Source organism: Falco cherrug, chromosome Z (assembly GCF_023634085.1).
Source record: "Falco cherrug isolate bFalChe1 chromosome Z, bFalChe1.pri, whole genome shotgun sequence".
NCBI lineage: Eukaryota > Metazoa > Chordata > Aves > Falconiformes > Falconidae > Falco > Falco cherrug.
Window position 1 is genome coordinate 12,850,308 of NC_073720.1, and position 266,319 is coordinate 13,116,626.

The 266,319-nt window shown below is 41.6% G+C and overlaps 5 protein-coding genes across 6 annotated transcripts; 2 read left to right on the plus strand and 3 right to left on the minus strand.

The window, feature by feature from the left end:
- The first annotated feature begins 5,309 nt into the window (after window positions 1-5,309).
- On the plus strand, window positions 5,310-21,756 carry TARS1 (threonyl-tRNA synthetase 1). Its single transcript, XM_055698834.1, has 19 exons — window positions 5,310-5,450; window positions 5,853-5,933; window positions 6,842-7,029; window positions 8,044-8,167; window positions 9,741-9,862; window positions 10,065-10,182; window positions 11,031-11,095; window positions 11,177-11,255; window positions 11,809-11,955; window positions 12,851-12,949; window positions 13,666-13,832; window positions 14,381-14,543; window positions 14,632-14,769; window positions 15,513-15,590; window positions 17,538-17,638; window positions 17,763-17,867; window positions 18,545-18,617; window positions 19,378-19,492; window positions 20,753-21,756. The coding sequence occupies exons 1-19, from the start codon at window positions 5,430-5,432 to the stop codon at window positions 20,899-20,901; spliced, it is 2,133 nt and encodes a 710-aa protein (XP_055554809.1). The 5' UTR covers window positions 5,310-5,429; the 3' UTR covers window positions 20,902-21,756.
- Window positions 21,757-42,015: 20,259 nt separating this feature from the next.
- ADAMTS12 (ADAM metallopeptidase with thrombospondin type 1 motif 12) lies at window positions 42,016-204,008 on the minus strand. Of its 2 annotated transcripts, XM_055698832.1 has the most exons (24): window positions 203,651-204,006; window positions 198,430-198,791; window positions 144,335-144,509; window positions 117,836-118,032; window positions 115,880-115,963; window positions 113,294-113,418; window positions 111,768-111,917; window positions 109,063-109,206; window positions 108,240-108,384; window positions 104,133-104,225; window positions 103,765-103,910; window positions 102,737-102,906; window positions 94,691-94,824; window positions 87,402-87,522; window positions 81,323-81,567; window positions 79,875-80,016; window positions 73,471-73,597; window positions 66,184-66,394; window positions 63,128-64,276; window positions 53,483-53,635; window positions 50,688-50,861; window positions 48,904-49,050; window positions 47,004-47,157; window positions 42,016-45,004 (listed from the first exon to the last, which is right to left on the minus strand). In XM_055698832.1, the coding sequence occupies exons 1-24, from the start codon at window positions 203,775-203,777 to the stop codon at window positions 44,769-44,771; spliced, it is 4,911 nt and encodes a 1,636-aa protein (XP_055554807.1). In that variant the 5' UTR covers window positions 203,778-204,006; the 3' UTR covers window positions 42,016-44,768. The 2 variants fall into 2 exon arrangements, with proteins under 2 accessions (XP_055554807.1, XP_055554808.1); XM_055698833.1 differs by lacking the exon at window positions 48,904-49,050 and having other exon boundaries at window positions 203,651-204,008.
- A 7,648-nt stretch (window positions 204,009-211,656) lies between these two features.
- On the plus strand, window positions 211,657-213,044 carry RXFP3 (relaxin family peptide receptor 3). The gene has a single exon (XM_005432909.4). The coding sequence runs from the start codon at window positions 211,657-211,659 to the stop codon at window positions 212,992-212,994; it is 1,338 nt and encodes a 445-aa protein (XP_005432966.1). The 3' UTR covers window positions 212,995-213,044.
- An 11,551-nt stretch (window positions 213,045-224,595) lies between these two features.
- On the minus strand, window positions 224,596-242,968 carry SLC45A2 (solute carrier family 45 member 2). Its single transcript, XM_027810999.2, has 7 exons — window positions 242,340-242,968; window positions 241,067-241,243; window positions 237,921-238,246; window positions 231,223-231,366; window positions 229,815-229,938; window positions 228,667-228,872; window positions 224,596-225,865 (listed from the first exon to the last, which is right to left on the minus strand). Exons 1-7 carry the CDS (start codon window positions 242,710-242,712, stop codon window positions 225,641-225,643), a joined length of 1,575 nt encoding a protein of 524 aa, XP_027666800.2. The 5' UTR covers window positions 242,713-242,968; the 3' UTR covers window positions 224,596-225,640.
- A 1,459-nt stretch (window positions 242,969-244,427) lies between these two features.
- AMACR (alpha-methylacyl-CoA racemase) lies at window positions 244,428-264,280 on the minus strand. The gene is made up of 5 exons (XM_055699244.1): window positions 263,908-264,280; window positions 261,443-261,586; window positions 258,833-258,993; window positions 253,724-253,910; window positions 244,428-245,229 (listed from the first exon to the last, which is right to left on the minus strand). The coding sequence occupies exons 1-5, from the start codon at window positions 264,155-264,157 to the stop codon at window positions 244,820-244,822; spliced, it is 1,152 nt and encodes a 383-aa protein (XP_055555219.1). The 5' UTR covers window positions 264,158-264,280; the 3' UTR covers window positions 244,428-244,819.
- Window positions 264,281-266,319: the final 2,039 nt, after the last annotated feature.

The window sequence follows — 266,319 nt, forward strand, 5'->3', positions numbered from 1 at the left end:
GAGGACTCTGCTCACAGAGAAGATGAAGGAACAGTTTGGTCTCTATAATGTGCAAATCACTACTTTTGCTGTTAAGAGTATCAGGAAGGATGTCTGATCAGGCTAATTATTTTTGTGCTAATTATTTTTGAAATGTCATAAATTATGAAATTTAACTTTTCATTGTATAGGTATTATGTAAATATATCTGTGGTCTACTGTTACAGGCACAGAAAACAGTATTCTTAGGGGAAAAAACATCAGCGCTAAATTACATGGGAAACAAGTTCTTCAGAAATTGGAATTCCATTATTACAAAAATAATCTGAAACAAATCATGCTTTCAGACTTTAAAGTCTGAAATACACACTACCATGAACCCTAATAGGTTTTTGTCAGGGAGAAAAGGTTGCCCAAAAAGTATTTTGGATTCTGGAAAATCCCATATATAAGCAAAAAAGAAAAAATTATGTAGTAGAATAGCTTGGTGATGTTCAATTATAGTGAAAGCTAGTTTAAATTTAGGTACAAAACCCAAGGGTGCATCCAAGTGCCAGAAGTTTGGCAAAATTGTTGTATCAGTTGGATTGTTAACATTAGTTCACTGTAGTATTGTACACTGTGATTAAGGACAGGTAAGGATACGTGATTTTAATTTTTTCAGTTTATCACCCCTCCTCCTCAGCATATTAAATTGCTAATATTTTATTTCCCTCTTTAAATGGCTACTGCCTCACTGTTTTATCTTCACCAAAGAATAGGAAATGGAAGGCAGGAGCTCTGAAACCCCATCTCACAGCCCAGCCACAAGACTGACAGTGGAGACCAGAGTGGGAGTCACAGACCTGCACAACTGCAGAGAGCACATCTTTTTCTGACACCAATATCCAAACGAAATTTAAGTTAAAAACAAACAATGGTTTTATGTTTTTAAGTGCAAATCTTACTGGAAAATAGAAGTAACCTGCTGTAATATGGTGAAGAGAGAGTAGTTTAACCTAAAGGCCCGGAAAAGTATCTTAAACCTAGGTATGACACTTGGGTTAGTAATGTGCTCCCCCAAATGGCATGTAGGATCTCTGTGAAAAAAACACAAGAAAGATCCGAGTTTAACTGAATGAATGTATGCCTATGACTTCTCATGATGTGAGATAACAAAATTTTGTTGACTCAGCTGTAAGTATGCTAAAACTTTTTAGGCAAGTGAAGTAGGGGTAAATCTGAGATGCAGGAGAAATATTAGACACGAGTTATCAATGGTATGTTTGTTATGAAGAAGTAGAAAGCTAAATCTAGTCTTGTTGGGGAAAAAAAAAGGGGGGGGGGGGGAGGGGGGAGGAAATCACCCAGCATCTCACTTCTTTAAAAGACCTAAGGATTCCTACTAGGAGTCTGACGCTCATCTGATGTCAAGGAGCAAACCCTGGTTTTAAGTCTCACCTAGAATTTGTGACCTGTGATTCCAGCATCTGTAACTCTGAACACTGAAGCTGGATGTCTCCTACATTTGACCAAATACAACCTTATTGGGTTTTACTCCAAAAATCTGCTTAGTAGTAGAGAATAAACTGAACCTGAGTAATTTAAATGCAACCTCTGCAGCTGCAGGTGTGGAGGAGCTGTGGCTAGAGGGGCAATTGAAGAGGACCTGTATCCTGGGATACAGGTTGGACAAGGCTGCCGCTGTGCAGTGTGCATCTAGACTACAACAGCTCAGTGGGATATCTGCTGTTGCTAAGGATTTTCTCCCTAGCAAGCATAAGCACACATCAAAAGTAGAAAAATGCCTGGTAGATACGGCAAACCTCTTTGCACCATGAAGACTACTGGGCTACATACTGTGGTGGCTGTATATGAAGACATCACGGATATAAAAACAAAATAAAACTGGTCAACTTCTTTGCATGAAATATCAGTTGTTCTTCTTATCCTCCTAAAAAGATAACTATTTTCTTTTAATAATAAGGCCACAAAAGCTGAAAAATTCAAAAGCCAAGGCTCAGGTTCCGTTTTCCTAGCATGTTCCAGTTTGAATCAGGACTTCATTTACTTTCACAGGTATTTTAATGTCAACTTTATTTTTTTTTATTTAACTTCATGTGTTGTTGTATTCTGAACATACATTTCTAAGCTTGCTAAGTCTGCTGCTTTGTTGTATCAGCCCAGGTGAAATTAATACAGCAGAAAATGGCACAAACATATTTCAATCCTTAAAGCTGAGATTCCCATATTTGCACAATTTTGTAATGGGAGCTGATGGCTCTTCACCTGATGTGGATTTATGGAAATCCATTAGGCCTTGAATTCAAGTGGTATATTTTGAACCCTGGCTGTAAATAAGTAACTTTCATACAGTTTGATTTTCAAATCAGGTGGGAGTTTGCAAAGTTAGTAAATATTCTACAGTGAATAGAGTTGATTTAATGTACACCAGATACAAACAAACTCAAGACGCTTTACAGAAAGGCCAGTGCTGCACCACAAGTTAGACGCGTTTCCCTAGAGCAGCTGGTGCAAGTAAATTGTGTTATAGGTTGCAAAATATTTTTCTGAAAATATCATGTGTTTCCCCTTCCTCAGTTCCTTGTACATTCATTTACCTTTTGTTTCTCCCTCTTTTTTGCTCTGTTCTCCTTTTTACAATTCTGATAAGCTTTTTAAAAATATTTTTTCTTAAATTTTGATTATTTTTTTTTAATTTTAGTTTTCATTTTGATTTCATTTTGACTTTTAGTTTTTCTAAATGAAATATACGTCAAATGACACTGCAATTGCAATCAAACTTTCTGACCACATTTTTTCCTACAAACCTCAAATGAGACAGAAACATCCATTCGTTCACTTGGTGATAATCATTAAAGCAACTGGAATCAATTTACACTGGCTTAGAGTCCAGTCGTTTCAGTCACATATCTTTAATTACGCTGCTTAAGAGCAAAGCCAGTAAATGTCATTTAGTTTGAATTTTACGCCATAAATCCTGTTACCGAAAGCTAAGAGCTGTGAACAGGGTGTCCTGCAGAATGTTTCACGTTAGCACAGTGTGTTTCGCTGCTGCCATCTCCTGGCAAAAGGGACAGCTCTCCTGCAGCTCTCCCGATTGCTTTGGAAATAAATCACCTTTTCGCTTTAACCGTATTGGTATAGGTTTTTGTTCATTTTGGCATTAGATAATTTATCTATAAATTTTGCAATGTGCTGTCTCTTAGACACTTGTAATTCATCCATAATTAAAAAAAATATTAAAAGGATATTGCAAATTTAAAAATTAGTATTTGAAAACAAATATCCTTTGTATTACTAAACATGGTATTGCTACACAACTTCTTACATATATTATTAGATGTAGCTGTTTAGGAAATGGTTTTGCTAATACTTATGGTGTTCATATCTTACTTTTAGACAGTAAATAAATTATTCAGGCCTAGGCCCAATTCTGTCCTTAAGTTAATACTTACTACACCTTCACATTTTAACATTTTAAAAAGTATAAAAATATTTGAATTATTTTTTAAGCCTCTACATTTGTGGTCAAGTAACACGGTGATGTTCTCTCCGCCATCCTCCAGCTCTACATAGCCGCTATTTGGAAGCTGTACAAAACTGCCTATTTTTCCTGAACGTTTTTCTTACAGCACCTACGTCCGTGGAGTCTGAGGTGCTCTGACATCCATGTGACCACAGCTGAGCTGACTGAAACACCCCAAAATCCCAGGTCATTGCTGCAGATGAAGAGGAAACAGCTATTACAGGAGGCAGAACTGGCATTTGGTGCTCTGTGGGCACCAGTGGTCCAAGACATAACCCTGACCCCAGATTTAGACACTATAAAGTAATGACACTACACCAGGATTTCTTGGAGACATGGCATCTTGTAATAAACACCGTCCTTAAACTAGGCTACTGAGTTAGTTCCCCAAGTGCAGGTAAGGCCTTGGGACTGACTGATCTCGAGGTCCATACCCACCGTGAGAATGTGCTAAGAGAAAGTAAATTTTCCTAAACAAAACTATTACTTACTATTATTATATAAAACCAACACGGAGAGAAGGCAACGAAGTTTACAGACCAAAAAGCCTTGCCTGAATATCACATGCTTTTCTTACAGATGCCGGCAGCCTGGTGCCCCGAGCCAAGCCTCCCCTCAGGGTGGTGTTGATCAAAGCAGCCGCACTCAGGCCACCCAGGTGTGACAGAATTCAGACAGATTCTCCTCAGAATCTCTTCCACTTTTTTTTCCCCTGAGAAATCAGACATTAGCCCGTCCGATTTTTGTGTTATTTTCTCCTCCTTCGCAGAGTACTCCCATTAGCTGGCCCATCCCTGACTCTCTGCCTCAGAGGAATGGCAGCAGGTCTCCCTGAGCGCTACCCGGTCCCTCAGCCCCTTGCCACCCCCCGCAGGACCCTGCGGCCCTGCGGGTGGGTGAGGGCTGGTTCAGAGTCTCTCCTGATTTAAAGAACGAAGTCAGAATTTCTTAGTGACTGAGTATCCTTTATTGGCAGCGCTGGGTGCACGGGGGACTCTTCGGCCTAACGTAACTATCTTATATTTATACAATAAAACAATGAATATTCAATCAGTGTATATACATATTCATTACATAACCCCGCCCACTCTCGCTTCATATGTTAATTAGCTTATCAGTCCTTTGCGCTTGCGCAAATTCCTCCAAGAATTGTGGGCAGGGGTCTCCGGGACGTGGGCGGTGGTCTCTGGGGGGAAGGCCGTATGTCTTCCTCACGGTGTACTTTTCACCTTTTGCCTGGTATGTGATGGTTTTGCAAGTTTGCGGTGTTCTTATCGGTCTGAGCTAATTTATGGCCTTGTCGACCATCTGTTTCTTCTGCTTGTTTCTTTTAGTCGCTCCCTCTAGATAACTTATAAACAGGCCCCTTGTTAGAGAAAGTTAAACAGACTCCTTCTTTCATCAGTTATTTATTTCTTTCAGACTATGGTTACATGACCTAATTGCTATACCTACATTCTTTGAGTAAATAGAAGTTCTTAGCCTTGGTACAGGGCTGTACAGAGGATTTCATAGCAGCTTTTGTTGTGCAACTACTAGTTTCATCAGAATGTATTTCTTATATTCAGTATATTTTAGCTACAAGGTTTATTCTATCCTAAAGTGAATTCACACAGTATCACTCCGTAGGAGCGAATGGCGCAGGGGTGCGGGACACAGGCTCCACGGCCCTGCTTCGCTCCCTCACGGGCCCTGCCGGCGCCTCCGCCATCTTGAGCTGCAGAGCGCCCCACCGCACCGCGCCGCCGCCCCGGCCCCACGCCCCGTGGCAGCGCGGCCCTGCGCGGCGCCCAGGCCCCATTGGCCCGTCCGCAGCGGGTCGTGCCGGTGCGGCCGCCCCCGGTTGCATCAGCTGCGGCGGCCCGAGAGGCGCCTGCGCGGGGCCGCGCCCGCCCCTTTCCCCCCTGCGCCGCGTGCGGCAATGGCGGGCGCTGACAGCCAGGTGGGCCCGGCTCCGCGGCGGCGGGCTGTTTCCTCAGCGCGGCTCCCCCTCAGCGCGGGCCGGGGGCTGTCCTGAGGCGAGGCGTCCCCTTCTGGCCGCGTCAGGCCTGGGGTGGAGGGATCAGGCAGGCCTGTCGGGAGGCCGGGTGCCGGCGGCAGGAGGGAGCTAGGTCTCTTGCCGCTCCTTACAGCGGGTCGCCGGGGGGGACCCCAGCTCCGGCTGAGCGGGGCCGAAAGGCGGCGGGGTTTAGCTGAAGGTAGAAGAGCAGGGAGCTGGGACGGGATTTCCCGGGGCGTAAAGGTCAGGTCAGTTCCCTGGTGTGTGGGGCTGAGGGCGGGGGTTAAAGCGCCGTAGGTGTGAGCGACTGCTGGAGAATGAGGAAATGGTGCTCGCCCTCCTCAGGCAAATGCTGGGGAAGAAAAAAAGGCAGACTGCGGAAAGAAGAAGATGAAGGAAGGGGTCGGCGATGGAGGGCGGACTGAGGTGAGCTGCCCTTGGTCCACGGGGGGTTGGAAGATGCCATCTCCTGGTTGCAGTCTGGTGTACTGCTGACATGGCTGCAGTTCATCCCTCAGAAATACTTTTAATCTGGTGTTAGAGTTACTCCCTTACCTACTCTTAGACTGCCCAAAGTTTGCCATGAAGTGACCTTGTTGCTTTCTACACCAAATTGTCTTGGTGTAATGGGAGAGTAGCTCAGGTTTGTATAGTTGCTGCTTGGGGTGCTTTTCACTGTGCCCCTGTCAGCACCAGGAGGTAAGCAGTGGATCTCTGGGACGAGGAAAGCCTGTGTAAGGTGCTCTGCCTTTTCTGTCTTCGTGGTAGGTAAACGCAGATGCCCTTGACTGCAGAGAGAGGGCCAGCTGCTCGCCAGCACAAATCCCCAGCCAGCTGCATAGCTGTATAACCTTAGTTATGCCCAGGCTGATAGTCCTGACGTCATTCCATGATGTGTAGGATGAAGTCAGTTCCTGTCCAGGTGGCTCAGGGCAGACGTGCTCTCTCAGGTTTTTGACCTAAGAAGAAAAATCTGGTTTTATTCTACAGTCTTTTCCAATTGATTTTTTTTTTTGTCCTTGCATGTCATATTAAACAGGTGTTCAATGAAGGAGTAGCTTACTGACATACGTGTAGTTTATTAAACAGGTGCACAGTGGTACATTTCAAAGTAATAATTCTAATTAAGGTGAAGACTTATTACTATATAATATTATACAGTTAATCTGTAATAACAATGATTATTTATTAGATGTAACACATCTATAGAAATGGTCACATAGCTGCTGGTGAAAAGTATATCCATTCTGTTTGCATTCCTGACATAATATGATACTACTGTTTGTATTAATCTATTGATTTTTTTTTTCTTTGCTTTTATTCATTATATATAGTTGAATCCCTGGCCTGCATTTATCAATGAGCGTTTAGAGATGTACAATAAACTTAAAGCTGAACATGATGCGCTCCTTGCAGAAAGAGCAAATGACAGTAAACCCATTAAAGTTATTTTACCTGATGGCAAGCAGATTGATGCTGAATCTTGGAAGACTACGCCTTATCAAATCGCTTGTGGAATTAGGTATGATTATTCCATGATACATTCAGTCATTTCTGGACAGCTCTATGTCTGCAGGTTGTGGCTGTGAGGGTATGGGAAATGTATAATTACTCTTTTAGTCATTTATCTCAGTTCCTCTCAAGGTATCTTGTATTTAATAAACTGGAGGTAGCCAGTAGGATTTTAGTTTTGGAGTGTAATTTTTTTTCCATATGATTAAATACATGTATGATTGAGACATTTTAGACACATTACTTGCATATTTTTCCTCGCAAGTACTGTCCTTGCATTAAGAACAAATTTTGTAATAAATTTACTCTATCAGATGAATGTTAGCACATGCAAACCAATCTGCGCCCAGCTGGAGAAGATGACTGCTTGGTTATGTTAAAATTCATTTCAGAGAGTGTTAACAGTATGAGGTGTCTTTCACTTAACTGTATTTTTACTTGCATGGGAGATACCCATCAAAAAGAACATTGCATATCTCTCAGTTACTCTTAACTTTCTGTGGAGTAGATTTGAACAATGCACACTGCATCCCCTGACAGTTAAAATTACAAAAAACCAGGCGATTCCTAGAGGTGAAATGCCATTTTTTTTCATGCTTAGGTGCTTTGTCATTGGAACCTTCTTTGCTTTTGTGATTCGGAATCAAAGAAGGTGATTCTTGCCTAGTGGAAACAAAACTGTTGAGTTACTGCATCAGAAATGATATTTGGTAACACTTAAACGAGAAGCTCTGTCTTTTATTGCCATAGGATTTGGAAGTCAGTCCTTTGAGGTGGCTGCCTCTTAAGCCAGATAGGTTAATGAATGTATGAATGTCAAGTATACACTGCAGTTTTCTTCCCTCATGTCTGAGGTGTGAGTAGAATTTTCATGAATGTTCAAGACTGGTTAAATTGCTCTTTTATTTGGAATTTATTTATGGCAATGTGTCCACTTTGAGCATTCTTGAAAATCTTAACATGAGGGCAAATCTGGGGAACTTGCTGATTTCAAAAGATTATATACTGTGTATTTATTCTGTAGTCAGGGTTTAGCTGACAACACTGTTATTGCCAAAGTGAACAAGATGGTTTGGGATCTAGACCGTCCTTTGGAGGAGGATTGTACCCTGGAGCTGCTTAAGTTTGAAGATGAAGAGGCTCAAGCAGTGAGTATCTTCTACCAAAATTTGATTGTCCTTGGATTTGCATTAAACTCAGCCTTGAGTAGTTATTTGCATCTTTACTGTGTTCAGAAGAAGGAGGAGGGAACAAGTTTGCTGTGTGGGTACATTTGCATTTTCTTATAGTTCCTTACAAGGGAGTTGCTGTACTGCAGATAATGTACATTCTGCTGTGTATTTGTAGCCAAGCCTGCCAGCAGTTGCTGTAGTTTATCAGGTCTGTTCTTGTTAAGCTTTTATATTTGCAGTCTGCATATTAATGTAAAGCAAGTCTTTTGAACTGACTTCTGCAGCGCTGACTTTGAAAACAACAATGGGTACCAAAGTACTGTCTGCAGTCATAAAAGTACTGAATAGGCTGCTCTTTTACTTCGGCTACTCATTCAGATAACTGTGGATAGCCAGCAAATTTGTAAATACTGTCTTTAGAAAAAATCATTTGGTACAAGAGGCAGCCAGTCAGACTCATCACAGAGGTCCTGCATTCAAACTTCGGGGTTTTCATATTGGCTAAATTATGGCTCCTTTGAGATTTATGTTTTCTGGTCTGTGCAAAGAAAAGCAGGCCAAGTCCTATAGGTTTGGTTTAATTTGTCAAATCTTCAGGTGTACTGCAAGAGGGAGCATAATTTTCAACTTTATGAACTGTTCTACTTCAGTGCAGGATTTTTTTTATGCATAAAATCTTCGGATGAGTATTGCAGCACTATCCAACCTAGCCGGCTGCAACAAGGCTTTTACCACCCCATACCAGGTTAACTTCAATAGGTAGTTCCCGTGCCTTGCCCCAGCACAGCCACCAATCTCCCACAAGGGTTCAAAAGTTCATCTACTGTCTGTGATGTTTCTTCACCCTCTTCAAGCCAGTCCACTCTGCTTCTTGCCTCTGCTGCATCTGGATTCTTCCTTCTCCGGGCTCTTCTTCCAGCTAGCCTCTCCTCATCTGGGCCCCCTTCTTCCCCCCGGGGCCTCGCCTTGTCTCCTGCATCCAGGGTGCTCTCTCTCCTCCCTCTGCTTCCTTCAGGTCTCTCTCCATCCAGTGCTCCTCTCCCATACCCCTTAAAACTATTTAACCACTTAGCAGGAACCAGCCACAGCTGCACGTTATCCACGTCAGCCAGCCCACTGCCCCTGAAGCAAGCCCACAGCTGTATATTATCAATGTTAATTAACCTGCCTTCATTCCTCTATAATTCTTCTACAGATCAGGACCACAGTCTTATGTTGAAAGTGCACCTTTTGTTCTTTATGCAGACTTGATTGATTGAAGTTCATAGAAAAAAAATTTCTGATTTAGTTTCCTGATTTCTTGACAATCATTTCAACAGTAATTGTTGAAAATAAGAATTACTTGCTGCCAGGCTGTAAACAATTTTCCAGTGACACCTTTTGGATATATTGGTGCTTAGGATGACTGTGTTGCTGGGCTGGTCAATTTATTCTGCAGACTGCTCTAATGTGGGATCTGCATCAAGTATCCTTAAAAGCAAGTGTTTCAGAAAAGGTTAAATTCATTGTGCATGTTCAGACTGATCCCCTCTTTCTTTACTTCTGTTAGGTATATTGGCACTCCAGTGCTCACATAATGGGTGAAGCTATGGAGCGAATCTATGGTGGCTGTTTGTGCTATGGCCCACCAATAGAAAATGGATTTTACTATGACATGTTCCTTGAGGAAGGGTACGTTTTGTATTTTGCTTTTTTAGGAGCAGGGGGGTGGTAGTCACAGCAAAATGTCTGTTGCTTTGTTCCCTGAACAAGTTCGTCTGCAGTACTGCAGATTGCTTTGTTCTTTGCAGTGTGTCCCATCCACATTGCAACTGGATCAGCAATTGCAAGTGAAAGCAAGAATGATGCACTTTTGTGTGTGTGTTTGTTTTAGGGGTGTATCAAGTAATGACTTCTCTGCTTTGGAGACATTATGCAAAAAGATAATGAAGGAAAAACAAGTCTTTGAAAGACTGGAAGTTAAGAAGGAGACACTACTTGAAATGTTTAAGGTAGGCTTGTTTTAGAATGTTGTTTCTAGCATCGTGCAGTTGTTCTTTAAGTATCTTTAAATTTAGCCACAGGTTAGTGGTAGAGGAAGGTCTATCGCTTAACTTTTTGAAGTGGTATGTTCATATAAGCTTATTTGTGATTACGAAAATAATGAGTGAAAGTGTAATTCCTAGGTTCTCAGGAATGTACATTAAATTTTTTGCAATTGTAAGAATTCTTATTCTTCCCCTGGGTGACTTTGGCAGAATATTTGAAACCACATTCTTCCATTTATTTCCCATAGATAAATTTGCAATATATTATGTTATATGCCTGTATTATGTTGGCTGTTAGTAAAATGCTGTAGTGATACTGCAACTGCATGTGCTGATGCATTCAGAAAGATTCATAAAATGTTTTTAAGAATAAGGACTTCTGAGAATGTCCAAGCAACACAAAAAGCTGATCCTTTCTCTTCAGTATCTAGCTGCAAATAATTTTCTGGCGTTCCTGAGATAGATGTCGCTCAGTTTTCATTGTTAGGACATCAGGAGAATTACACTGTCATTCAGGTTGGAAGGTAGGTACCTCAGTAGGTCTCCAGTCCAGCCTCATGCAGAGGACATGGTGTCAATAGTGAAGTCAGACCAGGTTCCTGAGGGCTTGTCCAGTTGGGCCTTAAATCTCTGAGGGCAGAGGCTGCACGACCTGCTGTCTGGGCAGCTTGCTCCACTATTTGGCCATCTTTCTGTTTGTTTGTCTTTCATAATCCTCTTTTGATGCAGCGGTTTGCAAATAAATTGACCTGCTGGCCAGTTCTCTTGCTTAAAAAGAAGTTGACAAATACATGTGCTGCTTTTCTTCTCAGTATAATAAATTCAAGTGTCGCATCCTGAATGAGAAGGTCAACACTCCAACTACAACGGTATACAGGTAATTACGCATGCATCATAATATTGATGGATATGTCTTTCTAGGGTGAAATACACCAAATGAATGTTTTCCTATGCTTAGGTGTGGTCCCTTGATAGATCTATGCAGAGGGCCTCATGTCAGACATACTGGCAAGATAAAGACCATAAAAATTCATAAGGTAAGTGCTGAAACTGCCCTAGACAAATGTTTTAACTGAAAATGTGTTGCTGCCTTTGGGCAATATGATGGTGGCTTATCCAGGAATGTACTGGAAAATGGATAACCTGAAAGAGATTATCAAAACCTCAATGTAACGAATTGGGAAAGAGGCCCAACTAGGTGTCCAGGGCCTGCACTTACAGCAAAGGTAGAAACATGAGCATGGCTTAAAGGCTTGACTGAACTGTATCAGTTAGTCTACAGTTTTTGCTCAGCTGATGTTTATAGCTGCGTGTGAGTAAACAGCTGGAATAGGATGGCCACAAAGAGAGCAAATAGGCTTAAAAAAAAATATGAGACCTTGAAATAATTTTTTTCATATTCTGTTCACCTGTTCTTAACGTATTTTTCTAATCAGTGCTCTGAATTTAAAATTGAAACTCTCCTTACGCTTTAGTTCTACATTGTGTAGTGATTTATTAATAATTGCATGCCTTTTCATAGCAGGCAGTAGTGGTAAAATGTGGAGGCTCCTCGTTTTCTTCAGTGTTTCCTTTATTTTTTGCATGCAGAATTCTTCTACCTATTGGGAAGGCAAGGCTGATATGGAATCCCTCCAGCGGATCTACGGAATTTCATTCCCAGATGCAAAAATGCTGAAGGAATGGGAGAAATTCCAGGAGGAGGCTAAAAGCAGAGATCACAGAAAAATTGGGCGGGTGAGACAGTTTTTCTGGTAATGCATTTCACAAACACTGTGGATGTAACCCCTTAGCTAGAAGTATCTAGTTAAAGACAGTGTATACTTGCTGCCACAGCCGAGATGTGACACAACTGTATTTTCAGTTGAGTTACAAAGTCAGGTGCTTTTCTCTCGAAGAGCCTCAAAAGTCCTAAAGCAAATAACTTCTCTTTAGACTTCACTGTTTTAAACATGATGATGTCCTTATTCCACAGATCAGTCAGAACAGAACAGGAATGCTTCAGTCTGCAGGCAGTGTTCATTCTTACGGTTTGCTGCAGCCTGTTCACTCAACAGTTATTTTCTGTGTGATTTCAGAATCCATAATACATTTGTATGTTTTTTCTCTTCCTTGGGTTTTGGTTTTTACATGGAAACCTGTCAGATGATTGATAGTCCTGAACACTGTTACAAGGTCTGCTAGGACATCAGGAAAATACACAAAAAAATCCACTATGTGCAGTCCTCAAGCCTGTGCACAGTTTGTCACAACATTGGCCAACTAAAGTTCGCACATTCTGTTCATGTGCAAATAATTAGAGAGCTGTAGATGCAGAACTAAACATTTGTTGTCAACGTACAAAGGGAGCTGTAGGGGCACAGTTAGGAGTTACACATAAGCATGATGCTTTGGAGCATCAGTAATGAAACAGGAAATTGAAAAACCTCTTTCCTCTGTAAGTACCACTGGAGATACAAATACTAGAGAAAATACATTTTACCTATTGGTATTGTGGTATTGCTTTTTTTTTGTTTGTTTGTTTTAAAAAAACCTCTTGATTAGTGATACCTAGTCAGTAGTAATTAATTTGTGAATGCTAAGTAAAAAAGGTGGTATACAAATACTACATTTTTCCAAATATTTTTTGCAGGATCAAGAACTGTTTTTCTTTCACGAGCTCAGCCCTGGTAGCTGTTTCTTCTTGCCCAAGGGAGCTTACATTTATAACACATTAATTCAATTCATCCGTGTAAGTAATGTTTTTTGGAAATCTTACAGAATTCTTCTAGAATTTTTAGGAAAATATGTAACAGCATGTTACATATAACAGTATTAAGAGCCCTTTATTTTAAGTTAGTTTAATCTCTTTAGTTCTGTAAGCCACAGAACTGAAGAAACATTGTTTCTTTGAATTGGTCTTGTCACAATCTCTGCTAAGTCATGTTTTTATGAGCACTTCGTACCTGCAGTACAAGCAGTGATAATGATGCTTTATAATGTGAATTCTCTGACATCTGATAGTATAGCTAAGCTCACACTACAATGCATATTGGCTTGTTTTAATAAACTTCAATTAAATTTGGCCTTGTAGAACTATTTGTTACTAAATTATGTATAGAAAAAAATACCCTGATCTTTCTGTTTTGATATTAGAGGCTGTCTTATTATTGTGTATTTGGGCTGCAATGTACTATCAAGTGTCATTGACTAATTAGAGACTGCTGCTTTGCCTGCAGGGAGGAGACTTGTTCTTCTTGCTTACTGCAGAGGAATTGTTTGGGGGAAGGGTGGTGCTGGTGGAAGGGCTTATCCTGCCATGTCCAGCTTCAATTTTTCCTCTCCTTTTCTTGAGTCATGGACTTTTTCAGGGCAGCATTTGTATATTTTTATGGCTGCAGATTGAAGGCTGAGTATCATTACTTTTATTTGCTTTATTAGTTATTTTATGTACTGGCTCTGTTTTAGAGTGAGTATCGAAAACATGGATTCCAGGAGGTTGTCACTCCAAATGTTTTTAATAGCAAACTGTGGATGACTTCAGGGCACTGGCAGCATTACAGTGACAACATGTTTTCCTTTGAAGTGGAGAAAGAAGTCTTTGCTCTGAAGCCTATGAACTGTCCAGGACACTGGTAAATACATAGCAAATCCAGTTTACCAAAGATAATGCTGATTTAAAAAAAAAAATCCTGTTTCCTTTGCCAGACTTACTGTAAAGATGGCTGTCTTTCAGGTATCCAGATGTGACATGCTGTCAGGAATGATGTAACTGAGTCTTGTTATCTGCATGCTGTCTTTACTTAAGACACTGAGAAATGTCATTTTTCTGTCACTGCAGTGACTGTGTTTTAGATCTGAAGCTTACCTTGGTACTACAAAACCTGGATATCCAGAATAAATACTGGGGCATTGCCAATTTTGTGGCAATTTGGGCATTCAGGTTTTAGTGCTCTGTTTTAGGGGCTGTTTCATCTTCTTCGTGTGAGGTGGGGGAAGCCTACCAGCTATAAAAGTCTATCTGTGTTTGTTGTCCTGAGAAAACTAGGTGTGAATGATAGTTGTATTCAGATTACATCATTGGCATTATAGGCATCTACTTAGGTACTGGCTGCTTCTTATTGGCTATTCTTTGCAGAATTTTATTTTGTGTGAGCTTCAAGTAATAAACTTTTCCCTTCAGCCTTATGTTTGATCATCGTCCAAGATCATGGCGTGAGCTGCCATTACGGTTGGCTGATTTTGGTGTTCTGCATCGTAATGAGTTGTCAGGAGCTCTTACAGGACTTACTCGAGTACGCCGGTTCCAGCAGGATGATGCTCACATATTCTGTGCTATGGAGCAGGTAAGGGCTGCAATTAAATGAAATTGGGTATTAAAATCAGAATAACTGATTTTTCCATATTTGAGACTTCATTTCTGTTCTCATAAAGATTGAAGAGGAGATAAAGAGTTGTCTGCAGTTTTTGCGTACTGTGTATGATGTCTTTGGATTTTCGTTTAAACTGAATCTCTCTACTCGTCCTGAAAAGTACCTGGGAGATATTGAAGTGTGGAATCAAGCTGAAAAGGTAAACGGTAGTTTTCTTAACTTTTAATATGAAAGCAAGGCTGCAGCTTTAAGTCCTGTAAGAAAATACTGCCTTCTGGGATGTACAGTGGCATCTAGGTGTGAGCAATATAACTTAATAACTGCCTTCAGTTCAGTCTGGCTGCTGTAAATAGTTTGCTGGCCATACAGAAGCAGGCTTCATGTCAGAATCTAACTACCTCTCTCTCCTTCTTTCTTTCCATATATTTGTTGATAGTTAAAAAAAAAAAAAAAAGTGGCAGAGAACCAATTCTGGCAGTCCCTGTAATAAGACTTAAGAGCCATCTTCCAAAAGCAAGGTTGTTTTTGTGATGAAAGGGATGGGGTTAGTCCCTGCAGGTGTAGCACTGGGAATTTGATAGGGCTGGAATACACGTTAGTGGTGTTAGGGTATATCCCCTCTCAAAATTATCTACAGACTTTGAATCTGGCATAAAAAATTCTTGCATCTTAGCTAACTCTGCCTGTTTGGCCTCTTCCAGAGTGAATGTGTTAGCTTTGTTTGTTTAAATTTGGATTAAATCAACTTTTTTTTTTTTTTTTTAGCTGGGGCTCTTCCAAAACTTTCCTTTTTCAGAAAATAGATGAGTTGCAGCAGTTGCTTAGAAGTACTGAGAATATAGTAGTGTCACATGTCTGTAGTAGCCCGCTAACCTGATGCTGTAACATGAGAAGACAGCAAATGATTGAGAAACACTGAGTGTGTGTGTTCTTTACCTCTAGCAACTCGAAAACAGCCTCAATGACTTTGGTGAGAAGTGGGAGTTAAACCCTGGTGATGGAGCTTTCTATGGACCTAAGGTTAGTATGTTTTTAACCCCTATCTGTTTTAGGCTTTTAATTCTGTTTGGATGAGAAAAGAGCTGGGATTAGGAAGAAGGGATTTTTTGAAGTTGTTGTTATAGTTATCTAATACCATTTTAAGATGCTGTCTGGCTGAAATTTTGTGGTTTTCCAGATACATAAACTCTTGACATACTTGAGAGAGAACTATACTCTGTGATCCTGGTTTTCACATAGCTTTAATACTAATTTCTTTAATTAAAACCAGTTTACATGTATAAACTATGTATATATAAACATGTTTGATACTTGAACAGAGCTGACTGGTTTGGTGGGGGACATTAACAGCAGGTGGCACTGTACAATCTGTATTACCAGAGCAACTGCTGCATTATAAATAATCCTTTGGGCAATAAGTGTATCCTAAGTCATGAGAAAAATAAAAATAAACTTACTGTTTAAACAAATTTTGGAAAAATATTGCTTTTATTGGGACAGTTTTTTAGCTGCATTGAGTTGCTGGGGGGGGTTGGTTTTTTAAATAGCCCCTTGCATTGGTTTTGTGATTTTTGTTGAGTTTTTTTAAAGCTGTCTCCTCAGTTTGCATAGATTAAGTAGGGCTTTCTAGAAATTTCCTGATATCTTTGAGCGAAAGGACAGGCAGTCTTACAAAATTACTTGTAAATCTTTCCCTAATAAACCTACACTACATTTACATCTATATTCAGTTATCTAGGTAACTGGTTCTGATTTCTCTCTTTGTGTGCTAATTGAATCAATTTCATTTGATGAGTTTTATGTGAAATGTGTAATAGCAGCTGATCATGCACAATATGAAGTGCAAACAAGATTTAATAATTTCCTCACTTGATTTGTAAGAAGGCAAATATCTACAGCAGTCTTTATTAACCTTAATTAACTTTATACCTGTGCCTAATACACTCTAGCCAATGTAAGGTGAGCATATGCAGCATTTTGCACTGGTTTTACTGAAAACTATTTAGAAGTTACATTTTTAAATTAAGGTCTACATCTAGGGTACCTTTAAATTACTTTCATTTTTTTTTTCCTACTCTGTAACTGGGTGATTTGAAATTAAAGAAGGTTGTAAGTAATTTGATATAAGCTCTTTGGTGACTAGCTGAATTATAATAAACTGGCTTCTGAATGCAAAATCGAAAGACATTTCGAACTTCAGTTAATAAAACACTGATCTGTTTGTTTGATACATAAATTAAAATAAGGCACACAGCCCCAGCATATATCCATACTAGTAAATGATAGGAGAGCAATGTGATAAATAAGGTCATGACACTATAAATCTACTGTCCGTCTCTGTCTAACTTGTATTATAAGTGTACTAAGGATTGAAGTATAAGATACAATAGAAGGAGTAGGTTTGACTGTAGATACTCATACAGTCAGAGCAAGTGTCATTAATACGATATCTACTGGTAAGTGGACTGTTTAACAGTGGGATTTTCATCCTATGTTCATGCCCTGGAACTGTAAGCTACAAAGTAGTATTTGAATGCTATATAATAAGGTAATAAGTGTAAGTTTGCCAGTTTGAGGCTGAAGATATCCAGAGTTTGGGGAGATATGTTCAGTTCTGATCTCACACTTACATTTATGTGCTGCTGAATTCACTCAGTGGAAGGGCCCATGTAAATCCCAGACTGAAACTCACAAAAAATAGTCTGAGGTATTAAATATAGTTCTCACCTGAAGTAATGTGTCTCTACTTGCTTACCCTGTTTTTAGCTCCAACATCCTTTGTACCAGAACCTGCAAATTATTTAAATCCTAATGTAGGCTGAAATAAAACTTATGTTGTCTAAACCCACATATAGTTCTCTGTATTGAGTGAAACCTTCCACTTTGAAACAACAGGTTTGCTTTAAAGGGAGCATGCTTGTTTGTATTTGAAACTGTAGCCGAATTTTGTGTCTTTTTGTTTTTAAGATTGACATTCAGATCAAAGATGCCATTGGCCGCTACCACCAATGTGCTACAATCCAGCTTGACTTCCAGTTGCCAGTCAGATTTAACCTTACTTTTGTCAGGTAAGCACAGAGACTGGTGGTTTTAATTGCTATATAATCTAACTTTCCTGTCACTTACAGACGTAAGTTTTTACATCAAGAAAAAAACCCTTACATTTAAAAAAAAGAAACCCTTTCTTCACAGCCATGACGGTAATGACAAGACCAGACCAGTTATCATTCACCGGGCTATCTTGGGATCTGTGGAGAGAATGATCGCCATTCTAACTGAAAACTATGGAGGCAAATGGTAACGTTGAAAAGTAGATGAATTATTTCAGTTTGAGCAAACACTTTATGTAGAAATTAGCCCCACGCACACAAGAGTCAAAAGTGTTAGTTCTACTTTCTTGCTGTGGAGGCATGCTGTAGGTATACCACAGGGCAATTCCTTCTGAACAACTTTCCCTTAGACATTAAATAATTCTAGATATGGTAGCCTCTACATTATACCACTCGTGCAGGAGCAGCGTACAGCTTGTCTGCCCAAGGTGTGCATCTCTGAACTTTGCTTTTGCAGCTGGACTGCCTTGCAGAGTCATTTATGTAGGTGATCTCCTTTACCTCCTGCAATGCAATACCTGATGGGGATGGCCCCTCTGATTATAACAAGACTCAAAAGTAAATGTTTTCCCAAGATTGGTTAGTAAGAAGCTCAACAACTCAGTTATGATTTGTTGTCTGTTCTAAAACACATCTTCAGTCTTCAGGTCAAAAAGTACTTTTGTCAACACTGCAATTCTTTTAGTCACTTCTTTTTGGGAGATAAATTGTAAGGAGTACAGGGCTGTCATCACCTCTGAACCCAGTCTAAGCAGATGGCTTTGTGAATCTCCGGTGTATGTTTTAGTACTATCTGTTAATAGGGTTTTTCATACTAAAAAAATACTGGAAGCTATATAAACTTGTTTTGTTTGTTTATTGAAGGCCGCTCTGGCTGTCCCCACAGCAAGTAATGGTGGTACCAGTGGGACCAGCATGTGATGAGTATGCTCAAAAGGTGATGTATGTGGTTCAGGGGCTTTTTTTTTCCAGTATATTGTATTTTATTAGTGTTACTAATGATTAATAGTACTTATCTCAGATAAATGTTCTGAGTCTTTGCATATTACACTGTGTCATTTTTATATTACAATCACTATTAGCTGCTGAAGTTGTAGCTCTGTCTTAAAGAAGACCTGAAGTAGATTTTGGGTATGTAAACAACAAATGCTGATCTTTGTGAGACTTTTATTTTTGGAAAACTTAGTTTTTCTTCCTAGCTTAGGACCTGCTTTACCCTTCAGGTTCTAGTTTCCTGTGGCCGTGTGCGTCTTGCAGAGCAGTAAGAAAGACGAAGTTGTGTCTTTGCATATTTAGCATCCTTTGCATATTTGCAAACCTTCTCCTGTATTTCTTTCAAGCACACTAGATATAAATAAAATAATAATAAATAATATAAAAAAGTCTGCAAAACACTTTTTAAAAAATTCTCTTCTAATCAGAAAGCTCACCATCCTGCTGCCTTTTACAATATCAAACTCAAATCACTGTTCAGCTAAAACATTAGATACATCACTACTTAGTTATTTATTGTGTATATACTTGCATGATAGCTGACCTGTTTTCATTTCTTGAACTGGGCTCATCTCCAGTGCCTGAGCCAGTGACGGTGCCTTTGTTTTAGGGGTCAGGCAAGCTTAACCAGCTTAAATCTGCAAGTCATAAGTTCATTGTCATGAATATCCTATAGTGACAGTTTTAAATACTTTTTCTCCTAGGTCAGGCAGTGTTTCCATGACGCTGGATTAATGGCAGATGTTGATGTAGATCCTGGGTGCACACTGAACAAGAAGATCAGAAATGCTCAGCTTGCACAGTATAATTTTATTCTGGGTAATACATAATGCATTTGTTACCTTACCTTGGCTGACTTTCTTGCATAGGTTTTAGGATTTGATCTTTCTTCTGTGAGCAAGGCACGGAGTGGTAGTCAGTGTTTCAGGTCACTTTGTTCCTAAGATTCTCTATTCCGGAGAGCCTCTCCTGCCTATGTGATAGGCATTAAGAGTTCACTGTGGCTCAGGGAATTACTGCTGCTTTAGAAAAAGATCTTTGCTGTCTTGTGGTCAGCAATGTGGAGACATCTACGAAATCTCTTGCCTTTTGTCAGTCAGATGGTTAAGCAGTTTTGCATCTGTCCCCCAGTAATCTATGTCTTGTTTCAAGTGTATCAGAAGTACCATGTTTTCACTACATTCAGCTGTGGTGCACCTCTGAGCCATAGGTGCATGGATAAGAGAAGACTATTCCACAAGAGGGTGATGCAGGAACAATTAGAAACTGACCCTGAAGTATGTGATTTGAAGCAGCATGTTAGTTGTGTCACGTAAATAGATCTAGCATTGATGCTGAAAACGTCTGGCATCTGTTAGAGCAGCCAGAGCCTTTGACAGAGAAACTACCCTCAGTAATTGACAGGATTATGAATAAAGTTCTCTTGTTATTTAAAACTTTAAGCATGTTGTACAGGTAAGGCACCACCACATTTTACCTTGAAGACCACAGGAAAATGATCAGCCTATCAGGGAAAAAATCTCACCTAGTGTTTGTTCAGAGGTTGTTTCAAAGAGTTGTCCCACTGAATGCAGATTGTATTCCTCTGGTACCCAATCTCCTGCAGCTACCTCCAAGTATATTATATAAAATTTATATTAGTAATGAGACATACATATATTATCTTGGTATCTGTATCTTAAAGTTTAAGTAAAACAGCTTTGGGATTTTCCAGTAAACTGTTGCTGTCTCTGTAAAGAAAACAAGTAGCTATTGGTTATTGACAGTAACATCTTCTAACCTTTGCCTGTGGAGTACTCCATGTTTATTTCTCATTTTGACTTCGTGGTTCTCTCTAGTAAGAAGTAAGTCAGGCTGGACTTACTAAGTTTACATTTCTCTTTACTCATATTTTGCTAAGTTGCTGCTCACAGATCTAAGTTGGGGGAGCTGGGAGGAGGGCAGAGAAGGATTTGCTGTGTGCATTGGTAAGCTTTTTAGAATTTTTTTTAGTATGCTTAAGTTTTAGAGGGAATGGGAGGGGTGAAAGAGCTTGCTGTAAATGTAAAGTTCATTCCTTTGCATCTTCATTGTTTCTAGTTGTTGGTGAAAAGGAGAAGGCAAGTGGAACAGTTAACATCCGCACCCGAGACAACAAGGTGCACGGCGAGCGTACAATTGCAGACACTGTGGGGAGACTGCTGGAACTGAAATGCTCACGCTCCAGACAAGCCGAAGAGGAATTTTAACACAGTCTACTGTACCTAGCATGAAAAATTTTCTAATTTTCCTAATCCAGTTAACCACAGAGCTTTTGTGCTGAACCAGATTTGAAGTATATTTCACAATGGACCTCTTGCTTATTTTAGCAGAGATTTTTCTTCAGTGAGAAATGTCTCTTTTAGTAAAAATTAGTTTTTCACAAACTTTGAAGTCAAATTTCCTGGCCTGAGACCAATGTCACATGAAGCAAGATGAAGTAATGTTCTGTGACTGCAAGGGAAAATGGAAATGTTTATCAGGGTTACCCATAGCATTCTAACTACCCTGTTAAGAATAAAATACATTTTGATAAAAAATATTTTTCATGAAAGTTAAACAAAAGACCTCAGGCTTAAGAAACCCCATCATCACCATGTGCTGCAGCAGCTTTTGGGGTGTCTCCTTTAGCAGGGAAACTGATACCTTGTCTGCAGGCCTTACACCAATTGACTCTGAACAGTTCCCAGTCACATCAACAGGGAAATGAACAAACATCTCCCGCTTCCATAGCGGTTGTGCCTCTGGGAGTGTCTCCGCTCTCGCCGTGTGACACTCCTGATGTGCGGCTGGCTCTCTGCCACAGAGTGCCAAGCTGCTAATCACAGTATCTGAATTGTGCTGGTTCTACAGGTGAGGTCGTTGTATTGGAAGGAGGAGGATAAGACTGTCTGGAAGAGGTAGGGCATAGTAGGGCCAAAAAAGGAGCTGAGAAAAGCAGGGTTTTTGAGAACAGGGGGTGTTTCTATTCATATGCCCGAGCTGTCTTTTCAGCAAGACTGTGTGCGTCACAACAGAAACAAGAATGTACTGAGCTAAAATGGATAAAGATGCGTTTAAGCAAATGCTGTTTGTCTGTGTAATAGGTACAGTCCCCCTCAGTGGAACACTTTCTTCCCAGGCCTTTAGTCCAGGGCATCACATGCTCAACTCGTAGCCCCTCCTGTCTCACAGCTGAGGGATCTCATCAGCTGGGTTTGAGTTTGGAGTTGCTTTATATTTGAGCATCTGGCTGACAATAGACAAATACTTTTTGTCAGTGACAGATAAAATTGTCTGGTTTTGGGGAGTTTTTTGGTGGTTTTGGTGGTATGTTTTTTAACCAACCTGAACAGCTTTCAAAGGTGGTTGATAACTGTGCCTTTTAAAAAAAAAAAAAAAAAAGCTATTGCTACAGTCTTAGCAAAGATCAGACAAGTCTGAAGACAGATTCAAACCATCCTGTCTCTTGAAAACCTCCAGGTCTCAGCATTTCCTTTATTACCTGGGTGGAGGCATTTCATCTAGCCTTTTCTCACCTGCCTTTTCACAGGTGGGATGGTAACATTATCAGCATTTCAACTTGCAAATTCAGTCTTGCCAAACCACAACCCCAGCAACTTTTAGCAAAATCTGTTTCCTCCTCCTTTGATTCATTCAGACTAAACAGTTCTATCTAACTGCTGTGGAAAAAAAGGGGGAGGGAGGGGGAAATTGACTTTACACTACCTTACTGCTTTCAGAATTATTTTAGTGAGTGTTAAGTGGATTATCGTTTTCTGTATTTTGCACCCACTTTGCTGTGAAGTGCCTGTTGCTTGTGCAAAACGGTGGCATCAGGTGTCAGCTATCCCTGGGGCAGAAGGACTTCATGAAATGTTGAAGCAGAATAGATAACCAGTCCCCCACGGGGAAAGGAGCCACTAGCTCCATTTCTCTCTAGGAATAGTGCCTCAAACCACCTTTCCACTGGTTGGTGTATGCGTTGATTTTCATGGAGAGCTCTACTGTTTGTTTTGCAGGGAACCCTGGGCAATCGAGCATCAAACTGCCATAGCTGCTTAATGAGCTACCAGTGTTGCAAAATGCTGGCCACTGCTGTGTACGGCTCTGTAGGTGTCAGTCTTGGACAAGTTATCCTTTTACATTGCTGAGCTCATGGTTTTAAATACCTACTAACAATAGACATGTACATATATGGAATACGTTACTAGAAACAACACCTAAGGGTACAATCCAGTAAAATACATACCTCCAGCAGGGTGTGGACAGAATGTGTCTACATCCAAATCGTGATCAGTACAATGCTACGCTCAGGGGCTGTTCACTGATGTTTTAAGTTCTCCAGCTGCAAAGAGCCGTGGACATGCCGAGAAGCAGAACTGGCCTGGCCTGAACATCCTTTTGGTTCAACCTGAAGTCCTCTGGTCACTGCTTACCACCTCTGGTAGGACTCACCTCCGAACAAAGGGCTGGCATGTGTCCTAAGGCCGGAGGCTGCAGCTTTGGTGTCATGGCTTAATGGTGGGAGCACTTGTCAGGTAAAAGGAGAAACCTTTGTGAAATTCTTTCCAGGGTCTGAAAGCCATCTCTCCAGGTCTGCAGAGGGTGCTGTCATTACCAGCATTGGACAAGAAAAACACAAAATATTTGCAGCTTGGATTTTAGTCTTTGTGTCCCTTAGGGAAGTTTTCATGGGTGTAGCTGCTAAGGTTCAGCTCCAAGTCTGCATTACCTTTGCTCATACCTTAAAGTGGATTTTAAAGCAAATCACTGAAGGAGGCACACAGAATGACAGGGAAGGAAAATACGTAGCCTGGTAGGTGGTCCAAGTATATATGAAAAAAGGTGGCAGGAATTTCTGTAGCAGGCAGGAATCTGTACCAGCCTTCAGTTTTCTGTGAAACTGAGTTCTACAAACCCCTGGAAGCATTTCTCCTGGTCCAGAGCCATCTGGATGCTGCCACAATCAAAAGCAATTCCACTAAGACTTTTCCTGTCACATCTTGGGATGAAATTCCCACAGTGGCTGATACTACTTCCTCAATTATATCACTGGGACAGTGATGCAGTTTCAGTACGCTCATTCAGTAATGTTAAATCGACTGCCCTAAAAGCAGTGAAGCATCACCTTTAGGGTGAATCCAGCTGTGAGATAAATTGTTAATCGGTGTAGGCACCTTAACACAGTCTTGCCCTTTCCCATTGCATCCAAACCCAGACCACACAAGCCCTCTGGTACATTCTCGCAAAGATGTAAGCAATTGCCCCTCAAACCTCCTAATGGTAAAATGATGCTATGAAAATTAAGTATTGCTAGAGGCTATGCTTATTTAAAAAATGACAGCACATACTGCTTGGTGCTTAAAGAGTATTTCCAAAATCACTCAGCCCTTTTACACACCGGTGTTTTCCATCTGCCTTGGACAGGAATGTTCTTGCGTAGTTGCCTGGTTGCGGTTGATGCCTTGTTAGCCACTGTGACCGAGTATAGTCATACAGAATGAGCTACATTTGGACTCGTATCAAAGTTTTTTTCATGTAGGAATGCCTCTGGAACACAGCATACATTAACATCTTCCAATAAATCACTACAAAGAACATACACTCAGATAAAGCAAGGCAGTCAGAGAGATTCCGTAGTGTTCTCAGAATTAAGGTAAATGATCTGGGCTGTACTTTTAGTCTCATTACATAAGGTATCTATCCTCCTCGGAATGATGCCCTTCAAGTGGATCACAAAGCTCTTCTGCAAACAGGAGAACACTCTGAGATGCACAGAGGGCAGCTGTAAAAACTGGAAAAAAACCTCCACCAACCAAAGGCAAAGTGTTCAGCATCCAGGAAAAAAAAATAATTATGCCAATTAAACATGACAGGGCTTCCACAAGGCAACGGTACTTCTCTATCTGTATTAAAAGATAAGGTAGCAGGGACCACTAGAATGGAGGCACAACAGCTGAATCCATGCTGCATCATGAGACAACCTTGTCTTCCCCAAAGTCTTTGGAATTGCCTTTCTGGGGTCCCCAGGCAGAGAAGCAGAAACAGGCACAAGAGGGTTGGCAGAGGCAAGCAGGTATTGGGCAAGGAAGCGCAGAACAAAGACATGCAGTGGCCTCCTTGCTGACATCCAGATGCAAAGTATGATTAAACTCCTTTGAGGCTGAAGCATCCCGCCCTGTGATGGGTTATCTAGCTAGACGAGAATATGGTCACTGCATGCCGTCAGGGGCTGACACTTGGAGCACCTTTTTGCTATCCATCACAAGTAGCAGCAGGCTTGTAAACCGGACACGTTGATTTATTACATCTCTGAAACATGACTCTTCATTTTGGGAATACTCAAAACTAACCCTTGTACATTGTGTATGGCAACATCAGCACAAGTTAACTTAATATTCTGTAAGAGCTTAAATGCACAATGTCATTAATCTAATCATGTTTAATATGTGATTTCTCAATTGCACACTTCAGGGACAAACTGTAACCTGTCTGCAGCATATTAGCAATAAAAGGAAAATGTCTCTGTTTTTGTTTGATGGGATAAAGGCCAATAAGGATGTAAAATCTCTACTGATGCATTTCTGCAAGGATGTCAGGCTCCACACTGGAACAGCTTTGAATGAACTGAGCAGTGGACTTAGCTATGAATATGAGCATGAATATGGAAAGACACCTTTTATTGGTGCAGCCACTGAAATGTCAAAATGGGATTAATTACCAAGTATACCTTGCCAAGAAGCCATTGCCAGCTGAGAATTAATAATCATACATGAAAATAGTTCATAAATACTCCACTTCACTATGGGAAATCACATCCCACATAGTCATTCTGAGTTCTGACCCCCACATCAAGACAGATGGTGTCAGCAGAGGGATCAGGTGGAGTCCAAATACCTTCAGATCATTCTAACAGGACAAAGGGATCAAATAGAGACTTTTCTCAGAAGTAAGGTTTCTTTCTTTAGGATTTTTAAACAGTAAGTCTTTGAGCAGATCATCCCTGGACAGATTGTACACCCACTCTACTATCGAGGTTTCCCTTTCTTACACTGAAAGGCAGGTATCCCTACACTCAGAGCCAGGAGCTGAGCTACTTGTATCTTTTATTGCCAGAGATTTTTTCTGAGTTTGTTCACAGGTGAAATAAAAATAATTTCAGAATGTTTGGGTTCTACTTTCCAATGACAAGTTTGTTTCGGTTTTTCAGTGTAAGACTTCTTTCACAGAATAAGACTTCCAAGATTGGACTAGAAATGACCATCAAACAACAAATCTCCATTTCCTCGTATGATTCATGAACTTACACCATTCTGGATTTGCAGGTGGGGAAACAGACTTAGGGAAGAACAAAGAGCACATTATTTTAAAGAATTTTGGAGCTGCTTTTTTCAGGGCTCAGCTCCCTCAAACTAGAGCTTGATAATTCTTTCAGATTTCATGTACAGCCTATCAGAGGAATCCAGCATTTAGTCCGGCGACAGCTCACTGCTCTGGAAAGTCAACAAAAAGAGCTGCTTACAAAAACTACACTCTTGCAACTGAATTCAAGAAAGATCTCGGCATCTAGAGTGGGACTCAGTGGAAAGTTGAGCCTAGTCTCAGTCTGTAACTTACTCTGCAGCCAGCTGCTGCCTGGCCCTGAAGTACCTAAACCGCAGAGGCGATGCCTTACTCATCTTAAAACTTGCCACTTACCATGCACTGAGTCTCTGTCCCTGGTGTGGCATCCCCCATTTGGTTCCCTTCTCTGCCTGAGGGGATTCAAGCCCAAATCCCCGACACCCAAAGAAGAGCACACTGTGAGGTTGGGGTGTCTCATGTATAGAAAAAGACACGAGAAAAGGGAAGAGAGTAAGGAAATACAGAAATCAAGGCCTGGCTGTGCTGCCTAGTCGATCTGAGAGTTTTACTGGGGGTTTCAAACATATTTTGACTTTATAGGAAGGAATTGCTCTCTTCTCACCAACAGCATATAAAATTAGAATCTTTCTTTACTATTTCTTGTTTAAAGAATCTTGAATTTCCAGCTATTAACTCCAGAGTTTTCAAGATGCTCCGCATAGAGCTGGTGGAGCACAAGGTGCAACGGTGTGGTGTGTGGCTTTGTGTTCTCAACAGAATACTTTGCAAAGCAGCACTTTGTTTGTAGGATAATCTGTTATCTTCTGTCTATTCTGTCTCTATCTATCTATCTTGAATTAACAAATTCATCAAAACAAGTATCATAAACCACTGATGATAAAGTAGTTTCAGTCATACCCATGTATGGAAGATGATAGTGCAGGGAGATTATGGCAAGCTGTCACTCTTTGTCTAGCAATGTTCCCAAGTGAATGGAAGAAAGCAGCAGCTATAGCTTGTGACATCAGTCTGTATATGAATTAAGATACACCAAACAATGCACTTTTCCTTCCATGTCAATGAAGCAAGGCAAGTATTGTTGCTTAGAAACATCTGTTTTGCACTACCCATTAAACTTAAGATGTAAAGACGCGTGAGTATGTATGTCCTATGGAGCACTAGTCTCATCACAGTACGTGAAGGACCTGCTGAAGGTCAAAAGGGACACCATTCTCATCCCACCCTGCTGTAACCAGGGTAAAGTGTTGCCACTGCTCGAATACTGCAACAAAGTGCATTTCAGCTTCGTTTTCCTGAACAGCAAACAGGAGGCAATCATGCAGTATCTAAGTCATGGTTCGAGCTGAGATCATGAAGCAAGAAAAGGAAAAGACTGCAGGAACTGTGGGAGAGAAGGACATGGAATAGAGGAGACAGCAGAGTACAGCAAACGAGGGAGTGCTTTTTTATGCTCAGACCTGGAATGGGGGAGGAGAGCTGTTACCCGCCCATTTACATTCATATGACATTTTGCCATCAGCACAGGGCAAGGGCTCCACACGGTACAGCCAAGCTCTCAGAAGCCAATTATTTGCATGGTTTGCTTTCCTCTTTGCTTTTACTTACACAAGTGGGCTTTGTCAAACTGCTGCAGCAATTACACCTGAAACGACGGTGGGCCATGTGAAGATGCCCCAGGGAGGCTCTTCCAATGCCGCAACCCACAGTCTACTGGGCCACTTCTGAAGATCAGCCCAGTTGCAATTTTCCCTTCCAGCTTCACCTGGAGTCGGGCTAATGGAGAACCTCCACAACTGGCTCACCTATACCACCAAATAAAATATGTCAGGAATCATGGTCTAGCTCCAAGGCCGTAGCTCGCTTTTCCCTCCCCAGCCAAAGATGGCATGGCCACGCTGCCTTCTGATGGCAGCATCCCACAGCTGCCTCCCTCGGACGCGCCCAGCCGCACCCTCAGCAGAGGGATAACACCGCACTGTGGAGAAGAATCTACCGACCTACAGATATTGTAGAGAGTTACAGACCAGAGCCTCAGCCAGTGGGCTGAGCATGGTATAATTACCGCACCTCTACAGCTAATCAATCAATCACGCTTGTTCAGACAAGTGTTTCTGGGCTGGCTATACCATGGGGAGCCAGGAAGGCACAGGTGCCCGTGCCAGAGCTTATGGGGTGGTGGGTATTTGCTGCCCCTGCTCCCCTAGCACATATGCCATCTGAGATGACAAAGGAACTGATGATAGGAAGTTCAGCTGCATGTCAGCCCAAAACAGGGATGGTGATACCTCTGCTCTCGTACATGCCGAGAGCTGCCAAGTGGGTCCTCTCTGCTACAACCTCCCTTCCGCACCGCAGCTGGGCAGTCTGTTCATTCTCAGCTTACAACCCCTGGGAGAATACCATTTGCTTATGAATGGTAATTCATACTGCCTTTCTTTTACATAGTTGCTTTTTGATTATGATAACATGAGCTTAAATGGATTATCTGTGTCAGAGTCAGAGCCAAAATAAATAACAGCAATAGAGCAAGCTAAAGAGAATTTATACAAATCTTAGTTTGCTGATGGCTAACCTGTGCAGGTTATGCTAGTTGAAGGAATAAATGCTCAGGTCAAAATTGTAACAGAAATCCAGACTAGAAGTTTTAACTTCCCATCCTCAGCTCTGTCCCTTCATCGCAGTGTCATTCTTCTTAAAAACTGTCCTGGTGATGTGGCAGTAAATCATATAATATGATTAATATAATAGTATTAATGCAGTGCCAAGGGACCTCTAACAGGATTTAAACCTCATTGTTCAAAGCTGTACACAAGCAGCCTCTGCTCTGAGGAGCCAGTGATTTAATTACAGGGGGCACCAGGAGTGCAGGGTGCTGCACTGACTTACCCATTGTCACTCTGCAAACCCCCTGGAAGAATCGGACCTTCAGGCCTGGAAACCAGTGCTCTGCCCGCCACATAGCACCACCTCTTCTGTTTGCTTTGCGAAGCAGCATTTTTAATTAGATTGCATTTGTTAGAAGAAAGAGCAACCCTGCATGTGTGTATATGTACATATGCAGAGTCCGTCTGCACCACTGCACGACTGCAAGCAGGCATGGCACAAGGGGATTGCGGTTTCTCGCACCACTCATTTTTAGCACCTGCCAGTACTCATTGACCCAGTCTTTTGCATCAGAGCAGTAAGTGAACCACGCTATGAGCCACAGAAAGAGAAAACAAACGTGGTCAAAACTTTTTTCATTTTGAAAAGGATGGAGATTCTCGACTGTTTAAATTGCAGCCGTGAACAGCCCTGCCTTGCATCACTACAGGCATCGTCTGTGCTGTAATATTTAGTTCAAGGATGGAGACAGTGACATCCTGTTCTCAGTGGGACCACTCTCACCTCAAATCTTCAATGCCTTTTTGGATATTCATAGCACCCCTTTGAGGCCCAATTCAGCACAGCTCTGGGGCACTGCAGAGGGTCAGTGTTACCGCTGCCAACGCTGACAGCAGTATTAAGTCCTTGCCTCCCTCCGCACACGGGCTGACCAGGTGTCTGCCACCCAGCCCCACCTGCGTCACCCACTGTGTACAGCTCTGCACAGCCTGTTCTGTGGGACCGTGTTGGCTCTGTCTCAGGGTCTGCAGGACAGAGCATCTCGCAAGGGCCATGCCGCCCAAGGAGCCACAGGAGCTCAGAGAGGTGCTGCTTCAAAAGCTGCAAAAGGAAAAAAATCATCAGTCCTTCCCTGGTCTACCTTGGCTTATGGTATTTCAGGGCCGTTATTGATTCAGTGCTCAAAATATCACCAGTGCCTTGGAATGGCTATTATCTATAAAAGGTCTCCAGTCCTTTGGAAGAAAACAGTCTTCATAAACTATCAGGGATAACAATATATGGAAAAAAAAATGGATAAAAAAAATCTAACCTGCTCTTTACTTCTGCTCCACAGTTCATCAGCAGGGCCTTCAGAGCTGGTATGCCCACCAAGCAGGCAGTTTTCATCAGACGTCATGATCAAGCGTAAGTCCAGAGGAGGATGAGCGTGTGCTGAAGCTCTGCAGCCTGGTTTGGGGTCATTACTGTAGACAACCCTGTGTGGTGTTTAGGCACCAACTTTGGTGGCTGGAAGATCTCTCTGAGCCACACATGAAGGCTTGATCTTCTTCCCAGCAATTTACCAGTGACTCTTTTAATCCTTTCTGTTCTCTTCCAGCTCTGCAGTGTGCAGGAAGATATATATTATCTGCTTGAAAAGCTGAAAGCATCAGAAGCCTGATAGCTAGCAATTTACTTTATCCCTTCCTCCTTCCAGTAGTTTTCAGTCTTCATTGTAGAAGTGGATATATTTTTCTCTTTATTACTGTTGCATTTCTGCACCAGCATAAGAAAGACATTTTCACTTGACAAGAGCCATTGGTACTTAAGATAACGGGCAGAGGTGGTGGAGGGGAGGCAGTGGGCAGGAAGGGCAGCATCACAACCCTTGGCAAGGATTACCCTGCTGTAACAGCAGCACACGAGAGTTTCATAAAAACAAATGACATTGAAGGCCTGCAGCTGGACAGTTTTCATCCTCAGAGACAACTCAGCACAAGAGAAGCTGATTTTCTTTTTTTCTACCTCAGCTGCAAACAACATCTGGCTCTCAGTCACCCTTTTGTCACTGCAGAGTGAGAAGACTGAGGGCTGAATTTCCTCAAGAAAGACAAGACATTCTTTGTTTCAGTTACCTACACTGTAAAGGGCTGAGCTTGCTGAGTATGTTTCTAGTCTGTACTGGCTTTTGACAGCCTTTTTGCTTCAGGTTGCAACCATGGGCACCTGTCAGCAGAAAGAGATTTTTGTGAGCCCGTCTTTACCTGCCTCAGGCAAAGTCTGCTGGGCTACCATCAGTCAAGCAAATCGGCGTTTTGAATTCGCCTGCCTGAATACAAACCTGCTGTCTATCACAGCTTTAGCAGGGCTTTTGCTACTGTGTTCTGTAATATCCTTGTTGGCAAATAGATGAAGTATGGACTAGGTAAGTGGAGCAAGTTAAATTGAGAAGTGGCTGAACTGTCAGGCTAAAAGGATTATGATGTAGCAGCACAAAGTCCACCTGGAGGGCAGTGGCTGGTGGCATGCCCCGATGTTCATAGCAGGGCCAGTCGTGTTTGACATCTTCATTGATGATCTGGATGATGGGACAGAGCGCACCCTCAGCAGGTTTGCAGGGGAAGGAGTGACTGATACACCGGAGGGTTGTGCCACCATTCAGAGGGTCCTCAACAGGCTAGAGAGATGGGCTGACGGGAGCCGCAGGCAGTTCAACAAAGGGAAACGCAGTGTCCCGCACCTGGGGGCAGATAACCCCCAGCACCAGTACAGACTGGGCACCGACTGACTGGACAGCAGTCTGGGGATCCTGATGAGCAAGATGAACATGAGCCAGCAAAGGCCACATCATCCTAGGCTGCATTAGGCAGAGCGTTGCTAACAGATCAAGGGAGGTGATTCTTCCCCACCTCAGCCTGGTGATACATGTTTGGAGTGCTGCCTCGAGGGCTGGGCTCCCCATTAGAAGAGACACGAATGTACTGGAAGGAGTCCTGTGAAGGACCACAAGATGATGAAGGAAGGGGTATTAGGGAGAAATCACACACGTTGCTTCAGATGTGATGGAAATAGAATCAACAGCAGGTAGCTGGAACAGTAGAGCTGGAGACTAAAAAGGATTTTGTAAAAAAATGCACGCATAGATGTTTGTGAGAAAAAAAAAACCCTGCACTTTTATCCGAACAATTTTCGAATTAGGGACTTTACAGTCATGCAAATCTCATCCAAGGGATATTTAACTGAACACCTGAAGCTTCATTCAAAATTATCCAAAGCTTTTTTGTGAACATGGACTGAATTTCAAGCAATTACAGTTTTGTTTTTCATTTTAAAAATGGGAAAAGGGCAAGCTTCTACTGATGAAAATCTTACAAATTGCTGTCCAGTTTTATTCAGCTGCCTCTTCAAATTACATGACTTGGTATTTGAGGTAGAAATAATTTTCAGCGCATCATTTGAAGACTGTCTTCAGATCTCCGAGAGAGCAATTTCATATGAATCGTGATTTGAAGTTGCATATGTTAATAAATAACACCCAGTGCCATATAATATATAGCATATAAAGGCTATTTAACAGCGCACGACAATAATGAATAATAGCACAGCTCATCAGTTACTATGCAGTATTCCTCCAATCTTTATGGCGGGGTAGGGGGGAAGTGTAGGCACAGAAAGGAAATTAGACAGGACATAGGAGTTAATACCATCATTGCAGAAATACTTTGTTATTTCTCAGTAGTTGCTAGGACCACACACAGGGTCAAACAAACAGACATAGGTCAAGGTTTTAATTGCTCGTCAGCTTTCCACTAAGAACTACAACTTTGCCAAGACTTTACTTCAAAAGGAAGATGTTAGTTATGACAATATTTTTTTTCATGGAAAAAAAATTGCTTTGTCTAGTAAGATGTCATTTATCCTAAAATACATCATTTTAAAAAATGAATTCTGAGTTTCCCAAAGTTGAACAAAATATCATCAGTGAAGTCTCTTTATCCATTAAAAAACTCCTGACCAGCTCCGGTTCTGAACTGTCTAGAGATTCAGAGTCCAGCTGTTATTTTATAAGCTAGGTATCATTAACATTTGAAATAATATCTGATATTAGTTCATTTAGAAGGGGGTATTTTTAGTCATCAGATGGCTAAACAGAGAGTGAGCTCAGATCATTGAAGATAAGTATTCCCAAAATTGTCCATTCAGAGGCAAATTATTGCTTGTTCACAAGCTTATACAGTGTTGGCACAAGGCTGAAGTGGCAAGTCCTTCACTCAGATAATGAGATTCCTCCTCTTATGAAAATTGCACACATTTTTACTTAATTTTACCAGTCATCAGTAACTACCTCTGCTTTGGAGCTGTCCGTGGATGTTCTGCCTGACCACAAGCCTATGGCTGCACTTCTGGGATCCATCCAGAGGGGACACAGCTCAGCACTACACAGGCAGTAGATCCAAAGAGCACCTGGATTTGTAACAGGGTCACAGTCACCTGCCTTCTCCCACGAATTTCCAGAATTCCAAGCTGCCTTCTTCTTTCGCCTCCAAACTAGCAGTAGCTGGATCTGCTTATGAAACGATGTGCTTGCCCCTCCAAGCTGTTACTGAGCTAGACTAGTCTCCCTAGATCAAAAGCAGCTCTGCTCCTGGCTTCAGCTACAAAGACCTTTAGGATTATTTGCTCAGTTAAGGCAGTGATAAGGGCTTCCAGCTCCTTTGTGAGCCTCCCTTCCTCCATTTGGTTTTACTCTGTAGGAGCCATGGCCAACTAATGGTCCCTAGAGAAGGCTCTGGATTAACACCTGTGTGCACCAAGGTTGCAGCCTGGGTTTGGGATGCACCTTTTCCAACTTGAGCCTGGAGCACAGCATCTCCCATTGCAGGCTCCCCTGCTGATCAAATCTTCAGGCACATAGCAGTATTGGCTCAGGAAGACTTTCAAAACCAGGATCTCCTACATCATAACTTCCTCGGACGTTACACAGCCTGGGCTCTGCAAGGAGACAGTGGTCCTTCCTGGATCAAGAAAAGCCGCAAGCACACACAACTCCCTGGTGGTCCCTGTTGCTGCTGCCACACATCAGAAGCAATAGGATTTTTGCTGCTGTGTCTCAGCGCATGGTCTACTGAACCCGGGTGTGTAACCTCTGGGGACACATTGGTACCATCCTCACTCTGTAAAGTTCATGGGCTTTCATAGGCAGGCTTCATCCAGCTCTAAATAGTGGGCCTGCAAGTTCCTGGCAGACAGCTCCAGGGGATGCCCTAGGAACATATATAAGCTGAAGGTTTGCAGTCAGCAAGCATATCAGCCATTAGTGCGAAAAGAAGCCAGATGAAGTTTTTCCTTTGCTGTAACAAATTCCCAGAGTGCTGCTGTTCCCACGTGTTGGTCCACACCTGGTTGGAACAGCAGCTGTTTAAGTTTTCAGAATTCCTATAATTTCAAATGCATAGTTAGAAGTGTCAAAAGGCAACAGAGAAGCATGTCATGTGATAGATCCCTACAAGTCTCTTTATTTTGCTTTCTTCCCATTTTGGATGTTTAAGATGGCAACCGGCCAGCTGACCCGAAGATGTCTCAATAGTTATGCCAACAGAAAGCTGAGATCAAAGACATTTCAAAGCTGAGCATGTTTTAAGTGTTCCTTGAGGCTGAAATTTCAGTAAGACCAAGGTTAGGGTTGTGGCTCGTACTAGGTTGGTTCTTGTCAAAGAAAAGCCACAACTGTAACATAGCTTCCCTCCAACAGACAATGAGCTTAATTGGACTGGATAAAAGATACCTGTGAAACATTTCATTTTGCCTCATGCAATATTTTGATTGTATAAACCTCCACTGTTTTAAACACAAGCACATTCAGAATTCATCATAAAAATAATATATAACTTCACTCTCATAGAGAAATATTCCTGCCATTAAATATCTTTATTGGTGATCTGGAAGAAAACAGAAAATCAGTGCTGAGAATATTTGCAAATGACACAAAAATTGGTGAGACAGTAAATGAGGGAGTTTGGTTAGGCAGGGTGAACTGGGTCACTTCTTAAAGTCAGTGGAATTTAAAGATCTGCCTTCATGAAGGGAAAAAAACCCTGAAAGCAAAGATGAAGGTCATACATAAGAATATAAGAGGGGGGCTGTGTGCTGAAGTTCATGACATCGGAAAATAGCAGCATACTAATGATAAACTACCAATTGAGTTTACGTTTACAACCTAATGTTAGAGCTGTAATAAGTAAAATTTGACCCTGAAAAAGTAACAGAATACCAATGAGTGTGCAGTGACAAGACCAGATTTGCAATTCTGTAGCAAGTTTATATGTCTGAACTTCAAAGTTAAATTTTTAAGGGTTCAAAAACAGAAGAGAAAAAATTGACATCCATGAAATATGCCTTGAAATAACTGAAAAACCTCAGTGTATTAATTTCATTTAAGGGAAGACAGAGAGATGATTTGACCACAGTTTGCAAACACCTCTCTGTGGAATAGATTTCTAATGGAGACTGCGCCTATTCCTGGCACTGAAAGAAAGAGCACAGTGCTGAGGTTGGAAGCAGACAGTATAAAAATGGCTGCTAGCAAAAGGCAAAAAGCTTGAAAATATGTAGTAATGAAACAAGAGATTAATCAGGAGTTTCAGTCATTCTAGCAGCCCAAGTCACGAGCATACCAGACGTCTTGATTTCACTGGGACACAACCTCTGTATAGCTCAAATTAAGAACCTACTTTTCCTTTTATCAGAACAAGTACTGTTAAGGATGCAACAGCCTTCTTACTAGCAACCTTCATGCATTAATCCAGGGTGAAATATTTAGTCATTCACCAAATGTAAAGGAAACTGATAAATAAAGATGATGAAAAAGGAGAAAGAAACTCTGTTGCCTGCGTAGCTCTAATCTACAGTGGATTTTGTGCCCCATATATTGTCTACTTTCTACTCAGCAGGCAACTCCGATCTGAGATGTAGTGGTGACACGGGGTATCGCAGAGGATATGCAGTGTTCCTCTCCTCAGAGACCTATTTTACTTTTTACCCCATAAAAGGTCTTCAGGCTCAAGCGCATGACAGCCCTGTGTGTGCAGAAACGATGGGAGTCAGTCAGACATGCCCTATAAATCTGTTCGGTAATTGCCTACTGGGCCAGCTCAGCATCAGCCTGCCTTGGCTGTGGGCTGCTGAAACACACCCAGTGAAACCAGCAACTTTCAGCTTCATGCTCCGCAGATCTCCTGAACAAAACCAGCACAATGTGTCTGGCCACCGGAAAATAAGGAGCTTTTCTGAGTTAACTGTTTCTTCCTCAGCTGACTATTTATTTTTTTTAAAAACGATCATCTAAGGTCAAGATGAAATGGAGATGTTTCCCTGTGCACTGAAGAGGGGTCTGCTCCTTGCTCTCAGCTGACAGAACTCAATACCACATTATACCATCTGTGCTGCTGTAATTGTCACTTTATAGTGGAAAACTCTGTCAAAAGGAAAGACAGGAGAGGGACCACTCCAGCATCGTGCGCAAACGTGCACTTAGGGCACTTACACCAAGTTGCAGCTAGGTACCTGATCCAAGTGCAAACCCCAGGGAAGTGGCAGCTAGTGGATGAACCACCCAGTAGCAGCTTCTGTCCTGTGAACAGCACCCACCTGCATTCCCCAACAGAAAAATTTCATTTCAGAAATATCAAAATTACTATCTTTGACATCATTCATGATTCCTCATGGAACCTGACTTCGTGTGTGAAAGGTTTCAAATGCACCAACACCCTACTGTTCAGCAACTAAAACTTTCAAGCGTAGTTTGTCCCCATTGCTGCTTAACAAAAACTTTCATTCTGCACTTGGTGCCAGGGTGACCAGCTGTAGCGGACGGAAAATTTCAACTCCAGTCTTGAATACCTTTCTGCAGTTTCAGACCCATGGCCATGGCAGTCAGAGCAGCAGGATAAAAGCTCCCTGGACAAAGCTTCCTTTGTATTAGTGGACACTTTTCGCCTCCTCACATGCTTGTAATAACAGCAGTCAGTGAACACAGAGATGTGGTTGCTCAAAGGATTTGTTGAGCTCGGCAGTGAATGCATTTCTGGTCTCCATCTCAGCACTCTCTTGGATACCAAAAGTCCAACAAGGGGTGAAAGACACATTTCCCATTTGGAGGCTGAATGCAGGTCAAGTGGACTGCAGCTCTGTGTAACTGGGTGTTGAAGAGGCAAAGAAGCAGCAGATCAAAAACTCCAGCATCCTCGCACGGGTTTTACACCAGCGCTGTCAACTCCCAGCAAGGTCCCCATATAAACAAGGTTACACTTGTCAATCAGACCATGTGTCCCTTCTGTGAGGGCAGCAGGAGGCAGCAAGAAGCTTCAGCCAAAATCAGGTTAGCTGAACGTGTAACTACAATAATTACCAAGACCCGTGTCAGCTCCCATTAACTCCAGCAGGGTCTGGCTGCTGCAATATACTCTCCACCTCCTTGCCTAAACACACACTTGGAAGACAGGCATCAACAGAAATGGCGTGACTTGGGAGCAACAGGGAACGGTCAGCTCCCAGGTCACGTGCTGGGAGCACTTGCTAACAATGGGGACGTTTGCTGTCAGCAAACTACTGCTTTATGCTGGAGCCTGAGGACGCTCATGGCCCTCCCTCAGCTCAGATGCAATAATTTCAATTTTATGTGGCTGTGAAGCCAAGCCCACCTGGGCTCAACATCTCATCAGATGGACAGGAGAAGTAGCAAGTTACTTTCCATCTAGGTCCACAGCTGCTGGGTGCAGGGTCTGGGACTGCCTGCTTTTAGCTGGTGGCAGAATCTCATGGGTGCATTAGTTATTCCAGTGACTTGCTTTGACTACAGGGCCGGGGCTGTGAAGGCTAGAACTAGGGATGGGGACACACAGGAAAGAATTTGCACTCTTCCTTTGGAGGAAAATGCCATTCAATTAGCTTTCAAATAGTAGGTATTGCAGCAAGGACAGTAATTTCATAAGCCAGCACTGTTTGTTATGAGTCTGACTCAGGCTCCCATACATTATAACATGCTGATAAATTTTTACTTCCAGAGCCAAACAACCAAATAATAGACTTCCAAGTGAACACAGTGGATAAGAGGTAATTTAATATCAGGCTTCATTAGTTCAGCTATTGTATGCAACAGCTAACAGATGCAGGAGAATAGACAGAAAGCATAGTGTCTCCATGCCTGCCATCTGTATAAATAAGCATGTGGGGAGCTTGAAAATTCTCTGCACTCCTGTTCACAGAGTGTCCTCATGGGTTTCTATTAAAGCATTCCCTCTCTGCTAGTTCATTAATCAGCTTCAACTCACAGTGGAGTTTTCCTTATGGCAATTTCCATTAATGCCATGTCGTGGTTTAACCCCAGCCAGCTACTAAGCCCCACACAGCTGCTTGCTCACTCCCCCTGCATCAGGATGGGGCAGAGAATCAGAAGGGTAAAAGTGAAAAAACTCGTGGGTTGAGACAAAGACAGTTTAATGGGTAAAGCAAAAGCCGTTTGTGCAAGCAAAGCAAAACAAGGAATTCATTCAGCACTTCCCATGGGCAGGCAGGTGTTCAACTATTCCCAGGAAAGCTGGCTCCATCATGTGTAACGGCTACTTGGAAAGACAAACACCATCACTCCAAACATCCCTCCCTACCTTCTTCCCCCAACTTTACATGCTGAGCCTGATATTCTATGGTTCGGAATATCCCTTTGGTCAGTAGGGGTCAGCTGTTCTGGCTGTGTCCCCTCCCAGTTTCTGGTGCCACTCCATCCCTCTCGCTGGCAGGGCCTGAGAAACTGAAAAGTCCTTGGCTTAGTATAAACATTACTTAGCAACAAATTAAAACATCGGTATATTATCAACATTATTGCCACACCAAATCCAGAACACAGCAATGCACCAGCTGCTAAGAAGAAAACCCTACCCCAGCTGAAACCAGGACATGCCACGTTTACCACCGCTCCAGCATGTCCGTGTTCCCAGTGCGAATTTCCCCCAACAGCAGCACTGCAGCAAACAGCAGTGCCCTTTGCTCAGGCAGTCCGGCAAGCAGGACCACAGACATGGCATTACGGGAGGGCCTGTTCACATCCCAAGGATTACTGCTGCAGTAAAGCTGCATGCTGCCTTGAAATGCTCGCATGTGCCATAACCTCCACCTGCCCGGGCCTCTGCTGCTCATTTGCAACCAGCTGGCTTGACCCCACATGCAGTCTTTCCTTGCTTCCAGCTTCGCCCAGCCTCTACACACAGAACACATTCTCTTTTTGCTAGCAGATAGTACCCACTCAAATCCAACAAGACGACCCTTAAGGGTTTAAAATCCAGGATTCACCTCGTCTTTCATTTATTGATACTTTATACTAAACAAGAGGGAATTCAGGGTTTCTGTCCTGCCTTTATGGCGCAGTAAGAGCTGACCCTTACACCACGTCCTTCGCTCAATGCCCTGGGCACTGTCTTTGCCTGTTCATTAGGAAACTGGGCACAACCCCTTACCTTTCAGGCCGGGGGGGGGGGGGGGGGGGGGGAAGCCAGACTGCAAGACTGCAGCCTCTCACGAATGAGGCTTTGGGGCAGGCCTCTGACTCACTCGCCTTCACAGCCCCAGAAGTACTGTCCTCTACAGTCGATATGAAGAGAAGGGACATGTCATGCCTCAGCCCCGCTGAACCACTGAATCCAGCGGAGAACAGACAGCTGCTGAGGACTGTCTCCTCACCTGCTTGTAATGTGACAGAGACAGGGCTAACTCCAGAGGTCTAGCAAAAGACTGCTTCCCCAGAACACTCCATCCCTTCAAGCAACTATTTTCCTCTGTTCCAAATCTTTGACTTTGATTTAGTGAAAGCTACACCTAATGACTCATAATAGTAACAGTGAATTAGCAGAAGCCCCCAAGAACCTTGACAAATTTTCTTTTTTTATTTGATTGTGTCTTTCAAGTACGCATCCAACAGCAGCCCAGATACTTAACAATGTCCTGGTTTTCACATTTGCCACAGATTCCTCCCAAAACCCAGGCACCTCAGCTTACAGAAGGTGGTTGGCCACTCCAAAAGTTCTGTAGTTACTGCTCATCCGCCGGCTGGCTTTTACTGCTGCCACCACCATATCTGTAGCAGAGACCTGTACTTCATGGCTAACGTACCCCAGGTTTTGTTCCTGTGGGCATGCTGGAGATCCTTGAATTTGTTCATTAAGAAAAATTAGGAGGTTGGGATCGATCAATCACAGAATAAGCAGCATCCTTGTGTGGGCCCCCCATATTCTACCACCTGCAGGCATAACAGCTGGGGGGGGGGGGGGGGCGTGCAACGCTGGGCAGCAGCAATAAACCACGTTTCTTATTAATCACCATTCTGTAGTAGACAAGTCCCTGTAAACACAGTTGGATCTGTCAGTCCAATGTCTGGCACCAAGTCCTGTTCTCCTGGGCAACATGATAACCCACAGAAAACAAGGATACCTAGGACATTCACTTCAACAGGGCTAAAATTTCTCCCTCTTAAGTCTCCAATGTACTGTGTTCCTGTACCCACAAAATTAATCTATCACTGCTGCTGCATTAAGTGCCTCCATCTGGAACACTACTCCTCAAATCCCTACTTCTCTCTTGCTTCATCCCATCATCACACAAGTGCGTTCCTGCTGGCAGAGAAGCCTGCACAACTAGAAATCTGCTGAAAAGGTCTAGTTCTGATAGTGCCTTGAATACCAAAAAGTAGCTATTTTCATATTTAGGTACTAATGAGACTCACAGCTATACACATCTCACCGCCTAGCCCGCTCACATTGCAGAGCACGACATCTGACCCTACGTGAAACCCAGCTGATGAAGTAAGTTATTCCAGCTCAACTATGAGGATGCTCTTCTGGCCTTTGGCTTAGCCAGAGTCGGTTCACAGCAGAGCTGCTGTCACCAGGTGCCACAAACCACACTCAAGCTTGCAGCCTTAGAAAGGCTTAGAGAAGGAAGACACCCAACACCCCCCGCAGTGAGTTGCAAGACGGTACCTGACAGCTGGAGGCACACGCAATGTAGTTTGCTGTCACTGTGTGTGACATTTAGGGTCTTCCTGAGCAGCATCTTGGAGCTCAAATTGCCCTAGAACAACTTGTAGAATGGACAGACGGAGGCTGCATGTGTAACAATCAGCAGGCAATCAGTCAGTACTTACTTGTGAAGTGTAGTAGATAACTTCTCCCTGTAGCTACCCCTGAATGCCTGCATATACATTATATAAACTTAATTCTGCTTAAGCACGGGTAATATCAAGCAATTTGGTACTTCCATAAAACTGCTACAGCCACTGATTGACAAATGCGGTTCCACAGAAGCCACGGGGGAAAATGGACAACGGAGTGTTCAAATCCACCCACACTCTGCCCCTGTTTCTGCTAAGATCACGGAGGAATCCCTACAGCCACAAGCACAACGTTTTACCTGCGTGCTGACTTCCTTTCAAGCCGATGCTAGGCAGTCAGAAGGCTGTTCCTTTGGTGGGTGCTGCACGCTTGGCTGGGCCAAAGAAGTACAGTGAGCCATGTACAGTGCCGCAGACAGCAGAAACTGCTCCTCAGGCTGCGTTTGTACTGCATGTCATCCTGCGAATGCCTCATGAACCTTTGCAAAGTGGAGGGAGCTTCAACTCATTTCTCAATTCAATTCATTCCTTTCCCTCAGAGCACCTGTGCAAGATGCTGCCCCTGTGGGCTGGAGATCCACACTTCCTTTGTGAAGTTAAGAAGGAGCTAGTTTCTGCAGCTTCCATAGGGTGTTACGAGGCTGAACCCATGGATGGATGCATGGGTGGAGTTTGGCAACTGAGTGCAAACCGATGGTGCTCTCTACCCAAGCACATATGCCCAGCTGCGATGCCTGTGCTCCTGGGCTGCATGCCAAGGAACAGGGTTAGTGTGATTAAGTTTCTGGGCATCAGCATCAGCAGTACTTGCGAAATTTGAATATTGGTAAGATTCCAGGGTGGTGTGGGTGGTGAGTGGGAGAGTGGGCATCATATTGTATACAGCTCTTCAAGGAAAACAAATACATCCGTCAATAGACACAACAGACAAGCACAGATCTGCTGTCAAGGACATAAGGCACATCTGCTTGGACTAGAAGTGGCCCGATGTCATCTGTTTCATAGGAAATAACTAACCCTATTAATGTGTATTTTTACTAAGCACCTTTTTCCGCTACTTTTTCCCTCATTCTTTTTAATTATCCCGTTTACATTGCAATATCAAGCATCAAAATACCTCAATTATGAGGATTCCCCTTGAATACAAAGATACTTTCTAAGCTTATTTTTCCTTGGAATTCTATCATATGAATCTTCCTGCACTGGAAACATAAAACACCAGAAACAAGAGACGTAAGCAATGCCATTTATTGAAGCTTGAAACAAATATGTCGTCATAGTTTGCTTTTTAAACCTTTTAAAAGTTCAAACAAGCAGCGAATATGCAAAATACAAGTTTCTTCCTGAGCAACCTGTTGAAGCTGATGTGTCTTAGGCTAATATGATAATATAATGGTTTTATACCTTGGTGCTTAATACTGTATTCAGTTTTGAGAATAGTGACCATCTGGGTTAGGATCGTAAATCCACCTGTACTTAAAAATAATTATTTCGTAAGGAAGGAATCTTACTAAATGGATGGGAGAGATGACTGCACATATTATTAGCACAGAAGAGATATTAGGCTGATCAGTGCAATGTAAGAACCTATGTAAAATACAGCAGTGGCACTGCTCTGTTAAAATAGTTCTTGTCACAGCCTTTTCCCTAAAGCTTTAAGTTGAGCAACAGTGATGACTGTGCTTCCCTGGGTAGAAAAAATATTTTGACTAATGTCCATAATATAATTTATCTTTTTATCCATTTCAAACGAAATTACAGCTCCCCAAGAAAACAATGAAGCCAGAAATGGGTTTACTGCACACTAGCCATAAGGAGCACTGGAAAGGACAACCCTGCCAGGCACTCCTCCTCCCACTTGCACTACATCCACCCGGTCAGCTCCTTTCTCATTCGCTCACATACCTGATGGCCCACTTCTGCTGACATCTGTGGATAAAACATTGCAGGTACTTCTGAGCACAGAAAAGTCTGACTCTGAAGTGAAACTAACTTGGTCCTGCCCAAATCCTAGAAGATGCTTCTGGGAACGTCAGAAGCATCTGCACTGTCCACCAGTCTAGGATGTTTGGCCATCAGCGTGCATTGTACTAGCTGGATGAAGCAGTACAGGCTCTGCCCTGCACAATGCAGCGTGAGGCCAGGACCTGCCCAAACACTTCCTGAATCAGACGGGACACCTCCACTCCTTCGCATGACTCAATATTTCTGTGTTCAGTGGAACAAGAAGTGCCCAGGTATCTATTGCTTAAAGGGTCAGTAGCCATTCAGGACCTCAGAAAGACATAAGTGCACTGTGAAACTTAAAAAGCAGTGTGTCTGGCATTGTCCAGCAACACCATAGACACGTATTATTTAAAGAGTACCTGCATGTGTGCTATGTACACACATGCATGCACACGCACCATTGTAAGTCATCCCCCATGTTTGTTATACTAGCACCATATTTTTAACAGTGGATTTTAAGCTTTATCAGCACCTGTAACTGGGGTTATATTGCCATCACAGAGGTTAATAAATCTAACCTTACCATGCTGCATATCCTGAACTCCCAGAGACTTCAAGTGAAGAAGTAAGCCCTTAGGTAAAGGTCAACCTATGAAAAAGAACAATTAGACCTGTGGCCATCATTAGGTTAATACATAATAGCCAGGCCCAAATATTTCTATCAACTTTCATGAAGGTCTGTCTAGAAATAGGGCTATTGTTAGTCATAGCTCTGTAACCATAGTGACACTTGCATTCATGGCTACGCATCTCGCTCTACACTGCATAAAATGTGACATTTCCCTGTATTACAATCTCAAATTGTCAGTTAGCTAGGGAGTAAATCTGAGATTTTCAAAAGAGCATGAAGAACCTAGGTGTCCAACTCCTACTGAATCTCAATGGAATCTAAATGTCAGACTCTGTCCAGCTCTTTTGAAGATGCCCAGTTTTGCTTCAAAGGGTCCATTCTGGTGTCCCTGAAGTTTGTTCTGCCATTTTCTTCAATAGCAGAAGAGATACACTATTTGGCTGGTGCTCTCCTAATACCTGAGGCCCAGAGGTATGCAGATGCTCTCGGTCTCAGGCTCCTGTCCCAGGTGCCCTCACCCTTACTATGATGGATGGATTTGCACTGGAGTGAAGTTTCCTGTGAGTGAGGTGATAGTCTTGTGGATGTGAGCTTGCACTCTACTAGGACATACTGGATAAAATGATAGCTCTGCCACTGAATACTGGTGTGAATTACAATCTGTCTGTAAAGGTGGTAGATGCAAGCAGCTTTGCTTTCACGGTACCAAGAAATGTTGCTTAAAACTTATTCAGCAACTTAACATCCCATATTTGGTGGGGTTTTCAGGTTACAGCAAGTTACCTGTAGCAGAAGAAAACTGACCAGGACAGGCTGTTGCTGAGGTACCCTTTGGAGGTTCATTCAAGTACTAAATTAACAATTTTTCTTTTGAAAAACTCAATGTTTCAATTCAGCCTGCATATCATAATTGGTTATTACAAAACTCTGTGTTTAAATTTATGAAGTGAGCAAACTGCCACTTCACCTTGATTCCTAATAACAGAGAAGTAAGTGAGCACTGTGGGATCTGGCTGACAGTGCAGGTCTGTGTCTGCTGCCCCGTCAGCCGCCTTCACTCAGCACTCAAAGTGGTACTGCTGTTTCAAGTGGGTTTTGGAAAAGAGATGGAAGAAAAAACAAGTAAAACATTAATTTTAAAAAATCAAAAAACTCTTGCAAGCTTGTCTCTAGCCTCTATGCATGCCTAAGAAGTACTATCTGCTGGTACACTGCAAATTATGTTGCAAATTTTGGACTGTTACAGAGAAAAATTTGAAGCGGTAAATTTGGACTGATAACCCAAAGGGACATGTTTTCCCTGTTTTGGTCATAGATTTTCATTTATGTTGGATGGTTCAGAAAAAAAAAAGAAGGAGCATAAATCCTGTAAACAGAAGCCCTAATGAAAGCAACTAGATAAAAAACAGCTAGTGCTGAGCAGCTTGGTTGTTGTTTTCTCGGTTTTGAGGTGATTTTCTTCTAGATTTAGTGTAGTTTTGTTGTTTGAGGCCTCGCTGACCCCAGTATCTTGCTTTCTTACGGATTTGGGGCTGACTACACGTGAAGCAGCACTGAGTCTGTATTGACGGCAGCAAGCATTTGCCAATGCCTTTCAGCCTCTGGCAGAAGTGAACCGACAGTTGGTCTCTGCTGCAGGGTAGCCCTATGGTGGAGAAATGAGAGCATTAGCTATGTTTTTGCTGACAGATTATCTGCAGTTCTAGGATTTTAAACTGCTTTATGCCTGTTAAGGCTCTTATTTATGAGAGCTTTCTCTTCCTTTTTATTAAAGGTCATCTTGGTCCCCCTGAAATTTTAAGACTTTTAAGTGAACAGGTCCTATTAAACTTCACATGACCTTCTGTCTTGGAAAACACAGCACTCTTTTATTACTGTTCAGTGAGGCTTCACTTCTGCAGCAGACACAGCTGATCTATGTTTTTCACTTTAATGTGTCTGCTTTTAAGAACTGCCAGAGAAAGTCTAGCAACACTGATTTGTGAGTCTGGTACTTTTGCATTCTTGTAATAGTGCATTTAAGACAAGTGCAATGGGTTGGCAGCACGCTGGAGAGCCATGCAAGGCGCGCAGAATTACACAGGCAAGGCACACGCAACTACTTGCTCAGCTTGGCTATACTGCCATTTCTGCAGCACCAGGATAAGGCAGGGACTGGTACTGTTTATATTATGGTGCTGATAGGTCTGTGGTAGCTTTAATAAACTGAGATGTGGTGGATTTAGTTAGAAACTACAAAATGGGGGTCCTCAGCTGTGAGAAGAGATGGCTATGGGGACAGTCAAGGTCTGCAAAAGCAGGAAGCTGGCGTATTAGCCGAATGCAAGCTGTTGTTCAGCAAATCCCTCAACACTAGAACTAGGCAAATTCAATGGAACTAGTAGAAGTGTAGTTTAAACCAGATGAAAGCCGTTCTTTTCACAGCAAGCTGTGAACCCCTGGAACTTGCTGCCACAGGATGGGGTGGAAGCAGACAGCATTGCAGGCTCAAGAAAGGATGCAACATATTAATGGATGTCAGCTGGGAATGCTGGAGGAGTACCATGGAAATGAATCACACGAAAGGACTAAACTCCTGTATTCCCCCTAAGTAGCACCTTCTGATGCCATTGCTGGAGACACAATATTGGGCTGCCTTTCTTATGTTCTACTAGCCCCCTGAACTTTCATTCACAGAAATAACTATTACTAATCTGCATAGGTAATATTTATCTGTGTCTGTCCTGAACATGAGAGGGACATGAGATAAGCACAGCAATTCAACCCTTTGGCAAAACAACAGGAGGAGTGATGCATCACTCTGAAGTGTATGTCAGATCCGCACTGCCCTCAGAACTCAACCTCTTGTCTCACTGCCATACTGGACCCTTAACTGCTGACTTCCTAAGAGTACAGAATCCTCCTCCAAAAGGACTTTGAAAGCTCTTCCAGAAGTACTCAGAGCTGTTGCTGCTCTCACCTGAGGGTATCTGCTGGATACTGCAGTATGCAGACTACAGATAAGGATACCCTTCTGTAAACTCCCCGCTCCCCCGCCGATTTTCTGGGTTACTAACCATCTACCCAACTGGGCTCCTGGACCTCTGAAGGAGAGAAGTACAGGTCACCCTGAGTCGCAAGAGGACTTCTTTCCACATCCTCTGGAGACAGTTGAACCCTGTGGACACTAAATTCATAGTGCCAAGACTGTATGTGTTCACTGCCAGTCAGATTTTTTCTTACAGTGTCTGCCTCACTTAGCTTGCTTGCACTTCTAGTCCAGAATTTGCAGTTCTCATAGGGGCATCTACCTTAAGAAATAGCATCTGTTTGGACTCACAGCATGTCCTTCCACAGCCTTCAAAGCAGTCTGTGAGTTACCTGAAACAGGTCAACACAAGCAGACCTATTCATTTAATTGTGGCATCATAAATTAGGGAATGCTTCCCCATTACGGCAACACAAGGCCAGTAGGGCTGCAGAACATGACAACATAATTCTGCCAATATTGCAGCTGAGCAGTAGCAGGTTAGGATGACCTATAATTACTGACCCTGTAGTTTTCAGAACAACCTGACAAATTGCGTCAGCTCCCAGTTTTTGCAGACTCTTAGCACAAATGTAGAGCTTTTTGGAAACTGCCGGATGCAGGTGTATTACCATACCTGTACTTTTCCTGCACTCTTGCAGATTGCATTTCTGATACTCTGTCGGCTTGGGTTTATCCACACATGTACTGTCACCTTCTGTTTCATTAGTTTCTATATTCATGCACTTCACAGTTCTTTGCTGAATACCCCCTCCACAAGAAACGGTGCACTGAAAGAGAGTAATTTTTAACATATATAAAAGTCTTTTACATGGAAATTGTGTAATATACCTGTATTTGAGCTGTAATGTCATGGGAAGCTAAAAATGCCGTATGATCCAGAACCAATGACACTAAAATACTTTATGTACTGTATTCTCCATCCAGACACCTCCATGGTGCATCACAGCCAGATTTGGCTGGATACAGTGGAGGGTTAAATAGTAAAAACACAGCACCTCAGAATGTGTCACCAAGGTCAGAGGGCTGTTTTCTACAGAGGAGGATGAGTATGATCTGAAATGTCAGTCTTACAAAGTAGGAGAGTAGTAATCCAAATTAGTACTGCACACTGACATTTTGTGTTTCCTGTGTTTTCTCAGTATCTAAATTAAACATGAATAATCAATCACAATGCTAGGACTAGAAATGACTGAGCTGAAGATTTAAAAAAAGCTAAGTGAGATGTTTTTTGTTTGGTGACATTCACATTGTGGTTACCCTTTCTTTATGACCACAAAACAACTGCCAGTTGCTTGTTCTGACTGTACACAGATGGCCATAAAAAAAGAACATTTTCAAAACATGTTCCTGTACTATTGTGTAAATGTACTTAACTCTTCCAACACCCCAGAGCATTTGATAATTCCAGTTAATTTAAAATTGTTTTTTTCTCTTCAGATAAATAGTGGCCAGCCAGGTAAATACTTCATCAGATAGAGAATGCCAGCTAATGAAGTGCAAGAGATGAAGACAGGACTGGTATCTCCTTAATTCTTCTGCAAATTATCCTCTCTCTAATGTATAACTCTGTGCATAAGTCACAGTATTAGTGGCGTGAAGTACATTAAAAGATCTTAGGCACTCTTGCAGCAACTTTAGATTAATGTTTAAAATAGTTTTTTTGTAAAGTAAAATAAATGGGATTAATAAACCAGCAAAACAGTTGCTATACATTTTGGTATTCAGTTGCTTATTTTACACATGTCTCAACATTTTCACTTCCATATTTAAGTGTTAGACTCACACTAACTCTACCTTACATTATACTCATAGTCTATTTAATGGCTGTATGTCAAAACGAGCTCATTAAATTTTCTGTGTTAAAGAACTCTCCATTGTTTCCTTACTTGTGGCTCCTGGCTTTTGGTGTTCCTTCAATGTTCTGTTCTGCTGTGAGGAGTATTTGCGATGTATGAATAGGTTTATTAAGGAACCAGGAGGGAAAGCTTTATTAGACATCCCAGTTCTTTGTAGCTAAACATATATTGCGGATACTGGAAGGTTCCCCAAAGATACACCTCATGTTTATCAACTGGATTTTCAGATGCCAAAATAGAAGGCTATTGCTCAAAATTCAGAATTTTTGTTTGTGTGGGCAAGTCCAATATTCCACAAAGTTTCTTCAAGGGTGTCCCCCACACTGCCAATAGTCTCAAACAGTGAAAAATTTCAAATGAGTAATGGAAGAGTATCAATGGTATTTCCTTTTTTATTAGAAAAGGAAAAAAGCTGCAGCCCTCCACCATCATCTAATGCAGCAACAAAAAGCAAAAGGTACCATGTCTGTCACCTGAAAGAACTGAGATGGGTTGGCTCTGAAATGTTCAGTAATATTTTCAAAAGATCTCCCATTGTTGCTGCAGCTGTGTATAAGAAACTACTTGCCATAGGCACTGAGGTCCACAAAGTGGATAATATGACCAAATGGGGCCAACTAACGACAACAAATAAAACAAGAAAGTAATGAATCCTACCGGGCCCCATGCCTGGTTAATCCACTGCGTACAAGGTTGCTTGTTACATGATGCAGTGGCATTAGGTCTTTCTGTCCAGTCACAGTAGCCGCCTTCTGGGCAGTAGATATGTCGTTTTTGCTGGCCACCACCACATGTCCTTGAACACTAACAGAAGAGATGCACAAACCCATAAGAAGAGAAGTTGGAACACATGAGAATCCAGAAACAGACCATGAAGACCATAGGAAATGTTCTTAATTTAGAAATGTGGACCCACAGGTAGCAAGAAACATGTCACTGACCCATGTAATTTAGAAAGATGTACAGGCTAGCCTGCACATCGAGTCTTACAGTCCAGATGTGAAGAAAAGCTCCGCACTGAGGCATTTATTTCATCATATGCTTGGAAAGAAACAAGGAAGAAGCCATTATTGGTCCAAAATACTTGGGGGCAAGCTGTCCCTGACATGTATTAATGCAAGGAATATAGGACAGCACGGAGGTGGCAACATAGAACAGAAAACAGAACTGCTCATGCAGTGCCACTGACAACAGTAACTTCTCTAACTAGAATGGGACTGAAGTCACATATCTGCAAGATTAATCTGTAATATTTACTGAAGGCAGTACAAGTTCATGAAATGCAGCATCTCATTTTTATGAGGCATTTGGGGACATTAAAATTCACCCAATCCATACAATAAATTAACTATTTGGCAATAAAAGCAGCATACAAAGATAGTGACCCAGGTTATTTTTTTAAACATTCTTCTGTCCATGTTCTAGTATTACTTACCAACTGATTTTTTACTATTCCTCATTTGGTCTGCATTAGAGTCTGCTTGAAATACAAAAAAGATTTCGTACCTTGACATGAAATAAGACACCAGATACACTTTGAACAATGCATTGATCCTGACCTACAAGGAATTGCATCCCTATGGACAGAGAATTAGAGCTGACATCTGATAAACGAACCTTTTCAATCCAATTCTACCCAGTATCCTTAGCATGAGGACAACTGCCAAGGTTGGAGAAGTGTTTTTACAAAGTATTTTAAGAGGCAAATGGGTGCAATCAGTTGGCTACTCTTATTTTTTCAACCCTTACTAACTGCTGTGATAGAAAAGCCACATCCTGTTCTCCTCTTTATGGCAAGTGTGATTTGTCAGTAGCCTGTAAGTAAGCCATGTGATCATCTTCCTTGAAATCCAAAAGCACAGTGCTGCAGACACTGGTGCTTTTTCCAAAGTGGGTGTGAACACTAAAATGAAATCAGACCACGTGCTTTTAGCTGACATAAATGTATGCCTGGCTGCCTATAAGTTTGCTGGCACAGACTTGTATTATGAAATGACCCAAAAGTCAGATTTTTCCTATGCCCAATCTCAGCCTCTGGCCCCACAAAATTCAAGCCCAAAATTGCAAAGGAAAATTTAATCATAATGAGAAAGCAACACTAACATGGCTGCAAAAAGGATCAGTCTGAATTAATCACATTTACTGATGAAGTAGGACCGCTAAAACAAATCTTCCAGGCCACCTGCTTCTGTCTTTCAGGGTATGGTAATTTACAGCTCTAGCTGCCTATCACAAGCAATCCTAAGAATGATTCTACTAAGTCTTACAATCATCTGTGACAAGTTTTGCTGTAACCATACACAAGGACTGCAGAGCCTCTGAGTGGTATTAGCTGTGTGCCTGCCTTTGAGGGAAAGTTTAGCTAACTGAAGGGGATCTAACAGTCCCTGTCAATGGACATGCAGTTGTTCATTTCCAAAGCTTCTTTTAAAGAACAATACCTCATTCCAGGGCTCCACATGCCACTGCAAGCAAGGCTCCATGTTACAGCTAGTGTTGAGTTGTGGTTTATATCCAAGTAATTGGCAATGAAACGGTCTGAGCAGTCGCTTTTCACGAACGTCAATGCAGTGAACATCTCGGGTCTTGAAACCGCCGTTGCAGTTAGCAGAGCACTATACACAAAACAGAAAGGGGCACATCTCCAAATGATGCTCTGCTGAGGGGTGGTCCCTTCCCTAGTCACCAAGGAGGACAGCCTGGAGCTTTGAACATCCTGACTCAGAGAGGGAATTCCCAGTTTAACATAACAACAATCTGTTGTCAGGCTTAAACACTGGTTTTCATCATAGCAAAGCAGAACGTGCCATGTAAATACTTCCTTTTCTAGAATATCCATTAGTAACACAGAAGCATATCTCATTAGGAAATCCTGCAAGCTATTTAAAAAAATGTTATAGGGGAAGAGTCATAGCGCAATAAATACAAAAAAGGAATCCTGTATTCAGGGAAATTGTCGGTTCTTTAGTCATTTTGGTGGGAGGGGGGAGAGTTGAAGTACAGTTGCATGAGTTTATTTCTTCTTCAGCTCTTTCACCTCTTCTCCATGAAAGAGGCAGGTGCCTACGGCAGCAGACTGCCTAGGCTGGCAAAACCTGAAGATAGTGGATTCATCCCACAGAAGCAGTTCCCACCCTCACTCTCCTTGCTCCTCCATGGCACCAGCAGGATCCATACCCCAGGAGCAGACTGGGCATGACATAACAGGAAAGAAAAGAGAGAAACCCTGAATCTCACCAGCAGCCTGTAAAATCTTCTCAGTTGTGAGCACTACTGGCGAGCCAAGCAAGCCCTTCCAGTCTCCTATTTCTCCCCAGAGCTTGCTCCAAGGCCTCATGCAGCAGCACCAGGTTCTATCACCAAATATCAAAGTCCAGGACCTCTCCTGCTGCTGAACTGAATTTGCTACCCCAAAGATAAGGGCAAATACACATTTAATTATTTTTGCCTTCATCCAGAATTAAAGCCAATTTTGCCTACACCACTAAATAACCTCAGATCAGCTTTCATCTTTACTGCCATAATGCCATATAACAACTGATGCTGTTCTCCTTTGCATAAATAAGCATTCTTCAGTTGAACAAAGAACCTGAATATAATACTTTCCCTGGGAGCTGAAGGACAGACGGAAGGGGAGTCCATACTTATGTTCACAGAAGTTTCTGTCCCTCTGGGTGGAAACAATGGACAGAAATGACTGTGCAAGAAATGGAGTACACACACCCCAAAAATAGGTGCAAATTATATTTGGTATTAAACTCAGACTGTATGACCTAGTCTGAAGCACCTTCCTTTTAGGGGAGGGGAAGAATCAGATGAGAGTAAAGGAACAGAGAAAGCTCTGCTACGCTATCAGGAGAATATAGCCATCTTGATGTGATAAGGCGCCTTAAAAATATTTGAAATGAGTAATTGCCACTTGCAAAAATGAACAAAAATTAGCCATTTTTATATATGAATTGTAATTACATTTGTATAGTACAATTGCTGGAAAATAAGGGGGGCTAACACAACAAAAGCCTACTTGGAAAACCCTTTTGCCTCACACTGGCCTCACAACTGGACTGACATTTTAAAACAGTTGTTTCCCATAATATTTTATCATTAAACCTGATTTCTAGTTACTTTCTGTGACATAACTATCATCTACTTATTGCAAAAGCAATAATATTTATGACGAAAAAATGAAGGTGAAATATGCCCTACTGCAACCGGGATAGCAGAATGTCTATGTATCATTTAAAATTAATTTCAGAGACTTAAATGTGGTTATGTAATGTCTTGGCCTTTCCTGGACTTACTAACCAGGCAAGTATTTCATGCAAAAATCAATTCCGTGTCAAAAAGCTCAGTAATATAACAGGTTTTGTAACAACTATAACCTTTTCTTTGTATGAATCTGCCCTCTAGTCTAATGGCAACGTTTGCAAAAATGATACATAGTGAGAAAGTTTGAGAGATCTTTCTCTTTATTATATCAACACCACTTCAAATAGAATGTTGTAGGTTTTCTCTTTTGAGTCTTGAAAAATAACGCACTGTTTGAAGCCCCAACTCTAGACAGTGTGGAGACAAAAAATGTAACAAGCTCCAAAAAGTCACCGAAGTCCTTCTGGGTGGTCATCACACATCTTACAATACCATAGAAGAAATCAAATGTAATTTCTTGCATTCTGCTTACCACCTTGGACACTTTTCGGTCTCTTGACCAGGTCCGTGTATGTAACTAGGACCAAATAAGGCCATGGCAGGCATTCTTCCTATACGTTTTTAGTTAAAGCAAAACTTAAGCAGTTACATGAATGGGCAACAGACCATGCCACACAAGGGAGATAACATGGTGGGCAAGGGTGAGTGGGAACGTACCAATTCCCTCTGCCAAATTCCCACTTGCTTCTTGAAATTAGGATGTGCCTCTGGAGGCAGAGATCAAAAAGATGACACATCCAAAGATGTGCAGCTCTGCCCTAGCATCATGGATGGTGAGCCCCGCTTTAGCTCTAGATGCAAAGGTTAATGAGCATGATCCCCACACAGGAAGAACAAAATTCACAGCAGATGTGTTACCCATAAATAACTTAAGTCAGGAAATTAGTAAATTAGTGTTGAATGGTCAACTGGGAATCATGTATGCATTCACTGAGTAAATAATTATTTTTTAAATTAAGTATTTAGAACTCCCTACTCTCTGTAGTTAGCAAGCTGACTGTTCACACACAGCTCTGAATGAAGTTACCTTGCTCCAATTTCCTGTTTTCCAGCTAGCACATGGGCGGAGATAACATTTTCTTGCAGGATCAGGCTTTTTCACATGCTGACAGTGAGATGTGTTCCTGCTGCTGCACTCCACATGTCTCCAGAAAGCCCCCATTCCGCAGGTAGTAGAGCACTGCACAAGGGTGAGAATAAAAGCCAGGGGAAAATGCAGCATTAGTAAATTATTCTGGAGCAATCCAGGAACCTAAAAGTAATTATCCAGAGCCATTTTAGATGACCTGGGTTATCTGAGATACTCAAAAGAAGGTTTCAAATTCACCTCAAGCTTACTTGAGGTCCTGAGGGAGGGCTTTTTGTTGCCTTGTCAAGAAAATACCAATTGTGCTTTATACCATGCATGGCTCTTTGGCACACTCCTGCTTACTGAGACATTCTAAATCTGTACCAGCTGCTCCACTCTTTCCTTCTTTGGGGATCCACTGTAAAATCTCATTGTATCCAATATTCAGCCCTGTTCCCTCTCTACCCCTAATACTGCTGATGAGATATCCAGCAAATTGAGTGCATGATGCTCAAAATCTGAAATAAATTTTGTGAGACCCTTCAGAAAACTGCACAGGAAAAGGACTGTTGAAATAAGGAATTCAGAGTGGCTAAGCGTTCCCAACATTTGGGAGGGTTTTAGTGTCTGAGGTAAGAGAATATTCATCATGCCAGTCCAGATCCCAAGAGTGCACAGTCTTCACCAAGAAAGGCACTATCATCGTGTTTTGAAACAGGAAGGGGTGACATGTGGCTGGAGACATCCATTTACTTTCTTCTGCCTTAAAATGGGACAGTGGACTATACACAGAGTCAAATCCAACACATGCCAAGCAGCCTGTAGCTGGCATGAGAAACAGCATAAATAATGTTGGATTAAGTCAGCAAAATGTTGAAGAAGCAACTGCTGTCGTGTGGTTTGAACGCCCAACACAGAAGTGGGAGAGTTAAACAGGGAAAGCTGAGTAAGTGTCCTTGGAAATCTAGGCTGGGAACAAAAAACATTGAAGACCCAAAGCTGTTACCAGATTCAGAGAAACAGAGAAGTGGTTAATGGTCACACTAAGGATTTTGGAAAAACTGCACATTATGAAGAGTGTGAATCAGCAAGGCCTCTGCAGCATGTCATCTCCAGCTTCCGAGATTCCTGGGACATCTGTCCAAGAGGCCAGAAAAATCTTTTTTAAGGGGACTGCATACTACTCTTCAGTTTTGCATCATCATGTATCTATCCGAGACAACTTGCCTGTTCAAGAGGGTGGACTGTCCTTGTCTTGATTGCTGACTGTTTGATGGCTTCCCCCATCCCTGATACACCAGTCTGACAACACCAAGACTTTATGGAAGGGCTGCTCAGTTTTGACCAAAGCCCCATGCTGACCAGGCATGAGAAGACAAAAGATAGTTCCAGGGATGATGCTGGGCAGATCATACTTATAAAGCTTTATGTTCTTGTCTGAGGTAGATGAAACACAGCATGATCCTTTCAAGTGCAGCTTACAGAGCCAAGACAGAAAGGCACCATGCTGCTAACAGTACTGGGAGAAAGCTTTAGCTTTCTTGACCAGTGTTCCATGTTACGTAGAGGAGACCAATTGCTCTGAAGTTCAGGAAGTCTCATTGTTTTTCCCTTTTGTCATTCAGAAATGAAGGCTTCCCCTTGTCACAGTAGATGTCTATTACAGAAGGAGGAAGTGCAGGTGACTTTTCATGATCAGTAACAGAGGTGCAGAATGAGCACATCTGGTGTAATGGGGTAACTTCGGCACCCAGAAAGCTCTCAGAAAGGGAAAAATAAGAGCTCAGAACAACCTCAGAAAGCAGCAGGAAAGAAGTCAGAAGTTACAGACAGAAGCACCAGTGTCACTGGGCACTGTTTTGCCCTACTCTAATTAGTGCTCTCCCTCGGGAAGTAAGTGCCAACACTATTATGGGACATGTTACACCATTCCATCTCAGCGACTATCACCATTCTTGGGCACTATTTATTTACTATTATAGATATAGCCTAAGGAGCAGAGAAACATTAGAACATTGGCAGTTACTAAAAGAGAAAGACAGAGAGTATAGCAAGATACCCATCTAGGCTGATGTGGCAGTCTTGAAATATCAATGCCTTGGAGAGGTGTCATCTAAAAACAGGCACCAAGTTTTACTAAGAACATGTAAGCAGAAAGGGCAAAAATAAAGTCAGAAAACTGTAGACTAAAGATGAATTAAAAGTATCAAACAATAAAAGAAGGTTCTGTGAATGTTAGAATCAAGGTGTGTGTGTGGAATACAAAACTTCTGTTTCATGAGAAAGATAATAGCTGACTTATTTACAGAATTAAAGAATGGTTGAGGTAGGAAAGGACCTTTGGATGTCATCTTGTCCGACCACACTGCTCAAGCTGGCCACCTAAAGTCAGTTGCCCAAGACCATGTCCAGATGGCTTCAGAATATCTCCAAGGATGGAGATTCCACAAATTCTCTTTTTTAGCAACCTTTCTTCTTCAAACTTGACAAAAATAAAAAGTTAAATGTGCCTGGCTTCACATGAAGTTAATTTTAACAAGAAACAATAGCACATAAAACATTCTTTTAGGAAATAAGGAAAATATGGTCTAGATGAAATAATAACCAGATTGGTGCACAGCTAACTGAAAAACTGTAATAAAGCAGTCCTTGGTGACTCAGTGTCAAAATGAAAAGACATTTAAAATATGGTCCTGCATGGCTCTGTCCAGAGCCAAGCTCTCTTCGGTATTTTCATTAACTGACTGAATGATGAAAGAGAGCACGCACTTAAAAGATATGGAGATTGATGCCAAGTTGGGAGAGTTGCGGGAATCTTGGAGGATACAATCTGTATTAAAAAAACATTTTGCCAAGCCAAAAATTGTAAGAAAACAGTAACCAGAAATTCAAAAACATAAACAACATCCTATATTTAGGGAGAATTTTTTATACATACAATATACATGTAGAAATACATATAGATATAGATAATACCTAGAAATACTGTATTAAGGGATCCGAGGTTTACACTGGATGACAAATTGAACAAATTAAAGTGAGTTAGTTACAAAACAAGACAAATCTCATCCCAACGTTCACAAAGAGGGTCATAAATAAAATGATAGCAATTATTCCATTTTATTTGCCAGGTGTCAGCTGGGGCCATAATGAACATCATTGATGAAGAAATGTATGATGAAACTGAAGCAAGTCCAGAGGAGAACAACAAATTCACTAGATATTTAGAAAACACAAGCAAAATCTGAAAAGAACCAGACTGTTTTACTCAAAAATCAGATTCCAAAACAGTTATTAAGATGATAATTACCCTCCATGGTCTGCATATAAAAATTAGAATATTTATTTTCGTACAGGAGATGATGGTTGTGTATAAGGAAGACATTTCTAATGGGGGTAATGAATGGCTAGAACAGATTGTAGCATATCTATAGCACAGACTTCTGTTTGGGATGTGCTGGGAACCACCTTTGCCTGGACTTTCTCTTGTAGGCTCTTTCACCTGAGCAGACACAAATGCAGGTCTTTGGGCACGTGCAGAGGGAAATGCTTCACTTGTCCCACTTGAATATGGGAAGGTAAAGCCATTCTCACCTGGTCGTGAGAAGGCACAAGATGAAACTTTAGACTGCCATCAGAAATGCATCTCCTGAACAAGCACTGATGTGGTGGTGAACAGAGTAGGGGCCTCACCCACTGGCTGCATTCAGGCAGAGGGCACCAACACGATCATGGTGGTCGAGCTGTGCCCCTACTGCCATGGAACACACTAAGTCATCTCTTGCTGTCCCTTTTAGCCCTGCATTTCACAGAATCAGAATGGTTTGGGTTGGAAGGGACTTAAAGATCATGTAGTTCCCCCCGCCCCTACCATGAGCAGGTACACCTTCCACTAGACCAGGTTGCTCAAAGCCCCATCCAACTTGGCATTTGCATTTCTGCATTTCCATTAACTTGTATCATTCCAGGCAGGCCTGAGAGCAAACACATACAGAGAAACAGATTGTTGATAGCCTTCTCCATCAATATTGAGAGACAGACCAGCACAAGGAGGCTTCCAGACCTGGAGCCCTGACTGTACTCTTTGGCTTGATTAAAAAAAGCCATCAGAAAAATGAGGTAATTTGTTCAGATACCAAAGTCTCTCATTTTAGGAATCACGATTTGAGGAATATAAAATGCATTAGCATCATCCCACACCCCTATCTACATAAAACTACAAGATGTTAATTAGAAATTTGTAAAACATGAGTAGGCCCCCTGATGACTATATTCTCTTATATAGTTGCCAGAATTGGGTGGTAGCTCCCTCACCAGCCCTGACCCCACAGTAACTGCTGTCTCAGGACACAACAAGGTAAGAGCATAGAAACCTAACCATCGAAAAGGCTGGTGCTGGGTATTTGTATAGGGAAGTCAATAGCTACATACATAAAAGAGTAAGCACTTCTCCAAGGCCATAGAAAACTTTGTAAACTACATTGCTCCTGCAGGGAAAGTAGAAGTTACCCAAGTATAATAATTATTCACTAATGACCAGGGATTAGAGGACACTGGGACAAGTAATGGCCTTTCAGACCGAGTATCTTCCAAATGCTTTACACCTCGAAACTTCTCAAAGTCTCTGTAAGCTGTACTTGTTTTACTTATTCAAACAGAAAGTGCTTTTGAAAGTGAGCATTACTGGATATTAAAACCTGCTCTGATTGAATTTCATTACCTTTAGGCATTAAAAAGTTCATTTGGGGATAGCCATTAACAAAGATAAAATAACTTAATTTCTACATTCAAACAAGACGTCGTATAACACTGTAAATGTCTGCTGCTATATCCAAATACTACTGCAAAACCATAACCACTGGCCTGACAATCTTCTGTACCAACAAAACGAAGTACTTCTACTTTACCACTGTTACAACCCAGTTCCAATATACAATAACCTAAACTTCAAGCAAAAGGTGCAGGACTCCGTATTACAATGCCTCCCCATAGGCATGTACTGGACAAATGATGAACCCCAGATATACCAGTTTAAACTTGCACTAATATTCTTATCTTTGCTTTCTAGATTAAATTGTTTTTACCAGGCTGAACACTACTCTTAAGTTCAGAGACATTTGCTTAATGGTGGATACAAATGCTGGTGGTGAGATGAAAGAGAAATGCACCACAAAACCCTGCTATATTAACAGCCAATTAAAAATAACTGTAACCACCTGTGGTATTAATGTGCTTTAGACAGCAGTAAACCTAGCTTACTTACATGGCCCTGCTCACTTACTAAGTTAGGGAACACACAGAGAGAAATGATATGTAAGTGAAGGTGAAAACACAACACATCTAAGGCAAACCTGCATTATGTACAAATTTGGAGATGCAAGTATATTCACTTGGTGTCTCCAGGATTCATTCAATAGCTTAAATTTTGCTGTGATCTACAACATAAGAAGTACTTCTAGAAAAGTGTATGTAGAACAGAATAGAACAGATTTCAGAATAAAATAGAATACAGAATACAACAGAATGGAATCCAAATAGATGAGAACAGAATAAAACACAAGAGAACAAAATAGAATAAACCACAACAAACAGAACAGAACAGAAAGAAACAGAAGAAAGAACTGAATAGGAAACAGCAGAAGAGAATACAACAGAATATAACAGAATAGAGCAGAATAGAGCAGAACAGAAGTAAACAGAAAAGAACAGAACCAAAGAGAATACAATAGAACAGAACAGAATATAATACAATAGCATATAATAGAATAGAATAGAACAGAATAGAATACAGTAGCATATAATTAAATAGAACAGAATAAAATAGATTAGAATAGAATGGAACAGAATACAAGAGAATACAACAGAATAGAATAGAATAAAAAATGGAATTGAATACAAGAGAACAGAAGAGACCGAAACAGAAGAGAATATAACAGAAAAAATCAGAATAAAATACAACAGAATGGAATGGAATGGGAATAGAACAGAACAGAACAGAATGCAATAGAACAGTATAGAATAGAATAAACAGAATAGAATAAACAGAAGAGGATAGAACAGCAGAACAGTATAGAATGGAATAAACCAGAACAGAATACAATAGAACAAAACAGAACAGAATAGAACACAACTGAATAGAACAGAAAATATTAGAACACAACAGAAGAGAACATACACAGAACAGTACACATTGGAACGGAAAAGAAAACAATGAAATACATTGGAACAGAATGGAACGGAACGTAGAAAAGAAAATAGAACAGAACAGATCACCATAGAACACAACAAAATAGAATGGAAGAGAATGCAAATGAGAGAAAAGAACGCAACAGAACAGAATAGAATACAACAAAAGAGAACAGAATACAACAGAATATGGAATAGAAGAGAACAGAACAGAATAGAATACAATAGAACAGAACAGAAAAGAATATAGAATGGAAGAGACCAGAATATAGAACAGAATAGAACAGTATATAGAATGTGACAGAACAGAACACAGAATGGGTCAGAAAAGAACAAAATACAACAGAATAGAATTGAACTGAACACAATACAATACATTAGAACACAATAGAATACATTAGAATAGAATATTGAATAGAACAATAGAATAGAATATATAATATTCTATAGAATATCTAATATAGAATACAACACAACAAAATATAATAGAATACAACAGAAGAAAATTGAAGAAGGGAAGGGCAGGGCAGGGGAGAACAGAATAGCATATAGAATGGAAGAGAATAGAATACAGAAGGGAACAGAATAGAACAGAAGAAAATAAAATAAAATAAATCAGAACAAAACAGAACAGAATATAATACAATAGAATAGAATAAAATAGAACAGCACACAACAGAATAGAAGAGCATAGAGTAGAATAGAACAAAATACAATAGAATAAACAGAACAGAACAGAATACAATACAGTAGAATAGAATATAGAACAAAACACAATAGAACAGACCCAAATGGAATGGAAGAGAATAGAACAGACCCAAATGGAATGGAAGAGAATAGAACAGAACAGAATACAATACAATAGAAAAGAACAGAACATATACTACAACAGAACAGAACAGAACAGAATGTAGAATAGAACAGAATATCGAATAGAATAGCATATAGAACAGAACAGAATATAGAACAGAATATAGTCTACAATGAGACAGAATGGAATGGAACAGAACACAATAAACCAGAATGGATTGCAATAGAATAGAGCACAACAGAGTAGAATAGAATAAAATGGAATAGAATGTAACAGAACAGAACAGTACAGAAGATAATTGAATATATAATAGAATAGAAATAGGATAGGGTAGAGTAGAGTAGAATAGAATGGGACAAAATAGAACAGTACAGGACAGAATGGTACAGGACAGAACAGAATGGAACAGAACAGAATAGAATGGAATAGCATAGAACAGGACAGGATACAATAGAACAGAAAGAACAAAAGAGAACAGAAAGAAGAGAATTGAATATAGAATAGAACAGAATGGAAAGGAACAGAATCAAATGGAACAGAATACAGCATAACAGAATAGAATACAACAGAACAGAATAGAATAGAATGCAACAGGGCAGAATAGAATAGAATAGAACAGAATGGAATACAATAGAACAGAATAGAATATAGACTAGAACAGAACAGAAAAAAGAACAGGATAGAATAGAACAGGACAGAACAGAATACAATGCAATAGAATGGAATAGAACAGAACAGAACAGAACACATTAGAATATAATGGAATACTATACAATACAACAGAACAGAACAGAATGGAATGCAATACAATACAGTACAATACTATAAAACAGAACAGTTTAGTATAGAATAAGTTACAACAATCTAGTCCAGCCGCCTGACACCGCTTCAGGGCTGACCAAGGGTTAAAGCTCGTTACTAAGGGCATTGGCCAAATGCCTCTGAAGCACTGACAGGCCTGGGGCATCGCCCACCGCCCCAGGAAGCCTGTTGCAGTGTCTGACCACCCTCTCGGTGAAGAAGTGCTTCCTGACGTCCAGTCTGAGCCTCCCCTGGCGCAGCTTTGAACCCTTCCCGCGTGTCCGTCAGCGGATCCCAGGCAAAGGGATCAGCACCTCCCTCCCCACGCCCCCTCCCCAGGAAGCTGCAGAGAGCAGCGAGGTCGCCCCTCAGCCCCCTTTGCTCCAAACCAGACGAGCCCAGAGCCTCAGCCGCCCCGCGCAGGCCATGCCTTCCCGCCCTCCCACCAGCGCTGTTGCCCTCTGGGCGCCTTCGAGGACCTTCACACCCTTCTGAAATGGCGGGGCCCAGCACCGCGCACAGCACCCGGGGTGAGGCCGCACCGGCGCTGGATGCGGTGGGACGTCGCCCCTTCTGAGCGGCGGGGTGGGCTGCCTTTGGTGCCCCCGGGATGCGGTTTGTCCCTCGGCTGCCCGGGCACTGCTGGCTCACTGAGCCGGCTGCCCCCAGCACCCCGACCCCTTCCTGCAGGGCTGCTCTCCAGCCGCGCCTCTCACGGTTTGTGCCCCGTGTCACTCCATCCAGGAGCAGAATCCAGCATTTGGACTTGTTAAACTTCGTCCCCTTAATCACTGCCCAATGCTCCGATCTATCTAGATTCTCTGCAAAGCCTCCTGCCCCCTGAGAGAGTCAACATACATCCCGGTTTGGATCAGCACCAAACCTGCTAATGGTGCATTCAACTCCCATCCAGATAGCTGATAAGAATATTGAACAGAACTGGCCCTAGAACTGAGCCCTGATGAACAAACGCCTCTCATGACTAGACACCAGCCAGAGGTAGCTCCATTCACTACAGCCCTTTAAGCCCTGCCATCCAGCCAGTGCTTCACCCAGAAACTGTGAACCTGCTCACACCACAGCTGGACAACTTGTCCAGAAGGATACTGTGAGGGATTTTATGAAAAGCATTATTAAAATCCAGAAAAACTACATCTACCACCTTCCCTTCATCTGCTAGGTGGGTGACCTTATCATAGAAGGACATAAAATTAGCTAAACAGGACTTTCCCCTTGTGAACCCATGCTGACTGCACCTGATGATTGCACTGTTCTCTAAATGCCTTTCAACAGTACCCAGTATGAACTGGTTCCATAATTCTCCAAGGAACTGAGGTTAGACTACCAGGTCTGTAGTTCCCTAGGTCTTCTTTCACACCTTTTTTGTAAACTGGAGTAACAGTGGCTAGCTTCCAGTCACCAGGGACCTCCCCAGACTCCCAAGACCTTTGAGAGATGATCAATGATGATCAACAGGGGTCCTGCTAAAACTTCTCCTAGATCCTTCAGTACTCTGGGATGAATTCCATCAGACCCCATAGACTTGTGACCAGCTGGTCCCTTACAATTTCACCATCCAGATATGGACAGTTTTGCAGAATTAATAAATAAAGACACATTCTATAATGTAAACAATCTAATATTAGATATTCCAAATTACCAATAATTCTATGAGAAGTAGTTCATTTGTTTTTATGACACTCATTTCAGGTAATCATGACAAACTAAGGAGCTTTATTTCCTCATCAGAGGTGCAGACAGCTGTTCATACTCTCCACTTACTTAATGAGTTAAAAATAACTTACCTCACTCCAGTTGCCTACTATCCAGTAGGCATCACCAGGCAAATTGTTGGACGTTGTTAGGTGGCTGCTTTCTGTGACATTTGTTAAAACAACCTCAGATGTTGGACTTTGGTTCCTGAGACCATGCTTGAGAGCTGATGATAGTGTGCTGGTGGTTACGGTGTCAGGTAGCTTCATTTCTCTTCTGTTGCCAGTCAGGTCTCTTGGCACATGACCAAGCACTGTGGGCATTACTGTAACTGATGCCTGTGGGGTAGTTACTTCTACGACAGGCACATCAACTTGCAGACTGATATAGTTTGCTGTTGTTGGAAATGCCAACCCTTGTGTTGCTCTGCTAACAGGGGAGAGCATAGAATGGTCTTGGTGATGAGACACTGGGAGGGGCTGAGAAGTTACACTCTCATTTTGAAGGACAGGAGAGTCAGTATCTAGAGTTGTGCTCCTGGTTCTGATTTCAGGATTGAGTTCTGTGCTGTAAAGGAGATCAGCTGGTTTCTCACTGCCTCCAAGTGACCCATCAATGTCATCAGATTCTTCAGTCAAGTAATCATAGCTGGAAGTTATTACCAAATTACTAGTAAAAGAGGAGACAGGAGTGTCCTCACTTCTTTGCACCTCACTCTCTAGAGTAGAAACCGGCTCACTTTCAGAAATGTCTTCAGCATGCCTTATAATTTCAGTAGTTAAGCTATTATGAAAAGGCCGTGAAGTACTATTTAGATGTGAACTATCTTCAGTAGAAACGACTGGATAATTGTAAACATCACTTGGCCCAGCAAAATTATTTTGTGATGTTCTGCTGACTGTTCCTTCTTTTTCTGAACCATTACCCAAACCAGAGGACGTAGGCAACCAGGGAGTTACACTTTCAGGCTCAGGTATTTTTGCTGTTGTATGGGATCTTGGGTTTGGTATGGGTATTCTGTGCGGAGGACTCTGTTTGGGATTAGCAGTTGTTTTTCTGATTATGATCTTTCCTCTTCTGGGTGCTAGTGGAGGTATCAGAAATCTTCCAGCAGAAGGACATTGCTGGAGACCACACAGGGCCTTCGAGTTTGGTCTCTTTGAAGTATCACATGGCTCATCATTATTTTTGGCACAAGTGACGTTACGAGTCCTTACTCCACCACCACATGTAACAGTACACTGCAAACAAAACAGAATTAAATGTACCTCCCCTCTTCATTCTGCTGCACATATCAATAAAAATAAGTATAAAATGGCATCTGTTTATAATAAAGAAGCATCATTATAATCAATGACCATGCTTTTCCTGAGGAACAAGCCTTTCATTCTAGTTATGTTCTACTATCATGGAGTTCCTTCCAAACTTTTAGAACAGTAAATGTCACCTTGGGGAAACAGCAGTGAAAAAAGACTATACAATAAAGACAAAACATGAAAGTAATATACTAGAATTTGATTTCTTCAGTGAATCACAAAAGTTGTTTAGCCAATACCTTTTCCACCAGGGTTATAAAAAACAGAATAAAAGCCTGCCAACAAAAGAATACCTGACTGGCGCAGTGCTGGTTACACACAGTGCCACAAACCTGCTGTGATCATCCATGCAGCTCACAGATCCTTGTTGACTTTATGAAATTAATTTTTCATTCAGTCTTAGTGTAACCACCACATGCTGCCAGGGCTGCTAGCATGCCTCTCCTAAATTACAGACTACTGAATGTAATTAACCTATCTGGCTTCTATATAACTGGGAACACTATTGTGTATATAATGGGTGCTGAAAGCTAAGAAGACTCGGTTTTCCCATGATGTTTTTCATACTCAGCCCCACAGGCACAGCCATGCCTTCGGTAGCTGTCACTTCACTGAGGACTATCTGGAATTTCAACACACTTCTCTGGTTTGAGGTACTAAAGCTGGATGACTGGTCGAGTATGAAAGGAGACGTTACATACAACCTAATGGAGGAAGTCTTCTAGGATGCAAGAGGGCAATGGTGGTCAATCACCGAACTTGCTAATGGTGCATTCAACTTCCACATCCAGATCACTGGACTTGGAAGTTTTGAAAAAAACTTCATTTTTATTCACACCTGAATGGAAAATATTTCTTGTGCATTTGTTGTCATGATTGTCAACTACACTGGTAACTAAACTACCTATTTATGAGGTGAACCATAAGCAAGTCATGCTACAACAGAATCAGAATAAAGTAATTCTAAAATTTCATATAACTTAAAACCCTGCTTCTCCCCACTTCGCAAGAAATATTTTAGTGCATTTTTAGTTTTCATGGAGAAGTAGATCGCTCCACATGTTGGGGACCCTGAACTATGCCTTCATTCAGTGGAAAGTGAAGTTGTGAAACACCTGTAGATAGCAGCATCCTAATCTAAAGAGAGCTAAGAGACATGAGGTCCTTCCACAGCTTAAAACCTATGACAAAGCACAGCAAATGAGTGCTCCCTGCTAGTACTAACAAACATTGCAGAATATGTTGCAGTATATTAAACAAATTCAGTATATTGCAGTCATCATTTTGACGACCTCACATTGTGCAGGCCATCAGCTGCCAGTGAAATTACTGCACAATATTTAATTAACTGCCAAAGGATACAAAGATATTCTAGCATTTGCTAGAGCTTCAGATTAACACTAGAAGGAAAAAGGCTGCATGCTATGGGAAGAACAGCAGAATTATTAATGCAAGAGATACGAATATAAAGAATGTAAAAATGCTTCTTTGTAGGCTTACAGACATGACACAGAGCCTCCCCCTACCTGGTCACAGCAGTAATGAGTATTACACAGTGTATTACAAACTTCTCAGCATGCAAGCATGTTGTTCTGCAATCCCAAAAGTTCAGCAAGCCAAACCCCTAGAAACAGCTAACAGGCAACACTTGCTGAGGTTGTCAGCAAGCAGGGTAGTTTTTTATTCTTCTGCACAAATGATTTGGAAGACATGTTAGCAAAAAAAAAAAATAATTAAAAAAGGGCAAAAAAGCAGGTCATTGGTCTTCTCTGCTGAATATAATAGGTCATTTTGAAAAAAAAAATTCAATATTACAGCTGACATGAATTTACCTCAGTCCAGTTGCTCACTGTCCAGTCAGATGGGCACAAGACATCTCTGTTGCATGACAGATGGGTCTTTGGTTTAAGCAGGTGCTGGCACTCTGTAACAGCCAGTGCCTGCTCATCAGATCCCACTGTCTGGATGCAAAGTACGGTTCGCTTCTTCAGGCCTGTTGGGCCACACGTGGCTGAACATTTCTGCCATTCTCCTGCCCACCATCTGAAAACATGGGGGTAAGAAACATCAGAAAACAATCCATCACAAGCACATTAAGGAAAAGGTCAGAGACTACAAGAAAAGGAACCAGTAATTTAAAATCTGGATTCAGATATATGGTTTTCATATTAAGTCCAGGTCACTTGAGCTTTCTCATGTACCCTGTGCTCCAGTACCAGCCCATCACTGAAAGATGCTGATTCCCAGATGGAAGTAGGCACTGAGTATTATGTTTCTACAATGTATAAGAATCCACTGAGTAGTTGGTTCAAATCCAAATCTGAGGAACTGCTAACAAGTTTAATAAGCTATTTGCTCCATTCTATCTGCTTATTGCTACCTGAGTACAGTTAACAAATGGGAATCACTGGAAGGTCTGTAATGACAGCACAGAGGTGGACAAAGTCCCCTCACACACGTCTATGCAGGCAATACTGCACAAGTGCTCAAACGGGCCCTGTGTTACCTCCAGAAGGGGAAGCAGCAAGGCAACAACTCCAAAAACCAGGCTAGTCAGAGCTATGCTTGTGCACCCACATGGGATCCGTGCCCTGCAGTGCTGTACCTCTAGGTCTAGTCTCTGGGCCTGCACTAGGCTGGAATTCTCCATCCTTTGTTCCTTCATGAAGTAAAAATGAGCCCCTTAAGTGTTTGTCTCCTAATTAAAGATGATCTTCTGTAGCGTGCTATGCAATGTTCCATCAAATGAAAGATAAATGTTTCCTCTAGTGCCGTAGTTTCCAATGCAAAACACCTTACTGACAAGAGCCATCCCCTTTATATTCAGTTTACCTTAGCCTTTTCCCAGCTTCATCCACCTATTTCTTCTCATGCTGACCCAGAGTGGATCTAATATCTGCATACCTGCCTGCCACGATAAGAAAGGAGGGCAAAAATTTCTGTGTTTGTACTATTTGAGAAGCACTGGCATCAACTGTGACATTGGCCTAAAGATGTATACCTTTATACTTTTAGAAAAAAAAAACAACCAAGGAAAGTCTTCTTCCTTCGAGTTAAGAGTGCCCTAGGCAAGAACATAGCTCCAAGCTGCTGTATGTAATCTGGCTCAGCTGTGAATTTTAAGCCACAAAAGCTCCTAGACAGTATTACTTGTTCCTGAGTTTTGAAGCAGGTCACGACAAAGCCTTGAGCTGGAAACAAAACAGTGATATGTTTAGAAAATATCTTTCTAGACAGAAAGGCAGAAAAAATTAGGTTTGGCTTACAACCAACAACATTCTACTACATTTTTCTCCTTTTCAGGTCAATGAACTTAGAGCAAAATAATCCCATTCTGATAAATGTTCAGAAGTTCAACGTCCAGTTTTATAATAGGTTTTGCTCCTTGCTTTGTCTCCCATCTTATTGCATTTCTGTCTTCTTCAGTTTCCTGACAATCCCTCTCCTCTTTCCTCTGTAGTTTCCATGTTCCTTCTCTGTTTTCTGATTAATTTATACTTCAGTTGCAAATGAGCCATCACTGATGTGGAAGGCACTGATATCTATTCCTAATCATTAAAAAAAATAATAGTTACTCAGAACAATCAAGCTATGCACATAGCTCACTTGAGTAACTACCTGATCTTCCCTGGGTTACTTACACCTACCCTCCTTCTCTTTAGTTACGTATACATATTGCATTTCTTTGTAAATAACCCTAGAAAACCTTTGGGGCACATACGGTTTCGCTACATGCTCTAGAATGCAGCCCATTGCCACCACAACCCTGTGAAAGGTCTCTGGGCATTGCAGTAATGAAAGAAAATTTTTTTCTCCTTCTCCTGCCTTTCTTTGGATTGTTTCTTGCTCTTCCAGGCTTCTGCAAACAGCAAAGGAAAACTAACAAGTGGTTAAAGAGAAAAAGTAAGCACACCTCAGCAGAACACAGAAATAAAAAAAAGAAAAATGAACCTGAATCAAGCCATTTCAGGGTTATTTTCATCTCTTGCACCTTCTTTTCAATTTTATCATCCCTAATATCTTGTAAATTGCTGACACTTCAGCACGAATGCAACTTAAGTATGTGAATTGTCCCATTAATTTTAATGAAATCATACCACATATTTCAAGCCACAGACATGCTAAGCTGACACCCCCTCCCTCACCATTCTCAAATGGCTCCAAGTGAGAGTTCAGCAGTTTGCAGGTTTATATACCAAACTCCTAGCAATGTTATCAGAGCTTGCTGTATCCTGATCAGCACTAATGGTGCATGATTAACTACTGCATGCAAAACATTCTTAAAACATCATGGAAGAAAGTAAGGTACTCCAAGGTTAAGAAATCACAGAATTAGGATTTTATCCTGTTGCACCTACATGGTCAATCTTAAATTGCACTTAGTCATATAACTTTTTCTATAGAGGTCTTCATTCAGTGCAGGTAACAGTACTGGTAATTCAAGTAGTTAATTGCCCAACACCATGTTTACCACACACACTTCAAAAAACTTGCTCTGACTGGAAGTTTATTCTTATCAGTAACTGGAGTTTTTGATGGTGCATTTTCCTATTTCCATTCTAGGGTACATTTACATGTCTTAAACACTCACACATGAGAAACTTACTGAGCACTTCTGAATTGCGGCATCCCAGCCAGAGAGGAAAAAAGGCAAAGCAAGGACAGCAGAACATCTACCACTCATTTGTCTGTTCTGGTACAGGATGCTCCAAAGCAGGTCCTGGACCACACAGAAGGGAGCAGCACCTGCATGACTGCTTTGCCAAACTGTTTATCTTGGAGCTTCTGCTGTCTCCTCACATGGCAGAGGCATAACCAAAACTGGAAGTCACTGCTGAGCACACATCCAGAATTAACACAGCAATCTGAGAACCAAACATGCAACTTCTAAGTTGAAATGATCAAGCTGTCAGACCTCCCAGCTGCAAGCTAAAGAGCTGAGGGCACTGCCAGACAGACTTAGCCTTGGGCAGGTTATAAATGACAAAGCTGAAATGACCAAGCTGTCGGACCTCCCAGCTGTAAGCTAAAGAGCGGAGGGTGCTGCCAGACAGACTTAGCCTTGGGCACATTACCAACAAGGGTTTCTTTAGATCACACTTACAGAGAGATGCCTGGCAGAAAAAAGGATATGGGGAAGAAAACCAGTAGCTAGCTGTGCTGATTGTGGTGAGAGACTGGGACAAGTTGGTGGAAACTGAAGCCTGATGGGGGCCACCATCCAATACTTGTTCCTACCTCTGGTTTCTGATGGCATTTACGCTACAGACACTGTGTAGTTCTCAAATATTTATGCATCACCTAGTCCCTGCAAAGTGACAGGACTTTCTTGTCTCCACAGGCAGGCATGGCATGGGAAGATTGTGGTAAGAAACAAACAAACAAGCAAAATGCATGATTTGGGTAATTAATTTGTGTGAGCACTGATTTTCTTGAGGCTGTCAAACTAGACAGCTGTCTGTCTGGTGAAAGCATAACCTCAGTTAGTTTTCAACTGCAGCTGTGAGTGCTCAGCTGTTAAGCAATCCAGCCTGGGACAGAGGTAGGGAGACAATCTGATTGTCTCAGGTGGCATTCAGCTGCCTTAAATGAGACCTATCTCTTTTCCTCCCACGTCGAGTTTCCAGCGTCTGTGACAATTAAGGCAGGGCCCAACAGTCTTGGCCATTACACACTCCTCATCTATACCTAGATGATGTGTGCTCAGTGAGGCATGGATCCTGCTGAAAATGGGATTCTGGAACCAAAGTTTGCTATATTCATGCCTATGGGGCTGTTGTTCCCATAGGAACATGCTCCCTCCCTCCCACTCCATTGTGTCACACCTAAAGACAGACTGTCTCCTCTTACTATGTGTTTGTGCAGCACCAGGCACTGCAGATACCAACAGCATACTGATTTTCATTCTGTGTATTATAACAGAAACAAGATTTCCTATTCTTACTATGCTACTGGAGTCTACTAGGCAGTCTGGAAGCAGGATAATACGGGAACAGCAGATAAAAAGCAGGAGATACCAAGTACTTGTAAAATAATCTGTTTATGATTACTCTGTTCAAGTGGGTAGTCAGGTTAAAAAGGCTTCAGGCAATTGGAAAGAGCAAAACTTCTATTCACAACACCTAAGTAATTTAAATCTTACTCTTCAAGTAGTATTGACTGATTTTAATCATTAACACCTATGGAGCTAAATACCTGCCTACCAAAGAAACATATAACTGGAAAACATTCCATAGCATAACATGAAAAAACCCATGCATTTATACTACAGTCTCGTTGCACTCCTGCTAAGGAATATCACCCAAGTTTTACGAGTGGCTGCACGACATTGTAACTGTCAACTGTTCAGCCATCTTTATTTTGTTCTGAGTCAACATATGGCATACGTGCATTGCAACATTTTCAATATTTTATTTGTTTTGCTCCAGATTCTTTTAGTAGAAAGTATGGGGACAAATAAATGTAAACTACATCAGCTAACAAACAAGAATGTTAAGACCTGGACTTCTCAGAAGCCTGTAATTTAAACAGTTTGTAATTAATTTCCTGAAATGAATTAATAAGATCTTGTTTGTGAGAGTCACAAATATTAGAGTAAGGTTATTTTTTGCCTGTAGCTACTGTCTGATAAATTAGCTAATTCTGATGTAGTAGTCCAGTAGCTAGTTTCATCGTAGTAAGTTTTCCATCAGCAGATCATAGGAGGGAGGGTTATGCAAGAACATCCTTTTTGCTTTAGATAGGATGTTTCTATAAAGAACCTCGTTCACTGTTGGGAAGAGTGAGATCATCTAAGTTTCAGTCCTGTGGCTGCAGCAGTAACCAAAGGCTCCCTGCAGTGTTGTGTTTAACAGCACTGTCCTCAAAGCTAGCACAGAATTTATCCACTTCTCTACAGAACACTTTGCTTTCAGCAGCTTCACATGATCTCTCAGTTATCCTGTATCATGCTGTATGGGACAGTCACACCCTCCTCCAACATTCGTATTTTCTTTAGAGCTAACAAACTGCACTAAGTGATGTCTTGCTTTTCAAATGAAGACGTGTAACCATCTGTCTGGATTAAGTGTGACACAAGCCATGGAAAGCAAATACCAACTATATTCCATGCTGGGACTATAGCCTGGAACAGAGACAAGATCTACAAAAGGAAGGGCTTGGGAAGGGGGGGCAGGAATTCATTCTTCACGGTCATCTCTTCCAACAGAAGATCTCAGGACCACCAACACAAACTAGTGAGACGTGGTGGTGTTTCACACAGTAGCCATTAAAGCTGTGGAACTTCTTGCAGAGGAAGTTGTGTATGACAGAAGTTTTACAAGGTTGTAGAGGGAGGCTGGACAAGTGCTTAAGAACAGAGGTCCATTGGAGGTTACTGATTAGACAAGCCATAAAAGCCTCTGGAAATGCCTGAAATTAAAACTAGCTGGAAGCTGGAAGAGTATTAGTAAGGGATATAATTTATGCTTGCCTTGTCTTAACTCTTCCTTAAGCAGGTAGGCCCTGCCAGCAGCCAGAACAGGGACTCAGACCCTTGGTCAAACTACTACAGTGACTCTTCTGTTATTAAAAGAAAAAGAAATATACAACATGACTTTAGAACTAGATACATATGTGTTTCCTGCACTGCATTTTGTCAGTATTTTGCTGTCCTCAGAAGGATAACTAGTGCTTTCCTCTGCAGTGCAGAATGAACTTGATAAAAATCAATCAGGCAGTATATGAGAACTTTTCTGCCTGGCCTTCAGAAGGTCTTGGCTGACAAGTCACATAATTCTGTGATCTGTCCAATGAGACAAATTCTGCATGCTTACTTTCAAGAGCAGGTCTGAATAGTGCAGTCACTTAGAACAAATCAGATAAATTGAGCTAATTTGGAACTGTGGAATAAACAGCACAGTTTATACATGCTATAAACAAAAGACACCGCCACATACGGGTAGCCTCAGCTGTTAACTAGTCAACTACTTAGTAAGTTTGATCTACTGTCAATTCGATTTTCTACCAGTCCACAAAGAATTATATAATGCTGGTAGTTTATGCTTTTAAGTCATTTACAGAGGCTGCTACCGCAAAGATGTAATTCCCAGAGGTAGAATCATACACTGCTGTGAAGATACTTGGAAACAACTAATAAAACCAACAGCCATGCAGAATATTTTATGTAAAAGCTTCGTGAAATTCACTGCTTGCAATGTAATGCAATACACTTTAAGGGAATCACTATAATGACTTTGATTTGATTCTGATTTAACTAAATTGCTAGGGAAAGACTGGTACACCATTGTGAACAACATGATAATTTCCAAAGACAATGCAAGACAAAAGCATGATGTTCCAGTACCTAAACCATGAAACCAAAGCCAATATTAACCACTTCCAGCAAATCTGTGCCTATTTTACAAGCCCACAGTTCTGCTGTCACCAGGAATGTTGGCTGTGGTTAGCCTCCCTTACCCTACTCGCTAACATTGTACAACAGAAAAACAACGAGATGAAGATGAATTAAAATAAAGTTATGGGAATGGAAAAAATGGTTCCTCTGTGATCACAAAATGAAGCAAGCTGCGCTTTGCTGAAGGGAAAAAATAGGAAGGGACATGATAAAAAGAGACAAACAATAATTGTCATAAAGAAGGTATAATAATTATAGAAACAAGCATTTCCACTCATCATCCCTCAAAAAAATGACAAAGGAGTATCAAAAATATTGAAAAACAGCATCAAAAGGCTAAAAACCCTTCTCTTCAAGTTAGTTTTTGGAAGACACAGTAATATATTATCACTCAAGGTAAGACAGGAATAAGATTGTTAAAATAAGTAAGAATTTGCACTGTTTTCAGGCACACCTGAACTGAACAAAAAGATTACCTATACAGACAAGGGACCATTCTCTGCCTTTTTCAGCACAGACTGCTCAGTAACTTGCATTGGTAACCTCTTAGGGCAGCTCACTCCAAATTTTCTGTTACTGGGATTCTGCCGTGTTGCTCTGAAATGCTTGGGAGCTCTCACCATGGCAGGCCATAGACGACACACTAATGGAGTATCAGAAACAACATCTTTCTTTGAATAAGACTGCTATTTAATGTTACTGGAGCCCTCCCAATATCTGTTACCTGGGTGGACAGTCCTTTTCATAGCACTTCTTCAGTCGCCCGTTTGGCTGCGTCGCTGGGTCACAGAAGGAGTTTTTGATCACTCCACTTCCCTTCCGCATGCAGTGGGGAATCTGGCGCCGCACCCCTGCAAGAGCAAGACACAAAAAAATAACAGAACAGTAATCCCTGTAGGATCAGGGATCATGGGAATGAGCTGCAGAAATCCTCTAGGATAAAGAGTACACACTGGCTATACTCCACATCCCAGAATACAGTAACAGCTGTGAAGGTCAGTTCTGCTGGATGAGCTAAGTCAGGTATGAGCATCCTTTAATCGAGCTGAAAAGGTGTTAAGCAGAGCTCTTCTGGGAATCAGGTTTAAAGGGCAATGAACAGTTCTCAGATTACTCACAGGCAAGAGGAAACACAGCCAAATCAGGCTATTCACAGCAAGGTGATCTTTTATTTGTACTTCTGGGAAAGCTGTTTAAGCAGAATACAAACTGGAGTGTATGAGCAAAACTATAACCCTGTGACTCTTAATGCTGAACTCTACTTTTAAGATGTTTTGGTACAAAACCTGGCTGAAAACGATGATGCCATAATATGAGGGAGAAGATCTGTCTTCTAAATAAATAATACACAACACTCATCACAAGAGGCAAACCACAGTGCTAGAGGGACACACAGAGACATTCCATACATACAATTTGGGTTATTTCCTAACAGTTCCACTTAAAAAAACTCCCGCCCATTTAACAGAAAGGAACATGAACCAAAATACTGCATTACTCTAGTGGGAATCTAAAGAAAGCTGGTTTCCAGGGGCCTGCTTTCCACAGAGTTCTGCACCAATTTGAGGTAGGTTCTGTGCTGCACAGTGTAAAAAAACTAGTATTGCAGTATTACAGCTTGAAAGGTTGTAGCTAGACTGATACAGAGGCATTGAACTAGTGGCATTAGGCCCAAACAAATCCCAAGGACTAAAAAGACTGAAGAAACATGTTTAACTCCCATTAAATTAACTGTGCTATTAATTCACAGCAATTAATATGCAGATGGTAGGTCACAGTATCTCTGTGACTTATCTTTCTCCTGGGAAGCAAAGGGACTAACAGCACTGTTACTATGGTGTCCTCTCCTTAGCACCCCTTTTGTTGCCAGTGTATTCATAGAAACATTTTTTATTGTCCTTCACTGCAGTAGCCAGATTAAGTTCTAGCTGGGTTTTGGTCCTTCTAATTTTCTTCCTGTATAACCTCACGACGCCTTTGTAGTACTCATGAGTTGCCTGCCCCTTCTTCCAAAGGTCATAAACCTTTTCCCCCTGAGTTCCAGCCAAAGCTCTCTGCTCGGCCAGGCTGGTCTTCCTCCTGGTTTATCTTTCGGCACATGGGGACAGGCTGCTCCTGAGCCTTTAGGACTTCCTTCTGGAAGACTGCCCAGCCCTCCTGGACCCCTTGGCCCTTCAGAACTGTCTCCCAAGGGGCTCTGTCAACCAGCCTCCTAACCAGGCCAAAGTCGGCCCTCCAGAAGTCCAAGGCAGCGCTTCTGCTGACCCCCTTCCTTACTTCTCAGAGAATTGAAAGCTCTGTCATTTCATGATCTCCATGCCCAAGACATCCTCTGACCACCACTTCACCCACCAGTCCTTTCCTGTTTGTAACCAGCAGGCCCAGCAGGGCATCTCCCCTGGCTGGCTCACTGACCAGCTGTGTCAGGAAGGTCTCTTCCACACCCTCCAGGAACCTCCCAGACTGTTTCCTCTCTGCTGTGCTGTATTTCCAGCAGACATGTGGCAAGCTGAAGTCCCCAACGAGAACAAGGGCTAATGATTGTGAACAAGGACTAGCAATTGTCAAACAGATTTGAATGAACAAATTATATTCAGTGCATGCACAAGTTACGTACACAACACAAGAGCCAACCTTTGCATTCTTGGTGTGATAGTATTTAGACCCATAGTAGTGAAGGAAAATACAGTTACCGTCATTTTCTAAAATCTGTGCTACAAGTTTAGTACCACATTTCAGTTCAGGAACATCTGGAGGTAATTTTGCAAAGTTGCCCTGATAGCAGTTGTGATGGATTTAGAGGGCACATAACAATTAACCCCCAAACAAATCTTAACAGTTAAGCCCTTTTGCAAAGCTTCAAAAATTTGCCAATTACTGATGTTATCTACGGAGAAGTAAACTGTTGAGGTTGCCTAATATTCTCCCTTAGTTGCAGCTGTGCTGTGCTTTGCTTCTTATTACATTCAGTGCCACTCAAAGGCAGCTCTAAAAACATGATTAAAGCCTTTAGATAAGGATGAAGGATTTATACTTGTAATTTCTAATTGACCATTATGTAAAGAAAGAATAATGGGTAGTTGGTCTACGAAACTACTCTGTGAGTCATTTAAATTAATCTTCCTATAAAAAAGCTTGAGGGTTTTACATGCTGTCTTGACAGTAGGCTCCGGAGGGACAAGCTCTCGGCCACAGGGTGCAGGACGTAGGCCAGTGCACACACATTCTAACTGCAAAGCAATTCCCTTCTGCATAAAGCAAATGGCAGGCAAAGAGTCAAACTGCCCTGCAGTGAGGACAGTGTGAGACTTATGATTTCTACCGTAATGATCCCCTTCAGTGTTTGTTTGCCATGAAATGGACTGCAATATAATTACTGAACCATACTCTACATTGCAAATTAATATCAGGTATTGCAATGTGTTGCCCTTTTCCCTTCATGCAGTATTAGGTACGTTTGCTACAGAAAACATTGATTTTTCAGACAGTATTTTATCCCTGTTAAAAGGTGTTACTGTAGACTGGCCAGACCCACTCTTTGAGACTACAAAAGACAACGGAACATGAAGGAAATGAAGGAAAACATAAGCACATTTGCATCTTCTCTTTCTCAGTTGCAATGGAGCTGGGGAAGGATATGGGTCAGGGTGCTACTTTGAGGTCAAGAATACACTTTGGAAAATATCTTCATGGAGCTGCCCTGGGAGAAGGGACAGCTTCACTCCACAAAGATATTAGTCATCATTGGCATGTTTTCCAGGTACGTTCCCTGGATAAGGAGCTGTATTATACAAAACTGTATTTTTTCTCTCAGGAGAGATGACGCTTTCCTGTATCAATCCATTCCTGTGCCTGTAGTCCCATGTGTCACTCCCTAACTCAGCTTCACTGAGTCACTGGCTCCAGAATACATTTGTTTGCATTGTCCTTATCTCTGTGGCTACAGAAGGCCAAAGTGCACTTGGATGTACTGCTACCATATTGACTGGTCATGATGACAGGCCCTATGCTGAATCTTTAGGTGGGTCCAGGTTTGCCAAGAGAACAAAATTCTAGGCAAGGATCAATTTCTCCCGCTGGTTGTGGCCATCAAAGTTAGTTTCTCTTTCTTGGCCCTCCCTTTCATCCTCAAAAACTACTGGTTTCTTATTTACCACATAATAACTGCAGAATTCCTTGAAGGTTATTTTACTACTATTAGTCTAAATAAATGCAACTTTTCGACTTGTCATGCAGCACAACCATAGCACATGATCTTGCCTACTTCATCTTGCAAACCTTTCAAAACTCTTCAAACACCTGGAATTTGGCACAACAGGTCTGTTACTGCCATCAATAAATTCTAAATGTGAACAGACTGTACCTTCAGATAAAATCGATCTCATCATTCAAAGCCAGAAGTAAGTTCTGTGGAAGTCAGAAAAGTATGTTGCTTAATCCAGCAACATTGGGAATGTTCAGTTCTGCCTTTATTCTGCCTCGTGCTCCTGAACTCAGCTCGGGGGATCAAACCACAACAATGGGGATCAAACCACAACAATGCATCACCGTGTGAGACCTTCTGGTTCTAGGTCAACAATCATGCCCATATTCCCTGCTAAAAGTAGCAAGACTCTAGAGTTTCCAAATTTCCATAATGACATAGAGCTAACATTTTCCAAATAAACCTTCCCTGCTGCTATGCCCTTTATTTATGCAGCAAAACTCCAGGTATTTTCACTGATGTGTTTGTTCTCTGATCATCCGGGCGTAAACCTGCTACATTACTGCACCAGTGTGGTGCTTAGGAGGGCCAGCTAGTTCAGATTCAGTGCCAAGCTAATACGAGAACAATACATCTGGCCCGCATTCAGACAGCCCAGAGCACAACCAGATTAAGCATCGGGTACCTGCAGAAAACTGCAGACAAATATCAGAGCTCTCATGGCTCAAGTGATGCACTGAATCTCTGTGCCAGGCTTTCCCTTTTTTCATGGCAGGGAACAAGCAACAATACCCTGACTTCATCATGTATTAGCCGATTACACCCTCCTTTAGACCTGTTCAGTTACTTTTATAAATGTATGTAACTCAGAGGAAAGAGACCAAAGGTTCTGTTCATTTTCTTCTGTCCACAAAGGAATGCAGAGAACTGAGAAGGTTTCTGTGTCCTTTCTGAACTGTGATGCACCTCTTTGCTCCCCTGCAAACTCATGGCAATAAGTCCACAATCTTGCCTGAAACATATATCTACTTATCCAAAGAAAAAGCCAATAAGCTCAAGAAATACTTATTACAAGCCCAAAGACAGCAAACAGGGGAAGCTACTTATTAAATAAAAACTGGGGGAAAAACCCAAACATGTTTGGTTTAGGGGCCTGAAGGCCCCTAAATAATCCATGTGGCAGTTAGAAACCAAAGCCAAGTCACACAGCTCTTTGACCAAAAGGTAGTACACAGGGTTACAAATTTACTTAGTGAAAAGAAGTTCTTGGAAAAGTAAAGCAGCTCATCTAAGATAAACCCCCAAACAACATAATAAACAGTGTAATAACACTTTTCTCCCCTTTTTTTTTTTGTTATCATGCCAATTGTTATATTAAGCATTATTCACAACTAGGTATCAGAACTAAAGCAGACAGCATGCAATTAAGCAAAACATTTGTTTTGGGTACCTACTTGAAGAAAATGTCGGGTTGGTTTTTTTTTGGCTAAACAGAAAGCACACACTGTTTTGTGCTGAGAGACGCTTCTCAAAAAAAAAACCACCAACAAACACCAAAACCCAAGCCACACAGATATTTGCACAAACACATATATATATATATATATATATATATATATATGGATGTACAAACATCTCTATAGTATGTCCGTTATATATATCTCAAAATATTTTTGGGGAGTGGGGTAATTTACACTATTCTTCTACAATTCTTCTAATATTCTAGAATTAAGGCCATACAATGCCCTTTGTTCAAATCACTGAAAATGCCTTATTTTAGTGTCTTCCCTGACAGGAAGTATTAAAATATTGTTAACTCCTGTAATCATCGCTGCTTCTAGACTTCCAGCTGGATTTGTTACAACATTTGTTTGTCTTTTTCTTTCCTTCTGGAAAGTAGTTAAAGCAAGCAGTAATTATCAAAACCCACTGACAATACCCTAGCATTAGAAAGAGAAAAGTTTTATTTCAAGTTGTTTGTCCAGTGGCTGTAACATCGATCTTCTACTGTTCTGTATGGTTTTCACACAGATATTCAAAGAAAAAGGTTCCCGTTCTATCTCCAGGGATCTTCTGTCCACTGAAACTCAGGAACTAATTCAGACAGAAGGTTGCAATCTCTTCCTCCCATGTGCAGACTTCCTTTCACACACAACACTTTTCTCATCTTTCAAAAATGATTCCCACAAAGGATGGATGAAAACCTTTACTTTTGTAAAAAAACCTTCAGTCTTTTTATCATCATTGTTGGTTTACTGCAAGCATTAACTTCATCTCATCGATCTGTTAACTACTTTAAAGAACGTTTTCCTGATAGCATTTTCTGTGTGTTAACACAGGCAAACTTCTAGACCTGTTGTTAGATCTTGCTTCATGGTCATCATTCTGCTTGTCTGGTTTAACATGCTGCACAGAACAATATAACTGCAGCTGCTCCCAAGCCACTGTACTGAGAGTGGCAGAGACATGTAAGTCCTCAAGACTGATTTAAATAAATTAATTATTGAGAAACGCACAAAAAGCATTGTTGCTTATCAAGGCAGGACAGATAAGGACAATATTTTTTGTAGTTAAGATATTGGAAAGATTCAGTAGGGAAATGAGTAGGTCATAAATTAGTATTTCTGGGAAGTAGAGTTGTGAACAATATTGACAAAAAATATGAGGAAAAGAAAACTGCAGTTTTTCATTTTGGTTCACAGACGTTGGGAATTTCAGGGCAGCTGTTCTAGAAACCTACTTGCCCTAAATCATTTAATAACAGTTTATCTTTAAGCCAAAATACATTATTGTAACCATCTGATCTCCCACTAAATGCAGATTAAAGGACTTGACCTCTTTGAGGATGATGTCTGGAAAACTTAAAGATGACATTTGCCAGTAATGAAGACAAACAGTAATAGGAAAGGTAAGTGAGGAATTACCTCTTCCACAGGTAACACTGCAGGCTGTCCAGTCTCCATACTGCCAAAAATACTCTGGCTCTCCAATCTCATTCTCATGACTTTCTTCTTTACGTACAGTATATTCATACTTGATTCCAGGGTTAGTTTCTTGAAAAAGTAGCTGGAAGAGAGAGTGATTTATTTAATTACTTACAATTTTCATAATCTACTGACCCAAAGCTTTCAAAGCATGAAAACAGAATAAACAGCAAGGTTTTAAAACTGCCCATTTTGAAGCCTAATAACAGTTCAGAAAAGCAGACTGGCAAAACTTCCATTTGTGTGCCGACAGTGGCATACATTTGTCTTTCTAAGACACAGTTGTTTGCCATGCACTTTTGCAAGCACAGGTGGGAATAAGTGGGGCAGCATTATTGGTATCCAATTGACTGCAAGAAAAGATCATGCAAAGTCCATCCAAGGCACTGCCAAACGCGTTGCTGATTAAGAGCTATTTCCTATCACCATTATCAATTGATTTCCCTACCCTTCTGAAACAGCTGTTACAAAACACCCAGTAGGTCAGAAAATGACAGACTTTATTAGACATGGCTTTAATATTATTTTTCAGTGTTTCTGGATTAAGAAGGAAAATTCCAGTGGAGAAGAGCCACTCCAGAAATTTACCATTTGGCTGATGAGAGGGAGAAAAGCAAACCATCATCAAAGAATAAAAGATTTCAGCATGAACCTCTACTCTTCCCCCTAATTGTTTCTTTGACGTTGTTACTGACAGTGAAGATTGAGCACCCATTAGATGTGTCTTCTCACCAGGCATTCAAAGCATTAAAGTGGCTCTCATCACACCCCTAATACTCCTTTTAATTGCGTGGCACACACAGAGGCAAACAAGCCAGGAAAGATACATTCAGAGAAAAAAGGGCCTTTTGAAAACTATTTCTGCTGAACTAACAGAAGCTGGTTATGTTTAAGTTAAGACTCTATAAAGCAACACAGAAGAAACAAAAGGGAGCAGCCTCAGTGGATGCTAAATGGATCCATTTCACTTACCACAAGCTATTAATCCATCTGTCTAACGCTGTGTTTTCTTTGCTCAGTGTAGGCTGTTACTGCTGACAGCCTTCCCTAGCTCTCACTGTTCACAGCCTGACATCAGCTCCCTTTTTCTGATAGTTACTTTTCATTTGGGTCTGGTTCTCATCACAGCCACATGTTGGGCTAAGCTGGCACAGGAGACAAGGAAGTTTGGGCACAGAACTGACTAACTATAGGTGGCAAGATCCCTGTCGCAGAGGCAGCACTGGATTATATCAGCCTTTAAAAATCATAAGACTACGATACTGAACATCTGTTTTCAGGCAGGATAATAACAGTGATTTATAATCTTTCCAGCCTCAGTTTCAGAGCCCCAGCACATTCTGCTGCCATCAAAACCCAGAAGGTTCTGTTAGTGATCTCCTATTTACCTGAATCCATATTGATTCATTGGTAGGACCTGGAGCAGTCAGATTTTCTAGATCCCCTGTTCTGTCATACTGAAATATTGTGCCTGCCACTTTGTATTCACCATTCCACTGGATGATAAAGCCTCCGTTCAGATAATATTTTTCTGGGTCTTTGCTTCGCACAGCAAGGAAATTTCCTGCTTCTGCAACTTCCGTGACTTTGATTCCCCTCGCACCTTTCGGAATCAGCCCAATATCAACATATCCTAAGAGACAAGAAAGGTTCATGAAGGTAAACAACAATAATGTCATTGCATTTTACTTATGTATAAGACTATTAAAATATCAGCTTTGCTTGAAAATGTATACAAATGTGCTATCACAGAGTTTGCATTTCAGCTAGTTAATGGTGTGACTTTACAACCCAGGTTTTTGAGCATCAGTTGGAGAATATGAATATGCATTGTGTTTAGGCAATGACAGTGGCATTTAGAAGGGATACCGAGGTGAGTGATCTGAGCTGCACCAGGGGAAATCTACCCCACACATGAGCATCAGCATCTCCATAACTCTATCCAAGGGCTCTGGCATACTGCAATGTGAATAATCTGAAGAAACGCCAGGGAGTCCCAGCAAGCCAACAGTCTGTTGTGGGAGAGGTCTTTCTAATTTGCAAGGAATGTTTTCATCTGTCACAAACATATAGGCATGTACATAATTCCACATGCTCTCTCTCAAGTCATTTAACTTGTCCACAACTGTTTTGCAACAAATACCGGTTATTCAAAAGCCTCAAATTACTATGATCAGTCGAACACATTTTTAAAAACTACTGATTTTCATCAGGAAGTTCAACAGCTCCTTGTGTATAAAGCTATGTGTAATGAGATTTTTCACTTCTGTGTTAAGAATGAACCTGGAGCACTTATTACAAAATTTTGTTTGCACCAGAGGCAATAAATGACATCAGGCTTTCTGTTTTTCACCTTACAGTGAACAGCTCTTGCTGTCGCTACTGAACGATAAAAATAGGATGTCCACATAGAAATTTGAACACAAACTCAGATAGCATTTTGCTATTGCTCCTGGCTGGGCCTTAGAAATTGGATAGATGACAGCTCTACAAGCAGGTGCCCTGGGAGTGTGAGCTGCAGTTTATGCTGGTTTACTTCAAGATAGGAACACGTGTGTGGTTCCCCAGTTCTCATCGTACACTGCTGAGGTCATGAATTAAATCCTGAGACTCAGAGCCCCTTCATTTTTCTTGTGAAACAAGCTTATCACCTTTGATTACTCACTCACATAAGTGAGATAAACCACACTGGGCATACTAAGTGATCTTCAGCATCAACACTCTCCACCCTGCAGAAGTGCTTACATGACATAGAACCAGCTGCTGTCGTAAGTGCCCCGAAGTCTTTAACATCTGAATTTTGCAGCTTTTTTGTGGGATGGTAAGTATTGGTCCTAATGTCATGTATTGCTTATGGTACAAAAAAGGATCTGTCTATATCAGGCCCCTCATAATTAGATTAATAGTACGTGTGGGGTTTTTTTCCCCTCCACTGATTGATGTTCAAGAGGGAGAATTTTCTGGATGTCACCTTTTGCAAGTTTCCTAGACTGGCTGTGGAAATCCAAACTTTTCTGTCAACTTCAGTGAGCGGTCTAGGGCTGTTATATGTAACCAAGGTCTAATGATTCTCCCAAATATTCTATTCATTCAGTGCAGAGGAGATGTGTTATGAACACAGTGTGTGATCATGTAACTAAAGACTTGATTAGAAGGCATATTCACAAGTGGGCCAAATTAACACAGCATGAAAAATCTTACTTGTGTCATGTCCTGACAGCTTTGGCTTTGGTGTCTTTTTCCAGTAGTTTTTATTCAGGTGTAATTAGAATAACATTGGTTCAAACCACAAAGTATAAAAACCTTGTTTCAGTTATAACCTAAAAATCTGTATCCTTTCAAGTTTTTCTCTAGCTGTTCTTGTCCAAATCACCTGCTTTTGCTCACAAACCTGCTTTTAAATGTATTGCAACTGTCTGGTGATACATGTTAACATCTGGTCAACAATATCACCCTGTCTTCTCCCTGGCCCTCCCTTTTTTGACTAGCTAAATTACCTCCTGATTTCTCAAACCCTCACACTAATTCCCAATGAATGTTATGTTCTTTTGAAAGCAAAACTAATCAGCAGCAAGCTTTTGAGTTTGTCACTCAACTTAATACATTTTTATTTAAAAATTATGTGGATGGTGTTCACATAATTGTTCTTGGTTTTATGGTTTCATGTGATTAGGATCTAGGGATCTGAGATTCAGTAATATTCAAGATGTCAGCTGTCTGACCTCCACGTTGTGCTCATTAAATCCTCAAGCATCCATACTGTGGGTGCTACCATGCACCCACCAAGTGGCAACTCTGAGATGCTGTTAATCTTTCCATTTTCAGTTACATTTATATGCTCCTAACACGGACAAGAATACAACATGAATAAATTCATGCAACCCTTCTTGTAGGAACAGCTCTATCAGGACTGAAGTGCTTGTTTCTCTTTCCCCATTGCTGTGAGAGAAGAGTAATCTCATTCAGGTGGCGAGCCCAGTACTGCAGATCAGATGGTATCAGATCTGGCTATTTCTCCTTATCACAACAGCTCCTATCCTCCTCTCCAGTTTGTTGTATCTGCGAGCTTTTCTCTCAAAAATACACATTCCTGAGGCACGGTTTTCCTCTAAGCCAGGCTCGAGGGACTACCACATTATGTGGAAAACAGCACAGGCTCCTGATGGCATACCAAGTTTGCAAGTCAAACTATGGTTGTTTGTAGCCTTCCCATGGAATAGAGGGAGCACTGCAGTGTGTAATGGTAATGGGGAAAAAATTACAGTCTATAGACAGTCTTCTTCCTAAGTGAGGAACCAGGAGACCTTCCAGTCTCTCAGACCAATGCATCACGGCTATGTCCAGAACCCATCTTGGGGCTAGGTTCAGGCATATACCTCTGTCTGCACTTGGTTTGTATGAAAAGGAAACAGGGGTAGCAGGGAAACCATGGCACCTGTCGATTCAGTCCTGCCAAGCTGGTTAGGAGACACTGGGATCAGTATAAACCTCCAGAGTAAGGTGAATACAGCCACAGTTTCTTTGTTTGCCCATCACTTTGCCAAAATTCAGCCCTTCACAGGAGCAACATGCACCTGATCTTTCCTTCTGGATGGCCAAGAAAGACACCCCCACCCTTGTTGTCCAGTCACTCATTTCCTGTTCTTCATAAATTTAAATGCATTGTCCCCTTGCTACTGAAAGCTGGAAAACTCATTTCCCCCTAAACAGACAAAAGGGTGAAGACAGGACAATTACCCATCATCCTTATTGACCACCACTTGTTCTGGAGCCACTCCTCCTTCCCAGGCAGATCCCTCTGTCTAATCCTCTCAGCTTCATTCCCCCTTTTTGTTATCCACTTAGTCCACACTACCTGCATCTGCCAGAGTCCTAAACCCCTGTCCCTTGTGCCTTGGTCTTTCTCCTAACCCAATGCTTCTCCTCACCCAGCAGCATAATTTATTCTCCTTCCAAAAGAGTTTACACACCTTGCAAACATTCCGCTGTACACAGTAACGTTTCTTCGCAGTCATCACAACAACATCAGTAGAAACAGGGATTTCAACTTCTAAATACACTGCTTCAAAATAAAAGCAGACTTCTACCTCAACAGCAGGAGAGCTTGTGGCTCCTTTGACCAGGCCCAGACCTTGATTTTCAATGCCCTGCTCATGCTGCAGCCTTTCTGCTGTAAGAGTTCAGATGAAGCAACTTAAATGATTTTCAAATGAACCCCCTGCAAATAAGGTGCAGACCAGAGACTTGCTAATATTAGTGTCAACAGCTGAGACCATTTGTGCATTTCAGACCTCTGATTTGTTTTCCATCAAAAAACTTAAATGGAAACCCATTACACAGATGATGCAGACATTCCTGAAGCTGTGTTGGAAGCCCCTGGACCACTATTCCTACTTTAAATCCACAGGAAAGACAAATAATTTTAAAGAAAATCCAAGTAATAACACAGATTTAAAAACCTTTCTTTCTGAACACGAGGCAGTAAGACTTCAGGTAAAACTGATCACCCTGCAGTGAAAGGCTGGATTACTAAAACTCATTAGTAGCATTTCCTTAGCCTGACTTGGCAACTTAGCCTGCAGACAGAATAGATGCTGCCACAGCACCAGACCCAAGAAAGGCCCTGTTGGACTTAGGTTATGAATAAAGTTTTAAATCAAAATATATTAGCTTTGATTTTGAATTTCACTGTGCCATTAAACAGAAAAACTCTTCAAATCTTTCTTGCCTGGCAGCACGCTTTGGTCTAGTTTTGTTACCTACACTGAATTTATGCTCCTGAAGTCTTTACATTTACATAAATCCTGCCATAAATCTGTACTGCAAGACAGACCACCACAGTACCTGTCAGAGACTAGAAGAAGCCAATATTGTGAACAAAACAATCTTCCTATTCTCAATTTAACACCTGTGAACATCTGCAAGATCCACATACTGCCTTACAAGCCCACTGATCTCTGCCTTTCCTGACACTTCTTAATTTGTCTGCAATGGAATCAATATCTGTGGAAGGGAAAGGATCTGCAGAATCAATCAATTTTCTACTGAAGCTAAAGAAAGCAGTGAAATAATTTTACTTAACACTCAATATCCCTCAGCAGTATCTGTCAGTGAGGCTTACTGAATCTTGGGGCAAAGAAAAACGAAGACAAAACACAAAACTAATTTTAATAAAATAAGAGGCACTTATCCTTCCATGTGTTACAGTACTGGACCTTTTTCATAAAACTGTTATTCAAAAATAAACTACATGTCATCTGCAGCCTTGGAAATCCCCCACACAAAGGCAAAGTGAACATTAGAGTAGCAGAAGCAAAAGATCAGAGGCTGGAGGATTACTGTAGTATTGGAGAAGGAGGTCTAGATTTTCCTTTGGAAGTCTCTGCACTGTTGCATGGTTGCATGCATCCTTCACAGTTCATCTGGGGGATATGGAGAGAAGGAAAAGCAAATCCAAGTGAACAGTACAGAAAAAAACCTGAAATATTAAAGTGCTTTTCCCCCCGGACTTTGGAAAATCTTATGAAACTAGCTCTAAATTATTAGCACAAATCATATTTGTGCAAATCAGAATTATTTTGTGAAAAAACACCACAAACTCAAAAGCCAGCCAAAGCCACACCCTCACCACACTTTCTCCCTCCTCACTAGCGTGGTACCCATTATCGCTCTCGAGACTTCTCATTTGTGCACCAGACTTTTTCTTCAGCCACAGACCTTGCCCTAAGTATGCTCTCCCATGCCCCGTTTTCCCTGTCCTGTCCTGGTTTACCATTTGAAACTGTTCATCCTGGTTGTCTCTTCCATCTTCAGCTCATTGCCATGGTTCTCGTTCAGTTTTAGTCTCCCACTCCCTCTTCTAGGCTCCCATTCATCCCACACAAGGCAACTTAAAGCCTGAATATGTCACTGCCATCAGTGAAGAAGGGCTCAGTTCTCCAGGTGCTGATTCAGACCACCTTAACCTGCAGGGAGTTACTTCTTCCCCCCTTTCAAGCCAGAGGCATCCCACAGAAAGTTATAAAGCAAACAGAAGTGCAAAAAAAGTTCTGCATGGGGAAGAGATGGCACAGGGTCACCAGAGACAATCATATCAGATTTATGACACTAAGAAATGAATCCCCAAACCACTCACTATATTCATGGTGCTTTATACTGTCCAACGATTTGGTCCAGATTTTCCAAGGTGGTAAATTACATTAATCTTGTAAACGAACTTGCTATTTTGGGTTTTATTATTACCTGCTTAACTTGCACAGGGCCTGTTGCTCTCTGACACAATTTTTGTTAGGCAAGGTGAACTTAAACAGCACAGACCACAGATCTTTTCTGGCAGAAGCATGATTCACTGTGAAACACCCATTTACGATTTCCTATGCAGATTGACCACTCTGCAATAAGTGCTTAATTCTTTTTATGTAGAGAAATTACTTCACCAACTGAAGAGTTTAAAAGAATCCATTTTACCAAATCCTTCACTTTGATTGAACATCATCGTCACTGTACGACATGCAGAGCCATCTCCCAGGCAAACCCCACACTGGTCTTCGGTTGCATTGGAATTTATCTCATAGTCACAGCCAACAGTCTGGAAGGAAAAACAGTTTCAGAATAAATGTGGCCTCCACAATGACATACTCAGAGTTCATGTATTGCTGCCTTCAGTGTATAAGAAGGGGCAGAATCAATTTTTTGGAAGAGTATACATCCTGTATAAACAAACTAATGGTAGAGGTTGTTATAACTAGGTCAAACTCATGTGTATTACATGAAAGTGAAAAACAAACAAGCAACAAGCACCATCATGTCATGAAACATAGAGTAGCAGCCAGTTACCTGAGATAAAAATGTGCCACCCAAATGGTCTCAACATCTACTGTTGGCCAATACATCTAGGATTTGTGTCTGCTTTCTCACATTGTAGAGGCATCCATGGACTCCCAGGAATGCAATGCAGTAACAGACTGCATTATCTGTGTCAGCTTTTTGTGGCCATTAGGCAGTTCAGAACCTCTACTGCAGTTAAACCCCCTGGTAAAGAGAAACTCTTCAGAAGGCATGAAGTTTTACAGCTGTTTCTCCAGGTTGCTAGAATGGGGGAATGAGTCAAGATAAAAGTTCTGGTAAGGACTGATTTTACAGTTCATGCTTGCTACAGGCAGAAAGTGAGAGAAAATTTTAATTATACTGAGTCAGGACAAAACTTCTTCCTGTCTAATCCCAAAATCCTGTGCACTAATGCCTTTGAACTTCAACAACCTTCATTTGGTTTGGGGGTGGGTTTTGCCTCTCTTTAAAAACTAGCAAGGTTGCAGAACACAACCTGATGTCAATGGCTGTTAATAGGATCTAAGGTATCTGGAAGCCTGTGATTTAGATGGATAGCCATAAGTCTGGTGGTATCTTAAGTTCTGATTTTTCTCTAATGGTTCAGGTGCAACACTTGCCAACTTCACAACTTTCATTCTTTATGTATGAAAATCTGGGTTTCCCCTCTTTCAATTCTGATCTTATTTTACCTTCAGTACATCAGCTACAGTAATTTTATGTAAGCTTCTGACAAGAAAACCCAACTATTATACTAATCTGGGTATAAAGGCTCCTGGATTCTCTAATATTTTTCTGTCATTTTCAGCTCAAGAAACACCTACCTTTTCTTTCATGCACCAGTGATTTAATGAACAGCTAGCAAAGTTGCAAAAAAGGAAGCAAGGAAAGGCCTGAAGTTACGAATGGTGTTAAACCACGTCACTTGCATTTTCACAGAGCATTCAAAAAAGACTAAGCCATCACCTAATGCCAACACTTAGCCAGAACCTTTGATAACCATTCTCAAAAACAATGGGCATGTCAAAAGGTTCTGCAGGAGCCTCAGCTTCTCTCTCCTTTTAGCAAAGGCTGCTTTCAAAAAAGGGAAGGTTTTGTAATGTCTTTCACACAGACACATCTCAGCACCAAGGACCACATTTATGAGCAGTACAGAATACTACAGAGATAAGCACACATTAAGAAGGTGACTCGGTTTTTGCTTCCAAGCATGTGGCTATTTGATGAAGGATGGATTTAATGAAATATTGAAAGTACACAGATGTCACTGTGATAAGTGCAGGATGTTTCTTTATCTTGCCAAAAGTTCAGATCTGACTCGTCACCTGCTATCTACAGATGCACTGCAGTTTATATTTAACACTTCCTAAAGAGGTAGGTTTGTAGCTGTTTTCTTAAAGAGATGCATTCTGCAATATATTTACTGTACTACCAGTACATTTGTTACTTACCTACAAACAGCTAGTAAAGTCATTGTTATCAGGTTTTTTATTAAACCAGAGGTGTAACCAGCCTCTCTGGTGAGTTCTGAAAGTTTAGGTTTATTTTCTGTTCTATGCACAAATGAAAAAGAAAGTTGGGGAAAATCTGGAAATGGAACCCTTTGCACTTCATGTTTTGCTATTGTAGAATACTATTAACAACTGGGTTTAGATCTTCTCTTTTGAACTTCTTAAAAAAAATTGCCTTCAAATCGAATAATTTTTGCTGAATTAGCGTTTTCTGGTAGAAAATGCATGTTCTTGAAAAGGTTTCTGTTCATGCTTGTTTGAGTGGCTCCACCCAGAAGTAATTTATCTAGTTGAGGCTGTCAATCAGACACTTTGAAATTAACGTCACTGAGCATATTTCCCTTGTGAGTACCGTGTAGTGTAAAAATCCCCAAACGCTGAACAAGTCAGTCCTGAACTACTGCATTGGCACTAGCAAATGAGCGGGGGTGGCAGCACTACTCCTGCCTTTCAGGTGCTTGCTGAGTGGCCAGTACTCTGTATCAGCTCAGTCAGAATCAGCTCAGATCTACCCCACTTGGCCATCCTTTAGCAACGCATCCATAGCATCAAAATATGACATCACTACAACACGAAGGGAATCTGTTTGTCCCTTCTAGTTGCAAACACAGAAGTTTGCATTTTGTTTTTCCTCTGATACTCGAAATGTAGTTGGTATCTGATCAGACATCAGTCTTACCTGTACATGCAGCAGGGTGGGATGCTGGGCTCCCCAAGAATGAGGCACTGCACACAACTGTGGCAGGGCAGGCAATTTACCGTTTTACAGTAAATAAAGCTATCATTTTAGCCCCTAGCTCTGGGGTGCTGCTGCTGGTGCAATCACCTTCATCTCTAGACAGAGGGCCTCATCTTACAAGGCCATTAATAACCATCACAAAGTGTATATTCTCATGTGACCAAATAAACAGCAGTCATTCTTTCTAAATACACTTACATGAACATTAATTTCCAGGCCATGTTTTATCTTCCTGGTCCAGTGAGTATCACATTATTTTTGTCATCTGATAGACAGATTTCAAGATGCTTCCTCTTCCCTGTTACTTGCTTTCCTCATTCTTCTGATTGTTCTAGATAAGCAGTAGCCATATTTTCTAAAATTGCCTTAAATAATATGTCTCAAATTTCTGCCATATTGACTGTTAAAAGGGATCTGGAGACTAAATGCAGGTTATAAACCCAGAAAAAAATCAGCAACAATTAGGCTCTGACTCTTTTATACACATGTGTCCTTGTGCACCCCTACCAGTGAAACATGCTGTGCTACAGCAACCACTGCGTGACACAGCATGTGCAGTGCAAATTAGCATCCCTCCAAGCAGCCCTTTGTCACCGCCCCATTCACCAAGAGCCTTTTTCATGCACCTGAGACTGGTCCCGGCACACAGTGCAGAGGCAGAAATAATGACCTGAATTGTCTGGCTGCATTACAGGAAGGAGAAACAATTTCTCTCCTGCTGCTCAGTGACTAAAGGAAAACAGCCAGAGATACTGCTACCCGTTTGCCACATCCAGAGGGAAAGACACTTGTGTCACATTGACAGCATGGGGCAGATACAAAAAGTCCATGCATGTGCTGAAGGGTACAGCCTGGATGTACTGCCTGAACATCAAAGTTATGTGGATGCTACATTACGCTTTTAAGCTCTTCCGTTTGTCTCCCCCACTGGTCTCCAAATGAAAAAAATATGTTAATTTCATGTTGGCCATGATGTTGCCTTGAATTGGGAGAAAGCTGTCCTATATGCACCTATTCCTCTTATATTTTGTCTAGATGGGACTGAATCAATCAATGTCCTGTGTGGGTAGCAGTCATAGGAGGATAATGAACCGTAAGAGGCAGTAAAGCTACTACAAAAAATCTGAGATGTGTAATCTGCTTTTTAGCAAGAGGAAAAAAAACCCATTTTCATCCCTAGTACTACATAGCTGTGTAATTCTCCAATACACCATTAGTCTCTCAGCATAACAACTGTGAATTACCACAGAGAACAGCTCACAGATTTGCATGACTGAATGTCATTTAAACCTATCAGAGTTCTGTGTGGGAGATGAATGCTTGCTATTAACAACAGAGATGCCAGGTCCTCCATCCTCACTGTCCACAAACTCTCAGTGTACACACCATGTAAGCCCTCACTTTTAGGCGATGCTAGGGGTTGTATTTAACCAAATTCCTCGGTCATGTACATACCAGTGCTCAGCAAACACACACTGGTGGCAGTATCTGCTTGTAACACTGGAGGAGCAACTGACTGCTCTAGTAAGAATTACAGTGCACTTGTGATGTAGAGTTTAAAACACAGGAAGATAGGTCATGTGCTTTAAAGACCTTCCAAATAAAGGGGAAAAAAGTGACACTCAAAGGATGGATGTAGAAGAATATGGTCAAATAGAAAACTAGTCGAGGTATATCTTGATTTTAGATTAAATTACTGACAGAACTTGTTGGCTCCCTCCACTCAAAACTATTCCTAAGTCATACATCATGACAGCAGAGGGTCTAAGAAGGTACCTGAAGGAAGGCCAGGCTAGGTGCAAATACAATAAAAGGATTAAGAGGCCTCCATCTCTCATCTCCATATTAGCACCACATGGAACAAAATATGGTTGCAACCACAGGCACACAGCTTCGAGGTCCCCCTTTGCAGCCACTGGTGAACTGAGTGATTTAACAGCATTACATATGTTAGGGAACTCCTCTTCTGCGTAAGGACAAAGCTAAGAGAGGACCCTGCTATTTTATATGCCAGGCCCTCCAATGAGTTAATAACTTCAGCTTGCCTTTGAATTAATAAGGCAATTCTAAAGGAATACCATACCAACACCTCACCAGTAAGGCTTCCTTCTGCACTGAGGCACAGGCAGCTTTTCCACAAAATGAGGACAAAATATATTTTTCCATATACTGGAAAGAATGCAAGGACCATGTGCATAAGTGCCAATGCCTGTCTGTACTTGCTTCCCACTTGAAGATGCACATTATGGGTTTGCCAAGGTGGTTAGGAAAGCATCCAGTATACCTCTGGCAGCTAAAATAAGGGATCTTAATCCCCATCTAGCTATCAAGGTAAGACCAGTTTCTCTAATTGCTCTGAACAAAACGATGGCAAACTGCAAAGTTATACTGAAATCGGATGAATTTAGGAGATTAAATTATTGATTGAATCTGAGTCTATCTTGTTTTGACATATCCACCAGGAAAATTCTGAACCCTATCGTTAAAAAATAGCTACTCTGCACACCAAATGTGAGCAATACGAACAGTGGATCTAATGTACAACATCTCACCGTCTAAATTTCTTGCTCAATTTCAGACCTAAGCGAAGTATTATTTTAGTACTCAGAACAAATGTGAAGTGCTTTTGTGAGATATAGTACTGAAAACCAGAAAAGTGATTTAACAGACCTTGCCACTAAAGTTTGTGAACTGCCTTTTCACATCATTACCAACAGGTTGCTATCGGAGTATAAGAATGATGTACCAGACTGACTATATTAAATGCATTTCCAGATTTACTCCCTGTGACCTGTAATGTATGTCTTGCGTTGAACTAGCTGGACTAAAATACTAGTGAATTATGCAGAGATACTTGAAAAAAACCCTCAACTGTTATATTGAGTACATATTTTAGATAAAAATACACTGTCTTTCAGAAGTGTGACCTGTTTGGGTTACCTGTTCATCATTTGGTCTCATCTGTGGCAGCTGCATGATCATGTTGTTCATTCTGTGATTCTGTTTGTCAGAAGATGTGCAGCAGTAGTCAACATACGAAATTCTGACAAAACTGTATTTATGACAGCACCAGTACCTTGGAGGGAATTTTTTAGAAAGGCTTTGGGTCTCCAGAACTATTAATGCTGAAGTGTATCTGGTATCTAACTGCAATTAGAATTAGCTTTCCTTTCACCTCTGATCTATCACTTCTGAATGAGTTAATTTTTGCTGTTTCTGAAACAGGTATCAATTTGAACTGTCACAGGCAAGGTTCAATACAGAAAGTATATGGAAACTAAAGTTAACCATAGTGATCCCAGTCCATTTGGGCTGGAAATCAGAAAATGAAAGTGTAACATCACAAAGACAGCCTTCTGAGTTTAGCTCTTGGCCTCTTCCAGGTGGTCAAAAGCACTGATACGGTACGCAACATTTACCATGTTTCAATAGGCTAAATACGTGTTTACGTCTAGCTCGAACTGCTCAAGGCAAGGTCAGGTCTTTCACCATCATAGTTAAAAGCCCATCCCGGCTCCCAGCAAAGCCAAGCAGAATCTCTTCATTGTGAATTCGAGTAGAGTCTCACTAACTCCCTTTAACAAATGCATATCCTGCAAGGAAAGCTTAAAACACTCTCAGAGGCACTGGCATTCTCATAAAACAGAAATTCTTCAGAGAGGGTATACCAATGACCAATTAAAATGTGGAGTTTCTACCACCAGAAGTCTTTAAGAAAAGAATGTGAGAAGTGTCAAAAAGCAACATGATTCTGTAAAGGGATGAAACAGAAGACTTCTTGAAGTCCCTTCTTAATTTTTATATGATTCAATGACCTAGGACATACAATTCCAAGCTCCCAACAGTAAGCTAACGTAGTTTCCACAGGACACGTTTCTGAAGACGTGAAAAGCAAAACAGCTATCAGGCTTCAAGGAGGTACAGGACTCAAATCCCCTTTTTGAAGAAATAAGCCGTAGTTGTACCTACATCCCCTGCAAGTAAAGTACTCATTTTAAATTCACTAAAACCAATGCTAAGACTGTGGGTGTTACAGCAGTTACAGAACACACCTTCAAATGCCACAAACACACATATCATCCTGGAAACCTACTATGAACATGCTGAATATGCAGACAATGTTATACTTACTCTTCAATAAACAGAACATTATTGAACTATATGCTCTGTGTTTGCCCATAATCTCATTGTACAACATTATTCAATTTACTGTCGTAAACTAAAATTATTTTTACTGTGCTCAAGTGCAAATGCCTGATCCTATTACAAGTCAGTTCAGAACTAACATAATATGTAATGATAAACCGCATTTTCATTAAAAAACCCACAGAGAATAGTGACACCAATTACAACCTTAAAGCTACAATCCTTTGTGAAAATATCTCATCAGAAACACACAGATTTTCTTAAACTGATGACTTAAAATAACGGAAGAAGAAGAGAGGATTTAAAAAGTACCAAAAGTAATTAGCACTCAGTCTAATGGATTTGCTAAAAAGGATGGAAATGACTCTTATATCTACTTCAAAAGGCTGTTTCTATAAACTTGATTCCATGATCATTAGAAGCATGATAAAATGAAGTACTTGGTTTCGATCCTCAAAAACAGTGTGTTGAACAACATTTTCCCATAACTTTATAAAACTGTAGAGAAAGAAACATGCAAACATACCCAATACCTTACACATTCCATTAATACAGATATCTCGGCTATGCCTTCCTTCAAAGCAAGGAGTACCATCGGTGACTGCATCAAGCATCTTTTCTGAAAAATGACCATCTACTGGGCGACAGTGGAGCTCACAGGGGTTTGCTGAAAGGAGAACAAAGATACTTTCTCAGAAAATACTTCTGCAGGACCCTGAACTTGAGTGTCTTCACTGCACCATCCGTTCACTTTCCATAGCATTTGACAGAAATGGCCTAATTAGAAGCAGTTAGCAGAGCCAGGGTTGTATTGCTAACAGAGTGACACAGGCCTGATAAAGGCCACTTGTGGACTTCTAGGAAGCAGCTAGAGGCTGGTGCCCTCACACCTCCATGCCCATCATTGCTGGTACATTAACATCCAGCCAACTGGCTGACTTGCGCAGTAATGAGGCCATCAACTGTGATGAAGAAAGTGATGGGAAACAAGCAAAACCAAATGCCATCAGTGAAGGGAAAGGAGGAATCTAGGGGTGAGACTGCCAAGGACACTGACAAGCAACAGTTTTCCACTGGCTGATGACTCTGTGATTTCAGAGATAATTTATAACTGCTCATCACTGCTGCCAGCCTCTCTCAGACAGCAGTCAAATGGTTGCTTTTGCTCTTCTGCATGTCAGTAGAGTGTCACATCACTGCTCATTTTCAGCTATCTGCTGGCACTTAATTATTTCAAACACTGGACTTTTTCCCTGCTTGGCAACTTATGAAATGGGGCAATATTGGTGGATCTGACAGACCCAGGCTATTCCTGGATAGATGTGCACAAAAGCAACAGGGAAGAGAAAAGGTGTGGCAAAAGCAATCTGTGGGTGTCTGAAACAAGATTTTCTGCAATGGACCAGCCTTACTCTATTCCATCCATAGAATAAGAAAAGCCAAATACACACTGCCCTGCTTCACAGCCACTGGCCCTTGGGAAAGGGAAATTTTGAAACTCAGGCTTCAGAGAGTCAAAGGATACAAGTTTGATAAATAAGCTGTGTACACGGAAGATGAGTCAGAACTGAAACCAGGGTCAAAGCAAAGGCAGATATAATCCCTGCCCTTTTATCACTCCCTGGAAACCATCCAGCAGAGCCAGAGCTATCTGAACAAAAAAAAAAATAAAAAAATCACCCACTGTCATACCCATGAGGGACAGCAACAGAGGACTGTCTTCTGGTTTTGGCCTGTTCCAAGACCTCAGTCTAGCCATGCGCTAAAGCAATTTGTTCATGCTCAGTAAGCTGAAATGCTTTGCTGAGGAAAGCAGTAGGCCTTAAACCCGCCAGTCAGTAGGAACTTCAAGGCACTATTATTTAGCCATTTTAATTCAACCTCCCTGTGTGTGGCAGAGGTGCCTCTGCTGAGTGACAGCTTCATCCTGGAGCTTCCTTGCTCTCGGAGGAATGCAGGATAACTATGAATCTTCTACATCTCAGCTAATGAATTTCTTTCTCCCTCTTCCTCCTTTACTGTCCTGACTTGTGTCATACAAAGAACTATGTTTGAAATTAGAATAATTTCTAGTAATGAGCAAAATTCAAACTTTCGATAATGCTAAGAAACTCTCATTGCTCTGGTCTGTACAGTACCAACATGTACACAACACCATGCAGTGCACAAAAGTGACAGGTCCTGCCCAAAGAGCTTGCAGTTTAAGGACTGAATCCTACACAGCCTAAGCTTTAAAACTAGGCATCCCATTCAAACAGGATCTCTGCAGAACTGGGATCAAAAAAAAAGGGACACTAAAGGAAACCCAAAACCTTAACGAGGACTTTTCTTTTTTCTCTCTTGTCAGTAGAGCTAACTTAGGACTGACAACAACGTTGTGCTAGTGGCTTCTCAAATACAGATGCCTTCGTAAAGGGCAGTAGAGTGATTAGAGGCAGAGGACACATATGGTCCAAGGTTATAAAACTCATGGAATTCAAGGTCTTGTGAGTCATGTTCAAGAATATCAATAGAGATGGAGCTACAAAAAAGTCTCAGGCAAGTACATGAAGTTTGTAATCCTTACCAGCTCTCAGTCCCTCTGAAAACTGCCAGCCATAACATCCATCAGTCGTTCTGATAAGAGCTGTCATGATAAGTGATGCAAGTAATTTTACTTCTATCTGCAGAAATCTTTTTCTGGACATGTGGCTAATTAGACCACTTTAGTGTTCTAAATTTTGTTTCACCTTGCTTACCTTCTCAATGCATTTTTTAAACAGAAAGCACAATACCCTTATGTAAAGAAGAATCCCAGAATTCCAGCTAGTCTGTTCCCTGCTCAGAACCCACGCTAACAGGCAGAGACTCTGTAGAAAGCCGTTTCAGTTTCTACATTTTTCATAATGAACTATGAAGAGCAGCAGTTTGATATCTGTACCTCCTCCCTAGTTGTGTGTTGACATAACAAGCAAGATGGTATCCAACTTAATTTCAGAAATCACTGAGCATGAACAAGTAGGCAGTGCTGACTGCTGACATATTCCTGTCATAACTATGATGCTCTCTCTAAGTATATAACTCAGAAAAAGTTTGCAGAGAAAGATAACTCTCTTACTAAGCCAATATAAAAAGAAACAACAAGCAAACTTACAGACTTGCAAAGGCTCATGATTCAAAGAAGGGCTTGGAAGGCATGAAAACTTTCCTCGTTTCCATAACTGTAGTAACTGATCTCAAATTAGATGCTACCTGACCCACAGATTTTGCATTGCCTTTCTTCCTACCAGTTTTCTGCAGAGCCCCACTGGAAATGAGAGGCTACTGCTACCTCCGCACAAACTCAATCCTATCCAATTTTATACTCCTACCATCATTCTTCCAAGTTATTTTGATATTTCATCTGCATGGAAGGATAGTTAGGGCACCACTGAGGAAATTAAACTAGCACTGTATTAGTCATTCATTTCCTAAAATTATTTACTTATCTATCATTATTTTTTTACAGCTGAGCACAGGCACCTGACAAAAGATCAGGGCTTCATTATTGTAGGACTGTAAATAAACTGTACGAGAATCAGTCACTGTTCTCAACAAGTCTAACATTTAAACACAGAACAGAAATAGGTGTAGAAAGTACTTTCATCTCCTATTTTTAGAAAGCAAACTGACATAAAAGGAAAATAAACACATTTCTCAAAATGACAGCAGGATTTGAAAGCAAAGACTGGCATTGAGTTCAGATTTTCTAAATCTTATTTCAGTTCTGAAAATCCAAACCCACTAAACTAAGATCAATATGAATACTAGGGTTGCTCAGAAGGAACTCATTAAAGGAGCTGGTTCAGTTTCAGTTACTTCAGCAAATTTGACCAAATCATGAGACTTCAACAAACAGGCTGTCATTTTAGCAACTTTTAGGCCAAAATATACAGAAATTCTTGAAATCCAGCATATGCATGAAACACTAGATCCATCTGTGAACACTTGGTAATGACCTTGTTCAGAAAAAGCACTGAATTCCCATTTAAACAGAGCTGATTTCTACCTGCGTAAAACCTACAGGATTTAATTTGTCCTTCCACACCGAAGCTGGATCAAAGCTACTTAGACTGCTCCTGCTGAGATTGTATTTATATCTACAATGATAGTATTAATTCCTTAAGCGCTCTAGGTAACCTGCTCTAATGTTTAACAACCCATACGGCAATAAAGATTTGTTAATGTGTAACCTAAAGTTCCCTTGTGATGTTTTGGCTGTTTCTGCTTGCCCTACCTTTCATGGACATGAAGAACTGTTGAATCTGCTTCTCTCTGGGGACTCCTGTACTGCTTGAGTTGAGGGGATGGGATGTTGCGGTATGAAGTACAGTGACAGAAAACTTGATGCCAAATGGAAGTTTGAAAGCAGAAGAGCTACATTCAAACCGTGCTGATAAGACCATGGGGTTCTGTTTTAAAGTCAGTTAACAAGGGCACAGAACTGCTGGGATCTTGACAGCTTCTTCCAGACCTGGACATAACACTGCACGGAGCCATGCAATCCTCATAGCCTGTATCTTTACTAGCTCAGGGATAAGCATGCTAAATACCCTTAGAAAGTCTCTTCAAGTAGTTAGTATTTAACTCACTCCAACTTCTCTCTTCTAGAGCAAAACTTGCTTTTCTCAACCTACTTTTTCAAATCATTTGACTTCCATGTTGCTGTCCTGTAAACCTCCTCGTTTGGCTGCATCCTTCTGGCAGTGCATTGCTCCTAGCTGGACATAAGAGTTTAGCTAAGGTGCTACCAACACTCAGCAGCCTAGAAAAATTACATCCCATTTTTTTGTCTGTGGTTCCCATACCCTGCACCAAGATTATGGTGCTGATTTGAATAGAAACAAGATCATATACAATACAAGATCAATCCTGTAATACACAAAAGAAACCCAGATGTAATGGAATCTGAAGCCACAGAGCTCCCATAAGTGCCCAGTAACTTATCTGTCATCAGAAGGGACTGAGGATGCAAGTCAGCAAAGCTGAGTAAAAAATCCTAAAATTCAGGCACGTGATTTTTTCCCGCTGTGTATATTATAATGGAATTCAGACTCATCAAATGTAAACAGAACAACATGAATATAACTAGAGAGGAAAACATTCCCTTCCCAATTTAAATTTGTTTCCCCTGCAGATGACTCTCATGAGTTCACATGCAGGAAGGATCCAGCTTAACCTGACTGAAGGATGTGATTAATGTGTCTGCCAGCAAAAGAGAAGACTTCAATATTTTTTCCTACTTGATGAGGAAGAAAAGAGGTGGGCCTCTTCTCTATAAACCCACACCTCTGTGACAACTTGGAATTGGCCAAGAAAATCCAAACTAAAGAAAATTAGAAAATACAATTACCATGTACAGACAAAATGGGGAAAAAAAGGCTGAGGTGAACTTACTTGCCACTTTAACCATGCTTGGAACTCCAACAGAAAGTTTAATTTCAAACCAGCAGCAGCAGAAACATTATCTCATGCTGTTAGCTCAGCCCCTGCGACCGTATCAGTACAGATCTTACTTGATACGCAGACGTATTTCGTAAGAAATACGAAATTTAGAACACTAGCAACAGAACCCCTATCTGCTAGTACATGAGATGATCCTGGCACTGACTGATAAAATAAAGGTATTTATATAATTCAGTGTAGGACTCATACTTACTACATGGAAGTTAAGCCCCAAGAAGCCGTCAGATTCAGATATATGTAGTTTGTTAAATGGTATGAAATAAATAAATATAGAGTCAACCTGATGGCAAGAGTAGTACGTTAGCACTGAAGTCTGATTAAATGTCAAAGTAGGGGCCTAGGTCATGAGAACAATTCAGAAAATATCCTGGTCAGAGCTGCTGGATGCTTTAGCCACCCTTGAGCTTGGAAGTCCCCCTCATTCATGTCTCCTATGAAGACAGGCTGAGAGAGCTGGGGTTGTTCATCTTGGGGAAATGAAGGCTCCATGGAGACTTTATAGCAGCCTTTCAGTACCTAAACAGGGCCTACAAGAAACCTGGAGAGGGACTTTTTACAAGAGTATGTAGGGATAGGATAAGCAGGGATGGCTTTAAACTGGAAGAGGGTAGATTTAGATTAGATACTAGGCAGCGAGGGTGGCGAGACAGTGGAACAGGTTGCCCAGAGAAGCTGTGGATGCCCCATCCCTGGAAGTGTTCAAGGCCAGGCTGGATGGGGCTTTGAGCAGCCTGGTCTGGTGGAAGGTGTCCCTGCCCGTGGCAGGGGGGTTGGAACTAGATGGTCTTTAAGGTCCCTTCCAACCCAAACCATCCTATGATTCTATGACATGATTTTAAGACTCCCAGGGATCCTCGGGTGCTCCAGCTTGAGCACATGGGTTTCTGCGCTCTGTAGCAAATCCACAAAAAGACTATGCAAGTTCCCCAACAGGTTCAAACTCATTTAAAACAGAAAGAAAAAATCTCAATTGGAATCTTAAATATAGTTAGCCTAGGTAAAAGTGAGATGTCATTCGCTGCTTTTCTGCCAGGTTGCTTGTTAAAGCTGCTTGTTTCATCCTACCTTGTACCAAATCATAACATGTGATATATGATATATATCTCATGATAACATAATCAAAAGAGTCCCAGTCCTCCTGTAAAAGTAGTTTACAGAACAGAAAAGGACATTACAGCAATATTTAATTATGTGACATTCATTAGAACTGGCTTACCTAAGTTTTCAAATTAAAAGCCAGGAGAGAGAATTGTGACCATATAGATCATTTATTGTTTTTCCAGCAGGATGAAGGAACACAGAATGTCTAAAATGTCACAGGATGTCCACCTCAGGATTTCACTTACTCGACTAGATGCTTGCAAACAAAAACTGTTACGTGCACTCAGGGTTTAGAAAAACCTCATGATATTTTATGTTCTCCTTGTATCTCACGTGCAGCATGAGATGATTTAAAATGCCTGATAACAAAATACAAACTGTATTGCGTTTGCAGGGCAAGGTTTTGGTGGCGGGGGGCACAGGGGCGGCCTCTGTGAGAAGCTTCCAGAAGCTGCCCCCGTGCCCGGTGCAGCCCGTGCCAGCCGGCTCCGAGCTGGGCCCGGTGCTGGGCAAGGCCGAGCCCGTCGGTGCCGGTGGCAGCCGCAGGGACCGTGTATTTCAGATCGTGTATTTACGTGCGAGCGAGCCCAGCAGCCCCGCGGCCCCCGGGCCGGGGCAGGGGGAGGCCGGGGGGCTCCAGGCGCCGCAGCAGCGGCTCCCCCAGCCCGCGGGGCGGCCCCCGGCGGGGCGGGCCGTGCCCCCAGCCCGCGGAGCCCCCGGGGGAGCAGCTCCCCCCCCGCAGCCCGGGCAGGGCCCCCCCCGGGGCAGGGGGTGCCCGCAGGGGGCTGTGACCCGCGGGCAGCGGCGCTGGGGCAGCTCCGGGCAGGGCCCGTGGCCCCGCGGGGAGAGGAGCCCGGGCCGGGCCGGGCTGGGGCAGGGCCGGTGCCCCCGCGGGGGCCGGGCCGGGCCGGGCGTGAAGAGCCGCAGCCCGTGGGAAGGACCCACGGCGGAGAAGGTCGTGGAACTGCTGCCGTGGGCTGGAGCCCGGGCTGGAGCAGGGGCAGAGTGAGGGGGAAGGAGCGGCAGAAAGAACATGTGGTGAACTGTGCGTAACCCCCATTCCCCAGCCCCCTGCACTGCTCCAGGGGAGGACACAGAGAAACGAGGAATTAAGTTAAGCCCGGGAAGAAAGGAGGGATGGGGGAAAGGTGTTTTTCTGATCTGAATGCCATTTGATTCATGATTCTTAATGCCCTTTAGAAGCAGACCTTCTGTAAGAAAGGCACACACGAGCTACCAGTTCTGTAGCACTGCCGTAGAGAGGACATGAAGAGAACCAAGGCTGTACCCTGCAGTGGCACACACGAGTAACAGAGGACTGGAATCTCAATTTCAGTGACAGGCAACTGCAGAAAATGGTTTATGAATTTGGCTTTGGACTACAAGCCTTAGGCTCTTAGCATTTACCATGGTTTGTTTTACTGGGAGTCCTTCTAAAAAAGTCTTCTTCTATCAACTATTTTTTTTCATCAGAAATTATCCTGGAAGTCTGTCTGATCCAGGTTCATCTTCATGGTGCCTTTGTTAGGTGAAATTGAAACAGTAGCTGAAATTTAGGAAACCTATTCAGAACTGCCAATAACTGTGGCACAAAAACATCCTGAAAAAAAATACTACTGGCAAATGAAATTGAAAGTTGAGTCTTGAGCTTCACTTCCTTAACTAGTTTATTTTTTCATTAAAAAATTCTGTTGCTAGCTTCTACTGGATAATCTACACTTCACATTTATGCATACACCGAGAATCAAACTGCATAGTAGTAACTATTACCATGACTATTTAGTAATTAGCTGTTGCAAAGCAAGTTATAAGGCAGAGGCATTGATTCTCTCTCTGCAATACAGGGCAGTAAAATACTGAACCTGCTGAAGCATTACCTTCTCAGTGTGGTGCCAGTTATACTTACAGTGACTTTTCATCTTCACAGAACTTTCTCATAGTTCTGTAAAATTGACTTTTTATACGAGATATTAAAAAAACTTGTAGCTTCATACCTGTGTTATAAACGGGAACCCAGTGGTAGAATTCATTCTGGTAGGGAACTGTATCAAATTCACTGCACTGCATCTGACGAAAGGTTGGCAAGCCTTTGCGACAGGGGCTAATGTTACACATGCGATAGCGTTTCCTTTCTCCAGTGCAGTAGTCTCCTCCAAATTGTGGTCTAGGAAAAGGAACATTGAGACTAGGACAGGAGATCCTGGGTGAAAATAGTCTCAAAAGAGCAATGTCTTTCAGGTTCCAATTGGGATAACAAGGTGAAACTGAATCCCTGATGGGGTAGAGATATCGTTCACATGCTCAAGTACCCAAACAAGTCAGTATGAAGCCCAGAGATCCAGACAAACCATGTATTCCAAAGAAGTCCTTGGTACACTGCCCAGCTGAGCTCACGACCAATAACCTTATCAAACGAACTCTCCCAAAATGCCGTATTTTCCAGAATGTTTGACAGTTCTTCCAGAAAAGTAATGTGGTTTCTGCTGTTAGACTCTTAGTGATTTCTAAAAATGAGATGTAGGGCGTTCATGAACTCAAATATGTATTAGAAAATTCTGCCTTTCATGTTCTGTACCTATCAGTTCGTGCGTCTGAAGCTCAAACAAAGCTGATGACTACAACAAAACACGGAAGGTGAGTTCCTTGACTTCCCTCAGGAACAGATTGCTAGCTATTGTCCTTACCCAGTGTTTGAGGGCATTTATTTATTCATGGCAGTATTATTAAAGCAACATTTTTACTATTTCTGCAATGCCTGAATGTTAAATGACAGGATTTTTTCATTTTTTGTAGCAATAAGCTCCATGGAGGGTAAGGATTAAAGAATGAGGTGCTGACTGTAAAATGTGAGCCTATTGAATTTTACACAGGTATGCTTAACTGGGAAGGAGAGGTGTTCAGGTGTCTGTCTTGCTGTAAGCACCTGCTGGTAACAGCCCCATACAAGAGTTTCCAATGTCGTAAGTACCTCAAAGATCTTGAATAAAAGGTAAGAAAAGAAAAGAGTGTGTACTCAGCTTACTCTGGGTTATCACACGGTCTCTCTGCACTCTGAACTCCTGCCCCACATGTCCTTGTGCAATGGGACCAGGATGACCAAACGCCCCATCCGCCATGGATTGCTTCAGGAGTCTTGCCTACTGTAATACACTCACCAGAGAAGCACCACTGGAGAAGAGAAAGGACAAACAGCTTAAGGTTATTATCACAGGAAAATCTTACTGTGAATTATTTGTTATTTCATTCCCTGAAGGTTGAAAACTTAGGTGGAAATATAAATGGAGATGTCACAGGATACCCCTCTTTCACACTGAACAATGGCAGAGCTATGCATCCTCTGCTGCTCTTTTGAAGGCAGCACATCCTGCTGGCAGCATGGCTCACAGTCACCTTGTTTTCTCCGCACCAAGTTCCATCTGCAGCTGCATCCAGTTTGGAGCGGCAGGAGCCTTTCACTGAGCACCAGAGTGTTTGGCAAAGGTTCTGGAAAAGAAAGAAAACTGCAGCAGTCTGAAGCAGAGCTGAACTCCTATGGCCAAGATTTTTGAGTCTGCCACAGTCTTCTACATCCATTTACAAAGCCTTATAAGGACTGCATTTCCAGAGCCAAATGTTTGGGGTTTTCCACAAGTTAGGACCCACCAAGTATCATTAGTGTACAAGTAGGGACTATTTCAGAAATACAAAACGGTGAATACTTTCTATCAAGTGAATTACCTGAACTATGTGAGTTCAAATATTCTTCTCTTTGGCTGCTCAGCTGCCAGCTACACGCAGGAAAAAAGGCTTTACAAAGTTTGAGCACTACCGTTTATACCAAAGGTGAACACAGTTTGTATTTAATTTGCATTGTACTAATGAATACAATGTTTAATTTTGCACTGCTGTCTGTCTGAAAACATATGGTGAAATCAAAGAAGGTTAGAGGAAGCCAGCTGGGTAAGTAAAACCAACATTATGTCCCCAAGTACAACAGCCAGGTTAATATTCATGGCGGTCCCAAAACTGAATGAGGAAAGAGATCAAAACACAGATCTCTTAAAACATCAGCCAAGCAAACAGCAAGGGAACGATGTAAATAACCAGTCCAGGTTAGCCGGCAGAGAAAAAAGCCTACTCATCCGGGTAGAGTAAGGCCTCTGGTTAGTGAATGCTTGCTTGAATATTCAGTTACTCAGAAACTGGTGCCAGTTAAATGCAGTACATTGGCAGTACAGCACAGCATTTCAGCTGCTGCTCCATGTGCAGTGGTCAGTTTCACAGAAAGAACAGAAACTCCTTACAGTCAAGTCAAGAAACATTACAGCTACCTTATAACAAGTCATCCGCTCAAGTTCGAACTATTCCCTAGAGAGCGAGGACAGACATCAAGGGCTATTCCCCACTCCTCAGTTCACATCACCAGCTTTTCTTTTGGTTGACACACAGGAGTCCTGCATGCTTGGGAACTCCTGAATGAGCAGGGCTTTCTGTGGAAGACCACTTCCAAGCTGGAGAAATCAGGGGTATCAGAAAGACTGCACTCCCACTGGAACAACAGAAGCAAAAGCACAGGGGCTCTGTGCCAGGGCTTGGCTGAGGCTGTTTGAACTGCGGAGCTCAGCATTGGGAGGGGGAACAGCGCTGGCAGCACCTACCTGTGAAATCAGGGATAGCCGTTAAGTGTCATCAGAGAAAGGAGCCAAGAAGGATCCCACTAACAGCTCCCACTGGGATTCTCAGAACAAGCAACATGCCAGGTTTGAGTACCAACACAGGAACCGGGCACTTGCAAAAATCCAGCCCCAATGAGGCAGCAGCAATATGTGGCCAGCTGTGAAATGCAAAACTTGGCTGCTGGTTTCTGACCTGCTTCTATTTAAAATAGCTCAGCTTGGGCAGTCTGTTTTGACAGTGGCCTTTTATTTACTTTCTGCATTGTGTGTTCACCTTGGTTTTCATCTAGAACATCAGAAGGAAAGTTGACAGTACTGAACAGCTCAAAGCACTCCAAATCTCCAGTTGCAACACAATGTCTGCGGCATTGCATCTCAGCTTATTTAGCCACTTTTGGACAATATATGTGCAAAGTTAAAGGTTGTTTTGCAGTTCCCAATTTATAGTTCAAGAGCAGCACTACTCAGCAACTCATTGTGAAGCCACTTTTGTCAGGTACTTAAGGCAGAGCTACCCAAGTGTTCGGGTGATAAATTTTCTTTCATTGTGAAATTCATTCTCTATTTTCTCTCTTGTACAAAGAATATGTTTTGTGCTTTTAGTGTATGAAGTGTACTCCTGCACTGTGCCTCAAATACCAGAAAAAGGCACAGAAACTGAACACTTCTCTCCACAGACAGTTACATTTTTAGGAGGTGCGCTCACAGATTACAAAGTCAAGAGTTCATGGAGGAAATCCTTCAGCTTTACAAGAATTTTTCCATACTGATCTCCATGTACACACAGCTTTTTTTCCATCTGGTAACAGCCAGACATTCATGATGCTACCATGGACTCAGTGCAAGGCGCAAGAGCTTTTTATCATCAGCAATGTGGTATGCACTTTCCACCCAGTCTATGAGATCAGGGTCTGTGCCTTAAAGTTGAGTTCAAAAAAAACCCAGTTTCACTGAAGTTAGTGAAGTTTTGGAGATAAAGAGGGATATTTGGAGATAAATAAGATAAGGATTCTGAGCTCCTACAGCCTGCTCTATAGGAAGCTATGGATCTCCCTACCACTTGGAAAATTCTTTCTCCCCAATCTGTAATTTTTCTCTACCTTATTAGAGGGACAATATTTCTGTACTTCTCAAGATGCCTAGAAGACTTGCTACCTAAGAGGTTCATGGAAACCATTCCCTGAATTATAAACCTCAGTCTTTGCTAAGTAATTACCGAACCTTGGGACATCTTCAGCTAAATGCAGATTCCTCTCTCAGAAAGAGTCTGTGGATCCAAGGCAGACATTAAAAGTTACAGGACACATGCAGCCTGGTCAGTGAGTGAGTGTTAAGAAGATAGTGGAAAAGCAAAGAACAGTGAGACCTCTTAAACAAAATGACTATACTGATCACTCAACATGCCACGCAGTCTATACTAGTCACAGTTCCTTCCCTTGCCAATGCAGCTGCCTGCAAAGCACAGGTCTTCCAGTAAAATGTAAAATGAGATTATACCAATTAATTTCCTGAGATATGCCTAGCTGTAAAATTGGTTAATCAGGAGATGTTAAATTTAAAGGACTGCTAGGTTCAAACACAAGAATAGACAGAATGAACCAATACTACAAAACTGCACTTCAATTTTCTATCTGTACCAACAGACAAACATACAGTAACTGACAAAACTGGAACATCATGTAATGAAAGCAATCTTTCAATACCTGCTTCAAATTCAGGAGCTGCAGTTCAGCATTGGTAATCATGTTACCTATTAAGGCTCAGAAGATTAATCAGAAATAACCTCCCTAACAGAAGGGTAGATGAGGATACACATAATTATCCGAATGGAATAAATAGTCAACATCGACAGTCCCCAGCCCACAGCTGTGCGCAATACCTTGCCTAAAAAACACTTCAGCACTGCCGACAGCCATAACACTACTTCTACCACAGCTGTGTTTAACAGGGTGATCCAGCTGGATGCTGTCTGCAATGTCTGCTGCATGTTACTGCTCAAAACACTACAAAAATTAGCGATTACTTAGCTAGATTAGCACTTGAAACCAATACTTCTGAACTGCTTATGCAGAAAAGTGCTGTACAAAGCCAAATAGCTCTGAACATGCTAGGTGCTGTTAAAATACCATACCACTGCACCTTAGCTAATATAACCTGTTTCTCTGCAGTAACTCCTAGCTCTTGTAGAGAGTTGTGCTGCTGTAAATATGCTGCACCTGTGCACCCCCCACACAACACTGTTTCACTGTGCTGCGAGACAGACCCCAGGGTACTTTGTAAGTTATGCACTGTCACATAAAAACCTGAGGTTTGATGGGAAAATAAAGATTCTTCAAGGTGCATGGACTGACATTTCCTTTAATTAGTTAGACCATTAAGAGTGCAAAAAATCAGGACATATGGGAAGAGAGCACAACCATGATTTCTTCAGAAAACCTGGAACTGAAGATTTGTTCCCAGAATGACTTGGTCAATTGAAAGCTCTAAGTTTGAAGTATCTTTTAAAACGGGATTTAAGCTGCATTGATAATTTATCTAAAATCAGGACTACAACATTGAAAGCAAAATTACCCCACTGCTGAAGGACAGGCATTTAACAACAGATATAGGGTGAGATTCAGTAAAGGTCTTGCAAAAGACAAGGCAAACAGTGCAACAACTCACTTCCAAAATCTGCAGAACAGAATTAAAACAGGCAATGCCTGCACTGCACATCTAGCCTATGAAACTCCAAACATGCTGCATTTGTAGTTAGCAACTGAGGTTCACTGACTGCATTCCCTCACTGTTTGAGAAGCTCAAGTTCTTATTAGGAGAATGAAGAAAAACAAACAGTACTTACGTCCATGTCTTCACAAAAAGTAGCATTAGAACCATACTGAAGCTGGCACTGGTGATGCACATCATAAATCACTCCAGGAGCGATGACTGGGGACTTTAACACTTCTTTTTGGGGGATATCATCCAGACAGAATCCCCATCCACGGCTAAAAGACAAAAATATGCATATTAAAAAAACCTCAAGCACACTTTTTTGACACTCCTATAGACTTCCAATATCTAATTCTTAATAGTAATTTTGCATACGGCCTTTGGAAATAATAGATTCCAGCTAGGTTATGCTGACGTGCCACTAACAAACAGCACTCCATCTAGTAAGGAGGGTTTACAAAGGCAAAATATAGCCTGTCAAAGTAGAAACATCACAACGTCATTATGGTTTGCAGGGTAGCTTCAGAGCACTCCACAGCCTCTGGCTGAAGTTATACGATATTGCTGCTCTTAAAAAGAACATAATGAATTTGAACAAGTCATTGAATTCAAGCACATGTCATTGTGGCCAAGGGCAAAGTCTCATGATTTTCCATCAGAGTCCTTGATGGAGAGGCTTCTTTCTCCCTGAAAACTGCAGAGCTGCAGGTTGCACCAAATCTGAGCCAGCATGGCAAGACTCGAGTTCACTTTCAGAAAACAAGGATATAATGGAGCTTTTCCCAAATACTAAGTGAGGAATAAGCTTCGGGCATGCCCTTCGTGGGAATTAAGCACACTACAAAACCCTACATTTAGTAATATAATAATACAGGATTTACTTTAAACTCCACATAAACATCTTACACACAGTTGTACTCATTTCAGGGAAATGCTACAACCTGATCACTCACTCTAGGAAACGTGTGATGTATTCCTTGCTGCATTGCGACCAGGTGAGTGGCGTAGGATCATATTGCAACTGTCGGGACATAATATATGGGCGCTTTCCAACAGGCTCACAGTCATTCTCTTTTCCATCGTGCTGGATACCAAAACTGGAGATAAAAACACAACATCTAATAATTCCAGCAGATTGGTTGTACCACAACACCTACTTATGGGTTCCACACTGTGCTTGAAAAGATTATGAGGTTGCTTCCTCTCCTGGCTGTAGATACTTCTTTGCTATATAAGATATAGAAGATCTGACCCAAAATCTACCAAAAAAAAATCTACATTTCAACAGGCTTTCAAACATGTCTCTTATGTACAACGATATGAACAGACTGACAGAGACTACTCGGGGGTATTGTTAAGGCAGGCAAAACACTATCGCACAGTTGGGCCAGGAGTCATGGTTTCAACCTCAAAGTTATGTTAAAGGTGCTAGAGCTAAAAGTGCTTCCTAGCTCTTAGATGCCAGTTATTTCAGACTTGTACCCCTTTAATGAAGATCAAGCTTTGTTACATTCTGGTTTATGCTCTCTTACAATCACATCTCTATTGCTTGGGGTTTTTTGATCTCTTTTGATAGACTGAAACAGAGATACCGTTTTCAAAATTATTGAACATCCAGTGAATTTGCCTCCAACCTCAATTCCTTCTTCCTATTTAGTTTTCTTAACCTATGCCATACAAATCTATCTCCATAGCAGGTTCTCTCCAGCTTCTCTGACTTTATTTATTTTCTTTATTCAACAGCTTGTAACAGACACAAATGTAAAAATCTTTGGGTGAGAATTCAACCAACTAAACATACATGCCTCTATGTCACCTCTTTGTGAAGGAGATTATCTGAAACAACATACAAAGATATTGGTATACAAAGATGCTGACAACTACACTGTTAATATCCGAAGGCATGTAAGCCATTTTGTGAAAGAGCAGTGAAAATTGTCTCAGATTTCAGTGATATAATGATTTAGTGATGGATCAAAGTGAGTGCAAACTACTTAAGACTTTGTTTCTGGAGATTGTAATCATACCGTAACCCAAATGTTTCAAAATCAGAGCATGATTTCAACCAGAATCAACTCCGATAATGGGTCTGAGGCATAAAAAGCAAGTGTGTCCCCTCGCCGACAGGCTCGTTTCCATGAACAGCATCTGTTGACACAGGGGACTGCAAACATCTACAGGGACAGTATGGGGAAGAGTTGACTTTTGGCACTCATGTAAGGAACGGGTGCATGGCTTTCTTCCCATTTTTTGTTCACCTGTTCCTACAGACTTTTATTGTCCATACTTGAACCTTTTAACATAGGTACTGTAACCTGGCTTGAGGGAAGAATGGTTCCATGTTAACAACAAACCCTGCTGTATTCAGTTTTCTTTGTGGAGATAATCCTTATGGGCAAGGCCCTGCACCACTCCTGCACAGGCACGTATAGGCTCTGTCTCACAGCATCCAAAGGAGAGTGAATTACCAGCCACCTGGGCTAGACCAGGAGAAGGTCACACATGGCTCTATGGGGAAGAAATGTCTTCTGATTACTAGTATTAATGAAAAAAAACTCCATGTCAGCAAGAGGCTGCGGGGACCAAGTGACTAAACCCACAGCACCCAGACACAATGTAATGATTTCAGCATTATTTATTTACACTGTCTCCCTTCTGGCAACTGAGAGGTCAAATAAAGAAAAGTCAACTAATGGGTGACAGGATCGACACTTGAATAATCTTTGTATCAGATTAATATTAATATTAACATAATATCGCATCAGGAAATACAGACTTCATCCTGTTGGTGGTTGGGAGTGCAAAAATGGTAATACGCTTGTAGGTAACAGCAGTGAACATGTCACCTAGCCAAGCGCCATGGTGCAGCTGGAAAGTGCAGACATTACAGCCAAACCAGAGCATCCATGAGATAATGCTGTGCTCTCAGGAGAACAGTTCAGTGTCAAAACAGATTAAAAAATTGGAATTTCTTCAGGTGAGTTTAATAACCCAACTAACCAAAAAAAACACCCTCAGAAATTGAAATACTGAGAAATTTAGTTCAAGCAAAAATACCTAATCTTAAAAGAAATTTAGCCATGTCTGAAACTGAATGGCCAGGAACTTTAGTTGATTTGACGTAAGTGTATCCACAACAGCAATATTAATATACAGAATATATAAGTTATTAAGAAATGCCCAAAAGTGACTATTAGTTAACCAGAAAGGAGAACAAGTATTTGCTATTTCTGTGAAGTCCGACTGAATTAAAAATGTCTTATAGCTGATCTGCAATATTGAAACACCTTGATATAATGAAACAGGTATGTTTTATGTAAATTATTTGGATTTGGAGATCATGTAAAGTAACTGCATCATAATTCAGGATTTGTTCAGAAAAATTTGCATGATAAAGTCATGCTTCTTTGTATTTCTTACTTCATCCTGATATACTGCCCTAGCAGACTCTTAAAGGGGGCAGACTGAAGAGCTGTAAATACAAACAGAAGTCAAAGGTTCAATAATATCTTTTGCTTAGAAAAAACAAACACAGTTTTGATTTTAATAACAGACACATTAACTAACTCCTCATTTTATTTCTGTCTTGCAATTTGAGTATTAACCTACAAATAATAAATTAAACTCAGCTAGGTCCCCCCTTCACTTTCAACTATACCTGTGCCCAAGTTCATGAGCAATAGTGAAAGCCAACGGAAGGCCAGAATCTTCATTGATGTTACAGCTTCTGTGAGGTTGACACATGCCTGACAGATGAGACAAACCTAAGGTTTCACATGGACGATTCATGCCAGCACAAATATCCTTTCTAGAATTACAAAAGAGACATGCCATTAAAAGAGCTATCTGTAGAGTGTCACTTACACTGGGTGGTAAGTCTCCTTCTTATAACATGTTAGTGCTAATTTGCATTTTAAGCAAAGCATAGTGTTAACATTTTCACAAACATATTTGCAGCAACAACATGCACTTGTTCTGCTACTCTCATATTACACTGCTATAATTTGTAGTCAATATTTGTTTGGCTGCTGTATATAACGAATGCTGCTGCTGTACACTACCGTATATAGACACCTAAATTTATTGTCAACTCGCATCGAACAAAGGTTTTAGAACCTCCACCTCTGATGGCATTTTGAGGTATGGTTTATTAAAGTCATCATACCTCAGCTTCAATCTGTTGAACTGTTTGAAGCTTGTTTATTCAGAGAGGTAAACCACGCAGCACTTCTTTTGTGAGTGAAAAAGAAGTGAGACTTCTTTTTCACATTCTTAAGATTTCTTGACTCTCTTCTTTACTGCACCACTTGAGGTTGGGTTTTTTTTGTGTTTGGTTTTTGTGTTTTTTTTACCTGACAGACTTTAACTTAAGACTTCTTTTGCAGACCTTTGAGCCAAACTTTTCTCTCAGTTGTGTGCAGATAGGATCGATTTTTACAGACCTGTAGAAGTTCTGCATTGTGCCCTGCCACAAACACCTTGTGTTAGCTCAGGAATCACCTTTCAAGTTTTCTGTGCCCCCTTTGCTCACACATAAAAAAATATATTTTGTGTCTCCTTAAATACAGAGATAATATTTAAAAATCATACACTTTAAAGCTTAAAAATAAAAGGCACTGTGTTTGCAAAACGCTGGTCCACTCTGAGCTGCACCTGTGTATTACTTGAGGATTTGCCAATATGGAGTTGTCCATCTATAGGCTACATTGTTTTGGTATATTATCTCAAAGAAGAATACAGAAGTGACTGAGCGCAAAATGAGATAGGATTATGGAGGGAAAATGACCTGAACTCTGCAGCTTGCTAATCTCTTGGGACATACGGAACTCAATTTCCTGACAAAGATGCATCTCCAATAAAACACTCATATGCATACATAAAGTGCTATATGTACTTTGAAAACAAATGAAAACCAATCCCCTTAAAAGTTACAGCAGATCTAAGTTTAACCATGTTTTCATAATATAGCTCATATTCTCTGCCTGTATCAGTGCTAGACACACCTACACTAGGTTACTTTTGCATTACCACTGTGTTTCAGAAACAGCAGATCTTCATCAGATCACTTTACTGGATACCATGCAGGATGAACTAAATGATGGCATGATACTATATAAAAAATATCATCTCCAAAAAAATGCAACTAAACAATAGTCAATCACATCCACTGAACTGCTGTCATACCTGGTTAGAAGGACGGCTACGTCATGGTGTGTAGGGTTGACATCACTCTTGGGATTGACACTCTTCTGCCATTTGCAGAAGCTGGCTAGTGTCTTATCAGCATGGTGAACTATCTTCAAGCCTTGCTAATAGGAAATGAAGGAAAATACTGTGAAGATGACACTGCACTGCAATAATACATCAGGGGTGTCTGATGTGAAGCTGGGTAATCCTTGAAATGCAATTGATTACGCTTTTACCTAAAGCTAGAGCCATCATTAGGAGCAATGACATCTATTTATTGAACATATTGAATATTAAGTTAAAACATTGATTTTTTGTAATTGGTGCAGCAAAAGGAAAAATTAAATGCAGAAATGTACATATTTTTGGTAAGTGAGCATCACTGAATCGAAATTTTCAAGCAAACCGATCTGTACCCTCCTGAAACCAAGTCTTCCTCTAAAGAGAAGGTAAAGACTACTTAGTGTGGGACTCGAAGCTCAAATTTATCACCTGTTGTTATATGAACAACGTTACATTCAGGGCACAATTACGCTTCTGAAGGTGTATTTCTTCCATATTATTTTTCAATTCCAAAGAGAAAAAAGTAGTCATAGATGTTTCTTCCTCATCTTATTATTATATAGTATACATGCAAGTTACTGAATTTTTTCTGAAATACAAAGTATGCAAAATCAACTCATTCAAAAACATAGTTTCTCCTTTCTGGTCTTGGACACTCAGGGTATCTTGTCTCAGTTTACTCTACTTATGTAAACTTTTTACAAAGCATCTGTTACCAGGTAGTAATTTCTGGGTAAATCAAAACCAATTTTTGGAAGATACCAAATACTGCTGCTTCCAGCATTGCCATGCTCAACTGAACAGTAATCCATGTTTTATTACCAAAATAGCCACAGAAATTTAGCAAGTAAATGTAATTGGAGGTCACCATGGACTTCAGGTCCTAACTGTCCTGATCAAGATGTGAAACACAGGTTTTGGCCTGCATATTCTTACACTCTATCCTAGAGCATGGACTCTATTCTAGTAGTTATTTCAGAAGACACACCCTGGCCCCATGGCTTGGTTCACTGCCTTCAACGGCATTGAGACCACCCAGCTTGTACTTAGAAATCATAAGCCACTGAGATAACCCACTTAATATGCTCCTGCAGTCAGAGCTAGCTATGTTATGCACAGATTTTTAAAAATCACTACAAAATTAGGAGAACTGGTGCATAAAGTTAGGTCAAGCTGACCCACTCTCTAAAGTTGTTGCAGATGAAGGGAGTTCTCATCAAGGCAGTCAGCCTTGGGAAGGATGAGTGACAAAGAACAGATGGTGAAAAGAACACTATTATCTAAAAAAGGGACATTCAAGCAAGGAAGTTCTGGCCACCAGAGAAGACAAGCTGATAAGGTGTTGCAATCCCCATACATCAAAAGAAAATTAGTCCAAAGTAGGACAACGGTATTTGTGGTAGCAGGAGATCGTGACCTCCGACTGAAATAGCCCCCCCAAAACAGTGTAAAACCCCACTTGGGGAGCATGCATAGTTGGTGAAAAACTTGAGCAGTGCTATCTGAGGAGAAGTACTAATTTAGATTAGAAGCAAGAAACTTGTAACCTATCCTGTGTATGATAAACAAATATGCAACATACTATGAAGTATAAAAAGTGGACAAGTGAGGGGAGAAGTTAGGGAAGACTCCACCGTAACTTCTGGGGTCAGCTGCTGGGCTGCACCTGTCTTCTCTCCCATAGGGACGCCCATTGGGTAAGAACTTTATTCTATGACAAACTCACGCTAGCTGTTATTAAATGTAATGTTTTAAGCTTGTTTTGCAGTCAGTGTATTATCGGTGGCAACCTTTGAACGTTATTCTGTCTCAAACTTGCATTTTGTGTAATAAAAATCTTCAGCAGAAGTTCATTTTGTTTAAGTCTCTGGAGATTTGAGCCATTGTTGTAAGGGATGTGACTCTGGTGCTGTCAGCAGGGGTCCCTGAATAGCTTAGTCGAATGACCCTCCGATACGGTGGGCTGTCAAACCGCAGGTAGCAGACAGGCTGGTCAGACACAAGGGTCTCATCTTTCTTGGGATACTCCCAGGCTGATCAAATACAAAAGGTTCAAGGAAACCCCCCTTCTTAACATGACACGAAACGTATGCTTGAGCTGCAGTAACAGATTTACTTTTTCAGAGACTAGCAAATACTCCAGAATTACACTTTGTAATATATTTCAGGTAATGCTATGTAACTAGATTCTGCGTGATGATGCGTAACTTCTCTTCCTCAGTCTTCCTTGGCATCCCATGTTCTTTTGACACTGGGGAGATTCCATTTCCCCATTCCTAATCTGACAGTTTTAATTACATTTTCACAGGTGATTTTATGCAGAAATATCTGAAGTCATCACCTAAATACTTTGCTATCCAGGGCAGCATTTATTCCAAAAAGAGACATGCCAAAGATTAATAGAAAAGTAATATGAACACATTATTGTAAGCAAATAAACGTTCCTCTTTATAATTATAGCTCAATGCATTGAACTCCCAAGTTTTATCAGTGACATTTTGAGGGAAATAGAAACCTTACCTCCTCCTCCTCAAAAAGGATGAGCCGGACCAGGACAATGTGAATGGCATTGCCAATGCTTGGATCGTGGAACAACCCTGTGACCTGTGCCAGAGCCAGGAGGTATGAGATTAGCTCTATAACAGAACAGGACTTTAGAGAGAAAATACGTTTACTTCAAGCATGCTCTTCATCTTGGGGTGAGGCTGTTGTTTTGTTTTTCAAATTCTCAATGTACTTCATTGAAAGTTTACTGAAATGCAACAAATGTTAGAACTACTGCAAAGGGCAGCTCTGCCAAATGAGTGATGACATAGGATATGGCAAAAGTTACTAAGCTAAAGAACAAAAGCACATGGTAGGTTATTTTATGTCCATTTCCCTTTGAAGAACTTCAGCATTCTTAAAAAACACTAGCAAAAAAGAACACAACATCTAGAGTCATGTAACACTGATAGTGAGGTCCACTCAGTCTGCAAAAAACCCAGCATATAAAACCATTCCATTTTGATTTGATAGGAATTAGCTTCTGCCACAACAAAGCAAAAATTAGTCAATTCTAGGCAAAGAGAAATCAGTTAAATGATGGATATTCTTGCATTGTCACAGCACATAAGAGGATGGTAAGAACAAAAGCAAAGATAATCTATTAAAAAGGAATCCACATGAAAAAGGAGCAAGAACTGAACTCAGCAAAAATCTGACCTAAATGTCATAAACTTCATCACGACACGGAATTAGGTAGGAGGAAAGGGAATCAGAACTGAAGACAATCATAACCTATCTATATGTGAGCTATGCCATATATCACAAGAAATGTGAATGTACAAAATGGGTTTTGTTTGGGTTAAAACCATTTTAGAGAAGACTGTTAAAGGAGAAATTGCTAAAACGAAGTGGAAATCGTGTTTACAAAGGTCTGATTTAGATATGTGTCTTTTTCAAGGCACTAGGCTTAAAATTGAATCATTGTGAGCAATCCTAATATCTCGGGTACAGACCACAGAGAAAATGTTAAGGCTTCTTTGTTCCTGAATCTGATCACGACAGGGGTTTATTCCACATATTTTCCCTATGTGGACAAAAACTCATATGCCCAAATCAGTTTTGTGTCTGTTTAATCAGGCTCACTGCTTCAGTAGCTAGTCAGACTGCTCAGTTGGTAACATACTGTATAAACATAAGGGACACATTGGTTACCATGGCTAGAGTTACACTGTGATTAATTTCATATATATTACACACGTACCATGATAACATAGAAGACATCCTCAGTAGACTCTCCAAGGTCAATATCTACTATGATACTCATAACAACAATACATATCTGTGGGCAGTCTCATGAAACGCTATTGCTTTTCCCAGATCAACTTGTATTTTGAAACCTGCCACACTGGAAAACATTGAAAGTTAAACTGTTATTTTTTCAATGTGGACTTTGTACTATAGGCAAGACACTTATATGGAAAAATGAGTTGTACTGGTTTTAACTGCGATAGAGTTAACTTTCTTCATATGGTGCTGTTTGGATTTCTGACCAAAACAGTAACACTGACATTTTAGCTCTTGCTACGTTACTACAATTACCAGTGGGCTCCTGTGTGCCTTTCATCCACGGATATGAGAAAGAATCCATATGTTTAAAACTGTAGAATTTCTCGCTGTTGCTGTAGCTACCGATCTGAAATCACCAATGAGCAACAGGTTCCAGGTCAGACAGAGAATTTCAGTGGAAAGAAAATCAGTGCTAGCATTTATAGCTATGAAACTTCTCTCACTTAAAATTCAGAGAAAAATTAAGCCTATGCAAAACATAAGGTAAAAAATGCTTTAAAACATGGAGTTTAAATGAATATTATAAATGATACATTTCTTTCAGTGAACAATGTGCAGACTTTTTTTCAAGGAGATCAGTAATATGATCAAGTTAAAACCTGCCTCATTCATCTGTCTAAAAAAAGGAAATATTGTACATACCATATTCATTATAGTGAGGATATATGATTCCACATGGTCACTTCCATGATATCCAACCATCTTACTGTCTGCAACCACAAGCGTCTCCACCCATCGCTCCTTGCTGACAGAGCGCCGAGAAACCTTTCTGACAGCCATATGACTTTGTTCCCATCTCTCCCTCCGCTGCTGCTGCTGTTTGAAAAAGCTGAGGGTATCTGGAAGAGTAAGAAGCCATGCTGACCTGAAAATATTTTCAAGCTTGATTTGAAGCCTATGGCTGTAACACTTGCAGACAGAATGGTAGCATCACAGAATGAGAGGATGATACAGGTTGGAAGGGACTTCTGGCTGCCACCTACATGACCCACAGCGGGTCCAACTCCAAAGTGATACCAGCCTTCTAAGGGCCCTGTCCAGTGAAGTTCTGAATACCCCTCCAGATGGATTAAACATGCATCCAAAAGCTACCACTGCTCAAAAACCAGGGATTAAGGTGTGAGACAGAGCCAAGCTACAAAAGCTGAATTGGGGATGCCATTTTCGAAGAATTTCTCTCTGTGGTTTTGCTCTAAACTCCCTAACAACACCAGTTTGTAAGTTTAAGATAAGGGGTATGATTTCTTCACAGGCAGCTCCTACTCTCAGCAGGATGGCACATTAACTCAGTGCCGGGGCATATCCAGGAATGGTTTGTTCTCTGCGTGGAAAATATCCCCGCGGAATGGGGACACTTCACCAGTAGGTGTCACATAAATACAAGCCAGGCAGGCGGCCATGGGCTCCTCAGCTGCTGTCATCTGGCCCGACTGACAGCCAAGGCACTTGGTGCTTCCACTATAATTTTGGGATCTGTGTATCTAAAGCTTTTCGGGAAGAAGACTTTGCTCTCCAGCAACTTGCACAGCGCTCAGTGGGGCCAATTACTCTCCACTCACTCTAGCTTTGAACACTGTCTGACTGCATTGCCAGGGCAACACCGGAGATGGAAATACCCCCTAGGCGCCAAAAAGAAGTGAGAGATGCCGGTTTCACAGCAACTGGTGGCATTTTTCTAACCCAGGAGCCAGAGAAACACTTCTACAGTGCTGGGATTCCCTGAATCCTAGGAAAGATCAGGAGCATTTGTTGCTATTACAGATAACTGCAGTAGTCCTTTGGCATCCCACTGACAGAAAATGATGTCCTTATTCCAGATGGGGCACATCTGCAGGCCAGGACAGCTCCTGCCTCAAAGCACTTACAGCCCATCCAGCATTTCCCCCACTACTGTGTGGCAGGAGGCAGTTACCCAGCACTACCTCCACCTCCCAGCACTACGAAGAGTTGAGGGACAGTTAGTTACCCAGACAACTGTTCCCTTGAAGAATGGGTGACCTGGTAGCTAGGTCCCAAATCTCATGTTCATTACCAGCAGATATGTTACAACTTTGTCACGAATGTGCTTTAGAAAACCCAAGTGCAACCAGAATGTACCACAGCATCTTGCATGTCTACAAAATGTGGCACCATTGGACTATTAATGATGTATATAATACACCTCTCACTGTAAAGGTGATTGATATTTTGGTTTATTGTTTATGTGCAAAAGAAGATGCACAGATTTTCAGAAATGGTTTCTCTGAGGTCAGTCTAAAAGATGCCTAGAGAAAGAAATGCTGGTACAGGTAACACATTACATATAAAATTGAAATATGCCACATGAATAATCAAAATTACAGAAGCCACATCACACATCTAGAACTGACCCACAGTGCACAAGTGTGCAGTACACAGTAGCTCCATTAGTTGACATACACTGTGACCAGTTAGCACACCACTGCAGTACCAGCTGAGGATTGCAGCCAGGATCAGGCACCCACCACCAAGAAGCACACAAACCTACAAACCTAACCCAGTCAGGTTCGTTCTGCTAGATGGAAACCTGTACCTCCCTGGACCACCTTTTAAAGAATACTGTACACAGCTGAATTAATATCCTATGCAGAATGTCATGTATTCTATACTGTAGATTTAGAACATAATAAACAAACAAATAAATAAAAATAGTTGTAAGTAGATTTCTTTCTGCATGAACTAGCATTTGCATTTTAAAGGATGCTGAAAGTACTACTTTTGAAGGACAAAATCACAAGATTTTTGACCCTCACAAAGCAAACAGCATAAAAAAATAGCTGAATGTAAGAGAAGATTGAAAAAAATGTAAATAAATTCCAATAAACATATAACCTCTTAATTTTTACTATCCATATACTATCACAATAAAGGCCCCAAGAATAACAGCCTCCTTTGTGATTACCAACACAAATCACTTGCCAGTGTCATCCTGTGCACCCACACAAAGAGACTCCACCCTGTAGATATGTCAACTAGTACAAAAAAAAAAAAAGTAATCAGTAAAGAAAGTTGCCTTCCCAGCAAGCCAAAGGACTCAAAGAAAGGCATACATTTTTGTATCTTAATCTTGAAGAATAAGCTGCATGGAAAAATAGCCTCTTGTCTACACAGAAGAATACAATTTGTGAGTAGAAACAAAGAAAAGAAAGTGGGTGATGTATTCGCTTTTGTTTGTTTGGGAGTTGGGGGGGTTGGACTATCACTGCTATAACCTTTACCTCTACCCTAGCTCGGCTAACCCAAGCTACAGCATCACTCCTGCTGCCTCCCTCAATCTTTGTTCAGTTACTGCAATAGTCACCTCTATAAGAGTGTGCATTTGCACGGTTTTCAGCATTCTTTTTTCTATGAAGTGCAGTTCTGAGTATCTACATTTTTAAGGGTTTTGTGCTGAGAAAAACCTTCCCCAGTTATCTGAACAAAAAAAACGCTGGTTCAGACTGTAGGTTAAGTGATTTCTTTATGGCCAAATAAAACATCACACCAGCTGTCAGGCTTTGTGTTCACATCTAGCAAAGAGTTTTGTTTATTGTCTGGACAGGTGATAGGACTGGAGGTGAAAATGTTTAAAGCCATACAGACTGCAACAGTGAGCAACCCTCAGAGAAAAGTTTGGAGTCCTGGTTAAGCATGAGGCTAAGTACCACAGGAAATTCTCAGAAGAGATTCAGGTTGTGAAAATCAATGCCAGGTTGCAAGAGGATTCTGCAGACAAAACTCTCTCCTCAGTGACCAGTCCCCTCCAGTGCAACAATCTAACCTCGAAGGGTGTCATCTAAGGACTGGTATCCCTGTGGTGTCAAGTATTTTTAGTTAGATGAAGCAGAGGTGAAGAACTGCTTGGAGCTACACTAACATACAGGCAGCTATAAAATATGGTTCTACTTCTGCTTTTATGTCTCTCCAAATAATGATTGTCTCTGTTAAGATTTTCATCCTGAAGTAAAATAATCTCACCTTGCTTTAACTTGACTTAGCAAAATGTTGCAAGTGATTTCAGATTTGCTGAGAAATTCCAGGCACCCTGTTGTCCAGGAATGGAAATCTTGACTAGAATCCCAACCAGTACAGGAATACCCGAGAAGCGATGTGTATGGTCTGCAGCCTAGTGGTGTCTGAGAACAGCCTGGCTCCCCATACTCTTCCGTCATAACTGCTGAGCACAGCACACTCCACAAGTAGCAGAAGAGAAAAAGGACGTACTTGAACCCTGAGGGTTTCCATACATTTTTGAGGAAGAGATATAACCCAGGTAGGTGTAGTGCTGCAGTCCTTAGGAACAGAAATGAAGGTAGTGCTGAAAGTGTACCCAGGATAGTCTAAGAAAAAATAGAAAGAATGTTGATAAGAGATTCAGCTAACAGACTGGATGAAATTCAAGCAGCAATACTCAGAAATTTGTGTGTGTTGTGGGAGCAAATTTTGCAGATGTCAGACTTTTACTAGAAAACCAGGTTCAGCCAAAGGAGTCACGTACTACATACAATGTTCCATAAGTCACATGTGATACCCAGCCATGTCACTGCATAAGCAGGAGAAATGGTGTAGATGACAACATTTTGTCAACTTCTAGTTAGAAATGGCTGATAAATTTCAGCAAAAGGGTTGGTTTTTAAAATCAAAATCTGAATTGCTTTCAGTGACCAAAAAAACCCAAAAAGGTCCCCTGAAACTATCCATGCAAAACCTACTTGACTAATTCAACAACATACAGGATCCTTAACTCTTAGCTACAAGGAAAGATTTAAACTTAACTGTAAGTCTCAACTATATATAAAAACCAGTATTGTATGATTCCTCCTGTACAGGTTAAAGTTGCATAGCTTCTCTGTAGGAAAAAAAAAAGTCATATTCTCTCTTTTAGCAAATGAATTCAATTTTTTATTAGGTGACAGCAGGACTACATTGTAATTTGCCAATCCCTATTAAGAAAGGACTTTCCAGTCTTTAAGAAATAGTACAAATAGTCTATAAAAACATTTAAGATCTTCTTCACTTGGAATAACTCATCCACTCAAATTGCTGCTTGACTAGGTTTTTTTGTTGATTTCTGCTTTCTTTCCCCTCAGACTCCCTTAAAGAACAGGTATGACTCACCTTACTTAAAGGCATTATGTGAGATTTCCATATCAAAGGCTTTTTTTCCACCTCGGTTTCCTGCAGGTGTTGCTCAAGGAAGAGTACAGCTTACAGTGCATACCTCAGGGTGCTAACTGCACACAGCCACCTTTCAACATCTTTGGAGATACACAGACCTTTGAAGAAGCAATGTGAAAATGTCTGGAAATTCCCAGAAGATGAGAATACAGCCTACAACTGAAGATTGTCACACAAAATATAGTACTTTCTGTCCTCACCTCCTCTCTCTTTGCAAGTTCTCTTTCATTTTTACTACTCATTATTTACAGTGAAAATGCTACATCTCCAGACATAATGTATGAGTGATGCTAGGGATGCTACACTAATAAATCCCACACTGTTCAGAACTTGGTACATCATGATTTTCCTTATAACCTTCACCTTGTCTTTCTTATAAGATGTACCTTTAGTTTAAGTGTTAACGAAAGGACTAAGTTTTGCGGCGAGTTCTTCAAGAGGTCAATACACTCTTTTGAAGCAGAGTCATTGTACAAGGGAAGATGAATAAACATGAAATCATCATTAATAACATTAACCTAGCACTAAATACTATACAGAAGTCCAACCATAGACTAAATACAGGAAAGGCTGAGGAGTGACTCAGCCATTAAGAATTAAAAGTACAGTAAGGCAGAAGAAAACACAGTTTTCTGAAAAGTGATTATTATCTGATCAGCTTTGAGCTAGATCTAATGAAGAACTTGGGATTTCCCAGGACAGTGCTCTAGCCACCACACTCCTGGATAAAGAAGGTGGGACCTTCTCCTCTTTCACTTATGAAGGAGGAGCGCAGCTCTAATAGATGACTTACTGCAAGAACTTACTAATTATTTCCAAAACTCAAATATAATAAGTGAACCCCTTCCCCTATTGTAACTATCTCTGCTGAAATAGATAAGGCAGCTATCCGGAAAAGCTCAGTGAAACAAAGCACATTAGAAATTTTAGACACAATCTGCTTATACAGATTATCATGGTTATAAATATTCATAAGAAAACTAAGCCTGGAGGCTGACAATGAGAGAGTAAGAGCTCACATGTTATATGGAAAAACTGTTGTAAAATAAGGAAGAAAGGATGTGAATGTAAACTAGAACAGGCAACCAAACCAGCTTTTTTTATAACCGTTTCTGGAACAGTCTAAGCTAAATCACACAAATGCTTTCTGAGTGTGAAGCAAGCATTCACAAACTATTACAGCTATTTAATCTCATACTTCCCCACACTGACAACCCCCAAGTCCCAATGAAAACAAGCACAGACAAAGAAAGCTTACAACTTTGCAAGCTTTGTTTAACTTTAACATTCCTGCTGTCAAAAACATGAAGTATCAAACAGCAGAGTCACACCACTCTAATGCTGAATGAAGCTAAAACTGGACCTGTGCTGACTGATGCCCTTAATGAGATACTGCTGCTGAGTGTGTCTGCTGCTCATTACCACTTACACTGGAAGGATGGAATGATAAATGTTCTGGACCACTGGCATCAGAAGGTACATACAGAACAACTGTGGGAAATGGCTATGCCTGGAGCTGCCTACATTTTGCAACCATGATTTTCCTTCTGCCTGAGTGTTCTTTTTTTTTTCTTCCCAGGGATTAAACTCAAGTCAACAAAGGACAATAAAAAATTGTATCTGCATAAGATGCTTCTCTAAGCATACGTTACTCAATGTTGTTTGAACTTTCCATGCTCATTCACTTGGTAACTTCAGTGGCTGGTTCCTCTTATTTTAGTGAAAATATTAATGTGATGGATTAGAAGAATAAGATGACTCTTCTGTGAATTAATCTAGCACTTGGTAAAAGAGCATCTGAAATCAATTTAACTTGCAGCACAATTCTGTTTTCATTTCAAGAAAAACAAGGTTCTTCTAAAACAGAATACATAGCACTCTAAAACGAATTTGCAGATTAAAAATTCCCAGTAAATTATGTCTATATTTTAATGTCTCTTACCAAATAATTTAAGAACTGTTGACCTAAGAATGACAGAAAAACGCAGTTTTAGGGAGCTGTTATGAAGCAAATGAGAATTTAAACATATGGGGTTATAATAATAGTTTTTCTTTTTTTTGCAGATCTATGTGAAAATCTATTTGCACAAAATTAATGCAAATAAACTGAAAGTGCCCTCTTGAAGTAGTTGTCTGTGCATTATCAGGGTTGATCTGCTTTCCAGCAAGGTTAACCAGATAATATCCAGAAGATTTTTAATCACACTCCAGAAATTGCTATTCATGTTCCATACATTTCTTTCACATAATAATGAAGAAAAAGAAGACTGGTTATATGCTCGTGATCACCAGCCTGCTTAAGTCAGGAATAAGAATAAGGCTAAAAGGCTACTAGGATCTTATAAAGTACCAGGCAGACACGGAGGTGCTGGAGTGTGTTCAAAGAGAAGCAATGAAGCCGGTGCCAGGGCTGGGGCACAAGGCTGGTGGGGAGCGGCTGGGGGAACTGGGGGGGGTCAGCCTGGAGAGGAGGAGGCTCGGGGGCACCTTGTGGCTCCCTGCAGCTGCCTGACAGGAGGGTGTAGGCAGGGGGGTCGGTCTCGTCTCCCAGGTAACAAGTGACAAGTTGCACCAGGGGAGGTTTAGACTGGATATTGAAAAAATCACTTTCCAAAAGTGCCATCAAGCATTGGAACAGGCTGCCCTGGGGAAGTGGTTGAGTCACTATCCCTGGAAATATTTAAAAGAGGTATAGATATGGCACTTAAGGACATGTTTTAGTGGTGGACTTGGCAGTTTTAGGTTAGTGAGTGGACTCTATGATCTTAAGAGTCTCTGACCCTAAATGATTCTATGATTTTATTCCATAAGGTTGCATGCTGCAAGTTTGTGCAGACACTACAGAATTCAGCAGTGAAAGAAAGTGTTGAAACTCTGGAAGGATACAGGTTTTGTGGAGCTTCTTGGACATACGGAAGACAGTTATGAAACAGCAGGATCCAGAAATTGGCAGCAGAAGTCTCTGGAATGTCCATTAGTTCTTCAAAGTTACCCAAGCGATTTCCTTAAGAGGCACTCATTGCAGTATACCCTAATGCCAAGCTTCAAGAGTTGGTGAGAACATTGGAAAGGTGGACAGAGAGTATCAATGCAAAGAAAGATGCCTTGAAAAAAAGCAAAACTATGTTGGAAGAGGCAAAGGACAGGAAAGGAATACTAAGGGTTGTAATTCCAAGGATTTTGGCAGTGTGAGTGATTTAGATGGAAGGTTTACTCTTTGCACATGGCTGGCACAAGACAGCAACATGGTTTTCAAGCCGTGCAGATTGCAGCCAGCCCCTACAGGGACTCAAGAGGCAGCTGAACGTTGCCTCCACCTCCTCTGCTTTAATAAGCTTGTGTGCCCAGCTGGGTGCCTAACCACAGGGACTGGGGACAGCCATTCCTCCTGGGCAAAAGCCATCAAGGCAGCTTAGGTACCCACACATACGTATGTAAATTAACAGTATCAATTGAATCTACAATCGGTGAACATTAGCAGTCCTCTCATCAAGAAAGATTGACTGAGAATAATCACATTTGATTCAGGGATTTGAAGTAAACTGGTGCATTTACTTGTTCAAACTTGTTGCTTGAGAAATGTCCTGCTGCTCCTCTTTTACCAGACACCAACTTCTGCATGGTGCAGACACCACCTATCAAAGTCATAAAATGAAGAACCATTTTGTTCTGTTCTCCAACAGAACCACAAGCTGGAGTACAGCAAAGGAGGCAAGTATGTCAGTGTAATGCTCTCCTCCGGTCCAGCACACGTGCTTCCTTCCCCACTGGTCCGTCCTCCAGCCAGAGTACAGGTTTCCTGTGGTTTGACCAGGGATAAACAGCTGCAGAGCAGAAGAGGATGGTTTGGGATTCCCCTTGAGGAAAAACGAGAGGCCTTTCTTTCTCTTTGCAGTGTTGCTCAGCTCTCTGCAAACACCTCAAGATTTCCCTGCCCTTCCCTGGAGAGGACAGACTACTGCTCCATATACCCAAGATGCCCATATTAGTTTTTTCAGCCTTGCAACAACTGAGGAAGGACTTCCTCCATAAAGATACCCTTCACAAAATCCTCCCTGAACTAACACCATCACCACAAAACCAGCACGCCCAGCACTATTTTGCCCATTTATGCTTCTCCATGCAGAATCAGAGTTGTCGGGTGGGTTTAAGAGCCTCCCCTCTAAGTCTCCAAAGGCCCACTCGTGCACCACAGGAACTCCTTTCTGGCTCATTGTTTCCCTTCAGTTAATACAGCAAAACCATCCACTTGCATCTCTCTGTGCTTGCAGACAATCCATACAGAACCAGCTGGGGCCAGCTGCTCCTGCCTCCTCTTGTGGGGCGATGGGAAGTCAGAGGCAAACACACACAGGCAGCACAGAGCAGCCACCACATGCCACAGCTCCTGTGTTTACCCAGCCTGTTGGGTGGTCAAAAACAGGATGCAGCCTCCCTGCGGGCTGCAACCCTGCTCCAGCTCGTAGCTTCATCCTCACAAAGAAACTTGCAAGTTAACAAGAACTGAATCGCAGCAGTTTGGTTTGCCACTGTCTGTGAAGAACATGGCTGCTGAACTACAGCTATTTCACATTACCCACCTCTGTCCTCCTGCTTGTCCCAGCCTCTGCATTCTTCCATGCTTCTTGCCCTACGAGCACCTCTTCTCTTCCTGAAATACCAAACAACTCCCCTTGCTGAATACTCTGCAAGGTTCCAGCTCAGCTGTAACTCCTGTGAGCGAGCCCAGGCATCCTGACCCCCTCACACCATTTTTAGGGCCAACTCTCTCAGAAGCTGGCACGCTCTGCTCCACTGCCTCTGCTCTGCTTGTGTTCTGGGTCAAAGTCAGCTTGGAAAGTGCTGTTCCGTCCATCCCCCAGGAAGATCCACATAGCTCTGACAGTCAACACTAGCAAACAATTGTGCCTGTCACACCTTCGACCTTGTGAATTAATTCTAAAGATTTAAATTTTATTATCAGCACCATGACTATTATCAATATTATCATGATTTATAAAATGAACTATAAAAATGTATTAAAAACTTGCATCATGGACAGACTTTTCAGTTGAGAGAAGCATTAACTTTGCTTTGCAAGTGGCAGGTTTTGTCAGCTGCATTTGTGACGGAAGTGTTACAAAAATACAGGAATTCAGCATGTTACTCCAGGTCAAAAGCTGGGGCTGAAATCTGCCACATCCTAGGTGAACTGTGGTTTGAATCATATCAAATCATACAGTGGAACAGGGCCGACGTATCTATACATGGGCCAACCGAGAACCGAACAGACTCTAAAAGTACTTATGGACCAAAACAGGTCTTCTAAGTTATGTCAAAAATACTTAGGACACAAACAACTCTTATCTTTCCAAACTGTCTGCAAGTCCATAGCATGTATCCCCTGACTCCAGACATCCTAATGATTACCATGAATAAACACTATCTATCTGCATATATTGAGTCTATATAAAACCTATCAGCTATTGAGTAGCTGCTCTGGGCAATCTCTTGTAGTCAACCAAGGAGTTTCATGTTCTCTGTATAAAGCTTTCTGTCATGAGGAGGGTTCACAGTCTAAACAGGCTCTGCAAAGAAACAGAAACTTAACAATATTCCATAATAATTCACTGTCTCTAGCTTCCAAACCACATTGTATGTTAAACACACTGAGCAAGTTTGCTCTTCATTATCTCCATTGACTCCTGGAAGATAATGGCAGTTCTTTCCATCTCAGATACTATTACTAGAAATAGTAATTTTGCAGTTTTTTCCCCTTGGGCAATATTACCAGTACACTGGTATCAGTACACCTTATAGATACTCATCTCACTGTTTTCTACACATAAGATATTATTTTTTATAGCACCTTAAAAGACATAAACTTTCACCTCTCTTTATAATTTTAGTATTTGCTTCATTCACTCCCTGGCAAAAAAGAGAACAAAACCTGATGGTATTTGTGTGGTAACAGACTGGGAAAAATGTGGCAAGAGGTGAAACTTAGCAGTGGCATTCAGTATAGCTTATATTTGCTATTTAACTAGCCTTAACTACTAAAGTTGACCCCCTTAAGTTACAGACTGTCTAAAATGTTCTGTAGCATGTTTCCAGACCACCAATGATCCATGAAGCACCTACAAGATGATTCGAAACCATTAAGCTTTCTACACGTATGAGCAGGCCAAGAAAAGAACTGCCACAAATGACCACTCGAAGTTTAGCCAATTTTTAGCTGGATGTAAATGAAAACTGTAAAAAATACTCTTTTTTTTTTTTTTTCTCAGCCAAACCAGCTGATCCTGCAACTAAAAAACAGGCTCAGAAACACTATTCTGTAACAGCACTTAGTAACAAATGGCACTCTTGAATTGCTATGAGTTAGCATGGAAAGTATCAACCAGAATACTATTACAGCATTCATTTCTGATATTACTACTATGTTTAACTGGTTATCTCTATGGCTATACATTCAAGTGACTGAAATGAGAGAAAGTGCTGTTCTGACATATGAATATGATCCAGAGGTACAGGAAATTTTCAGCCTGCCACTTTTGTCACCAAAAATGTATATTCAGGTCAACTGAAACTATTCACAGATGAATGCTGATACTTTAAAATTACCAGTCAAAGAAACGCCGTAAAAGTCAAATGCTTCACTTCAATACTTTCAAAATGAGATTTTTTTTTTTAATTACACAACAATTTGCAGCTTGAATACAGTTCTGTTTGCTTAAAATAGGCTGAAGAACACGAAAGCTAAAAATGTTTCATTTCATCCTAGAAATTCAAAATGCTTTAATTGTGCCCGAGCAAAACTGCTTTAAACCTGAAATAACTTCCTATTTTTCCTTTTGTTTCTTGTCAAAACCACATTTCAAAGCACACCCTAACATATGTGTCATTTTTCTCTTACACTCAAATCCTTTTTATTTTCCAGCTTGACCAACGAACGAAAACTTTTTGTACAAAAACCAATGCCCTGGTCATACCTCAGCAGCTGCAAGCAGAAATCACTCCTGAAAACTTGCTTTCATATTTCAAACAGAGAAGCAATCCTCATATACTTCTATTTTGGTGTGACAAGAAATTCCACTACTGTAACATACCTGGCTTATTCCTTTTGACCTTCAGCTATAAAACACTGACGGCTTTGGCTTTCTGTGAATGACATCCTTACGTTTCTAAGCCACCCTTGCTGTCAGTGCTCAGCAGCTTCCCTGCGCCAGGTAAGATGCTCTGCCAGGGCACAGGGCACCCAACACGGACTTGGTTCCTCTCCAGGTGACGTGCTCTTTGTGTTAGCCCACTGATGTACTGCCGCACCTAAAGCTTCACGGAGCAAAATAGCACTGCATCCTCTCAGGTCCTCTCCTTCTCTACAAAAAAAATACAAGAATTTGCCCCATCAGGCTTTGCCTACTCCAGGGAGTTAAACACACCCAGGCACTGGAGCTTGTTTGCCTACTCTATTAAAGTGGATGGTTCCCAGCATGGCCTCAGTGAGGGCCATTAAGCACATTCTCAATCAATTCCTGGGCATGGCAAAGGAGTGGACTCGGGCCAGGAATCCCTCTCAGCAGTCAGGATCTGGCCACCCTGTTCAAGAAGCTGAGAAAATTTAATGTATGCAGACAGTGTTCTGCACTACTTGGCAGCAATGCCAAAGACTACTGGAGTATTTCATTTATTAGCACAAACATGGTCCCATTGTGTAAGAATAGTGGTTGCCATGAATATCTACAATGTTACAGTACGAGAATAAATGCCAGCCCAGCACTCACCTTACAGATAAGTAACACTGCAAAACAGAATATATAGTGTAAAGAATACCACTGTCATCTTTGAAACAATTGTTTTCAAGCAATATTACTAAAGATGATGTCTATTTATGTTCATCATATAAACTGCCTGACTTAGCAGCTATTTTCTATGTTTACAGTGTCAGGCTCTTCCTACAGATTCTGGCATAGGATTAGCATTTTCAGGCTTTTTTTTATCATTTAGTTATTCAAATATGTTCACGTTTCTAAGAAATAATTTCTAGTTCAGCTTTCAAAATTTACAGCTTAACCTACACCATGTTTCAAATAATCTCTTTTCAAGATGCCAACAGAGATGTTACTGGATACCCATGTGCATGGAAATCAGGGAACCGCCCCAGCTGTCATCCCTTATTCTTGGGTACTGCCACCACAGAAACCTTCAGCAGATTTAAGCTGACAGATTTACCTATCTTAATTGTTCCAGATGCGAAAATAAGTCAAGAATTCAACTAAAAATATCTTTTCAAGACTGGATTTGAGAGCATTGTCCAGCTGTAGCATGGCAAACCAATCATAAAGCACCAGACAGAAATCGATGGTCTCATGTCCAAACACAAAACAGGTAAAATTTAAGAAAAAGGAAAAAAAAAGGGTATAGACAGATCTTTGTCTTAGTATTTGCAGAATTGACTGGTTAAGAAATAATTTGACACCATATCTGAGTAAAAATGTCTTAGGATGCAATTACTTATACAAATTAATGAAGCATCGATTAAAATATGCATGAGATTATTTCACTGAGCACGGAAAACGAGAACTTCCTGGTCTTATAATCAATAGTTTAAAAGTTTTCTCTTAGCTGCCTTGAAATCCTGACTTCTAATACAAAAGGAGAAAAGAATACTAAGAAAATAATCTAGATTACACTTTCCTTTTTTTCTACGTTTTAGCTTAGGTCTATTAACACAGTAGACAGAACCCCGTTTTTTTCAGAACTTAACAGAAGGCCTCCTCTATGTCAGCCACAGAACTACCTACTGTACGTAGCTGCTACACCAAAGAAAACCTATCATATAATCTTTTAGGAAAACACACAGAAGGACAAGGAGATGGAAGAAAAATACTCTAAACCCCAATATAAAGTATTTAGAGTATGCCTCATAACTTTCAAACAAAAGTAGCTGAATGGAAGGTCCATTTGTGTTCCTTATATAAACCGCCAGGCTTTCTTTTAGCACTGCTTTTCATCATTTTATTTAGCTCATGGATATAAACACACTCCTTTCCACCTTTTTTCCCCACCCCAAAACAGTTCCTTGCAGTTAATAGGTAGTGTGCACTAACAAGACTGGAAAGGGTTTTTAAAATCTAGAAAGCAAGACAGTAATCAGTGCTTTCCAAATACTCCAAAACCCTGTTGAAAAACTAGTGTCCTTGGCTGTTAGCACAGCAAAGATTAAACCCCGATTTGGTATTTGTACTAGTTATTTTATGTGTTACTGCCATTCTCAAGAATTCTCCAGCGCTCTCATTCTACAAACTGTACCTGCTCACTAACTCACCTAAAGGTAAGTTTACACAGGACAAACCAGAAATTGTTGCAGCGCACTGGATGTGGCACAGCAGACAGGCTGAGACACCACAGAATTCAAGTCATGGTGCCAAGATGCACCCAAGAATCAAGAAAAAAGTTAGTCTACACCAAGGGCCCTGAACTGGCACAGCCAGCTTAGCAGTGCTCCCAGCACCCACAGCAGCTTTTGCACCCTCAAGCAACACCTCCAACTTTTTACACCTCCAATACTCAGCTCTGTCCTCTGTTTTTGGGTGCCAAGCAGTGAGCTATTAACTACTTGCAAGCTCAGGAATTTCTGCAGATCTGGAAGGAACAACTGCCTTTGTGCCTTCCCTTGCAAGGGGGTATCAAACATACTGTGTTGGACCATGTAGCATGATTAGAAAGCAAATAAAGCTCACGTGTGCTTCCAAAATGAAGTGTAATCCAACAACCCCTGGCAAACATGCCTTAGCTGACAGCTCTGCTTCACCCCTTCCAGGCTGCTGCTCTGCCTGTCCCGCTCTCATCTCAGAATCTTCAGATCTCTTGCAAATATGGCAGTACCAAAGCATTTTCCATAGCAAAACCCAAGCCTACAAGAAAATCCAGAAGCATCTCTAACCACTTTGCTCACTACCATTGAGTTTTACTACATAAAAGCCTAGAATGACAAACCAGTCTGAAGACGTCAATAGACAGTGCTATTCAGAAAGCACTTATCTGAACTAACAGAGCAAATAGATGCGTAATGCTATTAATTTTGTAACTGAACTAATTAGCTATTGTAATGGACTGCACAAGCCCTGATGTTTACCTTTTAATGTTACATTCGCAGGACTTAAATGTCAATTGTGGGGTTTTTTATTTTCCTTCCTTCTTCTACAATTATGCAGAGAATAGTACTTTTCCCAGACATCAGTTAAAGCTACCATGACTTATCTTCATTATGAAGGGACTGTGAGGAGCAGGATGAGCCTCAGCCTTATGAGGCAGCAAGGGTGAAAGCTGGACAGAATGGCTGGACCATTTTCCTTTGCGCATCAGCCACCCTGAGAAACACCCCAAAACAAACAGATACTTCCCTGAAATACTACAGGCCATTCAATCTTTTTGGCACCATCACTTGAGATGAAATTTGAAAGCAATATGAGGGAGTGGATAGCACTGGGTGCCAGGTCTCAAGTCAGTGAAATTCGGTGCCTCATTTTCCCCATCTCCTAACCTTCATGGACCTGTCTGAAGATCATCATGCTGGAGGCATGCAACAGACGCAGAGGCCAAGCTCTTGTGAACACACCATCCATCAGTAAGTGAACACCCCTTGCACAGCAGTTTGTTATACATGGAAAACAGGTCACCCATTAATTCCAGAAACTTGAAATGGTTAAAGAAAAAATCTCAAGTTTGAATGTTCAAAAGACGGTTTAAGAAAGGTAAAGCACCCCAACTAAATAATTGTATGAAGCCTGTGTTGTAAAAGAGAAATGGCTACTCACAGAATAGGTCTTTGAAGTGGTAGTTAAACTATGCCTTTTAATTAATTTGGTGTAAATTCAGATTTCTACAGGAAAGAGAAGGAGAGTCTGGAATTAATCTTGAAACAAAGTGCTGTTCTTTCAAGTTCTGATGTGATATCTTTAAGAAATGCTGCATATGCTATAACCTTCTTATCTCTGGGCTTATACATCAGAGTTTATTTGGCCTTTCTGTGGACCAGCTGTTGTTTTTTCCATTCCATTTCTCCACTGTATTTAAAACACACCAATCCCACTAGCATGCTCAAAGAACAAAACACATGCTAGCACTTCAAGGGGCCTTCCTCCTTGTCCTTGGCTGAGGCCAAGTGTCTTGTATTTCAGATGACGTTATTAAGCAACACAGCCTTCAAAGCCTCAGCCTCAACCCTGCTGTGCTTATGCCACAAACACCAGCAGTGCTAGAGCAACTCGTTTGCAGGTGAGGACTCTCTCCCTGAGCCTGGGGCCTGAGAAGGGTTGGTTGGTCTGGGAGATACCGAGATGAATTATGCTAACACAGTGTCTTGAAAACGGCAGACACATACTGCTTTTAAAGTTTTCTATTCTTAGAAACAGGTCCTGATAATAACATTTTCCAGCTTCACGACATTTTCAAAGATGACCGTGGAGGTTCTCCAGCTCCAACTCAGCACCCAAGACTTAATTTTGCCTGACTAAGCCCCTGAAGAAGCACCCCCATGCACAGCTGCTGGAACAGCAGAGCAGGAAGATTTCATCACCCAGCTACTCCATCCTGCAACTGGGGAGAGCTAATGAAGGCGTCTGGAAACTGGTAGTAGGAGCAAGGGAAGGAACAGCGCAAATGACACTGAGACATCTCAAGGGAGGCAGCCAACAGTGTCTTTGCATGTCAGAGTTTAAGGATTCCTGCCACCAGGCACCTTGCATAAGCAGTCCTGTTAGGATAACACCATCTTGGCGTCACCGGTGCCATTATCAGCTCCTCACGAGTACCACTGCACGGCCTAAAGGATGTTTCCAGTTTTAGCCAGAGTTTTGAGAGTGACTTTTCCCTTTGATTCCAGTTTCCTATCAGAGACTGGTTGTCAGGGGCATTATAACTTGTTGGCTGTTATGATCCCATTAATTCACTTTCATTTTTGTCATTCATAGGGTGGAGATTCACCAGTAACATGGGCTATAATTACCTGGACTCAGTGGTTCGCTGCCTACATAAAACTATGCCAGAATCCTTCACAGACAGGAGACAGGGGGGCTCCCACACTAAAATGCCAAGAAGTTTGAAAGTGTTTGCTTAGAAGTGGGTTTGAGCTTTGAAATTTGCACTCCTGTAGAAACAGAATCAAACAGAACCCTGACAACACACTCAGCCTCTGTTATTTTCTAAATGACAATCTCAGTTTTCATTTGCAGAAAGTCCCTGGCTCCTCTTCTCCCCAGGTAGCGCTGCAATTATGAAGGTATGTAAAAGCATGTGACCAGGAAGAGAAAAATGCAGATGTGTTTGCCTGAAAGAAACATCCAGTTCACACACATCATAAAACAGTATGATTAATTATAGCTTAAGGAGAGAAAAATATCCTAAAAATGGATGATGGATAAACCCAGGTTACATCCACCAGCAGGGGAAGGGGCTGTTCAGTAATCCGTTCCCCAGTGTTAAATCTCTGCTTGGACAGCTTTCAGCTGCCTGTCAATGTTACCAGTCTAGGCTTTGCAGGAAACTCCCTTCTTTTATTGCCCCCTTCTTTACTGTTACCTCCCCAGCGGGTGAAATTTCATCCCCCTCATCAACTTCCATTTCCTCTGAGGAAGACCTGACTGATAGAAGTACCTTAACAATGGGCAATGGATGCAACTGGCACACCAAAAAGAAAATGCCATAAAAAAGAATGTGGTTCAGTGAACATTCTACCTGGAGAATGTCAGGCAAATAATACAGAAAATGTCAGAAATTATCCGTTGTTAAAACTGCAGCACCTGAAAGGAGACTTTCATCCAAATCCAAACCTTCACAGAGCCGAGGGGAGTCCGGACTGGGGCTCAACAGACAACAGTGCAGATCAGAGAGGGAGGAACTCGATTCAGCTTTGTTTAGAGCTCAGGCACGCAAAAAAATTGCTGCTAATTCTAACTGCGGCAGAATGGAAGACTCAGACTGAAGCTGTGTTTTAATTGTTTAAAAAGTATTCAAAATACAAAAATCTATCTCTCTGCAGCTTCAACTCAAACACTGCTTGCAGCCAAACAAAATATTAGACAAGACCTTTTAAAAATGAGTACAAATCAGAGACAGCATGAATTTACAGCTTTTTTTTTTTTTAAAAAAAAAGAAATTAATAAAGAACATCACAGCTTTGGACTTCCTATTTTGCACAAGCATTAGATTTTAGGCAATATTTTTTGAGACTGACCAGAATAGTTTAGAAGAAACTTTCTTTAATTTAGCAGTCTAATTTAGGTGCACAAAGACTTCATCATTAATTCTTTAAAAAGGACAGGAATACATAGATTTTCCAGCTAAGCCACCTGATTACATGCTGTTTGCTGAAGTAAGTTTAAGTTGAATATCCGGAAGAGAAGAAAAGCATAAAGTATAGAAAAGATCATAAAGCATAAAAAATAACATGGATATTTTTTTTTTTGATTGCATATAGAAACCTGGACATGCAACAAATGGTTCCACAAAGAAGTGCAGTATTTAAGAGCATCAGCTAAAATAATTTGCTACACCTTTTAGTATAGCAATCTTCTAGCCACCTTTTTTGTATAGATGTCTATGCCTACTTCTGTTGCACAATTCCTTTCCCTAGAAAAAAATTGTGTAATTCCATATGATCTTGAAGAGAACAGTGTCCCTCCAGTCTGTTACTTACATACAGTTTTTCCAGGACAGTTCAGAAATAGAAGTATTATTTGCAAAGATACCCTGCAACATGTAATCTTTACATGAGCCCCATGAAACTGAGCAACAAACCTCACCCTACTTTGCCTTCCACAACAAATCAAATCCAGCTAGCTAGTCTAGTAGGTCACTAAATCTGTGTTGAGGCAGATCCTTGTTTTCAGCGACCGAATGCAAACACGGTTCAGACATGAAGACCTGTATCTGAAATGACAGACTGGACTCCAAAAAATGCCCTTTGCAGACTGCTGTCTAGTGAAATTGCATCTGCTACTACTCAATATTGCCAGAAATTCATTATGAGAGCGGTGCCCGCAACCACCCATCACTTGAGTTGAAAGCTCTATCATACACTCGGTGATAACAAGGAGCGCAGAATAGGATCTGTGCATCCCAGGACATGCTGCCGAGTCATTGTGTGTGGTGTGTGTTAACTCCAGACACAACCCTACTTCTCCCTAAAATGGAGAGCTTACAGTTCTGTAGAAGATGACCTCGTAACAACCCCCTAAGTTACACAGTCAGTTTCTCTTGTTCCCAACTAACCATAAAGCTAAAATCTATGCTGGGAGGAGTATTATGATCTCCTTTTAAGTCAAATTCATCCAGAGGAGCCTCTCCAAGTACACAAAATGCATCCAAGTTCAAGCAGCTGCTAGAACATGAAGAATGCCAGCCCCAAGCAAGGAGTGGAAAAGCTGCAAGGAAACTGTTTCATGCAGAAAAGCTGTGCTCAGACACCTGTTTAAAGTGGGTCACATATGACAGGAGGCTGCCAGAGGCTGATCAGGGACACGCAGACTTCAGAGAAACTAACTGTGAACAGTGCGCCCGTATTGGTGCAGTAGCCCCACAGCACAAGTCCAGCACTTCTTAGGAGAATCAGAAATCTGTGATCTGCCCAGAAATAATAAGGTAATTGTAGTTTCTTTTTAGAAAGTTCATAGAGAGTTCAGTATGACTGAGAAATCTGGCACTAACCAGACTGAAGGCTGAACAGCTTTGCCAATACTACCCATTAACGGGTCAAGTGTTCTGAGCAAATTTTCAAACTCCTGCAACAAAAATGTTTCCTAAATGCAGCTTAGCTTTCTGGGTTTTCTATTTCGACCGTGGAAATAAGGTTTGCAATTGTTCAAGGCTAGTGTTGTCCTACGAAAGAAAAAGGGATAGCACGTGACATGTCACAGTTTAATTTTAAAGCTTGCTATTGCTCTCTGAATCAATACTGCCGCAATTTAACATTCACATTACCAATGCATTTGTTTACACAGTCAATGGCAATACTGAAAAAATACAACAGTATCATGCACAGTTTGATAAGGAAAGCAGTAGGCACAGAGCAAGAGCAGAATATATTCCTGTCTGACAGCACATGGCTAGCAATGCTGAACTAAATTCAGTCTGGCTCCAGACTGATACTCCTTAGTCTGATGAGTGGTTAAGCAAACTGTCTCGATGAAAACATGGTAGACACCACAGTCTACCCTTTGAACTACAGCAAAGCAAGTGCAGTAAGCAAGCATGGTGTAGCAAACGCCATTTCTTTCCAGCTGTGTGGGAACACAGAAAGACTCTACTGAAACACAGTGAGGCAGATTTCCCCTCCTTACAGATTTCGCTTATATTATTTGGAAAATGGCCTGTCACAGAACTTTACAATTTGTTCAGTCATGGAGTGAGGAAGCATATCACATTTCTGATGTCTTTTGGAGGCAACAAGTGACTATTATCACATTAAAATAACAATGTCCTGTTTCTACATTTTTCTCCCTTACCTCCTGCACCACACAAGCACTTAGGGAAAGCACCTTATTTCAGTTAGTAGGATCTGGTGAAATACTGATGGTTAAATTCCAGCAGAAGAGAGAAGCAGCTGGGAAAACAATCAGGGACTGGGAAAGCAGGTGCCAGAGCTCTGCCAGCACTGAGCTTTCTCTGGCGCCTGTTCAGCACAGACTTTGGATCCACTTGGAGAGAGTTCTGGTTTTGATTCAGCACTCATTTAACCGGAGAGGAAGAATTGCACAGAATACAGTACTTCATTCCTTTCTCTTCTACCTGTATTTCTCCTGCCTATAATGACAGCCTAGGCAGCTCCCAAGGACAACTCAACCCAAAAGTCAAAGATATCATCTCAGGATAGGATGAATCAGCCTTTGACAATGACTGTTCTACTTCACTAACTTTATAAAAGAAGCTAGCTTGTAACACAACTAGCTTAAACTCAACTATTTAATTGCTATGCTACTCAAGTTAACAGATAAGAACCTCATCTTGTGTCCTTAGAACCTGAACTTCAAGTAATAGTAAACATATCTATTAAGCATCTCTACGCTAATGAAACCTAGAATTCTTTTTTATTGCTTAGCAAAGCTACATATTTGCACTGCTCATTTGTTAGTATGAACAGGATTTTTGACAGCAAAGTGAAATGAGCACAAAAGTCTTTTCGTGTGTCAGATGTTAGAAACAAAAAGTTCAAGGATTTGTATCTCGCCCACACAGAATCTAGAGGTTTTAGAAACAGAAGATGACTCTTCCTTTTTTCTGGAGAATGAAAGCACAAGACAGTGAAAAAAAGTCGACCTTATCTCTGATTAGCTTCTAACGAACTCCAGAGAGCAACTGAAAAAAAGAAGTCTTCCTGAAACCTCAAAACAAAGTTAGAATCTTCTGCTTTCACTTCATGATCTTGTTGCGGGGTGGGGAGTGGGGGGTGGGAAATCTCTTTACACCAGTTAGCAGTAATTGTTTCATCCACTGCTAGAACTTGTGTTCATGACACTGTTTCCCGGGTACCCCACCCCAGAAACCCTAAATCTCCTGCTGTCTGCATAAGTAGGTGTCTACTGATTTCAGCTCAATGCAAACTGTTCCGGAGATGACAGATACTCCATATACTCCTGCAAACTGTTTGTTTTGTTGTTTCTGCTTTAAATTAGAGGACATTCATCACAAGCATCTTTTAAACAAGTCAGTAGAAGCTGTTTGTAGAAAGCAGAAGGCTGCAGGGAGAAAGATGCTTTCACCTCTACATTGTACTACTCTTATTTACTACAATTTGACATGTGAATTTACCAGCCTATCTCTGTTTTGGAGAAGCTAAGCGAATTAATCTGAATAGTAATTGATATGGTTAAATGCAGAATAAACAAATACTGGAAAAATGTCAGCATCATTCTTTAAAAGATATGGAAGCTACACAGCATGTACCAGTGATTCTGCCAGCAAGCAAGGCTGCTTACATTGGCCACAATGTTCTTCCAAAAAAAAAGATAGGCTGTCCTTTGAGAATAAAACAGTGTCCTGGACTTTTTTTCCTTCCCTCTTCCCAGTGGTTAAACAAAGGACTTCACTGTCAAAAGCCAACACTAACACTTTATACTGTACATTTGTAGACTGAAAAATTGAAGAGAATCCTTTGGCAGTATGATTCAGTAAAATCCTGCACTCAGACATAACCCTTAGGAAGAACAGCAGGTAACTATTGTTACCTAACAGCATCCTAGTCACCTGTCAAATGATCTGTGCCACCAAGCCATCATTCAAAAGACTTAAAAAAGTTTTGCACATATGATGTTGCTCTGCTCCTTCAGCTCCCCTCACCCCTCTATGCGTTTCACAGAGCACCCAGTCTGTCTCCTCCCTCCCACCCCAGTCTTAGTCCACCATAGCTCCATGCAAAATTGCTCCAAATGCAAAATTTTCAGTTATAAGATTTATAACTCCTCTGCAGATAAGGCCCCTGTACAAACAAATCCTAACATCTGTGCAGAACTCACCTATCAAATCTTTTCAATGCCAAAATGAGGGTAAAGCATGTGATAACTTCTATACACCTAAAGTTCCAATAAAGTATTCTCAGAGATCCATTTTAATACCCAAAACCTTTCCTTCCTGTTATATATTACAGCCTACTGCAGTAATCCCTGGGCTGAGTCTGAACAAACTCAATTACCCTCCTTCTAAACAACAGCAACGTGACCACATCACCAGACCAAGAAAAATAAGTCCATCTGTTTGAATCCTATCAATCCCCTCTGCAGCACAATGTCAGGAAGGGTTCTATTTCATCCCAGCATTTTCAGTCACCAACTTCACAGAACTTCTCCACTCTGCAGCTTACAAACCAACCAATACCTTGTGACGGACTGCATGAAAACAAACAGAAAAAAATTGGAGATCTATCTTTCCTTTTACTGTAGAAGGGAGGATAATTCCTTCTTTCTTGCATTTTATCTTGGACCACTGTCAAGTTTTTAAGATAACCTATTTAGAAAAACAAAACAAATCCCCACATCCTCAGTTTCCTCTCCTACAGCCATAAATTATTATAGAAGTTATTTATAAAGCTCAGGGCCACTTTTCATTTATCATTTTTGCTTCTGACACAGATTTCAAAGGACACAGTATGACAGCAGCTTGCAATGTACAGTATCATAATGCTACTTTCAAGATTAGGACTCAGTTTTGCAAGCAGCTAAGTCATCTGGCAGTTGCCTAAGCGGCAGTGGAAGTGTACATCACAAACCTAAGTTTTAATTTACATTATTTATCACAATGACTTTTCTGCAAGTATCTGAAACAATTAAAGATACTGCAAATTGTAAACTAATTAATATAATCATTGCAAGAGCTGCTAGAGTAATGTAATTGATGCTGAAGAATTACTGTATATAGATAAGACAGACCACAAGCAGGCTGGAACCTGGAAATTCGTGTGGCTGTTGCCACAGTAAAAGTTGCGAACATGCTGCACAGGGCTTCTTCCAAGAGGTGACAGTCCTTGCATTTATTCAAAAAAAGCTTTATAGAGACTGCACAGGAAGTCAGCATCCTCCTCTTATTCCTTCCCACACTAATTCCTCTATTTTTATTTTGCCTATAAAACTAGTTTTTATATTCCTTGCCTGACAGACAGGTTAGTTCTGACTAAAAGATTACTATTATCACCACACACCTTTGTGCACTGACTTGGAGAGGTTGTTAACCTCTCCAAGCACAAATCAGCACTACATTTTAACCTGGGCACACAAAGGTCTAACAAAGGCATACAAAGACACTAAGCATAGGTTTCAGAAATTACTCAATTGCCTTAGCTTAAGTTTAAAAAACAAACAGAATCAGAGCTCAAATAAACAAAAGAAGACGCTCTATATGATGAATCTCAGCCCACAATATTAAAATACTTGATTCTGAAAACCAGTTCCTACAACAGATAAGGCAGGCCACTCTTCATCAGTTAAGCCCAAGCCCAGTGGCGACAAAGCTAGCGCTGAGAGTAGAGAAAGGTCATGATGTTTAATCTATAAAATAGAATTAATTTCTACAATTAAATGTTTACTGTAAATGGAAATTGTTTTGCTTTAAAGTGATCCCAAAAGGCATTACTCTCAGCCATCTGTGATACCATGTGGGTGTACCAGACTTCTGGCATCAAACTTAACATCAAGGAGTGCTTGAAGTCTTAGAAGGGGGGAAGAGTCAACTTACCAGTTGTAAAATTTATTTATTTACCAAGTATTCCCCAAAGCCTATGTAATGAATATAAGTAGCACAGAAAGCAAGATTTTACTCACTTTCCTTTTTTGGTCTGTATTTCACTTCTAAAAAGCAACTGGTCTGGCAATGCATGGTGTAAACAGTAGACGACACCGACCTCCTCCTTTTTTCTGCATTTGAAGAACTGGCTACAACAGATGTGATATAACAAAATGTAACAAATTCTTCTATGAAGACAGGCTGAGAGTTGGGGTTGTTCAGCCTGGAGAAGAGAAGGCTCCATGGAGACCTTGTAGCAGCCTTCCAGTACCTAAAGGGGCCTACAAGAAAGCTGGAAAGGGACTTTTTACAAGGGCACGTAGTGACGGGACAAGGGGGAATGGCTTTAAACTGGAAGAGGGTAGATTTAGATTAGATACTAGGAAGCAATTCTTTACTGCAAGGGTGGTGAGACAGTGGAACAGGTTGCCCAGAGAAGCTGTGGATGCCCCATCCCTGGCAGTGTTCAAGGCCAGGCTGGATGGGGCTCTGAGCAGCCTGGTCTGGTGGGAGGTGTCCCTGCCCGTGGCAGGGGGGTTGGAACTGGATGATCTTTAAGGTCGTTCCAACCCAAACTATTCTATGATTCCATGAAGTTAAAAGTTATGGCCTTTAGAGGAACCAATGATTGGTATATGGTGTTACACAAAGGGAAAAATGTAATGAGAGAAATTTCCACACACCCCATGACCATTTTCACACTGATTACTTAACTTTCATGACAGTCAAGCAGATTACTGCTTGACTGAAAGCAGACATTACCTCTAAAGGCCGATTGAGTCAGTTAAACACAGAAACCTAAATTACAGGCTATCACTTTGTCTGCCCCTAAGACACTCCCTTTGTTAGCCTGGAATATCATGAACATACTACCACCAGAAACAGTTCTGTCACAATAGAATGAATAACGTATCATTGAATCGTAGGATGGTTTGGGTTGGAAGGGACCTTAAAGATAACCTGCTTCCCACCCTGCTTCCATGGGCAGGAACACCTTCCACCAGACTGGAAATTTAAATTGAGCAGCCTATTCAAGCAGACTTTCCTAGTCTAAGTGACAAAATCTCAGGGAAGCTACGCTTGATTTTTTCCAGCATCCAGATACAGCCAGTCTTTTTCCATCTCATTCTGCAGGACTTTGAAGGAAGACACAAGTGGTAAAAAGTGAGAGGTAGAAAGAAAATAGCAGGCTACTCAAACAAAATGCACAGCATGATCCCTGGTATCTACAATCTCTTCTCCACACTTAAAATTATTCCTTACAGATGTTATTTCATCCATAAAACAAACCTGGAAGACAGTATGCAAGAACAAATTCCCCATTTTTCACAGGCAAATCTAAATGAATGCCTCTCATTTATCTCAGCAGTCATCAGAAGAAACAGAAAATTACTGAGCTATTTTACATTTAAGTCAAAATAGACATAAACTTTAGATGTTCATGACTTTTCAACTTCAGGCTTATTTGCCTGGCAAGTAGATACACTTTTATTTGATGAAAAATAATAAGGAATAGCATTCATATTAATCCTTACTGCTTCCCTTTATGCTCAGCTTCCTGGTATAACAGATGATTTAATAGCTCCCCTCAAGCAATCAGCCTCCTTGTTTCCCCCAGCTAGCATTTCACACTGCTCTTGGCCAGCAAGCAAGAAGTGCAAAGCAGATCTATAAGCAGAAATATAGTGGGATTGGTTGTTGTTTACTCCTTTAATTTATCCGTTCATATTACACAGCAGTAAATCAGCAGCAGTCATGAGTGGTGATTAAAAATTCCTATGTTTCTCCTTGGTTTCCACCCCTGGATAAGAACCAACTACTCTTTAACCATTAACCCATGAAGGACAGAAACACACCCTGTGTGTTCTGCAGCTCTACTTGTATGTAACTTGGGCTTTATGCCATTTAGGTTACTATTCGTTCTCCCTAACAATACTGCACCTTTTCTGAAGTTTAGTGCAAATCCAGCTTGAAGGTCTCACACATCTGAGAACCAATGCAGGATCTGGTAATTTTTGGTATGAAGTCAATCAAGTAAGTGATTTTACTAATTAAAGGAACTTGTTTCGTAATTATGAGATGCCAAATATCCTCTAGTTACAGTTGTCCTTTCCAGGATAGTATATTAGCTTGTTTTTCCATAAGACATGGTGCTGAGTATTTACTGCGCCAATATGTAAGTGATCTTTACTTACACTTCTACAAAAAACCACCTTGCTGTTCATGCCCTGCACTCCACTTTCAGAATAACAAAATAAAAGTATTTACATATCCTGGTAACTATCACAGTGACTCTAGAAATCCTAAATTTAAACCATGGATTAGAGAGGGGATATTTTACATTGAGGATAGTATTTGCATAAAGTGAGAACATTTGATCAAAAATAATAACTGCAATTCTCATCATCCCAGAACTACTCAAGAATTCAAGTCAAATTCACTGAATAGTTCTGGTTGGAGAAAAAATGAGGGCTGGAAAGGGTCAATGGTGTAAAAGACATATTCCAGCAGTCACGAGGAGGACTTAAGTTTTCAGAAAGGAACCCAGAAAGGTGGCTTCCAAGGTGTTTTGACTGATGTGCTCTCATTTTGCATAATCTCTGTTTACAGAATTTTAAAAAGTCTGGCAGAAGGAAAGGCACACACCACTGGAAAACAAAAGCTGCTTAAAAAGATGCAGAAAGCAAATAGGCAGAAATACAGCAATATTTGTACCATTCAATCCACATGCTTGTTCTTTTTCCACTGGGATCGCCCGTCGTCTTCTTAAAGCATTTTGAAGGATATTTGCCCCATAGATAATATGGGGATGGGGTGTTCCCTCCTTCTGTGGATGCTTTTTAATGGGCTCGATGAAGTAATCCCCATGGGGCAGATGGAAATATCCGGTCTGAAAATAAGCACAAAAGAGTTAAATCTCTACTGTCCAGTACTGCAGGTCAAAAATAAAATATACTCTTTTCACACCACCATCTCTGAGTTTTTCGCATAAACCAGTCATTACACTGTGGAAACATGGAAACAACAGGATTTCAGCATTTATTTTACTGCATATATCAAGGTTGCTTTGTACCTCACGAAGGCATAACACTCCTAAGGAGAACTGGAAAAATACCTTCTTTCCCAATAACCTGAAATCCTGTACTGAGGCAGAGGATCCCATATTTGTACAAAGCCACTGAAAGGTCAAAACTTAATTTGTCAAACATGATGCACTAGAAGGAGCTGTGTCTTGTTCTGCTGGTGTTTTGCATCCATTTCCCAGAGAACAAGCCTGAATAGATGCTGTTTTGTAAGTGCAAAGCATAATTCTGCTGCCAGCTGCAACTCCACAGTCAGATTACACAACCTGTCAGATGAGCTGGACTATGTGGTCCATGCAACTGAAGACTACAAACCCCTCTGGCCCCCAGGCTTCCAACAGAAGAAATAAGTAGCTTTTCATTAATTATAGCATGCTATTGTGATCACACAACAGACCTGCCTAACAAAGGCTGCAACAATTCTCACCAACCTCCGAGCTCTGACTGAGCTACAGGGCCTTCAATATCTACCTGGACTACCTGGATTAGTTTACACCTTCCTCTGCTCTGATCTGAGGCATGTGTAACCAGACATGGCCTTGGTCCCTTGTATCTCAGCATTTTTGCCGAGACTTTCATTACATAGCCCTTCCACTTCAACATGCACAGAGCAGAACTAAATCTAAAGCAAAGGATCTACCCACACTGGGGATGTGACAGGAGGTGGAGGTATCTCGCTCTTACGGCTTCATTCCCTCTCTGCTTTTTTTGCTGTGGTCACTGCAGCCTTTTGAACTTGTTCTGGGATAGGGAAAAACGCAGCAACACTGTTCCTACAGCTGCTGTATTCAAACTTACAAGGGCAGAAAAACATAAAACCCCTTTTGAAATGCTCCAAGGTCTTACAGTTTCCCTTGCCAGTTGGGAAAGCCAGTATGAGGGTAAGGACAACAGGGAAATCATATCTATGGAGGAAAAGCATTAAAAAACAACCATGGGCTCTATGTACTAGTAGCCTAAGGGCAGCTCAGTGAGATCTCCACACAACATGCTTCAAAGTCCGCTCTACCTCCTGCCTCTACTCTGACTGCCACAGGCCCAATACACCCCCACAGCAAATGTGTACAAATACATAACTGTGACTGTAATTTCACAGAGTTTACCCTAAACTTAAGAGCAGAAACTTGCCTTGCATTTCTCCAGTGCAAGTCAAAGTTTAAAAGCCAGAGGTTGGCCTTGGCTTGAAGTCTTGGTGAAGTCCTGAACCATGAAGTTCACAGGTTCAGGACTCAAACTCATATATGCTTGCTCATCTGGGATTACAGTTACTGCCTGTATGGCTTTTTTTTTTATTATTTTTAAGAAAGAAGACGACTTCTGATTCTTAAACATGAAACCCAGAAATGCTCAGGCTTCTTTTTAAATTACAAATCAAGGCTAGTTTTGATAGAGAAGCTGAGACACACTATGAAAGCAATAAATCCCATGTTCAGATCTGATAAAGATGTCAGGCAAGCATCGATCTACACAGCAGGAATGGCTATACAGAGGCTAGACTAGGAAATCAGTAGATGTGGCTTTCCTCCTGCTGCTCAAGTACTCAAAGCACCAACACAAATCTTCGCCCATCCCTTTTCATTCCACAAGATTCGATCCTCCCTAGATACTCAGAAAGTCTGGAATATTTGACATTCTTTTCCTGTTGTGTTTTTTTAACCCAGTTGCAACCGGGAAGATCTAACCATCTTCACTGCAGACCCTGATTTTATAGGGCAGGCTGATTAATCATGGGACTACTGTGTCAAAACCGCACCTGTAAGAAGAAAGGGCAGGCAGTTGTATAAAAAAGAAAGCATATTAGTAGCGACCTCATTTCCCAAGCTCCCCCAGCAATGCTTGCACATTAAAATTCAGCTCTCCATCCAAGCTGCAGGGAGCAGGAGAAGAAACAAAAAATCACTGTATTTCATACAGCACACACTAACACAGATAGCAGTAAAGGTTGTTCAATGAGCTGGCAAACACTGGCTTCTACAGAACCTGGCTTCAGACATTGCCCCCCCCCCCCCCTTTTTTTTAACTATTGTTTCTTTAACATTATCACTTTTCATTATGGAGCACCTGTTTTCACAGTCTTACAGCTTTTTACTATAACAGCTCTGTCCCAAGCCATCCCTGTCCCCACAGAGCCACAACACCCCCAACCAGCTGGCATTCTGCAGACACCACCTGTTAAGCTCAGCAGTACCGCTGTACCATTCCACGCACCCACAGCAGAAATCTTGCCAGTCTTCCTCTAGATCTGGGATGAAACTAGGAGTTATCCCTCCTGTACTCTGCAATAGCTGCTTGTCCACACGAGTTTGTACACTGTTCTTGTCACTGTTGTTGCAGTACTCTCAAGGAGTATGTGTGGCTACTTGACTCGTACCTACTGCATGCGTTTCCTTCTCAACACCGATAAATCAATGAATATACACAGAAACACAGTTAGCTGCATGTCCTTCTTTGTGTTGTAATTACTACCCTCCTGCTTGTCTCCTCTTTGTTACCTGAGGCAAGGTCCAAGAGAAGCCTCCTGCATTTCACACAGAAAAAGTGCAAATTTTTACTGTCCCTTAATTTCTGAAAGAGGCTACAGCTGTGTGTCAGATCTCCCCTGAAGAAAGCTACCTCAGGCACACATAACTTCTACCTGATAACTTAACATTTGTTCTTTAAAATGCATTGGTAACAGCCAGTAATTTTGTATTTGTTGACTACAGATTGCTGAATCTTGGGCAGATAAAGGCTGCTCCCACACCCGGCAACAAACTAAAGTCAGTGTGGCGCATCAAAAAGTCTGAGGGCCTGTTTTGCCAAGGAGACACTAAGACTTTGCAGAGTGTTACCAACTCACAGTTCAACTTGTCACAGCAGCTCCTGACACCTTAGGACTATAAGAAAATCTCTACTTAGCAAAAAGCTCCTAAGCCCATAGAGCAGCAAAACTAAGCTGGAGCTAAAACTGCTGCCAGCTCAGAATAAGAAAAGAACCCTAGGTATATTTTCAGGTTATGCACAGCTCTTCACGGCTGACGTGGCAATACCGCTGGGCATACCCACACAGCCATTTCGGGCAATCACAGAATGCAACAGTGCACCCCCACAAACAACTGATGGGATAACATTGAAATATATGAACCAGCTTTGTCACCAAAAAGACCTCAGCTGTACCTGCCGGCCCACTGACGGGGTGTTGCTGAACCACAGATGCAGCTTGTTGCAGTTTCTCTGGTTTTAGCTCTGACCTTACAATGAGCAATGAAAAACACTTTTAACCTCGGCCTAAAAAGCGGCTCTTGGGACAGAAGGATATTTCCTTCTCTCCTTTTGCTTCTTACAGGGTTAAAAAGTACCGTCATCATGAATTGAAGTCTATGAGCCATTAGGCCAATGTTCTGCATCAAACCCTTGGTTAAACCAACAAAGCGTTTGGGAGCAAGGTATCCTTGCCTCCTTCTCATCCCCATCTAATCGTTCCTGCCGTCAGATTATGGTCATGAGTCTCTCCACAGCACAGTGTGAGGAGGGAGGGAGGAAGAGCAAGGATACATTGAGTCTGTATTGCCTCTAAACAAATTCTGACATGAACCCTGAATCTTGATTTAATTTATGGAACAGACCCGACATTCGCCGTGAGACTGAATGCACTACATTCAGCACCTGGGAATTCTCACTGAAAAAACTGAAGTTATAAATCACCACTGTTGTGCGCAAATTCCTTCTGTTTTCTGTCAGTCTACAGACTAAAGCCCAGTTCTACTTGCAGTATCTAAAAAATCTGCAAAGAAAAGGTTGGGGTGACATCATGTTCCTGTTCTTACACAAATGAACCAGCCGAACACACAACTTTCCAAGTACTACACTTCCGTATAAGGTGATGGATGCAAGTTGTAACAAATACAACAATTTGCTCCAAAATTCTCAGGGATCCTAAAGTCTAGTTGTGATGGAATTTGTTTAAACAAAACTGCCTTCTCTGTCTGTAACAAATTCCCCAATAAAGCAAGATATTGATAAGCAATCTTTCCTTTCACTTGAACTTTGTGCTCCTGCAGTACTGTGGTACAGAAATGTTTTGTCTTGTGTTTTCTGAAGTACCGTAAACCAAACCAAACTTAGGGAGGCTCAGGAACCATAGACCTTTCTGCACAGGTGTATTACACCCGTGACTGCAAAAGTAATTGAAAAGCGATACAAAAAATCTGCACTACTCTATATCCTCTAAAAATCTGTAAAACATTATCACATGGCCCACTTTTATTACCTGCAAATGGCTGCACTGTGTGCCTACACTTACCAGAGATTCAGAAGAAGACATAACATTTAGCTTATGTAAAAAAGTTCCAGTTCTGGAACCTGCACCAATACTTTCCCCTAATTCTAGTCCCAGGTAATTTTTCGATGTCTAAAACCATCTGCCAGTCCCACTTGTGCACTACAACAAGGAGCCAATCACCTCGAGGAGAAAAGTTCTTCTCATGGCTATTCCCAGAAGTAAACTATTCTATTTTTGACTGATTGGCTGTCTGGTAGAGGCCATGATTTTCATTCCTGTCCAGAATCATAAAGAAGAGCACACACAAGTTATACTCTTAAGTTATAAACTTAAAAAAATCCATTGATTACATGCTCTATTAGTTGAAAGCATAAAGGCCCTATACAATAGCAACAGTGAACAAAATTATCATGGTTTTAATTCTGAGAAATACAGTTCTCTCAGAAATAGTCCATTATTGTAAAAAGAGAAGTATGTCATATTCCAAATACTTGTCTACTTGGGGAAATTATATTTTTTTATTAATTCAATTTCCTACTCTGCCTTCTAGAGGAATGTGTTAAAAAGCTACCTGTGTACATTTATGGGTAAAGCCACTTAAGGTAATCAGACTGGGAAATGCACGGTGCCTGCCAGTGCTGCTTGGGATGAAGTGACTGTAAAAGTCTGCTTCCAGCCTGCAGAAGTGCTTTCCAACAGCTTCCAGAGACTTCCAGCACTTACTGAACTCATTCTTTGCACTTGCACTTTCATCCTGCACAGGCTATACACCAAGAAATGAAATGCTGAGACCAACTGGAAGAAAACACCACCAATCTTCACATTAAACTTACTTCAAAGGACTCGGAACTGGCAAAATTCCCTTTGCTGATGAAGTACTACTGCAGTTTTGCTCTTTATATCTGTTCTTTTGTGACTCATAAATATAATAGCAAGAATGTTTCATCAGATTTCAAGCTATGTATACATAAAGTATATGCTTTTTTTTTTAGCAGTTTGTAGCATCATCTGCTTTTACATGGCCTCAGAACACACAAAGGGGTGCCGTTATGAAAGCGTCATCAGAAAAAAAAACAACTTAGGCTCATTACAGAGTTTAGTTTTCACCACAGAAAAAATTACTGCAGCCAAGTTTCCTTCATTTAAACTTCTTTATTAAAAGCTACCATGTAAAATAGTAATAGAAATGCACAGAAAATAGGGGGTGGAGCGTGAGTGTGAAGCGTGGGAGGGGATGTATGGGGCAGGGGGGGGGGAGGGCAGAGTGTGTGTTTGGTTCTTTCCCTGAACGCCTATAGGGGAAAATATAAAACTCTGCCACAGTTTTTTCCTAATTGTTGATCTTTCCTCCTTCAAATCCTTCCCCCTTCAACCCCGAATTCTGACATGTTTTGGTGAAAAATGTTTCCCAGACCGTATTTGGAGGTGCTGCTACATTATTTAATGAGATTTTTAGTTCAAGTACCTCACTATTTCGACACAAACAGCTTCATGGACACGTCGCATCTCCCACACTGCATGTCACTTGCCAGGAGGACATGGTGATCCTGGGACGCTTCTGACAAGGTTTTCAACAAACTTTTTTGATTTTCAGTAGAAATCTGCGTTTCCCAGTGGAAAACAGATATTTTTCCCATATTTCTTTCAGTCAAAAGTTCAGGGGTCTTGTCAAAATACATTTTCTGGCAGAATTTTTTGAATCAACTCCATATGGGAAGCTGAAGCCGACTCCTGTGGGAAGGGAGCAGCTTTAGCCTTGGCTAAAGTTTTGCAATTGCAATGTTATCCTAGACAGGAGGGGCTGGAATTAGTGGGTGTATGTCAGGAGAAAAAGGGAGGGGAAAACCCAACAATTTACAGTCTAAAGTTATATAACTGAGTATATTGACAATAATGCCAAAAAATAACATCTGTAGTGAGAACAGTGTGTAACTCATTGAAGCAAACAATCCAAATCCTGTGTTCACTTGCTCCTCTGCTGTGCTGCAGAACCAGTTCATTAATACTGTTAGCTACAAATAATTCCTACGGACCTCAAATTCACTGTGAGCTTTGCATCTCTGTTACAGAGTCTGAAGTACCCTGGCTACATTCATTTATACTCGAGGAAATTCCCTGTGAAATTAATATTCCATAAGGAGTTGAGCATGCTCACATAAAAAAATACAACTTGGAACACATAATTTTAAAAGACATCTTTGTTTATATGTCAGGTCATAGCGTCCTCCCACTGTCAATCTTTATGGCCCACCCTAAAAATTTTATTACTTCTTCCAGTTATTTGCTGGTGATCCTTAGAAGAAACAGTCCAGGTATCTTATTCATACATTCACTTGTGGATGCCCTGTTGGCCGCAGATATACATTTGCATTGTAGAAATATCCCATCTTACTACTTTTCTTATGATAGAAGATCCACAAGTGAAAGATGGTAACTATGCGGCTGTGAAGCTGTTTAGAATTTGTTAGTCTCTGTACAGCCTTCTGCTTTGAACTCTCCAGCAGTTCACAATGAACATGAAGCTGTGTTCTCACACCTTTTACATCTCTAACCATCACAGTGCCCAGCAGCAGTCACGTCATGTTGTCCAGTTGTCAGAGAGCCTTCCAGCTTCCTTCCATATTCTCATTTTCTACTTTTTGATTTGTGTCCCATTTGATCTGCTTAAGCCAGAACTATCCTCCTTTGCAGCATCCGAAACTCGGGCACAACATTAAATTCCAACCGGGTAAAAATTTATTGTCCATTAGAGGAGATTCAGTAAATAGCCATTTTTATGCTCTTAAAATACAGCAAAGATGGCATTTATTAAATCTTACACAACTTCCAGTGCTGTTTATACTAAGCTGAAACAAGCCTGTGTTTGCCACAGGCTGAGCATCCAGCAGGGAAACTGCATGGCACAGCTGACTTAATTCATTAACTCAAACACAGTTTGAACCCTTATTCTATTTAGCAGTGTGATTTCCGCATTGCAGCTGAGGGACAGACCTCCAAGGGATCTCTGAAGCCCAGAGCATTCCTGAGATCTAGGACTCCTTTTATCAACATTTCCTTGGGGCTCGGTTGCTGACAAGCCTGTTGTGTCTTTGGAGAAGAAAACATTGCAGTCCTTTGGGCTACCTGGTTTCCGCAAAGCCAGTAAGGTGACACCCCACCATGACAGGCTGTGTGGACATTGCCTAGTCCATGCTCCAAGCCCATCCACAGGGCAAGTAACATCACCCCTCAGGATAATGCACACCCAGAAGATTTTCCTCTTGCAAAAGTCAGCTAGGTCACACAGGTCACTCCATCAAGCAAGGAGTATGAAAAAGTAACCAATACAGCCTCAGGCTCTACTTCAGGGTGAATCTAATAGCAAATTAATTCTAAACTAAAAACCAATAAGCTTTGCTATCCAGCCTGAAGGTCACTCTGAGTGAACAGTAACACAATATTTTTCTGAGTCTTTGGTTCTTCCTCTTATCCATGCTTTCTCCCTCCCCCTCCTCCCCTGTCTTGTACTAGAAGTTTTCATTGCAACTAGTGCTAGGGGAAAAAAAAAAAAAAAAAAAAAAAAAAAAAAAAAAAAAAGATGTTCTTCCAATCTCCAGGTGCAAGACAGAGGCTTACTTTGACTATAGTCACAAGAGGGTGAGACTAAACTAGCAAGTTTTGATTTCATTTGGGATCCAAAAACAACTTGGCAAGCCTCACTATTCTGAGACATAACAAAAAGTTCACCCAATTCCTCCAAAAGTTACCTCTACTTTGGAAGAGTAGAAAGGAGCAACAGCTGTTCTATTACTGGAAAAGACTCTTGGAACATCTAATTCATATCTTCCTAATTAAAATTGTTCAGAAAGCACTGTATCCAGGGGGCTTACATTGTATAAATAGGGTTTTTTTCACCTATTTACTATCAGAACAGCCACTCATGAAAATGAACACAATAAAAACGGTTTGTACTACTCAGCATTTGAAATCCCCTCTGAGACTTCTGATAGCAGCATGAGAAGTTCTGAAGCTTTGATTTGGAAGCCAGTAAACTTTTACAGTTTGCAAAGCAGATCAAGTCTGATGATTTAAAACTATGTAACGCCTAACAGTAAAGATTTAAACACCGGATTGGTAAGAGGTTCCTTGCCTAAACTGTGCTTTCTATTAATAATAAAAACACAAACAAGAGGATCTACGGAGTGGACATGATCTCTAATCCTGGAGACAGAAAGCACCCTGGCTGTTTTGGCTTCCTGCTCACTTATATTCTAAAACTAATTTCAAGCTAGTGAGCGTGACAATGTTAATACTGCAGATCTCAAACTTTATTAGAAAATAACTAAATGCAAATATTTGATCAAATGACAAGTGGCATTGTTTCTATTGACAAGTATTGTTTGTACTACTGTGATCCACAGGCACCCTAGTCAACAGTCAAGAAAAGCAGAGATACAAATGATGACAGCTGCCACAACGTGTGCAGATAGATGGAAGAAAGCACAATTATCCCATTTTCCAGCAGATGAAAGCCTGGCAGGAGCTTTACTTTCCTCAAGAGCAGAGCAAGGGGAAGTCAGAGCCCAAATTCATCCAGTTCACAGAGATTATTTTGCTTGAAGAAACAGAAGTTTATGAGGAAAACCTAATCAGACTGACTACACTGACCCACCTGCTGATGCTCTTCTCCTAGCTTCATCCCATCCAGCCCAAAAGCAAGCAGAGATGTCAAAAGCAGATGGCATATTTTAGGTCTGCAGTTGTGATTGTAGGTGTGCTGGGGCAGAAGGCTTCTGCCTCTCTTTTCCTTCAAACTCATGAAGCCTCTGGCTGTACAGCACAGATGAAACTTCTGAATGAATTTCAGCATGCCTAGGAAGGGTCATGCCACCACTTATCATGAAAGCACGACATCAAGGTGGCCTAAAAGGCAGCCCATACTGATGCCCTCAGTCTCTTCTTCACTTACCATTTATGATTCCTATGCCTTTCTAAAAGGTGACTTGCCCACACCAAAGGATAGCCTCAGAGCAGCACTGTAACATGGAGTTTCAGCCCAGTGCCCACAGAAGGAATCATGGCTTCTGCTCAACAACTGCAGCTTTTTCCATGGGTGGTAGGAGAAAGCAGATGCTCTGTTTGCTCCCCACAGCCTTACAACAGGCTGTGAGCCATGCTCAAGCTGCAGCTTGCTGTGTTATCACTAGGGAGGAATGAAGGGGGAGGAGCTTATCAAATCTAAATAGTTTACAAAACAGGAAAATGCAGTCCCCTGTTGAGGGCAGCTGTGGCCCATCAAAATATCAGTGTCGAGTGAGTGACACACTAGACCGAAAAGGCTATTTTGCATCACAACCAGTAGCTGTGTTGAAAAAGGACAGAGAGTAAGAAACAGGATGTAGAAGGAGAAGGGAGAAAAAATGAAATAAAATGATGAGAACAAGGTTCAAACAGAGTCCCAGAACCTGGAGGACAAAGTGCAGTCTCTAACACACAGCTGATGCTCAGCACGTGGCAGCCTGGGAACCAGCACTGTGGTAAACTGGCAATCATAACAGAGGTGCTAAACCCCTGTTGGCCTGAGGCAGATCATTCCTCTGACTTCCCTTGTTACTTCTGTCCATCTGAGAAAGAACGAAGTGATTTGATGACTGCATCTGGCACACTATCATAAATGTTTTTGCAAATCTAGTAATACAAGTCCCAGTTCCCATGCATACCAAATATGAAAGGTGATCAGATTCAGCATTGGGTTCAGGTCAGTTTAAAAGCATAAAGCACTTAAATTAGGTCTGACCTTGATTTAAATCCCCCCTTGAAGCTTGAATTCTCACTGAAACCTGTTTCCATTGATATGACAGGTACAGCACACACACTGATATATCACCAAAATTACCAGCACCTGTAAGATACCACAGCTTCCAGGCAGAAAATTAACAACTCTCAGAGGTGCAGAGAGATGACCTATACTTGAAATTCAGGTTGTGCAAAAAAAAAAAAACAAACACAAAAAACCAACAAACAAACTACAACAACAAAAAACCCCAAAACCCAAAAAACACACACACAAAACAACCACAAAAGCCTGCAAGACAAACAAACACTCCTCAATCTACTCACAGTCAAGTTTCAGCTCAAAACCTGGCAGGACACATTTTCGGTAAGAACCACATCAAGAACAGTAACTGAGTAAACTACTTACACTAAGACTAGCATCAAATCTCTGCTAATTCCAAGGCCTATGCCGCTAGGAGCTTGATCTGATGAAATGCCAACTACTTCCTCTAAGTTGCCGAATACTTCAAGGTCCTCCTGAAGCTGGTGGGAAATCAGCAAGTTCAATGCTTTCCAAAGCAAGGCCCTCTATAACGAGCACCTGAAAAGGCTGGAAAAGACACAGCATGGGGAACCAGCAAGAAGCACAGAGAAACTGGAGAGTTTCTGCCTGTTATCTATCTGCCCTATCACAAGAGGTAGGGAGCTTCAGAAGAAGCTGACAGGCAACAAAGCATTTTTTTCACCCAAGACATATTGAAGCTGAAGGAGCATTTGCCACAGAAAATTGCAAATCGGAAATGGCTTAGAGAGATACCAGAAGTGGCTGGATAAATCCATGTAGTGAAGACTAGTCCCATATTTTTCAATAGAAAAATACTACCTATGCCTCAGAAACAGACAGCATGTCAAAGAGATATCCCTGTCTTCCAGCCCGGTTCTTAAACCTCTCCCCAGGAATCTGCTGTTGACCATTATTTCCTTCTGAAAGTCAGTGACTTACTCAGCGCCAAGGGTCTGGCAAATTAACACCCTCCACCAACACAGAAATCACAGTCTGCTGCTTTGGTCCTGTATTTGTACGAGCTTTTTCAGTAGAAATTGAGGCTTTCTCAGCTGCTTTTGCAGCCCTAGGGACTTGTTCCTATTGTGGCTTTCACACTCCAGGTTTCCATTTTCTTTTAGCCATAACATGAGCCCAAGATGCCGTTTGGGGACTTGTGCACTTCTTTCCCTTTAGACTGGTCCTTCTTGTCCCAGACCGGCTATGGGGCAGGCTGGACTCCTGGGCTGACCTTGTACAGCCACAGGTCTTGACTCCTCATGCCATCAGCAACCACTTCCTTTCAGAAGTGCCCCCTTTCCAAAGTGTTCTTGGGGATACACTTTTGTCTCCTTGCAAGAAGAAAATGTTTTAGTTGTACAGATCACCCATGGAGATCAAAGGGATAGATTTCAGTCTAAAAATTAATTTTGATTCATTTTGCGTTTTTATTTTTAAGTGGTTTGATATGCATGTGTTTATGTCTTTTGTAGAATATTTCTGTAAAAAAGTTCTGTCTGTTCAAAAAGCTATTGTTTTTATTTGAAACTGACAGAAGAGTTAGACTTTCAATCAAAATAATTCTTTGACTGCAAAGAGATTTGTTTTTCTATTTTGTAAATACAACACCGTTTGGAACAAAGGTGTTTCATTTCGACTTGCCTAAAAGCAGCAGTCAGCCTTTTAGGTTTGAATGTGGTATCCTATAGCACAAAAAAAGACAATACAGAGAAGAACTGGGCTCTTTATCGGGAGGGGGGGGGGGAGGGGCGGGGAATGCAGTAAAACATTCTTTTGACCCAGGCAAATGAGGAAAAGTATTTTGGTATAGAAAAAGGACTAATTTTCTTTCTGTTAAAGCTCGGCTGTCACCTCTTCTTTTGCTGACAGGATGCTATTTTGTCTTTAAAAATGGCACATTTTGAAATTCTCATAATGTGCTTTTTAGGTACTAAGCATCTTCAGCTCCTACTCAGCATGATTCTTGCTAGTCTATGAACACTGAAAATTCAAAAACTTGGTAACAATGGAAAGAAATAGAAGAGAATGAAGACTAGATCACATGCAGTCCTGACAGAACTCCAATGGACTTAAGAGTTCTTTAAAAGCTATATTTGACAAAAAAGCTTCTAAATAAGCTTTTGTGTGGGAGAGGACTGTTTAGAAAAAAAATTTAGGAAAGAATTCAGGACTGTATCATTGATAATTCACAATTCACCACTCACAAAGGTGAACTTATAAAAATAGTACATACAATAAGCAATTTATTCTGCTTTTACTATTAGCCAGAGATGTACAGCTAAATATCAGAATTTTACTGCACAAAACTTTACAGCTGAGGGATGATACTACGGCTTTTTGAGAGAGAATTTTACCAGGCTTTTCGTACAGGATGATGCCAGATCATGACAGAGGCACTGAAGCATCAGTAATGGAAATGGTATCATTGAAAAACAGTGTTTTTCCACTAGCCAAGCAAAAGCTGTTTTTGCTCCTCCCCTAAACAATTCAGGCAAGATTTCTTCAAGCTGATGTGTTTCTTTGTCAGTGCTACATCTTTTTTCCCTCCTCCCTCTGAAATGAAAACCAGAAAACAAACACTGAACCAAATACATCCTTGGCTCAACCCCACTGATTTATTAGCAGCAGGAATGGATGTGACAGCCTACATTACAACAAACCATGTGCAGAATCCGAAGGCGACGAATAATTCTCTCTAGGCTTAGATGCAAAACACATGCACTGTTCCCATGCCTTCTCTTGCCACTTCAGAATGTACTTGACCTTCCTCTATGCTCAGTATTCAACACGTGGCAGCACTTACAGATCCCCAACACACATTTTGTAAAAGGAGATTTTCAAAGCAGGTTCTGCCAGAGCTGAGCTGGAAAGCACAAAAGGTGCTTTAGTGGAACTGGCTGTTAAAATATCACTTTCAGCAGGCTTCCCTGCCCAGCACTGTGGGCTGTTTTTCAGGAGCTATACCACTCCTAGTCCAGGATGCACATTCTCCTTCCACAGCCTGGCTCTCCCCCCAAGAAATGCTTGTTGTTTGGTAGAACATATCTGGATTCCACCTGATTTTCTTCAAAACACCAAGACTTGCATGTGCCTTGTTACAGCTTCAACAGGTGTGCCCAGATGCTGCTAAAATGACAACAGCTGCCCTTCCACTGCGATCGCCCATCCAGTGTCCAGCTACCTTCCTCCTTAGGCTCTAGAATTCTCTGTGAAGTTTCTGCCCAAACTGTCCGAAACCCTGTGTTTAGTTTCTTTAATCTGTAATCTGATGTACCCCATGTAATCTGATCTGATTAATTTGGCACAGTCTTTGATCGCCTTTAACTGAGAAGCATTTGAGAATATTAAAAGAGCCATGCACAGTTACAGAACAAGCTCGTTTTATCTTCAGTCTGCTTAGTTCTCAAGACAGTCTCTTCAGAAGTTTTTTTTTCCATTGTTCAAGTCTCAGCAATCATTTTCTGAGGTGTCCCTAAACAATAATTCTGCTAATTCAGGAAGACTGTAACACAGCTGCACAAATGAAACATTAGCTGTAGCTCCAGCATCGGAAACCATGTCCAGCTCTCAACCACAGCCGTATAAAGTGCAGAAAGCAAGCAAATGAAGGATAAGCAAAGGATGCACCTAAACACAGGATAAAATCAAGCATACATGAAACACAGGCATTACAACAAAGACCTCAGTCGCATCCCTGCAATTACAGAGAAGAAGGTTTGAACAATTGTGAACTAGAATCGCTAGACTAGAACTGAGAAGAGAACTCTTAGCACAGGAATTTTTAATTAATCCTTGACTTGCAACAAACCAGCTGACTTTTGTCTCATTCTATTGGCAATGCATAAACAAAAATAAGTTAGTTTAACCAAACTTGCAGTCCTCCAGATGGGACACTTGTTAAAAATATATATTAGCCTTTTTCAAATGGTAGATAGTTTTCCTCTACAACTCTAAATCCTTTAGAAATATCATACTCTACCTTGCTGCAAGCATGTGTGCCTGTGTATGAGAAAAAGCAGTTCAGAGCATATGAGCTCAATTCATTGATCACCGGCCATGGATTCTTCACATGTAAAGGATCCACAAGGATTTTTGGACAATACAGTGTAAGCCACAACTCTGAATCATTTGTAGGACTAACAGCCAACAAATGGCAGATTCTAGCCTGCTGACACTAACATCCAGTGGCAAGTACTACCTCGCTGATGACATACGCCAACTGCACATTCAAGGACTACTCACAGAATTGCTGGGATTTGCCAGTTGGGTTTCAGAACTGAAAGGCTCAAAACCCACTCAGAATCAAACAGAAAACGTTGTTGTATGTCAAATGTACCATCTCCCAAAGGAAAATATCTCTTTACAGCATGCATTCATCCTGCTGCCTTTTGTTCTACACTCATAGTCTCACAGTAATGACATTTTTGGTCATGTTTAAGCAGAACATAGCACAATGCCGGTGACTCTGACACACATCACTACTGCCATGTGAATTACTACTCTTAATGATAATAACAATGGGTAATACCCAATAGGAGTAAAATTTATTTTACTGCATGGGCTCCCTATAGAGATACTGCTTGCAAACCACGTGATAAACAAACCCATGGACACCCACTTGCCACAGTGGGCTGATGTGTGTGTTAACAGAACTGCCTCCCCTGGGTTCTGGCAACACAAAACATCCATGTTACAGACAAACCTGCAAGATGTTATGGGCCTTGCTGTATCTTACTAACAATTTGACTTGATGATCTCAAATGTCTTTTCCAACCTAAATGACTCTGTGATTCCATGATCTCTTGAGGTACCCAGGAAACCCTTTGTGTGGTGGCTGACAGACCGTTCATCACAAATACATGCTTCCTATGAATCTCTCTGACTAAGCACCAGTTAAGTGATTTTCTTTTTTTAATGCCTGACAGTTTCCTGAATCTTTTAAATATACACTAAATACGCAGGAATCAGAAGCATATCAAAAAGTCAATCCACAATGGAGGCAACTGTCTGAAGTTTGTGTGCTGAAGCTTCTCTCTACTTCTACAGACACACTGAACCAGGCCACTTCTGGTCCTCCAACAACAGCCATGTATTAGTCTTCTTTCAAACTGCAACAAGGTCTGGGATAAACTTTTTCATTTCTATTGTTTTGTTTAACAATATTTACTACTTCTCTGGGAATATAAAAATACTGTGTTTGAAAAGTTTCATAATCCCTATGCTGCAAGTTAAATATAATCTTTTCCTGGGTAATCAACATCAGGCATCTCTGCAAAGAGTGAAAGAATAAGGATTTCATCACAGTTCCCTACTTCACGGACTGATTTCTAAGGAAAGCCCAAACAGAAACAGAAATCTGCAAGCAGAAGTGTGAAATGTGAGAACTGCATTTGGATTAATTTCCATCAGATCTTTATCCAAATTCAGACCTGTCCAATTAGACCATGGCATATTCCTGTCAACATCTGAAATTTGGAAAACACATTCATTTAAGGAATGGCACATCATGTAACTCGCCATCAAAGAAGAACAGTGCATGTTTTACACTTGGAGGACCCCATGAAAAACTTTGATGTTCAAAGATCTTGTTGCAAAAAAAAAAAAAATCCCACAGTATTTTCATTCCATTGTTCAGGTAAGACCCGTTTCCACAGCTTGATAAAAGCTGCATTCCTCATGGTGCGTTTACCCTCCTGTCAGCCCTTCCACCTGCACTGGCTGTCTCAGTTGTCCACCTGGACATGACCAAACAAGTGAAAAGGTAGGTGCAAAGTCAATGCCACTGACATCAAGTGTTGTGTTTCCACAAGGTATAGGCAGGAATTATGTAATAAAGTTTGTGATTCAGCTCAGCTGGCTTTGAAGGTTGCTGTAGCAGAATTCTGCCTCTGAGTCTGACACCCAAGAATCAACCTTAAAACATCTGCTGAGCTAAATCTCAATCAAGGGAAAAACATTTTGGAAGGACAAGGACTGATCCTGAGGGCTGACAGCCTGATGTAGCAGAGCTGTGGAAGCCTTCACAGAAGAAGGGGTGTAGGCATCAGGGTAATCTCCGGAGCTGTGCAGGCATGTACCTCATGACAAAGGTCTGATGGGGGCAGGTCTGTAGTCTTTGGTGTGACAGACTTCACTGCAGAGGCTCCACTTCTACTGTGCCTTTCAGGCAGGTGTTGTGGACATCCTTACATCTCAGGTGAACTCCCCAAATGCTTCTGCAGTCAGTGCTGTGAGTGGGATCCCAGACTGAGTTGCTCTGAGGTGGAAGAAGTTGAGTAGAGCTGGACAGAAGCCAAAAGCTATCCGAAAGGCCAGTGCTTAAGCCATGGTGGTGTAAGAAATATCCTTAAACTCTTCTTTCTTTTCTTCATGTTTACCTTGCTCCTTCTAAAACTCAACTTCATTGAATGATATAGCTGCCTTACCAGCTCTTTCCCATTGAGACACCAAAGCACCTTTGAAGATTTGGAGATTTGAAGGGATTGGGAATGGTTAAGGCCACACAGTGGGCTGCAGAGCAGTAAGAGCTACTGCACAGAGTCCTCAAGGCTCATGTGAAGCTCTTGATGCCTGTTCCCAGAAACAAACCCAGCAAGGGTACTGCAAGGTGAGGTGAACAGACAAGCCCATCATTCCCATATCCTTGTGAGGCACTGGAGAGTGGCAGGATGTTTTGGCAAGAAGATCTTTTGCTTGCCAGAGGCTACAACCTCCTGACTTAGTGTCACAGCACAGAAGTGACTATTAACTGGAATTAACACTACCATTGACAACGTCATCAGAGTCTTTGATCTCATGTTTAAATTATCACACAAACAACTCCTAAGTTGTGCTGTCTTCTGTAACTTTGTCTGTGGAAAAAGACAGGCATGTCAAAAGGTTGACTGAAACCATGGACCATAGCACCACAAATTAAGGAGGTGTCCAATTTAAAATCTCAAGGAAGGAACAGGAACTATACAGGTAGGTAGCAAAAGTCAAAACTGACATTGAACTGTTAGCATTGTTTGATTTATTCTGTATTTGTAACTAGCTTGAACTGAGGTCCTCCAGCAAAGCCAATGGGATAGAATTGCCAAGTCCCACGTAGCACTGCTGTCCTGCAGTGTCCTGCAGTCCCCTGTGAATATGGAGGGACACAACTGGTAACATAATCAGGGGATTTAAGCAGGCAGGATTTGACAGCAAAGATCAAAGGTTTTCTCAGATCTTTTGAGAAACTATTGAGCCTCACAAGTGTAACTTTCTCAAGCCTTCTGAGTCTGAGACTGTGATCTAAGATACACATGACACACTGAGATCCAGTGACTCAAGACAGAAAACCAATTTAGCTTGCTAGAAGAAGTTCTCCCACCAGGAAAAATAGTTTCAAACATTTTCATGGTAGCTTGATGCACCAGCAGCCAGCCACTTGCACCTATGTGGAGTACTAAATCACAAAGGTTGGAGAAAAGAACTGTCTCTTTGCTTGAACTAGAAAGGAGCAGCTTTCCCCCCAAAGACAATGGCAGCTAGGCCAATCTGCCTGCGGCAGGTTTAATTCAAGATCTGTAATCTCCTGGCATTGACTAGCCGTGTTGCCCCAACCCTATTCTTCACTGATAAACCATTTGTTACCATCGCAATCAGAAGCATCTGCACTCTGAGGGAAAAACACTATTGTCTTTTAATTGGCAACATACAGAACGCAATACTGGGAGTGCCTTTTGTTATCCTGACTCATGTGAGTCAGGCTAACTTGCATTTTGATGCAATACATGTAATACAGTAATGAATAACAGTATGGAGTTAAAGTAAGATCGACTGCTCATATGCTGCATGTCCAAGCCTTCAGCAATGAGCTGAAACAGAAAAGAATAAAAAAAAAAAAAAAAAAAAGAACAGCATGAGGAGTCACTATGTGTAGCAGTACAGCAGGAGGAGCAAGTGTATTTCCCAGTTCCAGCTGGCCACCAGTTCAAATCCTGACAAAATGCGCTTATGAAGTTATTGTACAATAATGATCTTGTTTATGCTCTGATTCTTGCCTAAACTATGCTTCCCGGGAGCTTAATGTAAATCTAGTAGAGTACAAAAATTCACATCAGTGGGAACGGACTGTGGTGAATGGAACAGTGACTGAGAAGACCCCTGAGAAGACTCAGAGGGTCACTGACCCCAAGGCAAAACACAAGTAACGGGCAAAAGTTTAAAAAGCAAGACAGAAACGAGAGTGCTGGTTGGGAAAGGAAAGGAACTCAACCTGCCATCAACCCACATTACTGCAGCAAGATGACTGCAGTCTTCAGAAGCATCTTTGAAGTAACACAGAAGATCCTACTCAGCAGAGCTAATGTGCCTCCATAGATTTTGTGGGTACATATTAATTGCTTACAGAACAACTCCAATGAAACTGTTACCTTAAACATGTAAACCAGTATTTACTTTAGTCCTACATTACTGCACAGGCCACATTTGACTTGCTTTTTAAATGGACTTTTCATTGCTGCTTTTATCCCTTTTGATTCCCTCCCTGCCCCCCAGCATCTTGTCTCTGGCATCAAGTCACTGGCAAAACTGGTAGAAATTAATCCCAGATGTTAAAATGTATCCTCACAAGCTGAAACAAACAAATAAACAAAATTTCCCTCTCTACGCTGGGCAGATTGGACCCAGTGAGCCCCACCCATAATTTAGCATTTTTCAAGGCCAAAATCAAACTCCAGACATGGCATTCATCTGACCAAATGTAAATATATACCTATAAGCTTGTGCCCTCAGGATCTCCTTCATCATCAGTGATGAACAGGCAGGTTCACCCAATCTGAACCATCAGTCTTGGGACAAGTTAAACTGCAACTGAGAAAGTGCCCTAGAAGTGTCCTTCCTCTTCACTGGCCACGCAGAAGGTCTGGGCAAGCTGAGAAGTGGGCACACAGGTAAGACATTCAAGTTTGGTCAGATATCTCTCATGCACAGTGACCTGGGATACCAATAGACTGTTCTGGGTTCCACTTAACAATTATCTCCCTGCCACGCTGGAGAACACCAAATAGTTCTATTCAGTTGTAAAAAAACCTGACTGCTGCTATGTATGGCTATGTGAAGATACCTGGGGCGTAGCATCTTCATCTAACTCACGTAAAATTTAGCACTGCAGCCCAATGAGCAGTACTGAGGATATTCTCCACTGCACAGAGATATTTCCAATCATCACATAAAGAAAGGAGAGATTTGGGAGTATTTTTAATTTCTGAATTATGATAACTTGCAGTAAGTCCTCACCTGTCTAACTAATAAAACATTTAAAACCGTAAAGCACCAGAAGCAAAATACAACAAGTATTTCATTGGGAAGCACACATTGAAATATTCTCATTAATTTATGTAACTGAATCTCTCTCCAGTTGTGGAAAAAAATTTCCACAGCTTTCTGATTTTTTTTTCAACCTAGGCTTTTATGATTTTATTATTTTCATTTTTTTATTATTATTATTTCATAATATTGAAGTTACAGTGGCAATATCAGTAAATAAAATACTGGACCAGTCAGTTGATAAACTCTGTGGTTCTTATGCTCCTGTGTGAATTTTTGCTGCTATGAATCCATTACTCAGAAAACACTGCTTTCCTCCACTGTCTATTCCTACATCTCACAAAGCAGATCTGCAAGAGATTCAGTTCTTCCATCCCATTCCAATCCAGCTGAATTACTGTGCTTATTACCATTAGCAAACTGTAGGAATAGTGAAATTAAAAATATAACAAAACAGTTTGTAAAAATGATACTCTATAAACACTGAAAGATGTTACCTCTGAAACAAAGTAATTTAATCAGTATTATTTTTACTAATTCATATAGATGATGCTTATTATACATTCCCTCCTGGATCTCTATATGGCACAGTGCTGGGAAAGCCAGTTTAGAGCACAGAGTGCTACATATACTATATCAGTTCCCAAAGCATAAGGAGCAGGACCCCATAAAGCAAATAAGTGTCAGGAAACGCTACCACTTCCAACCACTCAGGTTTTTTAAAGCTAGATTCTTGCCATTACAGATGTGAAAGACTTGTGTAAACACAGAATCTACATACAAACCTTTACATTTCCTTGAGATTGCAGGAAGTCCAAAACAAGGGCTTCCAGGACACATCCTGTTTTGTTTTCAAATTGTTGTTATCTCAGATACCAAGAAAAATAAAATAGCCTCATGAAGACCATCCTTCTTCAAAGAAGACACAGATGAAGAGGAATTAAGTCATGAAGAACTCTGCCAGTGCTTTCCAAAGCAAGTGTCGCCTGTGTTCACAGCAGGGTTTAAAGAATACAGTTCTCATCAGTTGGGCCAGGGACAAATGCATTAAAAATTGGGGGCAATCCTTAACTTCACGTGAGTAGAAAAGTCAAATGCATTCTTCCCCCCAAACATAATGCCAATAATGCTGCTATATGCTGTGTGGGAGATGAAAATCATTCTGCTTTGATTGCTTTTGCACTGCTGTAGAAGATATTTCAGAGCTTAGCACCGTCTCTCGCGAAGCCTTGCTTGCACATCCTTACTGTCCTGCAGAATCCTTTCCTAGACAGCTGCAGCAGAAGCCAAAACTGCCTGTTTATTCATCCCTTTGGAGCCCTCTCCTACATCCTTTCTTTGCTAGTGCTCTGTACCTGGTTTCCAGTAATTGCAAACTAGAGTCAGCAAACAGCAGCTAAACTGGGATTACCCTGCTGCCTCACATACTACTGTGTTTGCCTTGAATTTCTGGCTGCTCCTGCAACAGAGGTGCTAATTAGACAAATGGGACCTTTGATGCTATATAGGAAGCCTTAACTAGTTATAAAACAGCAATATGGGTAAAGCCGTACATAAACATAGTGACAAAGTCTTCACTGCCAGTTACATGCAACAGACTTTTTACAATATTACCTACTTTCTTCCCCTTAATTCCACTAGCTCTGTTAGTCAAAATAGTGAGCCTTCATCCAAGAATGGCATTAGTTTTAATCCAAATTATGTCAGCTTTGCTCAGTCAGTGCAACAGCTTCACAGGCTGGTGCTGCAAGATGCTAGGAGAGTGATAGAAACTGTTAAAATGAAGTGTAGCTTGCCCAAACAATTAAATGCTAGCTAAATCTCAGAACGGCATTCATGTGCTAATAACAATGCTCATATTCCAAATTCCGGTCCCTGTGCGTAATCATTCCAACAAAACTGCAACTGATTGCAGCTATACCTAATATGGCATTGAGTTGCAGATTTTGGACCACGGCACTATGCTATGGGCTATTTCTGAATAAAATCTGTCTCATCAGCCAAGTTATAAAGCCAACAGAAAGAGCAGTGGTACATTCCACTTCAGTTTATGCAATAACTCTGTTTTTCCCCAATATAATCAACAGTTTCTCACACTCTGTGGAAGTATTTTACTTAATCTTTTTTAAAACATCAATATATAATTCGTAGGTAATAAATGACCTAGATGATAAGAGCTTGGCAAAAGCCAAATTTTTTACTTGGCTCTCCCAAAGCAGAATCTCCTCAATACAAGCAAGTCACTGCTATCTGATTCTCCTGCTTATCTAGTCTAGTGGTGCAGCTACAGGACAACATGGAAAGCCAGATTCTCCTATCTACTTCTGCTGCTCTACTCTTTTACAACAACTCACCATATTTTAGAAAGATGGAAACGAAAAGATTGCACTATTAGACCACCATTTGTTTAGATCTGCAAGCATACGCTGGAAGAAAATAAAGGACCTATTGCTAAAGCATTCTTTGATAATTTAATTCTACCACTGCATCTGTTGTAGCGTTCTGATTTATGTTGGGCACATCACTAACACAAAACCTCAAAAGCAACCCCTGATAATATATTGCTATTTCTTTTGCTATCCAGCCTGCAATGAAAGCTGGCAGGAGCTGAACATACAAAGACTTGTGATTTTACATTCCCAGGGAAAGTAGAAATGAACCTTCTGATACTTTAAATATCTCAAAGCAGTGAGCGGATCTGATTTTTAATCTCTTTGTACTTACATTGTAATACACAAAATAGGGCAATATTATCAGCTTAGCCACTTTAGCTTTGTGAAAAATACATGCATTTTCATGAAAGTCGCATTGATGAGCACAGAAAAACTCAGGAAGAACTACGTAATTTTGTTCTCAAAATAAAAACCATGTTCTCAAACGAGACATGGATCCACACAGCAAGCTATAAGAAACAGTTGAAATGACAACAGTTAAGTGTCATTAGCAACACTGGAAAGGAATCAATACAAAAAACCCATTTATGGCCACATCTTTTAAAGATCTCATACCACATGCACCCTTGAGGTTGTAACAGCAACACTGCAGCAGGCATTTCCCAACTTTAATGTGCTATAGTAGATTTCTTTAATAAAAACCATGTAACAGCTCAATCTCACTGGGTTCTTCCCACACATCACCACCTTTTGCAGGAGTTATATATTTGACTATGTTTATGGCTCCAAAGTATCTTCCTACAGTATGGCTATCCATAATAGAGTATACATCAGCATGCATTTCATCAGGTGGCATGGAAAGCGTAAGAAAGAAAGAGAGAGAGAGAGAGAGAGGAGAGACAGAGAAGGAGAAAGAGGGAACGAGAGAGACAAAGAGGGGAAAGAGTGTCAGAGGGAGAGACAGAGGCATGCAGAGAGACAGAGCGAGAGACAGGAGGGGAGAGAAGTGAGTTGGGGAGTGAGAAATGGCACACATAACCCAACAACAGTACTTTAATGCAACTGTTTCTAATTCTCAGTAATAGAATTACAGGCTTGCAGGCAAGTGATGCCATACACGTGGCTTCTTCCCAATATTTGCTATTCACACACACACACACACAGTCAGCAAAATCTTATTTTTAAAAACTAAAAAGCATACAGGAGACTGGGTCTGTTTCCAAGAGATTGAGCCTTACTTTGAATGAACATCCAGGAATAACAAGGCACACATGGTCTCCAACAAACTTCCAAATACAGTACTTCTTGGGGGGGAAGTATTTTTTTTGCTATTTTATATCCATTCTTCCCTTAATTTCTTTTGCATACAATCAGCAATCTATTCCTGGAGCATGAGGAGAGGTTTTTCCCTTAAGTTTTTCTAAGGCAATTAACAGCTTTCAATATAACCCCTCCTGAAGAAGAAAAATGAAGCAGTTCTCTTGTAACCTTCAGATTCAACTACAGTTCTTTAATCAAGTTTACTTTGAAACAATCAGAACCAAGACAGTACTAAATAAGAGTTTCAAGCAAAGAAAAGCTGATATAAACCAGACAGGTTTATCAACTGTTGCATTGTTCCAGAACTTTGTCTTTGTGTGCACCTTTCCAGTGCTCAGACTACGAACTGCACTGTCTAACTACACACAGTAGGCAAGTCTTGGTCCAAGACAGCTTTCTCCTCCCAGTAATGCTAATGGCTGTCTATGAGGCTCAGGCAACCCGCTTCTGTGCTACCTGTAAGAAAGGCAGCGCTTCTCAACTTCACACCAAAGGAAAATTAAGAGGAATAAACAGCAGAGACTGATAAAATGTCTTTACTGAAAGAAACTGACCAAGTACCTTCAGATTTCAGATGCAATTCTAAACTCAAACTGGCTTCCTCTGTCTGCTGACATTGAGGATGAGTCCGATGCAAATGAACCCTGGTTTAAGGACTAGAAAAAAGGCTTCTGTTAACATCCTTCAGCAACAGCCTCATCAAAATTTTAGTTGCACATAATTGTGGAAAAAGCCTAGAGAAACTGCCTTCAATGAAAATTTGCCTTTGGAAAAGAAAAATACAAAATCAAAAGAGTAAAACCCATCTGGGTCACTCATTTAAACACTGCAGAAGCAGCAGCACTATCTGTGCAGAAATGCCACCTTGCACCTACAGCAACAAGAAAGCTGCAAAGGTGACTGAAAATAAGAGACATTAGAACAAATAATGATCTATCTAGAGAAGAAATGGTTACATTTCACAGGAGTGAAGATTCCTTCTCAATCCTAACCAGGCGAAAGCAAAGAGTAAGCTTCAGTCAGCAGCACAGTCATCCATCAGATCATTATAACCAGCTATTACACACACAGGAACCCCAGATTTGCCAGGGAAATGACACATCTTTGGTCTACCCTGTTGTAGAGCCAACAGCATCCAAGGCCTGTTTATAATGTCCAGTGTGCAGATATTTGGAATTGTAAACTAAGTATCTATCTAGAAATAACAGAGCTCTGAAGAAAGAAGATAAGAATGTGAAAATAATCTGTGGCAGTAAACGTTACCTTTAGATGTTGGACTAAAACCTATGAAGATTAAGCTAATCCCCAACTGTGGCATTAGGATAGATCTTCCTCACATCAGACCATCAGGGACTACCAGAAAGGAGCCAGCACCACCTTCTGCAACATGGCACAACTTACCAGAATCCTCTGGATATACCAAACAATTCCCTGCCACCTACGTAACTTCAGATATTTATGGTGCCCTTGGTCCCCCTTCTTCATTGTTAGCAGCACACTGAAGTTTAGTTCCCTAAACTCTGTCAAAACACAGCTAACTGGATGAAATTTAAGGTGAGAGTTTGATATCTCAGTTCAAACATATAAGATGTCTTACACTGTATTATCTTTTTTAGGCCACATGAGTTAATTGGTATCACTTTGAGAAAAAAACAACAAAAACCCACCTCCATCACTGCAGCTTCACTATCATTTCAATAAATAATTTCACAGCATGTTACATGCATGGGTTTGAAAATAGTAACCCTGTAATTGCTAAACCTGAAGTAATAGGTTGAATTTAGGACCTAAACTCAGTTTGAGCTCTTCAATTTCATTTCTCGTGCTTAAGCAGGCTACCTCACGAGAGGCACACTAGGGACGATCTTGTTTTCATGATTATACAAGCTGTATGCATGCATGCTTGCAAATTTAATAAATCATATAGCCATGTATTTAACAAGGTATAATATATTTTCCTGTTAACAGCGGAAGAATTTACTCAAATTAACAAAAAAAACTCAGAAAAATAGTCAAGTCCATCTGCTTTTCATGCTTAAACTTCAGGATTCATTCAGAAGCACTGCTCCGATGTAACTTGCAAAACAATATAAGCCAGATTTCAAACATAACACAGTTGAAATTTAAATGAAACATGAAGCTAGCTTCTATGTTGGTTTGCTTAAAAAGCTTCAGATAGGTTAAAAACACTCATAAATAAGATCTGTTTCAATAATACACATAAATTACTGGGTACAATACCAACACCATCAATGTTATCTTGACAAAAGTGATAAGTAAGACTTTGACTCAAAGTCGCCATTGAAGTCAAAACTGGATAGTACAAAAGCACTTTTATCTGATTCAGAAAAGGCAAATATGTAAGTCTATTCTATACCAGACTCACCAGCATGGCATTAAATACATTAAGTCCTCAGAATAGCCTGGAGAGATTTTCAGTGTCAAAAATACCAGCTAGGATTGTAGGTGTTTGTTTTCAAACGGGATTTTGATCTCTTGCTGCCATTCATGCATGTCAACAATCTTTCTCAGGTCTAGCACACTAGGTGCTTAATGCATTAAGAAAGAAAAAATACAAGACACTGCATATTATCCATCTTGTTTTTATTACTGTACTGTCTCACACAGCTTTTCCTCAGCATGCACAGCACAGCCTCTCTTGGCCAGGGATTTTTTCTTGTGGGTTTTGAGGCTTTTCAGTGGTGTGGTGTTTGTTGGTTTTTTTTTAAAATGCCTGTGCCTCCCTCTTCGTTTCCACAGAGGGAGTGGTACCTTTCCCAAAGAAGAGCAGGGACTGATAGTTTGCTGGAGCCAGATCTCTCTTGTACCTGAGCTAATGTAATCCTTGCTTACACATCTCCATGTCCCACTGCATTACAGAGTGCGGATGTAAGCACAGACAAATGGATACTCAGGCAAACCTGGAGACAGCCAAGTTGCTCTTCGCTACTCTCCTTCGATTACTCCATACTTAACAGAAACTGCTCAGCCCTTTTGTCCATTTGAGGAGTACCTAAGCAGTTCTTCTGCCTGCCATCTCTGACCATGTCTTCATTCTTGGAATATCGTTACGGAGTCTGTTCACTTCATTACAGCTACATCACATGAAATAATTCCTGAACAAAGCAGACTTACACCTGTCATAGCAAAAGCAAAAAAACTGGCCCTCCATAAAGAAATCTAGTATCTTCTACTACACATTTAGAGGCAGTCCACTCTTTATTAAAAAAAAAAAAAAGTAATATTACAGCATAAAAGCAGGAGTAGGAATAGTTTCAAAAAAATAAAAGCATTTATAGACAGAGCAGGAAGTCATATTTCTAGTTATTTGATACCCATCTCTTCAATCTATGGCTGTCTCCACACCCTATATATTAAACTGGTAGGAGACATTGCTGGAAAGATCAAAACCACAAAAGAATACATAGTGCCTATCTCTAATAATTTAATTTAAGTTAAAGCACAACAGGTTAATCTAACATTTTATAGGCAAACACAGGGGAGTGAGGGACAACAACTGTTCCAAAATTAACTCACATTTTCACTGTTACTGTTGCTGACTTTGCCACAGATCATTAATAAGTTCTTAGACCAAATGAAAAGCAGTCAGAAATAAAATGAAAAAACACAACCTCGGGGTTATACTTTACATGAGAAAAATGCACATATTTTTCACCAGATTGTTTTCCCTCTGAGTCACAAGCTTTTATAATATGAAATCATTACTTCACATAATAAGTATTACTACTTTCTTGCTTGCACATGTTTTTAAATTCTAAGAAAAGCTAACTGCTGCATCACCTGCAGCAGAGACTTTCAGGTAATGTTATTAATTGGAATACTAGTCCCTCCAGTGTCAACCTGTTTATTGACCAGCAGCCACAAGTTGAAAACCCAATCAGCTATGCCATGGGCTCACACATACTCAATGAGTCAAATATTTGTCAAGATAATTTGCTTTGCTGGGATGGAGAAAAGAAAGAGAAACATTCAGGATTAGGAAAAAGGCAAAACCCCCACCATTTTGTCCAGAAAAGATGTTAAAATCTGGAGCTGTAGCCTAGACAAAATGTCTCATTAAACTAGTCAATGGGTAAGGATTCAGAGTACCCTGTTAAGTCTCTGGGTATGGCATAAACCTGAAGTCAGAGCAGACTAGCAGATGGAAAAACCCTGGCTGTAGTAACTTCATTACTTTCTAAACATGCAGACTTAACTCCCGCTTAATTTAGATAGCACCATATTCCCTCCACCCAACTTTAGGCACTCAAAATACCTACTGAATTTATTAATGAAAGATAAACATGACCGGTGCTAGATAAGGCCTTTACAAAGGTATGAAGCACCAATAACCACATTTAACAGCTCAGTCACTGAAGGACCCTTTTAGAGGTCTTCAGAAGAATGAGTCTGAACTTTAGCAGGCTGGACCACCATCCCAAGCAACCACGCTCCCACCTGAAGATCCTTGCGAAGTGTCTATAATAAGCCCATATGAATCCAGTTCTAAGAGCACTGGTTCCAAGTATGAAAAAAACTAAAATTGGTGCCCATACATCTCTGAATGCACCTGTTTTCATTCAGGCTCTCTTTAAAATGCTGCCAACCAAATCAGCAATATAAAACCATCAGACAGTTACCCATCCTACTCAACAGTCCACAGGAAAGCAGTGTTAACATCTGTGACTTGATTTCTTTCAAGACAAAGACAGGACATCAGCCCTCATGAAAATGCCATATGGTGGTGCCAACCTGTTTCGTGTCTTTCTGAGAACTGGTTTCTCAGAAACAGGGGAGCACAAATGTTTGGCCTTCTAATTCCTAGCAAATAATTATTTTATGAGACATTTCAGTAAACGAAGGTAGCATATCAAATAATGTTTCTAAAAAGTCCAAGAGCAAGTTGCTATGTATTTTTCAGCAATAATTAACTGACCATCAGCTTTGCAAATGCCACTTTCTTTCTTTCATATGAGAACTGCTTTATGTCTCGTTCCAATATGCAACAGCCTGACAAAACACAACTGCAAACAGCTTTCCGGATCATTGTCCTTGGACTCAAATACAAGCTGTATTAATGTTCTTTTCCCCAGTGTTAAATGTTTTTGATAGCTAAGAGAAAGGCTCTATAGTGTAAGAGCTAGTTGCTAGATGAAGGCATCCCACTGTGGGCTGTATTTGGCACTTCTTTCCTATAATGTGAAAGCATGACACCCATTAGTATAATTGGGATTTACAAGCCTGCACAATGAAGCAAAACTTATAAAAGACCCAAGAGAGTGAACATAAGCTATCATCAACAGGGGTGAATTTGACACGTAAGCCATAATGCTGCTACTAGAGCGTTTCTGGCTTTCATGAAAAACAAAATTCTTAGTATTGTTTGGTATCTATATAGTTCATCTATTTTGTGCTTTTATCTCACACTGGTTTTTAAAGTAAAAGTGAAAAGCCAAAACAAACAAAGTCACCACAAAACATGACACAGCCACACATAAACAAACAAACAAAAAAAATCACACACACACAAAAACTTTGAAAGGGAGACACTGATGGAATAAAACCTGCATGGAGACAGATGTGCAGGTCTTCATTTCTCCAATTTTCTTGTTAGTTATTTTAAAGGATCGACCTATTTGACAGTTTGAAAAACTCATTTTCTCTAAACTACACTTGTGAAAGGATTTTTTTTTTAGATTTAAAAAATTTTTTTAAAAGAAATAATATAATTATTTTTAATGCCACAAAAATTGTAATCAAAAGCTGGTAAATCTAAGCCATGGTCCTGCATCTGTCCACTAGTACTTGTCTTCTCTCAAGTCCAGACTGAATTCAAACACAACAGCTTATCTGCTCAAAAAGCTGCCCACATACTGCTGTGCCATTTTAACTCATACCGCCCTTGCAATCTCATCCTCATCAACTGTATCTACCATGTGCCTGTTTAAAGTCATGAACAAGCCATGCTACCTGACTTAAAAGCAAGGACTGGTACATAGGGCTCAAAATCAAGGAATCTCCCCTAGAAGTATCTTCAAGCAAAATGAACAGATGCCTATGTCAGCAGAGAGGAAAAATTAAAGAATTCAGCTGAGGTAGAAGTCTGCCTTGTCTACATCCTTTCTACCCCTCAGACTGTGATTACAAAGACAGTGAAACACAAATATAACATACCTATTGGAAATGAAACTACAAATATAACTTCTGGTCTGTTTAAATGGAGATGATCAAACTGTTGAAACATAGATGACAACCAAAAAACAAAACAAAACAAAACAAACAAAAAAAAACCCAACAACCAGAATTGTTTATAGAATCACAGAATGGTTTGAGTCGGAAGGAACCTTAAAGACCATCTAGTTCCAACCCCCCTGCCACCGGCAGGGACACCTTCCACCAGACCAGGTTGCTCAAAGCCCCATCCAGCCTGGCCTTGAACACTTCCAGGGATGGGGCATCCACAGCTTCTCTGGGCAGCCTGTGCCAGTGCCTCACCACCCTCACAGTAAAGAATTTCTTCCTAATACTTAAGTCTATCTACCCTCTTCCAGTTCAAAAACATTACCCCCAAAGTCCCTCTCCAGCTTTCTTGTAGGCCCCCTTTAGGTACTGGAAGGCTGCTACAAGGTCTCCCCGGAGCCTTCTCTTCTCCAGGCTGAACAACCCCAACTCTCAGCCTGTCTTCAGGGGACAGGAGCTCCAGCCCTGTGATCATCTTTGTGGCCCTTCTCTGGACTTGTTCCAACAGGTCCATCTTCTTCTTATATTGGGGGCCCCAGAGTTCAATACAGTATTTTCTTGTTTATCAAAGTATTCTTGATTCTATGCATCTATGTAGGAAGACAGTCCTGTAATGTGGTCATATTATTTCTACTTCAAACGTAACTACAGAAGATGTTAAAGAGCAACTCCCAAAGCTTGACACTTTCAGGCCCAGCAGGTTTTGATAACTTGTATCCAAGAGTTGTAAAAGGGAAGGTCAAAAACTGTGGGAACATCACAATGTTGTTCAATAAATTTTGGAACATGAGAAATTTTCCCCTATAACTGACAAAAGTCAATGCTGCCATTGTACCTATTGAGGGCACACAGCACAACACAGGACATTACTGTCATGTCAGCTTGATGTGATTTGGGGAGGGCAGGAATGGAAAGAAGGAAGGACAGCTGATATGAAGCAGACTAGTGAAGAATTAACAGCAGGAAATATGGCCAAAGCCAACTTTATAAACAAGAGATCCTATCTAATGGGATTACGATTATCACATTTTCTAATCAAGTTTGACCAGTAAGAGACACAGTATGCTTATGACACATACAGGCTTTGTAAGGTATTTGTCCTGGCACATTTCGATGAAGAACGATTTAAAATAAAATCAATGCTATACACATTCCACTGATTCAAAACCTGTCTGAGAGAGCCTATGATACAATTACAAATGAGGAGCCATTATCAAGCAGCTACCAAAACCCTCTGGGACTGAATATTCTTACAAAGGTATGGAAGATGACAGGAAAACATTCCTGGTGCTGTCTGTAGATAACACAGATTGCAGGAATGCATCTTTATCAGGACAGGTGAGACACACAACCACCAGAGACATTCGTAATCTGAGCTCCAGAAAACAGCACAAATTTCTGTATGTTCAAACAAAAAAAAAAAAAAAACAAAACACAAAAAACCCCAACAAACAAACAAAAAAAAACACCAAAAAAACAAACCACAACAGAAAAACTAAGCCTCAGGGGAAAAAAAAAAAAAAAAAAAAAAGCCATTGTTTGCAAAGCAGCAGCTCTGAAACTCAGTGTCGCCTTAAGAGTGGCTGCACACTAGCTCTTAATAGACATCTGGAGTCGAAATGGTTAATACAATCTGGGGATACACACAACAGGATTTCTAAATCTCTCCCAGCCTGCTGCAATACAATAGATGTATATTATATTTTCTGATGTACAACATATAGTCTGCTTACATCTCTGCCAACTCTGCTTGGCCTGAGCGACACATTCACTCTACTTTCACCAGTTTCCAGGCTTCTCTTGGCCCAGAAAAGCTCTGCCAGAAAGCAGGCACCAGGTTAGTATTGCTTTCTTTTTTCAGGGCTGCCACACCAAATGACAAGAAAAAATATACACTCTGAAATTACAAATCGCTACCTACCATCATACAGTAAGCAGTATGACATTCTGTATTTTTCTCCATGGTCTTTTTGTCTTCAGCTGCCTGTACAGCTACACCTTTACTTATACAAGCTGTACTTACTACAACCTCATTATTCTTCCATCTGCCAGTGCTGATTTGCTCGCATCAGCAGACTAGCTTACATTTCCTCAGATACAAAGAAATATGCATCTTTCTCTGTTGTACAGCAACTGCTGTTCCTTTACCCTTCCCTCCAGTCTCTGTATTTTGGCAAATCCAATGCAGCGCTTCTCTTTCTTTACAAAGGCACACACCGGCTCCTGAAAATCAATGACCCAAACTGCTTAAACCTGTCCCCATTATCAGCCCTTCTATTACTATTAATTGACATACGTTTCTGAAGTGACATGCACATACTATTTTTAGGACGGAGTACAGTGGGCAGAGTAAGAGGAAGGCACGAGTGGCAGCTCAGGAGAATATCCTACAAGTTTCAAATCAGGCTCAAGTCACCCCAGTCCTAGGGACATGAACTTGCCATTTTTCCCAGTAAGCTCAAAAGCATTACCAATCAAGCAAGAACACCACATAAAAAAACCTGCTTGAAAATTAACCTGATTAGATTCCCAAGGGATTCTTCCCAACTGCCTGCTGCCTGCTTATGGGCTTGTTATTTCAATATATATCAGCTGTGGCCTGCTACAGCTTTGTGTGAAGAGATTTGGTCTTCCACCTTAAACTGAATGTTACATACTAAATTTAAAAAAAAAAAAAAAGTAAAAAAAAGTAAACCATTGTGGATGCGAACGCCATGTAATGAGTAGAATGCAGTAATTAAAACAGCAAACTGCTCTGGTAGCAGAAGCGGGGAGTGTGCTGTTCTTGCATTCTCATATCCAACATCCAGTTTCCACAGCTGCTTGCACCTCATGAAACACAGTGGTATGAAACAGTCTGAATCGCAGCAAGCGGAGTTCCATCACTCATAGCTACCACCTTCGCTGGCAATCTGCACCCCCCACTACTGCTCATAGCGTCAGGATACTATTTCCAAATGTCCCACTTTCTGCTCCATCCCACCCCTGGCTTCTCCTGCCTGTCTCTTCTAGTTCCTCACAGAGCTTACCAGATACGCTTCCTGATTTCTCTCATGGGCTTGAAAACTTTCCTGTACCCTTATTCCTATCACTAGTAGTTACACAGACAAGTAGTTCACTTCCAATTTTCTATTAAGCATCAACTCCAGTTTCAAATGGTACTATATTTAATAGGGCCAGCTAGATACAAACACTGCTTCTGCATACAGGTTTTTACAAGATCACACAACCTGAGCTACACTGAAATTGCTGACATTATACTCTTCAGTAAAACACTTTGTAGATCTTGCCCTTGTGTGACAGCTGTGCTGCCTAACAATCCTTCAAAAATGGAAAAATTATTTAGAAGCATTACATTCTTGCTTCATTATATGCAAGAAAATCCATATCAACATACAGCCAGAGATCTCAAGTTGCTCTGCGCATATAAAAACATTCAACGTCACACTCTGGTGCTTACCCTTTTCTTGGCTGAGTAACAAGAGCAGAATTTGGCCCATAGCTGTGACTGACTTTTGCAAATATTCTTACAAGTTTTTATGGCTCGGAAAATGTTGGTTTGCTTATGACAAAAATCACAGATCTCCTCATACTGCAAAACCCCCTGGAGATACTATGCTGTACTACTGCCTAACTAACCCTTCCACAGAGTAAATTCACATACAAACCCAAGTATTTTGCATTGAAACACTGCCATTAATTTGTATCTCACAAGGACCGGGCAGACAGCGACTGGGCAGAGGACCCAGCTGGCCAGTTTGTGGGAGCCAGGAAACCTGCCAGAGACTGACAAGACTCACCACTGGCTTCTGCCCACAGAGGTAGCCAAGAAAACACAGCAAGGTCCCCATCAGCTGTGGGCACCCAACACACGTGCTTACCCTGCTGACCAGCTGTAACTATCACTCCTCCATTCCCAGCCCAGACACCAGCAACTCTTCTTGGCTCCAGTGGGAGCATTTCTACCCATTTTTCAGATTTCAAAAAATTGGCACTGGGACTACTGCCTCTTTTCCTGCTGTAACCACAGCATGAAACTGTCCTTCTGGGTAAATCTTTGCACTAGTAACACGTAAAGCAACATGAAGAACTGTGTTATGAGTAAGCCATTAAGTTTACACTGCTGCAGAAGACAGAGAGAGCATGTTTCATTCTTTGGCGTTATAGTAATACAGAAAATAAGAGATGGTCTTTGTCTCAGCCTCTGTACAAGACAGATCTAGAAGCACTACCAGAGTACTTTATGTGATCTTGTCCAACACTTATGCAGACCCAAACAATTAGAATTTTTGTCGTCAGCATCAAGTTCATCTCCCTCTGTTCTCTACCACAGTCACTGGGAGCACAAATTAGCCTTTCAGAGATAAAACAAGCAGAGACTACAGAGTAAGCACCATGTCTGCTGTCTGACTGAAACCAACGCAAGCATATACAGAAAAGAATCCAGGCCAGGAAATAAAGTTTGCTGCCTCACATACTTGCCCAGTAACTTCTTAATATGAAAAGTGACCGCCAAAAGCCTTTCCAGCCCTGGCAAACTCCTCAGAAAATAATTCCCTGAAGAGTTAATCAGGCTCTTATATTGCAGAATGCAAGTATAGGACAACCAGACTTCTCTCTCTGCAACCCCAGTGCACCGCGATCATGTAACAAACCAATGTAAGAGATACTATCTTCCTTCAGCAACAGAAAGCAGTGAATTTGAATCCTTCATGAAATGAACACCAAAAAGACAGGTGATAGTACTAGAAACTGTAGCACTATTAAGCCTTTTGGACAAAGGGTTAGTGAGCTTCAGGGGGCTCTGGGCAGCACCCACAGTCACTCCCAGGTCACTCCTCTCTTGCTGACATGCAAAGATATGGCCCTGCGAGACATCAACAAGAGATAGTAGGCAGTCATTGGAGCCTATCTAATTATAAAAGTTAAGAGGCTGTATTTAGAGTAACTCTCTCTCACACACACACTGCCATTATCCCTTCACTCCCCCAATGTATGACAGCTCTGCTCTCAATCAGCTTTCTACAACCAAACATTTCTCATACCACATAAAGGCACCACAGCACTTTGCTGAAGAGAAAAAGGAATACCACTGACTGCAGGGAGAGAAGAGGGTGCCCAGCTTACCTCCAAACCCATCACCCTCATTGTTTTTGGAGTGGAAAGTTCATGCAAACAGACAGCCCCAGCTGCAAGAAGGGGTCAGAGGAAGTAACAAAAGCCAGAGCAAACAATGGAGACAAGAGGGCTAAGCTGCACCACACAGAGCCATGTATGGTAGATGACAGTCACACCTACAAGCTGCCATTACTCTACGGAACTGCACTCAAAAAGCAATGTGCCATCAATATGCCATCCAAAAAGGGACAAAAGGGGTCTTAAGACAAAATTATGTGATAACAGAGATGTTAATTTACTTCAGACATCAATATTCAAAGGTATGGCTAAAGGATACAAAATACCATACCAAGTACAGTAGAACCAAAGCAAAGGGAAAATTTTAAGAGAACCTTTTTCTTATTTGGTATTTGTAAAAACAATTACGGCTGAAATCAAGCTCTTTAGTGCATCCTGCCTGAATGATCCAGCAACCCTCACTGCTCTGTTCAGAAATTGTTCTTTCAAATGAAAAACAGCCAAGAAGATGCGATTGTAAGGAGCAGGTAAAAAAACCTTCTGAAGGTTGCCTCATTCAGCATCTCCAGAATGTTGATGCTCACAGACATTGCTTTTATCAGCCCATGCTTCGTCAAGCATGGCAGAGCATCGCACACAATCACTGCTCTCCAGAGTTGGCCATGTACAGCAGACAGGTATGAAATACATTTGCATAGGTAGGTTCATCTCAGAACACAACAAAGAAAGAAAGAGGTTATAAAACCATCCTAAACCCTGTCTAGAACTCATGCTTGCCTCCCCCCTTTCACTACACCAAATGCCAATATGCTTGCTGTTGTGGGCACTGCACCTTTCACATGGCCAATATTCTGAGATGCTCTTTCCTGCTTTGCTGAACTAGATCCTCCAGTAACCTATCCTTGGTTCTCCTGAAGGAAAGATGGTGGGCAAAAGTCTGATGAGAAGAGGATGATATTTGATTAGGTCCAGACTGCAGAGTCACACAAACCCCATTTTCAGGATCCATTTCATTCTGTCTTGCTGTATACCAGTAGTGATCAGTAAAAAAACAGTTAACACTAGGGAACAGGAATGCCACAGACAGGAAGGCAAATGGGAAAGCCTGAAAGAACCCATTTGCAAATATGCTTTCTGCCTAGAACAATGTGTTTTCTGCCACAATCAGCAGGGAAGAGGTTAATGCTACGCCAGACTCCACAACTGCAATGCTGTGGCATCCAACACCCTGCTGCCCCTGACTGAAAGGACAAGAAAATTATGCCACAACATCCCTGAAAAGCAGGGCACATTTCAGGCATTTTGCTGTTCTTTTAACAAGTCTTCAGCCGTTTCTAAAGTTGTGCTGCAGTCTCCCTAAATAACTACGTTCCCAAAAAAATCCACTGAGAAGTGGATGTGCCCGATGCATACCACTGCAAAGCGCTCCCTGACACAAGCCCTACAGAAACATTGCTGTGCTCCCTGTCATTTAGGTGTACACACACTGTGCTGCCTCAGCTTCTGTATGTAACAGATCCCAGACAACTGAACTTTATAGCTGCCAAAATCTTTTCTCTGCAATCAGCTGCACAAACAACACCCTCTACTTTTTTTTTTTTCTCCCTTGTCTTAAAGTTCTTTCTCTCCTTCTCCTCTCCTCTGTCTCCCTGTATGATCCACAAGTTTGCTAATTTAGCTCATGTTAGGTATCTCACTTGGTTCAGAAGTCATTTGGGTATTTGGGGGGTTATACTTGGGAAAGCTGCTGAGTTTATTTATATCAGTTGCATTATCTGGACTCATACCAAATACAGGCACACTGTATCCTGGAGAATTACCTTCACTTTAGCCTTTATCTCCGTAAAAGAAAGATGAGATTGAAGTGAACAAAGTCCACTTGTGAAAGAGGTAAGGTGTTTATCAATCAGATTTCAGAGCAGTGCTAAAAGGAAACCTCCCGACTTCTTGAAATCCCACCCCCAGATAATCATCTCCCACAGTTACCTAATGTCTTATGCTCCAGTTTTAAAGCTTATTTACTTTTTCATAGTTTTCCAGGTCTTCCCAAGAATGTTAGCCTGCTTGTTCCAAGACGAGCCTGTGATTCCTCATAAACAACTGTAGTCTGAGTGTCCAAAACAGTACTAAGGCAGCTAGAAACAGGACGTGAAGGGAAACCCTAAATCAACAGATCCAGTTGCCAGTTCTTCATTGTGAAAACTAAATCTCACCTAAGAAAAGCAGAGCTGCCTCAGACCAACATCTCTTACCCGCCCCGCCCCCCCCATTTCCCAGAACTGCCAAATGCAGACATCCAGAGAATAGTATAAGACATGACATTTCCCACTAATTCCTCCCCTGCCTTTTTCAAACTGGGTGGTGAGTGCCTGCTCTATTCAAAGTAAAACCTAAGCCACATTTTCCCATATTTTTCTAATCACTGCTCAATCCTAGGATCTTCTTTCTTTCTCTTTTTCTCCAAGGTAACATCCTGTTACTAATAAACTATAAAAAAAAAACAAAAAACAAACTATAAAGTAAGCATATTCAAGTCTTGGTCTTACACTTCAAACCAAACAGACATGCTTTTAAGAGTGGAAATTCCTATTATTTGCTAAATTTCAAACTTTACGCTCCAGACTATGACACTTCAATTTTTCCCTTTGCAACTTCAAGCCTAACATCTGTTTTAGTGATATAACATTCCAGTTCTCTCTACTGATGATGCTCTTCAGCTTTGCATCCTGAGCAAAGTTCATCACATGTTCCTTATTCTTGTCCCATGAGTATCAACCAAAAATTTAAATCAAAGCAGCCCAAGAACAGAGACTTAAGGGACAATGTGAACAGTCTTACTTCTCCCAATAATTTCCCCTCACTTGATATTCTCTCAATTTATGAAGCCAGGAAATTCAGTAGACCTACTTAAAATCTTTTCTGTGGTGTTTACAGTGTTATTGGCTTCTTTCTCTAGTACTCCAGAATAAAAGTTGTTAAGTGTCTTGTCCAGGACCTGTGATACATCTGTCACACCACAATGACACTAGCCCAGCAAGCAGGTTTCCATCACACCAGGAGGTTTCTACTATCTGTTTATAATGGGGTCTGTTACACACACACACCCTGCCACCATCAGAAAACCTCTGCAACCACCAATTACTACCCCTTTGTCCCTAATAGTTTGCATTCAGCTTCCTCTTTTCCACTGACAAATTAGAAAAAAATCAGACAACTATTCTGTAACCAGCCAGATATTACATCCAGAAGAGCAATGAGCAACTTGGATGAGCCACGTCAGCCAAGTTCAACTCCCTTTGTGGTTAATGGGCAGGAGGTGCCGCAGTGCCTAAAGCAGAAATGAGCATGGCTCTTGTCTTGACACTGAACAGAAGAAAGCCAGGTACCACCGACCTGCAACTTGTAACCCCAAGTAATACAGTGCTCTGAAATGCAGAGCCATCATTACACTTGATCTATGCCAAATACTAGAGAGTAAATGCTACATGCGGATACATACCTACCTACCTAGCCACACATTTATCATTAGCCCTCTTAGCTGGATGCAGCTAGGTGGGAAGAAAGGATGAAATGCAGTTCCCAAATGCCTAACATGACTCCTCTCAGTCAGTAACAAAGTGGTGCTTCACCAGTACCATGCAAGTACCTAAATGTATGTCCTGATTTAATTCTAGAGTGGACAAATGACAGTGAAGAATACTATTCAGTTCTCTGTGGCATTGCTACAGATCTAACACAAATAAACAGTTCAATCTACTGCCATGATCAGGTTAAACACCTAAAGGACCTTGTCACCAGGTTAAAAAAAAAAGAAGAAAAAAAAAAAAGGGAAAAAAAAAAAGGAGGCCCTGAACACTGGTTGGCATTTAGGGTGTTTTTGAGGGCTTTGTGGAGGTTTTCTATTTTGATTTTTTGGTTTTGTTTTGTTTTCAAATCAGATCAGTCTGATCTCCTGACTTGGACAGAAATAGGAACGAAGTCACAAAAATAGCCTGTATGAGGGCTAAGAGTCAGGAATGCCAGTGGCAGACTGACAATTCACAAATTCCTACACTATCAAAATTCATCCACTTTGAAAGTCTGAGCTATTAAGCCTCACGCATTTTTCTGACTTGGACTTTTAAGTCCCCCAAGACTTATCCATTTAGACACTTTGTACATAACTGCATCTCTGTGTTCTGCATCTTCTGCATCTTGCATCTTCATACTGTAGCATCTGGATGAATAATGAATTCCCACACAAATGTTAGTTGGAACTTCATAGTTCAAAGAACAGAAATTCTTAGTAGTGGGGAAACCCAGAACATTTGTCAAAGGATGAAAAAGTCAACTCGGTTTGGCTAGCTCTAGTTTCCATAAAGAAGCACAAACAAAAAACTCGGCTGGTTTACATTTTAATATATCTAATTATCATTCATGCTCTTTACAGAACAGAATTCTTGAGAAGTGTTATGAGAATCAGCGTAACAAGGAAAAGCACCATATAAAGCAACATTCACAGTCACAACATGAAGAGATCACGCCAAAAGATGCTCTGCTATCTTGCTGGAGGAAGACATGCCCCAGTTGCAGTAACATGGCCAAAAAGGTAACACAACTGGATTGGAGATCATACTCCTTTTTAATGACCGGAGCAATTTAGAGCATCACTACATAACAAATTCGATGGTGTAAAACCTCGCCTATGTAAATAAGTGAAGACAGTGATATGGCATTACATATGGAATCAATTTAATATTAATTATTTATATTACTATTAAATTAATATTAATATTTAATATCACACTCTTTCAATACACCACCACCCATTTTCCTGGAAGACAGTGATTACTACCGCAAGCAGGGACTTTGTGCTCAGTTGTAGCTAATTTATGCTCTCCAGTTTCATTCCCTCCTTAGGTTTGGATTGCCTCCTACGAGAGCAGTAATGGTCATTTAGCTTTATAATTCTCCTTGGCATCCCTCTGCTAAATTCCTACTATTCTCAAATTTTTGAACTCTTCTCCAAAGCCAAGTGAAACCCATTTGCTTATTTGAAAAAGAATACTTAACTGGATAAACAAGTGGCATGTTGTCCCTGTAGCTTAGCTAGCAATAAAATAAGAAACATGCATTTCTCTGTGTAAGGAAAAACCTGTAGTTTTCTAATCTATCCCTTTTTTCTGGCTGTTGGGACTGGGGTCCTACTTTGAAGAAATAGTAGTAGCTTCCTCTGTGCATTTTGATGCAAAAAGAGGTTATATGCACTTGCCATTTTTTGATAAGTATCTGCTACCAGCCTGTAACTACATTGCAAAAAGATACATGGAAAAACTGTCAGCAATTACTGAGCCACTCTGAACTGACACGATGTAAAAACTCTGTCGAGGGAAGAAATGGCTTCTCTCTTCGGTTATAAGTTATTAGGAAAAAAGCAACAGCTGCTGTAAAATGTGTAGGCAATGCAGTTCAAATGCTTTGGTGTCATCCATAGACATGCCAACAACTGTTCAACGCAGATTAACATCGAATGAGGCTCTTTGAGGACAAAGATCAACAAAGGACATCCAGATTTCATATGGAAAACAAAGGCAAAAAGAACTTATTTTTAAAAGAAATCCTTACATCTCATGGCAGCAACAGCAACCAATTCTTGTTTCCTACACCATGCACAACAACCTTCTAGAGAAGGGCATCTATATCAACAAATAGATACAACGAAAAGAACAGAATCACAGAATCATTTGAGTTGGAAGGGACCTAAAAGATCTAGTTCCAAGCCCCCCTGCCACTGGCAGGGACACCTTCCACCACACCAGGTTGCTCAAAGTACTCCAGATGGAGTCTCAGGAGAGCAGAGTAGAGGGGAAGACTCACCTCCCTTGACCTCCTGGCCATACTGCTTTTGATGCAGCCCAGGATACGTTTGGTTTTCTGTGCTGCAAATGCATGTTGCCAGGTTATATTGAGCTTCTCATCAATCATACTGCTGGTTGGTGAAAACCCATTACACACCTTATGCCATAAGGACACAGGAATGGCCAGACTGGATTAAAATGGCCACCCAACACTGTTTTTCACCCTAGCAGAAGGACCCCTGGCAGTCCCAGTGTGAAAAAGAAGCGTTAATAAAGACTGAGAAACACAATATTGTGTCCTTTTTTGTAAATAATAAAATATGTCTTTATAAATGTTTGTACAAACATTTAAGGATATAAATAAATAATTCTCCTTGTCAGAATAGGACGACAGAGTAAAGAAGTATTCGCTGACAGCTACTGCAGGAATAGCCAAGTTGGCTAAAGAAACTTAGCTGTGGGAAAGTACAAATGAAATACAGCAATCTCAAGGGCAGGGCTACTTTGGCAGCTGGTACATTATGCCATGCTGCACAGCAGGCAAGGGATGAAAAAATAAAAACACATCAGTGATGCTGCAAAGAGCAGTTTTATTCCGTTCATGATTCAACACTTCATTTAAGATACTAGAGTACACTGTCATTGACTAAGACATGAGGCTACTATGCCAACTTTAATTGCCTAGGTAAAACAGGGACTACACATAAGACATCAACTCCAAACATCTGTGAGCACAGTTCACTTAATTATATGAATTAAGTTTGGAAGTGCTTTCCTCTGAGACATTACATTTTCCCTTTCCTGAAGGAACCCGTAGTTGGAAACCTACACACTTAGCCCAGAAAGACCTCCAAATGCTTTCCGCCTCGTGTGCCCTCTGTGAGGCAGGCTGCTGGGGTCCATCAGTTTTATTCCACATACTGCTTTACATTACACCACACCCACTGCTGCAGTTCACAGCAAGGGGTACACAATACATTACCTTCAGATGGAGGTGGAGACCACCAGAACAACCCATGCCTCCTCACTTCTCCTGGCTGAAGCATGGTGTGTTTAGAACATGTGTTTCCTGGCATGCAGGACCAACAGCAGCAGCTCCTTCACCCTGCCTAATCTCACCTCCTGTCTGATGCTTCTCATGCCTGGGATTGCTGCAGCACCAAGCACCAGCATGAGGGCCAGGGAGCATCACAACTCCTTGCTGCTCCACATGGCTGCCCAAACAGATTCAGACACTTAGCTGCCTTCTTGCAGCCCCCTTATACATCAGTGCACCGCAAAACCAGGTGTGCAATACCTACAGACCTTGCTCAACCCTCTGGCCTTTACACAAATTTCAGAACTTACAGCCCAGTAGTGTATTCGTGCCCAGAACGAGAAAGGCTCCATGCCATGAAACAATACACAAAAGAGCAGGGAAGGACAGTGACAGCTTATTCTCCTATTCATGTATGCAAGTACTCTTACTCAAGCTCTTTCTTCATTTAAGTGCCTGCAAGTGGGCAGCGTTGTGGGGGGTCAGAGCAGTCGTGGTTCTGAAATTGTTTTATAGTCAAGAGCACTACGCTGAATTTTAATCTAAACGCACTCAAGTATGCAACTTCCCCATACACAATTATTATTTTATATCTCAAGACACAACTTTTTTAAGTCACTGACAGTATTGTCAGCACAATGAAAATGCTACCTTTTAAAACCAAGTTTTAACCTTAGATGGTCTGGAGGAAAACATGGTAGACATGATGTAGAAAAACTGACCATTTTTGGTTTATTAAAATACATAAGTACCACAGAGCAACACTTCTAGAGAATGTGCAGACACAGTTTTCTTTCACTTAAAGGACCAGAAGAAAAAAAAAATAGCACATGATTTCCTGAATTTATGCTTTATTGTTGTTTTTTTTAATTTAAGATGAAGTTTCTAACTATAAACATTCCCAGATAACAACATTCGTCTCCCAATCTTGCAAATACAAATCTGACCCCCTGCAGATTGCAAAAATTATTTGCAATCATTAGATTGCCACCACTATGCAAATCATACACAATTATGCAACATCAAAGACACTATAAATATTTGCACATGTACACTACAATATCATGTCTGTCATTCAGCACTGATGGAAATACAGCTCAAGAGAAAATCCTCTACTTCAGCTGCCCCCATGCTTAAAGTAACAGTCACCTAATCAGGAACTAATTAAACACATTTATTGAGATGGGAACAACTGTTTGGGGTTTATTTTTAAACTACCTGGCCTTCAGAAATATAAAGCTGAGGATTTTTCTGCCAATTAGCATGCCCCCTTAAAAAAACTTGCAGACTGACATCAAATAAAACAATATAATGAACAAACCAGGAGGAATTTTTCCCCAATAATTTCTGTAATTCCAAAAAACTGTTTGCTGGCTTTCATTTTAGGAAGTTATCCAAAATTACATACTGAGCAGCAAAATCCTGAACTAAAATTTAGTTTTGGATCTATCTGAAGTTCTAGTTGAAATTCTAGTATGTGAGCATTTCAAGAAAAGGGTTTTGTTGAGTGATAAAAGTCTCCAGATTAAGTATAGTTAATCTTAAATTACTAGAAGTAATTATTCATAGTATAATTTTTGGCAGGGACATTTTTCTAAAGTGGTACACATGAACTGAATGTAATGGAGTTTGGTAAGGGTGAAATACTACCTAAAATGTCATTCCAGTTCCATAAGTATCCATCAAGGAGATTTACAGTAATACACATTATTTATATTTCTCTTGCTAACACAGAAGCATGGTAATTTTTAACAGAGAGGCTAGTGCAAAAAGAAAATAAACTATGTATCAATTGTTTTTTTGCCAAAAAACCCAATGCCTTGTCCTCCAATACCTACTCCTCTATTTGCTTGATCTGATCTAATCATGAAGACAGTGGACCTGACTGGGTCTATTTACCTATATATATATATACACACATACCCCTGATTTTTCTATTTAATAAACTCAAACTTGGAGAAAATATGGGGGAATAGAAAATGAAGGTTAAAACCACAGGTACCAAAAATGAAGAAAAACAGTTGCTTGAAGTGTTACCTTCCATTAAGCTCCAGAGCTATGGCCATGTAAACAATACTGTAAAAGAACATGAAGAATTTTTTCCTCATGGTAACTTTTCTTGTGTTTACGTTTTAGATTAAAAATTAGTTTATAGTCAGTTATACATGATATAACACAGCTATAAGAAGTTATTCAGGAGAGTAAGGACAAAGGATCACCACTGAATCCCGAACCTAAGCTGCCAGACAAGAAGCAGAAAGATGTAATTCACTGTTTATTAGTGATAAAACATGTAATGGTGAAGGGGAAAAGGCAGCAAAGAAATAATCCCAACCTTTGCGTATTAAAATGATGGGCTCTGACCTACCCGCCACTGTGCAGAAACATGAACGCAAGCTGCCATTTTCATGGGAAAAAAAAATTTGGAGCTATATAACAAGCCTATCTTAACAGCTGTCCAAAAAAGCTGTTTCAAGTGTTCAGAATGACCAAGGAACAAAAAAATAATGAAGAATATATTATGCCACTGAGCAAACCATCGCAAACACTGTGCTCAGTGTTTGACTGTTCACGGTCTCCTCCAAGACAATAGCTTCAGGAAGCATCAAATGAAGCTGACAAAAAGCTAGTGAAAAAACAAAAGATGCATTTAAATCAATTTTGAAGTGTTATGATTCATAGTAAAGATCCATGTTTCTAGCACCAAGTGACTCAGGGGAGACCAAGAAAGTATGTGAAAGATTAATCCGTCTATAGATCCTCAACAAAGAAAACAGACCAATATTAAGAACTTTGATCTGAGTTGAAAAGAGAAGCAAGGACGAACAAAGGGAAGATGTCCTACTGTACTGTTCTTACTCCTCCCTAGATAGTTACTTAGTCATTGTTGGACAGAGGATGCTAGATAAAACAGACATTTACCCTATCCACAGACTCCATTTTGGTCCATGACTGTTCCATATGAGGAAACAGGGTTAACACTGCATCCAAATAAACAGATATTACAGTCTGGACTCAGCAGTTAGAATAGTCTTTGTTTTAAATATATACATTTAAAAATGGAAAAAGTGGAATATGAACAAGAGAAAACTTCAAATCAAAAACAGTGTCTGCAGAAGCCTTTACTGTGAGTTACAGCTACAATGGATTTAGATCTGCTCTTGCAATTTCCATGCATCTACAAGCCTAAACAGTTTATGAGGGACTTGCTGTTTGCCATGAGAATTGGAACGTAGAATTAATTTGCTTATACATAGCCACTGTTAAGCCAACTAGGGTTTTTTTTTAATGACTACTTATTTTTAAAGTTTGCAATTTCAGATGAGCCTTTCTCCAGAGCACATCCTGGAGCCGTTGTGTATATAAAGTGCACAAATATCCCAGCCTAAATGACTAAATACTTAAATTCCGTTGCAATTTACAAACGGATTGGGGAAGTCCACTACTAAGCACTAGTTTCTGGAATGACCCAATATATTTGGTTATGCCTTGGTAATACCCAATACGCAGAACAACACAGAAGCCTTCCCAGCACACAGCATTAAACCAAGAGCTTTAACCACTGTAACTGTTCTGCTGTGACAGCTATATAGATTTGCCTGTGTGTATATGTAACTGCGCCCTGATGCTGACGCTGCTCAGGAACTGCAGCTGCTCCTCTCTGACAGAAAAAGAGAACTGAAGAGGCAGGACCTGATCTTCAGGCTGCTGGTTTTCAGCTGGCGCCAGAAGCCAGGCTCACACAGCTGCCGGTAAAAGTACCACTAGCCCATCTACCCTCGTAAGTGCAAACAGTAGACCCAGACTACATGCGTCTGTTGTTGACATCACCCATTGCTGTTCACCACCCAACATCCTGCCAATGTCTCCTCAGAACAGAAGCAAGACCGGCTTTTCTTAGTAATTTTCTTTTTTTGAACAGCTAGAAAATAAGGCATGCAATTGGCAAGATTTGTCCCTATTAATGTCACATTACATGCATCACTGACTGAGTATGTAGGAAAGCTTCAGTTCTTCCCCTCTCTTCTGCTCATTATTAATGATTACACACAAAGCATATGCTATGATGGGCAGCAGGTACAGCATGTTGTTAATAGGCAACCAGCGCAAACAATTCCATTTACTTCCAGGCTGGACCTTTCCTTTCAGCACAATGAAAACACATTAAAGAAAAGAAGAAAAAAAGACAGGAAAAAAAAAAAGTTCTATGAACAGCAGAAATATCAAACCTTGTTTCCCTCCAGATTTGCTTCTCACGTGTACCCCATTTCCTCAGTAATTTTCTCCAGTCTCTCCTGACCCCCTCACCATCAGCTGTGCCACAGGCAGCACTGCACCCTGCTCAGCAACAGCTTACAGTTGTGCTGTGCCACTGGTCAACCTGCACGTCTTCACCCATCATTTCACTGATCAAAAGTTACCATCTTTACCTGGGATTTATTTATAAGAACTTAATGACTTTGGTATCTGCATTTCTCTTTCAGATTGGGCGGAATTTGGCCAACAACTTCCAAAGAGACTAGTAAAAACAAAGAATAGACCATCTTACAAACTCCACATTATTAAGAATCAAGGAAAAACAGATGTTGTGTGTACTTTTTTACTCCTGGGTTCTGAACTTTTAGACTGAAGTCAAAATGCCAGTTTCCCCTCAGTAAACACTTTTTATAAAAAACACAACAGTCATGAAACCATAAGACTTTCAGAAAAAAACAGAAAAAAGATATACACAAAGATACATAGAAGATTCATTAAAGAGATGCATGAAAACTGCAAATAGGATTGACAGCTCTGTACACCAACAATATTCCTAAGTAATTAGCAAATAAGCAGGTACAGATTTAAACAAGACTAAGATTTCTTAAAAATATATGAAAAAGTGTCTGTCTCATATTCTCAAAAAATAGTTATTTTAAAGGAGCATTCTAATCTTAGGTACTCCATTCAAATTAGTTCATACTGTCTAAACCTTATTAATGACTGTTCCACTGAAATGTACTAACTGTGTTATAAAAAAATCCAGCCATACTCAGCTTCTGAGCTAACAACTTCAGAGTGGTTAAAGGTGACAAGGCCAAGACCAGGAGCCACAGACACAGCCAGATTCTCATGTATTGAGATCACTGATGAGATTCGTTTGACCTGTCAATTAGAGTATTTTTGCAGACAAAAGACTGGGGGAAGGGAGCTGGCAGATGGATAGTTGAAGTTCAAACACAAAGAAAAGGGATGGATGTTAAAGTACCCCAGCAAATACTAGTCAAAGTTTTAATGATGAATCTGTTGGGGGAAAAACCCAAACAAACAGAAAAGCACCACCATACCCCCTATTTTTGGATCATCTTCCAAAAGAAAAAAAAAAAAACCCACACCAAAACTACGCAACACTAGTCAAGCAAGGAGATATTTATTATTATATAGAGAAAACAGGCAAACCAAGCATGACACAGAACAGATGTATAGGGAACACTGTATCTACTTTCCCCGGAAATTCTTCTGCTCTCAGCATTTTCCATACTACTGTCTAAGAGAAGAAATGCATAGCAGATACACAACAGAGTTACTCAGCAGGTCTTTCCTTCTTCACACATGCCAGAAGAAGCCAAACCACAACATTTAGACTTCGGAAGCTCCACTACATCCAAAGTTGGAGCAACTCCCATGCCCAAGGAAAAGGCTGGCAGCTTGCTTTCATGCCTGCCATTCTCTAAACACCTTATTCCTACATTTCAGTTCCAGTAGATTTATCACCAGGTGGACAAACCATGAGAGGCTGCTGTGGAGATGGCACAAACATCTAAGTAAGACACAACTGGCAGGTAAGGCCATCTGCCATTATTCCAGTGACAAGGAGGACACACCAAGTACTATACGGCAGGGGACTGGCAAAGAAGTGAGAGACTCTGAGAGGAAGCAAGGGGAGATGAGTGAAGGGAAAGAGACCCCTGAAGAAGAACTTGTGTATTTGTCTCCAAGTACCCTGGCTCTCAGAATGGAATTCATTCATTTGAGGTAGCACTACATGAAGACACTCCGATTCACATCTTAAAAGTAACAGTCACCAAAAGAGCATGTTTGTCCAAATCTATTCTGGGGCTGTACAATTCCATGTCAGGGATCAGTGCTGAATCCAGTTTCAGGTGGTCACAAGAGCAACTGAAGAAAAGGTTCTGTCTCCCTCTTCCTTAAGTGTATATCTGCACTGCCACATACTTAGAATAATTGAAAAACACTACCATTTGAAGAGATATCAGTTGCAGGTATACCACAAGGGAACAGAAAGACATGGTTGTTTTTCTGAGCTATAGGAATGAAGTACTGAGACTTGCTGTTGACAATGGTCACTTGTTTTGACAGCTTTGTAGAGCTCTGGTAACTACCTTTAACAACAGATTAAAAAACAAATTTTTAATAACCAACAAACCTCATAAAACAGGAGATACACAAGCAGATAAACATCCCTATCATAAGCTTAGTGATCTGTTTTATTTTTCCATTACTTTAGGAGAAAATATTATAGAACTCTTTTCAAGTAAAGATCCCTTTATCCCTAAACCTCATCTAAACACCAAGTACCCCAGCATCCTGACGTAGGCCTTCCACATCCATAGAAGAGGAAAGTCTAAACAGCAGCATTAGACAGCTTTCACAGGGCATACTACCACTGAAGCACTGTTACAGTACCTGCATCGTACTGTCCAACCTGGAACACATCATAAGATGACAACATGCGGGTCGGCACGGAAAAAGCATCTCATGCTAACTAGAAAAGCTTCCGGGCATGTCGCAGGAGAACAGACCATGCTGAATGCCCCAAAACTGAAGCAAGTCTGAAACAGATAAAGTGCCACTGGCAGATTTTGTGCTACACCAAGTGGACCAGTTTAAGAATATAGGTGACACTTCATAAGTACGTACCAGAGCTCATTCATAGGCTTCATATAATAGTGATATCCTGCAATAAGGAGAACAGTTACATCCAAGCAGCCTTCAGCCGCCATTCTGCTTTTCAGTGACAAACTTGCCACATGGTCATGGGAGACACAGATCTGCCCAGACAGGTCCCACCCAGAGCATCTCCCACCAGCTACCATGTAAAGAGAGATGGTCGTACAGCCACCAATTAAGCGTTCACAGAGGGCTGCCCTGGCTGTGGCTGAGCACAGAGAGAACGGAGGTGGGGGAAGCCTTTCAAAAATCCTGGGCACAGCAGCAGACTTGATTGAGTTTTCTACAGATTGCCAGGGTATAGAGCAGCTACCAGGCTTGGTGTGTATGTCGTCACTGCTAACAAACGGTGGTGTTCTGTAGTAGCTGGATTTCGGGAGGGGGAATAAATAAGCAGTGCTTCATGGCTTTGTACTTCATTGTTGTTGCCTGGGCAGCAGACAACACCACCGCTTCTCAAACGCAGACGGCCATGAGCATGAGGATGGAGGCAACCCTCTGACCAGCTGGAGACAGCCAAAGCACCATCTGTCCACAGTGCTATGCAGGCCCAGCAGGTCACCAGGTACAAGTGTTCTCAATTTCCGTACTAATGTCCTTCCATTCTTCTGTCATTTCCATGCCAATGCCTGTATAGCCTTTGAAGATAAAAGTATTACCAGAAGCAACTGCCGATTGACAGCTCTACACTGTAAACAAGTGTCAAGGAAACAAAGCCTTAATGATGCTCTGTCATCTAAAAATACTATAAACAATGTCTGTGTTACTGAGGAATAAAAGAGGGCCTTGTTCCTAATGAAGAGGATAGACTATCAGAGAAAAATTCACTTCCCAGTCCTATAGGACTCAGTGCATAAACCTAGGGTATTCATTCAACTTCACTGAGCTTTGGATCTTGCCAGTCCCACTGAGGGGACAAGCTGACACTACTGCAGTGACACAAGGGATCTCAGAACTAACAAACAACTGAGAATTAAGGCATTGGTGCTTGGAAAAGTTCATTATAAATCTTCTGTGGAAGGCACCGCAGAAACATAAAGCATTATTAGAGGTGTGCCCTACACAGCCTGCCAAGACAAATCCAAATATTAACGCCACCAAGACAAAAATTAAACTATTTCTCCCCTTTACCTCCTCTTGGAAACCTTCCTGTATTTAATAGATTTTTATGCCTGCTCTCTTCCCAAGTGCTACAGTTTGATCGGTTTCTGGTGTTCCAGTAGTGACTTCCTCTCTGGGGTTTCCTCCTCTGTGACCCAAAATAAACAGCAAGGTCTGCCCACCACTGTTCCCCTGTTAATCCATGCATTATTTTAGAAGACCCAGAAGTGAAAAAGACTCAATTAGACAACTGACTCAAAGAAGAGACAGAGCTTACAATATCATGTTCTTCAACCTGTTGAGAAGGTCATGACCTATTTAGCATGAAAGGGAAACAAAGATATCATAAGGTGTTATAGAAAAATATATTTGGAAATCACAGCTTAGTTCCTCCAGATCTCTGCTACTTTGTCCTCTTTATCCTCTCATCCAATTCTGCCCAAATACCTTTATAAATCTAGCCATTTGTTTCCATATATATTTCTGATAATAGTAACGTTTACATTTTTAAAAAAGAATAAATGTCACACAACAAAAATGTCCCCACCATTCTGAAATCTCAAATCTGTCACTATTATTCCCCTTGCAGGCTATTTTGAGAACTTACAAATATATAGGAAAAATGAAATTTGTAAGTTATCAGTGTATGTTGTTTTCCAAACAACTAAGGAAATGCTGCCACTCCTAAGTATGATAACATTCTAGCCAAAAAAGCAACATAGTGTTAACCTGGAGAAGCACTGATGGCAAAAAGCTGTTTCCCACATTTTAAAGGTGTCACTTTTTCAATCATTCATCAATATGATTTAGTCAAACAGGTGCCTTTCTGAAAACCACATCTCAACACCATCCACTTGACTTATGCAGAAGAAACTTGATTCTGAAGAACGTCATGAATGAAAATGAATAGCGAGAGTCATCTCTTTGCTACATGAGTGATGCCCATTTAATGCCAATGGAAGCAGGCATATAATTCAAAGTAAAAACACAAGGGAGAGTGAAATCCATTTCTAGGTTTTCTATACTTCCAGTGCTGTGTGTGAGTGATCTTTACAACAGAACACAAATCTACAGCACACACCTTTCTTTTGTTCTTATACGCTGCTATTATCCTGGAAATTCAGGAACTTTCAAATACGACCCAAATGCATGAGAGGACGTCATTCCAGAAAGAGGACTAAAACTAGGATTCCCTTCCCACAGGCATCTTTAAGATTTTGTTTCATCTCACTTCAGTCAAAAAAAAAAAATTTTTTTTTGGAGGTGACGCATGGCATTACAAATGACGACATATTCTTGCAAATCAGTTGGACAAAATTACAAGATAACATTTCAACCACTTTCCACTAAAAATATCAACAAAAGGGATATTCCAGTAAAACATATTTATTTAATCACATCAGTGTTTTTCTGTATTATAAAATTTGTTTACCAGCTCCTGTTATTAAGAAAGCTAAAAATTAGCAGTTTAGGGATCAGACACTTTCCTGTCACTTGTTAGGATGGTAAACTGGTGCCTCACTTAGCTTACTAAAGACCACCAAAAAAAAAAACAAACCCAAAAACCCCCCCAAAACAACAAACCACAGTTGTTTAGCATTTTATAATGAGCTGTCAAGCCAAAATGACATCAGAAAAAGAACATCACTAACATTCACGTTCCCCATACGTGAAGGCTAAGACATTGGTTCTTACCAACTCTTGGGTTATGAGGCTTGAGCACATCAGTACTCTGCCAGCTTGCCGAAGTGGGATGAGGAGCTAAATTGTATTGGGACCCATCTGCCAAAGCACACACTCAGACACGGGTCCTGACCCAGGCTGTCACAGGTGAGGAGGACCTGTGCAGCAGCCACTGCTGCCAAAGCCAAAGCATGAAGCTGGGAAGCTGGCACCTTTCAACCACACTGTTCTGATATCTTCCTCTTCTACCCCTCTCAGCCCCAAGCCCTTTATCAATTCATCCTGTGCAATTCACTATTTAATATAACTCTTTTTATCACGTAGTTTAGAATTACTGTCCTACAGTAAACAAACTTAAAATTTCTCCTCGTGGGATAGGTTTTTAGTGTCTCAAATAAGTTGCTCTAATTCCATGGTGGTTATCTGTTCTCAGTTCCCCTTCCCTCATTCATAAGAATAAACAGAAAAATTATTTTCATGGAGAAACACAACACATCCCAGAAAGAAAAAAGTAAAAAGCAGAAATAGTAAGGTGCTGAAGAGCAAGAGACTGGATATCTCCAGGATGGAAACGATTTACTATTAGCTCAGGAAACAGCAGACCATCACAAACAGTTTCAGAAAAGTCAGGTTGTTATCCTGAAAACCAGACTGTATTTCTCAGTGCTGGCAAAACTATTCATTAATAAATGTTTTCATATGACACTTGATCTTTCGGAAAACTTCCAGGGGAAAGGCAAGGTAAATCACCCTTCCTCAGCTTGTGGCTGAGGAATTAAAGAGATTGAGACTCAACTCTTATGGCAAACTCTTCAGAGCAGTGACCTCTGAACTTCAAAAATAATCACAAGATAAACATCATGGTTTTCCCCAAAGGTCACTTTCAACCTAAACTAATTTATGATTCTGTATTTTCAAAGTTTCATTTTGGGGTGGGAGAGAAACCAAACCAGGACAGTACTTTCCTGATACAAGTGTTTTGTCAAAGAGAAAGAATCCCCAAGCCTGTATTCTAGCAAACATTGTTTCGAAAACCGCCAAATCAAAGTAAACCTCCAGAACTTTGTAACTCAAATGAAAGGATCACTTTTAAGGATATTACCATGCTGAATTTAAAATGTAATTTGAATTGTGGTTTTTTAATCCTTGTTGCAGACTAAATACTTCAGGAGGCATAATTAAGGTCTCGCACCTCATTTTCAAGTTCTCATCCTAATGAAAACTAACAAAGATATTCTGGTAAAGCACAAGACAAATCAACCAAAGGAACTACTTGTATCATCATGTCTCCTTTTCCTTACTGACCCTGATGACCATAACGCATTTCAAGGAAGTTTGGATAAGTTGGTCCCCACTGGAAGAATTACTTAGACAATCCCTGATCTTCATGCCTGTGGGACTGAAGCTCCTGACCTCAAGCAAGTTTGTTTCTCCAGGCAATATGCCAGAAGTGTTATCGGCCCTTGTGTAAGATTCCAGAGCTTCCCATTTCATCTACATCACAGCTGTCTTCATGTTGCTTTTCATATACTGCCAAGACACTTCTGTATACCAATCTTCCAAAGCTTCTGAAAGCTTCATACTTCTCAATAGCAAGGCACACACTTTGATATTGACAAGTTGGCAAGGAAAGGATGTACTTTACACTCACCTTGGTGTTTAGTTCAGGCTCAAAAACGAGCCTGAGATGCGTTGACCAAAAGTCATCAGTGCACTGGTCTATGCACTTTCAATTACTATCATACAAATGATTGAGTGCCAACACTGAAGAACTGAGGCACTAGAGCACATGCATGCTGCACACGTTTCATCACCTCTGCCTGTATACTCTGCAAACCCTTTGTGTTTTGCCTCTCGTAGATTACATGTGCCATTCTGCCCAGCTCTCAGCATCCACTTCAAATTCAGGCAGTTTGTCTCTCCTTTCTCTCCCTGACAAGATAGGTTCAGCCTTATCCTCTAGAAATAAAAACCTAAGCTACAGTGGTGCTAAAAAACAAAGCACAGCAAAAATAAGGTTTCCACCTCCTTGTCTCAGTCTGAACCACAGCCTATTGAGAAATGTGAGACTTCAGGCTTCAGCCTTAGAAGTGCTCTTCTGAATGAGGGATGCCTAGAAGTGGTTCAACTTTGAATTTAAAGCTCTGGCTAAGGCTGCACCTCCCCCACCATTATTTCTGAAGTTGCAGTGCAGTTCTGAAGCTAATCTCCCAGTTTTCCCAAACTACCATCAGTTGGTTTGATTTGCAGAGCAGTTTTGGTACACTTGAGATACATTCCTTTTAGAGGAAACTAAACCAGAAGCTCATATCCAGATGCATAGCAAAGGCATGCCAGCTACTAATGGGATCAAAGCAATTATGGATATTTGGATGGCTTCAAGCTGTATGAATGATAGAGATGTTAAGATCAGGCCACCAGAAAATCTAGCAAGAAGTAAAACTGGGTGTCCACAACAACTTCTGACCTTCTGATTCTCTCTTCCAAAAATTGAAATGACACCCACAGTACTAAACTGATTATTTCAGAGCATTATGCCAGCAAGGCATCATGTTAGATCATCCAGTTCCTTACCAGGCATATTCATACACCAGTGCTGTAGCTCAGTTCTAATGACACCAAAATTAGCTCAGAACCCCAGTAAAGGTCACATCACTTACCAGGCCATTGCAAGTGCTGATTGCTGCTGTCCCACTCCTGGAACCTGGCTGCCACACTGTGCCAATGAAGTGGCAAGGAACTCCTGGGCGAGCTGCAATCTTCGCACTAGTGTAGTTGCCATGTCTCCTTTCTACTATGTAGTTATGGGAAAGAAGTCCCACGTGAACAGTCAAGTTAAAAAACAGATCCTTCTCCTTGTGGTTAATTTTATAATATATCATGTTTTCCTTTTGGCTGAGATCTTCCCTCTTCCTCATGTTTGAAATGTGATGGTGTAAATTAAACGAAAGAAAATGGCCGCTTGCATCTACTCTTGCTGGATCAACCACATGGTATTCTGGCAAGGTCTTGATAAATTGCTCTGTAGGGAAGGGGGAAAAAAAAAGAAGCAAAACTAAGGTGAGTGTTAGTCTGTTCAGATCTTGCATGATTTAAAAGGGAAACTCAAAAGTGACTGCAATTCACCACACCATCCTACTGACACAAAGGCAGGCAGTGCACAGACCACAATACAATCCTTATTTGGGCTTTCTACTCTCCTGTTATAACACACAATTTAGAAGTTAAACATCCTTCTTTTCAAATATTTCGCCACCATTCATATAAGAGATTGACTGTCACACACACATTCTTTCCCACTCCGACAAAAGCTGGGAACCCTCCCTGTTCTAAGTCCCCAGCATCCTCACACTTCCAGAAAGCTGACCACCTGAAGCAGGAGACAGAGCCTTACAAATACAGATGGGTGAAGGGAACACTACTAACTGGTTTTATAGGCTGCAGCAATAGCACATCAGTAGCATCAGCATTAGCAGATGTTGCAGCATAGGAGGGAATTTTAAAGAAGGGTTTAAAGGGGAATGAAGTAACTGTGCCCTTTTGTATAAGAGATTCCAACCAGCATAACATCGGACATCTTATCACTTGTCAGGATCTAGCAGGGGAAGAAAGCGTTACTGGCATTCCTGTGTCTGCTATGATACAGAACAAACAACACCTGTTCTCAATATTTTTTTCTAAATTAGTGTAAAACTCAAAAGCCCCAAGCAAATAACATAAATCCACATAAAACACAGTCCCTAAGTACTCCTACCCTAAGGGCCAGATCTTCCACTGGCGTACTTGACTTAAGCGCAGGAAGTCACAGTCTGAACATATTTCATCAAAAATAAATTGTGAGAACACATGTCGTTCCAGCTCCTCTTTCCCCAGGGCTTTCTTCATTCCCAAAGTCCCAGCCACTTATACATGAAGTGATTACACTTCATTCATTAATTAAGCTGGTTAACCAAGCAATTAGCCTACTCTAGGTACTTCCAAAACGATTCACTCCTCCCTAGGACTGGTAAAACAATCCTTCTAGAGACACTTATCTCTCCACTGCCTGCACCTTCAAAGCCACACAGGCTAAGCCAAGCCCAGACAGATAGGTGTCTGGATCTGTCCCCTTTGGGAAGGAACATACCTACTCTGTCCTCATTAGCTGCTCCTGCTTCTTTGGACCCTTGAGACACGTGCACTGAAACACTCCCAATTCAAAAAAAGCCAAAAAAACACAAAACTCTCAGTTCCCAGCACATAGACAAAACTACGTGAGAAATCTTGCCTTGCCTTGGTAGCACCTTTGTTTCAGAAGTAAGCTTATTCTCATACACTGATGCATACTGATTTCTTTGTACACAAGCCTTCCCACCAGCCTGCCATGACTTTGTGCCTCTGTAGGACAAGCCGCAGCAGTGGGCTTTTAGATCTCACCTGCCACAGTGGCAGATCTCGACAACACAGCAACTAACACCTGGCACAAGTTCTGAGAAACATCTGCCCTTGTCCACATAAGTACAACAGGGAGTGCGACACTGAAAACTCAGTCCACACTTTCACACCTGCAGCATACACAGCCTGTAGATAGCACAAAAGGTGCAGCTGCCAGAAGTTTAGCAGCAGAAATCAAACTTGAGGTCCCCCCTTCCTCACGCTCCAGACTGAAGCAAAAAAGAGGCAGAAAGGCGGCAGGGGAAACACCCAAAAATATGGCTTACCTGCAGAAGCTGAATTATAAGACTTCTGAAAAGTCCCACTCCCTATATGGCACCAGCAAAGAGAACACTGCAAGACCAGGCCCCCATTTCTATGGTTTTCAGCACAACTCATGAAATAATTGAATTAAATGCCTGAAGGAAACTTACTCGTTTGCTGTCACTATGAGGTTTGCCTCTGCTTGATGTCTTGAGCTTAATTTGTTGTGGCTTAACTGTTAAACTCCATGCAAGACCCAAGACTTGCAGTTTTGGACTTAAGCTATTCAAGGAAGTTTTTTATTTCATCACTACAGTAATTAGTGTGTAGAGGTTAAAGCATATTAGACAATACAACCAGTAAAAGGGAAAATAATGCCTAAGCATCCAGTGGCAACAAGATTATCAAAGCAGAGAAGTCTAACTTCTTCCACCTGCTCCTTAAATACTGATTTCTGAATGCTAGTCACTGGCATTAGAGAGGAGAATTATGCTGCATTAATAACATACCATAATATAACTGCAGAAATTAATTATTACAAAGTATATTAAATATATAGTATTAAAGCATATTTAAAAGATCAGAGGGAATAAGATTACCACACAACGAAGTTTAGCAAAATGAGGCTAAAGATATTTCTGCAAGTAATCACTATCAGTGTCGTCTAGACTGTAGGGTAGAGGTTAGTGAAGGCAACCCTACTAAGAATTATTTACTGAGGTCTGCATTAAATCTAACATACTGCTTGGCTTTTCTAGCTGGAGAAAAGTCTAAAACAAAGACAAGCACTACAACTCTGATGATACCTTTCTACCCTTCTAGGAAAAAAAAATAACGCTCAACTAAGATGGCAGAGGCAACAAACAGAAAAACTTGATACACACAACCCAGACTGCAGAAGAATACGTATTCTTCAACACTGACTGACTCAGCTTTCCTAAAGTAATAATTAATTCATATTAAAACACCACAGGTACCCATAAAACTTAGTGCCAACAAACACTACATGGAGGGAATCTATCGCAGTCCCACTGACAAACCTTGAGGCTGGCATGTCACAGCATCCCCCTTGACCACCTAGAACACTCTCCACTCCAGGGAAGCCTTGCCTGTTGAGGGGCACTGCTCAGGATTTATAGTCCAGGAAAGGGATGACTTCCCTGGGCAAACTGTGTAGCTTCAGAGAATGTTCTGTCTTTCTACAACTGCAGCCTGAGTGTGCTGACTTCCATCGATGCCATGTGCAAGACCAGAAAATCACACTGAGCAGGACACATTCAAGTCAGTACTTTGCCTTGCAACCACAGTGTTCACACAGGCCCTTCTGGGCACATGGGACAAGCAAGGTCCAGGCCCTTCACACTTGTCTGAAGAGTCTAATTGTTTAAGTTGCTGGAGAAACCTTCCTTGCAGACTCTCCTAATTCTGCATCATTGAAAACATCTGATAATATTCAAAGCCACTGCTGTCTGTTCTGCTGCTCCTCTGTGGATTCAAACTCACAACACGTGGCAAAGAACTGCCTATATTAAGAATGGCTGTACACAAAGTGAATAAACTTGGATAAAGAGAAACACACGGTCTGTCACACATGACAGGAAAAGCACAATTTCTTTTAAACAGATAACACATTTTCTGACAAAATTCCTTTAAGATGTGACACATCATAACTCGCCATTGTTTCATCTCCATCTTAATAGTTCACCTATATCTGCCTCTCAGACCCTCTGGCTTGTTTTCAAATAATTCCTTGGGATAAGAAATAGTGTTGCTCATCTCTGGATGAACTGCCTTCCCAAGCCAAAGAAAGGCTCTGTACCCAGGGAACACCCTGAGCTCCAAAGCCCCAAAGCAGCGAGCAGGCCTTCAACGTTCAGCATGGGCATCCTTAACTGTCCTATCTGCCACACTCGTGGTGGATGTGGAGGGAGCACAACACTTAACAGTCACTTCAGCTATGCAAGATACAAATTTTAGTCCTTCACACTTAGCTCTGCATTCAATCTTCTGTCGCAAAAAATTAGCCGAATTTTGAACTGTCCCTTTGCACAAAGCTATTTGCAAACTCTTGGAAAAACCTAGGCTTTTCATGCCTAGAAAGTTAAATTAATTCTGAATTCATTTCCAAATGCCTGACAATTAAACAGCTACTACATGTTAACAGAGCCATCTCTGTTCTGTCCCATGCAGAGTCACAGGAATGCAATGATTGTTTGCATTCTCTTTAAATGAATCCAGCAGGAACTAACTTCAGGATAATTGTTCACTTTTCAGGCAGCTTGTTTAACCACTTTTTCCTTCCACCATCTCTGAGGGACACAGAAGATTCTTCTCCTCTGTGCTCAAGCTCTTCCACTGACAGTACCAACAGCTGTTAACTGTTGCCCCTGGAAGGTTTTCAGGAAAGAAATTTTTCTCCCACGTTTTCAGGTCTTCTACCACCAGGCAGAGTCTTCCAGCTAACCACAATTTCTCCCTCTTGGGAGTGGCTTCTCTGGTTTTACTTAAACAAGCAACAGGATAAAATTCCCGAGTTACTCTCCCCCAGGGAGACGTGCAGCCGGTACCAGCCAGGGCAATGAAGTTAATCCACCTGGGGCAGCGCCTCAAGAGACAACTCCTTGCAGATGAAGCCCTGCTTTCAGCTTACCATCCTCACTGAATTTTAGTAACTCACAGGGGGTTTCATACCCTGATAACACCCATCCTTCTGTGGCTTGTGCTGCTGCAGTACAGAAGTGATAATTTGTTTTAAACAAGCAAACAAAAAACAATCAGGGCGGTAAACTTTTCCAGTGCAGCAATGCAATAGGATTCCTGTATTTAGAGATGTCTCTTAACGAGAAAGGCGAGTGAAACCCAAGATTTAGCAATACCTTCACCTACACAGCGCAACTGCATGACTTCCGAAGAGCAGCTGGAAGGCGCAGCCGGAGCCGTGCCCCCCCGCCCCCCCCGCCGAGCCGAGCCCCGCGGCCCGGAGCCGCCGGCCGCGGGCAGCGCTGCCAACTCGCACCCCGCCGGGGCGCGGGCACGGCGCCGACGCCGGAGCGGGGACAGCGGGGTCGGCACACGGCGCCTCGCCGCCTTCACCGGGCCGAGCAGCGCCGAGGAGCCGCGGCGCGGCCGGCCGTGAGACCACCCGCGGCGGCCGCCCTCCCCTCACGCCGTGCCCCGGGGAGCTCCCCGCACCCCGCCACTGACCTTGCCTCCCGTCGGGGAAGAGGGGGCCGCCGGCCGGCGGGGCCCAGCCCAGGCTGGGCGCTTGGACGTGGAGGACGAGCAGCCAGAAGGAGACGTGTGCCGCCCGGCTCGGCGGGACACATGGCATGGTGCGGGCGGGGAGCTGCCGAGCGGGGCGCCGCGACCGCCGACGCCTAGCCGGGCTGCCGCATGGCCGGGCGGCGGGGCAGCGGCGGAGCGGCCTCCCGGCGCCTCCCGGACACAGGCGCCGCTCCCCAGAGGGGCTGCGCGGGGCCGTCCCGGTGTCTGGTTTCTGCCGGCGGAGGAGCGGAGCGCGGTGGGGAGGGAGCCGCCGCCGGGGGCCCCCGCCTCGGACCCGCCGGGGTTAACGCGCTGGAGCGAACCGGGCCGGGCCAGCGGGGAGGGGAGGAGAGGCCGCCAGCGGGGGCTTCCGCCCTCCACGGCGGCAAAGGTGGGGCGTGAGCCCCGGCGGCCCGCGGGGAGGGCCGTCCCGCTGGAGGCGGCCTCCCCTCCCCGGCCCCACGCCGCGTGTCTCCGCCGCGCGGCCGCGGCCAGGAGCCCGCCGGGGCCCGGAGCCCGTCGCGGCCTCGCAGCCCCGCGCCCGCCCGGACAGCGGTTCCCCCGCGGCGGGTCGCCACGGCGCTCGAAGCACGCAGGTGTTGGCCGCGCTGACACACGGCGGGGGCCTCGCCCCGCCTGAGGCGCCCGGAGCCCCGCGGTCCCTCGGCGCCCGGCCGGCCCGGGCACCTCATCGTGTACGCGGGTGCCACGCACCCCCGCCGAGGCCGCTGCCGCCCCGAGGCCCAGGTACGGCCCGCCGGGGCCCGGGGCACTTGCTGCCGTGCCGGCCTGTCCCGGGGACCCGGGCCCGGTCGCTCGTCCCCTTCGATAGCCCTCTGCTTGGAACTGGCTCTGCCGTGGGTGTCTCGGACAGTTTCACAGCGATCTCTGCGTGACCACACTCATTCCTCTGCTCAGACTTTCCCAAAGGCTGTCACAGCTCGGCCGCCCTAACTGTGAGATCTGTGAACCTCAAATCCCTGAGAACCAAAATGCAAGAAAGAGTTAAAACTCCAAGGATTTCTAAATCAGATAGAAATGTGGCTTCTCCCAGGCTTTAGGCAGGATAACTCTGAAAACAGAGCATATTTATAAAGGAGTGATATTTGATTTATGAGTCATAATGTGCTCTCATCTAGCTAATGGAAGGACACAAGCCATGCAAAAGAGGATAATTTTCTGTAATATTTGATATCCAACATCACTTGCCAAGAGATTTGTTTGTGGCAAGTTATTTATTTTAATTCATATGCATATATTCTGCATACAAATGAGGTTATCTCGACAAGTTTCCTGGTGTGCTTGCCATTAGGATTCTTTGAACAGTCTAGTCACACAGTGGGCACTGGACTGTTGTGTGGCATTGGCTATGGTAGCCTGCTTAACTCTTCACCGGTACATCCCTAAAATTAATTTAAAGCTGTGTGACCTGAAACTGATGTCATATCTGTAATACTTAACGTTTTAAAAATACTTGACAGCTGTTGCACAGAACAAGCTACACAATTTGCTGTGAATATTTTAAAATAATTAAATTGGAAAATAAGGCAGTGTCTACAGAGAATGGAATAAAAACAAAAAGGACTATAAAATGAGTAAAGCCAGCTAGGAGCGTTGGAAAGAAGGGGTGAAAGTTCAAGGGATGGGTGTATGTATACAAAGTACTGGTTTAACAAACTTCTTGAGGGCAATCGGAAAAACAGCCCTTCTGTGAGAGGCATTTAACTATTTGCTTGAATTTCCAGTCATCTTCTGGGGTACATGCTCACTGTGTCTGATGTGAGGCAACTAGTATTTCATATAGCATTCCATCTTGGTTTCTTCCTCAGCAGGAAAAGTTAATTCCCTTTGCCTATAATACTCTCCAAGCATGAGATGCTTTTCCGTCTGTCTTTCCCTGAGACTTTCTCATCCTGGACTAACTCTTTCAGCCTGTTACTTCTGCCTGTTTTCTTCCCTGCCATACCTTTTCCAGACAGCACCACCTGAGAGAAAGAAAATCAGGAAATGATGGACAAGTAAAAGCTTTAGGAACTCAAGAGGGTTTGTGGGAATGTGAGTGTTTTGTTTTGATTATTTATTTTTTTTTTAATGACAAAAAAATTGTAGATGCAAAAGTCATACAGAATGGAGAAAGAGAACTGTGGGAATCTAATCCAAAACATCTATAACTCCCTGGGCTTTGTGCCAGTGTGTACATACACAGAAGAAATGATTCACTGGGTGTAGTGTCAGAAAACACCCTGGGGGACAGTAGCATTCCTGCTTAAGGGATGCTGTGGCTGTAGCTGACACAGTCACATACGGATAAAATTGAAGCCATGGCACAAGTAGAAAGCACTTTTCCCGCTGTGAGGACATACTGAGGCCAGCTATTTAAGTGAACAGAATTTATGGCACTGTGTCTTCCCAGCACAGTTCTGATTTAGAAAAGCATATGTGGGCTATTAAAATAAGATACCTGTATACATTAAACTATTCAGTCATTCACAAAGAATTGTAAAAATCTAATGATAAGCAATTAATTAGTGGTTTCCTGTTCCAAAGAGGCATAACCTGAGGTTTCGTAGCCTTTTGTGAATGTAAGGGCATATTTTTTGATAACTCGACCTCAATTACAAAAAGAAAAAGAATACAACACCACACCAGCTGTGTTCTTTTGGCAACAAAGGTATTGCAGTACAGTAACTGCAGCTCAACACAGAAAAGCCTGTACATTTATTGAAAGGAGGTCAGAAAAAACCAGTCAAGCCTGGGCTGACAATCCACGCACAATCAATATCTCAATTCTTTTACATTTAAGTAGACTTCCAAGACAGCACTAAAAGTACTGAGTGTATAGGAATTTATGTGCTTGTGTAAATCTGTATAGAGACAGAAAACCAGAGGTTATGAGCAGTGAGGAACTGCAACACAAATTACGTGATTTGACACTGAGGAGTTGCTTCAAAATGAAGCCCAGCTGAAGGCAGTCAGGAAATCTTGCTTTACTTGGAATGAGATTCTGCTGCCCAAAGTTTAAAGATCTAAAAGGCTTCTAATACAAGCTTGCTTGCCTGCTCCTCCAGTAAGCAGGGAAAGAGGATATAATGCATCCTTTTCTGTCACATGCAAGGGAAAACACTGTCCAGACCTGACTATCTATTAACTATACAGGCAGCTTCACGATTTGCTTGGACTAGAAATCTTGAGAAGATGAATCACATGCACGTGATGTTGTGGGCAGTGTTAAAGGTACTGAATATTACCAGAGAAATTAGTTGGAAGAGAATGACTCTGAATCCCAAAGACCGTGGAGTTTGCTGGGTAAATATTGTGCATCCGTTGATTTTTATTTTTTTTTTCTGTGATAGATTTAGATGGAAGTTTGTGAGTACATTACTTTTTTTTTTTTTTTTTAACTTACTCCATTTTTCTCATTTAGAGATGCAGCCTCTTAACACAACTAACTATTGGTAATTGAATCAGAGACACTGTTGGATCTCTCAACACCCATTTCAATTACAGTCTTTAAAGATTTTGGAATTTCCTAAGTTAGTCATGCAAAAACACATTTGCTGACATTCCACTATGGTATGTCTGGGGGCAGATTCAAGTAAGTGAAGCAAACTCTAAAATAGCCAGCGATTCTATCACATGAAATTTTTTGGGATGCTGACTTTCAGATTCCTGATGGATGTTCCAACATGAATTGTTATTTGTAAGTGGTGAGCTAATTCATGGAAATTTTAATTCCATGCTTGGACTATGTGAATTTTAAAGCTCATTTGGTCTTACTATCATATTAACAGTTTTGAAGCATGTTTCTAGAACAGCAGGTCACTTTGAAACTAACTTTTTAGGAAAATTAGTGCCAGGAAAATATGCTCTCGGTGATCTACCTAGAAAGCAAATGAGGAAAGGATGTGAATAGGATTAATTTTTTTGAAATAAAATTTATATTTGAATTCAAATAATAACTTCCAGAGAATGTGTCTGTCGTTCATGAAACATACCTATCATGGTGTGACCATTGTATTATGTAACTGAATATGTTGATTATGTTATCTAACTGAGATTTTGTAATGAAAAACCTGATTGCATTTCCTTCTACAACCTTAAGAAAAGAATTGCCATTAAAATCTTCCCATGGTGGATAAACACCAAGTCATACCAAACCCTCACGCTCAGGGTAGAGGAAGTAGAGCTGTAAAGGACAGTTCAAAATGTAACTGTTAACATTTATGGTCTGAGTTTAGTCAAAAGCATGAGACTGTAGCTCTGAGCTCAGAAAAACCCAAGGGGAGACCTTATGGGTTCCAGAAATTAGAACTGAGAAAATAAACAATTATGAAATGTCCCTTTTCTCCTATTTCCCTTTCCTTCTGCTCCAAAAGTATGTTTTATGGCAAAGAAAATGCCATAACAACAGTTATTTATAAAATAGAATTCTATGGCAAGAATGCAACATTTGAAAATAGTATAAAGCCCATTTCAGTAGCACACATTAATAACTTTTTAAATGAAATCTGTTCAAGAGCTATTACTACCTGTTGCTTCAGTGTGTCAAATAGCAGAAGATAAAAAAATTCTTTGGTGCTACGAAAGTGCCCCAAGGAATAGTCCCATGTTTCTGTATTTAAAATAGGAATACATTCAATATTTCAAAGATCTGCTTTAAGCTGCAAAAATTACTTTCGTACTGAAAATAGAAGCCCATCTCCCTTGCCAAAACATTTCTGAACAGCATCAGTCACTGGTTCAGTCACTATTGTAACTGTAATCAATCTTTCGTTTGTGTATGAGGTCTGTAAAGGAAGTGAAAAATTATGAGGATCCTTTGGGGTAAATTGTAGGAAAATTATCATTTTCAGCAAGTCTTTATCTGACATATTTATCTGAAACATTTTTAATGGCTATTTGAGAAATGGCTGCAGGGACACTTACCTCTGATACAATATAGTTGAAATCGATCGGCAGTTTCTGTTGGTGGTCTGAACTGGTGCAAGCCTTTTGAAGTTTACTGTACAGATTGGTGCTCTCTGAAGGCAAACTAGCAACCTTAGCCCCATTAATTACTTTAGCATAGTACTATATAAACTCCAAAAAGCCTCTTACAAAATTCTACAGGATCCGTTTGAGTTTTCCAAAGTAAACAGATCAGCCATTATTTCCCTGTTATCACCAGAATACATCCTGAAAGCCTATGCCCCACAAGTTTATTACAGTTTTCAAAAGATTGAGTCAGTAACACCAATTGCACTTTGATAAAGAGAAGGCTCCAGACAGTCACTTATTAAGCATGAGCCTTTGGCAGCACTGTTGGAATAAATAAGGAACAAATAGAAGACCGTATTTTCCAGAATAATAACCTTTATGTAATGTATCTAATGAATTCTGCAAAACTTTTTGAAAATAGCTGATGACTTTTGTAACATTTTTCCAGCTATGGTAATGTTCTGATGGTGTGATGAATAAATTATTCCTGGAATATTTCTTTTATTATTCATGTAGGTGTAGAAAGTTCCCTTACCTGCCTCTAAAACATCTTCTCTGAGATGAAGAATGATGAAAGAAAAGGACAAACCACCCAAGGCTGAAAAGGAATTGGTCTGGTGGTCAGGAGTTCAAAATCCTCTACCAGTCTTCCCATGAGGTATTTCAGTTCACAGTCTGTTGCTTTCTCTGGGTGGCTAACAAAAAAAGTAATATATCTTCAGACATGATTTCCCTCCCCCTCCCCTCTCTGAATATTTATTACTGTACAGCTGCTGCAGCATATCAGCAAGATGTGCCAAACAGGGAAACAGTTAAATGGTAGAAGAAATTATTTCGTGCAAGGCACAGTTTCTGCAATTTTTCCAGTGAAATACTTAAAGATGGGTGTGAAGGTCGCAATGTGATCAGTATGAGGTAGAATTCAATCTGGAAAAAATCCACTTTGCACTGTCAGTCCTGCTAATGATTTACCAAATGAACATATCCTCTCTGCATGGCCTAATTACAGGTGATTTTTTTCCCTTTGAGCTGGTAGTGGGAGGCCTAAATAGAGGGGGAAAGCTGAACAAGAACTTACTTATTTCCAGTATTTTAGTAATCTTCATTTTGAATGCTGAAGGCTGGGGGGCACTTCACCTCTGGTACTGTTTGCAGAACCTCCCCAGTGGCGTGGCTCTGATTAGAACTCAGCATTTTCACCTTGCCTGTTTGTAGTGTTGTTGCACTACTGGTGTTGAAGGACCCTGGCTTTCTCTCCCGTCTGCACTGTTCTGCAGTCGGCTGTGCAACACTAATGGGGCTGATGGGGTTGGTAGGTTTCACTGCAGGAATTGTTTACTTTTGAATGAGAGAATTTGAGAAACTGTTGCCCTTAGTGCCCTCCTGTTGAAACTGCCACCTGAATGCAACCCTAGTCCATGATTAAGAGGGGTATGGAAGCCTAGAAAAAAAGATCTGTAATTTGGATAAAGTGGGGAAGAAATGTCAGGAATCTGTTTTTTAAGGCCTGCTGCAGTCAGCCTTTCGAACGCCCGTTATTTCAATTTTTTTTGTTTTGCTCTACCGCCAATTTATTTAGTATTTGGGTTTGGGGTTTTTTTTAACTATTATTTATTTTATTTTATTTTAGGTTTTTTTTAGTATTGTATTTAGTAGCAAGCAATCTGGAGGCTAAGCCTTCCCAGAGCATAGCATTGCTAATGCCAGTAAGTTGTACCCTCATATGCAATACAAACAATGTATAAAACTTCCTAATTACTGTTACTCCCCTTTAGCACTGCCATGATCTGACACTTTACAGGGTCGCTGTAGATATAAAGTAAAGCAGCAAGCAGCCTGCTGGCAGCAGTGTTTCTGTGTGTGTGAGAGAGAGACACACACACAATGTCTTTGCAGGAATCTCAATAAGGTAAATCCGTTTAAAGACAGTGGAAAGCTAATTTACTTGTTAAACCTCTCCTTAACCTCCCCCAAATGGTCGATTCACAGTGTTTCATTTAGCTCTATTTAGAATCTGTTTAGTTTTCAAAATGCGCGCTGATTTTGATTTATTTAAAAGCAGAATGGGAGAAGAAGGAAAGCCTCGGTTCCTATTTCCACCGGTAGTTTTCTGTTTTCTGCTACTGACCTGCCGGGAAAGAGTTTCGGGCGAGGCGCAAGGCCGGGCCGGTGCCGGGCGCCGCCGCTTCCCGGCGCGCCGGGGCCCCCTGCGGGCGGGCGGGCGGGCGGCTGCCGGGACCCCGCGGCCGCCCCTCCGTCCCCCGGGGAAGCGGCTTCGGTCCTGCCCGCTGCTCCCTTCGCCCAGGCGCTGCGTGCTACCGGCAGCCGGGCTTGACAGCCCCCTTGTCCGCGCCGTTCGTGTGGAAACCGAGGGCAGCCACACATCTTCCGACGGGAGAGGTGCTGCCGGCCCCTGTCCTGAACGCGGTCATTCTGGGGACCGAGGAGCACGTCCAGGGCTGGCGCCGAGGGTCCTCAGGCGGGGCAGCGCGGGGTGGTTCGGGCTCGGCCGGCAGCTGAGCACGGGTGCGATGCCCCCAGCGCGGAGGCAGCGGCGGCGGGGGAGGATTTTCTTTAGGAGCCGACCCGCTGGGCGGGCTGCGTGGGAGGCAGCGTCTCCCCGGCTCGGGCACCGGCCAACCGCAGCCCACGGAAGCGCTGCCGGGGGGGCCCGCACGCACAGCGCCCAGCCGCCCGGGGAGGAGGGGGGCGGGGGGCACGGGGGGCGGGGGGCCCGGGGGGGCGGGGTCGCGGCCGGCCGCGCTCAGCACCCGGGAGAGCTCCGCCGCTGCACCGCGCATGCCCCGGCCCCCGGCGCGGATATAACCGCGGTGCCGGCGCCGGCCGGGCGGGCTCGTCGAGCCGGAGAGACGCCGTCCGCGTCCCGCCGCCGCTCCGGTAGCCCGCCCGCCGCCGGCTCGGGGTCTGCAGAAATCCCCCCGCGGACCCGTCGCCCTCCCTAGCATGGGATGGGCGAGCCCTGCGAGCGCGGTGCCTGCTCGCCGGCCGCCGGCATGAAGGAAGGAGCGGACTGGGAGTCCTGGGGCGCGCCGCTGGCTTTCCTGGAGGGCGCCCAGATGGGCAACAGAAGCAACACGTCCTTCTTGCAGTTCTTCAAGAATATCAACCTGGAGAGAGCCGATGGGATGCAGGGGGACAGTTCTGATGTGGTGCGGATTGTCATCTCGCTGGTGTACTCCGTGGTGTGTGCCCTGGGGCTGGTGGGCAATCTGCTGGTGCTCTACCTGATGAAAAGCAAACAAGGCTGGAGAAAGTCCTCCATCAACCTCTTTGTGACCAGCCTGGCAGTGACCGACTTCCAGTTTGTGCTGACCTTGCCCTTCTGGGCAGTGGAGAATGCGCTAGACTTCAACTGGCTCTTCGGCAAGGCAATGTGTAAGATCGTCTCGTATGTGACAGCCATGAATATGTATGCTAGTGTTTTCTTCCTCACTGCCATGAGTGTGGCTCGATACCGCTCTGTGGCTTCAGCCCTGAAGAATCAGCGGCGAGGTGACCCGCTGGGTGGGTGCTGCTCTGCAAAGTGGTTTTGTGCACTCATCTGGCTGTCAGCTATCCTGGCTTCCCTGCCCCATGCTATTTTTTCCACCACTGCCACTGTCTTTGATGATGTGCTCTGCCTTGTCAAGTTCCCTGAGGGCCGAGGCAACAATGCCCAGTTCTGGCTGGGTCTGTACCACATCCAGAAGGTGCTGCTGGGCTTTGTGGTGCCACTGGCCATCATCAGCCTCTGCTACTTGCTCCTGGTGCGCTTCATCAGTGACAAGCATGTTGGCAGCACCTGCAGTGGCCCCAGCACCAAGCGCCGCTCCAAAGTGACTAAGTCAGTGTTCATTGTGGTGCTGTCTTTCTTCTTGTGCTGGCTGCCTAACCAAGCGCTCACAGTGTGGGGCATCCTCATCAAACTCAACGTAGTGCACTTCAGTACTGAGTACTTCCTCTCCCAAGTGTACCTCTTCCCCATCAGCGTGTGCCTCGCGCACTCCAACAGCTGCCTCAATCCCATCCTCTACTGCCTCATGCGCAGGGAGTTTCGCAAGGCACTGAAGAGCCTCCTCTGGCGGATGACCTCACCTTCCCTCACCACCATGCGCCCCTTCACTGACACCACCAAGCCCGAGCAGGAGGAGCAGGCCCTGCATGATCTGGTGCCTGTACGCCCCATCACTGCTTCTTCCCCTGCTGCATCTGTCCAGCCAGAGGTGGCCTACTACCCCCCTGGGGTGGTGGTGTACAGCAGCCACTACGATCTGCTGCCTGCTGGCTCCATGGAGCAGCGCTGCTGAGATAGACAGGGAGCTCAGGGGTGGGGGGTACGGGGGGTAGGACTTTGGGGTCTGTGCAAGATGTGGCCCTGGAATATTGAATGTCTGGTATGGTCAAGGGGAGGAGGGATGGGTAAAGCAGGGCTTCTCTTTGAGAGATGCTCTTTTGGAGTTGTGTCTGCTCTTGGAAGCTGTTTGATGAAAGTTGTTGAAAATGTCCCCCAAACTGGAGAACAGGAGTAGGAGGAGGCAGTGGTGGATTTGGGATAGCTCTAGGAGATTATTTTTAGTGCTTGTGCCTGTTCTGGGGAACAGGAACTGGGGAAGGTGATGGGATTCCAGCTGGGGAGGATGCAGTCCATATTAGGCACTATAGGGAGGAGAGGGGCTGGGTGGGGTGGAGTGAGGCTGGGAGGCTTCAGCTGTGTCCCCCCGGTGTGGAAGTGCAAGCAGCAGGGGTTCAGCAGCCCTCCCACCCTGTGTGTGTGTTTGTGGCAGGGGGAGGGAGCTAGGCTGCTTTCTCGCTGCTGCACGGCATTGTAAATGATGCCATCCTGGTTGTGGTTGCTGCTCCCTGGACTCCAGAGAGGGCACAGGGATCAGGCAGCCTACATCATGCCTGCCCCGATGGAAACATGCAGGGGACACCCAGGACAAGCCAAGGCTCCTTGTTCAGGCTTGGCCCCTTTCCCCTCTCTTAGGGACCTAGGAAAGAGAGGGGACAAGGAGCACCATGCTCCCCTATGGATCTGTGCAGGATCTGCTTTTCCAGCTACCACCCCCTCATCCCCCCCCACACCCCCCCCCCCCACCCCATCCCCTCCCCTGCTGCTGGGGTATAGAGCAACCCAGACAGCCAAGCAGAAACCCAAGGACAGGACTTGCAGCTTCATGAAGAGGTGTTGCTTTGTCTGGTTTTGGAGGGAAGGGTGTGAGCCCCATGACGTTGTGTTCCCTAACGTCTCTCCAGGCTGTGGCAGGGGGTGGGGAGTGGGGGGAGAATCCCACAGCCCCAGATGCATGTGTGACAAGGCAGGCATCTCTCCCAAGGCACTGAGGCTGCAGGCTTTGCTCTTGGTGTGCTTCAAACTATCGTATTTCCGTTCAGGAAATCAACACAACCATAAATAAAGGAAGGGAAAAAGAAACAAATCATAGCCACTTCGTGTTACTTGCTCTGGGATGCTTCTGGGTTCAGCTAAAACCAAGCACAAAGGTTTTTGTTCTGTTAAGGGTCTGCACTGATACTTGCCAGTATTTCAATTAACTCCAATTTAATTCCTCTGGTGTGAGCAGCCCTAGAGCCTGCAGTTCAGTGCTCTCGCACCCTGGAGAAAGGCAGAGACAATCCCTGTCCCAGCCTGTGTTCCAAAGAAACACCTAAGAAATAATTTGAGGTTGATCTGACATGAACTTCTAAGTGCATGAAAAAAAGTAAAAATTTAAGCTGTGGATATTTTTATGGTAAGGTTATCTATATACTTTTTAAAATATAGATATTTTAATTATAAGGAAAAAATATTTTAAAATGGAAAGGTCAAAATATTTCTTTTAAAAGGTGGAAAACCACAACAGTTCTGGTTTTGCTGTAAAAACACAAGTTCATTAATCCCCGATACTGCATTTGAGATGAATATATAAATACAATAATCAAAACCCCTCTCCATTTCCAGCCCCTTCCCCTGCAGTATAACTCCAACATCTGCCTGACTCTGCTAAAAAAGCATTTATGCAGAGTGTTGTTTGTCACCTCTGTATACTGATGTGGACCAAACTTGGTGGTTTTGTCCAGAGAATATTGCAGTACCATTAGTGGCAATTATGCTTTGCAGACTCTGTTAGATTTAATGTACATGTCAGTAACTCCTGTTGTAAAGTTTGGGTTTGGTCTGGAGGCAGCTGGTTCTGCTATTTGCAAGGAGAAGCTGTTCTGCTTTTTTCAAGGCGGAGGAGACTTCTACTACAGCCTTGGGTGCTTGTTGACTGGGAAGATACTGACTTGCAAGATGCCTGCAGAAGAACAGCAGGAGTGAGCTGGCAGCTGATAGACATACTTACACAGATGCAAAGACTGAAGAAATCGGATATACCCACAGAGGAACTTGAGCATCTAAGAACTATACAACTGCCTCTCTAACTTCCTAAATACTGACTTGGCTGCCAGTTGAAGTCTGTAGGTACTTAAATTTTTCTTCTAGTAAAAATTTTTGTACCTAGAAGTCTGTTCCTGAGCACGCCTACGTCTGCTTAAGTCTGTAACATTTATCTTAGCACTTCATGGGGATCTCTCTACTGGGTCTGGCTGCAGTGTGTATCCTAAGCAAGGGAGGCAGCTCTGCATCCCAACACAGAACAACCTGTGCCAGACCACACTAAAGTAGAGGCTGTAAAATTAACTCCTTCCATCCCTCCCTTTGCATTTATCTCTAGATATGCTTCTCCTGTCCCACTTTCAATGCATGTGTAGATGATGGTCCTTCCTCTTCCCTTCTGAAACAGTAAATAAGTGGACAGAGCTTTTGCCCACAGCCTAGGAGACTCAGCTTCCCCCCTTCCACATCCCTGGGGAATGACTGAATCTCTGGGCTACCCTGTGAATGTGCTCCAATCCTCTGGCTTGAAACAATTCTCTTTTGCATGAGTTGCTCACCATTGCAAGATCACAAAGGAAAAGTAAGCGCTTGAACACTACTTTGCAGCATAGTGGTTGGGATGTGAGCCCTCAAGAAGTGTCAAGATTTTTTTTCCTTATAAATTCAGAAGAGAAATTTGATCCAGGTCTGGATTCTAGGTCTCACCTTTTCAAGAGCAATGATTAACTTGCTCCCAGGTCCTGGTTCAATTAAAGTTTCAGTATGCTGTGCAAAGAGCCTGAGAGCTTACTAGACCTGTAAAATCTAGCAGCCTAGTGTTAATCAAAACATTTGCAAGAAATGAATTTGAGTCTCGCTTGTTTTAGGGGAAAACCCCAATGCCTGTGCTGGTGGATGAAAAAACCTACACTGATGCATGAGAAAAGGATGCCATGAACACTTAACTCCAGAGTACAGAAGGATCTAACCTTGTCTCTATAGGCCGGGAGAAAGTACCTTAATTAAGAACAGGGCATGAATCTTTAAGTCAGATTCTCTTCTTAATGTTTGTTTTTGAACAGCATGGTTTCTTGCATGGCTTGCTGGAATTTTAATCCCCATCCTGATGCTTAAGTGTTCTTATGAATTACAAAAAAATGCTATCCAGGTGTCTGAAGTGTAACTATGAATTTCAGTAGATAGCAAACTGCATAAAAGACATCCTCTGAAGTGCTCAGCATGACAAAACCCATGTGCTTTTGTGGATGTCCATGCAGACATAATTTTATGCCAGCAAAACAACACAGTAAAATAGATTATGTTCAGAACAATGCATAGTTATCTCAGGATGCTAGCAAGTTACCATGCTCAGAGGAAGCTCCAGGTATCTGATTGCTAAAGAAATAGAAACCTTATATTTGGCAAATCAGCCAAATAGGAAAGTACCTTGGGTGTGTAGAGACTGGACTATGGACTTAGAGGGCAGCTCTCTTAAGCCACTCATCTGGCTGTGCCGGGGGAAGGCACGGGAGCAGTGCGGTGCTGCGGGTGGCTTCTGCTGTTGCTGCTGCAAGGCAGGGCACTATAAGTTCATCAGAACCCCCCTCTGAAGAAAACAAAATCCCAGATGCTAAGAAAGCAGTTAAGAAGAAGCAGAGAGAAGAGAGAGAGAGAGTGAGAGTGTGCCCTGGGTGAGGAGAGATGAGAAGAAAGCAGCAGAGGCACTGCCATGAAGAGTATGTTGGTATGTGACGATAAAAGACCTTGTTGCAGCCAGCTAGTTTGGAGAGTGTGTGACACTCATCCACCACGTGTAGGTCATGAATCCACTGTTCAAAAGAGGCAGAACCCATCCACAACTGGCCAGATGTTGGTTTATGCCAGACCGGCAGTTTGGGCTGTGCACGGTGTGCGTTCAGCATGGCCAAAGAGCACTGCCAGCTGTACGTGTGCAGAGAGACGGTTTGCTTCATGTGTGCTGTGAATCTGAGCTATCAGTGCACAAAATCTGGGCTCTGTGTTGCATGGGCAGGGGCATCATCAGCCTGGGCATTGCAAGGAAGGGGCAGTTGCTCTGAGTGTACACAGCATCAGGTGTATGGCCTGAGCAGAGGGTCGTTCCAGCTCTGGCTTTGAGACTACGCATTAACAGCAAATCCTACTGGGTATCCAGGGTTTTCCTAAGTCATCAGTACAACGTGCTTCAAATCCACTCCTGTTTCTTTTAAATATTCATGCATTCGGTTGTAACAGTCACCTTCTCATGGACTAAAATAAACACAGATGAAGGAATCAAAATAGTATTTAGAGAGTTCTTCAAGAGATTTTTGTGATGGGTCTCCTCTTTTCACAGGTTCCTGGTGGGGTGGTGGTAAAGAGGTGCACACAGTTAGTCACACAGTTAAAGGGATCCAAAGGTGCAGGCTGACATCTAGTGACAAACTGAAAGAACCTTTAAAGCCCAGATATTCTCTGGCTTTGATTGCCTAAGAACTTTTAAATATTTCAGCCTCACCAAATAACTAATCAAGTTCTTAATGTGAAAACAGCCTCCAATTGCATTTTCAGGTTTCCCTTTGAAATGCCTCTTCAGTAGAAATATTGCTTTAGCAGTAAAAAAAACCAGCCAGCCCCCTTCATTCCTGTTTGCGGCTGTCTGCTTTATAACTTGATTATTCAATTGAGTGCCTGTGCAGAAGGTCTGATCTAATTAGTATCCCTGAGCTAGAGCAGGCATAGGTATGGCTGCAGTACACCTCAAGGATTTTAGATTGAGAGCGTGGATCTTCAGTTTCTAGTGAGGGTTATTTCTCTCCTGCTTCAAAAGAGAATTCTGATGAATCCATTCAGAGGAAGGTACTGAAAATCCTTTTTATAATCATTAAGAAGTTATAAGAATCTCCTCTGGGTGTATTCTCAAAATCAGTCAGTGCAGCAGCAGTTGAGACAAAGTCTGCAAGAAAAGGCTGGGCAGCCAGGTAACTCGTTACTTTGATGAAGTGTGGCTGTTAACATGCCTTAGATGTGTTCCCTAGTTGCAGGGAGTTTTTTTTCCTTAGAACTGCCTCTTTCAAATCCATATGAATTTGCACATGTTCAGGTTTCTCAGTCTATGTTTGTGCATAGCCTCAGAGACCTTCCCAAAACCTTAACTGTATATATAAACTCACAGGATGGCTGAGCAAACTGGGTCAAAAAAACACCTGGAGACAGAAACTATTTACTTAGTTGTGCAAGTTTTTTTAAACCTTGACCTACCTGCTTGGGAAGGACTGCAGACTATTTGGTGTGGGAAATAACAAAATACAAGTATCTATTTCGCTCAGACGCCAACTCTTTCCCTCACTCATACATTCCTTGGGTCAACGGGATACTATTTCTCCAGTGACCTGTGTTTTTCCTTGCACAGACCAACTGAATGAGTACGCTCATTGCACAGTTATCAAATTAACTATTCAACACTGACTTCTAGCATCATTGTTCAATGAACCTTTCCACTTTGTTTCAGAAGCCACATCTAACCTCATGCTGAATACAACTTGAATCTTGTGGAAAAATTACTTGTCTTTGTTATTTTTCAAATAGTCTCTGATCAACTTAGACAAGAAATCTGAAATCAAACATCTTCCATTTTATTTTCAGGCCAAATACTAAACCTAAGATAATGAAGTTGTTACTAATTCATAGCTACCAACAATTAGCCTGGAGTTAAAATGATGGGGAAATCACACCTGACCAAGCTGGTAGCCTTCTATCGTTAGACATCTTGGTGGATGACGGGAGACCAGTGGATGTTGTTTATTTTGACTTAAATAAGGCTGTTGATGCTCTCTTCCGTGACATCCCCATAGTCAAGCTGATAAAGTAGGGACTAGGTAAGTGGAAAGTGAGCTGTCTTGGAACTGATGGAACTACCAGGCTTAAAGGGTTGTGATTAACAACACAAAGTCCAGCTGGAGGGCAGTGACTGGTGGTGTGCCCCAGACATCAATACGGAGGCCAGTCCTGTTCGGCATCATCATTAATCAGCTGAGTGGTGGGACAGAGCACCCCAGCGTGTTTGCAAATAACAGAAAAGTGTGTGGAGTGGCTGATACACCGGAGGGTTGTGCCACCATTCAGAGGGTCCTCAACAGGCTAGAGAGATGGGCTGACGGGAGCCGCAGGCAGTTCAACAAAGGGAAACGCAGTGTCCCGCACCTGGGGGCAGATAACCCCCAGCACCAGTACAGACTGGGCACCGACTGACTGGACAGCAGCTTTGCAGGGAAAGACCTGGGGATCCTGGCGGACAAGGTGAACGTGAGCCAGTAGTGTGCCCTTGTAGCAAAGGCCAGCAGTATCCTGGGCTCTGTTCAGTAGAGCATTGCTAGCAGATCAAGGGAGGTGATCCCCTCTGCTTAGCCTGGTGAAGCCGAATTCGGGATGCTGTGTCCAGTTCTGGGCTCCCCCAGTACGGCAGAGAGATGAACTAGAGAGGAGGCTCTGGTATGATGGAGGGCTTGAAACATTTGCTATGCAAGGAGAGGCTGACAGAGCTGGGGTTGTTCAGTCTGGAGCTGACAAGGCTCAGGGGGATCTTATCAATGTGTGTAAACACCTGTTGGGGATGGCAGTTAAAGAGGGTGGAATCAGAGTCTACTCATTGCTGTCCAGGGAATGGACAAGAGGCAATAAGCACAAACTAAAATTCAATACATTTCATTTAAGTGTAAGAAACCCCCCTCTTTTTATAGTAACTGTGGTCAAGCACTGGAAGAGGTTGCCCAGAGAAGTTGTGGAGTCTCCATCTTGGCAGATGCTCAGAATCTAACTGGACACAGCCTGACCAGCCTGCTTTAGTGACTCTGTGCTGAGCAGGGTGTTTGGACTAGGTCATCTCCAGAGGCAGCCCTAACTATTCTGTGCCTCTGTGTGATTCTGTTATAGCAAATAAATTGCTATGAATATGTCTTTGTTCCAATACAGTAGAATTAGCATGTCTGTCTTGCTTGACATTTATTCTGAAAAACCTCTAAGGACTTTATGCCCTCAAATAATCTCCTAATGTGTTTTTCAGATAATTTATTTTATGTTTATGGTCATAAACGGATTTCAAAAATGTTTTTACTGCTTCTTATTTCTGCTGAAACAGCTCACGGGACTCAGTGGAAATATACTCTTCCTCTTGTCCATCAAAAGGCATTTCCTGATGAACTGCAGTCCCTTTTCGATAAGCAAATCCAGTGATGCATATAGAGGTAGAGAGCTACCCATAAGCTCCTGAACTGAAGGTAACAGGGAACATACAGCACTGTATTATATAACTGCTCAACCTGTAAAACTGATCATAAATAGTGAAAAGAAGAATCTAGTCTGAGTTTCAGATTTGGGATTACATTTTCAGAGACACAGGCTGAAATCTTCTATTTTGAGCACACTTGATATAAAGCCATTCCAAGTACAATATTCAAACCCAAAAATTTCTGTTCAGAAAAGAACACCACCCTTTGATAAGGTGCCATCTTCCTTTCACAGATAACCATAGTTCTAACAGCTCTTTTATGGCCATATTTTACAATGCAACAATATTTGGGATATGTTCTTAAAAGTTTATTTATTGGGATTGGATGTCATGCTGGAATTTCAGCACTTACTGAAGAAACAAGTAATTTAGCCCTCAAAATCCCTGGAATCTGGTAACTTGCAAATTGTATTGCAAGATGGCATTTATTTTATTAAAAAAAAAATCAGATCTGAATGTTGAAAAACAAAAGAAATCAAAATAAATCATTTGAGATACATTGGCACTTATACAGTGATGTGCTAGCCATGCAACTCCCGGCTAGTGCTCCTTTAACAAAAGGCACCTTTGCCAGAACCTTTTTATTTTCCCTCATGTCACTCCTTAGACCTCACACTTCTGTTATTTTCCCCTCTCCTCAGCACCTAATGAGCAGAGGGGCCCTGAAAACAGGTGTCAAAGACTCTGACGCTGCCTATTGTCCTCTATACGTGCTGCAACCACTGTCCCTGTCTCCCGATGTACCTTACCTGTTGGGAACCATTGCAACAAAAATTCTTCTGCCAAACAGATGGGGGATGGCTGCACTGCAGGTTTGGCTCTTGGCATTAGCACTGAAGGTTTCCAAGGCCAGACAGATTCTGCCATGGGTCTGATGCTAGCCATACCCTCAGTGGGCTCCTACCACCACGTGCCCGTGTGGCTGTGTCTTCAATGGCATTACGCAGCTGGGTTAAAGCTAGTAACCAGCAAATTTCCTTTGTTGTCTACGCACGAAAGGAGAACTGAATTGCAGCAGTGCATTACTGTAAGGGAACTTCAGAGTAAATGAAACAGAGAGGGACAGGACTGAGGTTAGAAAGCATTGCAAGGAAAGGCAGCTCCCGCGTTCTGAAGAAGTGCTATAATGTCATTAAACACTGGGGGGAAACCTAGCACCCCGGCTGCGGGGAGGAAAGCGCTTCATCCTAGAACGACAGCAGCCCCGTTCCCGCTCCTCCTTGGAGCAGACATAGCCTTAGGTAATTACCCTTTCAAAAAGCAGTCCGGTTTTTAGAAAAGGTCACAGATCGCTCTCCTTGAAAATGACAGGCAGGATCTACTTATCTCAGTCTATTGCGCAATCCAGAGCAGAAAGCACTGAATTTTGTTTTCCCAACGCTGCAAGTACTTACCTGGAGCAACACAAAGGCAGTACTCTCCGGTTTGATGTCTCTTCATGATGTGAAGTCATTATCTTTCATACACAAGTAAAATATTAACTCATAGGGAGGTAAAAAGTTCATTTCCAAAAGGAACTTTAGGAAATACAACTGCTTAACACACCTAGCATATCTAAAGGCGTAACGTATGAAAAGGAGTACATCGTAGAAGGCAACAGAATTACAAATTGCTGTTCACAGTTTAGTCTTGGACAAGTGGCCCTGAACATTTGCTGCTTAAATAAACAAAGGAGCAGCTAGGGAATGAGAAATGAATGCTGGAAACTTGGAGGGAAAAGTGTGTTGGTTTACATTTTTTATAACTTTATCCTGCCAAAAACTATTTGAAACCATTTTACAGCAGATACTTCTACCCTTTTCCTCCATGAAGCAATCCCTCTACAGTTCAGAAGTATCAAATGTCATCATTGCCACATCTCCTGCTTACACCATTCTCTCTGTTTTGACAGGCTGCAGGGACCAATGGGCACCAGTGCTAACGCTGTGACTTCTGCCAAGGCAAAGACATTTATGATTCATCCTGGCTTGTGTAGGTTATCTGGAAACTAAGCGTCTCCCACAAACCAGCTGAGTTGCTTGTTTTCAGGGAAGTCAAAGAAACTTCATGAGATCACGGTCAAAAACAAAATGAGCATTGCGGAAAAAAACCCAAACAACAGTTGTGACATTACTAATACTGCAAGTCCTTTAAACAAGAGAACCAAAACTTCCTTGAAGGCTGCTTGCATGACATGCCTGCTTGTTAAATGGGAATAAGTGGCAGGCGTTTGTCGGAGAAAGAAAAAAGAAAGTGTCATGAAGATGGCAGACCTGTTTCCTGCCTCATTTCATTCAACCATGACTAGTTCTGTTAAAGTGGGATGGCCAAGGAGCTGGTTATCTCAAGAAATCTCATTTTCATCTAAACATATCATTTGCATAAACTTGATATAGAGAAGATCTTTTATTTAATTTTATGTATGTGGAAATAAAACCAGATGAGAAAGATCAGACCCAAGGTACTTATAACTTTGAAACCCACATCATTGCAATAAAAGCTGATATTAAGCATAGTAACTGATCACATTGATAATCTCAAGACCTGAACTAATGTAAAAAGACAGAAAAGGTGGAACTTCTTAAATTAGTAGCACCAGCGGACAGTTCTTCAATGCCTTTAACATTTTAGATATTTTAGCATTTCTATTGCTGAAGGAAATACTTATTTCATCCCTTCTCATGAATTAGTAGCATTTTAGATTGTTTTCAGTAACAGCTGAAATAACAGTTTTTACTTCAGAATGAGCACCATCATAATTTCTCTGTTTTAAACACTGGTTTTCAAATTGTACATAGGTTTTTGCCTGTTTGCTATTTTTGATGAAGACCCAACAAGAAAGATATTATTGTGAAGTCTTAGAAACAACTATAGCATGTTTTTATGGAGACATTTCCAAAGAAAAAACAACTCTATTCTGCTCTGTGTTCTGTAGCATGCAGTGAATTTTAAAGGGAAAGATAATGAGAAAGATGATAATGTGAGCTCCTGAAGCAGTTTTCTTTGAATGAATTTTAAAATAAAAGTATTGATATACATAATGGTCACATTTCTCTCTGCAGGTTCACAATTCTTGTTATGTTGCTACAGATCTACAGTCACTCTGGGGCTTGAATCAATGCCAGTGTTTTCTTTGTGTAACAGAGCAGAGAGAGCACCGACCATTCAAATTTTAATGTTCTGATGGCGTTAAACCTCGAAGAAAATATTGACAAAGACAAAGGTAAACATTTCAAAGCTCCTTTCCCAGCCTCACACTGGAATTGGAGCTTGATGACCTCTGCTCTGGGAGTGTGGGTTTACACAGTGCTGCAAGTCCTGCAGTCCTATAAAATCAGATCACCTCCTTCCCCTGTTTTCGTGGCTCCACAGAAGCACCTCGCTCTTCCCTTAAAAATTCCTCCTCCCATGAGATACTGAGTTAGTAGAAGTCAGTGAGTTAACGATGGCATAAAGTGAATAGAGAAGACAATCATTCTTCATTTTCTGGTCTTCTCCTGTTTGTCCCGGTTGAGACCCTTGTGCTCCAGCCATCTCAGCACCTGCAGTGTGTTTGAAACACTGCCCAGGGGCTCTGTATTCCAAGCTTTTCTCTTCCGTGGGTGTGACATGAGAGGGATCCTTGAAGAGCCACAAAATGAAAGAAACCATACAACATGGCTTCTTCAAAGGCAGGATGAAAGAACTGTGAGAAAGGTTTGCTGTGCAAAGGCCATTTTGGGTCTATAGTGGAGATACAATCATCAAGAAAAAGGTGGCTGAGGCTTCCATAGGCTTGTTACAATTAATTAGTGTTTATCTAAGGGAAAATTGTTTTTCCTGAGAATAAATGACTCACTCATGAAAACATAAGAAAAGGATGAAGTTGGTGCATCTCTGCAGAGGCACTTTATGCTCAAATTGAACCATTTCTTTGTGGTGTTGTCAGTTCATACCTTGCAGAGCTTCTAAGAGCTGATCACCTCAACAGTGCATTTAACAGTGTTGATTATACATGTGCAACATTTTAAAACAAACAAACACCATACCTGGTGACAGTCTCTCTGTGTCACTGTTGATTAAAAAAATTGCATTAGCAGATGGCTTCATGTGGCTTAGCACATAACATAGCAAAAGGATATGATAGTTTTCAGGACAGAGGAAGTACAGCACAAATACAGTGTACCACTTTCACAAACACAGGATTTTCAAAACTTTGGCAATATCATAAAAATAAGAATGAAGCCTTATATGAAATTAAATAGAAATAAATGGACTTAAGTATTTAGTGTACAATAATTCCTGATGGTGCTTTGCAGAACTGAATTTACTTACAATATTCCATAAAGAGAAAATGCCATTTTACTCAAAGATAGATGCATGAAGGAAATAGATGTTAGATGTATAGAGAAAACAGAGATGCTACTTCAAGGTAAATACTGTCATATCCAATGTCAAGATTCAAGCAGCTTACAGCCATTTATAAAATTATTGTTTTGGCCAAGTTTATTTTTTCAATTACAGTATCAAAGTCAAGAGGCCAGTTTTTTAAGAAGGAAGAAATGGCAGCTGTTTCCCAAAGATGGATTGTTTAGGTGCCTACACATGGATTTGCAAAACAGCCTTAGACTTTTATGACAAGCTCAGTCAGTAAGTTCATTTCATTTATACTGAAGCAGTAGGATCCAGCATAAAATAATTACTTTACAGTTGTGCTTTTAAACAGTAGGATTCAATCTTTTTTTTCTATTCCAAACATCCTTCACACCGAAATCTGCTTTTGACAGTGGCTGGGAATTAGCTGATCCCATTTAACAGTACTAGTAAGCATAACACAATTGCAGCCTGCATTGCCTTTTGCAATTGATTGCTGTTTGATTCTCTTGCAGCTTTTGACTACCAGAGAGAATATCCCCAAACTTAAGATACCTGAAAAACAAGATAAATAACTACTTTCTTCCTAATTCTGTCTATTTTTATTACTTCTTCCATTTGTCACATACTTCGTCTATTAACTTCCACAAATTGGTGATGAGGAGTTTTGTAACAACTCCCGTGTAGGGCATTGAGATACCATGGACACACACACCATCCTGTGCGACAGCGTGTTAATACACCGAAGTCAGCAGAAATGAAGTAATAAAGCAGTCAAAATAGAGAAGCTTTCAATCTGAGGCATTAGGCAACCACTTTTATCAAGTCTCTATTTTGTAAAGCTTCGGAATTGCAGCCACTCCGAGGAGGTAAGAGAGGAGGATGTGCCACCAGATCAGCATGGCAACAGCACCAGTGCTACTGACCCAGAAAGAAAACGCTCACCTGGGGAGATTTCTTCCAGTCACCTCACACAGTCCTAATCCACGTATCGAACACAAAAAGCAACAAAGCAGCAGCCGATCAGTGCCACCGTAGATGCCGAAATCACCGTGATTGCGCTGCCGGCAATGCTAACCAAGAGCCCCAGGCCAATGCCGAGAATGATCTGGGCCAGCTGGACCATGCAGGTGAGAGCGGCACAGTCAATGCCCTTCCCTCGCCCCTGATCTCCAGTTTGTTCCCCATCCTGCAGCTTCAGGTTCTGCAAATAGGCACAAAACAAACCCCGGTGAAATCAGACAACACTGACAACTCACAGCTCTCAGCCAACACACTGCCACGACCCCCACATGCAGCTTCCTCGTTCCCTTCTGTTTTTCCTGCTTGTCTCGCAGAGGTTATGGAATTTAGAGAGTTTTACAAGTGATAATAAGTTTTCCAATCTTGCCCCCAAAATGCCCCATTTCTCCCATCTGCAATTTTTCCCTGTACCCCCTCTCTCAAGGAAAGAATTGAAACTTGATTGAAAAAAAATAGCCGTTTCCTTGAAGTTCAGGTCTATTTGAGCTCTGACAAACTGACATTTCACAGTACCAGACACGCCATCATGGACAATTTAGCTCAAACTCTCATGGTTGAACGGGAGCCTCAAAGGATGTTAAGATGAGTCATACTATGTGCCACATACATAGAGAGCATAATTCATTATAATGGAGCGCTGTGCTCTGAAGTCATGGCTTAAAGCACCTAAAGGAGTCCAGTACTAACATCTAAATTTAATGCTTTTATTGCTAGGGGAAAAGAAAAAAATCCTGAAAACAAATGTCCAGACTAGGATTCTTCTACGCCATCAAAGGGCATTATTAACTACCGACTATCTGTGTGTCTGCTACGATATACATAGCAGAGCAAAAAAGCTTTATTTATTATATGCAAGCATCTCATACATAAGCACCCTGTGAGGGTGATCGATCACTGGAACAGGTTAAGCAGAGGGGTTGCGTTGTCTCCATCCTTGGAAATACTCAAACCAGACAAAACACATGACCCTGTGTGGCCCTGCTTGAGCAAGGGGGTTGGACTACATGATCTCTGAAGGTCCCTTCTATCTTCAGCTGATCTGTGATTCCCTCCAGGAAGGAACTATTCTGTTTTGCTGGAAAAATACATGACAGTGTACATATTTATTGATCTTCTTGCATAGGCTGTCAAATGAAGAAGGTTGTATTGTAAGAAAATGTTTCCATACTGTAGGCTAGCTGTGCTGCTGTCTTCTGGTATCCAAACACTCTTGGCCCTTAAGATGCTTTTTGCTTTTTGCAAGACCTATCACATTGCCTTTGAGCTGTTACCACACAAAGCTCAGAAGTACTGGAGACAGTCTCTTACTACTCCAGCAGACAAAATTGTGTTTGATCCTAGGGAACAGCAGCATGGAACAGGGACTGAAATAGTTGCATTTTAAAACTCAGCACATGATTTTGGTAGAATGCATAGTGAGGGAAAATGTCTGCTCTTTGTTCTGGAATGATACAGTTCTTTCACCTGAAATACTTCTAATGTTAGATGCAATTTTTTTGGAATTTTATCTATTTTGCTGGGCTATGCCCAGTGTTCTTATGTACCAGTAGTTCTGACCACAAATTATATGAAAGTGTAAATGAACACAATCGTGCATGAGATGTTTCCTTTTTATTTTTTCTATCTGTCTTGTGCATTATGGAAGATTTGAGCTAAACTTAACTCTATTAATATCAGATCTAACACAGAATAATAGATCACTTAACATCTTGCATAGCAAGTACTGTACAGCAAACATGAAATAATTGGTTGCCTTACAAGTAACATTTGAATATATTAGCCTATTAAAGTCCATGCACACTTCAGCAAATTTTATTTCACTTCTGTCTTGGAACAGCTCTGAATCAGAGCTAGACTACAATTCGGTTGGCCCAAGGTTAGGACTGTGATCTCACCCTAAACTGGGTTCATTCCCTGTCTTTTGTTACATCTTTCTAAAACTCTTCATCGTGATCGTTCTCTGTTGGAAGGAACAGAGAAATTAACTGAAAAATTAGGAAACAGATCTATGAAATATTTAACCACATTGAGACATCCTCCTAGGATTCAGTAGAAGAGTTAAGAGTTTTCTTGTATTCATATCCAGATTGTGATGCTTTAAAGTTGTACAGAACAGGAGGACATGTTCTGAAGGACTTGATCTAGCCCTGTGCTGGTCTCCACTATGGTTTTATGCTGGTTTTCAATGGTTCAACATTTCTTTATTAATGTTTTCAAATGTCCTCAGATATAATGAGAACTTTTCCTAAGTCTCTTTCCCAACTCTCCTTCCCAACTCTCCTTAATTCTTCTTGTTTCTAGCTCTCCCACTAACTGAAGATCCTTGAGAGAACTTTTCCATGAAAGAGCTCAACACTTTACAAGACTGAAGATCCTGCTGTGCCCAGTAATGTGATGTAAGGAATGCAAGCTTTTCCAGATTTTCCTTGGAAACAGTATTTATGCTGTGGAGGACCAAAGCCCAGACGTTTAGAGAGATAATGAGAATGTCGTATATAATTTAATACTGAACTATATAAAACTGTACTTTAATTCAATGTCTCTATTAGCTAACAGTTTTTATAACACTTTGCAATTAACTGAAATTTCTATCAGCTTCTACAGTGTGGCTATTAACCTTAGGAATTCACAAGTCAAGCCCTCAGCTAATACAGCTGGAAAGAAGGATGTAAGGAAGGCAGCATCTGAAGGCAACCCAAGTGGAGCCCTGTTATCTGCTCACTGCCTGAACACCTATTGTGAATGGCTTTGTTTCAATTGTGATGATAAATAATTATTTGTCCCAGTGTGGGACTGTTTGGAGATTCTGGAGCTGGGACTTTAACTCTGTCTGTTGGAAACTTTCCATTCCTAACATGTCATCAGAAATAGTTTGAAATTAAAATTAAAAGCTGCTGCCCAGTTCTAATCAGTTTTCTCCAAAAATAGACTAAACAGACCCAGACAGATATAAACTCACCCTTCCCTAGGCATTGAACTCACCTCTTCTTCCCTGTGATACTCTGCAATGAGGTGGAATGGTACTGTGTACAGCGTGCTGGACATGACGCCAAAGAGGGAACACAGAGCCAGAGTGGAAAAGACATTGGGAAACAAGCCAATTAATCCAGTACTCAGTCCAAAAAGTAGGTATCCAATGAAGTAAAGTCCCTTTAATCCTACGTATGGCAAAAGGATTTTCTGCAGGTCTGTGAAAAGAAAGTGAAAATGCTAAAAAGACTAAAACAAAACGGGTCACATTCATCAGGGAGTTCCTTTAGGCAGTTTTATTTTGTAAAATGCAGTGAAAGAGACAATCTTTGGAAGTTGCCTCAAGTTATTCTAGGTATAAACTTGCCAAAGAATACTTGCTCTTGCTGAGGATGGTCTTATTCTGGCATAGCCAACTCCAGAGAAGAAGCAGTTAACAACCATCCTGGAAGAAATGCCCTCTTTGACAACCTCAGTCGATGTTCACTTATAATGCAAATATTTGGCAAGGTGCTACAGCAAGGTCAGTAGTTAAGCTTCAAATGGGAAAAGATTTCTCTTGAGCCTCTTTTAGATGCTCAGTTCAGCCCCCAAAATGCTACTCATCTGAGTTTTTGGATTACAAGTAATTTTTTTTATCCTTGGTAAGAGCTATGGTGAAATCTATCTGGGGAACCGTGCTAGCATATTTACACATAATTTTGGAGAGCAAGGTTCATACTTCTGGCAGGAACTCCTACTGCATTGTGAAAGAGTTATTTTATGAGGAATGCAGACGGGGAAAGGCCATCAGAGGGACCTCCATGAACCTACAGCTACAGCACTGCTAGGTGAAAGAGCATCTCAGAATAATGTCCATGGCATCCATTTTAGTCTGGCATTGAACTCCAGGATGATTTTCAGTGTTCAGGGTCCGTTCACATGCAGAACAATGCCTGCACTCACAAAGTGACCCCTCATCATGTGGTCAGGACCTGTTCCTGTTAAGATACGAGTTTCTAACAATGCTGAGAAAGAATGTAACATTTCTTAATGTTTTAATGTGGAAAAAAATCCCAGTTAATTTGGCATCGCTTTAATTTTTTAAACAATGGCAAATAGTGAACAGTTTAAACACTGTTTCAAACACACAGTGTTGGAGTTCATTCCCGGGTACTTACAAGAATAGACTGATGAAGAAATTGCATTGACACACAGCCCCCAGCATCCCACCTCTACTCCTGTTTTGTAGGTAAGGTACAGCGTGGAGTTATGAGGCGCATAAGGACTACCCTGGTATACAACCTGAAAGAGATCACAGAGATGACAGAAGGCAAGGATGGACTGCATGTCATACAATACCTCCTTCTTACGGGAACAGGGTACCCAACACGGGGCCTCATCCCTGGTAGTCGAAGATAATTAGCATGCAAGAAATCTGTTAAGCATCCTAAGTGCCCTAACCATTCCTTCACAGTTCTCCAAGATTCACACTCATTTATCCCAGATTCTTACATCCCAGGTTCCTCCTCAGTTATTACCCTCTGCCTTTTCCTGGACTGTCCACTCTAACTTGGCTCATTCGCTCTTTTTCCTTTGGGTGTCTCATTTCCCCACTCTCCTCCTCTCTCCACTTCTGCATTCTTACCTTAGCCTTTCTTTCCCTAATTTATCTACAATTAATTTTTTAGTTTTCTTTTTCAGGCTTACCCCAACACTGCCATTTTTCCACCCAGTAATTTTCTTCTTCAGTTCCTTATCTAGGCAAGCAAAACTTTTTCTTTCAGTTGTTCATATATGCTGCGGGAAAAAAAGCCTCCCTCTCTCCTACAGACACACAAAAAGGCAAGAAACTGGGAACATGGAAACCATAGAAGAGAGGAAGTGGCAATGACAGGATTGGTGCCAGGAGCATAATTTTACCCTGGAAGAAAGGAAGCAGACAAGTTCATGTAGGCGAGAATCACTGGCAGGGACATAAGTCTTCTGCCTGGAAATGGCATGGAAAGGGGATCACTCGGTATCACAAAGGCAAATAAATGCTGGCAGAATGGACTCAGGGAAAGGTTTAAAAAAGTATAGCAGGGACAGCCAAGTTCAAGGAGACAAGAGCTTTCAGCTACCAAGTAGCTCACTGTGTGCAAGGAGCTGCAGAACCTGAGGCCAGGGAGGCCGTGGTGCAGGTAGACAGCCTTGTGCCGACAGTGGCTATGCACCAGGGTAAGGCCAGCTGCATCCAGGCAACATCACCATCACTCTAGTTAGGGAACCTGCCCACCTCAGAGCGGCTCCAAAGCCAAAGCAGAGAATGGATGTTTGGAACAGCTCTGAGAGCTTCATTTGGAACAGTTAAATAGACACGAACAGCCTTAGAAATACTAAAAGGTTTTCCCCAAAGATCCAACAGACTGGCTCAGAATGAGGGCCTGAGATCAATTAGCTGTTTTACAAAATTCTTGTTGAGCCATTCAGATACAACTGGCTCTGCCCTCACTGTTATTTCTTCAGGATGAAAACACTGCCTCAGTTTTTTTGGTGGAGGAGGAGATGCTACAAAGAAGAAGCAGCAAGAGCATTTCATGCTATTACCTGTCCCATGAAATCCGTGAAGAAGAGCATGTTGGATAGGAAAGCCATCCATCCAAGGAGGTGGCTCACACACAGATAGCGATAGTGGGATGGCATGCTTAAAAGTGTCTTCAAGAGTGATTTAAGGGTCATCCGCCTTTGATCCTAAAAGCAAGTATTTAACAATAATACTGTATTACTTCCCTGAAGCCAATAAAATAGTTGACAGCAAATGAAGAAGGCCTCAGTATCTTTCCATTACCAAATTTCCAAGGATTTTTGGGTTTAGCTAGGAAGGTTTGTTTGGGTAGTGAATGTCCTTCAACATATATTTGATTTGTAGAGCCACTGGCTAATAAAGTGATCTGAAAGCTTCATAGAGACTCAGGGAGAGCTGGGGTATCAGTACTGATGTAACATTTCTTGCTGTTATAATCAGTAAGATTATTATTTACTTGTAGAATAAATGAAAAAAAAAAAAAGCAAACCACAATCAGAAACGAAACTAATTTCTTTATGGAAACAAACAGCTTTATATTAAAAATTTAAAGCTGCACAGAAAAAATGAAATTCAGAATACTTTCTGAGAATTAAAACGTATCAGCTGTGGAATATGGCATTTCTGAGACTTCATTCCCATTCCCTTCTGTGCTGGAGTTTAGCACACTAGAAAACTTCACCTTTTCTGGCATATCATGAGAATCCCACTATGTACTGTCCTCCTCTCCATGAATCACAGAGTGGTTGAGGTTGGAAGGCACCTCTAGAGGTCATCTAGTCCAAGTCCCCCTACTCAAGCAGGGCCACCTACAGGTGGATGCCCTGGATGATGTCCAGACAGCTTTTGAATATGTCCAAGGATGGAGACTCCACATCTCCGGGCAACCTGTTCCAGCGCTCAGTCACCCTCACAGTGAAAAGTATTTCCTGATGTCCAGAGGAAAACTCCTGTGTTTCAGTTTGTGTCCATTGCCTCTGGTCCTGTCACTGGGGACCAGTGAAAACAGCCTGGCTCTATTGTCTTTGCACCCTCCCTTCAGGTAATTAGATACATTGATGAGAGTCCCCCTACAATTTCTCTTCTCCAGGCTAAACAGTCACAGATTTCTCGGCCTTTCCTCATATGTAAAGTGCTCTGGACCCTTAAGTCATCTTTGTGGCCCTTCACTGGAGTCTGTTGACTGTATCTATGTCTCTCTTCTACTGGGCAGCCCAGAACTGATTGACAGAATCCTTGAATTGTAGAATCATTTAGGTTGGATCATAAAATCCAATTGTTAACTCAGGACAGCCAAGTCCATCACTAAACCATGTCCCTAAGCTCTGCATCTACACATTTTTAAAGCACTTTCAGGGATGGTGATTCCACCACATCCGCCTTGGCCACCTGGGCACACGGGGGGCTCATGCCCAGCCGGCTGCCGACCAGCCCCCCCAGGCCCTTTCCCCCCAGGCAGTTCCCAGCCCCCTGCCCCCAGCCCGCAGCGCTGCGGGGGCTGGTGTGACCCACGGGCAGGACCCGGCACTGAGCCTGGTTGACCCTCACACAACTGGCCTGGGCCCATTGCTCCAGCCTGCCCAGACCCCCCTGCAGAGCCTCCTGCCCTCCCGCAGATCAACGCTCCCCCCAGCTGGGGGTCACCTGTGAACTCACTGAGGGGGCACTCGGTCCCCTCACCCAGATCGTTGGTAAAGATATGAAACAGGACTGGCCCCAACACTGGGCCCTGGCCACCAGCTGGATGTAACTCCATTCCCCACCACACTCTGGACTCAGCCGGCTCTTGACCCAGCACAGAGCACACCCACCCAAGCCACGAGCAGCCCGTGTCTCCAGGAGAATGCTGTGGGAGATGGTGTCAAAGCCTTTACTAACATCCAGGTAGACAACATCCACAGCCTTTCCCTCATCCACTTGGTGGGTCATCGTCTTGTAGAAGGAGATCAGGTCCATCTGCCTTTCATAACCCCATGCTGGCTGGGCCTGATCCCCTGGTTGTCCTGCATGTGCCACGGGATGGCACCCAGGATGATGTGCTCCATAACCTTCCCTGGCACCGAGGTCAGGCTGGCAGGCCTGTAGCTGCCTGGATCCTCCTTCCTGCCCTTCTTGTACCTACAAGACTGGTGTCACGTTGGCTGACCTCCAGTCTTCTGAGACCTCCTCACTTAGCCAGCACTGTTGATATATGATGGAGAGTGGCTTGGCCCCACCAGCTCCCTCAGTGCCCTCGGGTGGATCCCATCCAGCCCCACAGACTGGTGTGTCTCAGTGGAGCAGCAGGTCACTGACCGTTTCCTCCTGGACTGTGGGGACTCCATTCTGCTCCTCCTCACCCTGTCTTCCAGCTCAGGGGCTCAGTACCCAGAGGGAAGCTGGGCTTGCTGTGAAAGACTGAGGCAAGAAAGCATTAAGCACCTCAGCCTTTTCCTCATCCTTTGTGGCAGCGTTCCCCCCCGCATCCAATGAAGGATGCAGATTATCCTTGGCCCTCCTTCTGTTTCTCATGTATTTGTAAAACATTTTTGTCATCTTTTACAGCAGTGGCCAGCCTGAGTTCTAGCTGGGCTTTCTCCTCTCCATCTTCCCCCTGCATAACCTCACGACACCGCTATAGCCCTCCAGGGTTGCCTGCCCCTTCTTCCAAAGGTGGAAAACTCTGCTTTTTCCCCCTGAGTTCCAGCCAAAGCTCTCTGCTCAGCCAGGCTGGTCTTTCCTCCTGGTTTATCTTTTGGCACATGGGGACAGGCTGCTCCTGAGCCTTTAGGAAGACTGCCCAGCCCTCCTGGACCCCTTGGCCCTTCAGAACTGTCTCCCAAGGGGCTCTGTCAACCAGCCTCCTAACCAGGCCAAAGTCGGCCCTCCAAAGTCCAGCCTCTTCCTTGCTTCTCCGAGAATTAAAAACTCAATCATCTCATGATCCCTATGCCCAAGATGTCCTCCAGCCACCACATCACCCACCAGTCCCTCCCTGCCTGTAACCAGCAGACCCAGCAGGACATCTCCCCTGGCTGGCTCACTGACCAGCTGTGTCAGGAAGGTCTCTTCCACACCCTCCAGGAACCTCCCAGACTGTTTCCTCTCTGCTGTGCTGTATTTCCAGCAGACATCTGGCAAGCTGGAAGTCCCTCATGAAGGACTCCCCCCAGTGAGGACTAGCAAATGTGAGACTCCTCCCAGCTGCTTGTAGAACATTTGATCTGCCTCTTCATCCTGGTTGGGTGGTCTATAACAGACTCCCACCAGGATATCCGCCTTGTTGGCCTTCCCCTGATCCTTACCCATAAACATTTGACCTTGTTACCACCATTCAGCTCTAGGCAGTCAAAACGCTCCCTAACATGCAGAGTTATCCCACTGCCTTTCCATCTTTATCCCTTCTGAAGAGTTTGTAGCCATCTGCTGCAGCACTCCAGCCATGCGAGTTATCCCACCATGTTTCTGTGATGGCAACTACGTCATAGCCTTTCTGCTGCATGATGCCTTGGCACTTCCTGCTGCACAATGAAACAGGGAGAGACTGTGATACGTCACAGGAGACACAGCACCACTCAAAAATCCTAGCACCCAGCTAACGTGAGCTCCAGCACCTAAACACCTAACAGCACGGCAGAAATAACTCATTTCAAAATCATGACATTATTGATGCTGGTTAACCAATCTCACTGATGGGGCAAAAGAAAATTTCTCACCACCTTCAGCACCCCACCATGTCTTCCTCCTCCTTGTCTGAGCCTTGTACTTCAAAATTCTCTCTCAATTTCTTTTCCAGTCACATTCATCAGATCACTTCTATCACTTGAATTTTTTTTTAGTACTGTAGGTGTGCTTGCTGTCAGGAATTTGCAACACACAATTCTTACTGCTTTAAAGCTCCTGCATGATTCTTTGCTTTTAAAGAGAAGAAGATATTACTTTATCTGTGCATGATGGAACACTTCCGATTTTCTCTAGTGATGTGTGGAGGCAACAGTGCTGGGAGAGATGATAAAGGAAGCTGTATGGTCATGAAATGTGGAAGAACTGTAAAAGTTATGTTCATTATTGGAAAGCTGAATTTTGTCTTCAATTTGCTGTTAAGATAATGACATTTTTTAGTTCCTTCTCTCAGTGTTCTACTCACTTTTCACAATTCTGCTTTCCTTTGAACTAGGTTATGTTCAAGCTACTCTATGAATAATCACCATGTATAAAGTTGGAAAATACTTTGCTCCAGTGGGCGAATTTTAATCCTCACAGGAATGCCAAAATTGAAGTTGCTGACTTTCACCTTGAACTGCATATTGTCCAAATCCCTTGGAATTTCTCTGGGTATCACTTTCTCTTTTAAACAAGGTAAGCATTCTCTTCTTCCACAGTTAAAAAAACAAAACCAAGAATTCCATGTTGACTCATTAGAGTTATTTCAAAGATAATTACTATCATTTCAAATGGCATTTATTTTGTTCAACTCTTCCACATAGTTCTTTAAAACAGCCTTTCCAATTAAAGGGTTAATGTAAGGTTGGAACTAAAAAGGAAACTGCTATAATTACAAACAATAATTTGACAGCTAGATAGAAATTCTTGCTTTGTATTTAGAGATTTTAAAGAGTGGAAATGGAAAAGTTTAACACACACATTCAATACACACCAACACACAAACCCCACAGGGATTTAAATGACATGCTGAAGTTTGGCTCCATTTAAGTGCCTTATCCTTCAAAAGCTCACAATACACATTTTCTCTATAGAATCACTACAACTAGTGATTCATAAGGATACAGAGGCACCAATGTGACTTGGGTTTTATGGCAGTAGATCCTGAGTAATTTGGCACCATACTAAAGAACAAAAAATGAATCACTTCGGATGTTGGTTCATACTGTAACAGATCAAATCTCATTAATAATCATGGAAGCTATTAGCACGCAAGAGCACAGTCCTGAATTTAGAAGATATAAGGCCATGATGCCTGCAGGGGTGAAAAAAAAATAAAAGGAGACACAGAAAAACAGGAAGCCAAACCATTTCTTCAAGGAAGCAATTATAGTAATGAATGAACTCAGAAAACATGAGCCACAACAGACATACCATCAAGTCAGTGAGTGTCTAGAATTTATACACAGCCAGATACATCAAAGAAACATGAGACAGATCAAAGCACTGTATGCCTCTGACAGGCTGTCCAGTGAAAAATATAGAGAGGAGGGCAATGGCAGAAGCTTGCCCACAGCAGACACCAGAGCTTCACCCTCACGTGTCAGACATTACAAATTCAGCAGAATTAGCTCTTCTGTTCCCCTCGCTTTCACTGCATCTGCTCTCTCTTCTTTATTTACCATCCTTTCTTTGGAGCATACATGGGCCAAGCAGTCAATGACACTCAGCATATCTGACAATTTGGAGGATGCTCACAGTTAATAGTGCTGGTGAAGGATGCTGGATGCTCAAGCTGGCCTACAGTGGGGAAATAGGGACAGCATCTCAGACAGCTAGCCAAATTCTCCCAGCAAACTGTTGCTTTGCTGTCTGCCCCTCTCCGTGTTTGTCTGGCATTCTCATCAGGCAGTGTTCATCTTTCATGTTACCTTTGTGTTGCATTTGGTGTAATATATATGTAAAAAACAAAAATATTTTCTTTGGGTTAGGAATACCCAGTGCTATTATAATACACATGATAAATAGTAAAAAGATAATATATCCTTTTTATTTGTAGCTTAAACATGAGCTTAGGTTTCCAACCACCTGCACATTCTCAGTATTTTTATCCGATTAATCAAGAAACTGTATCAGGAATAGGCATACAAGATGCCAAGAGACAAGAAATGAAATTAAAACAAGCAACTATTTCATCACTTATTGTTATACTAGGAGCCAAATATATACATTAGCCTTTGTTTACCTATGGTACCATTAGACTGCAGTGAGGATTCCTAGCAATAAAAGTCAGCAACAAAACAGTAAAAACTGTCTGTTCCCAAGACCTTTCTAGAAATGTGCTCTCCAGATATTTTTCAAGCAGATTCACCTTTTCCTAGCTGCCTTAGATTGAAGCCAATCTCTCGTGAAAATGCTGCAGAAACAGTGATGATTCCAAAGTATTCGCTATTCCCTCCCACTATTCCTATTCCCAAAGTTCTGCCAAAGGCACAGCTACATCACTTCAAAATGAAACTAAAACTCCAGAAACGAGGTAGCATTGCTGTAGAAGTAGCAATTTTAAACACATCAGTACAGTCAACAAATCCTCAATGAAATGCGGAGCAACACCAAACCCAAATGTTAGACCAGGGAACAAACACTTCATATGTATTACGTATGAAAGTTGTGGACTTTCAGTGGGAGTTTCAGATTTATATCAAAGATTAATGGTGTCTAGTCCTTGTCCACAACTTAGTGTTAATTCTATCAGGACTAAAGAACAAAGTAGGTTGTCTCAACAAAGTTCACATGAGGAGGATATCAAAAGACTGACATAGAGCAGAAACATGAACCTGGTTCTCCCTCATTCCTGCCAACTGTTCCAAGCACCAGGACTAGTCTGTCTCATTCCTCTCACTGGAAACACTGTATAAATAAAATAAAAGGTAGCAGGCTTTCTCCTGACCCTGTATCATGGTGGAAGGTTCTTTTTTTTGTGTGTGTGAAAGGGTCCATTCCAAATAGTCACCGTTAGCTAAATGAAGGGTCTCCAAGGATGCAATGATATGGCTTACAAAACCGCCTCTGCACTTACCTCTGTACATGCTGTAACAGTGCAGTTCCCTGGTTTAGCTGCAGCCTTTATTTCAGTACATGTTGATTTTAAGTACCCATTCTTGATTTCCTCCTCTATGGAGCTATATTTATAGGATTCGGTCACTTCCAACAAGAACTTTGTCTCTTCGTTTTCATCTCTGAGAGGGACTTCAGGAATACTGCGCAGATGTAATGTAAGGCAGATTAGGAAAACCAAGGCTGCAAAGAAGAAAATCACCTGGAATTCTGACTGCAAGGAGTATCCTAGTACAGTTTGACCCCAGTCCACAGCACCCGTCAGGTAACCCAGGGCTCCTCCCAAACCTATGGGGGTAGGAAAAAAGGAGAAAAAAGATCTACTGGCATCGATAAAATAAACAAACAGCACACTATAAACCTCAGCATGTGATCCCCTCTAGAAGCAACTGAATAATCACTCTTCAGATAATTAACCACAAGAAATAGGAATACTGAGCTAATTGCATACATGAGCAGTCACCAAAATATCTCTTGAAAAATCTTCTCAACAGAGCTCTCCAAAAAACACCTGAACATATAGCAACATGGGCCTCCGTCTCTTTTCTTGACTCATTGAAGCTTTATTTTCTTTGAAATGGTGAGTCATACAAAATAAAATTGTACTGAAATTTATGGCTTTTTTAAAACTTCACAGAACAAGCAAACATTTTTAAATTATGTTGAAACTATCTATAGTTTAGACTTTGTAAAATGTATTTTATATATCTGACTAAACAGAAATACTGTCTCCATGTGAAATTCTTAAAAAAGCAAATAAACACATTTGGGTTTAGTTATCAAAATCCAAGCACCTTGCCATTCAGAAACCAAAAAGGACCAAGTACAAATGTGTAATTCTGTTTACTGATTTTCTCAGAAAAGTTAGAATAAAAGGTAAGATGAGAATGGTATCTTGCATCTTGAAGTTAATAAAAGCAGTGTTCAGTCCTATTTTTTTACAATTTCTTCTTTTTGTTACTAGTGCACACCACTTCAGAAGCACAAGAAGTGCACACTGTTATGTACAGTACAGAGCTCTGGTAAGGGAAGCAGCTTTGTGGGGTCCTGACACCTTGTTAGCCAGGCGGCTCTGCAGGACGTGGGAGTTCAGCAGGACAGAGGCATTTGAAGGACTTGGAAGTATTTCTGCTCTTCTGCTTAGGAGAACCAAAGACAATGTGCGGCAGAACCATTCTAACAAAAAGTAACATCAGTAACAGGACCTACATTTGCTTCACTTACAAAACATGGGATTTTGATTTCATTCTGGGCTTTCTGTACTTTTTTCCCTCTTAGGTCTGATTATGTCCCTCCCTCATTGTGTCCTACTGCATTTTACAGGGGACTATATCCTTGCTTGTTCGCATGAAAAACAATCAAAGCTGTTAATAACTTTTTGAAGAAAACCTACACTAAATATTTGTACAGGGTGAATATTTGATGTTCGAGGTTGTCTTTGTATACTGTTTTGATAAAAAGCAATCACGATACTGGCATGCAGTCTGAGTGTTGCATGTTGGATACATGTACTCTTCCCTCCACTTGTCTCCAGTGGCTGTTCAGTTTTGTAACTGCAAAGCTATCAAGTTTCATTTTCAAACCTTAAACTGAAGACAAACTGGGGAGCAAAATCTTGGAGGTATTTAGTACAGAAAGAAGGAAGTCAGGGAAACAGTACCTAAAACAGGAGTTAGAAAAGAAATGGGAGGATTGCTGTCTATGTCTAATAGGGGTAGAGCAAGGAATGATAAAAGTAAATTGTACGGAATGGACATTAAGATTAGATTTTAGGGGAAACTGTCTAACAACAAGGCCAGTGAAGTGCTGGAACACACTGCCTTGGCAGGGCTGCAGAACCCCTGTCAAGGGATGATTTCAAGAACAGGCTAGGCAACTGCCCATCAGGAAGAGTTAAGATACTAATGCTCTTGCTATAGAGGGCACAGGGTGCTGGATCAAGTACTGCAATTTGTTCCAGTCTTTTTGACAAGATTTGTTCCGCGTCCCTTTTCACAGCTAAATCTGTGGCTCCAAATTTGGAAATCAAACCTTTTTAGTATCATACAAGGAGAAACTGCAAGGAGTTCTGCTGAAGGTAACAATATACAGAGACTCACTCCCCTCTCTGTCCATAAAAGTGATTGTTAAAAATTTTATCTGTCAGTTTCTAATGGATAATAATGATTTCATTCCCATGTGGCTTTCAGGCTCCCTTTTAATCTGTGTTCCTGGACACAGCTGTTCATGTATCCAAAATCAGATGTTGTCAATAGCTACTACACCTCACTCCTCGGCTGGAGTAACTGCCGCTGAAGCTACACGCCTCTGCTCTCAGTACAGCTCTGTAGCCACAAAAATATGCATCAACACAGACTGCATGATGTCTGATCCAGTCTGGTCTTTGTCTAGTCCTTTCACAGCGACTTCTCCCAGACAGAGATGGAAGCTCCTCCCAGTTCACATTACAGCTACGCAGCCTTATCTGTCTTCCCTGTGCATTTTCTCAGCACAGGGCTCATGTAGCGCAGAAGGTTTCCTTCTGCAACTCAGCAACATTTCAAACATGTATAAAGGCAAACAAAGCGCTTCATTTGCCAGAACCTGGACTGAACCACTTGGACTTATTTTTGGAAGCTGTGAAGTTCTGAATTTTGCGCAAAACTACTTCTAGACAGGAAGGCAGCCCATACTGGAGTACGGCTGAAGAATGGGAATCAACTCTTCTGGTTTGTGCAGCTCTTGCTCTATGTCAAAATGTAATTTTTAGTGTGCTATGGCAAGGAAACAAGTTATATCTCTTAATTTTTACTTCCCAAAAACTTGAAAAAAAACCCAGAATGTGCTGAATAAACACTACTTCACTTTTTTATATGATTAATTGCTCTTAGTTAAATCATGACTATGTTGCTGTAAATGCCTGCAGCCTTCTGCAGCAGAATCCTTCTAGCAGCAATCACAAGTTGCTGCTCTCTGGAGTAGTGAAAACCCAGCAACAAAAGACTCGTGACTGAAGCGCCAGATCAGATGATCAGTTCATTCAAGATTAGAAACACAGTGAGGATAAAACCCATGCAATTACCTTCCCCTCCTTCCAGAGGTACGGCGGAAAAGAAGGGATCTGAGTACCTGTAAAGAGGGCGTGGTAATGCAGACCCTTCTCCTTATCCTGATGGGAGCAGACATCAAATAAATATGCTTTGATGGGGCCATCAATAAAATCAGCTGCAAAATCAAAAAGCACTACTCCCAGCATGGTAATGACTATTGCCCATGTCCGCTGCTTGTCTCTCTCCCCGTTGAAAGCTACAAAAAGAAAAACACCCTCATTCTGACAGCCACATTGCCATGTCCTGCATAACTGCATATTATCTTTCTTGATACGTCTAAATCTAAACAATGCTTAGTTAGGTGAGAGAAAGCAGTGATACCAGAATCACATCAGAGAAGTGGGATAACCGAATCGGTGTAGTGCTGAGCTCTGCTAGGCTGACTTACTGTCTTGACTCAGCACAAGCTCAGGGTACTCCAAGCTCCACAATCAAGAGCATCACTAGCCTTAATCTACTCCTTCGCACCTCCATGGCACGCTCTGGCAGCCAAACACACATGCATTTTGTAGCATTTTTTTTGTTTTATTCTATTTATCCCACTCTCACTTTGTTTTAAATAATCAAGGCTTGACTGTAACATCTTTTTTGGGGGGCAAATGAATACAAGTACAGTCAACACCAATGATATCCAGGAAGAGAGAGGAGAATAAATCAATCCATAAAAACACATGCTTCCCCCCTCTGCCAAGCCATAATGACAGCAACAACTTTCCATCAAGATTTTGTGAAGTTACAACTCAAGCTGAACTCTAACAGTGTCTAGGGATGTCACACCTATTTGATTTCTCACATTCCAGGTGCAACACGGTTTCCAAGGAGTTGCAGATTTCTCTTATTTACCAGCATGACACAGCCCTGAGTCAAGCCTGCGCTGCAATAATTAACACTAACCCATCTAAAATAGATACTCTGTTTGGAAGCATATTACATCACAAAACCAATGTTGATCATTTAACTTAACAAGGTAGATTTTAGTTTGCAAAAACTTCTCTGGGCCTAATCAGTGCTTTATTTGTATGAACTGATCAGGAACCCACATCAACACACAACATACTGTAATCACATGCACAAACTACAGAACACAATGTACAGGGTACATAACATGCAGTGTTGGGATTGAACATATATGCAGATTTCAGTGTTCCCCAGCTCCTTCAATGCAGCTGAGTAACACAATACCCAATTTTAAGTCCATTTTAGCAGAGGGAAAAAGGGAGCCCTCTTTTCTCTCTGATTCAAAAGGCTAGGATGAGTTTTGTCTGTCAGCACAGCGCATGCCCCTCACTCACCTGAGATTATCACGTCCCCATTGAGGTACAAAGCCATGCCCAACAGCATTATGATGCCCAGACCCAGAATGTAAGGTCGCCTCCTGCCCCAGCTACAGGTGCAGTGATCACTGGCTGAACCTACCACAGGCTGCAGCATGAAGCCCAGGATAGGGCTGATGAGCCACACCAGGCTGTAGAGGTTCTTGGGCAGCCCTACACTGAGCAGCACCGGCGTGACAAAGGCGGCCTCCACGGCATAGCAGAACTCCCGGCCAAACATCACCATGCTGTGCATGACCAGCCTTCCCACCGATCGCTTCCTTGGCACCACCGCTCCAGCCGTCAGCACAGATCGCAGCAGAGCCTCCTCCTTCTCCCTGGTGCTGTCCATGTCAGCCTTGGCCACCTCAGAAGTGGGTGGAAGAGCCCTGTGGAAACTCTTTCGTTAAGGTCAGCGCTCTGGCTAAGCGCAGCGCTCTGGCCAGCCGGTGCTGCCTGCTCGGGCTGACATGGAGCCCAGATCATATGCTGGGTGGGATCGGTCTGCGCTGGGGGAGGGACTCACATACTTTCATGGCTCTGCGATCACAAGTTATGCAAGGAAGGGGGCAGGGAAGCGTGTGTTAACATCAGCAGGTCTGAGCTCTTGGGCGTCTGCAAAGCTCCCAACTATCCACAGCTAAAGAATTACTGTTTAAGCACAAAACACACATATAACGAGAACATATATCACACGGGCAAGATGCATGACTAGCCAGACACAAAGCTATTCCTTTTGCTGCCGTAAGACAGCGGTACTACCACGAATCCAGAGCCCTCATCTTTCCATTCAGCAAACATGAGCAGCAGAGTGCCAATTTGTCGTTGATGAAACATAGGGGAAAAATCTATATAATGTATCTGGAAAAGGATTTCAATGCACTCCATGAAGGTAAGTGAACCTACCTATTTCCTTAGGGTGCTAGTAGCACATAAAAAGCTTGACAGAAATCTTCCAAACAGCAGCTAGTATTTTTCTCTACCTGCTGTGTGCCACCCTCAATGCAACTGATTAGTTTCTTGGTTTCTGAAAAATAAAGGATCTCAGGATCACTTAGGTGTTTTTTAAAGTCTTACCTGCCAAGAGAAGGCCTTCAAAGAAATCTGCAGTGACATACCAAAACTGTACCTTGCAGGTCAGCCACCTGAGTGAGGCGGCTGATCCAACCTATGCTGAAGTTATATGAGCTTTTCCGACTTCAGTGATTTTGAAGTCAACACTTATGTGCCCTGGAGATGACATGTGATGATGTTTATTTTTCTCTAACACAAGATGCATCTCGGACCAAGCAAATTGCAAATCTTACTGTAAAGGTATATAATACTCAGGAATTTACATTAGTGTGATTATCAGCTGGAAACTGATCCTAGTAGATAATTCTTGCTTCCAGAAAAGTGTTCATGTGGTAGAACGTAACAGGTTTTTTATAGTAACAATGCTGACATTTTTGTCATGACACATGTAAAAAAAGCTAAGTGTATCTCAGCTTTGGAAGTCTTTGTAAGCAACAAACTAACCTTGTAAACAGTCTGACAAAATCATCAAAACCCCTAAATCCTCATATCATAATTCCTGATGTGTTGGACTAAAGAAACCTGTATTAAAGCCATATAACTAATTCTTTTCAAAAGCATATTTTCTTTTTCCTTGAACAAGACTGTTTCAAATGATTAAAAAAATTTTAATTTTGAAGGAAATGAAAACCACCACACAAGAACCATAGTTTAAAACGTGCAGCTAAGGTGCTTAACATCTTTCCAAAAAGAGAGGAAAGGATGAATACTTAGCAGCTGTTTTAAATTTTGTCCCGAAGTGATTTTAATTTTGTTCTGAAGTGATTTTCCTAGCAACTGAAATTCCAAATGTAGTATCATCAAGAGACTGCATGAAGAAAATATAGTCAGGCTATTAAACACAGTCTCTTCATGATAATAACTCTACAGCAGCACATAAGAAAACCGCATTATTTCAATCATTGTTTTGGTATGAATAGGGAAATGAAATAATATGGTAAGATAGAGAGAAAGAACCCCTTCTTATCTATGAGTAAACAACACAATCACGTATTTAGGAAGAATATAATTGTATTTTATGAAAAGTATTGCCTTTATGTCATTACTACATATGTTACAAAGCAAGGATGCAACTGAGAATTAAAAGAAACATTTCACAGGATACAGTATTTAAAGAAATATCTTGATGCTTTGCAGCTACTTATTAAACCGCAAACTGTGTAGATCTTCAGAACACAATTTTGGCATCATTCTAGACTGCAGACCATCCAGGTACACAAGTAGTAACTCCTATTGTATTGTTTTCAATTAAATTTAATGCTTCAATAATTATTAAAAAAATATTTAAAAGCAGTATCATGCAAACATTTATTTGTCATATAATTCAATTTTAATGCATAAAAATTTCCTGTATCAGCCTGAAATTTGTCTGATCTGCATAGAGATTATAAATTAGCTTTTGGTTTACTGAACTCTATTACTTTATCAGAATAAAGTTTATCAATCTCTTGCTTAGTAAATCCATATTCTAGAAGTATCTCTTCTGTGTGTTCTCCTATAAAAGGATCTCTTTTAAATGATGGAACAGCAGGGGTCCTTGATAGAACAGGAGCAGGTCTAGGACTTATCTCTTCCTGATCGTTTCTGATAAAAGAACTCCTTTGTTTGTTATGCTGATGTGAGGCAACGTCATCAAAGGATAAAACAGGGGTCACACAGGCATCAGTACCATCAAATATGCTGCACCACTCAGCTTGTGTCTTCTGTGCAAATATGGATGCAAATTTTTTCTTCATTTCGGGCCAGTCAGAGAAACTCAACTGACTGGGAAGTTCATGTGAACCTAGCCCAAGACCTGAAAGGAGAAAAGCAAAGTTCAATTACAGAATAGCTTAGACCCATTAGCAAGTGCTGCCCATAACCGTGTGTGTTCCTTGAGAAGCTAATGTTTTGCAGAGAGCCCAACACAGCAGAGCATACTAACTACAAGTCACTTCAAACTTTATTAGGGTATCTATGAGGGGGAGGGAGCAGCAGAACACAATGTTCTATTATTTGCATTTAGACTAAACCACATCAGCTACAGCCTTTTAACTAAGTACATATAACAAACACTCATTTGTATAAACACTTCATAAGAGCAGCAGCTGCCTAGAGATAACATTTTGTCTTGAGAACATTTTCTGTAATAGTTACTGCATTCTCTACTTGGAATAGCAACACAAAAGTCTGCTGAATGGGTCTTGGACTACAGCAATATATTTATCTCATAGAAGCCACTACATCTGCCAAAGCTGGACATTCAGGAGGCTACAGTGTTTGAAGTCCAACACAATCGGGTTATCTCTATGCCAGAGACGAGAAGATGGAGCGGATGGATATACCCAGACTTGATGTGCATGGGGTAGCTCAGCTGCAGGTGCCTGCAGGCCGAGTGACCTGCTTCTTGACTCCCTCAGTCCAAATGGACTCCAGCAGTGTTTGCGGCTCTCCCTTCTTCAGCACACTTCCCAGGTTCCAACTCTCCACTGCCGCTCTTTTGGAAAAGTGAAACACACAGCCCTTACACTCACTAACTGCTTAAGAACCCTGCTTCCCAGAAGACTGGTTGCATGGACCACCTAGGTATGCAATACGCACATCCCTTCTGAGACACAGGAGCAGAAGATGGGCACACAGACTTTGTACTGAAAATTTCTTGAACAGGCACATTCTAGGCCCTCTCCTTAACTAAACACCTTCCCTCTCATTGGGGCATTTACATCTCTCCTGTGCTGCCAGCTTCCCATGTCTCTGAAGGATGTCCCTGTTCTCAAGAATTCTGCTCTCTGCAACCCCTGCTCTTCCATTCTCCTACCCCAAGGAGGTGCAAAAATTGTTCTCACTTTTTGTAGGGTTTACCTCAAAAAGGAGGTAAGAAACAAGAAAGAGAAAAGGCAATTAAACCACACTTTCAAAATGGAGTTTGTACAAACACAGGTATAAACAGACTCTATGATACCAAACAGAAATCAGAAGTGGTATATTCAAGGCTGTCCAAACAGTCACATCTTGAAAATCTGAAGCATGAACACAGCAGGAAAAATTCAGATAAAGCAAGGGTAAGAAAGAAATTAGAAAGGCTAGAAAACAACTATCACCATAATACTTAACAAAGAAAGGGAGCTGCTTAGAAAACCACAGTAAAACCACACTAAAAGGCAGAGAAAATGTGGAGTTCTGCAAACATGTATTTTTGAGCATTTTTTCTTACACCTTTGCATATCTGGTATCAGATTGATGATTTGACTTGCACCTGTTAGCAGGCTTACCTAGTAGATGCTTGTTTGTAGATATAATTTACATAGAACTCCTCTGATCTTTAGCTGTAGATAGGCAGAAAAAACTTCCTGTATCGTCTATTTCTACCACTTCTTTATCATTGAGAGGTGTAGACATATAGCTACTGAACCACACAGGGGAGAAGAAAGGAAGATCATGTCCATTCTTCTGCTATGCAAGTTCTTAATGCTCATAATCTCTACTACATGCGCTTCTTGGGGCTCATAGTCTCCCCCAGGTTATCAGAATATTTAAGAATATCACTGTTGATCACAAGATCCTTAAATAGTAGCTCTGAAAATGAATACATGCTTTGCAATCTTACTTTGGTAATGCAAAGGAAAACAGAGAAATTGCCAACCTCCAGACGCAGAAATACAGCCTTGAAGTTGTTCATGTTTAGAAGAAAATCAACACAATCAAAGTCAGAATAAGCATTTTCATCTCTTATTAGAGATTCCTACAGATATCAGAGTAAGTATTACTACAAGGTAAACATCAGTCCTTATTGAGTTACCAAGTCATGTGCGCCTTAGATCACTAAACTTAAAATCTAGTCTTCATAACCAATCATATCAACCTAAAAAAAGATCAGCTGAAGATTACTCGTACTGGTTGAGCATCTATAACTAAATAGAAGCTAACAATGCTTTCAAAATTAATTTTATTATTAATCTTTACAGTATAAAACTAAAGATGAACACTGCTATGTAGTTTACTTAAGAACTAGGATGAGAGGCAAATTCACTTTCACAGTAAGTAACACTAAGTAACAACAAACTATCCGAGATTCTGTCTCAGTACATGCAATCTTGTCAGTTGGAAACATCGTAAGTATTTATTTGCTTATTAATTATGGTTTGGGTTCTAGTAGCCAGTCCAACAGGAACAGAGCTCTGCCATTACCCCATTACCAATTATATTTGAAGATCATGCCGGATGGAAAGTTGGCTGAACCTAAGAGTACATGCTCTAGCAAAATAGAACAATATGCAGAACCTGGAATTTAATATTATATGCTCATTTTCCACTGACCACTGAAGACTTCAGCTTTAAATAGCACAAAGCAACAGCATTTAAGCACTACAGCTCCTCATTTTCCAGCCTGTGCTAACCACTTGTGGTGCAGATGAACAAAATCACAGCAGGAGTGACTGCGTCAACAAGGGAACAATTATACAGCACAGAATTGTTTGGGATACCACAGGATGACAGATTTCACCCAACATAATCAAAAGCGAAGTATCTTTTACACAGAGTAACTGGTAAGACAATCACAACTTGTTTCCAAGGCTTTTTATTTCAAATTTTCAAGTAGGGATTTTTGTTTAGAAAAGCCCAGGAAGCTACCCTAGTACAGCTTTGAAATAATTTTTGAGAAACAGCAAATTAAGTCTCCTTACAATGATACAGCTTTAAGTCTCCTTTAAATGCTATAGCTTTATTGACATATATCTGCATGTCATTTATTAAAGCAACAAATTGAAATCTCTATTTCTACAGATCTTCTTAGACAAACTGCAGTAAAATCAGGCATCTATTTCAAGAGAAAGAAAACAGTAAAATTAATTAGATAAATCAGCAAAGTTGCTTTGGTACATTGGAAATCATTCAAACAGTTTCTCGCAGTACTTCAGCCATACCATTTTAAAAGTTTATTTAGGATCCCTAGCAGAGCTTTGTTCAGGATTTTCTTGATTTAACTCGCTGATTTTCTTTTCCAAATTGTATGCTCATAGCACAGTAATTTTGAAATTATGTTACCACAACATGACTGAATAGAACCATTTAATATGGGAATCCTTAATTTTGGCCCAATCCACAGCCATAAGGTATATGTCACTGCACTCTCTCTAAACATAATTAATTCTCATCCTGAGAAGGAACTGAACTTTAGAATATTCCAAGACAGTAGTGAAATTTCATTAAAGTAACCATGTAAATCATTTTTTAGAAAGTGGCAGTCCAGGAAAAGGTTGATCAGGCCCAGAATACTACCACAGCATCACTGCAAATGCATCCATAGCTGTAATCCAAGTTGACATATTTAATTACCACAATTGCAAATATTCTGATGCAGCAAGAACGTGGACCTCTACAGTACTTGTACAATGTAATTCTTATAATGATAAGTAAATTCAAATAAAACTTAACATTATATTAACTGAGGATATGTAAAATGTAATGAGGAAACTGTTCATCCACGTTGCATGTCTTGACAACAGCGTATTGAATTCAGTACATTAGCAGATTTTTAATACAGTACACAATACTTTATAATCACAAAATGGAGAGCCCTGTGGAAATCCTTCATAATGATGTAAACTCTGTTTTTCAACTGCTTCCTAAGTTTTTTCCTTCTTTTTAAATAGAAGTCACACAATATAGGAATATCATAGTAGTAAGAAAGCAGTGCTATCAAATACGTGTTCAGAACTTTAGTGATTGTTAGTGCTTTTCACATCAGTTTAAGTTGATACTAAGTTTACCTCATGTAACTTGAGTTTTACACCATGTGATAACACAGAACCAAACTTTTACTCTCACCTGATATACAACATTTACTGTGTTCTCCATGCCTCTTGTAGCCTGGCTACAGCAACACTAAGCACATATTTACTAAAAATCAAAAGAAACCTGCAGAAGCAATTTACAGGTCAGTTGGAAGACATTCTGTCTCTGTCAAAACATTGAGACTTAATATTAGTAGCACATGTTTCTTACATCAGATTTTTCATAAGATGCAAAGGCATTCTAGATATTTATTGGTTGACTTCTGTAGTAATAAAATCAATATAAGCGAAAGGATTACAGCGTGCTTGTTAACATCCAATAGTCTATAGTGAGCCCAGAATACAATTCCTAATACTACAGCTACTACAGCAATTATTTACTGTATCTATTTTATATAATATTCTCAAAGATTCTGCATTTTAAACTTAAGTTTCCCTCTGCAGACCCCTTAAGAACTTTCCCTGCCATGTCATTAATTGCACGCGGGTCCAGCACTGGGTTCCTAATTCTGCAGGGAAACACTGAACAAAAACTAAAGGGAAATTAGTTTCACTTCTGCTAAGCAGAATTCTGTGAGCAGTGAGAAATGATTCAGAAATCATGTTCCTTTCTCAATTCTGCAATCTTTAAATCTGCAACTCTTACATTTACAAGGATATGGGTGTTGCATTATCATTATATAGGTGTGTCAAAAGTAACCTACCCTCTGGCTTTTGAACATATTCTATCTGGAACAGCACCAAATTGTTCATCAGCAGAAATGACCAGAATTATGGGGAAAAGGTATGAAATAAAATTATGGAATTTTTAACTGGCACATACCATTTTAAAACTACTTCAAAGCAGGGAATTAATGCCTGGGACTGACAATTCAGCCTAAGTCAAAGCTCTCTGGGTTTGTGAATGAGCAATACATTCTCACAAGCAGTTTTTAATTCCCTAGAACATTCAAAGGCTTAAATTTTGAAATGAATTTCTGCAATAGATACCCCAGAAAGGAAAAAAAAAATCCCTAAACCACAAGAAGGATCTGCTGTCCTGATTTAGTACACTTACTTCAGAAAACTTGCAACCGTAACTAACTGCACAGGATAAATATTTCCTATGTGAAAATCTGAACAATTCATAATATGCACCTAAACTACAATTAACGAAAGACCACTTATTTTAAATGCAGCATTGTGAAAAAAACTTGAATTGGTCTGATACTTTAAACAACATACCTCTTACAAAATAAACAAAGAAAACTGATTGACTATAAACAAGTACAGATTGTGATACAATAAAGGCAATAAGCACAATTTCCATAGAAGACTGTAGTCTGTATGCTGCATTTTTAAAATATGACAGAAACAGCCTGAAACACACACAGCTGTGACTGCAGGTGTTGCTTACTTACAAACAGATGCACCAGTTCTTTATTGCTGGAATAACTGTTTTTGAAGCTTAAGCTGTTAAAAGTCAAGCCCTTTCTGAGCATTGTAAGCATAAGGAATACTTTCAAACATGAAAATAAAGTTGTCCAATGTGCGTGCCCCAACATAGGCAGATGGATCCACAGTTGTGGCTCCAACTTTATGCCCTAAATTTCTGAGAAATAACTAAGAGAAAAGCAGAGATTTTTAGCATTTTTGTCAGAAAACAGTTATCTAAATAAGACAGAGACCAGTCAGTGATCATATTATATTGCCTGGCCACTGGATTCATCCATCAGAGCTTCTTTCTAGATAAGCTGGCTGTCTGGTTGAGAGAGAAAAGCCTCAGTCTTGCCCTGTAGCAGTGATCAATAGAAGGCAGCTGGAGTGTCCAGCAAAGGTTCACGGAGAATAAGTGACAAACAAGACCAGACTTCATTACAGAATTCATTTTCTTTTTGAACAAATAAAGATTCCATCCCACTCTTATAGCTTAAAAGTAAGTTCAATTCAACTTAATCTCTGGAGAAGAATAAAATCCTGCAGCCATGAATACTATAGGTCAGTGTTTTATCACTTTAAACCAGACATATGGGTATTTAAGTAAGCAGACTTTCTCTTTTCTTGTTTCCTTTATATTAGATACAGGCATTCTCCCTGAAGACATGTATTGGAATTCCAAATTCCCTAACTTCCAGCGCAAAAGCTTACATTCTACTTTGATACTGTTTTATATTTCTTTTTGTTCTCCAACTCCACTTCTTGTAAGCAAAAAAGTCTCAAGGGACTGGATGAGAATAACATTTCAAAGAACTGCAAAGTGCAGAATTATCAACTATATACTTTCTTTTTCAAGATCGAGTAGCTTAGAACTGGAGCTTGCAAACAAGTTGTTTTTCTTAGCACAACGAGGGACAAATTACCAACTTCTTCAGCCAAAGAACATGGCTCTTCCAAACTTGACAGTGATCTGGGGGCAGCACAAAATGATGGACATGTCCCTGTTGTTACTCCAGGAGCCTGCCTTATACATTTGATGCATCACTATGTACCAGTCTGGATATTCTATGCAATTGCATGGCCCTTTTTGACCGTGGCACAAGAAAAGCAGTCATTTACAGCCACAGATGTGCAAGAACTTCGGGAGCATCACAGGTTGCAAGAGAACAAAACCAAAGCATACAGAACAAGATCTCTCTTTGGGATCCTACTTACCAAAGGCATACCCCACCTTACAACCCCTGTACCTTCGTTTCATTTTATCATGCTTCTGTATTTCAAAAACTCTTGGAAGTGCAGGCCCCAGCACTGACTATGCTCTTGTTGGCACAATGCAGTTGACTGGGGCTGAGCTGGCACTTCCCTACGAGAGAAATTGCCGTGGTTTGATCCCAGCTGGCAAATGAGCAACACACACCCACTCACTCAGCCCCCTTTCCCCCAGCAGGATCAGGGGAGAACTGGAAGGGTAAAAGTGAGAAAGAAACTTGTGGGCTGAGATAAAACCAGTTTAGTAATTACAAAATAATAATATTAATAATATTAAAAATGTTAAGGGGGGAGGGGGAAAGATAACAAAGAGAGAAGAAAAAAAAACTCCAAGAAAGACAATGATGCAAACAAAAACAACAATGATGCTCACCAACTGACCAATGCCCAGCCAGTCCCCCAAGCAGGGACCCCTTGCCAACCTCCCCCTCTAGTTTTATTGCTGAGCCTGACATCATATGGTACAGAATACCCCTTTGGTCAGTTCGGGTCAGCTGTCCCAGCTATGCCCCCCCCCAGCTTCTTGTGCACCCCTAGCCCCTCACTGGTGGGGTGGCAGGCGAGGCAGAAAAGGCCTTGATGCTGTATAAGCTCTGCTCAGCTGTAACTAAAAGATCCCTGTGTTACCATCACTATTTTCAACACAAATCCAAAACACAGCCACATACAAGCTGCTATAAAGAAATTTAACTCTATCCCAGCCAAAACCAGTAAACATAACCCATGCTACAATTTAAGTAATAATCAGTGGGGAGGGACTGAGCAAGAATACGGAGTTACTCCACTGGCACCCTCACTCACCAAAGACTTACCACATGTAAGTCATGCACATTCAAAAGTCGTTCACACAATACTGAGCACATCCACTTTAGGTATATCCTTTGTTGGTATTCCTTCTACTTATTAAACATAACAAAAACTGCATTTGGAACTTTTTATATCCTTCATATTCAGAATAGTGGAAAGAGAATAAACACAAATTCTTTTCTGAATTTTTTATATTTTTATAAATGCTGTATGGAAAACATAGCAATCTACCAAAGGAGCATCACAGAACAAATTATTATAAAATTAAATAACCAGTAAGAAGCTAACAGCACAACTGATCAAAAGCTTGAAGTATACAAACAGTTCAAAGGTAAAGAGCCACCTGCGAGTTTCTGTTTTAACTTCACACAATTATTCTGCATGACCCATTCTAATTTCTCAAATATTATACCTTCTAGTCATATTTTAAGAGTATTCAGTCAAATATAAAAATTATATCCATAGCTGGGCACTAAAAGCACTCCGAAATTGTGTGGTTGAAATTAATTTATAAAGCTGGCTTTTCTTCTAGAAAAATCCTGTTCTACCAAGAAATACTATGAACTAGTTCCAATGAACATATGATTTCTGAAACAACTTAAATAGTTTTTATTAAAAAAAAATCATATCACAAATAACTGAAATTGCTTGAAATTTTATTTGCAATACCAAAGAATTAGGTCTCCTTTCTAAAGTATATTGACAATCCCTTGAAAAAAGTGGGTTCCAAAAATAGTTGTTTAGTGCTTCAGCCACATCATTGACTACCATTACCATAACTCCAGAAGAAAACCTCTAATTTAAGTGCAGTTTCTGAGTGTAAGATGAAGAAGGGATGAAAACTAAATCAATTGCTAGAAGAAAAAAGTTAACTAAACTGCATACTACTACCCAATTTGTTTCAAGAAATGTTCCACTTTTACAAAGAAATCAACATAACCAATGTCATGATGAATCAAACCCAAGATTAAAGAATTCATTCAGTCATGCTTTGATGATGTGAAACAACTCCAAGCTACTTACCATTTATTAACTGCTCATAGAATTGAGGCTCAATGGCACCAACAGCCATGTATTTTCCATCAGAGGTCTTGTACGTCTCATAAAATGGTGCACCACCATCCAGCAGGTTCTCACCTCGAGGTCTGTTCCAAAGTCCCAAATTTTGTGATTTCCACAGGAAAGAACTTAGGTAGGCTACTCCTTCTACCTTGAAGATTACAAGAAAAGGTAACAGCTTCAGTAAATCAGTCAGCATGTTACCTTAATCTTACATAAAACAAAACAGCAGAAAACTACTACCAGTTCTGTACTTTAAGATTTTTAATGACAAAATCTGTAGCAAGCAGTTCAGTTTTTAGAATTTTCAGTTACAGTTTATATTGCATACAATAAAACATCTAGAATTAGAGAATGAGTATAAATGTAATAATGCAGCTTCAGATAGCTAACACACTTCCAACGCAAAAAGTTTCCTCGTTTAGCAATTTTAGAATCATTAGGAGTTCCCAAAGGGAATGTAATTTTAGGTGATGGGACAAGCTTCTTGGCTCTACAGAACATGAAGCATCTGACAGCTGTCAAGCCTTCTAAACTTCTGGAAATCAAGATGTAAGTATCAAATTTTTATCTCTACCTCTTTGAATTTACTGATTATAGTAAGACTGCTATTTTTAGAAGAAAACTGGAAGGAAATAAAAGGTTAAAGCTCTCTTACACCATGTAAACTAGGAAGCTCATCTCCATCAACTAAGTAAAAAAAAAAATTACTCTCCCACTCTCATCACTGGCAGTGATATAGACATAGCAAAGTAATCTCTAAACAGGCAAGTGTCTGATGAAAACACTAGAAAACATGATTAATCCCGTTCCAACTTGCTCCTTAAAATTTTGTCTATGTAGAATATCACCAGATGAAAATTCAGTTTGTTCAGCCTTCCAATAATTATCAAGCTTGTACCAGTCTTTCCAAGCCAAATCACATCCTACAGTTTTGCTCACCAGCATAACCCATTTTCTTCCAACTGCATTAGAAAAACTGTAAAAGAACATGAGGCAGTAACAGTATATGGCCACAAACATTCCAGAGAAAAACCTGAGCTGTATCATTTTGAGTATCATTTTGATTCATGCATTTTCAGCTGTGCAAAATTAACCTAATATTGTCTATAGAGAAAAGCACAGAGATTGTACCAAAATAAAAAGTTGCTGAATTTTCATGTGGAAAGATCTACCAGTTTCTACCTTTCTAACCAAGAAATTAAAACATGCAGACCTTTGAAGTATTTAGCCATTACGGCTTCTCCATTTAATGTGTGTTACTTGGCTTCTTTCTCAAGTACCTGCCACAAGGACAGGAATACTTCTGCCCCCCCACTTGTCACATGTTAAAGTCAATTAAAATACTTCCATGTGATAAAATACTGTATACCTTCATCTACATGTTTGCAAAATGATTGCAAGGATATCAAAATAGTGTTTGCTTTACTAATAATCTGATCTTGCACTGCTCACATCAACAAAAAAGTGCACAAAACCACACTGGAAGTAAGAGTAATAATAGATGGGGATAACATCAGAATAAGCTCTAACTGCAAATAAGATTTTGGTGCTGATGGAACTACTTACAGTACCTACATACAGTGCTACTTACCCTGGAAACACTTAGGAATTTTTAAGACAGCATGTATGTTTTGGACTGGTATAGGGACTTTAGAAATATCCCTGGCTGGGCAACTGGACAGCTAGCTTCTGCCTGAGGCCCACTGCAATTCAGAGACAAGTAAAAAGATGTCTAACATCTACACCAAATGCCCAGAGGCATGCTCAAAAAACACCACACACATTAACACGGTCACGTTCTTTAAAACTTGAAAAGGACAACATGGGGAGACTCCACTTAAGCCTAATGGCAGAATGATTATACAGTAAGAGCTATGTGTTTCAGTTGATGGTTCCTTCATGTTAAAAACACCAGCGGTCTGAAGCAGCAACAAGAATCCAGAGGCACCACCCCACTGGGTGACCCGTTGGCTCCAAAAGTCTTCTGTTCCTTCTTGCAGAGTGAAACAGTTCAAACAAAACTGAGCGTGAATCCACACCAACGAAATCTTTATCCTCATGACTGATGAATGCTTCTAGGATGTGGGAGGTTTGATTTTTAATACCTCCAGGCTGAGAAAAACACGGAACCCCAGTCTTCTGCTGGACACCTAAATGCTCTTGCCACGAGACTATTATGCAAGTGTTCATTACCCACCATCCTCTTTTGTGGCTGTCTTTTCACAAAGGGTGAGTCATGCTTGGTCAGATGCCCACCATCAGTAGAAGGCTCTGTGTCTGAATTTGGAGCAAACTTAAATGTGGCCCCGACTCACATGCCTCTATTCCAGTGTGGTGCAAGAGCGCAGACGTACAATTGTGCCTACTGACATGGTTCTTGCGGTGTCCACTCCACAGCCTACTCAGCCCATGGGAACTATCAGGCTCACTGTAAGATACCTATGATCCCTTTAATGTCCAGGAGAACAGGCAGCAACTAACATGTACCAATCCAGATCAGGCATCTAATTCTCCTAATGTAGACAGCTGAAACGCTGGACCCAGCATCTACTTTTTCCGCAGTGCAACAACAACACTAGACACTGTGAACAGATGATGCAGATCTAGCCCTTCAACTGATCCCCTCTATACTCTTTTTGTATTAGTTTAGTTTCACTAACTGGAGGAGTTCCTCATGTGTGTATTACCGATCATAAGAAGCTCTCACGCCATTTTCAGCTTTCAGCATAGTAATTAGAAATAAAAGATAAATAACAAATTCTTCTGTAACAAAAATCTGGATCTCAATCTAGAATTACCAGCCTTAAAGACAAGAAATAATTATTTTTTTTAGATTACTTCAGAAAAGTAGGCATTGGTATAAAAGAAAAAAATAAACAAGTGGTCAGGAAAACAACCTGTGAAGATGAAAACAAAAGTAATCCTGAGGGGAAAAAGCTGCTAAAAAAAGAAATTCATTTTCCCTCTTCTACCACAGAAAATTCCACCATGTGTCAGATTCAGACCACCTAAACAGCTTAAGTAATAGGCCTACTAAATAAAAAAGAATGTTAAAACAAAATTACAGCTGAAATATTGCTGCAGTATTATGATCTTAAAATATCTACTTCCATGATATTTAGACATAAAAGCAGGCTCATCAACCCGGTCTATTTAATTGTCTTTGCTGCTGCTGATGCATATTACGTTTTTCAATTGTCTCACTGAAAGTCTGTTCAAGTGAAAGGAACATAACAAAATCCCAGGTAAAGTACATCCCGTGATACTGGACAATATTCCATCCATTTCACAGGATGCCAGGAACATCAGCAAGGAACTGTAAATTCTGCAGTTATAATGAGACAAGAAAAAACTGAGAAGTTTTGAGGGCTTAAAAAAAAACCTCAAAAAACCGCAACACATTCCATTCCCAATGAGTCACAGATCTCATTAGGACATCAGTGGACTGACTGACATTGATTCCTTCCCTTAACGAATTCTTTTAGTGGTTTAAAGTACCAATAGTGAAAATATGGTAATACTCCAAACTACAAGAAATATCTTTTTAAATATTTGAAGACTTGTCACAATTCAGTTTTTTCTTCAGAAATATACAAACTCCTTCAGTTTTCCTTCGTAGGTCATGTTTTTAGACTCACATCATTTTTGTTGTGTTTCTCAAACTCCTTCAAATTGCTCATTTTTTTTGTGAAAGATGATGGCCAGCATCAGAAACAGTATCTTCCCGAGGCCTTATAAATGTTGAATAGATTAGAAGAATTACTACAGAAACTTTGTTGGCTCAGTTTCCTGTTTATACATCCTAATACAGTGAGTGTGTGTTTTACAACAGCATGACATTGTTGACTCATGTTCAGCTTGTGACTACTACAAACCCCCAGGATTGTACTTTAGCCAATTGTTCTCATACTGCATTTGTGCAGCTAATTGTTTCTGCCTAAAAGAACTACAGAGCAGTGGTCTCCATGAATTGCAGCCAATTTTTTTCAGGCCATTTCTCCAATTTGAAAAGGTCATTTTCAATTCTAATCCAAGTGTCCATGTTCTTCCCACACATGTATTATCTGTAAATTTACTAAAAACTCACTCATCCATCATTCAGCTTATTGGAGAAAACACTGAAAAACAACCCCAACAGACATCTGTAGAGCTCCAGCTGGTAAGTTTTTCATTTTGTCAATCAACTACTAATAACTGTTGCTGGGGTAAAAAAAATTAGACCAGTTTTGCACTGATCCCATAGAATTTTCATATAGACCATAATGCTGTGGCCTGCTTCTGAGAATGTCATGCGAGTTTGTCAAAAACTTACTGAAGTCAAGACAGCTAACATCCTGTACTGTTCTCCTATCTTCAAGACCTCTTCAATAAAGGGACATTTTCCAATTAGTATAATTTTTTTAAAACTTAAAATATATTTAAGTCCAAATCATAGCCTTCACTGTATCATAACATCTCGAACAGAGGTAAAATTTTAATTGCAATGCTCTTTAATAAAAAAAAAACAGAAAAAGAGACAGAGAGAGAAAAAACACTTGCAGGTAATATAGGTTTCAAGGATAAATGTAAACATGTATTTTTCCTCTGTGTGTAAGCGGGTAGCCTTGCAGTGAAAAAATCCATAGTATTCATCATTAAGCTAATTTAGCCTTTCATTTATTTTATGCCACATTAACACAAAGTGTTTGAAATTGCCTTCTTGGCAATAATCCATAGCAGTGTAATTATTCAAGGGAACAGTGCTTCTAATAGGACAGTATCATCCAATATATACAGCTAATATTTTCTGAAGAAGGCAGACTGGTAAAAGGAGAGGTAGGGAATGGCACAGGGGGAAAGCCACAGTATGTGTCCCATGTCATAATGATGCTATGGCAACAGGGATATGTGAAAACTGCTTGCACCTGAAGAAATAGTGATTTTATGAGATTAGTTACCTTCCCTTTCCCAAGTTCTCAATTTTTAACTTTATGAATAGTTACAATTTTCTCTCTTTTACAGACTTAAGAGTAGAAAAAAACCCAAACAAGCAAACCTAAGAAACCCCACCTTCCTTGAGACCAAACTTACCATACTTGCATCAACAATCTGCCCTTTGCCAGACTTGGTACGTTCATAAAGGGCTGTAATAATGCCCAATGCGCACATGACACCTCCACCAGCAAAATCAGCCAGAAGATTTATGGGTGCATAAGGATTTTCATCTTTTCTACCCAGCTTTGACAGCACACCTGACAGTAGAGCAATCAAAGCAAACGTAAGTATGAAATTAATTATAAATATTCATTTCTACAATTAAAGTTTCATTATTTTAAGACTATGCAAGTAAACAAAAAATAAAGCAAATTCTACCAACAGTTTTCTGTCTCAGCTGTGTCTTAGCAAATAGGTACTCTTTAATTCACAAAAGAATATAAGAAATCATATTAGTGCATTTAAGTAAAGAGACTAATAAAAGTCTCACAAATAAACCATTGATAATTTGCCTACATAGAGACAAAACTTCATCTAAAAAACCTTTGTATATCCATAGAACCTCCCCCCTAAAAATTCAAAAGGCATTATAAACATGACTCAAAGCAACTTTAAATTGCTGTTCTTTGAATCTTTCGAAGCAAAAAGGCAGAGGTACAGTCTTCTGTGCGCATAACCCATGAATAATAATCATAACAGAGGATTTCATGCTGATAAGCATACGTCAGGCCTAACCTCCCTCTTCAATACCTTTGGGGAAAAAAGGCTGCGTGTAAGAGGAATAACACAGAAAAGTTACCTCTGACTGCATGCAACATAGACACAGAGAACCTATGTTTATGCCAGCAATTATGCAGAAATTAAAGGGAACAGAGGAAAGGCTAAGCCAGTTTACTTCAGACAGAGCCTCTGAACCTGCCAGTGTTTCTCCGTTATCCTAAACAACCTCTTTACTGTCACCTTACTCTTTGTAGTTCCCTCACAGTGACTCCCTTCAGGCAAGCAAGGAACTCTGCAGTACGATCATGCCTCTTATGCCTGTAGCTTAAGGTCTAAGATTTGCAGCACGGATGGTCAAAATTTTCTGAGAACTGCATGCTTCTTCTAATGCACTGCTTAGTTAGCTAACGGTCTAATGCACTTCCTAAGTGCAAGCAAATGAGTGCACTGTATAAAGAAGTTTCCAAAGCCTGTAGTGTAAGCATAAAGCCCTGTCGCTGACTAAAGGCTCACTTCTAACAGTCTAAAGGTCGTCACAGGCACCAGCAGATTAACATAATAACTTATATCTGGAGTTCCTAATGCAAGCCATTTTTAGTTAAAGAAAGCCAAAGTTCATCAGGAAAATAATCAGGGGACGAGATACCATTTTTGAGAAATTACACCTCTCGAATACCTCGTCCTATTTCCTTTAAATATGCAGAACAACTTGTGTGAAATTTCAAGCAAAATTATTTCATTTTAGGAAGGTATCACTAACCAAAATACCACTGATTAAACCAGCTCCAGAGAAAACAGCACTTATTTTTGTAAACAAAAAGTACTACAGTCTAAGGTACTGATGTACTATGCTGTTCCTCTACTGACTCTTTGCCTATGCTAATAAGTAAAAATATCATAATACTTTGAGATCATCTGGACATGAAGTCAAAAGCGTTTCAAATGAGGCATCCTTTCTTTACTCTTTTAATCTCTGACAATCTTAGATAATGAGAGAAGACTGAACAAATCTCTGAAGAAACTTAACTCTACAACACAACTTCCCAGAGCAGGTGATACAGGATCACCACATCTGCAGTACCTGGCCTTTTGCTGGGGCTAAAAGAAATACTTTATCCAAGAAGTTTTGGGCCACTTTCCCCCCCTCATAGGCTCAGAGAAGCAGCAGAGACAGCAGCAGCGTGAACACCAGTAGGTGGGGCCACGCTGACTGCTATCAACAGAGTTGAGTAATTTTATTATTGTTACTGCATACTTGCAGAATCATGACACTTAAGAACAGCATACTGTTACAACACCGTAAGGAAGCAATGCATTGGCACTTTATTTTAAGCCTGCTTTTCTTCTGGTTGGTATCAAGCAGAAAAGCGCAAAAGCTCAAATGGCTGAGGCCACCTAGCTCTTTGCTCAAAAAAACCTGCCCACATACATGCAAAATAGCCTGCAGCCCTTTTGGAATTATAAGCATAGAGATTTTCTAGGAGAGAGGCCCTGAAGAAAGACAAAAATGCAAAAAAACTTCAGCCCTCTCTTCAAAGAGGAAAACTTTGTTCAGATAAAATAGCACACAGGAAAAGGCCTGAGAAGACACGCTGATCCAGCCTAACAGCTCACTGCTGCCGCCAAAATGAGCAGCCCGTCCAGCCCGTGTTTCTTCCTTTCTTGTGCAGACTTTATGTTTGTTGGATCTCTTAATTAACTGCTTCACCTCAATAACCTGGTGGGAAAATATCCTCATTTCTCCCGGCCCATTTTTGACTTGTGAGGGAGCTTACAGAGGGGTTAAGCAAGTGCCAGAGCTGACTTAAAGGAAGCAGGAAAGAGAAGGAAACGCTTTCACCAACAGAGACACTTCAGATGTGCTCAGCTGTTCAATCAGACTGCACTTCTAATAATTTGAGCTACCTGCAAATAACCTTTCAATACATTCTTGAGTCTTGATTTAAGGGGGTAAAAACCCTTATTTGACAGGAAATTACAGCGTACCTGATAAAGCCAAATAATTGATGTCATGACCTGCAGATCTAGCATATTTTCCTGTCTGGCCAAACCCAGTAAGTCTAGCATAGATGAGTCTGGGATTCTCCTGTAGAAGGATCTCTGGACCAAGCCCCAGTTCTTCCATGACACCTTAAAAAGACAAAGGCACAGAATCCTAATTCATGTTTACTTTTCTTAAGATTCAAAATATACATGGTTCAAAGTTAATATACAACAACAGATCTGAACTGCAATTTATGAAGTAACACATTCTAATTCAGTACCCATATTACCATGTGAACAGCCAGAACATTATAAATTACCAACATACTCCATACAGTTTGAATACAAGACAATTAAGTGGAAATTAAGCTTTAGGATTCTTCCTTTTTTTCAGCTTTTTTTCCTGTTTTACTTCTCCAAAAGTTTGCCATACAGCTTGCTGTAATCCATGTACTGCTGAATGAGACAGAAATCTATCAAAAAGCTTGTTAAAAAATAGCGGGGGGGGGGGGAGGGGGGGCGGGAGGAAGGGGAGAGGAAGGGGAGAGAGAGCAAAATCTTACGTTTTCCACATTAAAATGACCTGAAATTGCTTTCCTCTTTCATTGGAATATACTTTCCTCACCATACTAGCCCCTCTGTACCCCATGTGTTCCTCTTAAGTCATTGATGCAAATGGATTGTGCCACTCTTCCACAAATTATATGCAACAATTGCACAAAAGAAAATGTGTTCTTTTGTAATGCAGAAAGTAAGGAACTTTTAGAAATCAATGAAATGTAGATTTGGTCAGCATGGGTTTACAATAATCAAGACAAACTCTGATCTTGCAGTTTCAAAAGAAGCAATTTCAAGTTGTAAAACATGACAGTTTTTTTATTGTCTCAGTCAGCTTGGTCAGACCATGGCCTATAATCTATATTGACACTACAGGAAGACACATTTTGGAGGGGAAGGCATGATGTAACTTCAATGCCTATTCCACCCTAGAGTCTATTATTGCAACTTGTTTCACAGACTAGTCCATAATGTTACTAAATCTTCAAATTCCTTAAGCTCTGTTTCTGTTGTCTCACTTCCAAGGCAGTGGCAAGTATCTTCCTTACTTGTCATGCCAAGGACAAAGTGAAATTTCATGAAGCAAGATTTTCACAAGCACTAGTGAGAACTGGGTGCCAGATTACCCCTGGTGTCACAAAGTCATTGTCAAAAGGTGAATGGTACATGTGTATGTAAAGAAACCCTCCTGCCACTTGGGCCCTCACCTTCTCATTGGCTCACACCAGCTTCATGCTGGATCACAGATTTGCCTAGTTCAGTTACAGGCCCATAAAACCTAATATTGGCTAGTTACAAAATTACCTGCATTTCCAGATTTAAAAAAAAAAAAAAAAAAGCCAACAAAACTAAAGAAAACAGAAATTTCCATAAGAAAAAAATACATCCTATTAGAAAATAGAAGACTAGTTACAATCAGAAATGGAATTGAATGGCTTAATTTTGTTTGCACAGCTTCTGAGGCACAACACAAGAAACTCTTAAGGTAAAAACCATCACAGTCATAAAACCTTGCCTTCAGAAAGAAAAGCATTACCTGTGACAAGGTTACATGAGCCTGTTTATGATGTGTGATGCTTCACTTGCTACAGCCTTGTATTTCTAAACCGACTGCAGAAACGCCACAGCACTTCAGCTGGCTCCTCGCTGAAGCACAATCATTCATCGCACAGTTTGGGTTGGAAGGGACCTTTAAAGGTCATCTGGTGCAACCCCCTGCAACCAGCAGGGACATCTTCAACTGGATCTGGCTGCGCAAAGCCCCCTACAACCTGACTGCGACGATACTGTTCACAGCGGTACTGCTCACCCCGGACCATCCTGGAGGTGCAGCGGGGATGCTGAAACCGCCCGCGCTTGAGCAGCGGATGAACGCCCGAGCGCGGTTTATGAACAAAGAGCATGTCAGATCTCTAAGTCTTCAGAGGAATAGTAAGCTCTGAGACTTAGACCACTATCTGCTGTGTCTGACCCACGTACCAACAGTGCAAATGTGAGGTGAACTGTATCGGCAGGCCTGAGCGCACCCGGGGCCGGCGCCCGGCGGACCCCTCGGCGCAGACACCCCCGGGTGCCACCCAGACACCTGCTCTGTGTCCCGGCCAGTGGGGCAGGGCCCCGGCCGGGCACCTTCCGCGGCGCCGTCCCGTCCCGCCGGCGCTGGCAGGGCTTGTCGCGCCGCACAGACCCCGGTCGGCCCCGCGGCACTTTCCACCCCGTCCCAGGAGACAACCGCCATGGGCCCTGCCCTTCCCACTTCCAACCACGCATTCCCAGAGATCACGGGCTGACAGCCGTCCCCTCAGCACCGCGGCCCACGGCCCTTCGCTGCCGCTCGCACCACAGCGGCTCCGCCAGGCCGCCCCCCTCCCGCCCAGGGCCGCCCCCGGCCCCCAAGGCCGCCGCCTCACCGTGGCGGAAGGGCTCGATGAGGACGTCCGCCCCGCAGCACAGCCGCCGCAGCGCCGCCGCGCCCGGGGGGCGCTTGAGGTTGAGGGCCAAGGAGCGCTTGCCGCGGCCCTGCACGTCGGTGGCCACGGCGGAGCGGGGCGCCCGGTCCACCCGCACCACCCAGGCCCCGAAGTCGGCGAGGATCATGCCGCAGAGAGGCGCCGGCGCCAGGCCCGCCAGCTCCAGCACTCGCACCCCGCTCAGCGCCATGGCGGCTGCCGCCTGCCGAGCGCCGAGACGTCGATCCCCGCCGCCGCCTTTAACGGCCGCCCGCGCCGCCGCGGCGGGCCCGGGGCCGGGCTGAGCGCCCCCGCCAGCCTCGCTGTGCCGGGCGGGGCGGGCGGTGCCAGCACCCTCCCCGCCTGTGCTCGGCGTTGCTGCCCGGGGCCTGAGGAGGCTGGCGTGGCCCTCGCCCCTGGAGCGGCCCCTGCTTGCTCCCGGGCCCCCGCGCTGCACGGAGGCCGCCCCGCTGCCCCGGGGGTCTGGTCAGGAGGGGGGCGTTCTCTGGCTGCCGGCGGTCGGGCAGGCAGCGGGGAAAGTGAAAATCAGCACCCGTTCTCGGAGAACCTCCCCGGCGTCAGCCATCGCGTACCGGCCCCGCAGCCTCCCTGGGTCACACGCTGGGGTGTATTAGCCGAAGAGCTGATAAAAACTGGGGGGGTGTGTGGGGTGTGTGTGTCACCACATGTGCCTTTAAACTGGCTGCCTGGACCTGTTAACGCTCGCTACACCAGCCTGTGGCCCCTGCTGGAGGGGCAGAGCCCAGTGCTGGGGCAGCAACACCTTGGGCAGCCCCTGCTAGACCTGGTCAGGACAGGGCAGACGCGGCTGTCCGTGGAAGGTACGCCGCCGGGGTTTCAAAAAAGTACAAATTTTAATCAAGGTCTCGATGCTCGCAGTGCACCCGGGTGAAGGTGTTAGCTCAGCGGTGCCACAAAGGGAAGACGGTCACCACGGAGGCCATCAGCCCAGCACCCTTCTGCCGGCCAGCAGCATCACGGAGCTTCGGGCAGAAACATCTCCTGTATCCCCTGAGCAGAGCACAGGGGCTTGTGTTTGGTTAAATCAGACCAGGTTTAATAAAGCCCACATTCATGCACAGTTGCTCTTTTAATGCAACCTGCCAGAAGAGCCGCCAGGTTCGGCTGGAGACCCTGGTCGTTTTGTTTCTCTTTAGGTTGCTGGAGGGAACAGACATTCATCCAGGGGAGGTGGTGAAACAGGCATTGGATTAATACGGCTTTTCAAATTTGCATGCTGCTCCCAATATTGCAGGTTACAAGGCAGGAGACAAAGTGAAGAGTCTCTTAAAATCCATTCCATGCTCTTCTTATTTGTTTCTTTAGATTAGTTGGACTACAAAAATGTGTACAGGCTGCAAATATGAATGCAGGATTTGTTCTACCTCAACAATAACAAGAAGAGGTCTGTTGCCAGAGTACACTTTATTTTCCAGGGAGACATCTGGTCCTGTCATGCAGGCACTGATTGCATCCATTGCTGTGCTGCCACCCACAAGAAATGGCTTGCTTTTGTTTATTACCCATCCCTCTTAGAGACATTACTCCATATAAAGGTTTGTTTCCACAGACATCTTTGTGTTACTGGGATGCTGCATTTCTCTAAATGATTTTCAGTTTCCTTTGTCCCCTCTCACCTTCAGGTCTTGGAGTTTGAGCTGAACAGGAATGGGCAATTTCTGTTGTGTTGCCTTCTTTCATTTCACCTGATGCTGTTTAGTTTATGACATCCAAATAACACCATCATCACACACTAGACAATATCTGGATTTTGTTATGATTTAACTGACCAACCCTTTGCACCTGCTTTTTCATTGTCATCCATCATTACAACGGGTACTCTGTGGCAGAAGCATTTGAGTCAGGACCATACTAAATTAGTTCAGTTTCAGTGAGGTGGCAGCAGCATTTTATAAGCATTAAATCCACTTTGAAATATTGGATTTTGATAAACTGAGAAATAAACAGTTTGGTTATTAAGATATTCTAATTAACCAAGTGATGAGGTTAATCATCTGAATCCAGTGAATTCCCCTGAAGCAGCAAGTTAGTCAGCAGAAGATATGCATTAAAAACAAGGAGCTATCCCCTAGCACAGGGTTGTATTAAAAACAGTGCAGCACTTATTTATGTGATACCATTTAATACACATCATTAATATGCAGCAGCAAGTAGGTGGCTGTGTGAATTCAGCACTGCAGAGGCAATGGGGAAAGGAGACTGTTTTGAAATTAAAACCGCAGTGTGGGTGGCAGGACACTTGGTTGTGTTTCACACCTTGTCAGACTGCTTTTGTGACTTTTATTGAATTATGTCAGTGAGTTGCTACCTGTGTCACCCTGTGAAATGTAC

What these genes read in the sequence shown, in the direction of transcription:
- TARS1 (XM_055698834.1), top strand. Translation starts at nt 5,430, where the DNA reads ATGGCGGGCGCTGACAGCCAG. An exon ending in AGACCATAAAAATTCATAAG is followed by an intron (nt 11,256 to 11,808) that starts GTAAGTGCTGAA and finishes TTTTGCATGCAG; the next exon opens with AATTCTTCTACCTATTGGGA. An exon ending in ATCACAGAAAAATTGGGCGG is followed by an intron (nt 11,956 to 12,850) that starts GTGAGACAGTTT and finishes TATTTTTTGCAG; the next exon opens with GATCAAGAACTGTTTTTCTT.
- ADAMTS12 (XM_055698832.1), bottom strand. Translation starts at nt 203,777, where the DNA reads ATGCCATGTGTCCCGCCGAGCCGGGCGGCACACGTCTCCTTCTGGCTG. An exon ending in CTTGGTGCGGAGAAAACAAG is followed by an intron (nt 103,911 to 104,132) that starts GTGACTGTGAGC and finishes TCTCTTCTCCAG; the next exon opens with TGGTGCTTCTCTGGTGAGTG. An exon ending in GAAAAGGACTGTCCACCCAG is followed by an intron (nt 66,395 to 73,470) that starts GTAACAGATATT and finishes CCATGTTTTCAG; the next exon opens with ATGGTGGGCAGGAGAATGGC.
- SLC45A2 (XM_027810999.2), bottom strand. Translation starts at nt 242,712, where the DNA reads ATGGACAGCACCAGGGAGAAGGAGGAGGCTCTGCTGCGATCTGTGCTG. An exon ending in TTACCACGCCCTCTTTACAG is followed by an intron (nt 238,247 to 241,066) that starts GTACTCAGATCC and finishes CTACCCCCATAG; the next exon opens with GTTTGGGAGGAGCCCTGGGT. An exon ending in AGTATCACAGGGAAGAAGAG is followed by an intron (nt 225,866 to 228,666) that starts GTGAGTTCAATG and finishes GCCTATTTGCAG; the next exon opens with AACCTGAAGCTGCAGGATGG.
- AMACR (XM_055699244.1), bottom strand. Translation starts at nt 264,157, where the DNA reads ATGGCGCTGAGCGGGGTGCGAGTGCTGGAGCTGGCGGGCCTGGCGCCG. An exon ending in CAATTATTTGGCTTTATCAG is followed by an intron (nt 258,994 to 261,442) that starts GTACGCTGTAAT and finishes CTCTACTGTCAG; the next exon opens with GTGTGCTGTCAAAGCTGGGT. An exon ending in CTATGAGCAGTTAATAAATG is followed by an intron (nt 245,230 to 253,723) that starts GTAAGTAGCTTG and finishes TTCTCCTTTCAG; the next exon opens with GTCTTGGGCTAGGTTCACAT.
- RXFP3 (XM_005432909.4), top strand. Translation starts at nt 211,657, where the DNA reads ATGGGCGAGCCCTGCGAGCGCGGTGCCTGCTCGCCGGCCGCCGGCATG.